This window comes from Carcharodon carcharias, chromosome 10 (genome assembly GCF_017639515.1).
Source record: "Carcharodon carcharias isolate sCarCar2 chromosome 10, sCarCar2.pri, whole genome shotgun sequence".
Classification (NCBI taxonomy): domain Eukaryota; kingdom Metazoa; phylum Chordata; class Chondrichthyes; order Lamniformes; family Lamnidae; genus Carcharodon; species Carcharodon carcharias.
Window position 1 is genome coordinate 109,729,970 of NC_054476.1, and position 288,358 is coordinate 110,018,327.

Consider the following 288,358-nt stretch of genomic DNA (forward strand, 5'->3'; position numbering starts at 1 on the left):
GGGACGCTGCATTCTGCTCACTCCAACAATACCAGATCCCAGCATCCCAAAACACTTTCAGACTTTGAGTTCCCACTTAATGCCACCAAAATCTCTCCGGTCACGCTGGTCTACAGGACCTGCTGGATTTCTGCGCCCCATACCTGTACCTCATCCCCCAACCCCCTCAGCCACAATTTAAAATTCATGAAGATAAAAGCAAAATACTGCAGATGCTGGAAATCCAAAACAAAAACAAAAATACCTGGAAAAACTCAGCAGGTCTGGCAGCATCTGTGGAGAGGGATACAGTTAACGTTTCGAGTCTGAATGACCCTTCAACAGAACTAAGTAAAAATAGAAGAGAGGTGAAATATAAGCTGGTTTAAGGGGGGGCGGGACAAGTAGAGCCAGTGATAGGTGGAGATAACCAAAAGATGTCACAGACAAAAGGACAAAGAGATGTTGAAGGTGGTGATATTATCTAAAGAATGTGCTAATTAAGGGTAGAAAGCAGGACAAGCAAGTTACAAATAGCCCTAATGGCTTGGCCTAAATAGCCAAGTGGTTATGGTACTGGATTTGTAACCCCAAGATCAAGAGTTCAAATCTCAAAATGGCAAAACTATGAAACAATGTAACTTCATCTGAAACAGATGGAAATAGGTTTGTACTCAAAAGAGTTACAGATAGCCCTAGTGGGGGTGGGGTGAAGGAGTCAAAAAAGCTCAAAGGTAGAGATAAAACAATGGATGGAAATACATTTAAAAATAATGGAAATAGGTGGGAAAAGAAAAATCTAAATTATTGGGGAAAAAAGGGAATGGGATTGGAAAGGGGGTGGGGATGGAGGAGAGAGTTCATGATCTATAATTGTTGAACTTAATATTCAGTCCGGAAGGCTGTAAAGTGCCTAGTCGGAAGATAAGGTGCTGTTCCTCCAGTTTGCTTTGAGCTTCACTGGAACAATGCAGCAGGCCAAGGATGGACTTGTGGGCATGAGAGCAGGGTGCAGTGTTGAAATGGCAAGCGACAGGAAGGTCTGGGTCATGCTTACGGACAGACCAAAGGTGTTCTGCAAAGCGGTCACCCAGTCTGCATTTGGTCTCTCCAATGTAGAGGAAACCGCATTGGGAGCAACGACTGCAGTAGACTAAATTGAGGGAAGTGCAAGTGAAATGCTGCTTCACTTGAAAAGAGTGTTTGGGCCCTTGGACGGTGAGGAGAGGGGAAGTAAAGGGGTAGGTGTTGCACCTTCTGCGGTTGCATAGGAAGGTGCTGTGGGAGGGGGTTGAGGTGTCAGGGGTGATGGAAGAGTGGACCAGGGTGTCCCGGAGGGAACGATCCCTTAAACTCCTCTCACTTCCTCCAAATAAAAGGTGTGGCTATGGGTACCCGCATGGGCCCCAGCTATTCCTGCCTCTTTATGGGGTATGTGGAACATTCCTTGTTCTAGTCCTACTCCGGCCCCCTCCCACAACTCTTTCTCTGGTACATCAATGATTGATTCGGTGTTGCTTCATGCTCTTGTCAGGACCTGGAAAAATTTATTACTTTTGCTTCCAATCTCCACCCCTCTATCATTTTCACGTGGTCCATCTCTGACACTTCCCTTCCCTTCCTTGACCTCTCTGTCTCAATCTCTGGTGATAGACTGTCCACCAATATCCATTACAAGCGTACTGACTCCCACAGCTACCTTGACTACATCTCCTCACACCCCACTTCCTGTAAGGACTCCATCCCATTCTCTCGGTTCCTTCGCCTCCGTCGCATCTGTTCTGATGTTGCCACTTTCAAAAACAGTTCCTCTGACATGTCCTCCTTCTTCCTTAACCGAGGTTTTCCACTCACGGTGGTTGACAGGGCCCTCAACCGTGTTCGGCCCATCTCCCGCGCTTCTGCCCTCACACCTTCTCCTCCCTCCCAGAAACATGATAGGGTCCCCCTTGTCCTCACTTATCACCCCACCAGGCTCCGCATTCAAAGGATCATCCTCCGCCATTTCCGCCAACTCCAGCATGATGCCACCATCAAACATATCTTTCCTTCACCCCCCCCGGCGGCATTCCGCAGGGATCATTCCCTTCAGGACACCCTGGTCCAATCTTCCTTCACCCCCTACACCTCAACACCCTCCCACGGGACCTTCCCATGCAACCACAGAAGGTGCAACACCTACCCCTTTACTTCCCCTCTCCTCACCGTCCAAGGGCCCAAACACTCTTTTCAAGTGAAGCAGCATTTCACTTGCACTTCCCTCAATTTAGTCTACTGCATTCGTTGCTCCCAATGCGGTTTCCTCTACACTGGAGAGACCAAACGCAGACTGGGTGACCGTTTTGCAGAACACCTTCGGTCTGTCTGCAAGCATTACCCAGACCTCCCTGTCGCTTGCCATTTCAACACTCTACCCTGCTCTCATGCCCACATGTCCATCCTTGGCCTGCTGCATTGTTCCAGTGAAGCTCAAAGCAAACTGGAGGAACAGCACCTCATCTTCCAACTAGGTACTTTACAGCCTTCTGGACTGAATAACGAGTTCAACAATTTTAGATCATGAACTCTCTCCTCCATCCCCAACCCCTTTCCGATCCCTCCCTTTATTTCCAATAATTTATATAGATTTTTCTTTTCCCACCTATTTCCATTATTTTTAAATGTATTTCAATCCATTGTTTTATCTCTACCTTTTAGCCTTTTTTGATTCCTTCACCCCACCCCACTCCCACTAGGGCTATCTGTACCTTGCTTGTCCTGCTTTCTACCCTTAATTAGCGCATTCTTTAGATTATATCACCACCTTCAATACCTCTTTGTCCTTTTGTCTGTGACATCTTTTGGTTATCTCCACCTATCACTGGCCCTCTATCCAACTCTACTTGTCCCACCTCCCCTTAAACCAGCTTATATTTCACCTCTCTTCTATTTTTACTTAGTTCTGTTGAAGGGTCATTCGGACTCGAAACGTTAACTGTGTCCCCCTTAGCAGATGCTGCCAGACCTGTTGAGTTTTTCCAGGTATTTTTGTTTTTGTTTTAAATTCATGAACCCTTGTTTTCAAATCTGGAGACCGTTCTCCCCACTGATCCTTGACCCCAAGGCCGCCCTCCCCAATGATCCCTGACCCCAAGGCCGCCCTCCACAATGATCTCTGACCTTGAGACCACCCTCCACACTGACCCCTGACCCCAGGATCGCCCTCCTCAATGATCCCTGACGCTGAGAAGAAACCAAGTAAGAATCATAGAATGGTTACAGCACAGATGGTAGTCATTTTGCCTATCGTGCCAAAGCTGGCTCTTTGAAGGAATAATTTACCAAATGCAGCTCCCCTTGCCTACTCGTTGTAGCTCTGCAAATTCTTTCTTTTCAGAATATAATTTAATTCCTTTTTCAATGCCCCGATTGAATCTGCCTTCGCCACACTCTCAGGCAATGCATTCCAAAGCTTAACCACTTGCTGTGCGACTACGTTTCTCCTCATGTCACAATTGCTTCTATTGTTAATTACCTTAAATCTGTGCCACCTGGTTCTTGATCCTTCTGCCAATGGAAACCGTTTCTCCCAAACTATTGTGTTCAGACCCCTCATGATTTATAATACATCTATTAAATCTCCAACCAACATTCTCTTCTGTAAGCAGAACAGAACTAACTTCTCCAATCTATCATAACTGAAGTTCCTCAATCCTCATGAATCATTTCTGCACTCTGTCCAATGCCTTCACATCCTTTCTAGAGTGTGGCGGCCAGAACTGGACACAGTGCTCCAGTTGAGGACAAACCAGTATTTTATACAGGTTGAACATAACTTTATTTATTCTTTCATGGGATGTGGGCATTGCTGGCTAGGCCAGCAGTTAGTGCCCATCCCTAATTGCCCTTGAGAAGGTTGTGGTGAGCTGTCTTTTTGAACCTCTGCAGTCCATGTGGTGTAGGTACACCCGCAGTGCTATTAGGGAGGGAGTTCCAGGATTTTGACCCAGTGACAGTGAGGGAATGCCAATTTATTTCCAAGTCAGGATGGTCAGCGACTTGGAGGGGAACTTCCAGGTGGTGGTGTTCCCATCTATCTGCTGCCCTTGTCCTTCTAGATGGTAGAGATTGTGGATTTGGAAAGTGCTGCTGAAGGAGCCTTGGTAAGTTCCTGCAGTGCATCTTGTAGATGGTACACACTGCTGCCTCTGTGCGTTGGTAGTGGAGGGAGAGAATGTTTGTACATGGGATGCCAATCAAGCGGATTGCTTTGTCCTGGATGTTGTCAAGCTTCTAGATTGTTCATGGAGCTGCACTCATCACGGCAAGTGGGGAGTATTCCATCACACTCCTAGACTTGTGCCTTGTAGATGGTGGACAGGCTTTGGAGAGTCAGGAGGTGAGTTACTTGTCAGAGGATTCCTAGCCTCTGACCTGTTTCTGTAGCCACAGTATTTATATGGCTAGTCCAGTTCGGTTTCTGGTCAATGGTAACTCCCGGGATGTTGACAGTGGCGGATTCAGTGATGGTAATGCTATTGAACATCAAAGGGCGATGGCTATGTTTTCTCTTGTTGGAGATAGTCATTGCCTGGCACTTGTGTGGTGCAAATGTTAATTACCATTTGTCAGCCCAAAACTGGTTATTTTCCACGTCTTAATGCATTTGAACATGGACTGCTTCAGTATTTGAGGAGTCGTGAATGGTGCTGAACATAGTGTAGTCATCAGTGAGCATCCCCACCTTATGATGAATGGAAAGTCATTGATGAAGCAGCTGAAGATATTTGGGCCTAGGACACTATCCTGAGGAACTCCTGCAGTGATGTCCTGGAACTGAAATGATAGACATCCAACAACAACAACAAACAGACTGCTGAGGGAGGCAAGGGAGGAGATCGCAGGGGCTCTGATCCAAATTTTTAATTCCTCTCTGGCCAAGGGAGAGGTGCCAGAGGACTGGAGAACAGCTAATGTGGTTCTGCTACTAAAGAAGGGTTGTAGAGATAAGCCAGGGAACTACAGACCAGTGAGACTCACATCATTTGTAGGGAAACTATTGGAGAAAATTCTGAAGAAGAGAATCTATCTCTACTTGGAGAGGCAAAGTTTGATCAGGGATGGTCAGCATGGCTTTGTCAGAGGAGGTCATGCTTAAAAAATTTGATTGAATTTTTTGAGGAGGTGACCAGGTGTGTAGATGAGGGTAGTTTGTTGATGTAGTTTATATGGATTTCAGCAAAGCCTTTGACAAGGTCCCACATGGGAGACTTATAAAGAAGGCAAATGCAAATGGATACAGGGTAATTTGATAAGGTGGATTCAAAATTGGCTTAGTTGTAGGAGACAGAGGGTGATGACAGAAGGCTGCTTTAGTGACTGGAAGTCAGTATCCAGTGGCATACCACAGGGATCTGTGCTGGGTCCCCTATTATTTGTCATTTATATAAACGACATAGATGAATATGTGGGGGGTAGGATTAGTAAGCTTGCAGATGACACAAAGATTGGCCGGGTGGTTAACAGTGAGGTTGAGTGTCTTGGGCTACAGGAAGATATAGATGGGATGGTCAAATGGGCAGATAAGTGGCAGATGGAATTTAACCCTGAAAAGTGTGAGGTGATACACTTTGGAAGGAGTAATTTGACAAGGAAGTATTCAATGAACGGCATGACACTAGGAAGTTCTGAGGAACAAAGGGACTTTGGCGTGTGTGTCCATAGATCTCTGAAGGCGGAGGGGCATGTACTGGGGTGGTGAAAAAGGCATATTGGACACTTGCCTTTATCAATCAAGGCATAGATTACAAAATTAGGGAGATCATGTTGGAGTTGTATAGAGCCTTGGTGAGGCCACAGCTGGAGTACTGTGTGCAGTTCTGGTCGCCATATTATAGGAAGGATGTGATTGCACTGGAGGGAGTGCAGAGGAGAATCACCAGGATGTTGCCTGGGATGAAACATTTAAGTTATGAAGAGAGGTTGGATAGACTTGGGTTGTTTTCATTGGAGCAGAGAAGACTGAGGGGCGATCTGATCGAGGTGTACAAGATTATGGGGGGCATGGACAGGGTGGATAGGGAGCAGCTGTTCCCCTTAGTTGAAGGGTCAGCCACAAGTGGGCATAAGTTCAAGGTGAGGGGCAGGAGGTTTAGGGGAGATGTGAGGAAAAACTTTTTTACCCAGAGGGTGGTGATGTTCTGGAATGCGCTGTCTGGGAGGGTGGTGGAGGCGGGTTGCCTCACATCCTTTAAAAAGTACCTGGATGAGTACTTGGCACAACATAACATTCAAGGCTATGGGCCAAGTGCTGGTAAATGGGATTAGGTAGGTAGGTCAGGTGTTTCTCACCTGTTGGTGCGGACTCGATGGGCCGAAGGGCCTCTTCTGCACTGTGTGATTCTGTGATCTTCCTTTGTGCTAGGTATGTCTCCAACCAGCAGCGAGTACTCCCCCCATTGACTCCAGTTTTGCTGGGGCTCCTTGATACCACATTCAGTCAAACGCTGCCTTGATGTCAAGGGCAGTTACTCTCACCTCACTTCGGGAGTTCAGCTCCTTTATCCATGTTTCAACCTAGGCTGTAATGAGGTCAGGACCTGAGTGGTCCTGGCAGTACCCAAATTGTGTCTGTGAGCAGATTATTGCTAAGCAAATGCCGTTTGATAGCAGTTCATGACCTCTTCCGTCACTTTACTGATGATCGAGAGTAGGCTGATGGGGCGGTAATTGGCTGGGTTGGATTTGTTCTGCTTTTTGTGTATAGGATATACCTGGACAATTTTCCACATTGCCAGGTAGATGCTAGTGTTGTAGCTGTACTTGAATAACTTGTCTAGGGGCGCGGCAAGTTCTGGGGCACAAGTCTTCAGTGCTATTGCCTGAATATTTTTTGTATTAATTATAATGGGATGTGGTATTCACTGGCTAGGCCAGCATTTATTGCCCATCCATAGTTGCCCTTGAGAAGGAGGTAGTGATCTGCCTTCTTGAACTGCTGCAGCTAATGTGGTGTAGGTACACCCCCAGTGATATTAGGGAGGGAGTTCCAGGATTTTGACCCAGCGACAGTGAAGGAATGCTGATATATTTCCAAGTCAAGATGGTGAGTGGCTTGGAGGGGAACTTCCAGTTGGTGGTGTTCCCATGTGCCCTTGTCCTTCTAGATGGCGGCCCATAGCCTTTGCAGTATCCAGTGCCTTAATCCGTTTCTCTATATCACATGGAGTGAACTAAATTGGCTGAAGACTAGCATCTTTGATGCTGGGGACCCCAGAAGGAAGCCAAGATGGATCATCCACTCGGCCCTTCTGGCTGAAGATTATTGCAAGAGCTTCAGCCTTATCTTTTGCACTGATGTGCTGGCTCCCCCATCATTGGGGATGGAGATATTTGTGGACCCTCCTCTTTGAGTGAGCTGTTTAATTGTCCATGACTGGCTGTGACAGGACTGCAGAGCTTAGATCTGATCCGTTGTTTGTGGAATCATTTAGCTCTGTCTATCGCTTGCTGATTATGCTGTTTGGCACGCAAGTAGTCCTGAGTTGTAACTTCACCAGGTTGAAACTTAATTTTTAGGTATGCCTGGTGCTGCTCCTGGCATGCCCTCCTGCACTCTTCATTGAAGCAGGGTTGATCCTCTGGCTTGGTGGTAATGGTAGAGTGGGGAATGTACCAGGCCATGAGGTTACAGATTGTGGTTGTGTACAATTCTGCTGCTACTGATGACCTGCAATGCCTCATGGTTGCCTAGATTCAGTTGCTAGATCTGTTCGAAATCTTTCCCATTTAGCACAGTGGTAGTGCCATACAACACGATGAAGGGTATCCTCAATGTGAAGACAAGACTTCGTCTCCACAAGGACTGTGCGGTGGTCACTCATGATGATACTTTCATGGCCAGATGCATGTTTGGCAGGCAGGTTGTTGAGGATGAGGTCAATTATGATTTTCCCTCTTGTTGGTTCCTCACCACCTGCTGCAGACCCAGTCTAGCAGCAATGTCTTATGAACACACGAATTAGGAGCAGGAGTAGGCCACTCCAGCCTGCTCTGCCATTCATTAAAAACGTGGTTGATCTGACTGTAACCTCAACCCTACATTCCTGCCTACCCTCAATAACCTTTCACCCCTGTGTTAATCAAGAATCTATCCAGTTCTGCCTTAAAAGTATTCAGACTCTGCTTCCACTGCCTTTTGAGGAAGTGAGTTCCAAAGACTCACTACCCTCAGAGAAAAAATTTCTCCTCATCTCTGTCTTAAATGAGAGACCCTTTATTTTGAAACAGGGACCCCTCGTTCTAGATTCTCCCACAAGAGGAAACATCTTCTCCACATCCACCCTGTCAAGACCCCTCAGGATCTTAAAGGTTTCGATCAAGTCACCTCTTACTCTTTTAAACTCCAGTGGACACAAGCCTAACCTGTCCAACCTTTTCTCATAAGATAACCCGCCCAGTCTGGGTATTAGTCTAGTAAACCTTCTCTGAAGTGCTTCCAATGCATTTACATTTTTCCTTAAATAAGGAGACCAGTACTGTACAGAATACACCAGATATAGTCTCACCAATGTCCTGAAGCATAACTTCCTTACTTTTGTATTCAATTCCCCTTACAATAAATGATAACATTCTATTAGCTTTCTTACTTACTTGCTGTACCTGCATACTAACCTTTTGTGATTTATGCACTAGGACACCAAGATCCCTCTGAATCTCAGAGCTCTGCACTCTCTCACCATTTAGATAATAAACTTCTTTTTTATTCTTCCTGCCAAAATGAATGATTTCACATTTGCCCACATTATACTCCATTTGCCAGATCTTTGCCCAATCACTTAACATATATCGTACTGTAGCCACCTTATGTCCTCTTCACAATTGACTTTCCTACTTATCTTTGTGTAATCAGCAAATTTAACAACCATCCTTCTGTCCCTTCATCCAGGTCATTTATAAAAATTGTAAAATGTTGAGGTCCCAGCACTAATCCCTGTGGCACACCACTCGTTATATTCTGCCAACCAGAAAAAGACCAATTTTTGCCAAATTTCTCCTTCCCGTTAGCTGGCCAATCTTCTATCCATGCCAATATGTTACCCCCTACACCATGAGCTTTTACTTTCTGCAATAACCTTTGATGTGGCACTTTATCAAATGCCTTCTGAAATCTAAGTGCAGTACATCCACCGGTTCCCCTTTATCCGCAGCACATGTGACTCCTTCAAAGAACTCCAATAAATTGGTTTAACATGGTTTCCCTTTCACAAAACCATTTTGACTCTGCCTGATTGCCTCGAATTTTACTAAGTACGCTGCTATAACATTTCTAATAATAGCTTCTAACATTTTCCCTATGACAGTTGTTAGGCTAACTGGCCTATTGTTTCCTATTTTCTGTCTCCCTCCATTTTTGAATAATGGAGTTCCATTTGCTATTTTCCAATCTAGTGGAACCTCCCCTGAATCAATGGTATTTTAGAAAATTAAAACCAGTGCATCAAGTATCTCTCTAGCCACTTCTTTCAAGACCTTAGCTGAAGTCCATCCAGACCTAGGGATTTGTCAGCCCGCAGCCCCAATAATTCGCTCAATACCTTTTCCCTGGTGATTGTAATTTTCCTGAGTTCATCCTCCTTTCTATTTCCTGATGTACGGCTATTTCTGGGATGTTACTCATAGCCAGATGGGTGTTTACAACAATTTAAGATAGTTTCATGGTCACTATTATTGACACTAGCTTTACATTCCAAATTTATGAACTGAATTCATATTCCACCAACTGCCATGATGGGATTTGAAATTGTGTTCCCATGTCCCCAGTGCATTAGGCTGGACCTCTGGTGAAAACCGATGCAAAATACTTGTTTAATTTATCCTCCATCTCCCTACTTTCCGTTACCAATTCCCCAGATGCACTCTCTATAGAACCAATGCCCACTTTGTTAACTCTTTTCTTATTTAAATATTTATAGAAACTCTTACTATCCGTCTTTATATTACTAGCTAGCTTTCTCTCATGCTCTAATTTTTCCCTCCTTATTAATCTTTTTTGTCATTCTTTGCTGTTCTTTATATTTTTTCCAACCTTCTGACCTGCCACCCGTCTTTGCACAAATATATGCTTTTTCCTTAAGTTTGATAATGACTTTAATTTTTTTAGTTAACCACGGATGGTGGCCCTCCCCTTGGAATTTTTCTTTCTCACTGGAATGTATCTATTGTGTGTATTCTGAAATATCCCTTTAAATGTCTGCCACTGAATGTCTATCCCTTAACTTCATTTGCCAGTTCACTTCAGCTAGCTCTGATTTCATGCCCTGATAAGTGCCCTCATTTAAGTTTAAAATACTAGAGTCCTTTAGTACTTGGCCAGCTTGGTCTTTATTGGTGCTACCGAGCCACTCTTGATGGTGGATGTTGAAGTCCCCCAACCAGTGTACATTTTGCACCCTTGCCACCCTCTGCTTCCTCCAAGCGGTGTTCGACATCGAGGAGTACTGATTCATCAGCTGAGGGGTGGGGGGAGGTGGGGAGGTGGGGGGGGCAGGTGGGGTTCATGGTACCTGGTAATCAGCAGGAAGTTTCTTTGCCCATGTTTGGCATGATGTCATGAGACATGGGGGAGATGATAGCTTAATGGTACTGTCATTGTCCTAGTAATCCAGAGGCCCAGCCTAATGCACTGAGGACATAGGAACACAATTTCAAATCCCATCATGGCAGCTGGTGGAATATGAATTCAGTTCATAAATTTGGAATGTAAAGCTAGTATCAATAATAGTGATCATGAAACTATCATCAATTGTTGTAAACACCCATCTGGTTCATTAATGCCATTTAGGAAAGGAAATCTGCTGTCCTTACCTGGTCTGGCCTACATATGACTCCAGATCCACAGTGATTGGGTGACTCTTAACTGCTGTCTGAAATGACCTAGCAAGCCACTCAGTTCAAAGGCGATCAGAGGGGGGAACAAATGTTGGCCTTGGCAGCGATGCCCACATCCCATGAAAAAATAAAAAAACTTGGGGGTCTGGAGTCAATGTGGAGGACTCCCAGGGGAACTCCCTCCTGGCTTTATACTACTGTGCCACCACCTCTGCTGGGTCTGTCCTGCTTGGTGGGCAAGACATACCCAGGGATAGTGATGTCTGGGACATTGTCTGTAAGGTATGATTCCATGAGTATGACTATGTCAGGCTGTGGGACAGCTCTCCAAATTTTGGCACAAGCCCTCAGCTGTTAGTATGGAGAATCAACAGGGCTAAATTTGCCATTGTCATTTGCAATGCTTAGGTCAATAGTGGGTGGTCCATCCAGTTTCATTCCTTTTAGCAGTTTGAGTGGCTTGCTAGGCCATTTCAGTGGGCAATTTAAGAGTCAAGCACATTGCTGTGGGCCTAGACTCACATGTAAGACAACAGATTTCCTGTGAACCAGATGGGTTTTTACAACAAAAACATTTCATGGTGACCAATAACTTTTAATTCCAGATTTTTATTGAATTCAAGTTACACCATCTGCTGTGGTGGGATTTGAACCCAGCATTACTCTGAGTCTCTAGTGACAATACCACTACACTATCACCTCCTCCATGCTTTTGTAATCTGTTCCCCTACAGGTAAAGCCCAGGAGGCCACATGCTTTATTAACTGCTCTCTCAATCTGTCCTGCCACCTTCAATAATTTGTGCACATATACACTCAGGTTCCTCTGTTCCTGCACCTATTTTAGAGTTGTACTCTTTATTTTATATTGACTCTGCATTCTTCCAATCAAAATGAATCACTTCACATTTCTCTGCATTGAATTTCATCTATCACATTTCCACTCATTCCACCAACTTACCTATGTCCTTTTGAAGTTCTATGCCAGATTTGCCCACCTCGCATTTGCGGTGCCCAACCAATTTTTGACAGTTCCGGTAAGAGGGGTCAGTGAGTTTGAAGATTTCTGCAGGGATCTGCTCCTCCAATCACAGTCTGTTTCTCTCCCATGTTTGCTGCTGATAGGCTCAATAGTGAGGAGCAACAAACACCTGCAACTGTGAGTTTGTGAAGATAGAGAGGCTCTAGAGTGCTCAAGGCTTCTGTTCACCATGCTTTCCTGTGGCTCTGGCCACTCACTCCAGCTCCTGGTGCTCTGGCCTGGCTTCAGCTGCGTTCCCCTAGCTGTCCCCAGTTCTCCCCACATTCCTCTGGCTGTTCCCCATGTTCCCTGGGTGTCTTTTGAGTTCTTCCAGCAGTCCCCCACGCAAGCTCGCTGTTCCCCAGTTCTCCCTGCGTTCCCCCAGTTCTCAGCCCTCCCCTTGGTGGGCTCCTGTGCTTGGACGCTGCTAGCCTCAGGCCTTGCTCTAGGTCTCTCTTGCACCCTCATTGCTATTACCCCACCTCCCCCTACCAGCCGAGTTAGTAAGGGAGGGTGAGTGAGTGAGTGTGTGGATGGCTGAGTGAGTGTAGGTGGGTGGCTGAGTGAGGGTGGCTGAATGAGTGTGAGGGTGGCTGATTCAAGGTGGCTGAGTGAGAGTGGCTGGGAGGGAGGTGAGGGTGAGTGATTGAGAACCCTGAGATTGGGAGTGAGCTGGACACACACACTCTTATCCTTTCATACTCTAATGGTTATCTTTATTTATTACTCATTTCTTAAAATTATCAATTTATTGTTGAGACTTTTTTTAGCTCAGCAAGTTGTTTCTTTTCATTTATCAGATTTTATCGTGAAATTCACATTTAATGTTGTGTCAAATCTTATCACAGTATCTTTACAGTGCAGAAGGAGGCCATTTGGTCCATCGAGTCTGCACTGGCTCTCTGAAAGAGCATTACACCTATTCCCACTCCCCTGCTTTATCCCCGTAACCTTGCACATTATTTCCTTTCAGGTAGCAATCCAATTCCCTTTTGAATACCTCAACCTAACCTGCCTCCACCACCCTCTCAGGAAGTTCATTCCAGACTCCAACCACCCTCTGGGCAAAAAAACTTTCCTCACATCACATTTACTCCTTCTGCCAATTATTTTGAATCTGTGCCCTCTAGTTCTTGATGCTGTCTTGAGTGGGAACAGTTTCTCAGTATTTACTCTGTCCATAACCCTTAAGATCTTGAATACCTCCATCTACATCTACCAAGTCTCCTCTCAGCGTTCTTTTCTTCAAGGAAAAGAGTCCCAGCCTCTCCAATCTATCCTCATAGCTACAGTTCTTTAGCCCTGGAATCATTCTTGTGAATCTGCTCTGTACTCTTTCCAATGCCTTTACAACCTTCCTCAAGTATGATGCCCAGAACTGGACTGAAATTTGGTCAGCGGCCCCCGATTGTGAAAAAAATTGAAATGTGGCCTCCCACACAAAAACATTGGACAAGCCTGTTCTACACTGTCCTCCTCACAATTCACAATGCTTCTAAGTTTTGTATCAATCGCAAATTTTGAAATTGCTCCTTGTACACCAAGGTCTAGCTCATGAATACATATCAGGAATAGGGGAGATTCTAACACCGATCCCTGGGGAACTCCACTATAAACCTTCCTCCAGTCAGAAAAACAACCGTTCACCACTACTTTTTGTTTCCTGTCACTCAGCCAATTCCGTATCCATGTTGCTACTGTTCCTTTTATTCCATGAGGTCTAACTTCGTTCATTGGTCTGTTGTGTGACACTTTATCAAATGCCTTTTAGAAGTCCACGTACACCACATCAACAGCATTATCTTCATCAACCACCCTCTCCATTACCACATTCAAAAAAACTCAAGCAAGTTACATCAAGCAAGCTGCTGTGCCCTCATGTTTGTGCAGCATGCAGAACACCACCACACATCTTGACACATGCTCTGCCAAGTACCTCGGGGTTCCTCCAGAATGGTCCAAGCAATGAAAGCATTGTTTAAGCTCACCAATGGTCTGCTCTATTATATTTCATGTTGTAGTATGGCTTTCATTACATACATGTTGCCCACTTATGTTTGGGTTTTATTCCAAAGTCTTGAGCCTTGTTGCCAAAGCATAGCCCTATCCCCCATTACCACCCTGTGGTTTGTCATAAAACAAAACTAGCTGGAAAAACTGAGTAGGTCTGACAGCATCTGCGGAGAGGAATACAGTTAACGTTTCGAGTCCGTATGACTCTTCATCAGAACTCACAGTTAACTGTATTCCTCTTTGCAGGTGCTGTCAGACCTGTTGAGTTTTTCCAGCTATTTTTGTTTTTGCTTCAGATTTCCAGCATCCGCAGTATTTTGCTTTTATCTGTGGTTTGTCATGGTGCCTCAGATGCAGATGCCACAATGGACCATTGCCAAATGAAGACACCATGTTGCCGCTAATATACCAGGCATTGACCTGCATGTTTCACTGCCTACGTTCATGCATTGCTAAATATTGAGGGAGTGAGATTCATTTTAGTTGTGGTACATCTCAGAGTTGACCTAAGGGGTCTGCAAAGTGGTGTGTGCAGTTAATGACACCCTGGACCATGGGGAATCTTGCAATCCTCACAAAGTTGTGTGCCTGCTGTGTCTGCTTCTCTCTGGTAAGAAAGAATGAAATGTATTCAGTATCTTGAATAGAAGGCCTCTGAGACCTCCTTCTTGTGGATAGCGAACTGTGAGATGTTGAAAATATCACCTGCTCCAACCAGAGGGAGCCTGATATATAAAGTTCACCAGCATGATGTTACAACCGGGTGAGGAAAAGTGCACTGGCTCCCTTTTATTCAGCCTTCTCGGTTGCTGGCAACAAAAATTATTTTTAAAAAATTATTTTCCCTGTAGATGCTTTTTTCAATCCAAATATATTTGCTTTTTAATAAGGAGCCAATCAAGCCAGGTTTCCTTCAGTCAAAGAAAGAGTAAGTTTATTAGTTACCAAACCCGAGAAAAATAATAAAGGATGTGACAACACGCACGCACACATCAGAAGTAAGAAACAAATCTAAATATAAGTTAAAAGAACACACAAGTAAGTCCTTTGCTTGCCCTGAGGTATAGATTGTTGAATGTTCCAGCTGTTTGAAGTTAGCTGGTTTCCTTTAAAATCTTGGAGTTGAATTGAAGTTCAAGTAACTGCACTTACTGGAGTCAATTTTAGCTTGAGAGACAAAGATTCCTTACTGCTTCCTTCAGCATCTTTTCCAGATGACTTTGATAATTTCTCTCTCTTTCTAGCTTGGCAAAACCAGCTCTTAAACCTCCTGTCTGTATATTCCAAGAATGGAATTCAATTGCAGTCATTGTTGTAGAACAAGTAATCACATTTTTGATCTTTCATCTCAGAAACTTTTGACACGTTTCAGGATAGTAGAAACCAATAGGAGATAGGGTTATTTTATCTTCCACAGGGGTTTTGAGTGTCTGTTGGATGTATCTGGTTGATTAATAGCTCCCATGGTCTTAACAGAATTATAGTGGAATTGCTTTTCAAGACTCCCTGTTTGAAGTGGACCTTGACAACCCTTAGTTGTGAAATTCCATGCAACCTGTCAGGGCAGGTCTGTAGTATAATCCATATAGGATCTTTCTAGAAAAGTGGTCAACTTACAACATCAGACATCAGATGACTGGTGGTAGCCATCTTTGGTCAGTGTCTTTTCTTGTATTTTTTGAAAAAGAAAACAGGTCCTCTTTAAACAGTTCAATATGTTTTTGGTTAGCTGATGAAGTTATACATAGATCTCACTCAATATTTTGACATTGTGACAATGGTCACCTTCACAGCGACTGGTGATGCTGTCTGCACCCTGCTTTGAGGTTGCACCAGGTGACAGATTTCAGTTAGAACATCCTTACTGAAGCTGAGATGTCTTACACATTGTTCCTTGCTGAGTTTCAGCTAGGGGAATTACTCACTGAAGACATTGGGTAGATATGGGCTCCTGCTGAGAGCCTTTTCTCCCTCTCCTCCTCCTCTCTCTTCTAGCAGCTTATTCTGCTCTATGTGATGAATGCCCCTAATGTAACCAAGTCTGGGAACAAATTGTTTGTGCAGAATCCGTGAAATCAAGACAAAGTCATTCAGCATATGCCACACCACCCTCCTGTAGATCTCAGCTACTTTAAAGAACTCTGGAACCACAAAACATTTCTACAATTACAGCAACAGCCAATACAGATCAATTAGCACCTAACCTGAAGGTAGTTGATGATCTCTTTACGGAGAAATACTAGCAGGTCCTTCCTGCCACTGAACACATGTTCAGCTGTGAGATGGTGTTAGCTGGAATGTTGAATTCCTTAGTAGCAGTGCCGGTGTCAAATGATTGGCATCATGATCTGCTTATGCAGTACACTTCCATCAGACACTCCCTGCCTGCATGCCTCCACCAAAATGGTGTCCGATGCAGATCGCACCAGAAGTGTGTGCGTGCTCCGTAGATACTCATCTTAGAATCAAGAAAGGCAATGGCAGCACTGAAAAACTGGATGCTCAGGAGGCAAACTTTCTGGTCTTGGTTTGTCAACTCTGGCTGGACATATTCCTGGTGGTTTCATCATATGCACTCTTATCTCCAATCACCCCACCCCAACACTCCTAACATTGGTCACCCCCATCCATCCCTGTCCTCCCAAACCAATTAGAAAGCAAATCTTTTCCAGTATCTATTTGGATGAATCTAGGGTGTCATAAACAACCTCCCCATCTCCATTTTTTTATTATTCAAAAAAACACTAAAAAGAAATAGCATTTTAAAGACCTCCCGGTTATTTTTGCAGCTAGTAAATAAATCGGAGGGAAGGCAATCCGAATGTCTATTAATCCCAGCTCTTTTCTTGATATCTCAGGACTACCAGCCCTTTATCAACCACTACTCTTACAGAGGGAAAAGGGGAGGCTGTACTGAGCAGGATAATAAATAAACAGGACAGCAATATAAGAGCTCTGCCTATAAGGGCGTAAGGCAAATATTCACCAAATTTCCATTTCAGTTATTTTACACGAATGGTTAGTAGTTCCACTGAATGGGGACTATTTACAAATGCATTACCTAACAGGTAGTATCGATTTGCCTAAGGGTTAGGCAAAAAACCGAGTATGTTTTTTGCACCTCAACCAACACATCAGTAGCAGAGTCTCGGGAGATGGGAATCATCAGAGAATGAACCAGAAAGCTGGCTTCAAGTAAACTGCCTTGCTGTTTTGGCAACTCACTGTTGCCTCGGGTTTAAAATCTGCTCAGGATGTGTTAATAACAATATATATTGGGGAATTACTCGCCGCCCCCTCAACATTTCGCACACTTTTTGTTTAAATGAAACTTTTTTTTGCCATTTGTCAGTTGCCCCTAAATTCCTTGGCTATGATATCATTAAAGATGCAGCTGTTACATGCTGAGTGTGCGTGAGAGAGAAAGAGTGAGAGACACGCCCCCAAAGCCTGGACTGGCCAACATTTACATCCCAGCAGTGCGCAGGACCGAACTGAAACTGACAGAGACACTGGACGCGAAATTAACTAGCTCCAGCTATCCGAGGGACAAAAACAGCTGGCAGCGGCCGGCCAGCCAGTCAGCAGTGCAACATCTGGAACGTGCACTGGGCGTGAGTAAAACAAAAGGCAGCGTCGTTAAACCATTATTTTATTTAAAAAGCAAGATAGCGGAATGGCTGTGATGTTTCAGTAGCCATAGTTACAATGTGGGAGAGCTGGCTGTCTCCATCTGTGATACAATTCATTTTTAGAGAGATGGACGGGCGGGGGAAACCGTGGGAAATATTAACAATCTGTGGTGGATTATCTCTTTAAATTGTGCGAGGACTGAAGTTCTGTTAGGATGGGATTCATCTTTAGCCACAGATCCACATTAGATTAACCAGAGGTTCCATTGTTATTCCCCATGGTGTAAATATTGAGAACCAGCATAACACAGGAACAAATTAACATTGAGGTTATTGTTCTCCTGAAACAAGATTAACTGCGTTCAAAAAAAATTCAAAGCAGGGAATTTTCCCAACAAATTTGTAAAAATTAAGGATGAGTTTTAGAATAGTAATTGTTGAAATGGGCCCAAACTCTCTTTCTGGATCTATTTGTAGCTGTATCTTAGGTTGAATTGTCCATTTCTTCGTGCTCGTTTCGGCCTTGCCCTCCTGAACTCTGAGCCACACACGGTGGTTGTTGTTTCTGGAGAGTGGGTGATCCTGCTTGTGGACAGCTCTATATTCAAAGCAGGGAGAAATGACTTTACCCATCTCCCCCCAAACCCTGTATTCTGAGGGGCAGCACTAACAATGTACTCACTGAAGACTCATTCTAACTTTGGGGAATTGATGGGGGGGTGGGGGGCTGGGCTACATATTACATGAGGCAGCCAAATAAATCCTGATATATTTGTATTGCATTAATGAGGTGATCTCCTGTGGTCTTGGTCAGTGAAAAAGAACGTACAAAAGATTTCTGTAATTGTCTCTCGCCTTTGCCTGTCTCTGTCTCACTTTCAATCACTGTCTCTATTTCTTACACACACACAAACACACACATTCTCTATCCATCTGCCTCTTACACATCTGTCTTTTCTGTATCTGTATTTATGACTTTCTGATTCTCCCTTTGTGTAATTGTATTTTACTCTGCTGTATTCTCGCTCCATCTTTTGCTTTACATGCTCATGGACAGGTACAAAAAGTAACTACAAAGGCTAACGGAATGTTGGTCTTTATTGCAACAGAGCTGGATTACAAAGTGGTGGAAGTTAAGCTACCATTATGTAAAAATCTGGTGTACAGCATTCAGTCCTGACCTCCATACTCAGGGAGGATATATTGGAGGGGTTGCAGTGCAGATTCAGCAGAATGATACTGGGGCTAAAAGGACAGAATGCACAAACTAGGCTTAAATTTCCTTTACTATAGAAGATTAAAAGATGGTCTGTTTGAGTTGTTTAAAGGATTTGATAGGGTAAATAGAGAGAAACTATTTTCTTTGATGGGGGAGTCCATAACAAGGAGGCATAATCCTTATAATTAGAGCCGGGCTTTTCAGGGTTGGTGTCAAGAAGCACTTCTTCACGCAAAGATTAGTGGAAATTTCAAACTCTGTCCGCCAAAAAGCTGCTGAGGCTTGAGGGACAATTGAACATTTCTAACTTGAGATTAGGGGATTTTGTTAGGGAAGGGTATGAAGGCATTTAGAAGCAAGGTGGGTAGAGAGAGTTACAGGAACATCAGCCATGACCTAAATGAAAGGTGAAACAGACTCAAGAGGATGAATTGAAACCCTCCTGTTCCTACGCCTTTTGCCCCTTTATTGTGCGCTACTGTTTCTGTTCGCAATCTCAGTGCCATATTTGACCTGAGATGAGCTTCTGACCACATATTCATGCCACCACTAAGACTACTGATTTCTACTTCTGTAAAATCACCCGGCTTTGTTCCTGTCTCAGCTCATCTGCTGCTGAAACCCTCATCTATGCATTTGTTACATTTAGACTCGACTATTCCGACGCTCCTGGCTAGTCTCCTATATTCTACCCTTGTAAACTTGAGGTCATCCAAAACTCTGCTGCCTTTGTCTTAATTCGCACCAAGTCCCTTTCACCTCTCACCCCTGTCCTTGTGCCTTCAGCTGCCCAGGCTGTAAGCTCTGGAGTTCCCTCCCTAAACCTCTCCACCTCACTATATTGCTTTCCTCCTTTTAAGACATTCCTTCAAGCCTACCTCTTTGGCCATATTTTTAGTCATATGACCTAACATCTCCTGAAGTGTCTTGGGTGTCATACTTTGTTTAATAATGCTGGTGAGCCAGCACCCTGCATTCCTGACCTGGGCTGCTGCATTGCAGGGTTAGGCATCTCCTAACCCTCCACAATTTTTGTGTTGGGCGAAATTTTCATGGATCTGTGGTTCAGGGTCCCTCAGAGGTGTCATGAGCCATAGTCTGGATGAAGGAACCTTTTGAAAGAAAAGTTCAAAAGGTCTTACCCATGACCCTTCATGCCAACCTATGCCCTTCCATCCACCTCTAAAGGCCCATCATACCCTACATCCACCCCCAATGGCTCCTCATTCTCTCCATGCTCACCTATACCCCTCCACCCATATCCGATGGTCCCTCAGACCTTCCATGCCAACCCACGGTGCTTCCATGCCCATTCATTCAATTGGTTCTAGACAGAACCAATGATGCCTATAATCATACTGACAGGTGGAAAAGCTTTAATAAAAACAGTCATTTTTAAAAGCCAGTGGAGTCTTCCTAGCTCTGTGAAAATCCAGCCCATTGTCTCTAAAAGTTTCCCCATCCCTGACATTGGACTGACTGGTCTGTGGTTACTGAGTTTACCCTCCCATTTTTTTGAAAAGGGGTATAACATTTGCCATCTCCCAGTCTCTGACACCACTCCTAAATCCAATTAAGATTAGGAGACTGTGACTAGACCCTGCATTACTTCCACTCTTGCTCCCTTAAGTAATCCAGGATACATACATCTGGATGCATGATATTTCTATTTTGCGCACTGTTAACTGTTTAAGTATCTCCTCTATCTATTTTAATCCTATCTGATATCAATTCTACATCCTCACATACTGCGATATTGGCAGCAACTCATCTCTAGTGAAGTCAGATGCAATTTATCAATTTAGTATCTGAACCATGACCTCAATAAAACAATATCATTTTTGGTCTCTAATCAGCTCCACCTTTCTTTTGACCGCTCTTAATCTTTTCTCTTCCATTTCCTTTATCCCTCTTATTCCCTTTTTCAGTTCTCTTCTGCACCTGAATACTAAAACCAATTACTAAATTACAGAACACTAAAAACTGATTAATCACCACATTGCTGTTTCTGGGATCTCCCTGTGCATAAATATACTGCTGTGTTTCCTACACCACAACTGTGACTACACTGTGAAGCACCTTGGGATATCTTTAAGTTGTGAAAAGTGCAAGTCTTTCTTTCTAGATATGAAATCAATGACTCCAATGTTATAAATTGTTATATAAACATACAATTGGTTGACAGACATTATAAATTAGATAAACTCAAGATAAATTTAAAAAATCAATTTTTATGATCTCAAGATTATAAGTTCCCAATTAATTAATGATTCCACTCTAAGAGTACAATCTGACTGATAAAACTAGAGCAGGGGCTACGCACAAGTCCAGTTTCTGGGAATGAGCAGACTCCAGAGCTAGTGAGAAGAACACAGGCCAGGCCTGGGCCTCTGAGTAGAACAGAGGGGATCAGACCAGTGAGGACTTCAGGAGTGGATCAGTGTCGGGGCTGGGGAGGGGAGTGGATCAGTGTCGGGGCTGGGGTGGGGAGTGGAGCAGTGTTGGGGCTGGAGTGGGGAGTGCAGCAGTAATATGGTAAATTTAGCATTCAGTTTGAGAGTGAGAAACTTGGGTCGGAAACTACTGTGCTAAACTTAAATAAGAGTAATTATAATGGAATGAGGGCAGAGTTGGCTGGAGTGGGCTGGGAAAGCAGTTTAGCAAAAAAGACAGTGGAGGAACAATGGCAGACGTTTAAGAAAATAGTTCATGACTCACAACAAAGATATGTCCCAGTGAGGAAGAAGGATTCAAGGAAGGGGTTAAACTGACCATGGTTAACCAAGGAAGTTAAGGACAGTATCAAATTGAAAGAAAAAACAATACAATGTGGCAAAGATTAATGGTAAACCAGAGGATTGGGAAAGTTTTAAAAACCAATAAAAGATGACCAAAAAATAAATAGAGGGAGAAAATAAGTTTTGAGGGTAAACTAGCAAGTAATATAAAAACAGACAATAAGAGCTTCTTTAAATATATAAGAAGGAAGAGAGAAGTCAATGTGAACACTTAGAGAATGAGGCTGGGGAAATGGCAGGGGAGTTGAATAAATACTTTGCTTCAGTCTTCATGGTGGAAGATACTAATAGCATTCCAAAAATACTAAATAATCAAAGGGCAAAATGGGGGGAGGAAATAAATGAAATAACTATCACTAGAGAAAAAGCACTAGGGAAACTAATAGAGCTAAAGGCTGATAAGTCCCCTGGACCTATGGGTTGCATCCTAGGATATTAAAGGAAATAGCTACAGAGATAGTGGATGCCCTGGTAGTAATCTTCCAAGAATCCTTAGGTTCTGGAAAAGTCCCAGAGGATTGGAAAACTGCCAATGTAACACCCTTATTCAAAAAGGGAGGGAGACAAAAAACAGGTAACTATAGGCAGTTAGCTTAACATCTGTCATTGGGAAAATGTTAGAGTCTATTATAAAGGATGTAATAGCAGAGCATTTAGAAATACGAAGTCTAATCAAGCAGAGTCAGCATGGCTTTATGAAGGGGAAATCATGCCTAACAAATTTATTAGAATTCTTAGAGGAGGTAACCAGCAGAATAGGTAAAGGGGAACCAGTAGACGTAATATATTTGGATTCCAAAAGGCATTCGATTAAGTGCCGCACATAAGGTTACTTAATAAGATAAGAGCCCATGGTGTTGGGGGTAGTATAGAGTATATAACCCGGATAGAGGATTGGCTAACTTATAGAAGACAGGGAGTTGGGATAAGGGGGTATTTTTGGGATGGCAACCTATAACTAATGAAGTGCCACAGGGATCAGTGCTGGGGCCTCAATTATTTACAATATTTATTAATGACTTAGATGAGGGAAATGAATGTACTATCGCCAAGTTTGTGGATGACACAAAATAGGTGGGAAGGCAAGTGGTGAGAATGACACAAGGAGTCTACAGAAGGATATAGACAGGTTAAGTGAGTAGGAAAAAACTTGGCAGATGGAATATAATGTGGGAAAATGTGAGGTTATGCACTTTGGCAGGAAGAATAGAGGAGCTGAATATTATTTAAATGGAGAAAGGCTGCAGCACAGAGGGATTTGGGAGTCCTTGTGCATTAATCCTAAAAAGCTAACATACAAGTTCAACAGGTCATAGGTAAGGCAAATGGAATGTTGGCCTTTATTTCAAAGGGAATGAAGTCTAAAAATAGGGAAGTCTTGCTAAAGCTATACAAGCCACTAGTTAGACCACACCTAGAATACTGTGAATAGTTTTGGTCCCCTAAGGAAAGATATACTGGCTTTGGAAGCAGTCCAGAGAAGGTTCAGGTTGATCCCGGGTATGGAGAGATTTTCTTATGAGGAGAGGTTGAGTAGGTTGGGCCTGCAATCATTGCAGTTTAGAAGAATGAGAGGCGACCTTATTGAAACATATAAGAGTCTTAGGGGGCTTGACAAGGTAGATGCTGAGAGGTTGTTTCCCCTTGTGGGAGAGTCTAGGACCAGAGGGCATAATCTCAGAGTAAGGGGGCGCCCATTTAAAACAGAGATGAGGAGGAAGTTGTTCTTTCAGTGGGTAGTCAATCTGTGCAATTCTTTACCGCAGAAGACTGTAGGCGGTGGGTCGTTTAGTATATTCAAGCTGAGATAGATTTTTAATCAGTAATTGAATCAAGAGTTATGGGGAAAAGGCAGGAAAGTGGAGTGGAGCGTTATCAGATCAACCACGATCTCATTGAATGGCGGAGCAGACTTGATGGGCAGAATGGCCTATTTCTGCTCCTATGGTCTTAGTGTTGTGTCGGGGCTGGGGCGGGGAGTGGAGCAGTGTCGGGGCGGGGAGTGGAGGCCATTTGGCAAGTGGAGCAGTCCAAGGCCTTGTTTTGGCCCTCGGGGGTTGGGCATTGCCTGGGCTGGGCCTGGGAAGTGTAGAGATAATGAAAGTGGAAAATAAATGATTGGTAAGCATATACAACAAGGAAATGAAAATTGATTATTGCAGTTCTGTGTAGGAGAATGTAGAAACCTATGAAAATGATGAACAGGAAAAGACAAGCTGGTTAATCACATCCTAACCAGAGTGGTGAAGCTCACTGTTGGCTAATACTTGAAGGGTGGGCATTTGGTAAGATTCTGGAGGTCAGGAACACAGCCCAGGGGACAGGGGGTGACTGGGACCTGTTCCCCAGGGAACAGCGGGGTAGTGGGAGTATACCACAATGTAGAGAGGGGCTCTGTGAGCTATGCCTCAGGGAACAGGGGTGCAATGGGAGCTGCACCCCAGAGTGATTCAGCACTCTCAGCAGGGGATTGGATAAATAATTATGTATTTGCCCTTCACTGATGGTGATTTAAAATGAGAGTTCTGAGGTCCAGTTTTTTTGTACTCTAGGGGGTTTTGAGTTTTTAATCAGTGTGGGTTTTCTGTGATGCACCAACAGCCTAACAGCAGTGCAATGTGATGGTTTCACCAGAGTAGAAGAGGAAATCTAACATCTTTAGTGCCAATTTGCATAGATTTAATACTGAGTTATTGGTCATTAATATTACATTGGGATATTGCTGCAATAGTGAAGGAGCACTGAAAGTCAGGTTTTGCAAAATGTACCCTCACTTTACTACTTCTCGAGTTCTCTGCCTGAAGACAGGTGCAACCCTCAGCACTCTGATCTCCACCAGTGGTCTGGCAAGGAGGCAGGTCCCAAATCCACCCTACCCCATGCTGTTGGCACCAATCTGATTCACACTAGCTGTCCAACCAACTGAGCCAACTGGTCCCCCAGGGAGTCTGAGTTGCTGTAGTAACACACACCTTTACAGGCTTGTTGTAGTCTGGAGCAATGGATAGTGATGGTAGGAGCTCCAGCTCCCTCCATCATTATCCATAGCTCTTACCGCTCTCCCACTCTCACCACCTGCCATTGGCGTGTGTTGGAAGGATTTGCAGGTTGATATTCAACCTGATGGACTGTGTTATGAACTTTCCTTGGCCATCAAGTTCAGGAGTGGGACTTGAACCCAGAGCTTCCGTCTCAGAGCCAGGAACGCTAACCATCAAGACCTCCTTTCACTTTACTTCACACAGAGGAATTCTGAATCTCACCAATGTACTTCTTGCTTTTTCCTTTCAATATGTCAGTGTGGTGCTTAAATCTGCCCTGAAACTTTCATAAAATTATTTAAAAGAAAGAAAACAAATAAAATGATTAAATTGATGCCTAAAATTAGTCTTCACTTCTTCATTCTGGTAACTTTCTGACAATTTAAGTTGCTAAAGTTCATCTTAACTTGTTAGCTTTATTTTTGGGCACTGCACCTCAGATAGGATACATTGAGCTTAGTGTGGGTGAGGCATTGATTCACCAGAATGATACTGGGGTTTAAAGGGTTAAATTATGAGGCATAACTGAGGCCTGTATTCCCTCAGGTATAGGAGATTGAGAAGTGATCTAATTAAGGTGTTTAACATGATATAAAGCATTCAATAGGATTGATAGAGAGAAACTATTTGCCAAATGGGAGAATCCAGAACTACAGGGCACAGTCGGAAAACGGGAGCTAGGCCTGAAAGGAATGAAATCAGGAAGCACTTTTACACGAAGATTAGTGGAAATCTGGATATCTCTCCCTCAAAAGCTAGTGGGTTGGGTAGGGGCGGGGAGGAAATGGGGAAGGAGTCAATTAAAATTTTCAGGACTGAGATTGATAGATTTTTCTGTAAAGGGAAATGAAGCAAAGGTGGGAAAATGGAGTTGAGGTATAGATCAGCCAGGATCTGACTGACAGGCTTGAGGCGCTGAATGGCCTCCTTCTGTTCCTATGTTGCTGTCTAGACTGTTGCTCCTTTTCACTCCATTACATTACAATGTCAAAAAGTACTTCACTGGCTGCGAAACACGTTGACGTATCTTTCTTTACAATTCTTTTATTTTTTCCCTCCTTTGCTTTCCTTTCTGAAGTGATTGCTATCATTTTAAGTGAAGATGAATCTACCAGGTAATGTAGGCTTGGAGTCCAGTGCAGGCCGAATTGGATAAGGGCACTGGGCTTCTTGAAGACATTGTGGAACCAGTTGTGTTTTTCCAACAATCCAGTAGATTTTATGGCAATTTCCTGCTGCCTGTCCACAAATCACCTTGGCACCTTCTCTGTTAAAAGTGCTAATGAAATGTGAATAGGTGAATGACCATACCATATTAGAAATTAAATTTTGGCTTATTATCTAACCAGCAGGAAATTTACTTCAATGTTAAACAAGTAGAGAGAAGTAGGAGATGGGCATCTTAAAATAGCTAAAATCTATTACTATATACCACTAAATAATTGACAAAATCAGCAACATAGTTGAGTACTTACATGTAAGTAACTCAGTGGTGTTTGGGTATGGCTGCTGGAAGGGAAGATTATACTTCACCAACTTCCTTTACCTTTTTGAGGAAGTGATATTCCAAATGGACATTGGCAAATGTACATTACAATGTGAGTCCAATTTTCCTGGTTTATTTGTCCAGGTGGTGAGCACTCTCAGTATGCAGAGGACCATCTCAGCTCAGGGGATGATGGGGTGAAGGGGGACCAGGTTGATCCTAGTGTCAGAAGGATTGCGCTGCAAGGAAATATTTGAAAAACTTTGATTCTTTTTCCTTGAAAGTTAATCGAGTCTTTTCTATAAGCTGCAAAGTGGAAGAGAAAGGGTTACCTTGAGTCACTATTAAAACATGATCTGTAGAATCTGGGGACAAACTGGAAAAAGGCAAGTTCAGGACTGATGTCAGGAAATATTTCACCCACGGTGATCAATACTTGCAATGGTAGGGGATCAGAAATGCTCTGGAGCTATGAATCAGGTGATGATGGATATTGTAGCTTTAGACAGCAGGATAAGCAAGAAGAGCCAGTTCTTTTTTATTACTTATTCTCGGGGTGTGAGCATTGCTGGCAAGGCTGCATTTATTGCCCATCGCTAGTTGCTCCGAGAAGGTGGTGATACACCTTCTTAGAATCATAGAATGGATACAGCAAAGAAAGAGGCCATTCAGCCCATTGAGCCTGTGCTGGCTCTCTGCAAGTGCAATGTAGCTAACCCTATTCCCCTTTCCTTTCCGCATACGGCTGCAACTTTTTCCTCTCTTAAGATGCTTATCCAAATAATTCCCTTTTGAAAGCCACGATTGAACCTGTCTCTGCTGTTTTGATACTACTGAGTGGCTTACTAGTTCACTCCAGAGGGGAGCTGTGGTCACTGTTGCTGTTACCCTTTTCTATTTCCAGCTGGTTTTAAAGTGAAATCCAAATTTTCAAACTGCCATTAAGAGATTGGATTCACATTTTCTGGAATATTAGTCCAGTGACATGTCCAGTGTCTTGCCACATCTTATCTTAGGAATTGGAATGTCTCACTTCTTGTATTTACATTGCAGGAGAAGACATTCCATAAAAACAGTGACAGGAAGAAGAGCCCTTGATATCTAACCCCACAGGAGGAGGAAGTCCCAGAAATGCTTGGAAGAATGGCCAATGGGGAAGTAGAACAACTGCTGCACCCTCGGGGTTCGTGAGTTCCTTCCCATCACTTGTTGACAGTACTGTGTATACTGAAGCTATAGAATTATAGGAATTTACAACATGGAAGGAAGCCATTCAGCCCATGATGTCAGTGCCAGCTCATTCCCAGAAGAATCCAGTAATAATCCTATTGCTCTCCGTTCTTCCATATCTTACTCCCTCACAAATGTTCTTCTACTCTCAAATAAGACAATGGTCTCTGTCTCAACCACTCCCTGTGGCAAAACATTCCTCACTCCAACATGGTTCTGTTTCGAAATTTCTCTTCACTCTTTGTTCACAGTGATCATTTTAAAATGAATGACCCCTTACTTCTGATTCCCAACTAGACAAAATGGTCTTCCCCTATTCATCCAATCAAAACCTCACTGAGCTCATTTATAAAAGATCTCAATTAAATTTCCACTTCTGTGGAAATATCCGTAGTATCTCGAGCCTTTCCACGTGATAATTTATCAATCCTGGAGAATGTACACTGCATGCGCTCTGTGGCTTTTATACCATTTCTATAATGTAGTGCAAACTTGGAACTCCTTCGCCCAAAAGGCCGTGGGTACTGTAGATCAACTGAAGACTGAGATAGTGGGTGTTGGGGAAGACTGTCTAGGGATATGCTGAGGTAAATGGAGTTAGGATACACATTGGCCATTATCCAATTAAATGGTAGAACAGGTTTGAGGGGCTGAATGGCCTCCTGTTCCTATACTCCTATAATGAGATATTTCCTTACTGCTGTATGAATATTATTGTACTCCCACTGTTTATTTACTATATTCTCTTTTTCAAAACTGTACTTTAATTGTAGTTAAACAAAATGTTATAAACAGCATTAAGAAAGTGGAGAAATATCAACATTATTTAAAAGGTGTATCATTGACCCAAAAACTGGAGTTGGAGGGTGTGGCGCTGTTTCTTTTGCTTGAAGAGATGCAGTTTGGACATTTTGTTGTCTGCCTGTGTCGGTGCTTTGTCTGAGACATTCCAGGGGTTTTTTTGAGCATCAGCAATCTATTTGTGTTGCGAATAACACCCTGTTCAAATCTTGGATTTGTTTTTGTGTAATCCTCTGCAGCACATTTAACAAAATTTAATCTCGTGCATAATCATATAACACACATCTCAGGGCCTTGCTGCTCTTGGTGCTCAGAACAGTTCAATCCTACTCTTTTGAGTGCCTGACTGATAAATATACAGATGATTCTCATTTAATTGTAGTGTGCATTGCAAGTGGTAGAGAAATTGCAGCTAAACTGGCCCTTTACATCAGATGACTAGCAGAGTACAAAGGGCCCATTCACTGGGATTATCTTCAGAACAATCAGTGTTAACTGCTCATTGGAGGCTGAATATGGTTAATGCTCTGTTACTACTGAAACTGAGTTTGCACACAACTGATATTGGACTTTGAGTTATTGCACACCTGCTGGGTCTCCCAAAGTTTGCTGGTGAAAATGCAGGATCTCCATTTTGGGCCAGCGTCCCCAGCAGTAACCCTCAGGTAGGTGCTGGGAAAGGATGGGGTGGTGGGGAAATAGGAAACTCGCAGGAGCAAGGGGAGATCAGTGGGGCTAGTATTGATCCTGGCACAAGGCCTAAGGAATGAATGTTTGATTCAGGTGTGGGCCCTGCACGCCCCTTTATCCACCTTGACCAATATGGAAGGGGCACACTTCTGGTGTATGGAGCACATGCTGCCATATTGGCTGCTTAGGAAACTATTTTGCACCTTATCAACAGATGTGGTACCATTGAATTTCTAGGTTACAAATTTCAATAAAGGCCCTTTAGGCATTGAAAAACAGTTAACTATGACTTGTAGAGTCTGATGAAGAACATAGGCCATTTAATGGTTGATGAACTGAAGGCTTTATAATGGAGGATTCATTAGTGCCTATTCCAATTTGTCATATTTATAGTTCTCACTGTAAACTTGTGATATATGCCATCATGACTGTGTTCTGCTCTGGCAGATATGGAAAGCACCAGAGCTTTTAAAGATCCTTTTGAATGCCACATTCCCCTCTTCTTGCAGCAAGCAGAATTTCTGTGTCACTAATTAGAGGGAGTGTTGAAATCCACAGGGTTTCTCAAACCACACTGAAAGCACCGCAACCTCACACAGCATGGGTTTAAAGGTGAAAAAGGGAACTCTCTGTAGCAGTGAGAGGAGGCGTCTATTTATAGCCACAGAAACCTCTAGAACTGAAAAAGGCAAAGGATTTAATGACAGTGCCAAGAAACACAGACGTGATTGATAATATCTGAAACTGGAGGAAAGCTAATTACTGCACCGTCTGGGTTTTCATGCGGCCTCCTACACCCAGAATATCCAACTATTCTCTCACTGATTCAACTTAACTGAATTGTGTTTAACGGCCTATATCAACGTGTTCAAATATTTAAATATCTTACATTCATTTGAATGAAAATGAATGAAGAAAAATAGTTTTGATTCTCAAGGGGGTGCAGATTGAAAAATTAAACAGGAACTGGTCAATCTCTGATAGCGCTGGGGTGGGAGTTTGACTTTTTGCCTGACTGATTGGTACTGTTTAGCCATCCTTTTCGGTGATAAAGCCCCCATGATTTTGAGGTTAAAGGTCTCCAGCAGGTCCATGATTGAGGCTTCAAGATTAGGCCAGAGGGCTGCTGTATTGCCAGCTCTGTTGGACTTTTCTTTAGGTATCATTAGATGATCTCCTGCCCCCACACTCCACCCATTGGTCACCTTGTCCAGCCCCACGTAGGCAGTGTGGGTTTACGAGTATTCCCAGGATGGGAATGATTTACAGGGCTATGGGGAAAGAGCAGGGGAATGATACTAATTGGATAACTCTTTCAAAGCACTGGCACAGGAACGATGGACTGAACGGCCTCCTTCTGTGGTGTATGATTCTTATGTTTCTATATTGTAAGAGCTGATAGCTTCTTTTCTTTCTTGTGAATGACAATTCTTTGTCTCCTGGTGAGAATTCTGGCTTAAATATACTTGAGCAGTGGTCATTACAGCAAGTTATCTTCCTGATCAGTACTGCTTTGGTGGGAGTCAAACCAACAGCAACAAGAGGAAGTGTAGTGGGAGCTCAATTAAGAAACCTAATTGCAGCAAAGAAAATTGAAATTCTGGTAATCATAGGTTGGATTGTTTAAAAGGCTTCATGTAGCATGGGCATTCATACAATCGGTGAAATAATCCAGTTTAATAAATTTGTGACACAAAAATATAAGATTGAAAGGTAAGATTATTCACCCAACCAGCCAGTTAAAGTTAGTTTTCTGGGCTTGTGCTGCAGGAAAATAACTTCCTTCCATCTCAACACTGAGCCCATGTCCTTCCACTGTCTCCACTCTGACTCTGTGTATTCTACATTTAGCACACTTGGCAAGTTGGTCCACAGTTTTAAGTGAGAAGTTGCATGTAGATCACATCCTGTTCTAGTGGGTTTGATATCACTTTGTACAAGATTAATATGAACTTTTGTTACTGAAACTTCAGCCCATTTGTCCTCCTTACTTTCCAATCGTGACATGGCACTGTGCTGTTTTTGCACAAAGATCTGCTTCCACCTCACTGCTTCCTTTACACTAATCCCTCGGTCACCAATAACCAGCAAACAATTATTGAGCAAAAATCTTTTCTATCTTAATGGCACGTGAGGTGATATCCCTTCTACTGTCCCAGACTGACTACTTTACAGAGGACAGGGCTGTATGGGTCCATCCACAAATTCAAGGCTTCAAGTGGCAGCCAAGCGAGGGTTGCCATTGTGCACAAATCGCCTTTCATTTAATAGAATTTTTGGGCGCTAGCTCGGCGCAGTGCAATTTTTGCTGGTGTGAATTGTGAAGTGGAAGATGTTCCTGTTCTCTGATGGTGAGGTGTAATTTTCAATGAGCTGAAGCCTCTCCACTGATTCTGCAGGTAGTTAGGAATGCAGAGACACAGAGGCAAAAACTACTGGGTAAAAGTAGACTAAGGCCCCTCCAGTTCATATCATCTATCCTGAGTCCATGATATAATGATAATGGAGTTGTTGATTCTTGATAGCAACTGATTTCTATCAATTCATCTACAGCAGGCTCACACATGAGGGGCTGGATTTTATGGTGGGCAGTGGGACCCTGTTGTTGAGCCCATGATCCTGAGCCTGTCCATATTTTCAGCACGCTCCCTAGTGCAATCTTGTGGCAGGTGGCTTCCTAATTGGTTTGTTGTCTTATTAAGTTTGGTGGGTGGGCTCTCAATGCTGCCAGCAGCGATGTCAGACTAGCAGCCCCACTGGGAGAGGTGGGCATTGCTGAGGCAGGCAGTTGAGTGGGAGGGCACCTCAATGTGGTGGCACTTTCAGCTGCCTGCATTGAATTATAAATTAAAGTGGCTGAAGCTGGTAGCCATCAGCTTGGAAAGGAAACTCCTTCCACAGGCCTAGTCATGGACAGAACTGTGACCTTTCATCTCTGCAGAGCCATGATTGGGACATGGTGCTTCCAGCTCTGATGGCCCCTTGGCCTGCTGCGGTTGAGCTGCAGCCTCCACACATGTTGTGGGGCAGGGGGAGGAGGGTGTGTGGTAGGGCTGCTCTGATGTTAGTAAAATACTGATGTTGGTTCAAAATGGCTCTAAGAGTAATTGGATTCTCACCATGACACCCCAGTCCCCATTTCTCAGGACTCTGTCCTCCCACCTCCAACCCCATCTTCATGGGACGGGGAAATCTAGCTCAAGGTGAGGAAAATTCCAGTGATGGAGAGATTTGGGAACCACAGATCTAAAATCACCTGTTCCTCCTAAGCACATTGCACTCAGCACACCTTGGGTTTCAAATACAGCTACTGTAACTCTGTGTAAATGAGAGAAGTTGCACTGGCTCACTTAAATCCCACAATACATGAGATTAAGTTGGAATAATGTAAATGGAATGGCCCTATTGCCAGTGGCTGAGACTGGGGGGATGATTCTGCCATACACCTGGATACAACTGACCCTATCTCTTAACAGCTCATGGGACCACCTTTACTTGCATCCACAGTAAGAGTTTTTGAGCACAGCTATAGGGTTACCAAAGGGCATTCTAATCTTTACAATTTGAATGAAGCAACAGTAGTAAGGATGCAGGAGGAGAGAGTTAAGCCACATTAAAAGGTGATGAGTCATATGAAGTATTACCATTCTCCTTTACAGAATTTACAGGGCACACAGATCTCTATAAGGAGCTCCGTGAGAGAAGGGTACACATCATCAAAGAGGCAATGGACAACCGTGCCAGCAGCTGCCACCTGTTACATATACCTATGAAGATGTCGCTCCTCACCTACTGCTGTCATCTTCAACCATTCTCAACACTTTAAAGGCTGCAGCTGTAATTTCGATTTCCTTGGCACAGGCTGCCATGATTGCATTCAGCTAAGGCTGACAAAAGTGCAAATGCTGCTTTCAGTTGTCAAGAGGGGCCAAAGCTCTTTCAATTGATAGGTGGGAGTGTTGCACTCTGGGGTGCAATGTTGGTTCAGGTGGTGGATGCTTAGGGCCGGTGGAGGGGGGTAATTTTAACCAAAGCTGCCTGGAGGGAACTCCCAGGAATGGGTGTAACACTGATTTCACACTCTCCCTATACAAATTAACACAAACTGACACAGTGGGCTGCCTATCAAACTGCATTCCACCCAATCCAGTGGACTGGTGTGTCTGGTGAAAGTAACCTCTTGCGTGTGTCTATCGTTTTGGGGGATCGGGAGCAAACTAGGCAAATAAAGAAACCATCTAGTTAAGCAAATGAAGAATCAATGTGTGTTTCATGAAACAATTTCCCTCCTGCATTAGGAAAATAAAGACTTGGATTTCTGTAGGATCTTTAAAATGCTCAGGATGTCCGATAGTGCTTCACAGCTGAGAAAGCGCTTTTGGACATTCAATCGTTGTTGTAATGTAGGGAAATATGGCAACCAATTTGTGTACTGCAAGATTCCACAAAGAGCAAGAAAATGACCAGGTAACCTTTTTTTTTAGTGATGTTGTTTGAGGAACAAATACTGGCCAGGACACCAGGGAGAACTATAAGGGAGAACTTGAGATAGTGCCATGGGATCCTTTACATCCACTGAGAGGGCAGATGGAACATAGTTTCACTCATTTGAAAAATGGGTTCCCCTTCTTTCTGTTTTCAATATGATTACAAATCTCCTTTTGTTTAGGATCCTCTGTTTCCCAGTCAAGCTTAATGAGCTCAAACAGTTCCCAGCCATTTCCCTCAACTTGTCTTGGTGACCCAGTCTTCACTATTACAAATGTCCACTTAACTTGACTGCTTCCCCTCTCAAGCTATTTGTGTCTTTTTATTGTTTATGGAAGCTCACAGACTCCCATCCCCCACCATCACTCTCCACCTCTGGTTAATGCTGTAATCTTCACTTTACTGCACACTGGAGCCCTCGATCTCTGGGAAACCAATCGTTTCCACCATCCATTCTGTGAATAACATTTTCAGCTGCAGGATTTACTAGATGCTGTGTACAGGAAAACACTACTTGTGGTTCCCAGGGACAATATTCCCAACCCCCTCCCAGCTGGAAAATCTTAACACTCCATCTTTGGACCAATGGGTATTTGGTTACCACAAAACACAGATGTCCTTTTTATTCAATGTTATTGGGTACATGATGTGAAATATACCACACAATGTGATTTCTCAAGGTGTTGGTGTGGCTCAGTGGGTAGCACTCTTTCTCCTGGGTCAGAAGATCATGAATTCAAATCCCACTTTAGAGACTTGAGCATGTAATTGAGGTTGATGTTCCAATGCTGCATTGTTGGGAGGTGTCATCTTTTGGATGAGATATAATCCAGTGTAGCTTGGTTTAATTTCAAAGAATAACAGGTCTCTTAATCAATATGAACCCCTCAATCAACCCCCATACAGATTTTCTAATTATTTATTCTACTTCAGCTATTCCACGCACATTGCTGTGCACAAATTGTCTGACAAATTTCCCTGCAATACAATAGTGACTAAACCTCAAAGGTACTTCATTCAAAAGTATAAAATACATCAGGACATCTTGAAGTCATGAAAATGTTATAGAAATGCAAGTCTTTCTTTGTTGTCATTTGTTTGGGGTTTATTGTGTCATGTTTAGACCAAAGCTGTATTGGGAGCTGTGAATAATTGTGGAAATGATTTGATCCTAGACAATAGTGTGGAGCTAAGACACCATACTTCTGACTACGAACCTAGTCATTCTCGACTAAACTATTGTAAGGATGCAAAAATCTCTCTCAAGTTAACAGTGTCTTTAGCATCCTTTGAAAACAAGCTACTCATATGTAAGGACATTAAGAATGTATAATTCTTTCTTTCACTTAATAAATAGATCGGCAACATAGACATCTTTCTTTCTAGAATTTCAACTGTCTGTTGTAAACATTTGTAGATATGACTAAATCCAGCACTACTGAGGTTTCGCTGTCTCCAGAATCTTTTTCTTGATGTCTCTAGATGCTTTGGTCTAATGACATTAATCTCCATATGAAGCAATGACACAGGCTGCGTCTCTGCTGGTCATCACATAACCAGCCCATTTAAACACAGTTGTCGTTCTCCCCATATGTCACTTTTCCCATATATCAGACTTACTGAGGTAACTTACTCATGGCACATAAAATGTAGACTTGGGCTGTTAAATTGTGCAACAGATTTTGCATTAGGCTAATTACTTTCCAACATAAAAATTCAAACAAATGAAGCAAATCCCATTAAAGGAATTATGTGCGTTTTATACTGCAACAGAGTCATCGGCTTGGATTTTCACCTAATCAGGAAGACTTCACGGATCTCTACAAAAGGCAGGCAGAACCTACATGTGAAAGTCCCACCCCCATTTCCGATAGATCCAATTTTTACTAGCGGGGGCAGGGTGTGATTCACACATAAGGGAGACCTGGACTCAGCAGGGCCATTTGAACTTAGTGCTGAATTCAGACACACCCCATTTTCGTTGTTCCAATGGCTTCACCCATAGTATGGCAGTCACAGGTTGATGAAGTAGATGTAAATGTCTTGAAGAGTGAATAAGGTCTGTTTAACTGTCATGAAGTTTTTCAAATCCCTTGCTTTTTAAACTTAGAATCAAAGCTGTCAATGAGAATTTTAAAAACACTCTGCTGAGCTGTTTTGGTTGACAGGCTGTCTGGTGTAAGTTAGAGAAAAACACCATTTCAACAGTGTTCTTTGTTGGCATTTCCCAAGGGTTATTATTATTTCATTATGAAAGCTTAGCTGAGTGTTAAAAGCTAAAATGATCTCAGCAAGGGGTTCTGAGTTCACAGTTTAACAGACAGTTTAAAGAGAATACTAAAAGATTAGCTGTCTTTGATGTGGCTAATGAATAGAAATGTGTTTGTTTTTATAATGGATTAACCACCTGAGGAGATTTAAAAGCTTTCAATGGGTTCCATGAATGGGAGTTTTTTTCACTATCAAATGTATATGAGTGAGAGCTGTATTGGATTGTTATAAGTATTTTTTTTATCTCCACATGGCTCCTGAGGTCTGCCCATGACAGATACTGGGATTACTACGGAGATGGCATGGGCTTATGAGGGGACATGGGGGTATGGGTGGGGACATGAGTTGGCATGGAGGTGACCTGGGATTTTGAGATGCCATTGGGGTGAGGGTTAGAGAGCCTAACAGCTTCTAAAACAACAGGGATGAAGTCTCAGAGAACAGAGGCCTCCATGGCCACCTATGACCTGCTTCCAGGGCTGGCGGATCCAACTCCTGATCTGGACTCCCTGGAGTGAAAATTGGGCCTACTGGGCTCCTTCAAACCAAGGCAGTTCTGCTGAGTTGGGAAATTTCTGACTCGAGCTACCTGCCTCGGTGGCAAAAGTTCTGCCCATGGAGTCAGAGTCAACCTTAAAGGAGAAGTAGAGTGCTGGTGAAATAGTTAGAACTGGATCATTGGAACCATATGCATTTCTGCTCTATGTTACAGTAATCATAAGAGCATTGTCCTTCAGGGTATGCCCCATTATCTCTCCATTATGTTCCTCATGGAGGGCTCCAGTTATGCATTGTGAGATCCAGGAGCTGACCTCACACCATCCTGCAAAGCCAACTCACCAATATGCCATGGAACTCCTTGGACCTGGCACAGGAATTCTAGCACACCTGGTCAATTGGCCCACATATTTAACCCTTTAATTGGTGCAAACATCAGGGAAATGGTTATCTCCCTGACCCAGTTGGATTTCAGCTCAGCCACTTGTGGAAATTTTGCCATAAGTAGCTTCATTGCTGTATTGGCCTGGATTGTAACCCTACCTCACCCAGCATGAATGGTGTGTGGGAAGTGTCGATAGGAGGCCAACTAATTTCCTCTGAGATTTCAGTTTCACCACCTCTGTTTTGCCTTTGACAATTTTCAAGTCGGCCAAGGTTCCTCCTACAGGTAGGTAGGGGCCTGCTTTCAGTGCAGAGACCATCAGTCCCGCACCATAGTTTTATTTACTAGTTAGGGAAAGGCCACAAGGTGTAAAAGTCATCCTCTGAAACACTGCAGGAAGCATCAACCAACTGTCAATACTTTGTGAAAACTTCTCATGGGCCAGCAGGAACTGGAGAGCCCAACCTCACCCCTGACTCTCACAAAGGTGTTCTCTGCTGCCCACCCCAACACCCTGCCCCCTGCCTTGACCTGCCACTCATTGGCATTGGCTGCTGCAATTCTTGTTAAGTGCTGATGTTCTGCTGAGGGCCATTTCCTCGGATCCTTGACCTCCAAAGGCTCCTGTGCAAATTCCCATTGTGTCTTCTAGCCCCCGCATTATTCCCAGGCAGCAGACTGGCCTGGAATATTTAAATAAGGCTTGGTCCTTACCAGTAAACTCCCCACAGGATGTTCCCTCCTGCCCCACATCTCATGCCCTCTACATACTTCCAGCTACAGGCACATCACTCAAACACATTGCAACACACTCACTGCCCCTCTTTCCTCTCTCTTGCAGGACAAAGCGGCAAACATTAGGAGACAGAAGCAGACAACAGAAAGGGGAAAGGCACACCACTGCCGCTCTGCCTGAGCCCTTGCTGTTGCCTCTCAGCCAGTCAGCCCAGACTGCTGCCACCTAGGCTGAGGTGGTGCTGTCTGAAGCTGGGTTGTCAAGACCCAGAGCTGCTCCAAGTCATCCTGCAAGGCTATCTACAGTCTCCTGCAATGAAAGACATCAGCCTTCCAACAGCCATGCTGATTACCCCACTGGGGTAACACTATGTAGGAGCACTAGGCAAAGACACTGGCAAAACAAGAACTAAGGGAATGCACAAGGGTGAGTAATTCAGTTTTGTATTGGCACTGTTGCTAGATTAATACAGAATGTGTTTTTTTGTTTGTTTTATTGTTGGATTTTGGCCAAGAAAAGGGTGTGGTGATCTATAGTGGAGGATGGAAAGCTGGGGAATTGTGGAGAAATGATGTGGGGATGTACTCGGGGAACGCAGAGTCTGATGAGTTGCTCATGGATGGTGCATCGAGATTAATGGTGTCCCAGATGCCTCCTCCCTTCCTCTTACTTCTCCTCCCCTGAAGGCCTGGTGTCACAGGCTATGCGCTCATGAGATTCGGGTTGTGCAGAACACACCAGACAATTTTGAAGACACACTCCAGTGAGTGTTGCAGGGCTCCCCTTGACAGTCCAGGCAGCCCAACTGCTGTTTTAGAGTGCTGATGGTTTACTTCATGACATTTCTGGTCACAGCATGGCTCTCGATGCATAAGCACTCTCTACATGTGGTCAGCTGGTCGAGGGGAGTCATGAGCCACACAGAGAGGAGGCAGCAAGCAGCCACCTTTATTTTAAAAATTCATTCACAGGATGTGGGCTTCGCTGGTTGGGCCAGCATTTATTGCCCATCCCTAGTTACCCTTGAGAAGGTGGTGGTGAGCTGCCTTCTTGAGCTGCTGCCGTCCACGTGTAGGTGCATCATGTTTCATCATGGTTCAAAATATGGATGGAACAGTTAATTGGCACAGGATAAAGGTATCATGACTGCTGTAAGAAAAGCAGGAATTCACCAACATGATGTGCTCTCTGCATTTTTGCATGACAGCTGCATTTTAAGGGAATAGGTCCTTTGAGATTTAGTTACATCCTAATAAAGCCACATTCCTCCTCTCTGGTTAGAGAAAAGCTTATGAACGCTCCTCTCCTGGCATGCTGGCTTTCGGTGACCTACCTGTTGCAGTAATGCATGGAAAATTGTAAGATCTTGGTGATATCACTGACTCCAGCCTAGAAGGATCGGTTTGCATAGAAATTGAGAGCCATAGTCAACTTGACAGCCACTGGGAGTGCTGCCCTCATCCTGCTCTGTGGTTGCAGCTTCAGTTGGAAGAGGTGGCACAGTCATGGAGTAATTTATGGCACAGAAGGCCATTCGGTCCGTCAAGTTCATTTTGGCTCTCTGTGTAGCAGTCCGCTCAGTCCCACTACCGCCCCCCCACACCCCCCCACAACCCCCCGCTCTATCCCCGTAGCCCTGCTGGTTTATTTCCTACAAATGCCCCTCTTATGGAGCATAAACACTAGCAGAATAAGTTGGGCTGAATGGCCCATTTCTGTGCTGTACGTTCCATGTAGAACCTTACTCCCAGGCATTCAACTAGTTTCCTTGAGCAACCAATTTTTAAAACACTTTAAATATATTCTTGTTCCTTCCTCAAAACAAAATGCAATTTTAAGATTCAGTTTGGGAAAAGTCTATTGATGAGTGAATGCAACCAATCAGCGTGCTGACTAGTTTAGAGTCAGTGAAGTTTGACCTTCAAGCTCCAGGCTTTGAGTGATATTGTGTGAATTCAGTGTGAATAAACAGCCCTGATCAGACAAACAAACGAAAGGCAGGATAAAAGACATGATCACTGGTTTCCAGTAAATTTGTTATGATTTCAAACAGCTTTTGAATCTTGTAAATTGAAAAAAATGGCAAAATGTTGGAACCTGAAACTAAACCAGGAACTCCTGGAAACATTCAGCGAGTACTGAGGATAATTTTAATCTATCTCGTCCATCGGGAAACTAAAGGCCTCAGGTATGAGATTGGTGTCACACCCCATCCGATTTTACTTTACACTGATTTCAATGTGTCGGGTGTAATATGGAATTCTTGTTGTATTGTGCAATGAGGAACCTTATGAATGATTCTGTCATGATGTAAACTGTGATGGTTTTTACACATTAGCGTTGTCATTATCTCTCAATACCCAAGAATAATGTGAACAAGGCTTTGTACAAGTCTAACATAACCCCTTTGTTTTTCAGTTCTTTGTTTGCTTTTTTAGACTTTATTAACCTGTGTTGTTACTTTTCATGATTTGTGTCTCTACCCACAAATCCTTCTATTTCTCGACCCCATTTAGACACTTACTATATTTTCCAAGGAGTATGTGCTCTCTTTACTAAAATGTTTCACCTCACACTTATCTATATTGAAGTTCATTACATATCCACTTTGCAAGTTTATTAATAACTTCCTGGATTTTGTCACAGTTCTCTTTTTCTATATGAACTACACCCAGTTTCAGCGCCATCTGCAGATTTTGAAATTGCCCTTCTGATTCCTGAATCTAATTTGCTAATCCAAATGGTGAACATGATCATTTCTCTGGTTTATTTGCCAAAGACATTATTGGAAGCAAAGTCAGTACTTGGCAAATTCTCAGCAGAGTATTGCAAATATTTCAGTACTTTGGAACTGTTCTGTGATGCTGACACAAATTTAGCAGCACATGTCAAGGAATTCATAACATTGACCCTTTGGAATACAAATTCTGAGAATGTCAGACTCCACCCTGTTGGGATCATGCATTGTAACATAAAACACTGCAATTCACAGTGTTCCTCCATCTTGGATAAACAATCTGTCCCATATATTTTCCTGTTGAAAGCTCCTGTTCAACTGGCTCTCCGGTATATCTGATGTCCATGCTGATAGCTCGAATAACCACATTTTTGATATTACTCGGATCTCCTGTGTCCTGGATGACAAAGTTGAATCCTAGTGCCTCAAACTCAAAGGAAAATTGCTGTTACCTGTCTTTGATCTGTAAGATGTTAATCACTGTCCTCCTTAGCTATGGCAGCTGCTAAGAACTCAGCACTAATCCATCCATGCTTAGCACCTTGCTATGGTCTAGATGACATAATACATCCCCTAACTCCCACCCAACAGGCACCTTTAGGCTTTCTATCTGGGCAACACATTCACCCATGCAGATGGGTCCCTACACAGCTCATTGTCTTGAGTGCTGCCTTAGTACAGTTCTTTCTCCAAACCCTAAGCAGGCTTTTTTTGGGAGTACTGAAAAGTACAGTTTGTCAGTCATTAAGGGACGAGAGAAACACTTCCAATCATGCCTGATGACCGGATTGTAATCAACACTTCAGAATCATTGGGTAAATTTACACCACCTGGCAGAAATGAAAGTTGAGTAGGGTGCGAAGGATCCCTCTGATTCCAAATCTGTTGTCATTTACTTGTGGATGATCCCACTGATCCCACTTGGATTCCCTAATGTTCCTCAAGGTCTCTCAAAATTAATAATCTAATTTGTTATAGTGCTCAATTTGAAGAGACTTCAACCTTCAGTTTAATGGATCTCTTCTTTCCAGTATAAGTATCATAGACAATACTCTCAGAGACCTGAAATTCAATGGTGTGCCATCAATTTCTCTCAAATAAAATGGGTGCCAAAGCATCCAAAATTGTGTACCAGAAGTGCTGCCATCCATATTGGTGATGGCAGAACATGAGGCATTCCAGGGCCCATGCCTCAAACAGGCCTTAGGCCCTTTCAATAATGAATGCAGAATTCAAATGTAAGGATGACAGATGGAATGGTGAAAGTGCACCCTAAAATCATTGAGGTTTACTGCTAAGAAGCCATTCAGCCCATCACATCTGTTGCTGATTCTTCACTGGAATGTTCCAAAATTAAGAAGCACAAAAGGATTGTCCAGTAGATTCCTTGGTTTCTGATATTCCTCCAAATTTGGTTAATCTTCTGAAATGAGGAAGAAACGGTGACTCTACTGGGAATCTATTGTAGATCAGCTAACAGTAGGATGGAGATAGATATGTGAATATGATCAGAAATAATAGTGGTTCAATAATGAGTAGCTTTAATTATTCAAAGCTAAGCTGGGTAATTGGCTGAGTGAGGGCAGGATTTACTTTTGTTATAATGTTGGCAAATAGCCTATGGATATTCAACATGGGTGCACTCAGAATTAGCACCTAAATTAGGTATTAGGCTGCTACCATCACCATGAGAGTTCCTGACATTTGGCCTGAATTTTCACTCCCGGGTCACCAGTGCAGAATCAGGAAAATTCCCGGCTCTGCAAACCCGACCTGGGAAAAAGATGGTCAGATTTTCGTTCTGGGTGAAGGGGTGAAATGGGAGTCAGGCCCTCCACCTCGGGAACAGTTCGAAAACAGCACAAGGGCTGCTGAGTGTGGAGGCCAGATGGGTGGGGGAAAAAAGAGAATAGAACCAAAAACAGCCATCCAGCCCTCACATCTCACACACCCTCATCCCCCCCCGTCCCCTACACACTGCCCAAGACCCATCAGTGCCAATCCATGCCACCTCATGCTCCCCACCCACCTCCCAGAGCCCCTCATACCTTCCATACCAATCCCTGCCTCTCACCTACCCCCATAGCTCTTTATAGCTCCTATGCTGACTCATATCAACCCTCATGTCCTCACAAACTACCCATTGCCCTTACACCCCCATGCCAACTCACCCAGTAACCACCATGGACAGTCCTCAGGACCCATGCTGAGATTAAATAAAGTTCTTAAGTGTCTATTGATGGACTCACGATTTCAAAAAAACACTCATTGATAAAAAAATATTCACTACATTTAAATTCCTTTAATCCGCCATAAGAACAATCATTTGTATTTATATTCCTACTTCAATGACTTTATAAGCACTTGGTGATGCCAACATACGAATTAGGAGCAGGAGAAGGCCATTCAGCCCCTCGGGGCTGCTCCACCATTCAATAAGATTACGGCTGATCTGATTGTGGCCTCAACTCCACGTTCCCGCCAACCCCCGATAACCTTTGACTCCCTTGTTAATCAAGAATCTATCTACCTCTGTCTGAAAATTATTAATTGACCCTCCCTCCACTGCTCTTTGGGAAAGAGAGATTTACGACTCCCAGAGAGAAAATTTCTTCCCGTCTTAAATGGAGAACCCGTTATTTTTAAATTGTGTCCCCTTGTTCTAGTCTCTCCCACAAAGGGAAACATCCTTTCAACTTCCACCCCGTCAAGTCACTTCAGGATCTTATATGTTTCAATAAGATCACCCCTCAATCTTCCAAACTCCAATGGATACAGGCCCAGTCTGTCTTACCTCTCCTCATAAGATAACCAACTGCCCTATTCCAGTTATCAGTTCGGTGAACCTTCTCTGAACTGCTTCTAAACGCATTTATATCCTTTCTTAAATAAGGAGACCAAAACTATACACAGTGCTCCAGATGTGGTCTCACCAGCTGTAGCAAAACATCCCTACTTTTATATTCCATTCCCCTTGCAATAAGCGACAACATTCCATTTGCTGCTCTAATCACTTGATGTACCTGCACACTAACATTTTGTGATTCATGTATCGGGACACCCGGATTCCTCTGTACCTCAGAATTCTCTAATCTCCTTCCTTTTAAATAGCATACTGCTTTTCTATACTTCCTGTCAAAATAGACAAGTTCACATTTCCCACATTATACTCCAATCGCCAAATTTTTGCCCATTCACTTAACCTATCTCAAAGAATCACAGATTTTTTTTTTATTCATGGGATGTGGGTGTTGCTGGCTAGGCCAATATTTATTTCCCATCCCTAAATGCCCTTGAGAAGCTGGTGATGAGCTGCCTTCTTGAACTGCTGCAGTCCATGTGGCATAGATACACCCATAATGATGCTTGAGAGAAAGTTCCAGGATTTTGACCCAGTGACAGTGAAGGAATGGTGATATATTTCCAAGTCAGGGTGGTGAGTGACTTGGAGAGGAACTTCCAAGTATTGGTGTCCCATGTATCTGCTGCGCTTGTCCTTCTAGATGGTAATGGTCATGGGTTTGAAAGGTGCTGTTGAAGGAGCCTTGGTGAGTTCCTGCAGTGCATCTTGTAGATGGTACACACTGCTGCCACTGAATGTCAGTGGTTGGGGGGAGTGAATGTTTGTGGATCGGGTGCCAATCAAGTTGGCTGCTTTGTCCTTCTTGAGTATTGTTGGAGCTGCAGTAATCCAGGCAAGTGGGGAGTATTCCATCACAGTCCTGGCTTTTGTCTTGCAGATAGTGGGCAGGCTTTGGGGAGTCAGGAGGTGAGTTACTCACACTGCAGAATTCCTAGCCTCTGACCTGCTCTTGTATCCATCATATTTATATGGCTAATCCGGTGCAGTTTCTGGTCAATGGTAACCCCCAAGATGTTGATAGGGGAGGATTCAGTGATGGTAATGCCATTGGATGTCAAGTGGCGATGGTTAGATTCTCTCTGCTTGGAGCTGGTCATTGCCTAGCACTTGTGTGGCACGAATCACAGAATCACACAGTGCAGAAGCGGCTCTTCGAGTCTGCACTGACACGTGAGAAACACCTGACCTACCTATCTAATCCCATTTACCAGCACTTGGCCCATAGCTTTGAATGTTATGATGTGCCAAGTGCTCATCCAGGTACTTTTTAAAGGATGTGAGGCAACCCGCCTCCACCACCCTCCCAGGCAGTGCATTCCAGACCGTCACCACCCTCTGGGTAAAAAAGTTTTTCCTCACCTTTGACAAGGTCCCTCACGGCAGACTGGTACAGAAGGTAAAGTTGCACGGGATCAGAGGTGAGCTGGCAGGATGGATACAGAATTGGCTTGGTGATAGAAGACAGAGGGTAGCATTGGAAGGGTGCTTTTCTGAATGGAGAGCTGTGACTAGTGGAGTTCCGCAGGGATCAGTACTGGGACCTTTGCTGTTTGTGGTTTACGTAAATGATTTGGAGGAAAATGTAACTGGGCTAATTAGTAAGTCTGCAGATGACACCAAGGTTGGAGGAGTTGCAGATAGCGAAGAGGATTGTCAAAGGATACAACGGGATATAGATCGTTTGGAGACTTGGGCGGAGAAATGGCAGATGGAGTTTAATCTGGACAAATGTGAGGTAATGCATTTTGGAAGGTCTAATACAGGCAGGAATTGCACAGTAAATGGCCGAACCCTTAAATGCATCGACGGGCAGAGGGATCTGGGTGTACAGGTGGCAACGCAGGTGGATAAGGTAGTCAGGAAGGCATATGGCATGCTTGCATTCATTGGCAGGGATATTGAGTATAAAAGCTGGGAAGTCATGCTGCAGCTGTATAGAACCTTGGTTAGGCCACACTTGGAATATTGCATGCAATTCTGGTCACCACATTACCAGAAGGATATGGAGGCATTGGAGAGAGTGCAGAGGTGGTTTACCAGGATGCTGCCTGGTCTGGAGATTATTAGCTATGAGGAGAGGTTGGAGAAACTCGGATTGTTCTCACGAGAGTGATGGAGATTGAGGGGCAACTTGATAGAAGTTTACAAAATTATGAGTGGCATGGACAGAGCAGATAGTCAGAAGCTTGTTCCCCAAGGTGGAAGAGTCAATTACTAGGGGATATAGATTTAAGGTGAGAGGAGAAAACTATAAAGGTGATGTGCGGGGCAAGTGCTTTTCGCAGAGGGTAGTGAGTGTCTGGAATTCGCTGCCAGAGGAGGTGGTGGAAGCAGGTACGATAGTGGTGTTGAAGAGGCAGCTTGACAAGTACATGAATAGGATGGGAATAGAGGGATACGGACCCCGGAAGTGCAAAATGTTTAAGTTGACGGGCAATATGATCGGCGCAGGCTTGGAGGGCCGAAGGGCCTGTTCCTGTTCTGTACTTTTCTTTCTTCTCACTTCCCCCCTAAACCTCTTGCCCCTTACCCTGAACTTGTGTCCCCTCATGACCGACCGTTCAACTAAGGGGAACAGCTGCTCCCTATCCACCCTGTCCATGTCCCTCATAATCTTGTACACCTCGATCAGGTCGCCCCTCAGTCGTCTCTACTCCAATGAAAACAACCCAAGTCTATCCAACCTCTCTTCATAACTTAAATGTTTCATCCCAGGCAACATCCTGGTGAGTCTCCTCTGCACCCCCTCCAGTGCAATCACATCCTTCCTATAATGTGGCGAACAGAACTGCACACAGTACTCCAGCTGTGGCCTCACCAGGGTGCTATACAACTCCAACATGACCTCCCTACTTTTGTAATCTATGCCTTGATTGATAAAGGCAAGTGTCCCATATGACTTTTTCACCACCCCAGTAACATGCCCCTCCGCATTCAGAGATCTATGGACACACACACCAAGGTCTCTTTGTTCCTCAGAACTTCCTAGTGCATGCTGTTCATTGAATACTTCCTTGTTCCTTGCCATGTGTCAGCTCAAGCCTGGATATTGTCCAGGTCTTACTGCATTTGGACATTGGCTGCTTCAGTATCTGAGGAATTGCAAATGGTGCTGAACATTGTACAATCCTCAGTGAACATCCCCATTTCTGACCTTATGATGGAAGGAAGGTCATTGATGAAGCAGCTGAAGATGGTTGGGCCAAGGACACTACCCTAAGGAACTCCTGCAGCAATGTCGTGGGACTGAGATGATTGACCTCCAACAACCACAACTATCTTCCCTTGTGCTCAGTATGACACCAACCAATGGGGAGTTTTCCCCCTGATTCCCATTAACTCCAGTTTTGCATGGGTTCCTTGATGCCACACTCAGTCAAATGTTGCCTTGATGTCAAGGGCAGTCACTCTCACCTCACTCGCCTCTGGAGTTCAACTCTTTTGTCCATGCTTGAAGTGTGGGTGTAATGAAGTCAGGAGCTGAGTGTCCCTGGCAGAATCCAAACTGAGCATCAGTGGGCCGGTAATTACTAAACAAGCACTGCTTGAAAGCACTGTTCATGATCCCTTCCATTACTTTACTGATGATTGAGAGTAAACTGATGGGGCATTAATTGGCTGGATTGGATTTGTCCTGCTTTTTGTGTACAGGACATACCTAGGCAATTTTCCACATAGCCGGATGCCAGTGTTGTAGCTGTACTGGAACAGCTTGGCTAGGGGCGCAGCAAGTTCTGGAGCACAAATCTTCAGTACTATTGCTGGAATATTGTCAGGGCCCATAGCCTTTGCAGTATCCAGTGCCTTCAGTTGCTTTTTAATATCACCTGAAGTGAATCGAATTGGCTGAAGACTGGCATCTGTGATGCTGAGGGCCTCCGGAGGAAGTTACAGCAAAGAAGAATGCCACTTGGCCCATTGTTTCTGCACTGGCTCTCTAACTGAATTCAACATAATCTCATTGCTCTTGTATTCCATGCCCCTATTAATAAAGCCCAGGATACTGTATGCTTTATTAACTGCTCTCTCAACCTATCTTGACACCTTCAATGACATATACATAAACACCCAGATCCCACTTCTCCTGCACCTCCTTTACAATTGTATCCTTTTATTTTATATTGGGCAGGATTTTGTGGCTCCACCAGAAATTTATGACTACTTTGTTTCCTGTTAGCTAACCAAGCATCTATCCATGCTAATATGTTACCCCCTACACCATGAGCTCCTGTTTTGCATAGTAATCTTTGATGTGGCACTTGTCAAGTGCCTTCTGGAAATCTAAGTACAGCACACCATAGGTTCCCCTTTCAAAAACAAAAATACCCGTAAAAACTCAGTCTGGCGGTATCGGTGGAGAGGAACACAGTTGATGTTTCGAGTCTGCATGACTCTCCAACAGAACTAATTAAAAATAGAGAAGGGATGAAATATAAGCTGGTTTAAGGGGGGAGGGGTTGGGATAAGAAGAGTTAGGTAGAGGGCCAGTGATAGGTGGAGATAACCAAAGGATGTCACAGACAAAAGGACAAAGAGGTGTTGAAGGTGGTGTTATTATCTAAGCAATGTGCTAATTAAGGGTAGAAAACAGGACAAGCAAGGTACAGATCGCCCTGGTGGGGTGGGGTGAAGGAGTCGAAAAAGGCTAAAAGGTAGAGATAAAACAATGGATGGAAATATGTTTAAAAATAATGGAAATAGGCCTTCAACACCTCTTTGTCTTTTGTCTGTGACATCTTTTGGTTATCTCCACCTATCACTACCTGGCTCTTCTTGTCCCCCACCTTAAACCAGCTTATATTTCACCCCTTCTCCATTTATAATCAGTTCTGTTGAGGAGTCATGCAGACTCAAAACGTCAACTGTGCTCCTCTCTACCGATGCTGCCAGACCTACTGAGTTTTTCCAGGTATTTGTTTTTGTTTTGGATTTTCAGCATCCGCAGTTCTTTGCTTTTATATAGGTTCCCCTTTATCCACCTTATTTGTTACTTCCTCAAAGCACTCCAATAAATTAGTCAAACACGATTTCCCTCTCACAAAGACATGTTGACTCTGCCTGATTGCACTGAGGTTTTCTAAGCGCCCTGCTCTAACTTCCTTAACAATAGCTTCCAGTATTTTCCCTATGACAGATGTTAAGTTAGCTGGCCTGTATTTTCCTGCTTTCTGTCTCCCTTCTTTCTTGAATAGAGGAGTCACATTCACTATTTTCCAATCTGATGGGACCTTTCTAGAATCTAGGTAATTTTGGGAAATTGAAACCAATGTATCTGCTATCTCAGCAGCCACTTCTTTTCAGACTCTAGGATGAAGTCCATCAAGATCTGGGGACTTGTCAGCTTTAAGTTCTAATAATTTTCTTAGTAATTTTTCCCTGGTGGTTGTGGTTGTTTTAAGCTCCCCTCTCTCTTTCACCTCCTGATTCACAATTATTTCTGGGATGATATTTGATCCTCTACAGTGAAGACAGAAACAAAATATCTGTTCAATTCATCCACCATTTCCTTATTTTCCATTATTAATTCCCCACTCTCACTTTCTAGAGGACCAATGCTCACTTTACTTTTTTTCATTTTTAAATACCTGTAGAAACTCTTTCTATTTGTTTTTATATTTCTAGCCATCTTTCTCTCCTACCATATGTCTTCATGCCCTCATAATTGCTCTTAGTTAAGTTTAAAACCTAGTCTTGGGTCCATTCCTCTCACCCTCAAACTAATTGTGAAATTCAATTATATTATGATCACTGCCTTCTCTATCAGGTCATTAATTAACCCTGCCTCATTGCATATTACCAGATCTAGAATAGTTTGCACTTTGGTGCTCGGATGTGCTGCTTTAAAAGACTGTCCTGAAAACACTATGAACTCCTCAACCAGGCTACCTTTGCCAATCTGATCTGTCCAATCTATATGTCATTTAAAGTCACTCATGATTATCGCGTACCTTTCTCACAAATCTTCATTATTTTTTCCTGTATACCCTGTCCTACAGTGTGGTTACTGTTAAGAGGCCTACATAAATCACCCCCACAGGTGACTTTTCACCTTTACTATTTCTCATCGCTACCCAAACTGATTCTACATCTTCTTGATCTCCAGAACTAAGGCAATATCTCCCTACTGTTCCAATGTCACCCTTAATTAATAGATCTACCCCTACACTAGTCAATCAAACTGTGAAATGACAGGAATCTCAGTGTGATGATGGTAGGTTGTGAAATCATTCATGCAGCACTAATCTTGTAATGCTAACCCTCAGGCTAATGTCAACAACCAGAGTGAAATACCAAGCACTGTACTTTTTCAACACGTAGACAATTTTTTTTCCAATATGTAAATAACAGGAGGTTTAAATGCCTTAACATCTTGACAACTCCCTTCGGCAGCTCCCTTGATAGCTCCCTTTGACAGTTCCAATGAGCTTCACAGTTTCAATGAGCTTAATATTTCCCATGTGTTTATCTACTTTTTATGCACATTCATGTCCACTTTTAACAATCCCAGACAGTACCTGACCTCTCCCAAAGGGCACTTGACCTCTCTCAAAGGTGTCCTGGGACCATGTCCAAAAGGGTCCCTTATCTCTCCAAAGAACTCCACTAACTTTAGACCTTCTCCTACCAGGTCTGATATGCACACATTGTATTTCCCACTCCCTCCTTGTGAAACTCAGACCTGACTGAAAGCAGCTGCACTTTTTAACATGTGCAGCTGCCTCCATGAACCATGGATGTGCAAAGTTTGACCCACCCCCATCACCCCAATCCACTGCCCCCGACTGCAAAAATGGCAGGGGCCGGGTTCTGGGGAGTGACTTCCAGGTTCGGGCCTCTGGAGCCATTTTCACAAACTCTGTGAAAATTCAGGCCTCAGTGCAGGAGGGGGTTAATAAAGAGATGAGGTAGAGAATGATATATCCAGAACAATACTACCAGTGTAAAAATGGCAACGAGCCCTAGCCTACAATTCATGTTCTGGCTTTGGAGGTGAGTAAAAGACAGCATTGAGAATGATAGTGTGTTAAAGAGAAAATGGGTCATGCTGGCCTTAATAAGAAAATCTCCTGTCATCCTGAACGTTCTTTACTCCATCAAACTCGAACACACCCTGCTCTGACTCTGGACTTGCATTGTCAGCAGGGAAGTAACTATTTCCTGTTTCATTTATTTTAAAAATGTGTTGTGTAATGGCTGACTGTTATGTTCCCATAAATATAAAATATATATGAACTAATATGTACTAATCATTGGTCAACATACTTTAAATCTTAACATATTCCTTTTTTTGCTTAGTTAGACTATATCTCACCCACATGGTCCTCTAACTGAGATACAACACATTCACCCAGCTTGTGACTGATCTTGAATAATGTCATGTGAATCAGTGAGCGTAGAGAGAATTGGTGGCCTGTTCCATTTTGGTCCTGGCTGAAAAAGGCATTGGAGGTAGAGATTATAATAGCAAATCTTCACAGAGAGAGGAACAGAAGCTGACCTGAATGTGAGTGATGTGGAGTGAAGTTGCTGTTTAATGCTGTGGGTTTCAGTTCATTCAGCCAGTGAATTATCTTTCATTTGCCCATTGTGTGGTGACCTGAGCATTCTATTTTCTTTTCAATTCTCTCTGCTGTTTCAAGCATTGGAGTGGCTTCTGATTCATTTGGTTAATATTTACAACGAGTGACCACTAAAGCTTGTTTAGTCACAGTATGGTGAGACCCACATGGTAAAGCCATTTCTTGAAGTCTAACTCGTTTCAGAGTTTGACTTTTTACTAAAAAAGGGAAGAGGTTTTGTTCAAAGTTGATGCTAGAAACCTTTAGAATTTGATGCTTTACTAATTTGGCAAAAGGACTAGGAAAAATGAGGAAATGCCTTTAATTATGCCTGAAAAACTGATGGAAACAGATTCAATAGTAACCTTCAAAAAAGAATGGGATATAAATCTGGAATGTAAGGCTAGTTTCAGTAATGGAGACCATGACAACTATCATCGATTGTTGTAAAAACCGACCTGGTTCACTAATATCCTTTAGGGAAGGAAATCTGCCATCCTTATCTGCTCTGGCCTACATGTGACTCCATACCAACAGCAATGTGGTTGATTCTTAAATGCCCTCTGAAATGGCCAAGCAAGCCACTCAGTGTAAGGGCAATTAGATATGGGTAATAAATACTGGCCTTGCCAGCAATACCCAAATTCCATGAATAAAGGAAAGAATGATACAATGGGCAGGATCTTGGTTCTGAAATTTAATGGTTGCACAACATTTCTGGATGAACAATGTGTTGGTTTGTTTTTGTGCTTATTGTAAGATTGCCAATATTAGAGGTAACAAAAAGTTTTTTTTTCTCCCCTTGTACAGCTTAATTGGGCTTCAGTGAATTCGCCATGAATGGTGATTCTGAAAGTCAGGATTCTTTACAGCAAGTTCCAGACTGGAGGGAGTTTTGCGAGGTGCAGGCACGAGCTGCTGCGACTGAATTTGCCAAGAAATTTCGGATATTTATAAGTGAAAATCCCCATTACGAGTGCCCGGGAATAGAGACTACTTTCTCACAACACTTTGCTTCCCATTTTGTGGAGTACTTTGCTTTGGAGGTGAACAGGCCATATCTGTCAGACTCCCCGACCAAATATAACATTGCTCCGTTCTCAGACATCCAGAATTGTCAGCTGCCTTACAGTAAAGAAACTCTCCAGAGAAAAGAGAAGAATTCAGATTCCCTCGAGAGTATAGACAACACTTCGAACTCAAGCAGGTACCTGAGGCAGGCACAGGTTTGGAACATGTCCAATTTTGGCCACTCCCGGAGTTCGGAGGACGTTTCTGGCAGACCAAAGTTTAAGAAAGGGTTTTCTCTGCGGAACATGAGCATGTGCATGGTCGATGGGATGAAAGAAATTTTACAATGGAGGTCCTCGGCAGAACCGCTACTGGATGCTGGGCAGAGCAGGAGACCCGAGGGTGAAGACTTCTCAGGGGATAAACTGGAAAGCGAGGTCCATGACAAATGGAGCCACAAACTAGAACGTTTACGTTTGACACGGTCATCATCTGCTAAAGTGGAACTACTGGACATCCAAAGAGAAGGCATGTTGAGGTACATGGTGGCTGATGACACTAACTGCATGAGCAGTACACAATGGCAGAAGTGTCGACTGTTGCTACGAAAAGCTGTGAGACTGGAGGGAGAACGATTCCTCTTGGAATTTTATGTACCGCCAAAGGTAAGATCAGAGACTTTTACCACCAAGATCCTGGCAGTGCAAGAACTAGAAGAAGCCCACCTTAAAGGTACAGCACAGTTTCACCCAAATGATACATGGGATTAAAGGGTTAAATTAGGCGGATGGGTTGCTTAAACTTGCCTTGTATTCTTTGAGCCTAGAAGGTTGAGGCTTAATCTGATCGAGGTGTTTAAAATGATGAAGACGATTGATGGGGTGGATTTGCTCTGATGGGGATTCTAGAACAAGGGCACTATGTTAAAATTAGAGCTGGCCATTCAGCAGTGAAATCAGGAAGTACTTTTCTCACAGACTATGGTAGAAAGCTGATTCTCCATGGAAAGGTTATGGATGCTGGGGAACAATTTTCGAGACGGAAGTTAATAGAATTTTAGATAAGAGTATGAAGGGAAGTGGAGCAAAGGCAGGTAAATGAAGCTGAGGTATTATAGATCAGCCATGATCTAACTGAATGGTGGAACAGGCTCAAGGGGCTGAATGGCTCCTCCTGTTCCTATGCCATGACTGGCTGTGATAGTTGTGGATAATTATTGAATTATATCCATGTGTCCTTTTTGAAATATACAGACAAATATCAAGGGACAAATCTGACCAGAAGGATAAATGGTGAGGAAAATGGAAACACTCTCAGGAATAAGAACATTAGAAATAGGAGTGGAATAGACCATATAGCCCCCCGAGATTGCTCCACCATTCAATACAAACTTGGGCTTCAACTCTACTTTCCTGTCCACTCCCCATATCCCTGATTCCGTGAGAGACCAAAAATCTGTCTATCCCAGCCTTAAATATATTCAATGATGGAGCATTCACAACCATCTGAGATGAAAAATTCCAAAGATTCATGACCCTTTCAATGAAAAAATTTCTCCTTGTATCAGTCCTAAATGATCAGCCCCTTATCCTGAGACTGTGCCCCTTGTTCTAGACTCCCCAGCCAGGGGAAACAACCTCTTAATAGCTATCCTGTCAAGCCCCTTCATAAGAAGAACATAAGAAATAGGAGTAGGAGTAGGCCATTCATCCTCTCGCCTGCTCGCTATTCAGTAAGATCATGGTTGACCTGACTGTGGCATTAACTCCACTTTCCTGCCTGTCCCCTATAACCCTTGGCACCCTTGTTAATCAAAAATCTGTCTAACTCAGCCCTGAATATATTCAATAACCCAGCCTCAGATGCTCTCTGAAGAAGACAATTCCTGCACTTACAACCCTCCAAGAGAAATTTCTTTTCATCTCCATCTTAAATGGAAGACCTCTTATTTTTAAACAGTGCCCTTGAGTTCTAGATTCTCCCTGGGGCTGGCGCCAAAATCTTCTCAGCATCCACCCTGTCAAGCCCCCTTAGAATCTTTTATGTTTCCATAAGGTCGCCTCTCATTCTTCTAAACTCCAATGAGCATAGACCGAACTTGCTCAACCTTTCCTCATAAGACAAAATCCTCATCTCAGAAATCAGCCTATAGGGAACCTTCTTTGAACTGCTTCCAATGCAAGAATAACTCTCCTTAAATAAGGGGACCAAAACTGAATATATTGCTTTAGGTGCAGTCTCACCAACTGGGAGGTCTTGCACAGTTGTAGCAAGACTTCCATACTTTTATACTTGATTTCCTCTGCAATAAAGGTCAACATTCCATTTGCCTTCCTAATTACTTGCTGTACCAGCATGCTAACTTTTAGTGGTTCATGCACAAGGACACCCAGATCCCTCTGTACCGTAGCATTCTTCTGTCTCTCTCCATTTAAATAATATTCTGCTTTTTCAGTCTTCCTGCCACAGTGGACAACCTCATAATTTCCCACATTATACTCCATCTGCCAATTTTTTGCCAAGTCATTTAAACTACCTATGTCACTTTGCAGACTCTTTGTATTCTCCTCACAACTTACTTAATCTTGATTGTTACAATAAGATCAGCTCTCATTCTTTTAAATTGCAGAGGACAGCCCTCTCATCCGAAGGACCAATTTAGTGAACCTTCATTTTCAATGCAATAAATATTTCCTTAAATATGGAAACCAAAATTGTACCCAGTACTCCAGGTGTGGTCTCAAAGGTCCATACAACTGTAGCAAGGTTTCTTTATTCTTATATTCCAATCCCCTTGCCATGAAGAGCAACATGCTACTTGCTTTCCTAATTGCTTGCTGTATCTGCATTCTAACTTTTTGTGTTTCTTATATGAGTATGAAAGCACCCAAGTCTCTCTGAACACTAACATTTACAAGTTTCACACCTTTTAAAAAATGTTCTACTTCTCTATTCTATGGCCAAAGTGAAAAACCTCACACCTTCTCACATCATACTCCACCTGTCACCTTGCCCACTCACTTAACCTGTTAATATCTTGTAGTGACCTCCTCACAGCTTGCATTCTCATCTACCTTTGTATCTTCGGCAAACTTAGAAATGTTACTGTCTCTTTGTCTGAGTCATTATTATAGATTGTAAATAGCTGAGGCCCCAGCAGTGATCCTAACGGCACTGCACTGGTCAAAACATGTCAACTTGAAAATGCCCCATTTATCCCTACTCTCCGTTTCCTGTCCCTTAAATGACCCTCTGTATCACCCCTAACTTCATGAGCCCTTATCTTGTGTATTAACCTTTTGTGTGGCACCTTATCAAATGCTTTTTGGAAATCCAAGTATACTATATCTCTGAAGGAAAATCAAACAGGCTTGAAATGTTAACTCTTTCTCTCTCCACAGATGCTGCCAGGCCTGCTGAGTTTTTCCAGCATTTTTTGTATTTACAATATCGACTGGTTCCGCTTTATCTATCCTACTAGTCACTTCCTCAAAAACTTTAATAAATTTGTCAAGCAAGATTTCGCTTTCGTAAAACCATGCTGACTTGTTCTAATCATACTATGCCTTTCTCAGTGTATTGTTAAGGCTTCCTTAATAATAGATTCCACCACTTTCCTGATGACTGATGTCAGGCTAACTGGCCTGTAGTTCCCAGTTTTCTCTTTCCCTCCTTTCTTGAATAATGGAGTTACATTTGTAAAATTCCAATCTGCTGGGACTATTCCAGAATCTAGGGAATTTTGGAAAATCATACATTATCTCTGCATCTATCTTCTTTGGAACCTTAGGATGTAGACCGTCAGATCCCAGGGATTTGTTGTATTTTAGTCCCTTTAGTTTCTCCAGTACTTTTTCTCCAATACCTTTTATATTTTCCTTTACCTTATTCTTTATTAGCTTAATTTCCTCACTCTTATTAGCCCCTAGGTTACCCTCTATTTCTGGTATGTATCTTGTGTCTTCTACTGTGAGGATAGACACAATATATTTATTCAATGTTTCTGCCATTTTCTTATTCTCCATGATAATTTCTCCTGTCTCTGCTTCTAAGGAACCAACAAGTAACTTGCCTCCTGACTCCCCAAAGCCTGTCTACCATCTACAAGGCACATGTCAGGAGTGTGATGGAATACTCCCCACTTGCCTGGATGAGTACAGCTCCCACAGCACTCAAGAAGCTTGACACCATCCAGGAAAAAGCAGCCCACTTGATTGGCACTACATCCACAAACATTCATTCCTTCCACCACCGACACACAGTAGCAGCAGTGTGTACCATCTACAAGAAACACGGCAGAAACTCATCAAGGCTCCTTCAACAGCACCTTCCAAACCCACGACCACTACCATCTAGGACAAGGGCAGCAGATGGATGGGAACACCACCATCTGGAAGTTCCCCTCCAAGTCACTCACCATCCTGACTTGGAATTATATCGCCGTTCCTTCACTGTCGCTGGGTTAAAATCCTGGAACTCCCTTCCTAACAGCACTGTGGGTGTACCTACACCACACGGATTGCAGCGGTTCAAGAAGGCAGCTCACCACCACCTTCTCAAGGTCAACTAGGAATAGGCAATAAATGCTGGCCCAGCCAGAGAAGCCCACATCCTGAGAATGAATTAAAATAAAAAAAAACATTTACTTTGGTTACTCTCTTCCTTTTTATATACTAGTAAAAGCTTTTACAATATGTTTTATATTCCTGGCCAATTCACTCTCATATTCTTTTTTTTCTTTTTTAAAATCAATTTTTGGTGGCCCTTTGCTGGTTTCTAAAACACATCCAACTCTCAAATTTACTACTATTCTTTACAACACTATATGCTTTTTAAAATCTAATATTATCCTTAACCTTCTTAGTAAACTACGAATGGATCTTTCTCACTGAGTTTTTGTTTTTCAATTGAATGTATTTTTGTCAAACGTTTTGAATTATTTCTTTAAGGTTTCCCAATGTTTATTCACCACCATATCTTTTTGTCTATTTATCCAATCAACCTTAGCCAGCTTTCCTCTCACACCATTGTAATTGGCTTTGTTTAAGTTTAAGATTCGTGTTTGTGATTGGAATATGTCCTTTTCAAACTTAATGTGGAATTGAATTGTATTATAATCATTATTTCCCAGTGGATCTTTTACTATGACATTACTAATTAACCCTGCCTCATTGCACAATTGAAGAACATAAGAACTAGGAGCAGGAGTAGGCAATTCAGCCCCTCGAGCCTGCCCTGCCATTTAATACGACCATGGCTGATCTCATTTTGGCCTCAACTCCAATTTCCCGCCCTCTCCCCATAATCTTTCAACCCGTTACTAATTTAAAATCTGTCTATCTCCTCCTTAAATTTATTCAGCATCCCGGCATCCACTGCGCTCTGAGGTAGTGAATTCCACAGATTCACGACCCTTTGAGAAAAGTAATTCCTCCTCATCTCTGATTTAAATCTACCACCCCTTAGTCTAAACTATGACCTCTCATTCTAGAATGCCCCACAAGGGGAAATATCCACTCCACATCTACTATGTCCATCTCCTTTAGCATCTTTTATACCTCAATTAGATCTCCTCTCATCCTTCTAAACTCTAGCGAGTATCGGCCTAAAGTGCTCAATCTCTCCTCATAAGAATAGCTCCGCATCTCTGGAATCAATCTAGTGAACCTCCTCTGAACCACCTCTGGTGCAACTACATCCTTCCTCAAGTAAGGGGACCAAAACTGTGCACAGTACCCCAAGTGCGGTCTCGCCAATGCCTTGTCCAGTTGCAACACTTCCCTATTTTTATACTCCATTCCTTTAGCAATAAATGCCAAAATTCCATTTGCCTTCCCTTTTATCTACTATACCTGTATACTAGCTTTCAGCGATTCATGCACGAGGACACCCAGATCCCTCTGCACTGAAGCATTCTGAAGTTTCTCTCCATTTAAATAATAAGGCATCTTTTTTATTTTTCCAACCAAAATGGATAACCTCACACTTATCCACGTTAAACTCCATCTGCCAAATTTTGACCCATTCACCTATCCTGTCCATATTTGTAAATTTTTATTTCTTCTTGCAATTTACTTTCTCACCTATTTTTGTGTCATCTGCAAATTTAGCTATAGTACTTTCTATTCCTGAATCTAAGTCATTAGTTATATTAATTTGTTTAACTAGTTAGCTATAAATTTGGTGCCTTTTTTTTATTCATTCATGGGATGTTGGCATCACTGGCTGGGCCAGCACTTATTGCCCATCCCTAGTTGCCCTTGAGAAGGTAGTGGTGAGCTGCCTTCTTGAACCGCTGCAGTCCATGTGGTGTAGGTACATCCACCGTGCTGTTAGGGAGGGAGTTCCAGAATTTTGACCCAGTGACAGTGCAGGGACGGCGATATATTTCCAAGTCAGGATGATGAGTGGCTTCGAGGGGAACTTCCAGGTGGTGGTGTCCCCATGTGTCTGCTGCCATTGTCCTTCTAGATGGTAGTGGTCCTGGGTTTGGAAGGTGCTGTCTAAGCAGGCTTGGTGAGTTCCTTGTATCTTGTAGCTCCATTGTACTGGTTTAAACTACTGCTCCCAACTGCCCCCCTTTACAGGGATAAAATCTTAAAACTAGCTAACAAATCACCTACCTGCTCACTTAATTAATGCCTTTGAACACCCACCATCTACTGATGGCTTAAAAAGATATAAAACATATCTCCTAATACAAATACTTTTTATGTGCTTCCCCTGATAACATACTGCTTCTCCCTACCCCTTAAATGTAATGGAGCTGATGGCCATAATACAAGCCAACTGCTCAGAAATGTCCCCAGGAAATCTGCTCTGAGTATACTCCTTATGATGAGTCAGACTGAAAGTGCAATGGGAGGAGGATTTGCCATACAGAAATAACCTATAAATGCATTTAGGAACATGGGAACACCAGAACAGGAGGAAGCTATCACCTGTTGAGCCTGTTCCACTATTCATGGTTGATCTGTGACCTGTGACCTAAGTCCATGTACTGACCTTTGCCCCATTTCTGTTAATATTCTTGGTCAACAAAAATATATCAATCTCAGATTTAAAATTAACAATTGATCTTGCATCAATTACCATTTGCAGAAATTATTTCCAAACTTCTATCAACCCTTGTGTGTCGAAATGTTTCCTAATTTCATTCCTGAAAAGTCTGCCTTGAGTTTTTAAGCTATATTTCCCATCCAGCAGAAATATTTTCTCTCTCTTTCAACCCTATTTCCCTTAATATCTTGCAAACTTCAATCAAATTACCTTAACTTTTGAAATTACAGGAAATACATCCGTAATTAGTTAGCCCAAATATCATTTTGGTAAATGTACATTGCACTCCCTCTAGAGTCAGTATATCCTTCCTAAGGTGTGGTGCCCAGAACTGCTCTTATACTCTAGGTGTGGACTAACCAGGAGTTTGTATATTTGTAACTTAACTTTCACCACCTGTATTTTAGTCTTATAGATATAAAGGCCAGCATTCTATTAGCTTTTTTGATCATGTTCTGAATTGTACATAATATTTTAATGATCTGTATACCTGGATCCCCAAGCGTCTTTGGACTTCCACTGTTTCTGGATTTTCACAATTTAGAAAGTACCCTGTCTATCTATCCTTTTTAGACTCCAAAGTGGATGGCCTCACATTTGCCAACATTGAAATCCATTTGCAACAGTTTATCCAAGTTTCTCCTTGTAACTTTATTCTTCCATCTGCACTGTTACAATGTTTTCTTTGGCATTAGCAAATTTGGATAAGTGGCTTTCTATCGCATCATCTAAGTCATTAATAAATATGGTGGCTAGCTCAGGCCCCAATACAAATCCTTGCCGGACATCATGAGTCACATTCTGTCAATTAGAGTACGCGCCATTATCCTTACTCTCTATCGCCTGCAACTCAGTCATTTTCCAAACCAGGTCAATAATTCGCTTTTGATTCCATGGGCTTCAACTATAGCTAACAGCTTCTTGAGAGGAACTATCAAATGCCTTCTGGAAGTCTGTATAAATAACATTCGCTGTCCACTACTTTATTCACTCTTCAAAAACTTCAATATAATTTGCCAGGCATCAAATACTCTTTACAAATACAGCTTTGTACCTCGGAATGTTAAAGAAAGACAATATAGTGATGTGTGGACTGTCACTTTTACTGGACAAACATTCACGAGACATTCAGAGACAAACTGAAGGTAACAGTTCCTGCCTGAATGCAACAACAGCCCAGAGATAGGCAAAGGATTCTCTGGATTCAGGCAAGTTAACTTAACTACTTTAAATAAATCACTTTTATACTTAACGAACTGTTGGGAATTTTAAACGGGAACAGGATATGTTGTCAAACATTTGAGCAGATCAGGCAACATCAAGGGAGAGCAGAGGATTTAATATTTTGGGTGGAGGATGTTACTGCAGAACAGTATTTGAAAAGGATCAGAACAAAGGGGAAGGAGAAAGTGCTACTTTTGTCCCTGACAGGTTCTCACCCAGACGTCACTCTGGTCAACAGTCTTGGCTTGGCTTCAGCTAGGCCTGGAATTGAGTCCCTACCTGCTATTTTTTAAAACTCCTCTGCTTTCCTTCCTACACAGACAAAGGGTCAAGTGCAGTCTCACACTCACACACTGTCCCACTCTCTCTCTCTCTCTCTCTCTCACGCACACACTCCCGCTCCCCCTCCCACTCCCGCTCCCACGCCCACTCCCACATGCACACCTACGCCCACTCCCACTCACACACATGCCCACTCCCACACACACGCCAACACCCACGTACACACACTCCCACTCACACTCACATTCACTCACACGCCCACTCCCGCACACATATACACACTCCCACGTACACACCCACATACACATACACACATACACACTCCCACTTACACACACACACTCCCACTTACACACACATTCTCCCACTCTCCCGCAAACACACACACAATCCCACACCCGCATACACATACACATACACACACAAACACACACACACACAATCCCACTCCCGCATACACAGACACAATCCCACTCCCGCATACACACACACAATCCCGCTCCCGCATACACACACACGCACACTCCCGCTCCCGCATACACACACACACACTCCCACTCCTGCATACACACACACACACTCCCACTCCCGCATACACACACACACTCCCACTCCCACATACACACACAATCCCACTCCCACAGACACACACACACACAATCCCACTCCAACATACACACACACACAATCCCACTCCAGCATACACACACACACACACAATCCCACTCCAGCATACAGACACACACACACACAATCCCACTCCAGCATACACACACACACACAATCCCACTCCAGCATACAGACACACACACAACCCCACTCCAGCATACACACACACACACACACACAATCCCACTCCAGCATACACACACACACACACAATCCCACTCCAGCATACACACACACACACACACACAATCCCACTCCAGCATACACACACACACACACAATCCCACTCCAGCATACACACACACACACACACACAATCGCCCTCCAGCATACACACACACACACAATCGCCCTCCAGCATACACACACATACACACAATCCCACTCCAGCATACATACACACACACACACAATCGCCCTCCAGCATACACACACACACAATCCCATTCCAGCATACAGACACACACACACAATCCCATTCCAGCATACAGACACACACACACAATCCCACTCCAGCATACACACACACACACACAATCCCACTCCAGCATACACACACACACACAATCCCACTCCAGCATACACACACACACACAATCCCACTCCAGCATACACACACACACACAATCCCACTCCAGCATACACACACACACACAATCCCACTCCAGCATACACACACACACACACAATCCCACTCCAGCATACACACACACACACACAATCCCACTCCAGCATACACACACACAATCACCCTCCAGCAAACACACACACACACAATCGCCCTCCAGCATACACACACACACACAATCCCACTCCAGCATACACACACACACACAATCCCACTCCAGCATACACACACACACACACACACACAATCCCACTCCAGCATACACACACACACACACACAATCCCACTCCAGCATACACACACACACACACACAATCCCACTCCAGCATACACACACACACACAATCCCACTCCAGCATACACACACACACACAATCCCACTCCAGCATACACACACACACAATCCCACTCCAGCATACACACACACACACAATCCCACTCCAGCATACACACACACACACACACTCCCACTCCAGCATACACACACACACACACTCCCACTCCTGCATACACACACACACACAATCCCACTCCTGCATACACACACACACACAATCCCACTCCAGCATACACACACACACACACACACAATCCCACTCCAGCATACACACACACACACACAATCCCACTCCAGCATACACACACACACACAATCCCACTCCAGCATACACACACACACACAATCCCACTCCAGCATACACACACACACACAATCCCACTCCAGCATACACACACACACACACAATCCCACTCCAGCATACACACACACACTCACAATCCCACTCCAGCATACACACACACACACACAATCGCCCTCCAGCATACACACACACACACAATCGCCCTCCAGCATACACACACACACACAATCACCCTCCAGCATACACACACACACACAATCACCCTCCAGCATACACACACACACACACAATCGCCCTCCAGCATACACACACACACACACACACACAATCCCACTCCAGCATACACACACACACACAATCCCACTCCAGCATACACACACACACACACACACAATCCCACTCCAGCATACACACACACACACAATCCCACTCCAGCATACACACACACACACACACAATCCCACTCCAGCATACACACACACACACGCAATCCCACTCCAGCATACACACACACACACGCTCCCACTCCAGCATACACACACACACACGCTCCCACTCCTGCATACACACACACACACACAATCCCACTCCAGCATACACACACACACACGCAATCCCACTCCAGCATACACACACACACACGCTCCCACTCCTGCATACACACACACACACACTCCCACTCCTGCATACACACACACACACACACTCCCACTCCTGCATACACACACACACACACTCCCACTCCTGCATACACACACACACACACTCCCACTCCTGCATACACACACACTCCCACTCCTGCATACACACACACACACACTCCCACTCCTGCATACACACACACACACTCCCACTCCTGCATACACACACACACACACACTCCCACTCCTGCATACACACACACACACTCCCACTCCTGCATACACACACACACACACACTCCCACTCCTGCATACACACACACACACACACTCCCACTCCTGCATACACACACACACACACACACTCTCACTCCCGCATAGACACACACACACACTCCCACTCCCGCATAGACACACAAACACACTCCCACTCCCGCATAGACACACACACACACAATCCCACTCCCGCATAGACACACACACACAATCCCACTCCCGCATAGACACGCACACACACTCCCACTCCCGCATAGACACGCACACACACTCCCACTCCCGCATAGACACGCACGCACAATCCCGCTCCCGCATAGACACGCACGCACAATCCCGCTCCCGCATAGACACGCACGCACAATCCCGCTCCCGCATAGACACGCACGCACAATCCCGCTCCCGCATAGACACGCACGCACAATCCCGCTCCCGCATAGACACGCACGCACAATCCCGCTCCCGCATACGCACGCACAATCCCGCTCCCGCATACGCACGCACAATCCCGCTCCCGCATACGCACGCACAATCCCGCTCCCGCATACGCACGCACAATCCCGCTCCCGCATACGCACGCACAATCCCGCTCCCGCATACGCACGCACAATCCCGCTCCCGCATACGCACGCACAATCCCGCTCCCGCATACGCACGCACAATCCCGCTCCCGCATACGCACGCACAATCCCGCTCCCGCATACGCACGCACAATCCCGCTCCCGCATACGCACGCACAATCCCGCTCCCGCATACGCACGCACAATCCCGCTCCCGCATACGCACGCACAATCCCGCTCCCGCATACGCACGCACAATCCCGCTCCCGCATACGCACGCACAATCCCGCTCCCGCATACGCACGCACAATCCCGCTCCCGCATACGCACGCACAATCCCGCTCCCGCATACGCACGCACAATCCCGCTCCCGCATACGCACGCACAATCCCGCTCCCGCATACGCACGCACAATCCCGCTCCCGCATACGCACGCACAATCCCGCTCCCGCATACACACGCGCACGCAATCACGCTCCCGCATATACACACTCGCGCATGATCCCATGCTCCCGCATGCGCGCGTGTGCACGAACCCCCCCGCATGCGCGATCCCCCGCTCCCACATGCGCGATCCCCCGCTCCCACATGCGCGATCCCCCGCTCCCACATGCGCGTTCCCCCGCTCCCGCATACATGCGCGCTCCCGCTCCCGCATACATGCGCGCTCCCGCTCCCGCATACATGCGCGCTCCCGCTCCCGCATACGCACGCGCTCCCGCTCCCGCATACGCACGCGCTCCCGCTCCCGCATACGCACACACACGCGTGCACACAATCCCGCTCCCGCATATACACACTCGCGCATGATCCCCCGCTCCCGCATGCGCGCGCGCGATCCCCCGCTCCCACAAGCGCGATCCCCCGCTCCCGCATACACGCGCGCTCCCGCTCCCGCATACACGCGCGCTCCCGCATACACGCGCGCTCCCGCTCCCGCATGCACGCGCGCTCCCGCTCCCGCATGCACGCGCGCTCCCGATCCCGCATGCACGCGCGCTCCCGATCCCGCATGCACGCGCGCTCCCGATCCCGCATGCACGCGCGCTCCCGATCCCGCATGCACGCGCGCTCCCGATCCCGCATGCACGCGCGCTCCCGATCCCGCATGCACGCGCGCTCCCGATCCCGCATGCACGCGCGCTCCCGATCCCGCATGCACGCGCGCTCCCGATCCCGCATGCACGCGCGCTCCCGATCCCGCATACACGCGCGCTCCCGATCCCGCATACACGCGCGCTCCCGATCCCGCATACACGCGCGCTCCCGATCCCGCATACACGCGCGCTCCCGATCCCGCATACACGCGCGCTCCCGATCCCGCATACACGCGCGCTCCCGATCCCGCATACACGCGCGCTCCCGATCCCGCATACACGCGCGCTCCCGATCCCGCATACACGCGCGCTCCCGATCCCGCATACACGCGCGCTCCCGATCCCGCATACACGCGCGCTCCCGATCCCGCATACACGCGCGCTCCCGATCCCGCATACACGCGCGCTCCCGATCCCGCATACACGCGCGCTCCCGATCCCGCATACACGCGCGCTCCCGATCCCGCATACACGCGCGCTCCCGATCCCGCATACACGCGCGCGCACGATCCCGCATACACGCGCGCGCACGATCCCGCATACACGCGCGCGCACGATCCCGCATACACAGACGTGCGCACGATCCCGCTCCCACGCGCACGCGCGATCCCGCTTCTGCATACGCGTGCGCGATCCCGCTCCCGCATACGCACACGCACAATCCCACGCTCCCGCTCCCTCATACACACACGCACGCCATCCCGCTCCCGCATACGCGCGCACAATCCACCTCTCCCGCATACACACACACACGCAATCCCGCTCCCGCATACACACACACACGCGCGCGATTCCGCTCCCGCATACACACACACACGCGCGCGATCCCGCTCCCGCATACGCACGCGCACAATCCCACGCTCCCGCTCCCGCACGCATTCCCGCTCCCGCATACACACACACGCGCGCAACCCCGCTCCCGCATATGCGCGCACACACGCGCAACCCCGCTCCCACATACGCACACACACACAGCCCCACTCCCGCATACGCACACACACACAACCCCACTCCCGCATACGCACACACACACACACAATCCCACTCCCGCATACGCATACACACACACACACACAATCCCACTCCCGCATACGCACACACACAATCCCACTCCCGCATATGCACACACACACACACACACACACACAATCCCACTCCCGCATACGCGCACACATACACAATCCCACTCCCGCATAAGCACACGCACACACACACACACACAATCCCACTCCCGCATAAGCACACGCACACACACACACACACACACAATCCCACTCCCGCATATGCACACACACACACACACACAGTCCCACTCCCGCATACGCACACACACACACACTCAATCCCACTCCCGCATACGCACACACACACACACACAATCCCACTCCCGCATACGCACACACAATCCCACTCCCGCATACACACACACAATCCCACTCCCGCATACGCACACACGCACACACAATCCCGCTCCCGCATACACACGCACACGCAATCACGCTCCCGCATATACACACTCGCGCATGATCCCCTGCTCCCGCATGCGCGCATGCGCGCGAACCCCCCCCCGCATGCGCGCGCGCGATCCCCCGCTCCCACATGCGCGATCCCCCGCTCCCGCATACACGCGCGCTCCCGCATACACGCGCGCTCCCGCATACACGCGCGCTCCCGCTCCCGCATACACGCGCGCTCCCGATCCCGCATACACGCGCGCTCCCGATCCCGCATACACGCGCGCTCCCGATCCCGCATACACGCGCGCTCCCGATCCCGCATACACGCGCGCTCCCGATCCCGCATACACGCGCGCTCCCGATCCCGCATACACGCGCGCTCCCGATCCCGCATACACGCGCGCTCCCGATCCCGCATACACGCGCGCTCCCGATCCCGCATACACGCGCGCTCCCGATCCCGCATACACGCGCGCTCCCGATCCCGCATACACGCGCGCTCCCGATCCCGCATACACGCGCGCTCCCGATCCCGCATACACGCGCGCTCCCGATCCCGCATACACGCGCGCTCCCGATCCCGCATACACGCGCGCTCCCGATCCCGCATACACGCGCGCTCCCGATCCCGCATACACGCGCGCTCCCGATCCCGCATACACGCGCGCTCCCGATCCCGCATACACGCGCGCTCCCGATCCCGCATACACGCGCGCTCCCGATCCCGCATACACGCGCGCTCCCGATCCCGCATACACGCGCGCTCCCGATCCCGCATACACAGACGTTCGCACGATCCCGCTCCCACGCGCACGCGCGATCCCGCTTCTGCATACGCGTGCGCGATCCCGCTCCCGCATACGCACACGCACAATCCCACGCTCCCGCTCCCTCATACACACACGCACGCCATCCCGCTCCCGCATACGCGCGCACAATCCACCTCTCCCGCATACACACACACACGCAATCCCGCTCCCGCATACACACACACACGCGCGCGATTCCGCTCCCGCATACACACACACACGCGCGCGATCCCGCTCCCGCATACGCACGCGCACAATCCCACGCTCCCGCTCCCGCATACACACACACGCGCGCAACCCCGCTCCCGCATATGCGCGCACACACGCGCAACCCCGCTCCCACATACGCACACACACACAGCCCCACTCCCGCATACGCACACACACACAACCCCACTCCCGCATACGCACACACACACACACAATCCCACTCCCGCATACGCATACACACACACACACAATCCCACTCCCGCATACGCACACACACAATCCCACTCCCGCATATGCACACACACACACACACACACACACACAATCCCACTCCCGCATACGCGCACACATACACAATCCCACTCCCGCATAAGCACACGCACACACACACACACACAATCCCACTCCCGCATAAGCACACGCACACACACACACACACACAATCCCACTCCCGCATATGCACACACACACACACACAGTCCCACTCCCGCATACGCACACACACACACACTCAATCCCACTCCCGCATACGCACACACACACACAATCCCACTCCCGCATACGCACACACAATCCCACTCCCGCATACACACACACAATCCCACTCCCGCATACGCACACACGCACACACAATCCCGCTCCCGCATACACACGCACACGCAATCACGCTCCCGCATATACACACTCGCGCATGATCCCCTGCTCCCGCATGCGCGCATGCGCGCGAACCCCCCCCCGCATGCGCGCGCGCGATCCCCCGCTCCCACATGCGCGATCCCCCGCTCCCGCATACACGCGCGCTCCCGCTCCCGCATACACGCGCGCTCCCGCTCCCGCATACACGCGCGCTCCCGCTCCCGCATACACGCGCGCTCCCGCTCCCGCATACACGCGCGCTCCCGCTCCCGCATACACGCGCGCTCCCGCTTCTGCATACGCGTGCGCGATCCCGCTCCCGCACACGCACACGCACAATCCCACGCTCCCGCTCCCGCATACACACACACACGCCATCCCGCTCCCGCATACGCGCGCACAATCCACCTCTCCCGCATACACACACACACGCAATCCCACTCCCGCATACACACACGCATGCGCGCGCTCCCGCATACACACACACACGCGCGCGCTCCCGCATACACACACTCACCCGCGCGCTCCCGCATACACACACACACGCGCGCGCTCCCGCATACACACACACACGCGCGCGCGCTCCCGCATACACACACACGCGCGCGCGCTCCCGCATACACACACACGCGCGCGCGCTCCCGCATACACACACACACGCGCGCGCGCTCCCGCATACACACACACACGCGCGCGCGCTCCCGCATACACACACACACGCGCGCGCGCTCCCGCATACACACACACACGCGCGCGCGCTCCCGCATACACACACACACGCGCGCGCGCTCCCGCATACACACACACACGCGCGCGCGCTCCCGCATACACACACACACGCGCGCGCGCTCCCGCATACACACACACACGCGCGCGCGCTCCCGCATACACACACACACGCGCGCGCGCTCCCGCATACACACACACACGCGCGCGCGCTCCCGCATACACACACACACGCGCGCGCGCTCCCGCATACACACACACACGCGCGCGCGCTCCCGCATACACACACACACGCGCGCGCGCTCCCGCATACACACACACACGCGCGCGCGCTCCCGCATACACACACACACGCGCGCGCGCTCCCGCATACACACACACACGCGCGCGCGCTCCCGCATACACACACACACGCGCGCGCGCTCCCGCATACACACACACACGCGCGCGCGCTCCCGCATACACACACACACGCGCGCGCGCTCCCGCATACACACACACACGCGCGCGCGCTCCCGCATACACACACACATGCGCACGCTCCCGCATTCTCACACACACACGCGCGATCCCGCTCCCGCATACACACACACACACACACACACACACGCGCGTGATCCCGCTCCCGCATACACACACACACACGCGCCGCGATCCCGCTCCCGCATACGTGCGCACAATCCCGCCCACGCATACGCACGCGCACAATCCCACGCTCCCGCTCCCGCACGCAATCCTGCTCCCGCATACACACACACACGCAATCCCGCTCCCACATATGCGCGTGCACACAATCCCACGCTCCCGCATGCACGCGCGCGCACAACCCCACACTCCCGCTCCCGCACGCATTCCCGCTCCCGCATACACACACACGCGCGCAACCCCGCTCCCGCATATGCGCGCACACACGCGCAACCCCGCTCCCACATACGCACACACACACAGCCCCACTCCCGCATACGCACACACACACACACACAATCCCACTCCCGCATACGCACACACACACAATCCCACTCCCGCATACGCACACACACACACACACACAATCCCACTCCCGCATACGCACACACACACACATACAATCCCACTCCCACATACGCACACGTACACACACACACAATCCCACTCCTACATACGCACGCACACACACACACAATCCCACTCCCGCATACGCACACACACACACACACACACACAATCCCACTCCCGCATACGCACACACACACACACACAATCCCACTCCCGCATACGCACGCACACACACACACACACACACACACGCACACACACACACACAATCCCACTCCCGCATACGCACACACACACACACAGTCCCACTCCCGCATACGCACACACACACACACACACAATCCCACTCCCGCATACGCACACACACACACACAATCCCACTCCCGCATACGCACACACACACACAATCCCACTCCCGCATACGCACACACACACACACACAATCCCACTCCCGCATACGCACACACACACACACACACACACAATCCCACTCCCGCATACGCACACACACACACACACACAATCCCACTCCCGCATACACACACACACACACACACAATCCCACTCCCGCAAACACACTAACCAAACTTCCTGAAGGGGTGTCAGTTTCAGGTTTGATCGAGGTATTCAGAATAGAATTGGATTACTACCTGCAAACCAAGAATTAGCAAGGTTATGGGGATAAGGCAAGGGAGTGAGACTGGAATGCTCTTTCGGAGAGTCAGTGTAGTCTCGATGGGCCAAATGGCCACCTCCTTCACTAAAGATACTGTGATACCCCTAATACATTAATAGCCTCTTTAAGCTGTCAATCAATGTACTCAGAACAACCTGTTGAAACTCTTGAAAGTGTTTGAAACTCAGCCAAGCATTCATAATGAATAGCTCTTTGGGAGAAGTCAATAAAGAACTCTACTGATGCTGCTTGAACAGATGGTACACTGGCTGACCTATCAATCAAATCAGTCCAGCATGGGTTTTATTAGTAACAATCATTGATAGCTGCAGCCAGTGTATTTTTTTTACAGTTTAAAGAACAGGAGATTTTTTAAAAATCATGTCATGACAGTTGAACCTTTTCACCCTTCAAGAGCATTTATGTCTACTTTATAACGTCATGACTCTTGCACTGTGGGTTAAGGCCCTGCAACATCCAAAAATGGGGTCTGTTTGAACTCAGCACTGCTCATTTCCCCCTACTTGCAAAAATGCGATATATTGGAAATGGGAGTGGGATTTCACATCCTGGTCCTGCCTACCATTTTCAAAGGTCCACGGAGTCTTCCCGACTCTGTGAAAATCTGGCCTTTACACTCGCACTCTTACACACACAACACAAACACACATACACAGTCAGACCACAGGCAGACACACACACATTCACACACACACGTATTCAGAGACATATATGCATACACAGACACTTGAACACACCCACACACAAATGCAGACAAATTACCCCTGAGCTTTCTAAATTCCAGGGGGTACAACATTAGTTTGTGCATCTCTCCTCATAACTTAACCCTTGGAGTCCGAGGTATCATTCCAGTAAACCTACCAAATTTATCATTTAATGTAGATTTCCTCCTAAAATCAATCACCTCACATTTATCTGCATTAAATGTAATTTATTGGCCAAGGTCCTCCTGAAGTTCCTTATGCTCTTCTCAATGGTTCTTCATACTCCAATTTGCAACTTTTGCAAGTTGGGCCCTGCAGTGATTGAAGGTATAGCTTTTCCTACTGTCTATTAGGGGGGTCACATGATTGTTCTGATGAATGAGCCCTAAATGCAGGTAATCAGGGAGGGATGGAGCTTTCTAGTTGTGGACCTTGTTCAAGCATGTCGCTCCTAAAAGAGTTCGGTAATAAAGTTACCTGTTTCAAGTAGAAACCTGTCCGGTACATCAAGTCATTACATTTGGCAACGAGGATGGGTTAGCTCCAACTCTGCCCCTCGCCTTGTGAATGTGAGTACATCAGTTTTTAAGGAAAAAGAAAAGTCGACTCACCAGTCATGCCACTCTTCGGCAGAATCGACTCTTATGGTGCGTCTACGGAAGACTGGAGCCAGTATGTAGACGGCCTTGGTTTTTATTTCGTGGCGAATGAAATAACCTCAGAGGAGAAGCAGAAAACAATTCTTTTAAGCGTCTGCGGGAGCAAGACATAGAACCTCATTCGCAGTCTGACAACCCTGAATGTGCCCAATTCTAAATCTTTTAATGAATTGGTAGACCTTGTGAAGATACATTTTCAGCTGAAGCCATCAGTAATAATGCAGAGGTTTAAGTTTAACTCCAGAGTAAGGGCCCCGGGACAGTCCATTGCAACTTGTACAGTGAAGTTGAAGCAGTTGACTGAGCACTGCAACTTCAGAGACACACTCAATGATATGTCGCAGGACCGGTTAGCTTGTGGTGTTCGGCACTGTTTACTTGCAGAAGTTAACATCGATTTGAAGTGCGCATGGAAATAGCACTAGCCGTGGAAAGTGTTGCAAGGGACTAGCAGCTTTACAGAATGTGCAACATGGCGCCGCTCTTGGGAACCGACCACTGAGCATGGCGCGAAAACCAGAGAGAGAGCCGCGAAACGGGAGACAGTCTCTGCCGCTCGAAAAATGAAGAGGCCTAGTGGAAGCATTTCAGCAGCTCTCAAGTTAATCTGTTACAGATGTATGGGTAACCATGTATCACGCATCTGCAGATTCAAGGAGGCAGGATACCATTACTGCCTCAAGAAACGGCACATAATAAAGCAATGCAGGGCAAAATCAAGATAGCCCATAAGACAGCAGACCAAGATGATTGAAGTGAATAATACAACTTATATGAAGCTGCTGATACCGATGTCTATTTCCTGTACGTTGTCAAAGCAGTGAAAACTGAACCAATAACCGTCACCATTCAAGTGAATGGGAGGCCTCGAGTCATGGAAGTAGATATGGGAGCCTCAAAAACAGTGGTGGGAGAACACACAATTAAAAACCCAAACTAAGGTACCCAGCCACTGAATCTGGAGCAAAAGCGGCTCAACTGGAGACTCAATCATGTAAAGAGCATTGCCACAGTACTGTCCGATAGGCAACAGACAGCCCAGCTTCCAGTGATCGTAGTGACGGTGAAGGACCTAGTCTTCTGGGCCAAGACTGATTACAAAAAATTAAGTTCAATGCTCTGAAATATTTCAGGAGTTCCTGAGCTGTTAACGAAACATGACAGTATATTTTAGAATGAGTTAGGAGAATTGAAGGACTTTCACGTGCTGCAAGAATCCCTCAGGTCAGAGTTCGTTCCACTAGAAAATCATAAAGAGAAACAAAATGAATTCAGTGCCACTCTAAACAAACTGAAGAAACAGTTGGCAGAGAAGACTCAACAATGTTCAATGTTCCAGGAGGAAGCCAAGGGATACAAGGAGACTGAAGAGCTGAAGAATCAGCTGATTGAAACAAAAGAAGCATTAGAAGGAAAAGTCATGGAACTTTCCAAGATGTGAGTGGATAATGAACCATGGGTAGCTCAACTACTGAGCTGAACCAAGTTAAGATTTCACCAGAGAGAAATTTGGCTGACCGAGAAACCAAAATGAAGGACGAGACAAACAGAAAAAGAAGACAGAAATCAAATCCAAAAGGCTAATTGGCTATGACTCCAGAACCCTTTCTGCAGCTGAGAAAGTGTTATTCACAACTTGAAAAGGAAGGTTTACCAGTAATATTTGGAGTGAAGAAATTCCACCAGTTTCTGCATGGATGATATTTCCCCATTGTGTCAGACCATAAACCATTAATGGGTTTATTCAGTGAGGATAAAGCTATTCTTCCAATAGCCTCAGCAAGAATTCAATATTGGGCTTTGATATTCTATGCTTATGAGTATACCTTTATGCACCGTCCTGGCTTGCATATTGCATCTGTGGATGCACTCAGTCGTCTTCCATAACCAGATAGCATTGTACATGCTTCAGTGCCACAGGACAATGTGCTTGTACTGAATTTCCTGGATTCTTCACCTGTGAGTGCGAAGCAAATATGGAACTGGACAAACAGAGATCCAATTTTGTCAGACGTCTGAGACCTGGTACTGCAATAGTGGTCGAATTCACCAATGTCTGAAGAGATAAGGCCATTCCGTACCCATAAAACAGAGTTAAGTTGTCAAGATGGAATCTTGGTGTGGGGATCAAGAGTCGTCCCTTTGCAAGGAAGTGAACCACTCTTGACAGAACTTCACAGTGTCTATCCAGGCATATCGAAAATGAAAATGCTTGCACAAAACTGTGTCTGGTGGCCAGGCATAGACAGCAACATTGAAAGCATGGTCAAGCACTGTCTCCATTATCAGCAACAGCAGAAGTTGCCCATTTCAGCTCCACTGCATCCATGGGAGTTGCCTGGTTGACTCTGGGTTAGAAATCATATTGATTATGCAGGACCATTTTTAGGTACCATGTTTTTATTGATCATCGCGCATTCTAAGTGGATGGATGGGTATGAAGCCAGATCACCGACATCATGTACAACTATTGAAAAACTGCGCCAATGTTTGCATCTACATGGCATACTAGAAGTCATTGTTTCGGATAACAGTAGTCTTTACCAGCACAGAGTTTCAGAGATTCATGAGCTAAAATGGAATCAGACATATTAAAACAGCACCATATCATCTCTCATCAAATGGGTTGGCTGAAAGAAGGATGCAAACTTTCAAATCAGGAACGAAGAGGTTATCCGAAGGTACTCTAAAAACTCGACTTCCCATTTTCTTTTCAATTATCATACGACTCCTCATTCAACTACTGGTTCAACGCCGTATGAATTATTAATGGAACACTACCTACTTACAAGGTTAAGTCTGGTGTTTCCAACCTTAGAGAGGAAGGTAGAGAAGAATCAGAGTAATCAAAAATTGAACCACAATATTCATAGGTAAGCTCGAAGATTTACTGTAGGAGATACAGTTCTCGTGCGGAATTTTGGAAATGGAGCTAGTTGGGTTCCTGGTATAATTGTCTCTGAAACCGGTCCATTGTCATTCCAAGTGAAAGTTGAAGATTGAATTTTTTGAAAACATGTGTATCATCTAATGACAGGAGAGACATTCCAACAACCAGCTATCCCACCTGTAATTAATGTCAAACCATTAATCCCTATCAGCTAACTCCACCTCACTCCCTGACATCATCTGAGACTGAGATTCATAGCAACCTTGATGTCATATTTGACTCTACACTGAACTTTTGGCCACATACCTGCCTACATCTCACCTAGATCGCCTATACCCATCACTGTAACATCACCTGACTTTCAGTTCATCTGCTGCTGAAATCCTCTTCCATGCCTCCATTACCTCTAGGTTTAACTATTTCAATGCATTTCTAGCCAATCTCTATTAGCTCAAGCCCATCCAAAACTTTGCTGCCTGTATCCTAACTTGCTCTAAGTCCTGATCATCCATTACTCCTGTGTTCGCTGACCTAGATATGCTCCTGGTCAAGTAATACCTCAATTTCAAAATTATCACCCTCATTTTTAAGTCCCTCCATGGCCTCATTCCCCCAATCTCTCTAATCTCCTCCAGTACTACAACTCTCCCAGATCTCTGTGCTCCTCCAATTCTAACCATTTGAGCATCCTTGATTTTAATTACTTTGCTTTCGATTGGCTTTCGTGCTTTCAGTTGCCTATCCTCTTAAGCTCTGTTATTAATAGAAGAAGCAAAAGTGACATGAAGAGTCTGGTGAAGGCAGGTTGAATGGAGGCATTCAAAAGGAAATTAGACTGTTATCTGAAAAGGAAGGAGCTGCAAAGTTGCTGGGAGAAGACGTGGAAATGGCATTAGGCGAGTTGGTCATTCGGAGAGCCGGTGCAGACATGATGGGCTGAATGGCCTCTTGCTAACCCTAACCCTAACGTTCCCTAAACTTCTCTGCCTCTCTCTTTACCCTTAAGTTGCTCCTTAAAACCTACCTCTCTGACCAAGTTTTTGATCATCTCCTTATGTGTCTGTGTTATATTTTGTTTAATAATGCTCCTGTGAAGTTTTATTACATTAAAAGTGCGATATAAATATAAATTGTTATTGAAGCCACTTTGATAGCTTTGACTGGTCTTTTAAAAGCTGTGAAGAATCAGCTGTAATTGATCTTGAAGAAAATGAGATAAAAACAGAAAATGCTGGAGAAATTCAACAGGTCCAGCAGTACCTGTGGAAGAAACAGAGTTAATGTTTTAGGATGATGACTTTTCATCAGAACTTTCGCTCGCTCGCTCACTCACCCACCCACTCATTCATTGAGAGACATGAGACCTTTAAAAACTTACCTGAATACATTAGCTAATTTCATAAAAAGGGGGTGTGTCCTCCATTCACCTGTCATCTTCTACACTCAATAGACTTGCCCTGGAGAGTCTGCGCTGGCCCATTTCTGCTGCAACTGGGAAGTATCAGCTGAAAATGGGCAATATAGTCAGAATGCAGTAAACTTCTCCGGCAGAGGCAATGCGCTCAGCATTCCCACTGACCGGGAGATCTGGGCCATTAACTTTGTTTGTTTTTCCACAGATGCTGTCTGACCTGCTGAGTATTTCTAACATTTTCTATTTTTATCCCCCCAAATTTCCAGCATCCTCGGTATTTTGCTTTTGTATTAGTATTGAAGAAAATGAGCCTTCACATGACATTAGAACCAGGAATATCCTGTGGAGTTTTTTTTTGCGGCAATTCATTTCTTGATGGCAAACACTGAAGAAAGATTGCTTTAATGTCTACTGTCAGAAACCATCAACTTATCTCAGTCCATTTCCTGCCTTGCATTTGTGTAAAGTAGGAGGCCACTTCATTTAATCAATTGGTTCTAGAAGGCTCCAGCCTTATCATCTAACCAATTGGGCTTTAGTCACATCCCCCAAGTGATCTAAATGGTTCTAACATCCTGCAGCCCAATATTCCCGATGGTCTGATTGGTTGATGCAGACAATTCAATTGCTAGAAAGCTAACTTTTCTGAAGAAGTTAAAGTAAATTGACAAAAACATTGATGCTCAAAAAGTTGGCATAGAAATAGTATCAAGAATCCTATCAGCTGTGGATTGAAGTTCCTTTAGTAGAGAACAAGACCAATTATGTATTGGAGCCCAGCCTCCCTGTAAGAATGCTTTGGTTTGACTGTAATTGCCAATGACAGCAGGCATTCCACCCTCTTGCTTTCCCAAAGCTGCTCTGACTTTCTTTGCCCACAAAGACCTTGTACATTGTTACGTGCGCAGGCCCACAGTAGCTTGGTATTCTTCAGAACAAAACCGCTGTTCACAGCAGCCCCATTGACTGCAGAATTCAGATTCTTCAGCATGAATGCTAAGATTGGGCTTTTGTGAAAATCTAGCTGAGTGAACAGTGCTTCCTTTGTTCACCTAGTTTGGGACAATTCAGAAACCCAGGCAATGGTGTGCACAATCTTCTGTCCCCCATCCAGTGCTCTTGATAGCTACCACCATTTTGTTTGCTCGCACAGTGGAAAATTAACAGGAGTTTTTTTTTTTACACAGAAGTTATGTAATTTTTCTTAGGACATTATGACTCTTTGCTTGTATTGATTTCATTTACTGCGCAGAAAATGACAAATTACCACGGCTACAAATAACCTTTTTTGGTTCAGTAGCTATAGTGATGTACAGGGAGGCAGGCTCTCTCTGAGTTAGATACTCTGAGCATTATACAATCTAAAAAGGTTATTAAGGCCCTGAAACTAATTTACTCATTAGTATACACTCATAATAAGCACAATAACAACAAATTTCATTTATTTAACCCCTTTAACTTAAAAAAATCAACCTGAGCACCTTGCCAGTTAGGGCTCAGATCTGAGCAGCAGTCAGATGGGTGAGGGTGGTCTATGAATTGTTGATAAAAGGTAGGAGCAGGGTTGAGGGACCAAATGGGCAACTACTGCTCCTTTTCTTACATTCTTATAGAGGTTTTTAAAGGTGGGGAGAGAAGTTACCAGGTGACAGGTTTAGTGCAAGAGTTTGAGTGCAGAATGGAGGGAGTAGAGTAGATATATGAAGAATCGAAGCATAGGACCAGAAGAGATTGCGGACGGAGTGAGGCCATGGATGGATTTTAAGACTAGGATGAAGGTTTTGAAACAAGTGCATAGAGTTCAGTGAGAATCAGTGTCAACGATGAGTTCATGTGCATGTCAAGATTAAGTCAAGTAGTTGCACCAAAATAACATAGATTCACAGAAATTTACAGCACAGGAGATTGTTTGGTCCATTGACCCCAATATTAACTTGGAGGTGGGGAAGGAATGGGAGACTGTTTTGCAGCTGGGAAGCACAGGAGAATGCGTTTGCCCCAAGCCCTGACAAATTTACATCTTTTGTTTCCATTTCCCAGCTGTAGTCAGCCAGATTGCAAGGCTGGCTGGCTGTCAGGAGGGAAGGTTTTTAGCAGCAAGCTGAGGAACAGAGCGGAGGGACACAGATTATAGTTGCAGGGGGCATGGATCGATTGGAGGGTTGGAGATATCAGAGGCCTGAGACACATCGGGGTGTGTTTCTGGGAGGATAGGTGGGGGTGTGGTTGTTGGAGACACATTGGAGATGGAGGTGTGCTGGTGGAAATGAAAAGGTTGAGGGAGATGGAACTTGCAGTGCAGAGGTGGTGGAAATGAGAAGGGTGAACTCAATGAGAGATTGTGACTCCAGGGGTCATGGCCTTCAATCGTGGGGAAGGAGCAAAGTAGGTAAGCAGGCACTTACCTGCTACATCCAGCAATCTTCACCTCCCTTTAACTGCCAGTTTCTCAATGTCTGGGCGATCTGGAGAATAGGGATTAGATCTCAGCCTTATTATAACATTTAAACAATGAACACACCTCACGGGAATGGATTAGCTGCCTGTCTTTATTAAAACTGGAAATAGAAAGGTTGAGGCCAGGTTTGAAACTTTAAACATTTTTACACCACCCCTGCCCCAAACCCACCCATAAAGTTCTGCAGATTATCCTGTGCCAGTGCTGTGATGGAGCTATCAGCTGAATCACATTCATTTCCTTGCTCCAAAGCTATTTTGTATTTCTCTTTTTCAGATATTAATCCACTTCTCCCTTAAAAGCAGTTCTGGATTCTGCTTCCCCCACTGCTCCTGGTCAGATGTTTCTGGCCTAACAGCACTCTGTGTTAAAATATAAATATTTTCTATACACTCCCTTTCTTGCTTTGATAATCATCTAAATTGATGTCCTCGAATCAGTGACCAATAGAAATAGTTTTTCCTGATTTACCTCATACCTCTATCAAATTGAGAATTCTAGAAGAATCAAAGAATTTTATAGTATTGAGGAGGTCATTCCGCCCATCATTCCTTTGTGACTCTTTGAAAGATCTATCCAGTTAGGCTGCTCCACTGCTCTTTCCCCTTAATCCTGCAAATTTATCCCCTTCAAGTATATAATGAATTCCCTTTTGAGTGTTACTGTTGAATCTGCTTCCATTTCAAACTCTTCGTTCCAGATCACAACTTACATAATGTCACCTCTATCGTTTTGCCAACTGTCTTTAAATCTGTATCCTTTGGTTGCTGACTGTGCTGCCACCAGAGAGTTTCTCCTTATTTACTCTGTGAATAGAAACAAAGACAGTTTCTCCTTATTTATTCTGTGAATAGAAACAAAGACAGTTTCTCCTTATTTACTCTGTGAATAGAAACAATGTGCAGAGGTATGGGGAAAAGGCAAGCCCAATGGCATGAGGTCATAATGCTCATTTGGAGAGCCGGTGCAGACACGATAGGCCGAATGGCCTCCTGTGCCGTTAAAATTCTGTGATACTCAGTGAAAAGCACTTCAGAATTTTGAACGCTATTAAACTTCCTCTTAATCTTATTCTAACCAGCTTAATCCCAGTTTCTGTAGTGTCTCCATTTGACTGAAGTCCCACATCCCTGGTACTATTCTAGTAAATGACCCATTTACTGACCCCTCTTTATCTTCTTGACATCATTCCTGAACTGTTAATTGAACACAAGATTCCTGCTGGAACCTAACAAGTGGTTTACAATGATTTAACATAACTTTGTTTCTATTCAATGGCTTTCTTTATGGTACCAACGATCCTGTATTCTTTTTAACTTCCTTCTCAACTTGTTCTGTATTTATACTGTTTCTGCACCTCTTTTGAAATTGTACCATTTGGTTATATTGCCTGTCTTTGTTTGCTCTACCAAAATGTATCACTTCACACATCTCATCATTGAATTACATCTGCCATGCATCTTTCCATTTCACCGATCTTTTTAAAAATTCTTTCATGAGATGTGACCGTCACTACCAGCATTTGTTACATTCCTAATTGCCCTTAAGGTGGTGGTGAGCTGCCATCTTGAAACACAGCAGTCCATGTGGTGTATGTACACCCACAGTGCTGTAAGGGAGGGAGTTCCAGGATTTTGAACCAGCAACAGTGAAGGAACGGTGATATATTTCCAAGTCAGGATGGTGAGTGGCTTGGAGGGGAACTTGCAGGTGGTGGTGTTCCCATCCATCTGCTGCCCTTGTCCTTCTAGGTGGTAGAGGTCATGGGTTTGGAAGGTGCTGTCTAAGGAGCCTCTGCAGGTGGCTGCACTGCATCTTATGGATAATACAGACTGCTGCCATTGTGTATCAGTGGTGGGCAAGGTGAATATTTGAATTGGTGGATGGGGTGCTAATCAACTGGGCTGCTTTGTCCTGGGTGGTGTCAAGCTTCTTGAGTGTTGTTGGAGCTGCACTCATCCAGACAAGTGAGTATTCCATCACATTCATAAGAACATAAGAAAAAGGAACAGGAGTTGGCCATTTGACCCCTTGAGCCCTCTTCACCATTCAGTAAGATCATGACTGATCTGAATGTGGCCTTAATTCCACTTACCTGCCTGCCTCACCCCACTCCCCCACCCCTCCATAACCCTTGACTCCCTGGCCCGTAAAACACACTTCTCTGGGGTGGCTAGAAGCTGCTACCTTCACAGGACTGCTCGCACAGCACTCTCTTCAAGATCACATAGCCACAAACATCTCACAGCTTTCAATGTTTCCTTAAATATATTTTTCCCTTTCATCTTCACCATTGCTCTTAATTTCCCAGAATCTAAAAATCTTTCATGTTTTTATGGCCACCACTTTCAGGAAAAATAAACTTAATAACTGCTTTATTTAATTTATGATCTTTGGCAATTGTAAAACTTCATTTTTTCTCTCTTTAAAATTCAATAGCTAACAATTCACTCCTCATTTATCTCCTAATACAAATTCCTATTCATGTTATATCTACTGGTATCCCATCTTACTTCGTTCATTTCCACTTCAAAAATGCCTGCTCTCTGCCTAACCCTTTGACAATTTAAACCTTGCTGTCTGACTGTCTTCAGTGTAATTAAATTAGTCACATACACACACAACATACACATAGACCCCCGAAACCTGCTTCATAGCATCCCACAGTAATATTGGAAAAAAATACATTTTCTTTATACACTTAGTCTAAGTCTGAATGTTGTCCAGGTCTGCAGATGGACACAGATTGCTTCAGTATCTGAGGAGTCACGAATGGTACTGAACATTGTGCAATCATCAGTGAACATTCCCACTTCTGACTTTATGATGGAGAGAAGGTCATTGATGAAGCAGCTGAAAACGGTTGGGTCTAGGATACTACCCTAAGGAACTCCTGCAGTGATATCCTGGGGCTGAGATGATTGGCCTCCAATAACCACAAACATCTTCACTTCTGCTAGATATGACTCCAACCAGTGGAGAATTTCCCCTTAATTCCTATTGACTTCAGTTTTGCTAGGACTCCTTGAATGCAAGGATAGTCACTCTCACCTCACTTTTCAGTTCAGCTCTTTAGTCCATGTTTGGAGCAAGGCTGTAATGAGGTCAGCATATCCTGGCAGAACCCAAACTGAGCATCAGTGAGCAGGCTATCGCTGTGTAAGTGCCACTTGATAGCAGTGTCAACGACCTCTTCCATCACTTGGCAGATGATTGACAGCAGACTGTTGAGGTAGTAATTGGCCAGACTGGATTTGTCCTGCTTTTCATGGACAGGACTTACCTGGGCAATTTTCCACATAGTTAGATAGATGTTGAAGCTGCATTGTAGCTGGAACAGCTTGGCTAGGGTAGTTCTGGAGCACAAGTCCTCAGTACTACTGGAATGTTGTCAGGGCCCATTCAGTGCCTTTAGCTATTTGTTGATATTGTTGAATTGGCTGAAGACTGGTATGTGATAAGAACGTCCCTTGTTGTTATTAATATGTAGAAATCTATCGATCTCAGTCTTGAACATGGTCAACAACTGAGCATCCACAGCTCCCTGGAGCAGAGAATTCCAAAGATTCACTACCCTCTGAGTGAAGAAAGTCCTCCACATCTCAGTCCTAAGCGACCTGCCCCTTATTCTGAGACTGTGCCCCCTGGTTCTCCCCTGCCATGGATTCCCCATCCAAGGGAGACAACCTTTCTGCAACTACCCTGTCGAGCCATGTAAGAATTTTGACATCAGTCGTCTCAATTTCTCTGCTCCTCTCACCCACTCTAACCTGTCTCTCTCTGAACTTGCTGCACTCCGTTCTCTCAGGTCCAACCCTAACATTGTCATCAAACCCGCTGACAAGGGTGGTGCTGTGGTTGTCTGGCGCACTGACCTCTACCTCACGGAGGCTGAGCATCAACTCGCAGACACTTCCTCCTACCTGTCCATGGACCACAACCCCACCACTGAACATCAAGCCATTGTTTCCAGGACTGTGACTGACCTCATCTCCTCTGGAGATCTTCCTCCCACAGCTTCCAACCTGATAGTTGCCCAACCTCGGATGGCCTGCTTCTACCTCCTTCCCAAAATCCACAAACAGGACTGTCCCGGCAGACCAATCGTATCAGCCTGTTCCTGCCCCACGGAACTCATTTCTCTCTATCTTGACTCCATTCTCTCTCCCCTTGTCCAGTCCCTTCCCACCTACATCCGTGATTCCTCTGACACCCTACATCATATCGACAATTTCCAGTTCCCTGGCCCCAACCGCCTCCTCTTCACCATGGACGTCCAATCCCTCTACACCTCCATCCCCCACCGGGATGGTCTGACGGCCCTTAGCTTCTTCCTCGGACAGAGGCCCGAACAATCCCCATCCACCACTACTCTCCTCCGTCTGGCAGAACTTGTTCTCTCACTAAACAATTTCTCCTAAAACTCCTCTCACTTCCTCCAAATAAAAGGTGTGGCTATGGGTACCCACATGGGTCCCAGTTATGCCTGTCTCTTTATGGGGTATGTGGAACATTCCTTGTTCCAGTCCTACTCCGGCCCCCTTCCACAACTCTTTCTCCAGTACATCGATGATTGCTTCATGCTCTCGTCTGGACCTGGAAAAATTTATTAATTTTGCTTCTAATTTCCACCCCTCCATCATTTTCACATGGTCCATCTCTGACACTTCCCTTCCCTTCCTTGACCACTCTGTCTCAATTTCTGGTGATAGACTATCCACCAAGCCTACCGACTTCCACAGCTACCTCGACTACAGCTCCTCACGCCTCCGTTGCATCTGTTCTGATGATGCCACTTTCAAAAACAGTTCCTCTGACATGTCTTCCTTCTTCCTTGACCGAAGTTTTCCACCCACGGTGGTTGACAGGGCCCTCAACCGTGTCCGGCCCATCTCCCGCGCATCCGCCCTCACACCTTGCTCTCCCTCCCAGAACCATGATAGGGTCCCCCTTGTCCTCACTTATCACCTCACCAGCCTCCGCATTCAAAGGATCATCCTCTGCCATTTCCGCCAACTCCAGCATGATGCCACCACCAAACACATCTTCCCTTCACCCCCCCCCCCCCCCACCCCCCGGGCCTCCCCGGCGGCATTCCGCAAGCATCATTCCCTCTGGGTCACCCTGGTCCACTCCTCCATCACCCCTTACACCTCAACACCCTCCCACGGCACCTTCCCATGCAACTGCAGAAGGTGCAACACCTGCCCCTTACTTCCCCTCTCCTCACCATCCAAGGGCCCAAACACTCCTTTCAAGTGAAGCAGCATTTCACTTGCACTTCCCTCAATTTAGTCTACTGCATTCGCTGCTCCCAATGCAGTCTCCTCTACATTGGAAAGACCAAACACAGACTGGGCGACTGCTTTGCGGAACACCTTCAGTTTGTCCGCAAGCATTACCCAGACCTCCCTGTCGCTTGCCATTTCAACAATCCACCCTGCTCTCATGCCCACATGTCCATCCTTGGCCTGCTGCATTGTTCCAGTGAAGCTCAACGCAAACTGGAGGAACAGCACCTCATCTTCCGACTAGGCACTTTACAGCCTTCCGGACTGAATATTGAGTTCAACAATCTTAGATCATGAACTCTCTCCTCCACCCCCTGCCCCTTTCTGATCCCCCTTTTTTCCAAATATTTATGTAGATTTTTCTTTTCTCACCTATTTCCATTATTTTTAAATGTATTTCCATCCATTGTTTTATCTCTGCCTTTCAACCTATTTTGATCCCTTCCCCCAACCCCACCCCCACTAGGGCTATCTGTCCCTTTATTATCACATTCCTTAGATAATATCACCAGCTTCAACACCTCTTTGTCCTTTTGTCTATGACATCTTTTGGTTATCTCCACCTATCACTGGCCCTCTATCCAGCTCTACCTGTCCCACCCCCCCTTAAACCAGCTTATATTTCGCCTCTTTCTATTTTTCTTTAGTTCTGTTGAAGAGTCATACGGACTCGAAACGTTAACTGTGTTCCTCTCCGCAGATGCTGTCAGACCTGCTAAGTTTTTCCAGGTATTTTTGTTTTTGTTAAGAATTGTGTATGTTTGAATAAGATCACCTCTCATTCTTCTAAACTCCGGAGAATAAAGGCCCAGTCTATCTAACCTTTCCTCATAGGACAATCCCTCTGTCCCAGGAATTAGTTTGGTAAATCTTTGTTGCATTCCCTCTATGGCAAGTATAATTTTCCTTAGGTAAGGAGACTAAAACTGCACACAATACTCCAGATGCGATCTCACCAAGGCTCTATATAATTGCAGTAAGGCATCTTTACTCCTATACTCAAATCGTCTTCTAATAAAGGCCAACATATCATTTGCTTTCTTAATTGCTTGCTGAAACTGCATATTAGCTTTCAGTGACTCATGAACAAGAACACCCAAGATCCTTTGAAGTTCAACACTTTCCAGTCTCTCACTATTTAAAAAATATTCTGTATTTCTGTTTTTCCTACCAAAGTGGTTAATCTCACATTTCTCCACACTGTATTCCATCTGCCAGATTTTTGCCCACTTGTTCAGCCTCTCCAAATCCCCTTGAAGCATCTTTACATCCTCCTCACAACTCACACTTCTACCTAGTTTTGTGTCATCTGCAAACTTGGAAACATTTATTTAATGCCCACGTCCAAATCATTGATATAGATTGTGAATAGCTGGGGCCAAGGAACTCATTCTTGCAGTGCTCCACTAGTCACAACCTGCCAACCTGAAAATGACTCTCTGTTTTTTGTCCCTTAATCAGTTCTCAATCCATGCAAGTATATTCCCCCAAAATCCAAGTGCTGTAATTTTGTTTATGAACTACTTGTGTGGGACTTTATCAAAAGTTTTCTGAAATCTAAATGTACCACATCCACTAGTTCCCTCTTGTCTATTCTCCTAGCTACATCCTCAAAAAACTCTAACAGGTTTGTCAAACATGATTTCCTTTTCATAAATCCATGTTGACTCTGCCCAATCCTGCCATTATTTTCTAAGCATCCTGTTATCACATCCCTTATAATAGATTCCAGCATTTTCCCTACAGGCTAATGCGTGATGTCAGGCTAACAGGTTTGTAGTTCCCCATTTTCTCTCTCTCTCCTTTCTTAAATAGTGGGGTTACATTTGCCACCTTCCAAACTGTAGAAACCATTCCAGAATCCATAGAATTTTGAAAGATGACCAGCAATGCATCTATTATCTCTACAGCCACCTCTTTTAACACTCTGGGATGTATATCATCAGGTCCAGAGGATTTAGCAACTTTAAGAGCCATTAATTTCTCTTGTACTTTTTTTTTACTGATATTAATATTTTGCAATTCCTCATTTGTATTAGTCCCCTGGTTCTCCATTACTCCTGGGAGTTTTTTTAGTATTTTCCCCCATGAAGGCAGACACAAGGTATGTGTTTTGTTTCTCTGTCATTTCCTTATTCCATTATAAACTCTCCTGACTCCACTTGTAATGGATCATATTTGTTTTTACTAACTGTTTCCTTTTTACATAACTTCAGAGGCTTTCTCAGTCTGTTTTTATGTCTTTCGCTAGTTTACTCTCATATTCTATTTTCCCTTTTTCAATCTTTCTATTGGTCCTTCTTTGCAGAATTCTAAATTGCCCCAATCCCCAGGCTTACCATTTTTTGGCAACTTTATACTTCTCTTTGATCTAATTCAATCCTTGATTTCTTTCGTTAACCACGGTTGGAACATTTTCCTTGCTAAACATTCTTGGAATATATTTTTGTTGTAAACCCATTCACAAATGGATGTGGCAGGACTACAGAACTTTGATCTGATCCGTTGGTTGTGGGATTGATTATGGTGCTTCTGCTGTTTGGCATGCAAGTAGTTCTGTGTTGTAGCTTCAGGTTGGCACCTCATTTTTAGATGTGCCTGGTGCTGCTCCTGGCATGCCCTACTGCACTCCTCTTTGTTTTCTTCTGAAGTCTGTTACTGTCGTCTTCATTGTTTGCTACATTTCCAAGTTTTTGAAATGATTTCATTTCAAACTATGAAATTATGCCCCATACACCCAAGTCCACATCATTAATATGTATCAAAGAGAGCAGTGGTCTTAATGCCTACCCTGGAATCACCACTCTTTCATACTTGCCTCCAATGTGAAAAACAACCATTCACCATTACTCTCTACTTTCTATAACTTGGCCAATTTCATATTCAGGGGCTTTTATTTTGTCAACAAGTCCATTTTTTGGGACTTTATTAAAGTCCATTTTTAAAGTCCATGTACACAACATCAACCACACTACCCTGATCAACTATCTCCCTTACTTTATCAAAGAACTCAATCAAGTTGGTTAAACACAATTTGTCTGACAAATCTGTGCTAGCTGCCATTTAGTGGGTTCAGAGCATTCCAAAGAAAATTGAAGTGTGACGTAATAGGAAAGAAAGTAAGTGATTGGTTGGTGAGCATTCTCCTTTTTTCATTTAAACTAGGGAATTTTAACTGGTGTAAGTATTACATCAATTGAAATAATAAGAATATAAGCACAAGCAGGACTAGGGTCATTAATTAAAAATTAAGAAAATAATTAATTAGTTAATTAAAACACAAAGATGGCAGGGTAAGTGATGTGCTGTAGCTGTAGTATGTGGATGCTGTGGGAGCCACAGCAACCACATCTCCAGTAAGTGTCTGCAGCTTGCGGAACTTGGGTTCAGAGTTAATGAGCTGGAGTCTGAGCATCGGACACAGCGATGCCTCAGGGAGGGGCAAGTTACCTGGACACTTTATCAGGAGGCAGTCACAGCCCTTATGCTAGGGTCTTCCGATTTGTTCCATGGTCAGAGACTGGAGGATGTGACTGTGAGTGAGGTAGGTATGAGGATTGAGAAAGTAGAACTGGAGAAGCCTCAGCCCTTCCAACTGTCCATCAAGTTAGAGGTTCTTGCAGCTTTATGGATGAGAGCAAGGTGCATGAGCAAATTGACCATGGTGCAGGGAACCATTGAAATGTGGGCGTAAGTAGGAATGTTGTGGTAGTAGGGGATCACATAGCCAAGAGGATAGACACAGTCCTCTGCAGCTGAGACCATGAGTCTAGGCAGTTGTGTTGCCTGCCTGGTGCTGGGGCTCAGAACATCAGCTCAGAGCAGGAGAGGAACTTGCAGTAGGAGGGAGAGGATCTAGTTGTTGTGGTTTACATGGGTACCAATGACACAGGTAGGAAAAGGAAGAGGATCTGCTTAGGGGTTATGAGCAGCTAGAGGCTAAATTAAAAAGCAGAACCAAAAAGGAATACTATCTGAGCCACAAGCAAATCGGCAAAGGGAAAGTAAGATTAGAGAACTGAATGCATGGCTCACAGTCTGGTGTGGGAGAAATAGGTTTCGATTCTTGGGCGCTGGCACCAGTACAGGGTAAAGTGGGAACTGTTTGGTTGGGACGGTCTTCACCTGAACCGTGGCGGGACCAGTATTCTGGCAAGTCATGTAACTAGGGTGATAAAGAGGACTTTAGACTAAATAGTGGGGGGCAAGGGATCAAGAAAGGAAAGATCTGATAATATAAAGAGAAAGGGCAACACTTTTAAACGACTCCTCTGTGTCTATTTTTAAGAAGAATAAGGGGATGCACAGAGAGGAGACTGCACCAGAATGAGACATAGACTGAATGTGAAGTTGGGAATTTGGTTCACATAGAAATTCAATGCAGAAGGGAAAAGAGAAGTTCCTTTTTCCAGCCTCCAGTAGCTGTAAAGACACAAGTTACGTAACAGAAATAGAGAATATCGTAGCGGCAGCAGGGTGTAGCGACATGTGTAATGACAACCTGAATGCAGCAGGAAGAGACAGAGCATACAAACTTAACAGTACACCAGCAGATAAGGCCAAAGTTTGCAAGAATGGTAAAAGGACAGAATTAAAAGTTCTGTATCTAAATACGAGCAGCATTCTTAACAAAACAGATGACTCAATAGCACAAAAAAAATATATATATGACCTGATAGCCATTTCAGTGATGTGGTTGTTTTTAATTTGTTCGTGGGATGTGGGCGTCGCTGGCTAAGCCAGCATTTATTGCCCATCCCTAATTGCCCTTGTTTAGAGGGCATTTTGAAGAGTCAACCACATTGCTGTGGGTCTGGAGTCACATGTAGGCCAGACCAAGTAAGGGCGGCAGATTTCCTTCCCTAAAGGACATTAGTGAACCAGATGGGTTTTTAAGACAATCGGCAATGGTTTCATGGTCATCATTAGATTTTTAATTCCAGGTTTTTTTTATTGAATTCACTTCCACCATCTGCCATGGTGGGATCGAACGTGAGTCCCCAGAGCATTACCCTGGGTCTTTGGATTACCAGTCCAGTGACAATATCACAATGTCACTGCCTCCTCCATAAAGATAACCTAGGCTGAGACCTTAATATTCAATGGTATTTAACATTTTGGAAGGGTAGAAAGCTGTGAAAAGGTGGTGGGTAGTTCTGGAGGATTTTAATCTTTATATATATTGGATGACTCAGATTTGCAAAGGTAGCCTGGTGTGAGTTCCTAGAGTGTACTCAGGACAATTTCTTAGAGCAGTATGTTCTAGTGCCAACCAGGCAGCAAGCTATTTTAGACGTGGTAATGCGCAATGAGACAGGATTAATTAATAACCTCATAGTAAGGGAGCCTCTAGGTAACAGTGATCATAACATGAGAGAATTTTACATATAGTTTGAGAGTGAGAAGATTGGGTCTAAGACTAGTGTCTTAAACTTGAAAAAGGAAGTTACAAGAGTATGAGAACAGAGTTAGCAAAAGTGAACTGGGAAAATAGGTTAACAAATAGGGCAGTAGAGAAACAATGGCAGACGTTTAAGAAAACTCTCAGAAAAGATATATTCCACTGAGAAAGTAAGACTCTATGAGAAGGATGTACCATCCATAGCTAACTAAGAAAGTTAAGGATAGTATAACATTGAAAGAAAAAACATACAGTACTGCAAAGATTGCAGATAGGTCAGAAGATTGAAGAGATGTTAGAGATTAGCAAAGAATGACAAAAAATGAGAGAAATTAGACATTGAGAGAAAGCTAGCTAGAAATATAAAAACAGTTGGTAAGAGTTTCTACAAGTATTTAAAAAGAAAAGTAACTAAAGTGAGTGCTGCTCCTTCAGAAGATGAGACTTGGGAATTAATAATGGAAAACAAGGAATTGATGGAAACATTGAACAGGTATTTTGTGTCTGCCTTCACTGTAGAAAAATCAAGAGATAAAAGAGAGGGAGGAACTTAAAACAATCACAATGACTAGGGAAAAGGTACTTGGAAAACTATTAGAATGAAAGGTTGACAAGTCCCCTGGACCTGATGGCCTTCATGCTAGGGTCTTAAAAGAAATGGCTACAGAAATTGTATATGCATTGTTGTGATCTTCCAAAATTCCTAGATTCTGGAAAGGTCCCAGCAGATTGGCAAATTGCTAATGTAGCACCTCTCCTCAAGAAAAGAGGGAGACAGAAAGCAGGAAACAATAGGCCAGTTAGCCTAACATCTGTCATAATCCATTATTAAGCAGGTAATAGCAGGACATTCATAATGGGATCAAGCAGAGTCAACATGGTTTTGTGAAAGGGAAATCATGGTTAACTAATTTATTGGAATTCCTTGAGGAAGCAACAAGCAAGGTGGATAAAGGGGAACCTGCAGATGTGATGTATTCAGATTTCCAAAAGACATTCAATGAGGTGCCACATCAAAGGTTACCATACAAAATAAGGGCTCATGGGGCAGAATATTGAGCTCGATGGATGGGTGCGTACCCAACTCGGTCGAGCTTAAAATGACACGCGATGATGTTGGGCGAGCGTCCTGATGTCATCGTGTAGTCCTCTGATATTTTGTTCGGCAGGTGCACACCAGGGTCGGCAGTGTGCCCGCCGACAATTAAAAGGCCTATTAAGGCCATGAAAAAAGTTATTAATTTCAAATTTACGCCGCTTGTCCAACTTTACAGGTGAAAATACCAAGCGGCCTTTGCACTTTATAGGAAACCTCATCCATGGACAGGATTAAGTTTCTAAAGCAAATAAAATTAAAATAAAAGTTTCACACTTGAATCAAAAACATGTCCCTGCTCATGTGACAGAGTCATGAGGGGACATGTTTTATTACATTTTTATTCTCTTCATTATTTTTTTTTTAAACAGCGCTTCATCCCCCTGAGGCAGCTCTGTGCCTCAGGAAGATTGAAGTGCTCTTTCGTGCGCATGTACGAAGTTCGCACTAGGTCCGCTCGCCCTCCTCCTCCTGCCTGCACAGGCAGTGCTGAGCGCTGCCACTCGGGTTCCACACTAGGTTGGTCTTAATTGGCCTGCCTGCGTAAAATCATGGTGCGGTGCTGCTCGCGGGAGTGGTCAGCTTCCTGACCGCTGCTGAGCACTCCTGCCAAGGGCAAAATTCTGCCCATGGTGTAGAGGGTAACATATTAGCATGAATAGAAAACTGGTTCGCTAACAGGAAGCAGAGAGCATGGATAAATGGGTCATTTATGGATAGGCAGGCCGTTAATAGTGGAGTGTCTCCGGGATCAGTGCTTGGTCCTCAAGTACATACAATTCATGTCAATGACTTGGATGAAGGGATCACATATATGGTAGATAAATGTGCTAATGACACAAAGATAGTTAGGAAAGTAAGGTGTCAGGAGGACGTAAAGAGTCTACAAAGGGATTTAGATGGGTTAAGTGAGTGGGCAAAGATTTGGCAGATGGAGTATGATGCAGGAAAATGTGAACTTGTCCACTTTGGCAGGCAGAATAGCAAAACACTATAATGTTTGAATGGAGAGAGACTGCAGAACTCTTTGGTACAGAGGGATCTGGGTGTCCTGGCACATGAATAACAAAACGTTGTTACACGGGTGCAGCAAGTGATTAAGAAGACAATTGGAATGTAGGTGTTAATTGCAAGAGGAACTGAGTATAAAAGTAGGGAAGTGTTGCTACAGCTGTACAGGGCCTTAGTTAGACCTCATCTGGGTACTGTGTCCAGTTCTAGTCTCTTTATTTAAGAAAGCATGTAATTACATTAGAAGCTGTTCAGAGAAGGTTCACTTGATTGATTCCTGGGATGAAGGACTTATGAAGAAAGGTTGAGCAGGTTTGGCCTACACCCACTGGAGTTTAGAAGAATGAGAGGCGATCTTATTGAAATATATAAGATCCTGAGGGCACTTGACAGGGTGGGTTCTGAGAGGATGCTCCCCCTTGTGGGGGATCTAGAACAAGGGAAATCGTTTAAAAAAAACAGGAGTCTCCCACTTAAGTCCGAGATAAGAAGAATTTTTTTCTCTCAGGGTCATTAGTCTTTGGAACTCTCTTCCTCAGAAAAAGGTGGATGCTGGGTCATTGAATACATTTAATGCTGTGTTATATATATTTTTGATTGACAAGGTTGTGGAGGGCAGATAGGGAAGTAGAGTTGAGAGCACAACAGGATCAGCCATGATCTTATTGAATGGCAAACAGGCTCAAAGAGCTGAATGGCCTACTTCTGCTCCTAATTCTTATGTTTTTATCTTCTTGTTTGTTCTTATATTCATTTTCTCTACTCCCTCCTCATTTACTGTTACATTGACAACATCCTTTTCTCCAATGAAGACGGATGCAAAGTATTCATTTAGCAAAATACTACGAACGCTGGAAATAAGAAATAAAAAGAAAAAATATTGGAGAAAACTCAACTGGCCAGGCAGCACCTGTGGAGGGAAACAGAGTTAATGTTTCAAGTTAATGAATTTTATCAGAACCGAAGAAAGATAGAAATTAAGAGTTTTTAAACCAATGGAGGGGGAGGGGTTAGGAATAACAAAGGAGAAGGTCTGTAATAGGGTGGAGGGCAGGAGAGATTAAATAACAAAAGATTTCATGATGTAAAAGCTGATGAGAGTGTGAATGGGGATAGTAAAGAAATAAAGTAAATAAATAAAGTTTATTTTAGTCTTATCAACTTCTCATACTTCCAAAGATTCGAGTATCTGAACTCTCATGGCCCTCTGCTCCTCAACTCCTTTTAAAGTTTTACCATTTAATTCACATTTCCTCTCTCTATTCTTTCTCACAAGATGAATCCCCTTACATTTCTCCAGATTAAAATTCATCTGCCATTAATCTGCCTGAACTACTAACTTATTCCTGACTTTCTTGAGGTCCACTTCATCTAACCATCTCTCTATTTTTGTCACTAAAAACAAGTGCAAAATACTGCAGGTGCTGAAAATCTGAAAGTAAAACAGAAAATGCTGAAAATACTCAGCAGGTCTGGAAGCATCTGTGAAGTGAGAAACATGGTTCACGTTTCAGGTCAAGGTTTTTTCTTCAGAAGAGTTTTAGTTCTGAAAAAAGGGCCTTGACCTGAAATTTTAGCTCTGGCTCAGACCTTCTGTAGAGTGGTAATCACCTTTCCACTTATTCAATTCGGGTGGTGCTGCCACATTTCTCCAGACTTCCAACCTGGGCCTGGTGAAAGACATGCAGTGCAGCAGCTTCCTGAGTCCTTCCAGTGCAGGGCAGCAATGTTGGGGGAAGTGAAGCCACCTCCCCTGCCGTAAATCGGGTAAGTTTAAAGATTCCAGCCAGTTCGACAAGAGAGAGGTAAGTGTGTAAGGTAAGTGGATAGGATGGATCAGGGTGGAGTTGGGTGGTCAGGGGGCTGGTTGGGTGGTAGTCATGGAGGTGTGGTGGATAGTTGGGATGTGGGGGTGTAGTCAGGAGGGTGGGGAGGTGGTCAGTGGTAGGAGGTCGATATGGTGGTTAGGGGTGGAGGGTTGGGTGGGTAGTTGGGGGTGTGGGAGGTGGGGTGGTCAAGGTGGTGGGAGGTGGTTGGGAGGTGAGTTAGAAGTGGTTTTAATCCATCTAAGTTTTCCTGGGTGACTATTCTGGTAAGAGGGTCAGAACCATCCGAAGTCTCTTATTTAATTTGGAGTATCGGATGGTTCCGGGTGCAGGGTAATTGCACAATGGAAGCTTAAACTTCCTGGGCAATTCCTGTGCAGTCTTTGTGTGGGGACTTCCATGGGGTGCACCAGCGCATTTCCTGGGGCACATGCACGGTATGACCCCTGAAAACTGTCTCTACAGATGCTGCCAGACCTGCTGAGTATTTCCAGCATTCTGATTTTATTCCCTATTTTTGTGCTGTTTGCAATTTTGATACACCTCTATACCCAAATCCAGGTTGTTTTTATGTACATTGTGAAGAACAATGGTCCTAGCACTGACCCCTGGGGATATCACCAGTTACTTGCCTCCAGTTTGAAAATTAGGTATTAATCATTGCCTGTCCATTAACCAGCTTCCTCACCATGCTGCCACATTCCCTTTAATACCTTATTATTATTATTTATTATCTGATTGGAATAATGAATCTATGCAGGAAAAACCTAACAGTTCTGTAATAATTAACCCAGTGCAGCAACAGGAAGAGAGGCAGGAGATTTTACAACAGCAGTTTGCATAGCCCCCAAATGATAGTTCTGTAACAAGGTCACTGATTTTTCAATCCTGGACTATAAACATTGCACCTCATTTGCTCCATTATAGAATTGAACAGCACAGAAAAAATCAAACAGTGTAAAAACTCAAACACATGCACAGAGTACAATATTTATTTTTATGTTCATTGTAGGTTGATTTTGAATGAGAAGTTTTATGAAAGGCCGGTATACTACTTGAAGACGTAAAAACAATAGTTGAAGATCCTCTGAGGGTGGCAGCACTGTTGGGTATCGCTTAGTTCCCTCTATTTTCCCATACTGCACAGTGTAAATTCTTCATGGGCAGCTGCATAAAAACAGTGATAGCTGATCAGACCCTGTTTTGTACTCTGCTCAATTTGCTTTTCCATTGACTATGGACAAACTGTCTGTCACAGGTATCGGATCAGTGAGATTGCTGTCTGACCATTGACAGCGGAAAGGATCAGTAGATGGTCCTCTCTGACGGGATGCACAGCGACACTGGTGGAAATAGCACAGATTTTAGGGGTAATCTGCATTACCACAAGGACAGAAGAAACAGGAGCAGGGGTAGGCCATTTGGCTCCTCAAGCCTTCTCCACTATTCAATAAGATCATGGCTGATCTGATTGTGGCTGTAAGTCCACTTTCCTCCATGACCCTGGACTCCTTTGTTGATCAAAAATCTTTCAGTCACAAAACTGGCCAGACAGCAGGGAAATGGTGAAAGAGGCAAAGTAGAATGAGAAACATGGAATGGATTTGAATGAAAAGCGCAATGTCTAAAATGTTAACCTGAACAGGGATTTACATTGAGACAGTCTGGGTTGATCTGTACTATAACACCACAAGGTCCACTTAGAAAAGGATTGTTTGCTCAGTGTCTGAACTTGGATCTTTTGATGTAATCAGTGACACACAATAACCTGATCCTTTCCTTAACAGTCTACAAAGCCCAGAGTCAGCATCCCACTTTCTGCAATCATTAAGGTCAGGACAACGATGCCACTGGAAATGCCGGATAAAGACAACACGTTTGTGCTGAAGGTGAGTGTGTGATGTGGGGTCAGGGGTGATTGTGCGATCAGCCAGTGGCTGCCACAAGTAACAATGCACACCTTTTACTATTGATCATTGCATAAGTATTGATTCTTCTTGGCATTGCTCAGGAACTTATCTTTCAATGTACATTTAGAGCATTGTGTTTTGTAGTATATATATTTAACTATTTTTGACCTGTGCCTACATTGGCTTATCTGCCAAGAAATCAGATCACAGTTGGAATCTCTTTATGGTTTGGGCGCGCCCAGATATCAGGCACCTGTGATGTCTGCTTCTTAAAGGCAGCTAGCACCTCTTAAAAAGAAGGTATGTTCTTGCTGCAGACAGCAAAACAGTTCTGAGTGAAGATATGCCTGAAGCAACTAGTGAGAGAGCACCAAGATTTTCTAATGCTGTCTTGGAGGACTGGTGCTGGAATTGGGCACAGAAAGTAATATCCTCTTCCACACAGAGAATAGGAAACCCTCTAGGCATCAACGTAGGAAACAGTGGGAAGAAATTGCAGAGCATATGTGAAAAGCAGAAGCTTTGCTCCCAGGACATTGCTGCAACGTCCAAAGAAATTATCTAACTAGCGTTGTTAAGGTAATACTTTTACTCCCTGCTCACAGTTGCACCATTTTACAGCATCAGGAATCTCAAGATTCTCAGCACTCAAAAGACTCCCCTCCCCACTACACTTCACTTACCTACATTCATTGCGCCACACATTGCTCCTCATGCTCACACACTCAACACTACTTCAACCCTCACATAGGTCATCCCATGCCCTTCTCTTTCATTTCAGCTACTGAGAATGTAGAAGCTCCTCTGCTAAGGGAGGAAGAAGCATGGTCACTTGGTCCGACTCTAGCAAACACCAGCTCAGATATTGACACCACACAGAGTTTAGAATCTAGGTTAGAGAAGATATTTGCAAATGGTGCTTTCCAGGACAAATGCTCTGGATCTATGCAGGGAAGGGTGCAGGACACTGCAGCTGCCAGCTTACAAAGAGCCACACATTAGCCTTGCTGCAGAGAATGCACATGCTGACTTTGAGGCCCAGGCTACTGAAGAATACTGATATACCAGGAACTGCCAAGTGCTCTAGGCAGCCTATACACCATGAGCTTATGCACCATGTTGTGTAGAATTGAGGATTGCAGCTCCAACTTATCTCAAGGCTTTGTGAGGAACATGGAGACCCAGTTCAATGTAAAGCAAGTGGTCAGTTCCATTAACATGACAGTAGCACCCACCAGTTTACAGTATCTGCTGGCAGCTCTGACAACAGCCATGAAACATATGTAATGTTTTTTTTAAATGAAAAGGCTGTGTCTTTATGTGAGTTTGGTGAATCTGTGTTTGTGTGTAAACGTGCGTGTTTCATTGTGATAGTGTGTGTGTGTGTATCTATATGTGTGTGTGTGTTTTTGTGGTATATGTGATGTCATGGATGAGAGGGGAAATCAGGGAATTATAGACCAGTTAGCTTAACATCTGTTGTCAGAAATTACTAGAATTTATAATTAAGAATAGGATGGATAAAGATCTTGAAAATTTTCAGCTAATTAGAGAGAGCTTACATGGATTTGTAAAGGGTAGCCATACTTGAAGCCTTACTTAGACTTAGAGCTTTCAGGTGCCTAGTGACACATGAGGCAGACAAAGCATGTGCTTATGTTATTTACCATAGCTAGTTTTTCCTGGAACAAGTTGCTAGCCTGTCGTCAGAGGCTCCACATCAAGCATGGCTAACCAGGGGATTCTCCCATCTGCCATAGGCATATTGAAACAATTTACAGGTTGATAGTCAACCTGTTTGTCCACATCGCCACAGTGAGACTTGAACCCGGAGCTTCTGGCTCAGAGGCAGGGACGGTGCCCACTACACCACAAGACCTCCCCATACTTAATGAACCTGAAGGATTTTTTTGAAGAGGTCACTGAAGTACTGGAGAGGGGAATGTCTATTAATGTTATTTATATGGACTTGTAGAAGGCATTTGATAAAGTCCCTCATAAGAGATTGTTAGTTTAAGTTGAAGCTGATGGAACTGAAGGCAATTTATTCAGCTGGTTAGGAAATTTGCTGAGTGGGTGGCGACAGGGAGGAGGGATAATGAGCAGGTACTCTAATTGGTAGGTTGTGACTGGTGGTGTCCCACAAGAATCTATGTTGGGGCCTCAACTACTCACCATATTCATTAATGACTAGGTAATGAGATAGGAAGTATTACAATCCCGTATAGACTGATAACTTTTAAAAGAAAGGAATGGAAGAAAACCGTTAGACAAGATCTCACTTTTTAAAATTTCTTTTAAAAACTTTTACTGTAACAGGCCAACTAAAATTAATAAAACTCAAACATTAATTGGTAGGTGAAGGATTTTTTCAAATGCAAAGGTAAATTTCATTTTAAATAGTCGATACAACAAAGATACTCCTCATGTAGTTACAAGCACTCGCAATACTTCCAGCACAGTTGTGGCACCACATGCAATCTCAGTCTTTCCAACTCACTTCCCGCTCAATCGTTTTGGCCCTTGGGTGGCATTCACCAGCAGCCATATTCCATCAAAGGTCTGTGGACACAATCAACATTGACAAGGCACATGTCTATGAACCGTCCCTCATTCGGGTCACAACAATCCTGATGGCACAGAATCCCAGAAACTCCCTTCTCCCAATGTCTTAAATTGTTTGGTTGACTCTGGCAAAATGGAGACAGTAGTAGTGGATCTGGTCCAGTCCACAATCCCCTATTCTCCCTGCCTTCAGCTCTCTGCCCTTTCCATCTGTATAACACATACAGTAACACAGTCCCTGCTCAATTTTTAAAGCCCTGTTTCAACACCAGGATCTGTTCTGAACTGCCTGCCACAAGATAAGCTGAAACCCGACACCATTGCAATTAGCTTTCTATTTATTTTCTGTTTCATCACCATAGCAACTTCAGGTCACATGGGCATTTCTTGGAACCTAATGATGACATAACCAAGAAACCACTTACCTCCTCCTCCAAATACTCCCCAAGTTTTGCTTTGGCCTTAAAGGGGACATTGCACAAAAATAAAATATAGGCTTTTCCCAAAGCACATGGGTCTTCACAAAAGCCATATACCCAAATTTACTGATGAGACAAAGATAGGTGGCATTGTAAGCAGTGTAAGAACATAGGAATGTAGGAGTGACAGGAAGAAAGTGCAGATCAAAGCATAAAATTACAAAGATATACCAACAGATTAAGTGAAAGGAAAAATTGGCAAATGGATTTCAATGCATTCAAATGTGAGGCCATCCACTTTGGACCTAAAATGGTTGGAACAGTGTACTTTCTAAATGGCTAAAGGATAGAAACTATGGAAGTTCATAGAATTTATGGGCCCAGGTATGTAAATCCTTAAAATGCCACGAATGGGTTCAAAAAAAGTAAAAAGGCTAATGGAATTATGGCTTTTATATCTAGGGGACTGGAATACAAGGAGGTAGAAGTCATGCTTAGCTATGCAAAGCCATGGTTAGACCACATCTGGAGTTTCTGTGAGCAGTTCTGGGCACCAAACCTTAGGAAGCATTAGTTTGCCTTTGAGGGTAAATTTGTCACAATGATATCTGGGCCGAGATTTTCATGCCTCCATCCATGTCAAACTGGAAGCCAGGGAGATTTGAAAATGGTAGGCAGGCTCCAAATCTGGAATTCCTGTCCCCATTCCCAATATGTGTAATTTTTATGATGCCAGGGTAAGGGTGAAAATAGTGAGCCCACACTCAGCAATCCCACCTTGGCCTACTCCATTGAAGAGTTGGGCAATTTAGACACTGGCCCCCCACCACCCCCACTGCTATTTTACAGAGTCAGGCTCATTTTGGGAAGAGATGTGGTTCACAGCACCTCAGGGGAGTCACGAACCTTAGCCAGAATTTTATGGCCCCATTGAGGCTGGGCAGGCCTGTAAGATGCGACGAGCCATTCAAAATTCCACTGACTGGCAGGGACGGAAAATCCTGCCAACGAGCGGGGCTGTAAAATTCCGCCCATAGTTTGGATTCTGGAAAATTTTGACAGGTAAGTTTATAAGGTTTCACCCATGCACCCCCATCCTCCAAGTCCCTCATATCTCCCTGTCCCATCCATACCCTCTCATATCTCCCATGGACTACATATCCGCCATGCCCCCTCCATGCCCAACTTGCTTTTTCCATATGCTTTCCATGCCCCCCTGATTCCTCCATGTCCACTTTTCCATTAAGCGCTATGTACAGAACCAATTAGCTATAATAACATTGGCAATTCTTTGAAATGCTCAGGTTAAACAAAATCACAAATCTCTTTTGAAAAAAACTGCTGTTCTTACAACCTTATAAAAGTGTCACTCAGACACAGCCATTCATAGTATCAATAACAAAAGCTTCATCCCACTTCACATCTCTTAACCTTGTTCAAATAAATGTATGGACATTGAAAAACAACACCAAAGAAACATCAACTTATTATAGCCTCATAAAGATGTCAATCAATCAATTAATCAAAACGCTCCCCTTCCACTGTATAAGCAGACCCCTGCTGGGCTGACTGCATTAGTGAATCATGGAACTCAGCCTAACATTCATAATAAGTTCATCTTGCAACTGTATAAACTGAAACAGATTGCCAGACTCCATTTCTCCAAATGACCTCATTACGAAAGTATGGCTGAACTCCATGACTCATTCATGCTGTCAGCTCAGCAGGGGTGTGTTCACACAGGTTGACAATTTTATAAGGTTAAAAGAGCAGCATTTCTTTTCAAAGGAGATTTTTAAATGTATTTTTTTCATGAATATTTCAAAGAATTGCCACTGTTATTATATGGCTCATTGGTGAGTGGGTATGGAGCATGCAGAGGCCATGGAAGGTGCTTGGAAGGGTGAGCATGGAGGGGGCATGAGAGATATGAGGGTGGATGGAGGTGGCATGGGGGCTATGAGGGGGCAGGGAGGGTGGGTGGTTGAGGTCTAGAGGGCCTTTACTATAACTGGGCCAAAGTCACATAGAACCAAGGTGATCCTTGTAACCAACATGCCGTGGCACTCGCTCGCCTCCGTGAGCCGCCTCTGGAGGTGACAGGCTCACCTTCAACACATCCCCCCTTCCCCATAATGAAAATACAAGTAGGCAGGTGCCTTTTTAAAGGAGATGTGTCTGCCTGATCAGGAAGGTTCCGTCTCAACCTTCCAGCTTCCTTGATGGAAATCTGGCCTCTGGTCTCCTAGGGTTAAGTTATGAGGAGAGATTAAACTAGGATTGTATTCCCTGGGATTTCGAAGATTAAGGGATGATTTGATGTAAGTTTTAAAGATATTAAAGGGAAAAAATTGGGTAGATTGGAAGAAACTATTTCTGTTGGTTGGTAGTCTGAGACTAGAGGGCATAGTCTAGAGGTTAGAGTCAGGTCTTTCAGAAATGTAATTAGGGAACACTTCTTCATGCAAAGAGGTAGAAATTTTGAACTCTATTCTTCAAACGGTAACTTCTTCTTATCATGTCCACGGACAGTCTATACATGGCCCAGCCAGAACTGGACACATTTTTGTGCCTTGGTGTTGAATTCAGCAAGATCTGCAGCAGTGCAGGGTTCCTCTAGTGATAGGCATTGCAGGAGATGTTGCAGAGTCTGTGGCTCAGTTCCACATTCACAAGTTGTCGGGCTGGTTGTATATCCCTATTTGCTTAGTGACACCTTTGAACAACCTACACCAGTCCTAAGTCTGTTAAGGTACTTCCAGGTTGCCCAGTTGTAATTAGCTCCTGGGGGAAGGCTTTCATCTGGTAGAATTTCCATCGCTGTTCGAGACAGGGGAGCTGGTTTTTCCACAAGGCGATGTGGGCTTCAGATGGAGTTGATTGTAATGGAACAACACTGTTCATGAAGCTCTTCCTTGACTTTAGGCGGCTGGGTGTAAATGTATGACCATGTAGAGGGTGCCTCTCATCTGATGTTTGACAGAGTCACTCTTTCTTGCTGGCTTCCATTCTTCTAATATCAGGGAGAGCGATACCTGCCAGGATATATAGGCTGTTGGTGTTTGTTGGTTTTAAACAATCTGTGATAAGTCGGCAGCTTGCATTCAGAATGGCATCCTTCTTCTTAGCATGAGTAGATCTTTCCCATGCAGGGCAGGCGTATAACCGGTAACTGATGCTAGATCAATTGTTAAGTTTAAAACTGAGATTGAGAGATTTTTGTTAGCCAAGGGTATTAAGCGATACGGGTCAAAGGACATAGATCAGCTATAGAAACCATGGAAATTTAATTCACGGAAAGTGGCCATTCAGCCCATTGTGTCTGTGCCAACTGACAAGGAACCATCCATTCTCCAGCTCTTGCTCCGTATCCTTGCAGGTTATGATACTCAAAATGCATATCCAAGTACATTTTAAATGTTTCTGCCTCAACCACCATTTAAGAAATTGAGTTCCAGATCCCCAACACCCTCTGGGTGAAATAAATTCCCCTTGAATCCCCTCTAAACCTCCTACTACTTACCCTCAATCAATGCCATCTGGTTATGCACCCCTGAACCAAGGAGAAGAGGGCCTTCCTATCTACTGTAACTACCCCTCATAATTTTATACACTTCAATTAGGTCCCCCCTCAGCCTCCTCTGATCCAAAGAAACCAGGCCGACCTATCCAATCTTTGTTCATAACTAAAATTTTCCTGTCCAGGCAACATCCTCATAAATCTCTTCTGTACCTTCTCTAGTGCAATCTCATCTTTCTGAAAGTACTATGATCAGAACTGTGTGCAGTACTCTAGCTGTAGCCTAACTAGTATTTTATACAGTTCCAGCATAACCTCTCAGCTTTTGTATTCTATGCCTCGGCTAATTAAGGCATGTATCTTATATGCCTTCTTATCTACCTGTCCAGCCACCTTCAGAGATCTGTGGACATGCACTTCATGGTCCCTCTATTCCTCTACACTTCTCAGTATCCTACCATTTATTGTGTATTCCCTTGCCTTGTTAGCCTTCCCTGAATGCATTATCTCATATTTCTCTGGACTGAACTCCATTTTCCACTGCTCTGATCACCTGACAAATCCCTTGATACCTTCCTGCAGTCTAAAGCTTTCTTCTTCATCAGCCAGCACATGGCCAATTTTTGTATTGTCTGCAAACTTCTTAATCATGTCCCTAACATTCAAGTCCAAATCATTGATATATACCATGAACAGCAAGGGACTCAGTACTGAACCCAGTGAAACTCCACTGGAAACAGCCTTCCAGTCACAAAAACACCCACTGATCGTTACACTTTGCTTCCTGCCACTGAGCCAATTTTGGATATACTGTGGAGAAATTCCCTGCTCCAAACAAGTCTACTTCTCTACTAAAAATGTTACTATTAGCTACACAAAGAATAGAATAAAATCAAAGTCTTATATATAAAAAATAAGGATCCAATGTATGACTTAAATTGAGGACTGAATGACATCTGTAAGTGTTAGTCCAATTAACCTACTTTACCTGAAGACTGCACTTGCTTTTGACGAACACCACAGAGACTGACTAGTAATAGATACATATTTGATGTCTTATGATCGCTCAGCAACTTCTTCCCATATCCTCCTAGCGCAGAGCTACAGGCCTAAGTACTCACTATGATTTCTAAATGGATTGCTTTCCGATTATTTTAAAAATCTCCTTTAAGTGTGTCCACCTTAAACATACACTCAATCAAAGGGGTCTCAATTCCTATTGGATCATTTACACTCGGAGACATGATTCAATGTTGAGAGGGAGCTCTATCAAATTCATTCCATGCAACAGGATGATTTCACATTCCCAGCTCAGGACCATGTCAACACAATACTGGGCTTTTACATTAAATCAACATTTGATCAATGTTCTCTCTGCAATGCTATCAATGGTCTGAATCTGTGCACACTGGGCTATTCCTAATCCAGGGGTACTGGGGCTAATTGCAGAACCCTCTACCAGCACCTACTCAGATCATCTAACTCAGTAATATCAGGGATTAAATCTGAGAGTGTTTGGACGGTATGGTTCAATTACTCACTGCCTGAGCTATTAGAATTGTCAGTTGAACCTTTTTTTTTAAAAGTGTTAAATAAGAATTTCTGCTTCTGTGTGTGTCTGCATGTGTAGTCAACGACTACCCTTCCAGGAGCACCGTAATTGGCTTCGGGCAAGGGTTTCCTGACTTTGTCCGTTTATAATTAAGAGTCTGCTCAATTTCCTGGCAAGGATCAATTAATGCTGCATTTAGTGGTCCCTGTTGGGAAGAGATTTTTTGCAATCTCAACCTTTCATCCACAATCAGTATAAAGAGACCACTGAAATTATTTTTAAAAACGCAACAGGTCTTAAGCAAAGTACCTGGGTTGAACATTTTAACAACATACTTCCAGCTGTTTTTAAGCACTCCAATTTGTTTAACTTTGCCATTCAAGTTTTTATGTATTTCTTCCTTTTTTCTGTCAAGCTTAACACAATATTTGCTTGAAATGTTCAGTAAACAATGAAAGATGTCTTGGTAGCATATTCTTCCAGGTCTCTCCTCTCCTGACCTGATTACAACCTTGGTCAAAACTTGGACAAAATAGCTGAATTCCAGAGGTTAGGTGAGAGTGACTGCTTTGACATCAATGTAGTATTTGACCAGGTGTGGCATCAAGGAACCCTAGCAAAACTGGCGTCAATGGCAATCATGGGGAAAACTCTCCGGTGGTTGGTGTCATACCTAGCACAAAGGAGGATGGTTGTGGTTGCTGGAGGTTAATCATCTCAGTACTGGAACATCGCACCATGAGTTCCACAGGATGGTGTCCTAGGCCCAACCATCTTCAGCTGTTTCATTATTGACCTTCCCTCCATCATAAGGTCAGAAGTAGGGATGTTCACTGATGATTGCACAAAGTTTAGAACCATTCACAATTCCTCAGAGACTGAAGGGATGGGCATAATATTTTTTTATTCATTCATAAGTTGTAGGTGTCACTGACTGGGCCAGGATTTATTGCCCATCCTAATTGCCCTTGAGGACGTGGTGCTGAGCTGCCTTCTTGAACCGCTGCAGTCCATGTGGTGTAGGTGACCCACAGTGCTGTTAGGGAGGGAGTTCCAGGATTTTTACCTGGCAACAGTGGGGGAACAGCGATATATTTCCAAGTCAGGATGACGAGTGACTTGGAGAGGAATTTCCAGGAGGTGTTGTTCCCATGTATCTGCCGCCCTTGTCTTTTTGGATGGTAGTGGTCGTGGGTTTGGAAGGTGCTGTCTAAGGAACCTTGGTGAATTCGTGCAGTGCATCTTGTAGATGGTACACACTGCTGCTACTGTGCGTCGGTGGTGGAGGGAGTGGATGTGGATGGGGTGCTAATCAAGTGGGCTGCTTTGTCCTGGATGGTGTCAAGCTTCTTGAGTGTTATTGGAGCTGCATTCATCCAGGCAAGTGGGGAGTATTCCATCACACTCCTGACTTGTGCCTTGTAGATGGTGGACAGGCTTTGGAGAGTCAGTAAGTGAGTTACTTGCCACAGGATTCCTAGGGCAGAATTTTCAGTTTTGGCGGGTGGGCACGGTCAGCGGTCCGTTCCCCAGCCAATCCCAGACCCACCGACCGCGAATTCACACTGGCTGGCCGATTAACAGCCAGCCATCGTGAATCACGTGCTGAAAGGCTCAGTGCCACTGGGTTGGGGATGGGAGGAGGGCAAGCGCTGAAGTCAGCGCGGATGCAGGTGAGTGCTCACAGAAAGCTCCCTGAAGGCAGAGAGCTGCCTCAGGAAGCTGAAGACATGAGCGACCTAAAATAAAGGTCACAGCAACTGGAAAAAATTTTCCAAACTTCATAACCAGTCACCTGAAAATATAGACAATGAAAATTCTGTCCGCAGAAATTTATTTTTATTTTAATTTATCGCAGAAACCTCATCCCAACTGTGAATGAGGTTTCCTGAATAATGCAAAGGCTGCCTGGCCGATTCGCCCGCCATAACATTGGACGGGCATTGAAAAACTGTTAATTACACCATTAATTGGTTTAATTGTCCTCTTAATTGTCAGTGGGCACGATTCCAAGTTTAACGTGCGCTCGCTGACCGAAATATTGTGCAAGTGTGCAATGATGTCGGAACGCTCACCCAATGTCATCATGCGCTACTTCAAGCTCAAGCCGGTCGAGCGCTCACCCACCCACTCAACAAAAAATTCTGCCCCTAGCTTCTGACCTGCTCCTGTAGCCACAGTATTTATATGGCTAGTCCAGTTCAGTTTCTAGTCATTGGTAACAATGGTAACTCCCAGGATGTTGACAGTGGGGTTTCAGTGATGCTAATGCCATTGAATGTCAAGGGTGGATGGTTGGATTTTCTCTTGTTGGCGATGGTCACTGCCTGGCACTTGTGTGGCACAAATGTTACTTGATACTTGTCAGCCCAGCCCGGATATTGTCCAGGTCTTGCTGCATTTGGACATGGACTGCTTCAGTGTCTGAGGAGTCGCAAATGTTGCTGAACATTGTGCAATCATCAGCAGAGATTCCCCCCCAATTCCCGCTGACTCCAGTTTTGCTAGGGCTCCTTGATGCCATATTTGGTCAAATATTGCCTTGACTTCAAGGGCAGTCAATCTCACCTCTTTTCTGGAGTTCTGCTCTTTTGTCCATGCTTGAACCAAGGCTGTAATAAGGTCCTGATGGAATCCAAACTGAACAAGTCAGCAGGTTATTGCTAAGCAAGTGCTACTTGATAGCACTGCTAGCCTAACCAGCAATGCCCACAAACCATGAACAAATAAAAAAAAAGTAAGGAGGCCAGGACTGTACAGAGTACTCTAGGTGCAATGCCCTGTACAGTTGTAGTAGGACTTCCCTACTTTTATACTCCATGCCCCTTGCAATAAAGGTCAAAACAGCAACTGTCAAGGGATGGCTGTTCACAGAATGTCACCATGATCTCACATTGACTTGGACAAGACAAGGACGGACCATGCAGGATATGAGGAATGTCAAAGATGCTATTCAAACTAATCCTTTTGGTCCTTCTTGGAGACAGATCAAGTTATATCACATCACATCAGGCCAAGTTGCTCCAGCACCTATTGTTAAGGACTATAGAGAGACCAAAGAAAAGAGAAGGGAAGCATTGTCAGAAGTGACTACAACACCAGGATGTCAGCTTTCATGATCCTGTCAAGAAGATGAAACTGAGGACTTTCAAGGACACAGGAAAATGTATGGTAACCAAAGTAAAGGTTGGGAGATTGCTCTGAAAACAGATCAAAACTTATTTGTCAGACTATTCGTTGTTGGACCAGTTGGTGATTTTCTGCAGTGCATCTTGTAGGTGGTACACACTGCTGCCATTGTTCTATGGTGGCAGAGGGAGTGAATGTTTGTGGAAGGGGTGCCAATCAAGTGGTCTGCTTTGTCCTGGACAGAGTCCAGCTTCTTCAGTGTTGTGGGAGCTGCACTCATCCAGGTTAGTGGGAAGTATTCCATCACACTCCTGACTTGTGCCTTGTAGATGGTGGACAGGCTTTGGGGAGTCAGGAGGTGAGTTACTTGCCAAGGATTCCTAGCCTGTGACCTGCTCTAGTAGCCATGGTATCTATATGGCTAGTCCAGTTCAGTTTCTGGTCAATAGTAAGCCCCAGGAGGTTGATAGTGGGGGATTCAGTGATGGTAATGCTATTGAATGTCAAGGAGCGAAGGTTAGATTCTCTCTTGTTGGAAAAGTTAGGGACATCATATGCTGTTTTGCAATCTCTCCACGAAGAACTAGAGGCATACACTCATGAAGTCTATGGGCAGGTTGAATGTGGAGACATGAACCAGGCCAGATATCAAATCTTCAGGACCAGAAGATATGCAGAGAAGCGTTTGACAACAAATAAAGATTTATTACAGGCATATACTGCGTGCCAATTACCAATCTGCAATGCACAACCGATGTCTTCAGAACATCCCAGAAATCCCATCTCCAAACGACAATGGGTGGGAACTAGAAAATGAAATACTTGTCATAGACTGGATGACACTTCATCCAACACCAGCAAGTGTAATACAGCTGTACCATTGTTCATGCAAAAAGACACAGTGTGCACAAAGGACAGTGCTCTGTCTCCTCAGCAAACTACCTTCCCTGACAACTGCTCATGTGTAGATTGTAGATTATTACCTGGGACTTCCATGGCTCAGGAGGTAGATACCCTCTGTTCAGATAATGATGATGATGATGATGATTCACGGATATGCAAATATTGGACAAAATATGTAAGTAAGTATTAATGAATGAGAAAATAGTATTGGGAAAGATACTACCCACCCCGCACCAATCTCTATCTCCCTCCCCTTTATGACCAAAGGACCATTTACAGCTTACTGGGCAAAAATGGGATGATAAATGAGTGCAGGCGTCCCTTTAAAGTTTAAATAATCCTGCATGGAATAAATGGTTACTGTAGTAATTTCTTCCAAAATAACTTAGATTTATCTATAAGTGCACCATAAGATAATTCCACATCCCAGATGTCCTCAGCGATGCACCTTTTGACCATTGCTTATAACACCCATGTTCAAAATTTAGCAGTAATGGTGATATAACCATTGTTAGTGAAAGAAGGTCCATAGAATTTTTTTTTCACTTTTTTGCAACTTCTCAGTAACACTCAATTTTCCAACTTAGGAAAAAGCAGTTTTGCTTCAGATACATATTTTACAATGATTCTGGCTACTTCCCGGGTAGGAGTTATGGAACTTAAGTCCGTAGTCTAGTAGCTGATACAAGGTCATGCAATTTTGTTGCTTGACTCTTGACCTGTACGGGTGTACTGGATACGAAGATCCATTAAGCATCCTGCTGACTAATGCCGAGTAGAAAGTGTGGCAGAACCTCAGATCTCCTGGTCCTCAGAAACATTACCTAACATACTGAAAATATGCATATGATTATATTTTGGTGCAAAATTCTATCCTACTAGAAAGACTCTGTGATTTGTCATGTGGCAGGTGGAGAATGGTGCAGAGTACATCCTGGAAACGATTGACTCCTTACAGAAACACTCCTGGGTGGCTGACATTCAGGACTGCATGGATCCAGGGTAAGAGGAACTTCTCTGCTCAGATATTTGGATCTGCAGAAGGGTTGAGTGGAAATATTTTACATAGAAAAATATACCACAGTAAATGGAAGCTGACATGAGGTATAATAATTGTAATTGATATTTATTATATATTACAGGTGCTACATTTAGTTTTGGACAGTAATAAAAAATGGATAACAGAGTTAGAGTTTTACACTGCACACAGGTTGCCAATTTGCTATTGCCCGTTTTGTGTTACCGCTCAAGGTGAATTGTATCCCCTTTGTCTCTGGTATTGTTAAGCTTCCAACTGTTTTACAAAGCAGGAATCTGAATGTTGGAAACAATTCTCAATGTGATTAACACAGCCATTGGATTCTGCAGTTCTTGCAAGAACAAGAGTATGTGTAGCTGATGGTTCAGGAATTTTACTAACAAGGAGTTAGTTTGTGTCAGTGAGAATAGCAGGAAAGATTCTATTGGGCGTGCAGCCTAATTGATGCTGGAGTCTATGGATCACTCTCCTAGCAAGCAGGGTCACACAAAGGTAACAGAAAGCAGTGGAACTTTCAAGGTGTTACTTGTCTCATAAGAGCAATCAAGGACTGCTGCAAAAATAGATAATGATGCAGGGCATTGTGAGGCTGGGAGGATCATTGGGCCAATGAAGTGGCATCAGTGGGTTATGTTCTCCTGCAAGGGTGCACAATTACACAAGAATGAGCCTGTGTCAATTTTCCACTGGTTAAAATCTGCTAACAGTCAAGATCAGTAGGGTTTTCCGGAGTTAAATAACTCACAGGTTCAATAACAAACCCGTAACAAACAGTAACAAACACGTGAAACTTTCCTTGGGGTCCAAAGAGAAAATTATTCAGAGTTGGTGTTGAACCCGAGAACCTGGGATCCTGTTATATTTCTGGGTCTTTTCTGTCTTTCTTATCCTAGATACTTTAGCTTCTGTGTTTCAGCATGAATGAGTTTTCAGATTCTCATTGTCTCAAGAATATCTTAAGACGCTCTGATGTCTCGGCTACTTTTGGGTATATGCCCAGAATGGAAAACCATTCTGTAATATTTTCTTTGGTTGCTGGATCTATCCTGTGCCCTTACAGGACCTCTCTCATGTCTTTGACAAGCAGCAGTGATTCAGAAGATTGGAGATTTTGCTATCAACCAATTAAATTATACTCCACGTCGATTTCCTATCCCATTTCCTGGAAAGGAAAACAACCTATATTCATTGCCAGTCACTATCTTTATCTCTACTGCCCGATTGTCAGGCTCTGCAACTGTAAGATCAAAGAAGCACAACTAAAGAATGTCAATTTGTTGAAGCTATCTGGAGCCTTCCAATTCATAACTGGATATTTCATTGCCATGGTATCAAAATTTCTTGCTTCTAAAATTTACTTTCCCAAGACTTTCCCTTCAAGCAACTTTTCCTCAATGGAAAAAAAAAGAGTGCCATCTACTGCACCTGCAGCATGGGACCTCTGCCATGCTCCGCGGTTTGAGGCTGCAGCATGGGCTCTCAGCCTCTGCATTGGGAAACTTTACCCACGGAGCTCTGTTCGGTAGGAGAAATCGACTTTTCCAGCCCTATTATAGCAGAACACTGCCTCTCTGGTTGCCTACCATTCCAATACACTTCCCCTTCAACTATTCACTCTCTGAGTACAGATTCTTGAGGGTGATTTTCATACCAGGTCCCATACTTTAGCTGCTGCTGCTACTTTCAGCTGTTTGCTAGTGTTTTCCAAGGCTTTATGGCTTCTCCTGTTGTCCAAGGATGTCACTGCTTTGTGATCGCTGCCACCACATTGCACACTGCTGTCACTATGTCACGCACTGCTGTCACCATGTTGTGATATTGGTTCTTAACACAAACGTACTGAACACTATGAGAATGATTAGTAATCTAAATTAAGGTTTTTGTTTAAATTGAGGAACAACAGGATCCCAGGAAGCTCTTTATACATTTGTTAACCTACTGATCAACACTGCTCCAATGACTGTATCTGCTATGTTAACTTGCATTACTTACTGGGATCATGTACACCAAACCATTCACAATTCAGTAGTATGTTAATCAGCATGTTAAACTACATGCACCACAAAGCAATATCACAACATCCACCAGACCCACATGCTACAGCTGCAACACATCACCTGCCCTGCCATCTTTATTTTGTTTTTACTCAACAAATTAGGTTTCAAGTTTAGAATATCACTCAACAATTATCCATAGCTATATTATGGAGTTTAACTAGTTGCTCTGTAAATTTAATATAATACTTAAATCTCCCCAGTACTGGTTTAAACTACTGCCTCAGTTTAGTAGGGGAAAATAACTTAAAACTCATCAATCACCTATCTGCACACCTAATTAATGCCTGTGGGCTTCAGCTCTTGGGCCTCATTATCGCCGGCTCCCTCTCTCAGACAACTCTTATCTCTTTGTACCAAATTCCCCCACTTACCGAATTTCCTCATTTACCAAATTCCCAGATTTAGGCACTTGTTCTCACTGCACTCAAGTCTCCACGACCACCTTTGGGTGACTTACTTTGTGCATCTGCTAGACTTCCTGTATTTATACTTGCTCAGGTTCCAATAAGGATTTGAATAATTTTCAGCTAGTTTCAAAAGGTGCAGCCAGTCCTACACACAAATGAACCACTAACACCACATTCATTATGTAGCTATGGTGACAACCGATTGCACCTTCACAACATTTGTTTTTATTTTGGCCGAAGATATAATCTCAAGTGTCTCTGCTTTTAAACTATATTTTGACTGCATTAAAGAATTGTATAAAATGAAACTAAACAAAAATGTTTCATAGCATCCAACTTCCTACAGTTATCAAAGATTTGGTGCTTATGAATCATGAGTAGATTCACAAACTTTTATCCAGACCTCAAACTCTCATTCAAATGACATTACACTCCTTCCATGGTGCCTTTCTTTCGGGTTAGCGCTTTTCCTGATGTGCATATTTATATTTTCACTCACACTGTGGCATTGTTGTTTATTTGTAACTTTTTTACTGATGCATAAGCATTGACCAATTCATTTTGACATGTCACACATGTCAAAGTCCTAAATAGCAGCTCTCACATACTAAAATCCAATAAATCTTCAGTTATATTCAATAACTTTGATATATCTGAACTGCAGCTTTTTAATATTATATTAATCCCAGGATGCCACACAATGGCCTTATCAGATACGCATATCCATCTCGATCTTACATTATACTGTGTATGTCACAATTACCTCACAATCTTTATGCACTTACAGATATTGCCCTGAATGCCCATGGGGCAGTAGGGTGCCCTTTGTGCCCTCAGCCTTCACCTGGAAGTGATCTTTGCACATATCCTTACACGCATTCAGTCAAAGTCTTCTCACATTTCAGCAGCCGAATGTCATTCAAACATGTCATCTTATGGACCATAGCTTCGATATAGGTACTGGCTCATCTCATCTCAACAATTAGGAATATGATTCTGAAAAGTAAGGACTCACTTGACACCATTCAGCTCATGTATAGAAAAGACTCTTGCAATCATTGGAAAATAGGCCATGAAGAATGCAAGAGGTGAGTGAAAAGAAGGAAAGCTGTCAGGTCAGGATTGGGTTCCTCCTCTTTCCGTTAGCTAACTGCTGGCACTTTATCTGAAAGGTGTATGTGAAGGTTGCTCCTTAGAGCATCATTATAACCATTACTTTTTGCAGGTGAGCCAGATTTAGTCCTGCACATCTAGCAACAGACAGCATCATTTACTTTCTCCCTCCCAAACACCACCTCAGTTACATCATCATAGAATTTGGTGAGTACAATCGTCGTTGGCTGTCCCTCAATAAGAAGATGACATCTTCTCAGGGTTGTGAGTTTCTGCCATGGGTTTACACATGACTGAATAGATTCTCAACCCACAGGTCTTTGGGCACATGGAGCAGGACGTCTCACAATGTAGTAGGATCCGGAGTGCAGGATTTTCTTCCTTTTCTTTCTTTCCGTGCCGCCGCTCTGCCCCATCATTAAGGAGTTGGGACTCGAAGCGTGATGCAGCTTGATGGACAGGTAGTCGCCATTCTGAATGATAATGAATGCTGGTAGAAGCCTGTGTGTGACTTTATTTAATGTGGGGACCTTGAGGCGCTGCCATTGTCCACACAATCTCAACAGGTTGGTGTCAGATTTCACTGACATGTCAAACCACGATGATTGGGATCACCTGATGCTACAGCCTTCTTCCACCTTTGCAAAAGGTGAGACTCTCAGTCTTCCTTCGCATGTTCTGCCATTGAGAACTTTTGGACTGCACTTTGTCTGGCACCTCCCCCAACCTTGCCGCCTGGGTGGCCTTAACAGAAGCAAGGAACTCCTGATGGCATCTCTCAAAGCGTCATCAGAAGGTACAAGCCTCTCCGCCACATCAAGGTGGCAATCCATGGAGAAGAGAGAGTGCAATAGAGAGGAGTACATAACCAAGAGAAACAGATGATGGCAGAGAAGGACAAGCAACCTTAGGCAGTTTATATATCACCTCAGCTGATAGCTCAGGGGATCTAGATTACACAAATCCTCTTTATAAAAAACATCACTAAAGAGCACCTATCAAAAGCAATATAAAAAGCATCTTTCTGAGCATCTAGCCTAACAGCAGGTATTGAGGTTCAAGTTGACACTTGTGTTGGAAATGGTATCCTGGGTGGAACCTTCATGTACTGGACGCCTACATGACACTGCATCCATCATGTACATCTGGCAGCTTCAAGGACATCAGCAAAAGCTCTCCAATGGTAAAGGCTTCAGGAGCTTTTTCCATAGAAGCACAGAGAGTACTGTAGTAGAAATCTGGGTGCTAGAGCCAGTCTTACCTGTTCTGACCAACAAGCTTGAGATAGGACCTCGCTGATCTCAGTTGTTCTATTACCTGTTGTCACACTGAAAAGTAATCATAGTGAATCAAGTGACAGTGGGGCAACATTTAGGGGACAGTGATCATTGTATCATAAGGTTTGGGATGATTGGTGGAAAGGATATTGGTCAATCCAGAGTAAGAATAATCAACTGGCAGAGAGTGGACTTCAATGGAGCAAGAACGGAGCTGGGCCAGATAGACTGGAACCAAAGTTTGGTAGGAAAAACAGTAGCTGAACAATGGGCTACCTTCAAAGAGGAGATGGTTTTGGCACAGCCAAAGGGAAGGATAGGATAAACAAATCCAGAGCTCCCTGGATGACAAAGGAGATAGGAATTAAGTTAAATAAGAAAAAGTGTGCTTACGACAGGTGTCAGGTAGCAAATGTAATTGAGAACCAAGCTGAATACCGAAGGTGCAGAAGGGATATGAGAAAGCAAATACGAGAAGCAAAGAGGGATTATGAGAAAAGACTGGTGGCTAACATAAAAGGAAATCCCAAAGTATTCCATAAGCACATCAATGGTAAAAGGGTGGTAGAAGGAGTAGGGCCGATTAGGGACCAAAAAGGGGATTTACACATAGAGGCAAGAGGCATGGCTGAAGTGTTAAATAAATACTTTGCAACTGTCTTTACCTACGAGGCAGCTGCTGCCCAAGTCATAGTGACAGAGGAGAAAACTCAGTATCTAGAAGGGTTTAAAATTCATAAGGAGAGGGTATTGGATAAGCTGTCAGTACTTAAAGTTGATAAGGCACCGGGACCGGATGAGATGCATCCAAGAATATTGAAGGAAGTGAGAGTGGAAATTGCAGAGGCACTGGCAATAATCTTTCAATGTTCCCTGGATTCGGGGGAGATGCCAGAGGAATAAAGAATTACAAACATTACGCCCTTGTACAAAAAAGGTTGTAAAGATCTTCCCTCAATTACAGACCAGTCAGTTTAACTTTGGTGGTGGGGAAACTTCTAGAAACAATTATTCGGGGTAGAATTAATAGTCACATGGAAAATGCGGATTAATTCAGAAGAAGCAGCATAGATTTGTTAAAGGAAAATCGTGTCTAACTAACTTGCTGGAGTCTTTTAAAGAGATAACAGGGATGGTTGATGAGGGCAAGGCCGTTGATGTGGTGGTTGTGGGCTTCCAAAAGGCATTCAATACAGTGCTACACAACAGACTTGTGAGGGACGTTATAGGTCATGGAATAAAAGGGACAGTAGCAACATGGATACAAAGTAGGCTGAGAGATAGGAAACAGAGTAATGGTTAATGGGTATTTTTTGGGCTAGAAGAGGGTTTGTAGTGGAGTTCCCCAGGGGTCAGTATTGGGACCCCTGCTTTTCCTGATATATATAAATGATCTAGATCTTGGTGTGCAGGGGACAATTTCAAAGTTTGCGGATGACACAAAACTTGGGAGAATTGCAAACTGTGAGGAGGATAGTGTAGAGCTTCAAAAGGACATTGACACACTGGTAGAGTGGGCAGATAGGTGGCAGATAAAGTTCAATGCGGAGAAGTGTGAGGTGATACACCTTGGTACAAAGAGCATGGAGAGAAAGTATAAACTAAAGGATACTATTCTAAAGAGAGTGCAGGTCCAGAGAGACCTGGGTGTATCTGTACATACGTCATTGAGCAGAATTTTGCCCTTGGTGTGTGAGATCGGTAGGGGCGGTCGAGAAGCCGACAGTGCACTGTGATTTCATGGTGGTGGGCCCACCCAGTGTGAAATGCAAGATGCGCTGAGCGCTGCCAGTGCAGGTGGCAGGAGGAGGGTGAGCAAGCCTAGCGTGAACTTTACACATGCATGGAGCTGCCTCAGGGAGATGAAGAGATATTTTTGAAAAATAATAAAGAGCAGAAAAATGTAATGAAACATGTCCCCACATGTGACTCTGTCACATGAGCAGGGACTGCTTTCAATTAAAAAAATAAGGTTTTAATCTCTTTTGTATTTGCTTTCAGAAACCTCATCCTGCCCATGGATGAGGTTTCCAAAAAATGCAAAGGCTGCAAGGCCTTTTTGCTTGCCCACCAACCGGTTGGTTGAACTGGCAGTGAAAAATTAATGTCAGTTGATAACTTAATGGATATAACAGGCCTTTTAATTGCTGGTGGGCGCGCTGCCGGCTCCGGCACACACCCACCTACCAAACTATCGCGTGGTTGCGCATTGACGTCGGCATGTTCAGCCAACATCATTGCGCATCATTTCACGCTCGGTTGGGACAGGCGTGCACCTACCCACCGAACTAAAAATTCTCGCCTTTAAAGATGGCAGGACAGGTAGAGAGAGCTGTTACTAAAGCATACAGTATTCTAAGCTTCATTAATAGGGGTATAGAGTACAAGAGCTGGGAGGTTATATAAGACGCTGTTTAGACCTCAGCTGGAGTATTGTGTACAGTTCTGGGTGCCATACTATAGGAAGGATGTGAATGCTTATTAGAGAGAATGCAGAAGAGGTTTACGAAAATGGTTCCAGGGATGAGACACTTCAGTTATGAGGAAAGGTTGGAAAAGTTGGGACTGTTTTCCTTGGAGAGGAGAAGGCTAAGAAGAGACTTGATAGAAGTTTTCAAAATCATGAAGGGTATGGACAGAGTAGATAGGGAGAAACTGTTCCTGCTCTTAAATGGATCGAGAACCAGAGAGCACAGTTTTAGTGTTTTGCAAAAGAAGCAAAGGCAAGGTGAGAAAAAACGTTTTCACACAGCGAGTAGTTAGAGTTTGGAATGCACTGCCTGGAAATGTGGTGGAGGCAGGTTCAATTGAGGCATTTGGTATGACAGCAGTTGGTAAAGGCTGAGTTGTTTAAATCCCAGAGGGAAACTTGAACAACTGTCATTACCTATATTTTCAACTGATATGTTTGAAATGCAGCTCTGAATTCAGAAATGAAACTACCAAGCCTCGAGGTTTTTTTTATATAAAATTAAATAAAACATTTATTAATTTAACAATAGCTTAAACAAGTACACATGTCTACAAATTACTGCCATAATAACTTTTAAACAAATCCCCAGATTAATCACTCCCAGGTAAATCTTCACCAAGGCAACAATAACCCACAGATTTTGAACAGACACCAAGCAAAGCACATTTAACCTTACAAATTCAAAATGAGATCCTTTGCAATTTGGTTCCTTTGCAGACATAGTTTTTTTTTGTAAAATACTTTGTTCATTAAATATCTGGAAGACAATAACAAAACATTTCTAAATCACCATCACAAAAAAATGCAATCAGATTCAACTTTTACACATGGATCACGAGGTGCAATCAATGAACATTACGAAAACTTCAATATGGTCATTACAGACAACACAGGACTCTGTGCTCTACGGGTTGTTCCCAGGGATATACATCGAAACAAACATCAACTGCAGCTGGAGGATCATCAACTCGGTGAAAGACGCTCTTTGGTCTGCTCAAAACTTGTTGGTCTTCCAGTGCAAAGAATTGTCCCCAACTGAGTGTTGCAGACTGGCACATTCCAAGGTCCAGTACTATGTGCTGAGGGACACACTAAAGCTTGGGGCAGCCACTGCAAAGGCCCAATGGGGAAAGGTTGCTGTCTAAGACCTTTCTGCCATAGTGCACCGAGGGGCTGGAAACTGTTTAGAGCCCCTCAGGCTGTATGGCTCACAATAAATGTATGCACTGAATACTAATTGTATTGTAATTGTTTTGAAGTACCTCAGAGTGCAACATGGTGTATGTTGATAACTCCAATACCTCTGCAGACATGGTTGTAGGGCTTACAGGCTGCTTAGATCCTACATGCCTCTACCTGCACATACAAAATTCCTTTCTGTTTATACCTAGCCTTCCCTTTGAATGTAAATTCTCATTGTATCACTAGGTCTTTGAACTCCACCTCTTCTAGCAATAAAACCCATTTCAAAGTACCAATTTTATTAGTAATATAAACACATTGCTTGGTGCTTCCTCAGTTTCATACCGTTGCGCCCTCATCTCAATTGATTTTGGGCTCGGCACAAAGCGGAACTCTTCTTCCGCTGCCTTTGTCTCCATGCTCACTTCTTTGGGCAGGAGGCCTCTCCCTGTTCAACGGATCCTTTTACCCGCCTCCAATATTCTCCCTCCACCTGGACCCCTCCCTCTGGACTCTTACCTTCTCTTGATCTTTTCATTGTCAGCGTGACATCAGTCGTCTCAATTTCTCCGCTCCTCTCACCCACACTAACTTGTCTCTCTCTGAACTTGCTGCACTCCATTCTCTCAGGTCCAACCCTGACATTGTCATCAAACCCGCTGACAAGGGTGGTGCTGTTGTTGTCTGGCACACTGACCTCTGGCACCACTAACTCGCAGACACTTCCTCCTACCTCCCCCTGGACCATGACCCACCACTGAACATCAAGCCATCGTTTCCAGAACTGTTACTGACCTCATCTCTTCTGGAGATCTTCCTTCCACAGCTTCCAACCTCATAGTCCCCCAACCTCGGACGGTCCTCTTCTACTTCCTACCCAAAATCCACAAACAGGACTGTCCCGGCAGACCAATCATGTCAGCTTGTTCCTGACCCACGGAACTCATTTCTTGCTATCTTGACTTCATTCTCTCTCCCCTTGTCCAGTCCCTTCCCACTTACATCCACGATTCCTCTGACACCCTACATCATATCAACAATTTTCAGTTGCCTGGCCCCAACCACCTCCTCTTCATCATGGACGTCCAATCGCTCTACACCCCCATCACCCACTGGGATGGTCTGATCGCTCCCCGTTTCTTCCTCGAACAGAGGCCCAAACAATCCCCATCCACCACTACCCTCCTCCGTCTGGCTGAACTTGTTCTCACGCTGAACAATTTCTCCTTAAACTCCTCTCACATCCTCCAAATAAAAGGTTTGGCTGTGGGTATCCGCATGGGTCCCAGTTATGCCTGTCTTTTTGTGGGGTATGTGGAACATTCCTTGTTCCAGTCCTACACTGGCCCCCTCCCACAACTCTTTCTCCGGTACATCGATGATTGCTTCATTGCTGCTTCATGCTTCATCTGGACCTGGAAAAATTTATTAATTTTGCTTCTAATTTCCTCCCCTTCATCATTTTCACATGGTCCATTTCTGACACTTCCCTTCCCTTCCTTGACCTCTCTGTCTCAATTTCTGGTGATAGACTATCCACCAAGCCTACCGACTCCCACAGCTACCTCGACTACAGCTCCTCACACCCCGCTTCCTGTAAGGACTCCATCCCATTCTCTCATTTTCTTCACCTCTGTCGCACTTATTCTGATAATGCCACTTTCAAAAACAGTTCCTCTGACATGTCTTCCTTTTTCCTTGACCGAGGTTTTCCACCCACGGTGGTTGACAGGGCCCTCAACCGTGTCCGGCCCATCTCCCGCACATCCACCCTCACACCTTCCTCTCCCTCCCAGAACCATGATAGCGTCCCCCTTGTCCTCACTTATCACCCCACCAGCCTCCACATTCAAAGGATCATCCTCTGCCATTTCCGCCAACTCCAGCATGATGCCACCACCAAACACATCTTCCCCTCACCCCGACCTGGCGGCATTCTGCAGGGATCATTCCCTCCGAGACACCCTGGTCCACTCCTCCATCACCCCCTACACCTCAACCCCCTCCCACGGCACCTTCCCATCCAACCACAGAAGGTGCAACACCTGCCCCCTTTACTTCCCCTCTCCTCACTGTCCAAGGGCCCAAACACTCCTTTCAAGTGAAGCAGCATTTCACTTGCACTTCCCTTAATTTAGTCTACTGCATTTGCTGCTCCCAATGTGGTTTCCTCTACATTGGAGAGACCAAACGCAGACTGGATGACCGCTTTGTGGAACACCTTCGGTCTGTCCGCAAGCATGACCCAGATCTCCCTGTCGCTTGCCATTTCAACACTCCGCCCTGCTCTCATGCCTACATGTCCATCCTTGGCCTGCTGCATTGTTCCAGTGAAGTTCAACGCAAACTGGAGGAACAGCAACTCATCTTCCGACTAGGTACTTTACAGCCTTCTGGACTGAATATTGAGTTCAACAATTTTAGATCATGAACTTTCTCCTCCATCCCCACCCCCTTTCCGATCCTCCTTTTTTCCAATAACTTATATAGATTTTTCTTTTCCCACCTATTTCCATTATTTTTAAATGTATTTCCAACCATTGTTTTATCTCTACCTTTTAGCCTATTCCGATCCCTTCCCCCCACCCCACCCCCACTAGGGTTATCTGTACCTTGCTCATCCTGCTTTCTACCCTTAATTTCACCTATCTGCACATTCCTTAGATAATAACACCACCATCAACACCTCTTTGTCCTTTTGTCTATGACATCTTTTGGCTATCTCACCTATCACTGGCCCTCTATCCAGCTCTACCTGTCCCACCCCCCCTTAAACCAGCTTATATTTCACCTATTTTCTATTTTTCCTTAGTTCAGTTGAAGAGTCATACGGACTCGAAACGTTAACCGTGTTCCTCTCCGCAGATGCTGTCAGACCTGCTGAGTTTTTCCAGGTATTTTTACTTTTGTTTTGGATTTCCAGCATCCGCAGTTTTTTGCTTTTAGCTTGGTGCTTCCTAACTGGGTGTAAGGTTTTACTCCCTTCTTTTGAATAGTTTATTCAACAAATGCAAATGTGCTCTTTACCTCTAGCCTTCCGTTTATCTAATTAACATCTCAAACTACTATACATCAAAGCATCCAGACTAGCTGGCTTTAATCTAACTAAACTACACACACAGACCTAACTACAAGTCCAATTTAAAAATAATTTCCAATATCATTATACACATTAATATCTCTTCATGACACACTCAAGAGGGCATTAAATGATTATTTAAATAGAAAAAATGTGCAGAGTTATGAGGAAAAGGCAGGAGATTGGCACTAGCTTAAAATACTCAGAGAGCTGGTGCAGACGCAATGGTCCGAATGGCCTGTAGAGACACTGTAACAATTCTGTGATTCTATGAAGCAGTGCCCAGTAGCATGGCATGACTGAAATGGGCATGAATGATGGTGGTGCCTCTCAGGAGAAGGGAAACATCTGGACCTCCTACAAGTCCTCTCCCAATATGCCCACTTGCTAGACACTCCTAACCTCTTGCAGAGAGCTGGTAGACACATGAATGGCCTCATTCTGTGCTGTACCTTTCTATAATTCTAGCTGCCATGCAGTAGTGGAAATGTCACAACTTTCACACATTATCTGTATCCAAACATAGGTGGCCTGGTCGGGCTACCTCTTGGAATACAGCAAAAACAAAAATTGCTGGAAAGTCTCAGCAGGTCTGACAGCATCTGTGGAGAGGAAGACAGAGTTAATGTTTCAAGTCCGAATGACTCTTCATCAGAGCTAAAGAGAAACAGAAATGAGGTGAAATATAAGCTGTTTAAGGGGTTGTGGGACAGGTGGAGCTGATGGAGGCCCAGTGATAGGTGGAGGCAAAGGAGAGATTGCCAAAGATGTCATAAACAAAAGGTCAAAGGGGTGTTGACGGCGATGATATTAGCTGAAGGATGTGCTTATGGTGACATTAAGGGTAGAAAGCAGAATGAGTAAGTGACAGATGGCCCAAGTAGGAGTGGGCTGGGAGGGAGGGGATTGAAATAGGCTAAAAGGGGGAGATAAAACAATTGATGGAAATAAATTTTTAAAATAATAATAGAAATAGGTGGGTAAAGAAAAAATATATATTAATATATATAATAATTATTTGAAAAAAGGGGATCAAAAAGGGGGTAAGGATGGAGGACAGAGCTCATGATCTGAAGTTTTTGAACTCAATATTCAGTCTGGAAGGCTGTAAAGTGCCTGGTCGGAAGATGAGGTGCAGTTCCTCCAGTTTGCATTGAGCTTCACTGGAACACTACAGCAGGCCAAGGATGCACATGTGGGCACGAGAGCAGGGTGATGTGTTGAAATGGCAAGTGACAGGAAGGTCTGGGTCATGCTTGCACAAAGTGGTCACCCAGTCTGCGTTTGGTCTCTCCAATGTAGAGGAGACCGCATCGGGAGCAACGAATGCAGTAGCCTAAATTGAGGGAAGTGCAAGTGAAATGTTGCTTCACTTGAAAGGAGTGTTTGGGCCCTTGGACGGTCAGGAAGGGGGAAGTAAAGGGGCACATGTTGCACCTTCTATGGTTGCATGGGAAGGTGCCATGGAAGGGGGTTGAGGTGTAGGGGGTGATGGAGGAATGGACCAGGGTGTCCCGGAGGGAACGGTCCCTACAGAATGCCACCAGGGGGGTTGAAGGGAAGATGTGCTTGGTGGTGGCATCATGCTGGAGTTGGTGGAAATGGCAGAGGATGGATCCTTTCATAAAATAGAGCACTATTCGGATCATGAAGTATGACATTTCAGAACAGGACAAGCTGCCAGAAGTGGGAGGAGCGGGAGGAGAAGGGTACACGGCAGGACACCATTTCCAGAGAGGGTCTTCAGGGCCCACTTCTTCTACCTCATCATCAGTAAGAAGCCTTCACTTGACTCAGAGATTTGTCACTGAGCTACGTCACCGAATACAACCACAATTGCAGCCTCAAACCAGGGCATGAACAGCATTGCCTGTGTCAAGGTCACCTCAATGTTTAGGTCATGGGTTCCTTTTAGACTGCAGCAAAATAGAGCTGTTGGACCAAACCCTTTTGGTGTCTGGGTCATCGGAGAATAGACATACAACTGAAAATGTGCGTTGGGACCCAGTGGAAGTCCTGACGAGTGGATCTACATGGGAATAGCCTGTGAAGTTTAAAATTCCGATGGGCACCTATTCCGACCACCCGACCATGCCCCTGAATCGATTATCCCCTGACCCGACTATTCCTCTATCTGACATGAAAACCCCCTCTCACCCAGCAATCCCTGACTTGACAACACCCCCAACCCCAACCCGAGGTAATCTCTGACCTGACCAGACCCAACTACACCCACTACCGACCACATGACAACTCCCCCCTCAACTGCCCTCCTGACCCGACTACCCACAACCACTCGATCAGACCTGACATCCCCCCCAGTCCTGACTGCTCTGCCTGAACACCCGCCTCACCCACCCACCACCTTATCCACCTACCATCTCACCCATTCACCAACTCACCACGGAGCAATCCAGTCAGTCCTATTCCCCCGCTCTATTCCTGTTGCCTTGCAGGTTTATTTCCTTCAAGTGCTCATCCAATTTCCTTCTGAAATTATTGCTTGTTTCTGCTTCTACCACCTTTGTGGGCAGCAAGTTCCAAGTCATTACCACTCGTCATAATCTTGTATATCACAGTTCACAGTGCACTGCAGTATACAAGAGGTTACCAAGGCTCTATACATCAGGATAAACATTTAGTTCTCCTCCCCGATTGATAGAGAGAAAGCTAACATGGTGGCTATATTGCTGAACTAGTAATCCTGAGATAAATGAGGACTCGAAACATCAACTCTTTTCTTCTCCACCGATGCTGCCAGACCTGCTGAGTTTTTCCAGGTAATTCTGTTTTTGTTTTGGATTTCCAGCATCCGCAGTTTTTTGGTTTTATCTCTGTGTTTAATTGACTGCCACTGCTCTTCAAGAAATGCCTACCTCCTTGAAGAAGTTCTGTTCGTCTCTGCGACAAGATTTCGGTATCTCTCTTTTGCCTTGTTCACCTTCATTGCTTTCCAGTTCTCTCCTGGTGCTTGACAAGGTGTTTACTAAAACCCGCTTTCACAGCCATATCTCCTTTCTCAGTGACTGTCTCCGTCTCCAAATTACCCCACGTGGATTTCAACTGAAATTCCATCCCTCATGTTTCGAACCCACCCAGGATTACAGGTACTTTCGGGACATAAAACGTTTCTCGGACTGCTGTTCCCGTCGCATCCTGAGATCCACACTCAGTGCCATGCACCGCCATATGAACACACTCGACCTCTCCCTCCAGCAGCACCGCCGTATCCTTTTACAAAGCTGCGCGTGCCCCCAGTCTCATTTTATTCTTCGTCTCATCCGACGCCTCAAAAAGAAACATTTTCTCTTTCTCTCAAGTGCTGTTCTGTTGAAGGGTCATGAGGACTTGAAACGTCAACTTTTTTCTTCTTTGCCGATGCTGCCAGACCTGCTGAGTTTTTCCAGGTAATTCTGTTTTTGTTTTAGTAATCCTGAGACCTGGATGAATGATCCAGACATCCTGTCTGGAATTTGATGGCACCCTGGGGGCAGGATGGCATGCTGCAACATTCATCCATCAGAAGGGATTCCATCCCCTCAATGCTCAGCCGGTTTGTGACCACAGGCAACATGTCATACAGGTTTGTGTAAGCTCTACTGGCAGCAGTCATGACTCCTTCATTCTGTATCAATTCTCTGCACCCAGTTAAAGGCCAGAAGGTCGGCAACAAGAAGACCATAATAAATTTTCAGTATTACCTTTATTTGATAAATTAATTTCCATTTAGTAAATGTACGGTGGTACATTTTGTTAGGAAGAATAAGGAGTCTGCATACCCCGTAGAAAAAAACTTTTTTGAAATGGGGTAGAGGAGCAAAGGGTTTTGGGGGTACTGATATGTAAATCACAAAAAGGAGTGACAAAAGTTAATAAGGCCAAAGAAATAAAGCACAGAGCTTCAATTCAAAAAGGACAGAATTGAAAAGCAGAGAAGTTATGGTAAACCTTTTTAAAACTTTAGTTAGACTATTGTTACTGTACACAGTTCTAGTCTATACTGGAGAAGATTCAAAATAGATTTACATGGATGATACCAGAACAGAGAGATTACAACCATCAGGAAAGACTGAATAGGCTGGGGCACATTACTCTAGAAAAAAGAAGGCTGAGGCGTGGCTAGATAGGGGTCTTTAAGATTATGAAAGTGACTGATGGGCTGGAAATAAAGATGTTTTCACTGGTGAGGAAGACCAGAACTAGGTGCCTTAAATATAAGATCGTCACCAGTAAATTAACAGGAAATTTGTTAGAAACTTCTTTATCCAGAGAGTGATTAGAATGGGGAAGTCAGTACCACCAGGAGTGATTGAGGTGAATAATATAAATGCATTTAGGGGAATGGGGAAAGTAATAGAAGGATACACAGATGGAATTAGATGAAGAAAGCTAGATGAGGAAGTTCATGTGGAGCATAAACACCAGCACAGTCCAGTTGGGCTGAATGGCCTGTTTCTGTGCTGTACTTTCTATGTAATTTTGTGTAAAGAGTTATCCTCTCAAAAAATGGCTTATTCTGCTGAGGAAACCATATACAGCAGGAGTATAATAAGATCCATGCTGCCACAAAGAACATCATCAAACAACAATTGATATCCTTAAATGATGCTTCCAGTGCCTGGATTATTTGCGAGGAGCCCTGCTGTAAAACCCTGAGCAGATATCGAGATTTGTTTCTGCTGTATGCTACATAACCTGGCCATCAAAACAAACTTAGGAAGAGGAGCACAAAAACAATGAGGAGGAAGAGGAGAAAGAAAAGGAGGCAGCAACCAAGAGTGCCCCTTTCTAGCTGAACTCAGAAATCAGGGACTGAGAGCCATTTCCACTAACCACAACTCCAACTCCCCATTCGCCAGCAGACTCACTCCTTACCTTTCCTTTTATAGTCCCCATCACATCTCTCAACATTGATTTGTTTTCCTTTATTTGATTGCAAACATAAAAACTACACCAAATACAAATCCCCAAAAATGATCAAATCAATAATATTATTATGTACACTAAATAAAACTAATTCCCCTATCTTCTATGTGTCTTTGCCTCTCCTTGTGTTCCTACACTGTGTTACTCCAGTGGCTGCAACATGTCAGGTGGAAGGCTGGTTTTAGACTGAGCACGGACAGCAGCACTCTGCTCTGGCTTGCTGAAAAGCAACAACAAGATGGAGTGGTATTGGTGGGAGCACAAATTCTGCCATCCTAAGATCCCAGCAATTTCCTGTTCCTTGGAGTCAATGGCAGAAGTCGGGTCCTCACTTTTCTGGTGTCAGTCTATAAATAACCAGATTTAATGAATTCCGTTTCACAACTTGACATGGGGGGATTTGAACTCACAACTAATCTGTACACTGCTCTACCCACTCTGAACACTGAGCCACAAGAGAGATATATCAAAGAGCTAGAGGCAGTTTTGGGGTGATCCAGCTGTCTGTGATATCTTGTCCAATTCCCTTTTTGTTGCAGGGATAAAAAAAAATGGACAATTCACAGTTGCCTGCTACATCCATCCCCTGACATCACACATGGGACAGAATTTTGCCCTTGGCAGGGGTGCTCAGTGTGGGTGGGCGGGGGCAGTCAGGAACCTGACCACCGCCCGTGATCGGCACTGGACCACGATTTCACGCTGGTGGGCAAATTAAGACCACCCAGTGTGAAACACAGCGGCAGCGCTGCCTGAGCGAGCGGGGGGGGGGGGGGGAGGAGGGCAAGCGGGCTGAGCATGAACTTCGCACATGCGCACGGGTGAGTCCTTCATAATCTCCATGAGGCATGGAGCTGCCTCAGGGAGATGAAGAGATATTAAAAATTAAAATTAAAAAAATAAAAATGTAATGAAATGTGTCCCCTCATGTGACTCTATCACATGAGCAGGGACATGTTATTAATGAAAAATTAAAGTTTTTATTTTATTTTTGTTTGCCTTTGGAAACCTCATCCTGCCTGTGGATGAGATTTCCAAAAAAATGCAAAGGCCACTTGGCCTTTTCGCCTACCCACTAACTGTTACGTTGGACAGGCAGCGAAAATTTTAATTTAATTGATTACTTAATGGCCTTAACAGGCCTTTTAATTGTAGGCAGACGTGCTGCTGGCTCCAGCACTCGCTCGCCGATCGCACTATTGCGCGCTAACATCGGCACGCTTGGCCGACGTCAACGCATGTTATTTCACGCTCGAGCAGGTCCAGCACGTGCCCGCCAAGTGGAAATTTCTGCCCATGAAGTTGAAGTTCACTCCCCTAGTGCCAGGGAACTGAGTATGAGAAAAGAATATAGAAACTTGGGCTAGTTGGCCTTGAAAGAAGGTGAATGAGAGGTCAGCTGAGATTGATGTGTAAATAGTTAATGGCATGGAAAAAGAGATATTGAAAATTAAATTTAAACTAAATCATGAAAGTAGGAAGAGGCAATACAGACTCAAGAACAGCAAATGTAAGACTGAGGTCAAGAAGTTATTTTCTCAAAGAGAGTGATCAATGGAAGGAATAGATCTGAGTGGAACACTGGGTCCTTGGGCACTGAGGCCAGAAACCCTCGAATTATTGAAGAAACAATTGGACGGGAGAGACTGTAGCAACTTTCTAGATGGATGAATGGAATTCCTCATCCATATTTATGAGATGTTACTTATTTTGATGCCTCTGTGGTTGAATATTCTGCTGGTGGGTGAGGTACGAGGGAGCTATAGTCTGGCAAGAGTAGCACTTTCAGGAAAGAAAGACAGAAACCTGAAAAGGAGTTTGATGGTTCTGATGGTGATTCTCATACATACATGCATTGTATTGGTGAGAGGCTAATTGCAGCAAAGAGACTCTCATCTCCCCCTGGTGAGAACACCAGGTCCCAGACTGTGACTGGCTTCCCCAGTTGAGTAGTTCACCACTGCAGTGGAACTAAACATTTTCATTTGCTGATGTTTTTGCTGATTTATTGTTACTCTAAATATGTCTGAGTTTCTGTGATGTGCTTTATTAATATGTTTTAGCAGGTAATTAATTTTTTGTAAGATTGTACAGTATTTCCAATAACACTAGGCTGGTGTTTCCTCATCCAGCCTTGACAGGCTTGGGCAGGGCATCCATCTGCCACCCTGCTATGACTCCAACCCAGTTTACAGGATCAAGGATCATGGTGAGCACTTGGCAGCAAGTGGGAGGCTGCCAACGGGGGCCCCCAGAAATTCCAGGGGGTGTGACACGGAGTTGGGGCACTTAAAGGGTCAGATATGGCTGGAAGGAGCAATTTGCCCAGGCATTTGCGGGCCCTGGCCCAAGAGTTCAGAGGTATGTAGGTGTTTGGAGCTATACTGGAAATCAATCCTAGGCCCTCTGCCTCAATTCAGGGTCATCACACCACAATTTTGGGGACCCCTGTCAGGTTTCCTCTTGGGGACCCTGGCAGCCTATAGCAAGAGTGGCAAAGAGGAGGGGAGTGGGCTTCCCCTCCCTATCGACATGTGTACATGGGGGGCGTGGAAGGGTCAAGCCATGGCAGTACCGGTGGAGAAGGTAAATCAAAATGTGCCAGGGACTGAGTGTCCAATCTTCCTACTGTTTCCAACACTCAAATCTAGGCCAGCATCTTCCAGCTTATTGCAGTTTCCCATTGTTTGTTCAAAGAATTCATGTTAAGTCTTAAACCAAACAGCTACTCCTTCATGCAAAAGCGAGTTTATATAAATCCAACTTTTCCATCCTGTCTGAGTTTTGCCTCCATTCCTTTGCAGAGATAGTGAAGAGGACTTGGAGCTGATATCCTGTCCACGTGCAGTGAGCATGCCCAGTAGGGAATTGCCTTCAGTTCCTCCTTGCAGCTGTGACTTCCTGTCAGATGGTAAGTGTCTGTGGCTCCTCTTCCTGTCCTCTAGTGAAACTGGCTCTATTTTCTGTTCAGTGGAAGAATTTCTGTCAGAATGGATTCAGAGAGCTCCATGGATTGGGATTTGTTAATACTCCATGACCGGATAGTGAGGATTGGGAATGTAAAATGTGGAGGTAGATTTCCAAGTATTTCCTGGACATAAAGCTGGCCTGGTAGATAGCATGTCCACTATAGAAATCTCCTGTTATGAGGAACAGCATTTGGAGCACACCCACCATCCTTAATGGGATGATGAGCTCAAAGACTACCAATTAGGAGGCTGCCTGGGTCTGGCTCCTGGCAAATGTGGGCTTGTGAACCCCATTTGGTTCTAAATTTGGGGTCCTGAAAACCTGTGGGGAAATCTTGCCCAAGTCTTCAGTACTATTGCCAGGATGTTGTCAGGGCCCCTGGGCTTTGCGTTGTGTTCAGCATTTCTTGATATCACATTGAGTGAATCAAATTGGCTGAAGACTGACATCTGTGATACTGGGGTCCTCAGGAGGAAGCCAAGATGGATCATTTACTCAGCATTTCTGGCTGAAGATGGTTGAAAACGCCTGTTTTATCTTTTGCATTGACATGCTGGGCTCTCCCGTCATTGAGATTCAGGATGTTTGCGGAGCCTCCATCTCCTCTGGTAAATGTTTAAATTTCTGTAATGGCTCCTTTGCCTTGACTGCTCGGGGGGGAGCCCATCAGTACACTCCAGATTGGGTTGAAAGTTTGTGGTGTTCTGCTGTGCTTCCATAACATTGGAAATAGTTTCTCTCTATCTACCCTATCTGTTCGCCCCCTAATATCTTCAATTAACTCTCCCTTAACCATATAAATTCCAGGGAATACAATGCTCGTAGGTGTAATCCTTATCATTTAACCTTTGGAGACCAGGTATCTTTCTGGTAAATTTTCACTGCACTCACTGCAAGGCCAATATATCCTTCATGAGGTGTGGAGCCCAGAACTGCGCACGGTAACTCCAGTTGTGCTCTAACCAGGGCTTTGTATAGCTGAAGTGTGACATCTACCCCATTGTATTCTAATCCTCTAGATATAAAGGCCAGCATTCCATTAGCCTTTTAAATTATGTTCTGTACCTGATCATAACATTTTAATGATCTGTATACCTGGAGTCCCAAGTCTCTTTAGGGCCTCCACTGTTTCTAGCTTGTCAACATTTATATAGATTTTAAGTCCAAAATAGATGATCTCATATTTGTATCCATTAGAATCTATTTGCCACAGTTTTGCCATTCACTTAATATATTTTTGTAAATTTATGCTTCCATCTACACTGCTTACAATGCTGCCTATCTTTGTGCCATTGGCAAATTTGGATACATGGCTTTCTATCTCATGCTCTAGGTCATTACTAAATATGTGAATATCTGAGGCATGAAGCAAATCTGTATGGGGCACCAATAGTCACATCCTGCCAATTAAACTACCTGTGCATTATCCCTACTTTCTGTCTCCTATAACTCAGTAATTTCTTAACCAGGCCAAGGACTTCATGAGATTCAACTTTAGCTGACAGTCTCTTATGAGGAATTTTATCAAATGTCTTCTGGAAGTTCAATAAATAACATCCATAGACATTCCCTGGCCATTATTTTACTCACCTCTTCAGAAAATTCAATTTGATGGGTCAGAAGTGACCTACTCTTCACAAATTCATGTTGGCACTATCTGATCAGCTGAAAAATTTCAAGATCTTCATTAGCTCCATCCTATCTGTGGCTGTTACATCCCAGCAGGTCTGTACTGGGGTGATGGGGAGGAGGCCTTGATGGCCCCTCCAGCATGCCTTCGGGAGGCCGCCTCAAGTTAAGTGACAGGCTCCTGCCTCGCTGAGGGGCTTGGCCACTATCAGGCAGAACACCGTGGCACCTCTCCCCTTACTGGCCCAATAATGGGCCCAATTGGCTACCCACTGCTGCCAGGCGGGTAGCCTCTGCCCCACGCACTCCACTGGCAAGATTGCTCAGAGGCAACCCGCTTTTACTCCCGCTCCCACCTCTGTGGAATAGGTGAAATTCAGCCCGACATCTCTGTATCTATTCCATCAAATGTAGGTTCCAAGCTGAGGATGAATAGTAAATCTCAGGGATGAGTTTAAAGTGCATTAGAAGCATTCCTTAAGGTTGGCTAAGCACAGAAGCCCAATAAATACACTAAATTCATGCTATCTTCTCTGCCTCAGGTGTTACTCAAGGCCCAGATAAGATATGTATTAATCCTGATTCTGCTGTCACAGTCTCACACGTCAAACCGAAGGAACTCCAAGTGCCGGAACCTCTCGCGCACATCCCACTAGAAAACTTCCTGCAGACTTTGCATTCAGAAACTCCAAGCACCGCGTCCTCTGCAGGTAAGGGAGCGACACCCCAGTCATACATCTTCACTGTTGAATAAGTGATTATATTAATTCACCCGAGAATGATTGGGTTGTTCTGGGGTTTCTGGAACTTTCACTGTAAGTGGCAGCAAGCTAAAAGCTCAGTGATTGGTTAAACTGATTCCATCATCTTGCTTTTCTCTTTGCACATGGGACATTAGGTTTCAGTGGGTGTTAGGGATCTGGGCTCCTCAGACAACTGTAAAAACTGCTGCAGTAGTGTGAGTGAGAGCTGCTTCTTTCCTCTAACTTGTATTTTGTTTCTTTAAATCCTTGGGTGAGTTATTTTGGTGAAAGATCAGTAGACCAAAGACCTAATTTATGGACTGTTAGTTTGAGCCTTGGGAAGAGGATCAGAGTGAAAGTGTAAAGATTATGGGTGAAGGCTTGGAGAAAGTGATGTTTCAAGTACCTGGGGTTGGTGGTGACAGGAAATGGAAGCATGGAAATGGAAATTAAGCAACAGATTAGCTCTGGTTGTGTAATTGGAAGAAGTTCATGAAGTGTTTTGTGATAGAAAAGTATTGCTGAAACTGAATGGAAGAGTCTACAAGACACTTGTGAGACCAGCCTTCTTATATGGTGCAGAAAACTTGAGCAACATCAAGAAGAGGGGAACAACAACTGGATATCAATGAGAAGCAGATGCTAAGATGGATGTGTGGAGTAATGAGGAAGAACAAAATCAGGAACCAGCACATCAGGGGTCAGTAAAGATTGTGGGAGCATCAAAGAAAATAGCCAGGAAGAGATTGAAATGGTATGGGTATCTGTTGTGGAGAGAGAGAGGAAATGTGATGAGGGATGTGATGGGATTGTCAGGATGAAGGGAAAGTGGAAAATTGAAGGCCAGATGGAAAGATGTGGTGGCAAGAGACTTAACCACAGCAGGATTGGAAGAGGAGTAGATGACTGACAGGATGAGATGGGTGATCAATCAGAATTGGGTGACCCCATTTAAAATGGGAGAAGCTGAAAGAAGAAGTTGTTACTTTGGTGAAAATGTAAAAACAGACTCTAAGTATGTGCTCTGAGTATAAGAGAACTCTGTTTAAAAGTCTGGTTTGAGTAACCAATTTGGGTACTAATTAGTGATTTTTATGTTTTACACTTGCCTGGAGCGCTGAAACAGTCAGCTTCACATTTAGCACTCAAGCTCAAATTGGACACAATTTTCGTGGTATATGTAACAGTTTATGTGCTGGCTGCCACTCAGTAGCACAGGTTTTCAGATGCCCCACAGGAGGTCCTGGTGGAGGAGATTCAAAGGAGGAGGGGTGTCCTGTACCTGTGGGGGAATAGGACATCGCTTCGTTGTTCTTTCCCTCTCTCCACCTCAATCTTCACCTCGTGTGGCTCCTGACTTTGACCCTTCGGCATGAGTGCTGCTGGTAATGGCAGGCCTCTTATGATATCAGGTTGTGGAGCATGCAGCAACTCACTATGAGTCTTGAGCCTTCTTTGTCCTTGTTATCACCCCTGTTGATAGTGATAACTTATTAAAAAATGAATTTCTTAAATGATCAACAGAAATAAAAAGTGAAATATTCTCCACCAGTTTGTCTTTTACTGCAACAAACAAACTAAAATCAGCATAGATCAAATTTTAATTAACAGGCAATTAATACAACAAACTAAAGAAACAGGTTAAGTTTCACATTCACTAATTGACACAGCCAAATTATGTCTTATGAAACACTTTTAAGCAATATCTTGCTTCTGACCGATTGGTAGCATTACAGGAACAGTCCCATTGTCTCTCCCAGCTGATCAGCAGTGGTTCACTTCTCCCTGCCATGCCAGGACTAGACTTTGTGTCCTTCGACAATCATTCCATTCAGTCCAAGTTTTCCTGGGTACAGTTACCACCAGCAAGGTACAACTTACTGACTGTCCGTTACTTAAATCTTCCAGAGCTCCGTCTGTCCTGTTCCTTTCTTTTCAATTGAAACCAAAGTCTCAAGAGCATCCTGCTTGGTCAGTAACATGAAAACAGTTCCCCTGCTTCTCTACAGCAATAATTTCTTTGTCTCCGCATTTCAAACAGCAGCTTTATCCATGAGATACTGTAGGTAGAATTTTGCCCTTGGCGGGGGCGGTCAGGCAGCCGACCGCCGCCTACAATCGGCTCTGCTCCGCGGTTTCACACGGGCGGGCCAATTAAGGCCCACCCTCCGTGGATCATGAACACCAGCACTGAGCGCTGCCTGTGCAGGCAGGGGGAGGAGGGAGTGTGGGCCTGGCACTGCCTCAGGGAGATCGAGGCGCTTTTTTAAAAAATTAATAAAGTCAGTAAAAATTTAATAAAACATGTCCCCTCTGTCACATGAGATGGGACATGTTTTTAATTCCGAAATAAAGTTTTTATTTAATGCAAAAAGAGAATTACCTGGAAAAACTCAGCAGGTCTGGCAGCATCGGCGGAGAAGAAAAGGGTTGATGTTTCGAGTCCTCATGACCCTTCGACAGAACTTGAAAATGTGTCATTACACGTGGATGAGATTTCCTAAAAAATGTAAAGTCTGCTTGGCCTTTTCACCTGCCCGCCAACCGTTAGGTTGGACTGACAATGTAAATTGCAAGCTAATGAGGTTGTTAAAGGCCTTAATAGATCTTTTAATTATCGATGGGCGTGCAGCCGACTCCAGCACTTGCCTGCCGAATGAAATATTGCATGAGTGCGCGATGATGTCGGGACACACGCCCGACATCATCACGCGTCATTTTACACTAAGGCGTGTCAGGCGTGCACCTGCACTCCAAGCATGTGAGAAAGTGTTAAAACTGCCACCCCACTTCAATGGGTTTCTGTTTGCATTTCTCTCCCCATGGGAACAGGATCACATGGGCATGCTTCTGAGCTGAGGTGTTTATCAAGAATTTGTTTTACTTTGAGTGATAGGTATTTTTCAAAACATAACCATCATGTAAAGTTTAGCTTTCATGACACCCTCTCCCCTCCAGCAGTTGGTGCTGTTTTGCCTGGACTCATCTCCTCCTTCCATTTTTCCTCAAGACCAAGGGACACCCCTAGCAAAATCCCCATGACCAAGGTTTCCTGTTCTCCTGATAACTCACATAAGGTGAACAGTAAGATGGAAAAACACAGGACATGCTTTTTTCTCAGAGAATGTCCAGAATAATTGATGCTTGTGTGTTAGTGAAGTCTTGACAAAGTGAGCCAGAAAGTCTCCCATGTATTTCTGAGGTCCTCTTCACAGCTCCAGCAGCAATGGTCATAAAATGGTGAACATTCCTTTTGGTAGCGCTTGAAATCGACATAAACACCATGTATACTGTTGCAGATGGGAAAGTGATAGCCATCAAAACACATGCAGTCTCTTAGTGCTTCTCCCGATCTCCTTGGACTCTGCTTTGGGCTCTGACTCTGTGTGAAGGTGATAATTCTGAACTGGAAACCTCAGTCTGAGCTGATCATGAGCTTCACACCAAATCAGCAATATAGGCCAGCCTGAACCAACCCAAGAGATCACACAAAGGGCAATGGGTTCAGTATTTGGGTCAGTTCTCACAGGGCACATTGTTCTAAACTCAGCTCAGTACCAACCACCCACAGAACTCGAACTCAATGAAGGAGAATTTTCACAAAATTATAGAAATTACACACAGAAGGCCATTCAGCCCCTTGTGCTGGTACTCTCTCCTGTAACCCTCTATATCACTCTTTACAAATATATATCCATTCCCTTTTAAATGGGCTTTTATTCTCCATCTCAATAGCGACATGTGGTAAAGTATTTCCACAAATAGCCCACAATTCAAAAACCTTCCTACTACCTTTCCCCTTGTTTCCTAATGAGAATCATTGTTTTCCATCCCCTAGTTCCCAATTCACCCACCAGTGAAAACAATCTTTCATTGTTTACCTACAGTTAAGGTCTCTGGGTTTCACTTAATCCTTTACTGGCTGCTCCTCTCTCAGTGCTGCTCCTCTCTCAGTGCAGGCTACCTTCCTCTTGCTGCTGCTCCTGGCTCTGGGGGAAATGCTGGGCCCCAAGCCCACCCCAACCCTCTCATGGAAGCCTTGAACCCCCATTCTCTATTCTTCCTCTCTCCCCAAAACCCTTATTCCTATCTCCCTCTTTCCCCAAGTCCCCTTTCCCCATCTCTCTCACCACTGGCCCAACCCAGTCCCCTCCTGAGGAACTCCACCCCCCCATGCTGCCAAGCCCCCATACCCCAGTCTCGCTCCCTCTCATTTAAGCCATCCAGACTCCTGCCCTGACCCCAGTGATGCGGAGGGTTAATATCACCAGGTGAAGGCTTCTCTAATGCAGTGGTGACATTGACAGATTTGGGGTGGGAGGGGCTGCTACAAGAAATATAAAGCGTGAAGATATCCTGGGCTGCCAGCAGGCTCCTGGACAATCCTGCAGCATTGACAACTGTAGTGTGTGAATGCCTGTCAATCCGACAGTGAGGTGAAATTAGTAAAAAGTGATGGTCTCCTTCACACAGAGTGTCGACACATGGAATGGTCTTCTGGGTGAGTTAGTGGAGGAATCACCCAAGAACCATTTGAGAAATGGCTTGATGCTATGATGGGAGGAGTGTAGAGTCTCCCAGGCTGGAGGAGCTCACATTGGGCAAGTGACCATTATTTGATCCATAGATAAAAACAAAAAAACTGCGGATGCTGGAAATCCAAAACAAAAACAGAATTACCTGGAAAAACTCAGCAGGTCCGGCAGCAGCGGCGGAGAAGAAAAGAGTTGACGTTTCGAGTCCTCATGACCCTTCGACAGAACTTGCGTTCGAGTCCAAGAAAGAGTTGAAATATAAGCTGGTTTAAGGTGTGTGTGTGGGGGGCGGAGAGATAGAGAGACAAAGAGGTGGAAGGGGGGGAGAGGGGGTGTGGTTGTAGGGACAAACAAGCAGTGATAGAAGCAGATCATCAAAAGAAGTCAACGACAATAGTACAATAGAACACATAGGTGTTAAAATTAAAGTTGGTGATATTATCTAAACGAATGTGCTAATTAAGAATGGATGGTAGGGCACTCAAGGTATAGCTCTAGTGGGTTTTTTTTTATATAATGGAAATAGGTGGGAAAAGGAAAATCTTTATAATTTATTGGAAAAAAAAAGGGAAGGGGGAAACAAAGGGGGTGGGGATGGGGGAGGGAGCTTACGACCTAAAGTTATTGAATTCAATATTCAGTCCAGAAGGCTGTAAAGTCCCTAGTCGGAGGATGAGGTGTTGTTCCTCCAGTTTGCGTTGGGCTTGACTGGAACAATGCAGCAAGCCAAGGACAGACATGTGGGCAAGAGAGCAGGGTGGAGTGTTGAAATGGCAAGCGACAGGGAGGTTTGGGTCATTCTTGCGGACAGACCGCAGGTGTTCTGCAAAGCGGTCGCCCAGTTTACTTTTGGTCTCTCCAATGTAGAGGAGACCACATTGGGAGCAACGGATGCAGTAGACTAAGTTGGGGGAAATGCAAGTGAAATGCTGCTTCACTTGAAAGGAGTGTTTGGGTCCTTGGATGGTGAGGAGAGAGGAAGTGAAGGGGCAGGTGTTGCATTTTTTGCATGGGCATGGGGTGGTGCCATAGGAGGGGGTTGAGGAGTAGGGGGTGATGGAGGAGTGGACCAGGGTGTCCCGGAGGGAGCGATCCCTACGGAATGCCGATAAGGGGGGTGAAGGGAAGATGTGTTTGGTGGTGGCATCATGCTGGAGTTGGCTGAAATGGCGGAGGATGATCCTTTGAATGCGGAGGCTGGTGGGGTGATAAGTGAGGACAAGGGGGACCCTATCATGTTTCTGGGAGGGAGGAGAAGGCGTGAGGGCGGATGCGTGGGAGATGGGCCGGACATACTTGAGGGCCCTGTCAACGACCGTGGGTGGAAAACCTCGGTTAAGGAAGAAGGAGAACATGTCAGAGGAACTGTTTTTGAATGTAGCATCATCGGAACAGATGCGACGGAGGCGAAGGAACTGAGAGAATGGGATGGAGTCCTTACAGGAAGCAGGGTGTGAGGAGCTGTAGTCGAGATAGCTGTGGGAGTCGGTGGGTTTGTAATGGATATTGGTGGACAGTCTATCACCAGAGATTGAGACAGAGAGGTCAAGGAAGGGAAGGGAAGTGTCAGAGATGGACCACGTGAAAATGATGGAGGGGTGGAGATTGGAAGCAAAATTAATAAATTTTTCCAAGTCCTGACGAGAGCATGAAGCGGCACCGAAGTAATCATCGATGTACCGGAGCAAGAGTTGTGGAAGGGGGCCGGAGTAGGACTGCAACAAGGAATGTTCCACATACCCCATAAAGAGACAGGCATAGCTGGGGCCCATGCGGGTACCCATAGCTACACCTTTTATTTGGAGGAAGTGAGAGGAGTTGAAGGAGAAATTGTTCAGTGTGAGAACAAGTTCAGCCAGACGGAGGAGAGTAGTGGTGGATGGGGATTGTTCGGGCCTCTGTTCGAGGAAGAAGCTAAGGGCCCTCAGACCATCCTGCTGGGGGATGGAGGTGTAGAGGGATTGGACGTCCATGGTGAAGAGTAAGCGGTTGGGGCCAGGGAACTGGAAATTGTTGATGTGACGTAAGGTGTCAGAGGAATCACGGATGCAGGTGGGAAGGGACTGGACAAGGGGAGAGAGAAGGGAGTCAAGATAACGAGAAATTAGTTCTGTGGGGCAGGAGCAAGCTGAGACGATCGGTCTACCGGGACAGTTCTGTTTGTGGATTTTGGGTAGGAGATAGAAGCGGGCCGTCCGAGGTTGGGCGACTATCAGGTTGGAAGCTGTGGGAGGGAGATCCCCAGAGGAGATGAGGTCACTGACAGTCCTGGAAACAATGGCTTGATGTTCAGTGGTGGGGTCATGGTCCAGGGAGAGGTAGGAGGAAGTGTCTGCGAGTTGACGCTCAGCCTCCGCGAGGTAGAGGTCAGTGCGCCAGACAACAACAGCACCACCCTTGTCAGCGGGTTTGATGACAATGTCAGGGTTGGACCTGAGAGAATGGAGTGCAGTAAGTTCAGAGAGAGACAGGTTAGAACGGGTGAGAGGAGCAGAGAAATTGAGACGACTAATGTCGCGCCGACAGTTCTCAATGAAAAGATCGAGAGAAGGTAAGAATCCAGAGGGAGGGGTCCAGGTGGAGGGAGAATATTGAAGATGGGTAAAAGGATCTGTTGAACTGGGAGAGGACTCCTGCCCAAAGAAGTGAGCCCGGAGACGAAGACGGCGGAAGAAGAGTTCAGTATCATGCCGAGCCCGAAATTCATTGAGGTGAGGGCGTAAGGGTATGAAACTAAGTCCTTTGCTGAGCACTGAACGTTCAACATCAGAGAGGGGAAGGTCAGGGGGTATAGTGAATACACGGCTGGGGTTGGGATTGGAAGAAAGGGTGGGGACGGAGGAACAGGTAGGGGTGGGGGGTCCTAGATGGGTGTTGGTGTCGATGAGCTGTTGTAGCTTGCGTTCCTTAGCACTTGATGATCGGCTTCTATCACTGCTTGTTTGTCCCTACAACCACACCCCCCCTCCCCCCCCCCACCTCTTTGTCTCTCTATCTCTCCGCCCCCCACACACACACCTTAAACCAGCTTATATTTCAACTCTTTCTTGGACTCGAACGCAAGTTCTGTCGAAGGGTCATGAGGACTCGAAACGTCAACTCTTTTCTTCTCCGCCGCTGCTGCCGGACCTGCTGAGTTTTTCCATTATTTGATCCATACTGTGCAGACCAAATCTTTCGCAAATCTCCATAGGCAAGTCTTCAAGCACTGCTCCTAATGGCTGGGCCATGGTACAGTGTTTAAGTTGGAGGGGTATGTGGCTTTTTCTGACTTTGGACATGCCATTCTCAAACAGTTAGCTTTTGTAGAAACTGGATTATCTTTTTTAAACTGCAGATGAGAAGGATCAGACAGAAGCTGAACCTCAGCTCTCCAGTTACCCCTGGTTCCATGGGACACTGTCACGAGTAAAAGCTGCCCAGCTGGTACTGGCTGGAGGGTCAAGGAGTCATGGCTTGTTTGTCATTCGCCAAAGTGAGACACGGCCGGGAGAATATGTGCTGACCTTCAACTTCCAGGGGAAAGCAAAGGTAAGGGGCAAGAGCACCAAACAAGTTAGAAACTGCAAAACTTTGAATAAACAAACAAAGAAGGAGCAGGAGTAGACCATTCAGCCCCTCGAGCCTGCTCCCCCACTTAATAAGATTATGGCTGATCTGATCGTAACCTGAAATCTGTATCCCATGTCCACAGTTAAAAGTTGAGGCAGAACCAGACACTCTAGCTGGCGAGTCTCTTCAACTCATGCTGATTTATATATGACAGTTTTCAGATCTTGCACAAGTATAAGGCATTTCAATGTGACTTTTCTAATTTGTCAGCCCATGGTGCACTAGTCCATAGTGGGATTATACTGTGCCTCACTTTTGTCAATCTGAGGCTAAAAAAAACTCCAAATATAATGGAACTCTAAGACAGCACAGTGTGTTTTAGGCATTTTGGAAAATTTCTACTTTACAGAAGACCTTTATTACTGATTTCTCTTCTGGGATATTGGTATAGACATTTTTTCTTCTTTTTATGAAGAATTTTTATTATATCTAGGTATTGTTTTTATGGATCCTTAGCTAGCTGGATATTTATTTCAGACAATTCACCCAGAAAGCTGGCAGCAATTGACATATTTACAAGACTTCAGAATAACAGGAAGAGCTGAAAAAAGAGGGAACATGAAAAGGGAGCTTATCCAACAGCAATTTTCACAGGAGCTATGGGACTGAAGTCTCTCTTCCACAAGCAAGCACTACATTTTATTTTTGGGTGAAATGAAGGAATGCATGACAAGGAAATCAGTGGAACCACCTAATTTGCACAGCAGGGTTAGCACAACTATCAGTGATCAGTTGGAACTAGCCCCATGGGCTTCAGATCAGCATCTTTTCAAGAATTGGAGATTAGGGGATGGTGTGCTGCTGCTGTTTAAAATTCTGAAGGAATGTGACAGGGTAGAAAGAGATATTTTCAGTGATTGAGGGGTTAAGAACAAGGGGCCAGAAACACAAGATTAAATGCAAGAAATTTAGTAGAGATAACAGGAAAGTTTTTTGTTTACACACAGGTTGGTGAAACTGTGAAATTCAACTCCAAAGTTAGGTCTGGATTTTTGTGGACTCAGGTCGAATAGGAAGTCTTTAAACATACAGGACCCGATTCCAGGATTCCTGCCCCCACTCCCATTCCTGTAGCCTGCCCACATACAGCACTCCCATCCTTGCCTGCTCCATTGGGAGGTGAACATTTCAAAACAGCACTATAATTTTGATGGAGCTGGGATTGTTCTGTTGGTAGACATGGTTCATGGCACCTCAGAGGATTCATGAAAAACAGTGGAGCCCTAGACTTGATTCGGGAACAAAAAAAAAACAGCCAATTAAAATTCTTTTTATTGCCCAACTTACTTTCTCATGAAGCTGTGAATCAATCACGGTCATTCATAGTAACAATACCAAAATAAACTTTTATCCATTTCACATGTCATAATCCTGTGTAAATAAGCAAACAGACATTAAAAAAACTCTTCAGAGAAAGATAAAAACAAAAAAACTGCGGATGCTGGAAATCCAAAACAAAAACAGAATTACCTGGAAAAACTCAGCAGGTCTGGCAGCATCGGCGGAGAAGAAAAGAGTTGACGTTTCGAGTCCTCATGACCCTTCGACAGAACTTGAGTTCGAGTCCAGGAAAGAGCTGAAATATAAGCTGGTTTAAGGTGTGTGTGTGGGGGGCGGAGAGATAGAGAGACAGAGAGGTGGAGGGGGTTGGTGTGGTTGTAGCGACAAACAAGCAGTGATAGAAGCAGATCATCAAAAGATGTCAACAACAATAGTACAATAGAACACATAGGTGTTAAAGATAAAGTTGGTGATATTATCTAAACGAATGTGCTAATTAAGAATGGATGGTAGGGCACTCAAGGTATAGCTCTAGTGGGCCCCAGCTATGCCTGTCTCTTTATGGGGTATGTGGAACATTCCTTGTTGCAGTCCTACTCCGGCCCCCTTCCACAACTCTTTCTCCGGTACATCGATGATTATTTCGGTGCTGCTTCATGCTCTCGTCAGGACTTGGAAAAATTTATTAATTTTGCTTCCAATCTCCACCCCTCCATCATTTTCACGTGGTCCATCTCTGACACTTCCCTTCCCTTCCTTGACCTCTCTGTCTCAATCTCTGGTGATAGACTGTCCACCAATATCCATTACAAACCCACCGACACCCACAGCTATCTCGACTACAGCTCCTCACACCCCACTTCCTGTAAGGACTCCATCCCATTCTCTCAGTTCCTTCGCCTCCGTCGCATCTGTTCCGATGATGCTACATTCAAAAACAGTTCCTCTGACATGTCCTCCTTCTTCCTTAACCGAGGTTTTCCACCCACGGTCGTTGACAGGGCCCTCAACCGTGTCCGGCCCATCTCCCGCGCATCCGCCCTCACTCCTTCTCCTCCCTCCCAGAAACATGATAGGGTCCCCCTTGTCCTCACTTATCACCCCACCAGCCTCCGCATTCAAAGGATCATCCTCCACCATTTCCGCCAACTCCAGCATGATGCCACTACCAAACACATCTTCCCTTCACCCCCCTTATCGGCATTCCGTAGGGATCGCTCCCTCCGGGACACCCTGGTCCACTCCTCCATCACCCCCTACTCCTCAACCCCCTCCTATGGCACAACCCCTTGCCCACGCAAAAGATGCAACACCTGCCCCTTCACTTCCTCTCTCCTCACCGTCCAAGGACCCAAACACTCCTTTCAAGTGAAGCAGCATTTCACTTGCATTTCCCCCAACTTAGTCTACTGCATTCGTTGCTCCCAATGTGGTCTCCTCTACATTGGAGAGACCAAACGTAAACTGGGCGACCGCTTTGCAGAACACCTGCGGTCTGTCCGCAAGAATGACCCAAACCTCCCTGTCGCTTGCCATTTTAACACTCCACCCTGCTCTCTTGCCCACATGTCTGTCCTTGGCTTGCTGCATTGTTCCAGTGAAGCCCAACGCAAACTGGAGGAACAACACCTCATCTTCCGACTAGGGACTTTACAGCCTTCCGGACTGAATATTGAATTCAACAACTTTAGGTCGTGAGTCCCCTCCCCCATCCCCACCCCCTTTCTGTTTCCCCCTTTTTTTTTTCCCAATAAATTATAAAGATTTTCCTTTTCCCACCTATTTCCATTATATAAAAAAAAAAACCCACTAGAGCTATACCTTGAGTGCCCTACCATCCATTCTTAATTAGCACATTCGTTTAGATAATATCACCAACTTTATCTTTAACACCTATGTGTTCTATTGTACTATTGTTGTTGACATCTTTTGATGATCTGCTTCTATCACTGCTTGTTTGTCGCTACAACCACACCAACCCCCTCCACCTCTCTGTCTCTCTATCTCTCCGCCCCCCACACACACACCTTAAACCAGCTTATATTTCAGCTCTTTCCTGGACTCGAACTCAAGTTCTGTCGAAGGGTCATGAGGACTCGAAACGTCAACTCTTTTCTTCTCCGCCGATGCTGCCAGACCTGCTGAGTTTTTCCAGGTAATTTTCTTCAGAGAAAGATCTAGTTATTAAAAGGGAACAAAGCTGTCACTCCCCAGCAAGGTGTATCAACATTGTCTGCTGAGCTAAGTATATTAGCTACTCTTGGAGCTCTGCCAAACATTCATAATAAGGGCATCTGACAACTGTATCCACAGAAGCAGTTAAAACAGATAGCCAGGGATTTGTTTTTACTCCAGAGAGTTTTCAATGTATGTTTGTTTATTTACACAAGATCAAGAGGTGTGAAGTGGATATAAGATTTTTGTCATTGATAGCATGAACTGCCATGGTTGATCCACACTTTTTTCTTTGATTATAGTGTCAGAATCATGAGCATTTCAAAGGCTTGCCAAACTTGCAAATAGCTCATTGGTTCTGTGCATAATACTGGATACTGGGAGAGTCAGTTTGAAGGATGCATGAGGGACATGGAAGGGCATGATGGATATGAGGGGCATGGAAGATATACAGAGGGCAAGGAAGGGGCATGGGGAAATGAGGGGGAATGGAGAGGGCATGGGAGATATGGGCCCCAAGCTCACCTCCCACACAATCAGGGGATTTACATTTAAAAGTAGCATTGCATCAGTTAAAGAGTAGGGACCAGGAATTTATCTGGCATTGGGTTCCCAGCCCTGCTTTGAAAATCTAACTTCAAGTCAAAATTTAAAAGAAGTGGTTGAAGTAAAGGAGGGATGTAGGGATATGGGAACAGAGCGACTACGTGGTAATAGAACACTGCACACGAGGAGGAGAAACACAAATGATCAGGCTAAGTGCCCTGTTCCCATGCTACATTTTAAAAATGTAATTCTATGCGATTTTGAGGTAATTCTGTAACAAGCTCCTTTCTACTTTATGTAGCACCTGCGCCTCTCTCTGAATGAAACAGGCCAGTGCCATGTTCAGCATCTCTGGTTTCAGACCATCCTCGACATGCTCAAACATTTCCACACTCATCCCATTCCTCTGGAATCTGGAGGTTCTGCTGATATCACTCTCCGCAGTTATGTGCTAGTCACACAACCTATCCCAGGTAGGAATTTTCAAAAGTACAGTCATGATTTTTAAACTACTTTGGGATTTTAGTTTCTTTATGGGAATATGCTGGTTTATTTTTAATCAAACTATCTTTTTTGATTGTGAGACATGACTGTCTCATCTCTCGTGACCTGTTAGTACAGCATCAGCTTGATTGCATCTTGTTACCTGCCCTTATTCTTCACCCGATTTTAATTGCTTCATCACTGGTGGTCATGCTTTCAGCTGCAAAAGCCGTAAGCTCTAGAATTCCATTTCTACTTCCCTCTGCTCCTTCTTATATGCCCTTTAAAACCTACCTCTGTGACCAAGCCTCTCCTAATATCTCCTTCTTTGTCTTGGTTTTTGTTTGATAACCCTCCTAAGAAGCACCTTGGGATGTTTCACTATGTTGAGGGCACTATATAAATGCAAGTTATTGATGTTATCCCAGAAATGTCAAATTAAACAATCATCCCCTTCCATGCAGGCTCTCTGGTATCGCCAAGAGGGGGGTGCTTGTTGATGTAATTGTTTATGAAATTTGTGGTACATTGGTTGTAATTAGCTTGTCGTGATTTCCTTTATTGCTTATGAAGGGGAGAGCAAGACACTCAAAGGATGGTGACCAGGGTTTAACACTCCATTTAGGTTACATAACTCCTGCCATCTATTTCACTATGGGTTATGCCAAATCTGACCCTTTGGCATTACAAAGCTGATATGGTTGAGGAGTAAATCCCACAGCCCCATCTGTGTGTAGTTTTTAGCGACATGCTGAAGAATGTTACAGGAACTTAAATAGTTCTCTGCTGAGGCAACTTATTACACATCCTGTCAATGATTTACTCATTTTCACAAATGGATCTTTAGTCTACTCCTTTATTTCTCCCCAGTCAGGTACATGTAAGCCCTCAATCTCTTTCCCTTATTTCTTGGCTTAAGTCAAGCACTGAGTTTGGGGTGACTTGGAGGAGATTGAACTGCCTCTGCTAGTTTGTAATGTTGGTGCCTCAGAAGGCAGTACCACTGTGGCTTATAGCTCTATTTGTTGTTTAAAGAAAAGGTTAATAACCCTATTCTAATTTATTTTTTATGACCTGCTAACAAATGGCAAGTGTGCACCATATCTAAACTCATGATTTTCAGCAATAGCATGTTATTAGTGGCTTACCTCTTCAAAATTTCCTTTAACACTTGTCAATCACCTGATGAACTACTTAAGCCATGAACAGCGCCATAAAGTTTGTGAATCCCACTATTTTGTCAAAATGGCTGAGCTGCAAGTTCCTAAAGCCCACTGTACACCTGGTCTCCAATTGTTCAGGTATAATGACATGGGGCACATTTCTTCAACAAGTTAGAGAGGCCAAAATGCATAGAGACATATAGAAAATGGCGTCTGCCATCAAAGCAGCTGACTGGAGGTCCTGAAAAAAATTGCACAACTTGCAAAAGAAATGAAAGGTAAGACAAAAATATTCTGGGAAAGTACAGATTCTACAGGGGACATCGAGGGACAAGGAGGGACATTGTAATTCTTAAGGAGACAAAAAACACTCTTCATATGAGAAGATGTTAACAAGGCTGGAGTAAGGAAGGTAAGTACAAGAAGAAACAACAAGTTAATGCAAATTATATTCCACATGCCACAATGACAAAGAGAATATGCTGTAGGGTAGAATTTCGAAGGCCTATTTCTGCCTTAATCCACACTCTTCTTATGTTTAAAGGCAAGATTTTCACAAAGTAGAACACAGAGTGCAGGATATTTGGACCCTCTCCCAGAACATGAAGAAATCTTTGTTCATTTATTTGGGAGGGAGCCTCTTGGGGTACGTATCACATTACTCAAATCCTTTATGATATCTTACATCAACATGCCCATTTACACTCTGCACAAGTGCATAATACTGCATGAACTGACAGCAAAGTACCCAGATGCATAGCTGTGCTTATGTACCCATAATTGCCATCTGCTGTCTTCATAAAGCAAGGAGAGCTGAGTGGATTCATGCTGCCAATCATCACCACCCATACGTTCATTAAACACCAGTACAGATACAAACACTTTATGTCAGTTGGATAGTCATGTTTCTCCTCTCACCTCTGAATCACGGGTTCAAGACCTACCTCAGTGACTTGTGTACATAATCTACTTAGAGAGTGCCAGATTGTAGGAGGTACTGTCTTTCAGATAAGAACAGCATGGGTTTGTAAAGGGTAAGACATATCTAAATAACCTAGTTGAATTTTTTGAGGCAGTTACTGATGCAGTAGATAAGGTAGTGCTCATGGATGTTATTTATACGGACTTCCAGAAGACATTCGATAATGTTTCACATAAGGGACTGTTAAGCAAAATGGAAGCACATGGAATTAGGCAATCCATTGGCATGGATAGGGAATCAGTTAGGAGGTGGAAGACAGAGATTAGGGATAATGTGCAGGGATTATCATTAAGGATAATACTCCAATTGGCAGGATGTCACAAGTGACCAGGGATCTGTACTGGGGCCTCAGCTTTTCACTATACTTATAAATGATTTGGATGAAAAGAGAGAGAGACAGACATATCTAAGTTTGCTGATGACAACATGTTAAGTGGCACAGTAAATGGTGCAGATGGGAACAGAAAGTTGCAAAGGGACATTAATACACTAAGTGAATGACTGAAACTGTGGCAGTTGGAAGTGTGAGGTCATTCATATTGGACTCAAGAAAGATAGATCAGGGTATTTCCTAAATGGCGAGAAGCTAGAAACTGAGAAGCAGAGAAATTTAGGAGTCCAAGTAGAGAAACCACTAGTGGACAGCTAGAGAAAAAAAAGATAATTGAAAAGACTAATGGAATGTTGGCTGGATAACAAAGAGATGGAAGTTATGTTATAGATAAATAAAGCTCTGGTTAAACCACATTTGGAATACTGCTTTCAATTCTGGGAACTGCATCTCATGGAGAATCCATTGGCCTGGGAGGACGTGTCACACAGATTCAGAAGAATGATACTGGGACTAATGGGGTTAATTTATGAGGACTGGTTGCATAGACCAGGCTTGTATTCTCTTGAATACAGATGATTAAGAGGCGATCTAATTGAGGTGTTTGAGATGATGAAAGAACTTGACAGGAAAGAGAGAAAAATTAGAGTTAGGTCATTCAGGACTGACATCAGGAAGCACAAAGGATAATGGAGATCTGAAATTGTCCTTGTCAAAAAGCTGTTAAAGCTGAGGGTCAATTGAAATTTCAGAATTGAGATGGATAGATTTTTATTAGGCAAAAGTATTAATGATTGCAGAATGTCGAACCAAGGTGAGTAAATGGAGTTAAGATGTAGTTTAAACATGATCTGATTTATTTTTTGATTCAATCATGAGAATTGAGTGTCACTGGCAAGGCAAGCATTTATTGCCCATCATCGTCTTGAATACAACTGAGGGCTTACTCGGCCATTTCAGAGGGCAGTTAAGAGTCAATCATATTGCTGTGGGTCTGGAGTCACATGTAGGCCAGACCAGGTAAAGATGGCAGATTTCCTTCCCTAACGGACATTGTGAACCAGATGAGTTTTTACAACAATCCAGCGTTGTGGTTACTAATATGATACTAGATTTTTGAATTCAGGATTATCTATTTATTTAATTGAATTTTAAAAACAATTATTCTTTTATGGGATGTGGGCATTGCTGGCTGAGCCAGTTTTTATCATTCATCCCTAATTGCCCTTGAAAAGGTGGTAGTGAGCCACCTTCTTGAACCGCTGCCGTCCAAGTGGTGTAGGTACACCCACAGTGCTGTTAAGGAGGGAGTTCCAGGATTTTGACCAAGTAACAGTGAAAGAACAGCAATATAGCTCCAAGTCAGGTTGGTGTGTGGCTTCGAGGGGAACTTTCAGGTGGTGTTCCCTTGCGCATGCTGTCCTTGTCCTTCGAGGTGGTAGAGGTCATAGGTTTGGAAGGTGATGTTGGAGGAGCCTTGTGGAGTTGCTGCAGTGCATCTTGTAGATGATACACACTGCTGCCAATGTGCATCAATGGTGGAGGGAGTGAATATTGAAGGTGGTGGATGTGGTGCCAATCAGGAGGGTTGCTTTGTCCTGGATGGTGTTGAGCTTGAGTGTTGTTTGATTTGCACTCATCCAGACAAGTGAGAGTATTTCATCACACTCCTAACATGTGCCTTGTCTTTGGGGAGTCAGGAGGTGAGTTACCCTCTGCAGAATTCCCAACCTCTGACCTGTTCTTGTAGCCACAGTATTTATAGGTTGATGATCTTTCAAGTTGATTATCTTTCAACAGAGCTGCTTAATATTTTACTCACTAGAGAAGGGAAATTCTGCCAATATTACATTAAAGAAGGAAGTTATAGAGAAATTGGGTAGGATGAAAATAAAGTGGACATACTTAAAAGGTTGATAGGACTCTAAGTAGAAAAGTCACCAGTTCTGGATAGGATGCATCCGAGGTTACTGTAAATTGCTGAGATTTTGACCACAATCTTCCAATTCTCCACAGATATGGGAGTGGTGCCAGAGGACCGGAGGGTTGCAAATGTTACAATCCTGTTCATAATGGGAGAAGAGGGATAAACTCAGCAACTACCAGTCAACTTAGCATCAGTGACAAGGATACTTTTGAGACATTGTGGCATAAGATAATCCAGGATATGGGCTAACAGCAGGATCTGTTAGAGGCAAAATTTGATAGAGATAATTAGATAGAGATAGGGTTAAGGAGGATAGTGTAGTTTTTTATTATTTATTTTTTATTATTCATTCGTGGGATGTGGGCTTCATTGGCTGGGCCAGCATTTATTGCCCATCCCTAGTTGCCCTTGAGAAGGTGGTGGTGAGCTGCCTTCTTGAACTGCTGCAGTCCATGTAGTGTAGGTACACGGTGCTGTTAGGAAGGGAATTCCAGCAGCAGTGAAGGTTCCGGTGCCAAGGTCAATGCTGGGTGGTCCATCTGGTTTCATTTTTTTTTGTCACTTTGTAGCGGTTTGATACAGCTAAGTTGCTTGCTAGGCCATTTCAACCACATTGCTGTGGGTCTGGAGTCACATGTAGGTCAGACCAAATAAGGACAGCAGATTTCCTTCCCTAAAGGACATTAGTGAACCAGATGGGTTTTTACAACAATCGACAATGGTTTCATGATCATCATTGGACTTTTAATTTCAGAATCATTCCATCTGCCGTGGCGTGATTCAAACTCAGGTCCCCAGAGTACCCCGGGTCTCTACTAGTCCAGCGACAATACCACTGTGCTATTGCTTCACCATTGACGTTTTTGTTTTGATTCCTGAGCAAGATCTACTAGCAGATATCCTTTGGACCAAGGAATGGGAAACATGGGAAGTCACTAACAAGTTGCTTGTGATGAGCCCCATCTGTCGAATGGCGAGCTTTGAACTACCTTGGTGAGAGTGGTTCTTGTTAAGCAGGTTCAGGGCAGGTCAGGGACCCTGTGCAATCAACCTCCACTGCTGGGGTCTCAGTCCAACCTTTATGCACTTGTGGAGAGACACAATGCTGCACATTACCGAGGAGTGTCCCCTCTACAGACTAAATGCCTGACTAATCACCATAAACTCAGCAAATGAGGTGGCTATAGCATGGCTTCAGGGATTTGCATTTGCTAAATAAAATAAACAAATGGTTGATGTGTATACGAACTTTCAGAAGGTGATTTGATAAAGTACTACACAAAAGACTTGGTAGCAAAATTAAAGCCTATAGGATCAAAGGGACAGTAGCAATTGTGGATTAGAAATTAGCTAAGGGATAGAGAGCAGAAAGTGAATTGTTGTTTTTCAGACTGTAGGCAAGTCTACAGTAGTGTCACCATGGTTTGGTATTATGACGATTGCTCTTTTTGATATATAATAATGGCCTGGACTTGGATATACAGGACATAATTTCTAAGTTTGCAGATGCCACAAAACTCATAATGTAGTGAACAATGAGGAGGATAGTAACAGACTTCAGGAGGAAATAAACTGGAAAAATGGGCAAACACAGTCAATTTAATGCAGAGAAATTGAAATAATTCATTTTGTTAGGACGAATGAGGAGAGGGAATATAAACTGAATGGTACAATTTTAAAGAGAGTGCATGAACAGAGAGATCCAGGGATATATGTTTACAAATCTTTGAAGGTGAGAGGACAAGACTGTTAAAAACACATATAGGATCCTTAGGTTTATTAATAGATGCATATATTACCGGTTAGGCCCCGAGTATCGTGGCTAATTCTGAACACCACACTGTAGGAAGGATATAAAGGCCTTACAGAGGGTGCAGAGGAGATTTACTGGAGTGGCCCGTGGGATGAAAGATTTCAGTTATGTGGAAAGTCTGGGATTGTTCTCCTTAAGAGCAAAGATTAGGAAAAGAGCCTCTTGCGATTTGAGGAAAAAACAATACACAATATTTTGTTATGATGTGGAATTCACTGGCTGTAAGGGTTATGGAAGCAGATTCAATAACAACTTTCAAAGAGGAATTGGATTAATACTTAAAGGGTAAAAATTCACAGGGCTGTGCAGATAAAGCAGGGAATGGGTCTAATTGAATACCTTATTCAAAGAGGAGAGTCATACAGACTCAAAATATTAACTCTGTTTTTCTCTCCACAGACGCTGTTAGACCTGCTGAGTTTTTCCAGCATTTTCTGTTTGTGTTTGACCCTATTCAAAGGACTGGCACAGGTATAATGGGCCAAATGGCCTCCTTCTGTGGTGTATCATTGTATGAAGCTGTGAAATTTTATGCAATTGCTCCTACACCTTGATATTCTGTGGCTAGTCTAAAATTATTATATGTATCTTCAAGCAAACGATAACAACTAAACTGCTAAATCAACAGGGTTACAAAGTGAAATATATTACATTACATGATATTATATCCTATTATTAATTTACTACGTTACATTACTGCAGCTGGTGTGACATACTAATACATCTTCAACTGCCCACTCACTTTAATATCTATCTAATGCTCCCTTCAGTGTTTGCTCATTGCTATCTACCCTATCAATCTGAATATTGCCATTGCCTCTGGCTGATCACCATGTCAAGTTTCTGTCCCCTCAGTTAGGAGTTTGAGTCCCTGGGAAAACGTATTCTTCGGTTAAGTTGATTCCTTATATCTCACAAAAAATTATCTCGACAGATTTTCATATTTCTCAATAAGCATTGCAATAAAAATAAATAAGTTTTTAAAGGGGCAACTGCACTGGAACTCCAATTGTGTGCACAAACAATTTAAGGTGTTAATAAATATTTAATTCTCAAGTGTGAGGGCAACATTTGGAATTTAATTGATACAATAGTTTTACAAATGAAAAGAACAACAGTTGACTGATCATTAATATCTAGTCAATTAATTCTAGTCTTAAAGCTAAACTGTCCCATCATTGTTAAAATATCGAATTCTAATCTTTCCCCCATGATGATTAACTTAAAAAATCAGCCTCCAATTCTCATTCATTGAGGTATTGCCTTGCATAGGTTATAATAATTGCAGCATAAATTGGGATTTGATTTTACCAGTGAAGCTTACATCAGTGGTTAGGATCAGCTGGGGGTCACATGACATCTGCGTGCACATTCTGCAAATCTTGCATATAAAATTACACACCATTCATAAATGTGCAAGCAGTTATGTGAACGTTTGTATATGTTTAGGCTGAAATGCATCTAAGCAGATCTAAGATAATGACTGATTGGATAGTTACCGAGTACAGAGTTTGGAATCTATCATGTAATATCGGCTGGGGTGAGGGGGCAACTCATTCTATGTTATTTTTAAACTTCCAGGGGTGATTGGAAATGGTGGTGGGGGGTAAGAGGAAATTGGAATCAGTGAAGCAGTTTTTAACCTGCAAAGATCAATCTAACAGCTTCAAAAGTTGCTAAGTTTCAACAAGAAATACAGTTACATCTCGAGTCATTAATAATATTGGGAAATGAATTTTGAATATATTAAATTTTTTTCTATAATATTTCTGAAAAATAACAAAGTAAAACACTTGGGATTCGGCTCAACCATATTCTTCCATAAGCACCTGCTTTCTTCTCATTTACAAATTCACTGCTCCTCGAATAGATCGTGTTTTGTGAAGAGAGTCTGGAAAAGCTTTGACAATTGGAGTTGTATTGAGAGGGGAACTGAGAGTCCATCTAGCCTGCTAGGGTTCACAAAGTGAATCTGAGAAATGAACATGATATGATCAGAATTCACAACTGACGTGACAGTCAGCACATATTACTATAATAACATGGCACCTTTTCATATAGGAAAAAGTCCCAAGGCATCCCAAGGCAAGTTTGACACTGAGACACACAAGGCGATATTAGGGCAGATGACCAAAAACTTGGTCAAAGAAATAGGTTTTAAGGTGTGTCTTAAAGGAGGAACGTGAGGAAGAAAAGTGAAGAATTTGGTGGCGGTGGTGGTGGGCAGCTTAGAGTTCCAGAGCTTAGGGCCTAGGCAACTGCAGGTGTGGCCACCAATGGTGAAGCGATTAAAATCAGGGATGCTCAAGGGGCCAGAACTAGAGGAGTGCTGAGACCACAGATGGTTATGGAGTTGGAGGAGACTACAGAGATGGCAGGTAGAGGAGGGGGCGGTGTTGGGGTGGGGGGTTGGTGGGGGGGGAGGGGGTGGTGAGGCCATTGAGTCATTTGAAAACAAAGATGAGAATTTTAAAATTGAGGCTTTGCTTAACCAGAAGCCATTGTAGGTCAGTGAGCACAGGGGTGATGGGTGAAGTTTAGACTGGGAAGAACATGGAAGGGCAGCCAGGAGTGCATTAGCATAGTCAAGTCTGGAGGTAATGAGGGTTTAAGCAGCAGCTGAATTAAGATAGGGCAGAGACAGGTGATGCTACGGAGGTAATAACAGGAGGTCTTAGTGTGAAGAAGAGTTGTGGAAATCTAGAGTCACGGTTTTAACCTGATTTTGGGATGAAGCAGTGTTATCCTTTATTCATGCTATAAGTCCTTCATTTCACAACCGTTGTTGGCTGTGTTCCCAACTTATGGATTGTCCATTTTCCAAAGGGGAAGGGCATCCTGGAGTTCTTTTCTTGGAAAGGTCTGCAGCTCCCTGAGGCAGCTGTCTGCCTTCAGGGAGCTCTCTCACATCGCTCACCTGCACCCATGGTGATGTCATCACCTGCCCTCTTCCCACCCCAGCAGCACTGAGCTTTTCAGCATATGGTTCATGCTGGCTGGATGTTAATTAGCCAGCCAGCATGAAATCGCAGTCAGGGCCTGATCACGGTCGACGGTCCACTTCCTGACTGATCGTTTGCGTCCGCCAAAGGTAAAATTCAGGCCAGTGTGTGTGAAAGGGTAATGGTACCATGTATAGTGTTTGAAACGGTGCCTCGTCAAGTGGAGTAGATGTGTGCCATGCTCAATAGGCCCCACAGAAAACGAGTACAAAAGTGAAGATCATGCTTATCATAACCTTACTATTGATAAAAGAAAATGTCTTCCTTATTCACAGCCAGGTATGGATGGTGACCTCCTTCTGTGTAGCTGTATCTGTTTTTTCACTAGAAGATATCCCTTCAACCCCAAACTTAGCTCCATCTCCTGTAGCAGGCCCTTCAACTCTACAGTATCAATTTGGTGCTTCCATTGTCCAATCATAAAAACATATCCACTTTTCTGCCAGGAACACAACTTCCTCTTCAATGATCAGCTGCATTCCTTTAAGAGCTGTTGTCTTTTAGCAATCTCCAGTCGAGTGTGGACCAGACCGAGATATCTCAGCAAAAGTCTCATTAGCCAGGAGCTTGTTAAAGTTGAGAGGAACTTTGCTTACTGGCCTGCCCTGAACTACAATCACCTTGTGCTAGAGACCAGCTCAGGCCTATTTTTGCCTGATTTGATAAACTGCCATTTCTCTCTCCTGTGGTATTACTGGGAGATTTTTTCCCTGTGCTATTACAAGGAGATCGCCCTTTGGTATTACAAGGAGACTGTGGTTTTACCAGGGAATCTCCTCCTGTGGTATTACGAGGGGAATCTCCCCCTGTGGTATTAGCAGGGGAATCTCCCCCTGTGGTATTAGCAGGGGAATCTCTCCTGTGGTATTAGCAGGGGAATCTCTCCTGTGGTATTAGCAGGGGAATCTCTCCTGTCACATTACCAGGGAATCTCTCTGTGGTATTATCATTTGCAACATAAACTGCAAGTGTAGACTGCTAAACACATCGTTTAACTCCAATCATTACTGAAAAGGCCATTTGCCATTATCACTAAAGAAGTAATTGACTATAATTACATTACGATGGTGTAAGAAATGTGGGACAAGTTATTTTTCATTGGATTGCATAGTATTATACGGCACAAAAACAGGCTTTTTGGCCCAACCAGTCAATGCTGGTGTTCATGCTCCACTCAGGTCTCCCCCCATCTTTTCTTATCTAAATCTCTCATCAAAATCCTCTATTCCCTTCTCCCTCATGTACTTTTCTGGTGTCCTCTTAAATGCATCCATACTATTCTCTTCAACCACTCCCTGTGATAGTGAGTTCCACATTCTCACCACTCTTTGGGGAAAGAAGTTTCTTCTGAATTCCCTATTGGATTTTGAATTTTGTGAATAACATTTCTTGTTAAGTTGCTTTTCTTTGGTTTGCAATTATTCTGTGCAACATTCCCATTCCTCTGCTGCTTTCAAACCACCTTCTAGAAAATGGGGAAAACTGGTCATAACTTGCCACTCATTCTGTTTTGCTCACTCTCCTTGATCTCCAAGATCTGAATTTGGTAATGAGAATTTCCCTTTGAAGCTGGTGGAGGATTTTGTGCTGTTAAAGAGAATGACATCTCTTAAAAGGAATGAGCACAAAGGTTGGATAAAAACTATGATGGCCTTTCAGAAGAAAGCATCAGATTCTGAGAAAGATCTGGAAAATCAAGAGTGAACTGGAAAGGAGTAAAGCTAGGTCAGGGAGAGATTGCCCTGGTAATACCACAGGAGAGAGATTCCCCTGGTAATAGCACACAGAGAGAGGCAACCAACAATACAGTGAACAGATTCTCCAAGTAAGGGTGAGGGTCTCATGGTAATACCACGGGGAAAGATTCTCCCAGTAATAACGCAGGGAGAGACTCTCCCCGTAATAACTTGAGGAGAGACTTTCCCAGTAATAGCGCGGGGAGTGACTGTCCCTGTAATAACCTATGGAGACACTTTCCCTGTAATAACCAGGGGAGAGATTTTCCCTGTAATAACCTGGGGAGAGACCTCTCCCTGTAATAACCTGGGGAGAGACCTTTCCCTGTAATAACTTGGGGAGAGACCTTTCCTGTAATAACCTGGGGAGAGACCTTCCCTGTAATAACCTGGGGAGAGACCTTCCCTGTAATAACCTGGGGAGAGACCTTCCCTGTAATAACCTGGGGAGAGACCTTCCCTGTAATAACCTGGGGAGAGACCTTCCCTGTAATAACCTGGGGAGAGACCTTCCCTGTAATAACCTGGGGAGAGACTCTCCCTACCATAACCTGGGGAGAGACTCTCCCAGTAATAACACGGAGAGTGACTGTCCCAGTAATAACGCAGGGAGTGACTGTCCCAGTAATAACGCGGGGAGTGACTGTCCCAGTAATAACGCGGGGAGTGACTGTCCCAGTAATAACGCGGGGAGTGACTGTCCCAGTAATAACGCGGGGAGAGACTCTCCCAGTAATAAAGCGGGGAGAGACTCTCCCAGTAATAACGCGGGGAGTGACTGTCCCAGTAATAACGCGGGGAGAGACTCTCCCACTAATAACGTGGGGAGAGACTCTCCCAGTAATAAAGCGGGGCGAGACTTTCCCAGTAATAAAGCAGGGAGGGATTTTCCCGGTGATAGTGTGGGGATGGGGGGGAAGAGTCTTGCCGTAATACTGCGGGAGGGGGATTGAATTTTATGGTAACACCCCCCTGCATAAGTGGGCTAGGTCAGGAGAATTGAACAGAAGAGCATAGGACTTAGGAGCAGGAGTAGGCCATTTTGTCCTTCAAGCCTGCTCCACCATTCAATGAGATCATGGCTGATCTGGTTGTGGTCTCAACTCCACTTTCCTCTCTGCCTCCTATGACCTGTGACTCCCATGTCTGTCAAAAATCTGTCTAACTCTCCTTGAATAAATTCAATGGCCCAGCATCCACTGCTTTCTGGGGAAGAGAATTCCACAGACCAACAACCTCTGAGAGAAAAAATTTTTTGCTCATCTCAGTCTTAAAAGGGAGATCTCTTTTTCTTAAACTATGTACCCCCAGTTCTAGTATCCCCCAGAAGTGGAAACATCCTCCTGTTACAAGTCCCCTCAGGATCTTATATGTTTCAATAAGATCACCTCATTCTTCTAAACTCCAATGGGTATAGGCCCAACCTGTTCAATCTTTCTTCATAAAATAAGCCCCTGATCCCAGGAATGAGTCGAATGAGCACTGAGATCACTGAAGGATTCTGATTGTAATTCAACTAAAGAATGGGACCGATTAACTGATTAATTCCTGGAGGATTTCGATATCAAAGCCTTGACTGCCCTCTTGGGTGGATATAAAAGATCTAATGACATAATTCGAGTTCTCATGGAGTCCTGAACAACATTATTCCCTCAACCAACACCATCAAACCAGTTCATCTGGTTATTTATCTTATAGTTCTTTGTGGGATCTTGCCGAGCAATCCATCCCTTTCTTTGTGCGTTTTTAAATCCTGCAAGAGGAGGTGGAGCAAGGGGCAGTGGGGACACTTCTTTCATTAGGTCCCTTCAGTAGAGACATAATAGAAAAGGCATGAGCAGGCAAACGATGTTAAGTTTCAAAACTGCTGACAGTTCTGTCTCAGTTTTCTCCTCCAGCACCCTACCTTTTGCAATTTAAATTGCAGTTTCCCTTCATTAACTTGGTGCCATAGAAACTGGAAAATAGAAACTGAGGTACTGGAATAACTTTTCTAAAATCTTTGGTCGGCACATTTACGGAGCAGCAAAGTAATGGAGACGAATCCCTCTCTCAATCCCCACACTCACCAAACAATTGCCCAATCAGCTTTCTGGGAAGCATCTCATCAGAAATTGATTACTGCCAGAAAGCAATCAGAGCTAGAATAGCAATGGCAAATAATCCATTCTCCAAACATAAAGGGTTACTCAGCATAGGAATGAGTAGAGGTTTTAAGAAAAGACAAGACTGTGATCTAGAATGTCTTGTTGAATGGGGCTGAAACATGAACCTTGAGGAAAGCAAAGATCCAAAGACTCAAAAGTTGTGAAATGTGGTTCTGGAGAAGAATGGAGTGGGTCAGTTGGAGTGAAGACAAGAGCAATGAAGAGGCGGAAAGGTCGTTAGTATCATCAAGAAAAGGCTACAAGATTGGATAGGCGATATTCTAAGGCAGGAAAACTTGATGAAAGAGGCGATTGAAGGAAGATTAGAGGGATGGAGACCAAGTGGGAGAAAGAGAATGATGATCTTAGACAATCTGAAATTGAAAATGGGAGGCTCCTCTCAGCAACTGAAGAGGAAAGTACAAAGCCATGAGTGGAGCAATGAGCAGAAGACCTGCCTTTAAGCTGATCGTTATTACATTGTTCTACTGATCCTATCCATAGGATAAGGGTAGAGGTTGGGGTGTACCCAGGGCCGGGTAGGGGTTTCACCCCAGCCCTCAGGGATGAACATCCAAGATAGATTAGGGACAAAATGTGCAAGGTGCTGATAGTTATCATATAAGATTTTTGGATTTGGGGGCCTACAGATAGCTAAAATAGTCATTTAGCTGTTTATAAGTAATTTTAAGATAATTTATTAAGAAGCAGCAGTTTAGATATGTTGTATTAACTAATTAGACAGAAAAAGTATACAACCTGTGACAGTTGAGTGACTTACCGATCCCAGAGGATGAACAAACAGTTGGCACAGAGTGTGTTGATTTCAGTAGCTTGTGATAGCAGCATTCTGCTCTCTAGTCAAAGTGTTAGGGAACTCTTCCCTCAGTCTTCTCCCCTTCCTCTGGTCCATCTTCCACCTGAAGAATACGGCTGCCTGATGAGCACTGTCACCTGACCAGGATTGCCCCTGTCCTTGAGCACTTGTTAATATACCCTTTCTCTGGGGATTGGTAGTTTACCCAGTGTCAATCACCTACTCCAACCCTACAGGATAAGTATCCAAAGTGGTTACCTCCCTCCCTGTTCTTTACCTTGCTTGAGGTTAGCTTTTTGGTTTACCTCATGCTGAGGGTCATTTCCCAGCTCTTTCTAAACACTTGCACAGTTAAGGGGGTACACAAGTCGCAATTCTACCTTAGGAATGTCAACATGGAAGCCTGAACCAAGTGATCCTGATGCTTCCAGGGACTGTTTTGAAATTGCCTTTCAAGAGGGAAAATCAATGCTGTTTAGCTATCTCATAAGGGTTCTATACTGTGTAGAAAATATCAGTTTATTAAAGACCCCTGTTTCTTACAATGTACCATCTACAAGGTGCACAGCAGCAACTCACGAAGGCTCCTTCAACAGTACCTTCCAAACCCATGACCTCTACCACCTAGAAGGACAAGGGCAGCAGGTACATGGGAAGATCACCACCTGCAAGTTCCCCACCAAGCCACACACCTTCCTGACTTGGAAATATATCACCATTCCTTCACAGTCACTGGGTCAAAATCCTGGAACTCCCTCCCTAACAGCACTGTGGGTGTACCTACACCATATGGACTGCAGTGGTTCAAGAAGGCAGCTCACCACCACCTTCTCAAGGGGTAATAGGGATATCAATAAATGCTAGACTTGCTAGCAACACCCATATCCCAATAAGAAATAAAACAAGTTATCATGTGAAACTTTAATTACAGGAGCAATCACACAAATAAAAATGGGTTGATGTGACAACAGTTGCAAAGCAGACCATAGTAACCATAAACCTTCTATCATCCAGGAGCAGTAATGTAATTAACCATGAGGAACAAACTTTAGATATACCAAGGGCAATTAGGGGTGAGCAACAAATACTGGCCTTACCAACCACAACCATATCCCATGAAAGAATTGAAAAAAACATCAAACTAGCTGTGTAACTGGGACCCAACACAGCTTCAGACGGGAGATCACGGGCAGGATTTTCCCTACAGATGCAAGGACCCTGCCATCAGGCTCAAATGGGGCTCTGAACCCCATATGGGGCTGAATTTTGCAGGAGGGGCAGACTGCTCACTGCACCAGAAGAAAAGTCGGCTGGAAGCTGACACAACCGGAACAAGCCTGCCCCGCAGCCATACATGCTGGGTGTGGACTAAATTGATTGTGATTAGGACTTCTGTCCCTCAGTGGGAGGAAGTCCAACCCTCCCTGGCAGCGCCAGAGCTCAGTAGTGGGTGCTGCCAGGACTGCAAGAAAGAGGTCGAAGAAGATTATGGCTGCCCCAGAAAGGTAATACCTGGGGTTTTAGAGCTTGGAGGGATTGTAGAGACCTGGGAGGGGAAGAGGGTGATGGTGGGGGGGGCAGTTTGCAGTGCATGTAGGCCATAAGAAATGACCTGCCCACTATCGCCTGCCTGTTCATGCCAACTATATTAGGGTGTGGGCAGTGTATTATCCTGGTCAATAGGCCAAAAAACCTAACTGACTTTTAATTATTTGTTTACATATGGCATTGGCTGGCTGCCAATTTTGGTATCCACTCACCTAGCATCTTACAAGGATCAGCTTGGAAGTGAACAGTAAAGTGGTGGGCTAGCCACCGACCTATTTTACGTGCCTCCCTGTCGAAAACACACCTGGTGGGGACACACAAAATCCAGCCCACTCCAGGAAATGGTCACGTGATTTTTCCCTGAATTGGCCAATTAGTGAACAGAAGACGGGCTCGCCATCCAATTAAGAATGGCGACCAGGGTCTTGAAGGTGGAAGTGCTTGACGGCAGCAGAAGGATACCAAGTCAGTAAATGAGGGAGCCTGCACCCCAAAATGGGGACACTCTCTCATCAGCTTTTTTAAATTTAAAATGAGGAAAGGCCTTTGCAGCTAGGCCACCACTGTTCTGGGAGGAGTCCCTACACAGGGTAGTCTGCAGTCTCTATTTGGGTAATTAAAGTTGGCCATTATAACTACTCTATAATTCTTGCACCTCCATGTAAATTTGTTCCTCTATATCTTTTCCATAGTTGGTGGCCTATAGACTGCACCGAACAATGTAATTACACCTTTTTGCTCCTTAGCTCCATCCAAATAGAATCTGTCCTTGATCCCTCTGAGAGGCGACATAAAGGGTGCAACTCTAAAGGGGGTGGAGGCAGATAGACCTGGCTGTATATGTGCATGAGTCATTGAAGGTGGCAGAGGGGCTGAGAGCACGGTTAATAAGACATACAGTATCCAGGGCTTTATCAGTTGAGACATAGAATACAAAAGCAAGGAAGTTATATTAAACTTATATAGTACATTGGTTCAGTCTCAGTTGGAGTATTGCGTCCAGTTCAGGGCATCATGCTTTAGGAAGGATGTGAAGGCATTGAAGAGAATTTGCAGAAAAGGTTCACGAGAATGGTTCCAGGGATGAGGAACTTCAGGTATGAAGATAGATTGGAGAAGTTAGGACTGTTTTCCTTAAAGAGACGGCTGAGAGGAGATTTGACAGAGGTATTCAAAATCATGAGATGTCTGGAAAGAGTAGATAAAGAGAAAGTGTTTCCACTTGTGAAAGGATCGAGAACCAGAGGGTCACAGCTTGAAGGCAATTGGCAAAAGAAGCAATAGCGACACGAGGAGAAACCTTTTCACATAGCGAGTGATTAGGATCTGGAAGGCATTGCATGAGACTGTACATATGAACATTTGAATTAGAAGCAGGAGTAGGCCATTTGGCCCTTCGAGCCTGCTCCATTATTCAATGAGATCATGGCTGATCTGACTCTAACCTCAACTCCACATTTCTGCCTATCCCAATAACCTATCACCCCCTGCTAATCAAGAATCTATCTAGTTCTGCCTTTAAAATATTCAAAGACTGCCTCTACTGCCTTTTGAGGGAGTTCCAAAGATTCGTGAACATCTGAGAAAAAAAATTTCTTCTCATCTCTGTCTTAAATGGGCAACTCCTTATTTTTAAACAGTGACCCCTAGTTCTAGTTTCTCCCACAAGAAGAAACATCTTCTCCACATCCACCCTGTCAAATCCCATCAGGATCTTATGTGTTTCAATGTGGGGTGGAGGCAGGTTCAATCGAGGTATTCAAAAGGGAATTGGAATATTGTCTACAAAAGAAGAGTCTGCAGCTATGAGGAGAAGGCAGGGGAATGGCGCTAGGTAAATTACTTTTCAGAGAGAGAGCACAGACACGACGGACCAAATGGCCTCCTTTTGTGCTGTAACCATTCTATGATTCTATGGAAAGATCCCCTTTCTTTGCTTTCTTTCTAGCAGACGGACATTGGTTTAAGGGATTAATATTCTGTTCTATCAGCATATTTCCTTTAACCCTGTAATCCCTTTGTCTGTCCTGTATCTCTAAGCACACAATTTATATATATCTACCTTAACCTGCATCTGCCAGTTCTTGGCCCATCTCCCAAACAGTCTAAGTCCCCCTATAGCTTATCTCCATCTTCCACATTATTAACCATCTTGCTATAGCTGTAATCTGCTGAGACAAAGGTACTGGTGACCTCTCCCAGATCATTGGTGAAGTTGTTAAAGAGAACCGATTCCAGTACACAAGCCCCATAGGATCCCAATCCTCTTGTAAGGAATCCTGCATTGTTACACAAGTTCTTTATTTCCTAATACTCAGCCATATTTTGATACAGCACAGCACCCTCACACCAATAATGAACCTGCTAATTCTTTCTACTAATTTTACTAAGAGCACTTTATAAGCTTTAAAAAATCAAATTAAGCCATATTTACACTGCTTTCCATACCTATGTTTTTTATTCCATTATCAAAAAATTCTATCAAATTGATCTGGCTCGACTTCCAGAGTAAGTCCACAGTGGTTCTCACCAATTAGCCTGTATCTCTGCAAACATTCTACGATCCCCCTAAAACCTGCCATCCCACCATTTAATGCCACTGTTGCTCTTTTCTTCCCCATTATTTACTCTTCAATCAACATTGCCCAGTTGGTCACCATCACAGCTGCTGCTAGATTGTCTTTAGTAAAGCCTCATTGCAGAGTTCCTCGACAACATATAGCAACTCCTTATCTCATCCAGAAATGACTGACTGACTTGTTTTTACTGTTATCACCAGCCAAACACTTTTCAACACCCATCTCCACCACTGGGTACTCTTGGCCAGGTCTAAATCTGCCCTTGGATCATTACAATAATTAGAAGCGAAAAGCTATCTGTATCAGTACAAAATCCATTTCCAATCATTTTGGTGTAAAATGAATCTATATCTGAACATTTAGGCTATCATCTCCAGGCACTGCAGAACATCTTTGAACAACAGAAACAGAACGCTAAGCTGTATTGCCAAATCATAATATCTGAGATTATTATTCTGAAATGTATAGTCCCCTGGTCAGGCCTGTGTTCAGTCTAAGCCACTAGCACAGAAAGAAACATCCAAATTCTGGAAGCAGTATTGAGAAGACTGGGTTCTGAGGAAAGAATCAGACTCAACAGCTTTGAGAAGGGAATGAAGTGGATGGGAACCTTATAGAGGTGTATAAAATGTAAAATGAAACTGAAAATTTTAATCTGGAATGCCATTTCACATTATTCCATGATTTTGAGGTCAGGCGAACATAGGTACAAAGTGGTAAAGACAAGGTAAGGTTCAAATATCAGATTTATTCACAAAAAGCTGTGGTAATCTGCCAGTGTGGGATAATGGGGTTCCCTTGAAGTTATTTTAAAGGCAGTAGGGTACAAAGTTAGATCTCTCTGTCAATGGCCTTCTTCATCTGTACTTTGTGATTTTTACAAAGGGAGGGATAGAAATAGTTAAAATAGAACTTTACAACAGGTGACAAAAGCTCTGAAAGCCTATGGAAATGCTGAAAAAGCATTTCTTTAGTCATCCTACAATTTATTGTTTCTCATGTTTTAAAATTTGCAGGATTCTTTATGCAATAAATCTATCTTCCAACATGTTTTGTTATCCCTTACAGAGATGAATACTTCACACAATGCCACACCTCCAGCTGCCCCTACACAACCCAGCTCCAGAAGTGATACCCATCAATCACAACATTACTTTGCCAACTCTGTAGCTGGCAGCCTTCAATCTGCTGCCCAAGTTGAAGGGACATCACCCAGCACCCATCCGGCACACCACAGATCAGAGGCTGCCATCGCTATTCGTACCAATATCTCCGAACGCCTACTACAACCTCAAGCTGCAACCTCAGAGGACTACCATGACAGCGATGGATCAAGGAATCGAGCGCGAGCTGTGGAAAATCAATATTCTTTCTACTAACACAAGGAAACCCAATGTAGCAAGCCTAGGAGAATGCCTATATATAAACAGGGATACTTGACAAGATACGTCGGCTCAGCAAAACAAGGGAAAATAACAAATGAGGGTAAAGAGACAGCATCCCTGTCATTTGACTACTAGCGATGAAAATGGAAACTGCTCCACATAGAGTGGTTGTTTAATGTGAATTATAGTGTTTGATGCCACATCTGGTTCAGATCAATTGGCAAAGACCAACTTTCCTTATTAAATATGTTCTAAGGATTTGTATCTGCACTTTTCACTATTACTGTGAAGAAAGAGTTTTGATGGACTTGTGCACAGACAATGAGTTAACAATGAACTGTCTTACTCATTATTTTGTCTGTAGTATTGTTTTTAGTGAGCCTGCTGTTGATATGATCAGATAAAGATTTAGCTTGTATGACATCCCTTTGTCCTGTTATCTTTAGCGGGGGAGGCGCTGACTGATTTTTGAAGTGAATAGTCATTCCAAGGCCTAAGTATGATTTGAGCTGTTAGAGTACGCTGCTGAGATCAGAAGAGAGATTAACCTGTTTAAGTGTGAAGAAGCATTTCAATATCCATCTGAATCCATTTACCACAGGTTTCAGCAACATCAGCATTTGGTGTTCTCGGCTCCAGAAGGCATCGAGGTCCACACAGCCCATCATTCAGCATCACACTTGAGTGAATTTTGCTGGCACGCACGCCAGGATGTATGATGGTCTGTGTGTTTTATTCAAGGACATCTATGCTGTCATTATCCAACTAGCCTTAAATCATTTCAATTAATGAGGGAATGACATTGGCAATGGTCATGAAGAACTTTACAGCGCAGCCTGGGATACTGGACATCTAACAGGAAAGCTGAAAATTACATGAAGTGAAAGAACAACAAATAGAGAAAACAGAGATCAATGAAAGACAATGAAACCTTGGATACTGTTCACTGCAAGTATTGTAAATTAGGAAATATATCATAATGTGTCCATTTGTACTTCATGAAACTGATGTACAATTTTGAAAATTTTATGAAAAATGATAAATTAAGATTTTTACGTAATGTCACAAAGATTCCATAAGAGATGTTTTATGATTCCTGTAAATAAAGTTATACAGTCTGTTGAGTGGTTATAAGTTCAGTGAAGGCTAATGAGAGCTCTGGGCCTGGAGTTTCTGCTAGGTTACATTCATTTTCTTTCAGTGCAGTTCTCCTAAAATCGGCAAGACTAATGTAAAAGATTGAGGAATTTTTAGCACAAATTTGCACAAATTAGATTCAGCACAAATTTATGTTCCAAGATCATTTTCACTTTTAAAAAGCATTACGCTGGAAGCCAGCCCCACCCTCAAAACTAGCTGTGCCCCAGACAGCATTAATCACCCTTGCAAGTTTCCGCTAATTACTCCCATTTTCAGGATTTTGAGAAGGCTCAAAAATGAAGCTGATATTTTTAGGGATAAGGACACGAATAAATACTTTTTAAGAACTAATAAATATTTTTTTAAATTTACTAATTATTATCTGAGATTGTTCTGCTGATGTGTATAGTCCCCTAGTCAGGCCTGTGTTCAGTCTGAGCCACCAGCATAGAAAGGAAACATCCAAACTCTGGAAGCAGTATTGAGAAGACCGAGTTCTGAAGAAAGAATCAAACTTAGCAGCTTTGAGAAGGGAATGAGGGAGAGGGGAAGGAAATAGTTGAAGGATTTCAATTGCTAATTATTAGTTAACAACCTAAGTATCCATTTGGTTGCATAAAAGTGAGACTATATGTGGAAAGTTTTATAACCAGCAATAGAACTCTGTCTAAAGAAGTCTGCCTTGGTTTCAGTCTTCATTTCCAAACAACTATTTGAGCATAATAAGGGGCCGGGGACCTTATAGAGGTGTGTAAAATGGAATTGAATTTTTTAATCTGGAGTGCCACTTCACATTATTCCATGATTTCAGGATCAAGGGAACATAGGTCCAAAGTGGTAAAAACAAGGTATTGTTCGATATCAGGAAAGATTTCTTCACAAAGAAATGTACCTGCTGTATATCAATGAACCCAGTAAGTGATTCTGTATAGTATTTAAACCCATTTTCAGTTATTTAAAATCGGGAAGGTGGGAATTTTACAGCCCTCAGCTGGCGTATTTTTTTAAAATTCATTTTTATGAGATGTGGGCATTGCTGACTAGGCCAGCATTTATCGTCCATTCCCAATCGCCCTTGAGGTGGTGGTGAGCTGCCTTTTTGAGCCACTGTAGTCCATGTGGTACAGGTACACCCACAGTTTTGACCCAGCAACAGTGAAGGAACGGCAATACATTTCAAAGTCAGTATGGTAGGTGGTTCAGAGGGGAACTTGTAGGTGGTGGTGTTCCCATGTGTCTGTTACCCTTGTCCTTCTAGATGGTAGTGGTCATGGGTTTGAAAGGTGCTGTCTGAGCAGCATTGGTGAGTTTCTGCATTGCATCTTGTAGTTGGTACACACTGCTGCCACTGTGTCGGTGATGGAGGGAGTGATTGTTTGTGGATGTGATGCCAATCAAGCGGGCTGCTTTTTCCTGAATGATGTCAAGTTTCTTGAGTTGTTGGAGCTGCACTTGAAGGTGGGAGGCAGGTAAAATAAAGTGAAGTGAAAGTTGCCATAGTCCCAGAGGACCATAGGCTGCTCTCTCATTAGAGAGAGGCTATTGGTGGTGAGTTTAACCTGAGGGTCATCACATTTCAGGCGAGAAGGTCATCCTTAATGGATGACCTCATCCAATATGAGAATTGAACCTGCACTGTTGAAGTCACTCGGCATCACAAACCAGCTGTCCACGTAAAATGGGTGGCCAGCCCACCTCCTTCCCGCCCATTCCTGTGCTGCCCCCATATTACAGTAGGTGGGTAAGGCAATAGCCAGCCTACATGCCCTAAGGCTTATTGAGACCCTTAAGTTGCCACTTAAAGGCCACTTAAGGACCCATTGAGAGCACCCCCAAAAATACTACCCCTCATCTGCTTCCCCTGGCATCTCAAACCTCTTTCCCCTCCCAATGTTGACCAAAAATCCCAAACCTACTTTTCATTCAGTATCCCTGATCTTCTTTGGACTCCTTTGTACTCCCAGCAGTGGTCACTACTACGATCTGACGCTGCTAGGTCTACTCAGCTGTCGACCAATCAGATTGGCTGGCAGATTTCGAGGGTGGTATTTCCTGTCCCTGAGGGGCAGAAGTCCAACATTTACCTCGTTAAGACCATCCCTAGGATATTATCAATGTGGTACTACCTGTTTTAAAGTTGGCGAACTGCCAACAAGCTTTTCTATTAGGTGCCCATAAAATTCACTCCCAGGCTTCTTTCTCATGGAGAACTGGCCAGTGTTTAAAAATCTTTTATTTTTGACGATGAAACCATTTTCAGCTGTATTAATAAACTACACCTGGTTACCACTCAAATGCATCAAGGAATATTTTTAACGTTAATTTTTTTAAAAATTACAGTGAAACACTGCTATATTTATAGAAATTTTTTACTCCAATCCTCATAGAGGCCGATAAATTTTAAAAAGAAATTTGAACTTCCAGTTAATAGCTGAAAGAATGACACATCAAGATTTCACATTAAGATTTTTACATAATAAAAGACTAAAAACACCTCTAACTAAACACTAATTTTGTAAGCAACATGTACTTTAAACCACAGAACAGAATAGCCCCCTTACTTTTATCCCAACTGATAAACACAGAATCACAGAATTTTAACGGTACAGGAGGCCATTCGACCCACCATGTCTGCACCAGTTCTCCAAATAAGCATTATAATCTAGTGCCCTGCACATTGTTTCTATTCAAATAATAATTTAATGCCATATTGAATGCCTCGATTGAGTCTGCCTCCACCACACTTCCAGGCAGTGCATTCCAGACCATTCCAAACTCTTCACAAGTATACATCACACTGTCCTTTAAGTAAACATTCAATTTTCCCAGAATCAGTCCAAAGTGATCATTCACTCCTGAGGATCATTCCTGTTCCTTTCCTTTCACAGCCTGGTAACTACTAACTCCAGGACTATCTTTCTCAGTGAGGTTTTCTTTTCCCAGAGACTATCCCTGGAGCTAAAGCTAGGTGACTTTTCCAGCCTCGTTTTAACTCCTCATGAAGTTAACCTTCTCCACCTGAGCTTGAGCTCCCACTTGCATTCCTGCATGGCAAACCAATAGAGGCTTTTTAGCTGCTCCCTCCTGGAACCAGGCAGACTAAAAACATGGTATGTGATATTCTAGGAAAGCCTGTAACCTGATCTTTACAAAGGCTTCCTCAGCATCATTCCCCATGGCAGTGTGAATCACATGTGCCTTGTATCTAGGTGGTTATGCTTGAGAGGCCAACTCTTTTTCATTTTGTAACTAAATGGTCAATTTATAGCACAACTGTTTACAACCTGACAATTTTCAGCACTTTTCTGGGACTCTGGGGACTCAGCAGTCTATCCACACAGAGTGCTACCATTGTCTCCAAGCATAAATACCTTGCACCTTCTCCTCAGCAAAACAGTCTGGACCCCTTTAATCTCTGACAATCAAACAACACAGGCTTGCTGTCCAACAGATGTCAGAATAGGTCACATGATCCCTTTCATTTTTATCTTAAATTTAAAAATGCAGTCCAAAGATCTTATAATCTTATAAGCCTCATAATTGTAACTGTATGCAAATGAGTTTGAGTGGAAACTTAAGTAAAATATTCACTTTGCAAAAGAAGCACAATTTTTCTGATTTTGCAACCAAGGTGGTAACCCTTGGCTAAGTGTACCTTAGAAGGTAACAGCTTATCTTTCAAATCACTCAAATGTTTAGAACTATAGATACATATGGCACAGAAGGAGGCTAGTTGGCCCACTGGGTTTGTGCTAACGCTTTGCTGGAACATTCTGAAATTTCTCCCATATCTTATTGTGACCAGTTTATACTTAACCATTTCTGGTTTTGGCTATCAACACTGCATGTACAAGCCAATGAAAGGGATACTGTCATTTTAAACATGTATTTTTGAGGTGCAGAATATGGGAAAAATGTTTCAATCAGCAACAGCTCCAGTTCAAACCTTCAGAAACTGCGGCAAACGAGTGTTAAGGGAATGTCTTCCCAAGTGTTTGCACTTTTCTAAAGCCAAGTATTGGCTTGATCCTGGTCTTTTGCAGCATTCCTTTCTACTGCACTAGGAGAGTGAGAGAGAAGGACCCTTGGAGAGGCAGTCAAGCAGCACCTAGAGGAGAGTGTGAGAGGAGGACCCTGAGCCAGGCAATCAGCAACACCGAGAGGGCAGCAAAGGAGCTGTAAAAACAGCGCCAAAAGTGGCAAGAGTCCAAGAGCAGAAGTGGCTGAGGGAGTTGGGTAAGGAGGGAGGAGGTGCTCCTATCCTTTTCTACCTTTCCTCAAAAAGATGAGCAGCGGCCTTGTTAAGAAGGATCTGGGGGGTAAATTAGAAAAGTGTAATATTTTTAAACACGTAGGTATACTTGGATTTAACTAAGAAGCGCCAGGAATTAAGGAGATTTAGGGCCAATATAATAAAGTAAAATAAATAATCCGAAGAAGAATAAAGCTAACATAAGGGAAGTAGAGTTAAGACATGCCAGGGCAGCTCAGTTGAGTGGAATGCATGTCTTGTAATATGTGTGAAGTCATGGAGGCTACCGGTGTCCTAGGAGGCCACATGTACAGGAAGAGCTGTTAGCCACAGAAACTTGAGCTCCAGATTTCAGAGCTCGGGCTGGACTCACTGTTGTGCATCTGCAAGGTTAAGAGCTATAGGGATTACACATTCGGAGAGGTGGTCACACTGCGTCTTGAGACAGAGAGAAACGGTGACCACCAGGCAGTCCAAGAGAAGCCAACAGGTAATGCAGGAGTCCCCTGGGGTCCCATTCACAAATTGGTTTTCCGTTTCGGAAGCTGGTGAGGGCGCTGGATCTTCAGAGGAGTGCAGTCAGAGCCAAGTTTGCGGCACCTTGAGCGGTTTGGCTGTACAGGAGGGGAAGAAGAAAGAAAGAAAGAGCTATAGTGATAGGGGATTCATTGCTTAGCAGAACAGGCAGGCGTTTCTGTGGCCGCAGATGTGGCTCCAGGATGGTATGTTGCCTCCCTGATGCCAGAGTCAAGGATGCCACAGGGCGGCTGCAGAATATTCTTCTGGAGGAGACTGAACAGCCAGAGGTCGTGGTCAACATTGGTATCAATGACTTAGGTAAAGAGAGGGATGTGGTCCTGCAATCAGAATTTAGGGAGCTAGGTAGAAAATTAGCAAGCAGTACCTCAAATATAGTAATCTCTGGGTTGCTCCCTGTGCCATGTGCCAGTGAGTATGGTGAGCAGGGAGGAGGTGCTCCTTTCCTTTTCTACCTTTCCTCAAAAAGAGGAGCAGCGGCCTTGATAAGTACGACCTGGTAAGTAAATTAGAAAAGTAGGAAGATAAGGCAGATGAATGCGTGGCTGGAAAGATGATACAGGACGGGGGGGGGGGCTTTAAATTCCTGGGACATTGGGACTGGCTGCGGGGGAGATGGCACCTGAACAAGCCAGATGGGTTGCACCTGAACAGAGCTGGGACTGAGTTCCTTGTGGGACGTTTTGCTAGTGCTGTTGGGAGGGCTTTAACCTAACTCGACCGAGGTGTGGGAACCAAGAAAAAATATTAAAGAGGAATACCAGGGTACACAAAATACTGGAAGGGACAGATAGCACTAGTATAGAGAATAGTAAATTAATAGGTGAAGTCGGGGTTAAGGGAGAAAGTAACAAAATCTAAATCTATGCATAAATAAGAAAATAAGATTGGGGAGTTACAGGCACAGATTGCCATGTGGAAATAGGATGTTGTGGCAATAACAGAGACCTGGCTCAAGGAAGGGCAGAACTGGGTGTTAAATACTCCCAGGTACAAGGTGTTCAGAAAAGTTGGGGAAGGAAGGAAAGGAGGAGGGGTGGTGGTATTGAATAAGGAGAGCATTGCAGTGCTGGAGAAAGAGGATGTCCCAAAGGGTTCAAGGACAGAATCAATTTGGCTAAAGCTAAGGAAAAAAAGGAGGCAATTATATTGCTCGGTGTAGTCTATAGACCACCAACTAGTGAGAAGGATGTAGAAGAACAAATCTGCAGGCATTATAGAGTAATTATAATGGGGGCTTTGTTTACCCAAATGTAGATTGGGACAGTCGTAGTGTAAAGGGTGGAGAGGGGCAAACATTCCATAAGACCATAAGACATAGGAGCAAAAATTAGGCCATTCGGCCCATCGAGTCTGCTCTGACATTCAGTCATGGCTGATAAGTTTCTCAACCCCATTCTCCTGCCTTCTCCCCGTAACCTTTGATCCCCTTCCCAATCAAGAACCTATCTATCTCAGTCTTAAATACATTCAATGAACTGGCCTCCACAGCCTTCTGTGGCAATGAATTCCATAGAATCACCACTCTCTGGCTGAAGAAGTTTCTCCTCATCTCTGTTCTAAAATGTCTTCCCTTTACCCTGAGGCTGTGCCCTCGGGTCCTAGTCTCTCCTACTAATGGAAACATCTTCCCCACGTCCACTCTATCCAGGCCTTTCAGTATTCTGTAAGTTTCAATCAGATCCCCCCTCATTCTTCTAAACTCCATTGAGTATAGACCCACAGTCCTCAAATGTTCCTCATAGTTTAAGCCTTTCATTCCTGGGATCGTTCTCGTGAACCTCCTCTGGACCATCTGCAGGGCCAGCACATCCTTTCTGAGATACAGGGCCCAAAATTGCTCACAATATTCTAAATGTGGTATGACCAAAGCCTTATAAAGCCTCAGCAGCACATCCCTGCTTTTATATTCTAGTCCTCTCAAAATAAATGCCAACATTGTATTTGTCTTCCTAACTACCGACTCAACCTGCTAGTTAACCTTAAGAGAATCCTGGACTAGAACTCCCAAGTCCCTTTGCACTCCAGATTTCTGAATTCTCTCCCCATTTAGAAAATAGTCAATGCCTCTATTCTTCCTACCAAAGTGCATGACCTCACAATTCCCCACGTTGTATTCCATCTGCCACTTCTTTGCCCATTCTCCTAACCTGTCCAAATCCTTCTGCAGCCTCCCCACCTCCTCAATACTACCTGTCCCTCCACCTATCTTTGTATCATCTGCAAACTTAGCCAGGATGCCCTCAGTTCCTTCAGCTAGATCATTAATGTATAAAATGAAAAGTTGTGGTCCCAACACTGACGCCTGCGGAACTCCACCAGCCGCCATCCTGAGAAGGACCCCCTTATTCCCATTATCTGCCTCCTGCCAGACAGCCAATTTTCTATCCATGCTAGTACCTTGCCTCTAACACCATGGGCTATTAGCTTACTGAGCAGCCTCCTGTGCGGCACCTTGTCAAATGCCTTCTGGAAGTCCAAGTAGATAACATCCATTGGCTCTCCTTTGTCTAACCTACTCGTTACCTCCTCAAAGAATTGTAACAGATTTGTCAGGCATGACCTCCCCTTGATGAAACCATGCTGACTTTGCCCGATTTTATCATACACTTCCAAGTATTCTGAAATCTCATCCTTAATAATGGACTCTAAAATCTTACCAACGACCGAGGTCAGGCTAATCGGCCTGTAATTTCCCGTCTTTTGCCTCACTCCCTTCTTAAACAGGGGGGTTACATTAGCGATTTTCCAGTCCTCTGGGACCCTCCCTGACTCCAGTGACTCCTGGAAGATCACCACTAACGCCTCCACTATCTCTTCAGCTATCTCCTTCAGAACTCTGGGGTGTAATCCATCTGGCCCAGGTGATTTATCCACTTTCAGACCTTTCAGTTTTCCTAGCATCTTCTCCTTGGTAATGGCCACCATACTCACCTCTGCCCCCCGACTCTCTTGAACTTTGGGGATGCTACTCATGTCTTCCAACATGAAGACTGATGCAAAGTACCTATTCTGTTCCTCCACCATTTCTTTGTTCCCCACTACTACTTCTCCAGCGTCATTTTCCAGCGGCCCAATGTCCACTTTTGCCTCTCTCTTACCCTTTATATATCTAAAAAAAACTCTTGCAATCTTCTTTTATATTTCTGGCTAGTTTACCCCCATATTTAATCTTCTCCCTCCTTATTTCTTTTTTAGTTGTCCTCTTTGGTCTTTGTAGTCTTCTCAATCCCCTGGTTTGCAACTGCTCTTCGCCACATTCCTAGATTGTATTCAGGAAAATTTTCTACAGTGATGTGTGTCCAATTCAACAAAAGAAAAGATGCACTGTTAGACCTGGTTCTTGGAAATGAGGTGGGACAAGTAGATCAAGTGTTAGTGGGGGAACATTTAGGATACAGTGATCATTGTATTGTACGTTTTAGGATGATGATAGACAAAGACGATAGATAATCCAGAGTGATGAGAGCCGACTCGATGGGGCAAGAATGGAGCTGGGTCAGATAGACTGGACTGAAAGATTGGGAAAAACTGTAGCTGAACAATAGGCTACCTTCAAAAAAAAGAATTGGTTCGGGCATAGTCAAAGTATATTCCATCGAAAGGGACGGCAAACAAATCCAGAGCTCCCTGGATGAAAAAGGAGATAGAAATGAAGATAAAGAAGAAAAGTGTGTTTATGATAGGTGTCAGGTAGAAAATACAACTGAGAAACAAGAGGAATACAGAAGGTTTAGAGGGAAGGTGAAAAAGCATATTAGAGAAGCGAAGAGGGATTATGAGAAAAGACTGGCAGCCAACATAAAGGGGAATCCCAACGTCTTCTACAGGCATGTAAATAGTAAAAGGGTGGTAAAACAAGTAGGGCTGATTAGGGACCTAAAAAGGAGTTTACACATAGTCGAAGGGGCCATTGCTGAGGTATTAAATGAATACTTTGCATCCATCTTTACAAAGGAGGTAGATGCTACCCAGGCCATGGTGACAGATGAAGAAACTCTGTCACTAGAAGGGTTCAAAATTGATAAGGAGGAAGTGCTGAATAGACTGTCGGTACTTAAAGCTGACAAGACACCAGGACCAGATGAGATGCATCCAAGGATATATGAAGGAAGTGAGAGTAGAAATTGCAGGGGCACTGGCCATAGTTTTTCAGTCTTCCTTAGACTCAAGGGAGCTGCCAGAGGACTGGAAAATTGCAAACATTACACTCTTGTTCAGTAAAGGTTGTAAGGATAAGCCCAGCAATTACAGACCAGTCAGTTTAACCTCAGTGGTGGACAGGATTCTAGAAATAGTTATTCGGCATAGAATTAGTAGTCACATGGAAAAATATGGGTTGATAAGGAAGAGCCAGCATGGATTTCTAAAGGGGAAATTGTGTTTAACTAACTTGCTGGTGTTTTATGAAGAGGTAACAGAAAAGGTCGATGAGGGTAATGCTGTTGATGTGGTGTACATGGACTTTCAAAAGGCATTTGACACAGTGCCACACAACAGACTTGTGAGAAAAGTTATAGCTCATGGAATAAAAGGGATGGTAGCAATGTGGATACAAAATTGGCTTAAAGTAGGAAGCAGAGAGTAATGGTCAATGGATATTTTTCAGGCTGGAGGAAGGTTTGTAGTGGAGTTCCCCAGGGGTCAGTATTGGGACCCTTGCTTTTCCTGATATATATTAATGATCTGGATCTTGGTATACAGGGGACAATTTCAAAGTTTGTGGATGATACGAAGTTGTAAACTGCGAGGAGGGCAGTGTAGAACTTCAGAAGGACATAGACAAGTTGGTGGAGTGGGCAGATAGGGTGCAGATAAAGTTCAGTGTGGAGAAGTGTGAGGTGATGCATTTTGGTACGAAGAACATGGACAGACAATATAAAATAAGGGGTAAGGTTCTAAAGGGGGTGCAGGAGCAGAAAAACCTGGTTGCATATGTGCATTGATCATTGAAAGTGGCAGGACAGGTGGAGAGAACAGCTAGTAAAGCATATAGTATCCTGGGCTTTATTAATTGTGGCATTGAGCACAACAGCAAGGAGGTTAGGCTAAATTTATATAAGAATCTCATCAGACCTCAGCTGGAATATTGTGTACAGTTCTAGGCGCCACATTATCAGAAGGATGTAAACACATTGGAGAGAGTGCAGAAGAGGTTTACAAGAATGGTTCCAGGGATGAGAAACTTCAGTTATGAAGATAGATTGGCAAAGTTGGGACTGTTCTCCTTGGAGAGAAGAAGGCTAAAAGGAGATTTGATAGACATGTTCAAAATCATGAGGGGGCTGAGGAAGATAGGGTCAAGCTGTTCCCGCTCATAAAAGAACCAAGAATGAGAGGGCACGGAATTAAAGGGATTTGCAAAAGAAGCAGACGTGAGAAAAACCTCTTTCACAAAAATGGTTTGGGTCTGGAATGCACTGCCTGGAAGTGTGGTGGAGGCAGGTTCAGCTGAAGCATTTAAGAGGGCATTAGATGATTATTTGAATAGAAACAATGCGCAGGGGTATGGGGAAAATGGCAGAGTAATGGCACTAGATCATAATGCTCATCTGGAGAGCCGGAGCAGACGTGGGCCGAATGGCCTCCTTCTGTGCCACTAAAATTCTGTGAACTTGCAGACATTGCATTTGAAGTTTTTGTTAAGAGGGCTTCCAGCTCAGGAAAGTTTGTGTATGAAGACTCAACCCAGTGCTGAGGGTACATGATCAGGATCCTGGGGATTCAGAAACGTTGGATTACCAGGAATGCTTCAATTATTCTATTGGGTGTGAAAAATAAGACAGCTGGTAATAAGAGTATGTGTACATTTGAAGAACGGGTGTTTGTTTACATCTTTGTGAGTGTTGTAACCCTAGGGTTTTGATTTGCCCACAATTTAGGGAGCTGAAATCTAGCAAGAACACAACGTCGATTCCAAATGTTATTGCTTAAACATGAAGTAAAAGCAGGAATGGAGATAGGTGGAACTTGGTCTTCCTCTATTCCTATCCCAAATTAGGCAGGACAGCAGAGCAAGCAAGAGATGAATGAGGCACCGAGCCTCCAGCGATCTCCCTGTCCCGAATTGGATTCACTTGGCTCCCCTACCCCTGAAAAGACATTCCTTTCTGACCTGATGTACATAAATGCTGGCACGGAGGTAGGGCCTGGCAACTTGCCTGACTGCCCTCCCACCTATTCTGCTTCCCATTGTATCATGATGGAGAGTGCTGATCAACCCAGGGTAGTGATCATAATGGCCCCCGTGTTTCCTACTGGAAAGAGACGACTTGGAGGAGGCCTCATCCACCACCATTGCTGGACAGGGGCTAATAAGAATGAGGAACTTAAAGAAATATTAGTAGAGAATAAATATTAGAGAAACATTAGGGACTAAAAATCGACAAACCTCCATCACCAGATGGCCTACATCCTAGGGTTATTAAAGAGGTGGTTGCAGAAAAAGTGGATGCATAGGTTATGATTTTCCAAAATTTCCTAGATTCTAGAATGGGTACAGTAGACGAGAAGTTAGCAAATGTAACACTGCTATTCAAGAAAGGAGGGAGAGAGAAAACTGGGAACCTCAAGCCAATTAGTCAGACATCAGTCAACAGGAAGATGTTGGAATTTATTATTAAGGAAGTCTTAACAGTGCACTTAGAAAATCACAGTATGACCAAACAAAGTCAACATGGTTCAACAAAAGGGAAATTGTGTTTGACAAATTTGTTTGAGTGTTTTTTGAGTACAGTATGCAACTAGTAGGGTAGATAAGTGAGTAGGCAACAAGGTGGTAAATGGAGGATAATGTGAGGAATTGTGATATTCACTTTGGTAGTCAGAATAGAAAAGCAGATTACTTTTTAAAAGGCGTGAAACTTCTAAATGTTGATATTCAAAGGACTTGGGTGTACTTATACAAGCAACACAAAATGTTAGCATGCAGGTACAGCAAGCAATTAGGAAGGCAAATGGCATGACAGCCTCTATTGCAAGGGGACTGGAGCTGAAGAATAAAGAAGTGTTGCTGCAATTGTACAAGGTTTGATGAGACCACAACTGAAATATTGGTCTCCATATCTAATAAAGGATATCCTTGCATTGGAAGCAGTATAGCAGAGCAGATTGGTCCCTGGGATGACAGGGTTGCTTGGTGATGAGAGGCTGAGTAAATTGGCAAATTGGCCGATATTCTCTGAAGTCTAGAAGAATGAAAGGTGATCTTATTGAAACATATACGATCTGAAAGAACTTGACAGGGTAGACACTGAGACATTGTTGCCCCTGGCTGCAGAATCTTGGACTTGGGGTGGGAAGGGGACATGGTCTCAGCATAATGGTTTGATTATTTAGGACTGAAGTGAGGATAAATCTCTTCATTTGAAGGGTTGTGCATCTTTGGAATTCTCTGCTACAGAAGGTTGCGGATGCTCCATTGTTGAATATATTTAAAGCTGAGACAGACCGATTTTTGACCAGGGAATTGAGGGATATGGGGAATGGTGGGAAAGTGGAGTTGAGAATGAAAATTAGTCATTAGATGTTCCAGAAAAATAGGCAAAAAGGAAAAGGAAGTGGGGTAGCTTTATTAATAAAGGGAGATATCAGTGCAGTGGTCAGTAGTGATATAAGTGCAATAGATCAGGATGTGGAATCAGTCTGGATAGAAATAAGGAATAGCAAGGGGAAGAAATCACAGGTGGGAGTCGTCTAGGGGCCCCCGAAGAGTTACCTCACTGTAGGACAAAGTATAAATCGGGAAATAATGGAAGCGTGTAAGAAGGGCAATACAATTGTCATGGGTGATTTTAATCTGCAAGTTGACTGGACAATTCAGATTGGAGGGGTATAATGGGAGACAAATTTGTAGAGTGCATCAGGGATTGTTTCTTAGAGCAATACGTTGCAGAACCTACCTGGGAACAGGCTATTTTAGATGCAGTAATGTGTCATGATAAGATTAATAAGAGATCTCGTAGTTAAGGATCCTCTAGGGGGTAGCAATCACAACATGGTAGAATTTCAAATTCAGTTTGAGGGTAAGCAACTCGTGTCTCAAACTAGTGTCCTCAACTTAAATGAGGGAAATTGCAGAGGTATGAATAGAGTTGTCTAAATCAGGCTGGGAAAATAGACTAAGGGGAAAGTCATTGGATGAGCAGTGGCAGGCATTTAGGCAGATACTTCATAATGCTCAGCAAAAATTTATCCCGATCATAAAGAAGGACTCGATGAGAAGGATGAACCACCCATGGTTAACAAAGGCAGTCAAGGACAGTATCCAATCAAAAACTAAAGCATACAAAGTGGTGAAAACTAGTAGTAGGCCAGAGGATTGGGAATTTTTTAGGAACCAGCAGTGGATGACTAAAAAGCTAATAAAGAGGGAGAAAATTGATTCTGAAAGTAAATTGGCAAGAAATATAAAAACAAACAGCAAGCATTTCTACAGGTATATAAAAAGAAAGAGAGTAGCTAAAGTGAGCGTGGGACCTATAGAGGATACGACTAGAGAATTGATAATGGGGAACAGGGAAATGGCAGATAACTTAAACCAATATTTTGTATCGATCTTCACTGTTGCCCCTGTTCAAGAAGGGAGGGAGACAAAAAGCAGGAAACTATGGGCCAGTCAGCCTATCTGTCGTTGAGGAAAATGCTAGAGTCCATTATTAAGGAAGAAATAGCAGGACATTTAGAAAAGCTTAACGCAATCAGAGTCAACATGGTTTTGTGAAAGGGAAATCATGTTTGACAAATTTGCTAGAATTCTTTGAGGATATAACAAGCAGAGTTGATAAAGGGGAACCAGTAGGATTTGGATTTCCAGAAGGCTTTCGATAAGGTGCCACATAAAAGGTTATTGTACAAGATAGGAGCTCACAGTATTGGGGATAATGTATTAGCATGGATTGAGGATTGGTTAACACACAGAAGACAAAGAGTCAGGAGTCTTTTTCAGGTTGGAAAGACGTAACTAATGGAGTGCCACAAGGGGCAGTCCTAAGGCCTCAATTATTTACTATCTATATTGATGACTTGGAGGAGGGGGCAGAGTGTAATGTATCCAAATTTGCTGATGATACAAAAATAGATGGGAGGGCATGCTGTGATGAAGACATAAGCAATCTGCAAGGGGATATAGACAGGTTGAGTGAGTGAGCAAAAACATGGCAGATGGAGTTTAATGTCGGAAAGTGTGAGGTCATGCACTTTGGTAGGAAAAATCAAAAGGCAGACTATTATTTAAATGGAGAGAGACTCCAAAAAAGTACATCACAGAGGGATCTGGATGTTCTTGTGCATGAAAGACAAAAAGTTAGCATGCAGGTGCAGCAAGTAATTAAGAAGGCAAATGGAATTTTGGCCTGTATTGTTAAGGGGTTGGAGTTTAAAAATAGGGAAGTCTTGTTACAACTGTACAGGGTGTTAGTGAGGCCACACCTGGAGTACTGTGTACAGTTTTTCTCCCTGTATTTAAGAAAGGATATATTGGCATTGGAGGCAGTTCGAAAGAGATTCACTGGGATAATTCCTGGGATGAAGGAGTTGACTTATCAAGAATGGCTAAACAGGTTAGGCCTTTATTCATTAGAGTTTAGAAGAATGAGGAGTGATCTTATTGAAACATACAAGATTCTGAGGGAGTTTAACAGGGTAGATGTTGAGAAGGTGTTTCCACTAGTGGGGGAATCTAGAACATGGGAGCATAGTTACAGAATAAGGGGACACATTTAATACTGAGATCCGAAGGAATTTCTTCTCTCAGAGGGTAGCGAATGTCTGAAATTCTCTACTCCAGAAAGTTGTGAAGGCTAGATCACTGAAAACATTTATAGGGGAGATAGATAGATTTTTGAAATATCAGGGAGTTGAGGGTTATGAGGAGCTGGCACGAAAGACGAGTTGAGGCCTGGGGCAGATCAGCCACGATCTTATTGAGTGGCAGGGCATGCTTGAGAGGCCGAATGGCCCACTCCTCCTATTTCTTATGTTCTTATGATCTTACTGAATGGCAGAGCAGCTTAAGGAGCTATATAGCCTTCTCCTGCTCCTGTGTTTCAGATTCTCAAACTTAACCTCCTTGGCCTCAATCTCAGCCAAGCCTCAAAAATATTTTTGCCTTCTCTTCAGTGCTTTTCTGTCTCTTTAAATGCCTGACACCACTGGAGTTCTCCTGCCTGTCCTCTGGTGCCTAAAATCTCAAGCTGCAGGACAACTGACCTCTGACCCAAGAATATGTGTTAGGGATGTGACAGAGCACAAGTAACAGGCAGAAATCCTATCTCACCACTACTTCATCATAAAAGGTAAAATTACACCCTAGGAGAGCGATGGCTGTGTATCAAAAGTAAATTCACAGAATCACAGAAATATTACAGTGCAGAAGGAGACCATTCAGCCCATTGTGTCTGCACTGGCTATCTGAATGAACAATGCTTTTAGTGCCATTCTCCTGCCTTTTCCCCAGAACCCTGCACATTCCTCCTCTTCAATTAACAGTCTAATTCCCTTTTGAATGCCTCCACCACACTCTCAGGCAGAGTATTTTAGACCATAACCACTCTCTGCATTAAAAACTTTTTTCTCAAATTGTTTTTACTTATTTTGCCAATTACTTTAAATCTGTGCCCTCTTGTTCTTGATCCTTTCACAAGTGGGAATAGTTTCTCCCTTATCTACTCTATCCAGACCCTTCATGATTTTGTACACCTCTATCAAATATCCTCTCAGCCTTCTCTTCAAGGAAAACAGTCCTAACCTCACCAACCTATCTTCATACCTGAAGTTCCTCATCCCTGGAACCATTCTCATGAATCTTTTCTGCACTCTCTCCTAGGCCTTCACATCCTTCGTAAAGTACACTGCCTAGAATTGGACACACTAATCCAGCTGAGGCTGAACTGCTTTATTAACTGTGCTCTCAACCTGTTCTGCCACCTTCAATGACTTATGTACATATACACCCAGGTCCCTCTGCTCCTGCCCAGGTCCCTCTGCTCCTGCACCCACTTTAGAGTTGTACCCCTTATTTTATATTGTCTTTCCATGTTCTTCTTACCAAAATGAATCACTTACATTTCTCCATATTGAACTTCATCTGCCATCTGTCTGCCCAATCCATCAATTTGTCCATGTCCTTTTGAAGTTCCACACCATCTTCCTCACAGTTCATAATGCTTCCAAGTTTCGTATCATCCACAAGGTCTAGGTCATTAATATATATCAGGAACAGGAAGGGTCCCCACACTGAGCCCTGGGGAACTCCACTATAAACCTTCCTCCAGCCCAAAAAAATCCATTAAGCATTACTCACTGTTTCCTGCCACTCAGTCAATTTCATATCCATGTTGCTGCTTTCCCTCTTATTCCATGAGTTATAATTTTGTTCACAAGCAGCGATGTATCAAATGCTTTCTGAAAGTCCATGTACACCATATCAACAGCATAAACCTCAACAACCCTGTCTGTTGCCTCTTCAAAAAACTCCAGCAAGTTAGTTAACACAATTTGCCTTAAGAAATCCATGCTGTCTTTCCTTAATTAACCTACATTTGTCCAAGTGACAATTTTGTCCCCATTTATTGTTTCTAGAAGTTTCCCCACCACCAAGTTTAAACTGACTGGCCTGGAGTTGCTGGGCTTATCTTTACACCCTTGTTCAAAAAAGGGTGAAACATTTGAAATTCTCCAAGTCTAAGGAAAACTGAAAAATTATGGTCAGTGCCTCCGCAATTTTCGCTCTCACTTCCCTCAGTATCCTTGGATGCATCTCATACGGTTCTGGTCTCTTACCCAAGTTTAAGTAAAGATAGACTATCCAATACTTCCTCCTTATCAATGTTAAACCCTTGTCTGAATTACCTTATCTTTCACCCTGGCCTGGGTAGCATTTTCTTCCTTGGGAAAGACGGATGCAAAGTATTCATTTAATACCTCAACCATGGCCTCTGTCTCCATGCATAAATCCCCTTTTCGGTCCTTAATCTACTCTACTCCTCTTTTTACCACCCTTTCACTATTTATCTGCCTACAGTAGACTTTGGCGTTCCCTTTTATGTTAGCTGCCAGTCTCTTTCCTACTCTCTCTTTGCTTCTCTTATTTGGTTTTTCACCTCCCATTTGAACCTTCTATATTCAGCCTGGTTTTCAAATGTGTTTTCGAGCTGATATTATAAGCTTAACTATTTTGGAACATAGGAAACAGGACCAGGGGTAAGCTATTTGGCCCCTTGAGCCTACTTCATCATTCAACTAGATCATGGCTGATTATCTACCTCAATGCCATTTTCCTGCACTACTTCCATATCTCTGGATATCTTTAATAATTAGAAATCTATCAATCTTTGTCTTCAATACACTCAATGACTGAGCCGCCACAGCCCTCTGGGATAAAGAATATTGAAGATTCAACACCTCTGAGTGAAGAAATTCCTCCTCATCTCAATCCTAAATGGCCTGCCTCATATTCTGAGACTGTTTCCCCTGGTTCTAGACCCCCAACCAGGGGAAATATCCTGTCTGCATCTACCCTGTAAGAATTTTGTATGCCTCAATGAGGTCACCTCTCATTCTTCTAAGCTCCAGTGAAGGGCCCAGACTACACAATCTTTCCTCATATGTTATCATAGAGTCATACAGGACAATCTACCATCCCAGGAATCAGTCTGGTGAACCTCCACAAAACTGTACACAATACTCCAGGTGTAGTCTCATGGAGACTCTATACAACTTCAGCAACATTTATTTACTCCTCTACTCTTGCAATAAAGGCCAACATATCATTTGGCTTCCTAATTGTTTACTGCACCTGCACATTAGCTTTCAGTGATTCATGAACAAGGACATCCAAGTCCCTTTGGACATCAATGCTTCCAATCTCTCACCATATAAGTATTCTGCATTTCTGTTTTTCCTACCAAAGTGGATAACTTCATATTTTTCCACATTATATTCCATCTGCCATGTTCTTGCCCACTCATTTAGCCTGTTAAAATCCCCCTGAAGCCTCTTTGCATCTTCCTCACAACTCTCATTTCCACCTAATTTTGTATCATCAGCAAACTTCAAAGTATTACATTTGGTCCCCACATCCAATTGTTGATATAGACTGTGAATAGCTGGGGTCCAAGTACTGATCTTTGTGGTAATCCATTGGTCACAGCCTGCCAACCTGAGAATGACCTGTTTTTCCTACTCTCTGTTTTCTCTCCATTAACCAATTCTCAATCCATGTCAATATATTACTCCACTCCCATCTGCTCTAATTTTGTCTACTAATCTCTTCTGTGAAATCTCATCAAAAGCCTTCTGAAAATCCAAATACACAACATCCACTGGTTCTCCCTTATCTATTCTGCTAGTTACATCCTCAAAAAACATCCTCAAACATGATTTCCCATTCATAAATCCACATTGGCTCTGCCTAATCCTACCATTATTTTCAAATTGTTCTGTTTTCACATCCCTCACGATTTTGTCTCAATATTAACTCTTTAATACTCCCAGCATCTAATTTGCTTTATTCAATGCCATTGAGCCGTGTTGCAATAACTTGAATTTACTGTCAATGAGAATATCCAGATCTTTCCTTTTCCGTATGCGTCATACTGCTTCCATTTACATAATTGTACCTTCCTAGATCTTTGTTTGGCCACCTATGTGGATTTATAAATAGGTCACACGGATCATCAACAGGCCAGGTGGATGTGTTGGTGGGTTAGTGGGGTATCAGTGGGTTAGTGGGTGTGGTGGTAGGTTTGTCGGTGGGTCAGTGGATGTGTTGGTAGGTGTGTCAGTGGGTCAGTGGGTGTGTTGGTAGGTGTGTCGTGGGTCAGCAGGTGTGTTGGTAGGTATGTCAGTGGGTCAGTGGATGTGTTGGTAGGTGTGTCGGTGGGTCAGTGAATGTGTTGGTAGGTGTGTCAGTGGATCAGTGGGTGACTTGGTAGGTGTGTCGGTGGGTCAGTGGGTGTGTCAGTGGATCATTGGGTGTGTTGGTAACTATCGGTGGATCAGCGGGTGGGTTAGTGGGTGTGTAGGTGGGTTAGTGAATGTGTTGGTAGGTGTGGCACTGGGTTAGTGGGTGTGTTGGTCGGTGGGTCAGTGGATGTGTTGGTAGGTGTCGGTGGGTCAGTGCATGTGTTGGTAGGTGTGTCAGTTTGTCGGTGGATGTGTCGGTGAGTTAGTGGATGTGTTGTTAGGTGAGTCAGTGGGTTAGTGGATGTGTTGGTAGATTTGTCAGTGAGTTAGTGGGTGTGTTGTTAGGTGTGTTGGTGGATCAGTGGATGTGTTGGTAGGGGTATCAGTGGATCAGTGGGTGTGTTGGTAGGTGTGTCAGTGGGTTAGTGGGTGTGTCAGTGGATCATTGGGTGTGTTGGTAACTATCGGTGGATCACGGGTGGGTTAGTGGGTGTGTAGGTGGGTTAGTGGATGTGTTGGTAGGTGTGTCAGTGGGTTAGTCGGTGTGTTGGTAGGTGTGTCAGTGAGTTAGTGGGTATGTTGGTAGGTGTGTCAGTGGATCAGTGGGTGTGTTGGTAGGTGTGTCGGTGGGTCAGTGGGTGTGTCAGTGGATCATTGGGTGTGTTGGTAACTATCGGTGGATCGCGGGTGGGTTAGTGAGTGTGTAGGTGGGTTAGTGGATGTGTTGGTAGGTGTGTCAGTGGGTTTGTGGGTATATTGGTAGGTGTGTTAGTGGGTTAGTGGGTATGTTGGTAGGTGTGTCAGTGGATCAGTGGGTGTGTTGGTAGGTGAGCCGGTGGGTCAGTGGATGTGTTGGTAGGTGTGTCAGTGGATCAGTGGGTGTGTTGGTAGGTGTGTCGGTGGGTCAGTGGGTGTGTCAGTGGATCATTGGGTGTGTTGGTAACTATCAGTGGATCAGCGGGTGGGTTAGTGGGTGTGTAGCTGGGTTAGTGGGTGTGTTGGTAGGTGTATTGGTGGGTCAGTGGGTGTGTTGGTAGGTGTGTCAATGGATCAGTGGGTGTGTTGGTCAGTGTGTCGGTGGGTCAGTGGATGTGTTGGTCGGTGTGTCGGTGGGTCAGTGGATGTGTTGGTCGGTGTATCGGTGGGTCAGTGGATGTGCTGGTAGGTGTGTCGGTGGGTCAGGGGATGTGTTCGTAAGTATGTCCGTGGGTCAGTGGGTTTGTCAGTAGGTTTCAGTGGGTCAGTGGATGTGTTGGTAGGTGTGTCAGTGGGTCAGTGGCAGCCACATACTGCACTGTTGACCGTGAATACTAGAAAGTGAGGTCGAACTTTAAATCTTTCTTTCACTCGATGCATAAGATACACCACACAAGTGTCTAATTGCCTTGGAACACAGCCTTATTTCAGCTTCAGGCTGCTCCTGGCAGTGTCAGGGTCTAGAATTCATTGGCATAAATCATGTCAGGCTGCTTCAAACATACCGACATTAATTACATAGATAAACAGTGTCAGAAGAGCTCATAAATCAACACTGACAATTATTGAGGACTGATGCACTTCTATTCAAACACCTTGAGCAGCATTGATATAGAAAAATCGCAAACCCGACTAAGATTAACTGCATCCACTTCCCGAAATAAAAATGCAAATAACTATGAGTTTTTACATATCTATGATTGTTCAGTGTTACATCTAACAGATTCTCCTTGGAACATCAAGGAGCACAGAGAATTCACACACAGTTTAATGACCTGGGGCTGCAATCGATTCTCATTATAAAGACGCAGGGCTCCTCTGAGGCTTTAAGCTGCTTGTGGTTGGATGAATCATGTTTGGATTAGCAGACTAGTAATAATGCCCAGAGCATTCCTTCAACACCTCCACACACAAAGTCAGACAAGGGAACACTTCACAACCCTGAACATTTTAAAAACAACCAGAATTCATGAGAGCATAAAGGACATGCGTCTTTATGGTTTTCTTTTTTGCAAGCAAGAAACGCTTTTGTTACCAGACAGAGCAACAGTTGAACAGAGAAGTACTGACCCTTTCTTCAACAAAGATGATGGGAATGCAGGCCAATTCAGATTTTTACACATATTCCAATTCCATTCCCCTTTTGTCAAATGATCCACCATAACAAACAACTGGACAAGAGCAAAATAATGCAGGTGCTGGAAATCTGAAATTAAAACAGAAAATGTTGGAAACAGTCAACAGGTCAAACAGCATCTGTGGAGAGAAACAGGATAACATTTCAGGTCGATGACACCAAGTCCCATTCTCTTAACACCCCTGTGCTGGCTGACCAACATTGATGGGAGAAGTTTATAGTAGTTATTCCATTGTACAGAACATTAAGCAAGAAATAATTGGAGCTCATAACAAAGGCAATATAATAATTGTGGGGGAGACTTTAATATTCATATAGACTGGATGAATCAAATTGAGAAAGGTAGTCTGGAAGATGAGTTTGTGGAATGCTTTCATGACAGATTCCTGGAACAATATGTTGTGGAACCAACCAAAGAAAAGGCTATTTTAGATCTAGTATTTTGTAATGAAGTAGAGTTAAGTAGTAATCTCATGGTAAAAGATCCACAAGGAAAAAGTGATCATAATACAATTGTTGTGGGGAGAGGGGGGGTTATTAATTTAAACAGCCCTGATTTCTCCTTTCTTCACCCATTTGTAAACAGAAAGGTGTTTTTGATTTGCTTTTCCCCCTTTTTCTCAGCAGTGGCATATTTCCCAACTTCGCAGTTTTGCTGTCATCCAATTTCTATCAATAACCCAACAGCAAACACCAGATAGGGTAAACTCATGGGGTTAGTTTATTTGCACCCACTCAAATGCAGGACGAGGGTCGAAACATAGCCCCCTGTTCATTCATACAATAAAGAGGGATAGAGAAAAGAAAGATTTAAAGGGCCAATACCAGAGAAAAGAATTATTGTTTCACCTGAATCAAGAGTCCAGAATCAAAGTCCAATGGTGTATTCCTTCACAGAGGTCAGCAGGCTGAACTGATGCTGGGTAATACACTTTTCCAGTAGAGTTGACTTCCATGATGAGATAGGCATTCAGAGACGAATCAGTCTTGTAGGCGATGATATAGAAGTTCCAGTCGAAATATATAAATAGGGCCAGACATTCAAACCTAGGTAGCGCCCCTTTTCTATGCTACTGCTAGGTAAATGGAAAGATGGCAGATTGAGTTCGCAGCTCCACAAGGCAATATTGCTGGTTCCACCAGCTATAGGGTCATGTCACATGACTCCTACCTCTCCGATTTGGCTTCGACAAAGGGTGTGTATCCATTTGACTGTGTCCCTGAGATTGTTAATGTTCCAATCATTAAGTCTTGAATGGAAGGTTGCGGAGTCCTTTGTCCAAGCAGACAAATCAGCTCCAGTTGGCCAGGCCAGGCTTATGAAATGTAGATGCTCTTTGTACTATTCCCTTTGAAATTTATCTCTGCAGCCCACAGGGGGTCATTAGGGTCTCTTCAGAGATAATGAGGTGTCAGCTGCTGCAAAATTGCCATATTAGCTCCTATTGTTTGAGGGTCACAGACAGACATAGCTTCAGCCATTTTAAAAGTCTTTGTCCAGTTTTTAAAAATTTTAGAAATTAGCCATGGGGATATATATGTGTATAAAAAAATATGGAATTTGAGGTCTTAGCCCCCTGACACAACTGAATTCCATATTAAGTTTCCAAGTGACATCCTCCAATCGCAAACAAAAATCTTAAACTTAAATAAAGCCATTTACATTGGTGTGAGGGGAGAACTGGCTCAGGTTGATTGGGTAAATAAACAGTGGAAAACAATTAAAGAAACACTAACAAAAACTCAGTGAGAAAGATCCATCCCTGGTTTATTAGGGAAATTAATGATAGTATTACATATTAAAAGTGGCTTATAATGTTGCAAAGAACAGTACTCCGAGGATTGGAAGTCTTTGAGAAACCAGCATAGAACCACCAAAAAGTTGATAAAAAGGGAAAAAATAGAATATGAGTAAAATAGCCAGAAATATAAAAACAGATTCTATGAGCTTTTAGAAGTATATAAAAACAGAATAGCTAAAGTAAAAATTGGTCCTTTAGAAGCAAAGACAGGAGAAATTATCATGGGGAATGAGGAAATGGCAGAAACACTGAACAAATATTTTGTCTATCTTTACAGTAGAAAACACAAATTACATACCAGAAATAGAAGGTAACAAGGGGGCTAGTAAGAGTGAGGAACCTAAAGTAATTAATATCAGCAGAGAACAAGTATTGGAAAACTTAAGGAACTAAAATCCAACAAATCTCTGGGATTCGAAGGCCTACACCCTAGGGTTCCAAAAGAGATAGCTGCACAGATTGTGGGTGTGCTGGCTATGACTTACCAAAATTGCCTAGAATTTAGAATGGTCCTGGCAGATTGGAGTAAGCAAATGTGACACTGCTATTCAAAGGAGGGAGAGAGGAAACAGGGAACTTCAAGGCAATTAGTCTGACATCAGTCATTGGGGAAATGTTGTAATTTATTATTAAGGAAGTCTTAACAATGCCTTTGAAAAACATAGTATGATCAAAGTCACCATGGTTTTACAAAAGAGAAATCCTGTTTGACAACTCCATTTAATTATTTTGAGGAAGCAACTAGTAAGGTAGATAAAGGGGAACCAGTAGATGTAGAATATTTGGATTTTTGAAATGCATTTGATAAGGTGTTGTTAGGAACTAGAAATAGTTTAAATAAGTTATATTTGTGTTTGTGGGTTTTAGGAATGAGTTTTAGTTTTAAGTGTATTTGTGTGTTTGTTGGTTTCACTTTAAAAGATGCCTGCATTCTAATGAGGTTTTATGGTTCTTGAAGAGAAGTTAAAACAAACACAAGGTAGAAAATAACAGGGGTCCAGAGAAAGGGACCTACAGAGACAGAGAAAAACAGAAAAGTTTTTTAAGTTCAGTTGCAAGAAGTTTCAAGGAGAAGCAGCATAGGAGAGGGACAGATAGTAATTCCCAAAGTAAAGAAGAAGCCAAAACCACGGAGTGGAACAGGAGAAAACATCCCAAGAAGACCTTCTAGTCAAAGGAAGAACAGGAATCTGGAAAAGGTCCTGTTAAGTGAAGTCAAGAGTGAGATGCAGAGGAATGCTCCAAGATTAAAGGGAGAAAGCTGCAGAACACAAACTTAAAACAGGCTTGTGAGAAGCCAGAAGATTCAAGGAGACAAGGTTGGTGACTCCTTACTATGGGCACGTGAAGCAGTGTTGTTCTGTTGGCATGGCTGAATACCTGAGAGAAAGTGCACGGAAGACAAAACTTGAATGCATGTGGTGATCTGGGGAGGGGAACATTGGAAGGGGAGTTTGAAACCCTGGAGGTGGACCCTTGTGGAAGGCATCTAAGAGAAAGCGTTGTTTGGGGAGAAGATTACAAAGTGAGTTCTTCATGAGTGGAAATTGGAAACCCTTGTGTGAAAGACAGAGTTCAGTGAGACTAGTTGGCTCACAGTGTGATAGGCGTTTGGGGCTAGTTGATGGGAGATCCATAGCATCTGTCACTCGGGCTGAAAATTTCTAGCCCCCCACCCCCCCCCCCACATCCCCCCCCGGCCCCAACCCGCCACTGCAGTGGAGCTGCCAAGCCATTGAAGTCTCCATTCACATCAGCGTGACTAGAAGATCCTACCAGTATGAGGAGCTGGAAAATTCCTGCCTTGGTTTCAGAGTGTGGTGTGTCTGACCACAGGTCGCCTATTGATTTACATGAGTTGTGTACTTACTGTGAACAATAGAGTATAAGGTACTTTTGTAACTTGTGTTATCCTTACCAATTTTTATATATCTGTAAAGCTATAGTTGTGGGTGAAGGAGTATTGTAATATGGTTTGTCTTTTCTTGTTTAATAAATAAGTTATTCTTTTCTTAAAAGTTCATGATCTGATTCCTGTGACTCTGTTCGGTGGCCATCCTCCATGTTTCTAAACAAAAAATAAAAGTTAGCATCTATCAAGCTGGGTTCCACCCTGGGATCTGGCATGTCCAGTAGTAACACCAGCTGGGATCATAACAAAGTGGGGGATGATACGGGATTATTGTTATAAGGTGGGATCTCTTGTGCGATTAGAAATCCTTGACTTTCAGTGGGATCTGTGAATCCTTAAAAAATTAGTATGCGGAGGCACTGAGGTACTGGACATAGGAATTGGAGCTACTGTGAGGTATATTAAACGGGTTGGAATTCAAAACGGCTACCTTTGATGTAATGAGTTTTTGAAACAACCTGGGTTAAATTATGATTCTTTAATGATATTAACCATCACTCAGTTGGTGAGTGTGACAGATAAGTTACAGAAAGAAGTTAGAGCAAGAGCTAAGAAAGTGGAACTTCAAAAATTAGTGGCCAAAAAGCTGAAAATGGAAGTGATAAAACCAGAGGAAGCTGTAGAATCAGAAAGAGACAAGCTTACATGGGCACAGTTTCAGTTAAAACAGAAGAACTTGGAACTAGACTTTCGACTGAAGGAAAAGGCAAGGGAACAAGAGGAAAAGGAAAAAGAGAAAGCATTGCAAAGGGACCAATCAGAAAGGCTAGGGAGAGAAAAAGAGAAGAGAATTAGAAATACAAAAATTTGACCTCTAAAGAGAGAAGTTAACAATGGAGGAAAGAGAGAAGGAATGAGAAAGGTAATACTGGCTTAAAAGGCTTGACTTGTAAAAAGGGGCCTCAGATGCTAAGGAAGGGTTGGATGATGAAAAAAAAAACACCTTCAACCCAAAACCCAGTGGGGAGATGTTTAAATTTGTACATGGCTTCCCAAAGTTTGAGGAAAGGGATATAGAGACATTCTTTATCATGTTTAAAAAGGTGGCTAAGCAAATGAAGTGGCCAAAAGAAATCTGGACATTGGTCTTGCAGAATAGGTTGGTGGGTAGAGCTCATGAGGTTTACGCATTGCTGTCAGAAGCGACTTCTGTGGATTATCATGCAGTAAAAAAGACTATTCTTAGTGCATATGAGTTGGCCCCTGAGGCATTAGGCAGAAATTTCAAAATGTAATGAAACAGCCTGGGCAGACCTGTATTGAATTTGAGAGCATAAAAAAGTAATTTTGACTATTGGGTGCAGGCATTAAACATAGAGACAATGTATGAAGGCCTTAGGGTAATAATTCTCCTGGAAAAATTTAAAAATTCACTTCCTCCTGTTGTTAGAACCCATGTTAAAGACCAGATAGTTAAAAACCATTAGACAGGCAGCGGGGATGGCTGACAATTATGAGCTAGTCCATAAATCTAAACCTTTTTTCTGTCACCCCCACAAACCCCAGAAGAATAGAAGGTGGGAAGGTGAAAGCAAGGCAAGTAGCCAGGGAAGAGAAGGGCCAGTGGGGAATTCCCAGGAAGTTCCTCCTTTCAGACCAGAAAGGAAGGTGCTGAGGATGGAAGTGACATTCGAAGATCTAAGAGTTTCCATTGTAACTAGGTGGTACATCTTCGAGCAGATTGCAGGAAAATAAACGGGAGACCTATTGCAGTAGTAGGAATGCTTAAGGAATCCTCAGGAAAGGTTGCATCGGAAAAGGAAATGGTTGTTAAAACTATAGCAGTGGTACAGGTGAAATGTATTCCCTCAGAACCTATGAGAAAGGGGGATGTGGCTCAGGATAATCCAGAGAATACGTCTTTGATTACTGGTGAAGGAAGTCAGGCTATGAGAGGGTCTGGATGTTTTGTCTCAAAGGGAGAAGTGTTCCCTTACTCCTCCAACAAAATAAGTAAACAAATTAAAATTTTGAGAGAAACTGGGGCAGATCAATCATTGGGAGTGGCTGATGATACAATTTGTCCTCTGGATAGTTTTATGAAGGAAAAAGTATTAATAAGAGGTATTAATGGAATTTATGAACCTGTTTCATTGTGTGAAGTCAATTTACAAAGTCACTTTATAAACGGAATTGTTATGGTGGGAGTTATTCCTAGATAACCTATTGAAGGACTAGATTTTATTCTGGGTAATGATTTGGCTAGTGGAGACAATAATATGGCAATGGCTGTATTGCAGCAGGCGGTTCATCATGCTGACCTTAACCAATTCCTGAAAGCTACCGTGGCCAAAAATGAAACCGTTATGTCCGATAACAAGAAATTGAAAGAAAACCTTATTAACATAGAAACCCAACTTTCATGCGTAAAAGAAGAATTTGTTAATGAAACCGAGAATTGATAAGAGCAATTGAGAATCAGTCACAGAAAGTGGAACACTTGACTGAGGACTTGAAATGTCTAAATGATAAAGTTGTAGAAGCAAGTTTGATAAAGGTCGATGTTCAGTTAAAACTGAATGAACTTTAAGCATCAGTAGTCACTATGAAATATTGTGGAAAATGCCTTGAACAAAAATAGGAATTGTTGGTAAATCAAAATAGTTGGTTGAATTAAAAACCAAGGGCGGAATTTTACAGCCCCATCGCAGCGGGGACAGGACCTTAAAAGTGGCGAGCCATTCTAAACTCCATTGACTTCGGCAGGAACATAAAATCTCGCTTCCATAAAATTCCGCCCCAAGACTAACAAACTGTTAGGACTTTGTCATGAAAAGAGCAATGAGATTCTTGAACTCCGAAGCAAACTGGAGAAAATGAAGTTGTTCTCGTGAATAAAAATTCGTTGTCAAATTGTGGTCCAGTTGAGCAGAGAACTGAATTATTTAATATTACTGACGTATCAACTTCAGTAATGGACAATATAGAAGCAACTGAAGTGCCTACAGATTTGGAAATTAAGGATTGTCAACAAAAAGGACTGAAAGTGCAAAATGACCCTTCCAGGTCAATGACCAGAGGCGCTGTTTTATAGGTGCCTGCCTGTGTTGACACATAAGATACAGCAGTTGGAATCCAGGCAAGAGGACAGTTTGCAAAAGATCATTCAAAACCTGTAGAGGAGAGGCATGAAATAGTTTGTGGATGATGCAAAAGAGTTGGAGGGTTGGAAAGAACTATGAAACTCCAAAGGGAGCAAATAATCGATACTGCTCAAAAGGAAGTGGAAAAGACCTGATCGAAATGGGTTTGGGAGGAACAAGATCATAGAAAGTTTAAAGATCAAAAAGGGGAGTACAAAATCCTTTTGCGAGAACATAAAAAGCAGCTCAACAATATCCTTGAAACAGTGAAAAGAGATTTTGGCCAGAGAAGAAATGAGATGTTAATGCACAAAAATGTCTTTTTGACTTTGCTATATTGAAATGAGAATTTACCGCATTTGGGTTCAGAAAATGAGCTTGAGGATGGAATTACACCCACAGCTAATGAAAAGGATGATTGGACTGTGGTCTTAAATAAAACATTCTTTGATGTTAAGAACTGGGAATAAGAGGAAAAAGAAACATAAGGGTTGAGTTATGATAATGCTATTATGTACAAATTCTGCTAATTTTGTTACATTTATGGACTTTGTTTTGCTTAAATCTTTGTAATTGTACAAGAAGATATGTAGTTGTGAAACAAGATGAAAAGTTTATTTGTCTGATATGTAATAAACTATTTTGTTGGATATTTATGATGTTAAATTTATGGGAAGCAGATGTTAGACCATTGTAAAGAAACCTTCACTGTAATGAAACTTTATTTCTTTCAAGGCGCGGTGTTAGGAACTGGAGCTAGTTCAAGTGAGTTATGTTTGTATTTCTGGGTGTTAGGAATGAGCTATAGCTTTAAGTTTAAGTTTAACTTGTATTTCTATGTTTGTGTGTTAAGAAAGGGGGGAACTTGAGTTTGGTTTCACTTTAAACGATGTCTGCAATCCAATGAGGTTTTATGACTCTTGAAGGGAAGTTAAAACAAACACAAGATAGAAAAAAGTGCTGTTGCCTAACAACAAGGGTCCACCACCTCAGGCCGTTCCCCCTCAGTCCATGCTGACTCTCTCCTTTAACCCCAGTCCATGCTCTCTTCTTTAATCCCTCAGTCTGTGCTCTCTCCTTTACCCCCTCAGTCTGTGCTCTCTCCTGTCCCCCGTCAGTCTGTACTGTCTCCTTTACCCCTCAGTCTGTGCAGACTCTCTCCTTTAACCCATCAGTCTGTGCTCTCTCTCCTTTACCCCCTCAGTCTGTGCTGAATCACTCCTTTACCCCGTCCTTGCTGACTCTCTCCTTTACCCCTTCAGTCCATGCTTTCTCCTTTACACCCTCAGTCCATGCTGACTCTCTCCTTTACTTCCTCAGTCCGTGCTGACTCTCTACCTCCTCAGTCCAGTCTGTGCTGACTGTCTCCTTTAATCCCTCAGTCTGTGCTGACTCTCTCCATCCACAGACTTTCACCTCATTGGTGAATACTGCAGTTTTCTCCACTCTCTCAGTGATCTAGCTGGATTTTCCTCTCTGAATCCTTCCCCACATATCCCTGTGACTCCTACCTGAGCTCTGTTCTTACTGATTTTCAAAATTCATTCACAGGATGTGGGTGTCACTGGCCAGGCCAGTATTTATTGCCCATCCCTAATTGCCCTTGAGAAGGTGATGGTGAGCTGCCTTCTTGAACAGCTGCAGTCTCTGTGGTGTAGGTACACCCACATTGCTGTTAAAGGGGGAGTTCCCCGAATTTGACCCAGCGACAGTGAAGGAATGGCGATATATTTCCAAGTCAGGATGGTGAGCGGATTGGAGGGGCAATTCTAGGTAGTGGTCGTTCCAGGAATTTGCTGCCCTTGTCCTTTTAGTTAATAGCAGTCATGGGTTTGGAAGGAGGTGTCTAAGGAGCCTTGGTGAGTTTCTACAGTGCATCTTGTAGATGGTACACACTCTGCTACTGTGCATCGGTGGTGAAGGGAGTGAATGTTTGTAGATGTGGTGCCAATCAAGCAGGCTGCTTTGTCCTGGAAGGTGTCATGTTTCTTGAGTGTTGTTGGAGCTGCACTCACCAAAACAAGTTGGGAGTATTCCATCACATTCCTGATTCATGCCTTGCAGATGGTGGACAAGCTTTGGAGTCAGGAGGTGAGTTACTTACCTCAGGATTCCTAGCCTCTGACCTGCTCTTGTAGCCACAATATATTTATATGGCTGGTCCAGTTCAGTTCTGGTCAATGGTAACCCCTAGGATGTTGATAGTGGGGGATTCAATGATGGTAATGCTATTGAATGTCAAGGATGGTTAGATTCTCTCTTGTTGGAGATGGTCATTGCCTGGCATGTGTGGCATGAATGTTACTTGCCACTTGTCAGCCCAAGCCTGAATATTGTCCAGGTCTTGCTGCATTTGGACATGGACTGCTTCAGTATCTGAGGAGTTGTGAATGGTGCTGAACATTGTGCAATCATCAGCAAACATCTCCACTTCTGATCTTATGAAAAGAGGAAGGTCATTGGAATGGTGAATATGATTGGGCCTAGGACACTACCTTGAGGAAGTCCCACAGTGATGTCCTGGGACTGAGAGGATTGACCTCCAACAACTACAACCATCTTCCTTTGTGCTAGGTATGACACCAACCAGTGGAGAGTTTTCCCCTCTGATTCCCTTTAACTCCAGTTTTGCTAGGGCTCCTTGATGCCACATTTGGTCAAATGCTGCCTTGATATCGAGGCCAATCACTCTGGGTTTGAATGTGACTTCCATACTGTGGGTGAGGAATCATAGAAAAGTTATAGCTCGGAGAGAAGCCATTCAGCCCATCTTGTCTATACCAGCTGAAAAAAACTAGCCACTCATTCTAATCCCACCTTCCAGCACCCGGTCCATAGCCTTGCAGGTTACAGCACTTCAGGTGCACATCCAGGTATCTTTCTGACTCTCTCCTTACCCCAGATCATGCTCTCTCCTTTACCCTCCCCACCACACCCCCAGTCCAGTGGAAACCACTTTGCATTCACAAACCCATTGGCTGATCATTACAGTTTGTTTCCTGTCACTCAGCCAATTTTGGATCCAACTCGTCACATTGCCCATGGGCTTTTATTTATTTGACCAGTCTGCTATGTGGGACCTTGTCAAATGCCTTATTAAAAGCCACGTAGACATCATCCACTACACTACCCTCATCGATCCTCCTTGTTACTTCCTCAAAAAATTCATTTAAGTTAGTAAGACATGACTTTCCTTGAACAGAACCATGCTGACTGTCCCAGATGAATTCATGCTTTTCAAAGTGACAGTTTATCCTGGCTCCCTGATAATTTGCCCACCATCAAAGTTACACTGAGTAACTGAGTTCTGAAGAAGAGTCATCTGAACTCAAAACGTTAACTCTGTCTTTCTCTCCACAGATGCTGTCAGACCTGCTGAGTTTTTCTAGCAATTTTTGTTTTTGTATCAAAGTTACACTGGCTGGGCTCTAATTTTTTGGCCTCTCCTTTTTTTAAACAACAAAGCTGGCAGATGTTCAATCCTTTGGTAGCTCCCCTGTATCTGATGAGGATTGAACAGTGGTCTTCAGGGATAGAATTCCTTCAGTTAGCAGCATAATTGTTTGCTTTATCTGACCTTGGAGAGCTGGAGTGAGGGAGGTGAAGATTCACAATGCTGACCCTCCATCTGCCTGCAGGCTGATATTTACCGATTAGGAAGAATGTGGAAGAGACTCAGGGATTTACTCTCTCACCACCTCACCATTCCAAACAATAAGTTCTTTCAGTCAACTACTGACTCCAGCCTCTCCTCCCAATTCACCTTCATCCTCAGCTGGAGTCAATGGGATTTTCTCTGGGGGGGGGGGTGTCGTCACGCTCCGTCACTAAATTGCGACACAATTCCCCGGCGCTATGAGGTCATCACCTCCGCGACGGATTTCCAAGATGGCGGAAGGAGCCAAGCGGCCCGTGAAGAAGGTGATGCAGCCGCTGGTTATCCCGAGGAACGCGGCCGAAGAACAGCGCCTGAAGCTGGAGCGGTTAATGAGGAACCCGGTGGGTTAAAAGAGGGAGGGGATCCCAGCAGTGGGAGTGGGCGGGGTGAAAGGGGTGTGAGACCCCCCGCGGGAGGGCAGGGGGAGGAGGAGAATCCCGGCAGGAGGGGGGAGGAATCGCTAGAGGAGGCGGGTGCAAGGGTTTAGAAATGCGATCCCCACAGGAGGTGGTGGGGGGAAGAGGCGGAACCCCTGCAAGAGCAGATAGATGGAGGAGGGGCGGGATCCCCACAGGGAGAGGGAGGAGGGGCGGGATCCCCACAGGGAGAGGGAGGAGGGGCGGGATCCCCACAGGGAGAGGGAGGAGGGGCGGGATCCCCACAGGGAGAGGGAGGAGGGGCGGGATCCCCACAGGGAGAGGGAGGAGGGGCGGGATCCCCACAGGGAGAGGGAGGAGGGGCGGGATCCCCACAGGGAGAGGGAGGAGGGGCAGGATCTCCACAGGGAGAGGGAGGAGGGGCAGGATCCCCACAGGGAGGGAGGAGAGGGAGGAGGAGCAGGATCCCCACAGGGAGAGGGAGGAGGGGCAGGATCCCCACAGGGAGAGGGAGGAGGGGCAGGATCCCCACAGGGAGAGGGAGGAGGGGCAGGATCCCCACAGGGAGAGGGAGGAGGGGCAGGATCCCCACAGGGAGAGGGAGGAGGGGCAGGATCCCCACAGGGAGAGGGAGGAGGGGCAGGATCCCCACAGGGAGAGGGAGGAGGGGCAGGATCCCCACAGGGAGAGGGAGGAGGGGCAGGATCCCCACAGGGAGAGGGAGGAGGGGCAGGATCCCCACAGGGAGAGGGAGGAGGGGCAGGATCCCCACAGGGAGAGGGAGGAGGGGCAGGATCCCCACAGGGAGAGGGAGGAGGGGCAGGATCCCCACAGGGAGAGGGAGGAGGGGCAGGATCCCAGTCGAGAAAGGGAAGACGGGCCGAGATCCCCATCGAAAAAGGAAGGAAGGGGCGAGGGTTGGGAGCCCCACAGAAGGAGACAAGGAAGCCGGACGGATCCCTGCAGGAGTGTGAGTGGGGAGACAGGAGACCCACAAGTTAGGGAGGAATCTCATAGGTGGAAGAGGGGCAGGATCCCCGCAGGGGGCTGGCGGGAGTGGGGAAGGAGTGTGGGGGAGGGATCCCTGCAGAGGGAGGGAGGAGGGAGCAACTGGATCCCTGTACGGCGAAGGGGCGTAGGATCTCTGTAGGGGGTGGGGGTGGGCAGGAGGCACAGGATGCCCATGGGGGAGGGAGGGAGCAAGTGAGATGAGAATCCTGCAAGAGGCGGGGGGGTGGGGGGGAGCAGGATCCCTGCAGGAGGCGGGAGGAGGAATGGGATCCCCACTGGAGGAGAGTGGGTTGGGGGGGATGGGATCCTCGCAGAGGGAGGGTGAGGATCCCTGCAGGAGGAGGAGGGAGGATGATTGGGAGGGAAGGAGTGGGGAGGAAGACAGGATCCCTGGAGGAGGGTTGAGAGGTGAATTAGTGGATCTTGGGGGCAGTGGGAGGAATACCCTTGCCGGGAGACGAGCGGGCTCCCGGGGGCAGGGAGGCAAGCGGGTTCCCGAGGGCTGCGGGTAAAGGGGGGATTGAATATCCAGGGTGGGGAGAGTGGAGATCGACTAGAGGGGATGATGTGGAAAATATAAGAAATAAGAACATGAGTAGACTACACCGGCCCTCCAGACTATGTGCATCAGATTCCCCAATCAGGGGCAATAACCTCTGTATTTACCCCATCAAGTCCCTTCAAAATATTGAATGTTTCAAATTCAACCTCTCCTTGTCCAATCTCCAGAGAATACGTGTCCAATTTACTCAGCCTCTCATCATAGGACAACTGTGTCATTCAGGCACCAATCTAGTGAAGTGTTGTTGTACCTCCTCCAATAAAAGTATATCTTTCCTCAAATATGGGGACCAAAGCTATACACTTGCAGCCATTGTACAGGGTTTTGAGGAGATCACACCTGGAGAACTGTGTGTTATTCTTATATTCCATTCCCCTTGCACTAAAAGCCAATGTGCCATTCGCCTTTTTAATTGCTTGCTGTACCTGCATGCTAAATTTTGTGTTCCTTGTACAAGTACACCTAAGTCCCTCTGAACATCAACGTTTACAAATTTCACGCCTTTAAAAAATATTTGTTTTTCTATTCCTATGACCAAAATGAATATCCCTACACTTCCCCACATTGTACTCCATATGCACCTTGTCACCCACTCACTTAACCTGTCGGTATCTCTTTGAGCCTCTTTGTGTCCTCACAGCTCGCATTGTCACGTTGCTTTCTGTTTCTTCGTTTGTCATTAATATAGATTATAAATAGCTGAGGTCCCAGCGCTAATCCTTGGTGCACTCCACTAATCACAACGTACCAACTTGAAAATGCCCTGTTTATCCATACTCTCTGCTTTCTGGCCATTAACCAATCCTCCATTCATGCTAATTTACTGTCCCCTACTCCATGAGCCCCTACATTGACTATTTTGCCCTTTTATGTGGCACCTTATCAAATGCCTTTTTGGAACCCAAGTATATTCCATTTACCACTTCCCTTTATCTACCCTACTAGTTACATCCTCAAAAAAGTTTTTAATAAACATTATTTACTTTTTGTAATACCATGTTGACTTTGTCTGATCACACTGTGATTTTCTAAGTGCAGTGTGAAGGATTCCTTAATAGATTCCAGCATTTTCCTGACAACTGATGTCAAGCTAACTGGTCTGTAGCTCCATTTTCTCTCTCTCTTTTGTTGAATAGCGGTGTCACATTTGCTAACTCCAATCAGCTGGGACTGTTCTAGAATCCAGGGAATTTTGGAAAATTGTAACCAGTGCACCTCTGCAGTTATCCCCTTTTGAGCACTAGGATGTAACAATCAGATCCTGGGGATTTGTCGTATTTTAGTTCCTTAGGTTTTCCAATACTTTTATCTGCTAATTACTTCAGGTTCCTCGCATTTATTAGCTCCTAGTTTACTCTCTATTTTTGGTATGTAACTTATGCCTCCAACTTTGAAAACAGGCACAAAATGGGAAGTGAGAATGGAAATTGCAGCAACATTGACAATAATTTTCCAGTCTTCCTTAGACTCATGGATGGTCCCAGAGGAGTGGAGAATTGCAAACGTTACAACCTTTTTTTAAAAAATGGTGTAAGAATAAGCCCAGCAACCACAGGCCAGCCAGTTTAACTGCAGTGGCGGGGAAACTATTAGAAGCAATAATTCGGTACAAAATTAATAGTCACGTGTACAAATGTAGGTTAATTAATGACAGCCAACATGGATTTCTTAAGGGAAAATCATGCTTGACTAACTTGCTGGAGTTGCATGATGAGGTAACCAAGATGGTTGATAAGGGTAATGCTGTTGATGTGGTGTACAGACTTTCAAAAGGCATTTGATGCAATGCCACACCACAGAATTGTGAGCAAAGTTATAACTCGTGGAATAAAAGGCACACTAGCAACATGGATATGAAATTGGATATGAACAACAGGAGACAGAGGGCAGTGATTAATGGATGATTTTCCTGCTGGAGGAATGCTTGTAGTAGAATTCCCCAGAGGTCAGTATTGGGACCCTTGCTTTTTCTGATAAATATATTCATGACCTAGACCTTGATGTCCAAGTTTGCAGATGATACAAAACTTGGAAGAATTGTAAACTATGAGGTGTATGGTGTAGAACTGCAAAGGGAAAAAGACAAGTAGGTGGATTGGGCAGACAGATGGCAGATGAAGTTCAATATGGAGAAGTGTGAGGTGATTTATTTTGGTAAGAAGAACGTGGACAGCACATATGAAATAAAGGGTGCAACTCTAAAGGGGGTCGAGGAGCAGATGGACCTGGGTGTATATGTGTAGAAATCATTGAAGGTGGCAGGATAGGTTGAGAACAGTTAGTTAAACATACAGTATCCTGGGTTTTATTAATAAGGGCATAGAGTACAAGAGCAGCAAGGATATGTTCAATTTGTATAAGTTACTAGTTTGGCCTCAGCTGGAGTATTGTGTCCAGTTCTGGGCACTGCACTTTAGGAAGGATGTGAATGCATTGGAGAGAGTGCTAGTTTACTTTCATTTTGCCCCTTTTTAATCAACATTTGTTGGCCTTTTGCTGGTTTCTAAAGCACTTCCAATCGTCAACTATTCTTTATAACATTACAAGCACCTTCTATTAATTTTTCTCGCTGAGTTTTTGTTTTTCAATGGAATGTATTTTTGATAAACATTTTGAATTGTTTCTGTAAATTGTTCCCCACTGCTTATTTACTTCCATACCTTTTAGTCTTTTTAACCAATCAACCTTAGCAAGCTATTCCCTTCATACCAATGTAATTGGCTTTGGTTTAAGTTTAAGATTCGTGATTGGGATTGGAGCATATTGTTTTCAAACTTAATATGGAATTCAATTGTATTATGATTACTATTTCACAGTGGATATTTTACAATGAGATTACTACTTAACCCTGCCTCATTGCACAATATTAGATTTAAAACAGCTTTATCCTTAGTTGGTTCCACAATGTATTACTCCAGGAATCCATCATGAAAACATTTTACAAACTCATCTTCCGGACTAACTTTGCTAATTTGACTTGTCCAGTCTATATGAAGATTAAAGTCCTTCACAATTATTACATTGCCTTTGTTACAAGTTCCAATCATTTCTCACTTAATGCTGTGCCCAATGGCATAGCTACTGTTAGGAGTGGGGGAATCTAAATTTGCGAGAGAAAGGGGGAATCTGATTACCTGGAAAGGGGGAGATTGAATGCTTGGGGAGGGGGTGGAGACAAGGTAGACTGAATACTGGGGGGGAATAGAGAGATTGGTGTGAGGGGAAGGGGAGAGTGGTGTCAGGGGGAGGAGGGGGGAGTGGTGTTGAGCAGGAGGGGGAGGTTGTGCCAGCAGTGTGATGTTATTGTCGACCTTAGCATTTTTTGACCCTGCTGAAATCTTGCTCGTGTTGAGGGCAGTTTGGAATGTTCTGTTTTGATCAAAGTTTTACCCAAATTTCTCATTTTAGGAAAAGCAAGTTCCAATCTTGGAGAAACCCAGGGACTGGGCTCCACGGCCACCACCAGAATTTGTTCGTGATGTTATGGGTAAATGTTTCTTTTATGTTAGGAAACCTGTGTCTTCAAGATGTGAATGTGATCGAAGGCTTACTCCCCCCTGCACCAGCACTTTCCCTTACTCTCCCCACCCCCAGTGTGTCCCACTCTCACTTTGCTGCTTTGCAGTGATTAACTCCACTGAAGTGCAGTTCCTTTGATGAGTGATCTTTCTTCAGCAGTCAGACTTAGTGTGTTAGGAGACTGTGTAATCCAGTTTCTAACAATTTTAAATTCATTAAGTTGGAGCTGAATTCCTCCACACAGAACAGTTAGTGGGTAGTAGATGACGAGAAATATCTAAAATAATACGTAGCACTGTTTGGTAATAAGACATTCAATCCTACAGCTGTGTCCACTCCTGCCTGTCCTCACTCAGTTTCTCCCATGAGGTGTTCCTGACTCTGGACATGCACTAACCAGATAATAATTAGAGACTCCGGCCCCCTCCCACAACTCTTTCTCCGGTACATTGATGATTGCTTTGGTGCTGCTTCGTGCTCTCGTCTGGACCTGGAAAAATTTTTAACTTTCCTTCCAATTTCCATCCCTCCATTTTTACATGGTCCATCTCTGACAATTCCCTTCCCTTCCTTGACCTCTCTGTCTCAATTTCTGGTGATAGACTGTCCACTAATATTCATTACAAGCCTACCAGCTCCCACAGCTACCTCGACTACAGCTCCTCACACTCCGCTTCCTGTAAGGAGTCCATCCCATTCTCTCAGTTTCTTCACCTCCGTCGCATCTGTTCTGATGATGCCACTTTCAAAAACAGTTTCTCTGACATGTCTTCTTTAACCGAGGTTTTCCACCCATGGTGGTTGAAAGGGCCCTCAACCGTGTCCGGCACATCTCGCGCACATCGGCGCTCACACCTTCCTCTCCCTCCCAGAACCATGATAGGGTACCCCTTGTCCTCACTTATCACCCCACCAGCCTCTGCATTCAAAGGGTCATCCTCCGCCATTTCTGCCAACTCCAGCATGATGCCACCATCAAACATATCTTCCCCTCACCCCCACCTGGCGACATTCTGCAGGGATCATTCCCTCCGGGACACCCTGGTCCACTCCTCCATCACCCCCTACACCTCAACCCCCTCCCATGGCGCCTTCCCATGCAATCGCAGAAGATGCAACACCTGCCCCTTTACTTCCCCTCTCCTCACCGTCCATGGGCCCAAACACTCCTTTCAAGTGAAGCAGCATTTCACTTGCACTTCCCTCAATTTAGTCTACTGCATTCGCTGCTCCCAATGCGGTTTCCTCTACATTGGAGAGACCAAACGCAGACTGGGTGACCGCTTTGCAGAACATCTTCGGTCTGTCCGCAAGCATGACCCAGACCTCCCTGTTGCTTGCCATTTTAACACACCACCCTGCTCTCATGCCCACATGTCCGTCTTTGGCTTGCTGCATTGTTCCAGTGAAGTTCAACGCAAACTGGAGGAACAGCACCTCATCTTCCGACTGGGCACTTTACAGCCTTCCGGACTGAATATTGAGTTCAACAATTTTAGATCATGAACTCTCTCCTCCATCCCCACCCCCTTTCCGATCCCCCTTTTTTCCAATAATTTATATAGATTTTTCTTTTCCCACCTATTTCCATTATTTTTAAATGTATTTCCATCCATTGTTTTATCTTTGCCTTTTAGCCTATTTCGATCCCTTTCCCCCCACCCCATCCCCACTAGGGCTATCTGTCCCTTTATTATCACATTCCTTAGATAATATCACCATCTTCAACATCTCTTTGTCCTTTTGTCTATGACATCTTTTGGTTATCTCCACCTATCACTGGCCCTCAGCTCTACTTGTTACCACCACCCCCCCCAAACCAGCTTATATTTCACCTCTTTTCTATTTTTCCTTACTTCTGTTAAAGAGTCATACGGACTCGAAACGTTAACTGTGTTCCTCTCCACAGATGCTCTCAGACCTGCTGAGTTTTTCCAGGTATTTTTGTTTTTGTTAATAATTAGAGGCTGTAGCCCAGTTGGCTCCTCCACTCCCCAAAGGTGCCGGGATCCATTGAAGACCCACTATAGAAATGAGATCAGAACACTCAGCATACTTGGGCCTTGCAGCATACCCAGCTGAGTGCTAGGATCCCTTCAGGGTTTTTGAAAGGAAAATGCCTGTTCTTCTGCAGTCTGTTCTGTTACCTGGGCTTTTCTGGTTAACATACTGTGTTGTCTGGTTATAGTGATATACATGTTTCCATTCTTCCTTCACCTGATGAATAAATGACTCTTAAGCAGTGTGGCACTAAGCAATCTATTTGGCTTTCTTTGCTGACTAGGCAGTGAATCTTTACAATTCTCCTTTCTCTCTTCTGCAGTGCTCTAGTTTCTGTTTATAAACGCCCATTTCATATCTTTTGAAAAGTTTGTTTTGCACCTTAAAGATAGTTTGTAATGTTCAAAGTGGTGAAGGGAAATCTCTAACTGAGCAGGATGGTTATGGAGCAGAGGTGTTAAGTAAATATATTGAATTGGTTTTTATAAATTATGATGGAAGTGAGAAGGATGCTAAAGCAGAGCATGGAAGAGGCAGGAAGAGGCAACTGTCAGAAAACAATTGCTTCTGAAAAAAATAAGAACTCCAGTTGGAAAAGTGATTGGGCTCTGATGGCTGTTCCCTAGGCTGTTAGAAAGACTGAGAGGAAAGGTCATCATGGTGTGAGAGGAGAGTACTGAAGTTGAAAGGAAATAGGTGGATAAACTGGAGGCCAGCCACTGAAATTACCATAGACCACCCAGTGGGGGCAGGACCATGCCCCCCCCCCCCCCCCCCGGCTGGGGGCGAATGTATGGATTAACTAAGGATGGCACAGTTTGATAAAGAGAAGTCAAGCTTGACAAATTTTATAGTTTTTTTAGTAGTGAATAATTGCTTAGTTAAAAGAAATGCAATAGGTGTGATGCATAAAGATTTTCAGAAGGTGTTCAATAAGGTGTCACAGAAGACTTTTGAAAAATTCAAGCGTATGGTTTTAAAGAAATGTGGCAGCATAGATAGGAAGTTGGTTGATATACAGAAAACCCACCTTAAAATTAATGCTGGACTATTTATTAGGGAACAAAAACAGAAAATGCTGAAAAAACTCAGGTCTAGCAGCATCTGAGGAGAGAGAAAAAAGTTAACATTTCAAGTCAGTATGACTCTTCAGAGCTAAAGAAAAGTGGGAATGTGATAAAATTTATACTGTTTAAGGGGTGGTGGGGCAGGTGGAGCTGGATAGAAGGCCAGCGATAGGTAGGGACAAAGGAGAGATTGACACATGCCATGACCTGAAAACAAAAGGAGTGTTGATGGTAGTGGTTAGTGCTGTAAAAGGTGCTAATAGTGGCGTAAAGGTAAGAAAGCAGAGATAACTGCAAAACAATGAAAATAAATGGATAAAAAATAAAAATTAACGTAGGAAAAAGGGGGGTGAAGATGGAGGAGAGAGTTCATGGTCTGAAGTTGTTGAACTCAATGTTAAGTCTGGAAGGCTGTAAAGTGCCTGGTTGGAAGATGAGGTGCTGTTCCTCCAGTTTGCGTTGGGCTTCACTGGAACATTGCAGCAGGTCAAGGATGGACATGTAGGCATGAGAGCAGGATGGAGTGTTAAAATAGTGAGTGACCGGAAGGTCTGGGTCATGCTTGTGGACACTCTGGAGGTGTTCCACAAAGTGGTCACCCAGTGTGCGTTTTCTTTCCCCAAGCACAAACATCAAAATATTTAACTTGAACTTAATGCCACCCTCTGGCTATGACCCACCAAATCCCTAAACTTTGGGCAGTTACCAGCCAGTTACTGATAGTTACCAACCTGCCATTGGTGTCCTATTTTATTTGTTTGATCCCAACAAATCAGTGCTGAGACAATAACTCCTATGATTGTGGTTGTTTCTCCTGAAAGAAAAATGTAAATTGGAGGTTGGCTTGTGGCATTTCCCTCCCTCCCCTCATCCTTTTTAAATACATAGCTGAACTTCTGTCCTGAACACCAAACCCCTGTTGTGACAAGGGAGAGAGTTCTATAGTTTCATTTAAGAAGGGTGTGTAAAACCGAGACAAGCAACTAATTGACTTTGTGGAAGTGTCTTTAAAAGCTCATCTCTCTTCCTCTTGCACACTTAGGCAAAATTGTATCACCTTCTACAATTATACATTAATAATGAGAGAACATATTATTTACTTGGAGGAGAGAGAGGTACAGTGGTAACAGATTAGCTGAAACTTTTTAGACAGTCTGAACAATGACTGTTCTTCCATCTGACAATATGCAGAGCTGCCTGTTGGATGCTGAGAGTGTAGCCAGGTCACACTTTATTCTCTCTTCTTTCTGGATGTTGATACAAGTAACTTCGATGGGTTGCTGATGTGTGATTGACAGTCCTTTAGATCAGACATAAATTGGAGTTCTTGATTTGCAAGCCTTGAGTGTTAATCATTTTTCTCTCTACTACACACTCTTCCTCTCCTCCATGTTAAATGTCATAATCGTGCTGTGATAATAGGATCTAGTGCCGGTGCAGGCAGTGGAGAGTTCCATGTCTACAGACACCTACGTCGAAGGGAGTATATGAGAGAAGAATTCATGGAAAAGCAAGCAGCACAGGTGTGTATAGCTGCATGATTGTTTCCTATCAAAACTTCAGGTAAAGAGAAAGCAGTGTTAGTATGAACTCCAAAGCCTCAGCAACACTGAAGAGCAGAGATTTTAAACAGGAAAGCTTGGTTAGACTGCCTCCAAATACTAACTCTGAAACTTTTAATTAATGATTAGATTTTGCCTGAATAATGTAGTCTGACTGTGTATTTGAAGTTGATAGGATAATATTGACTGGCCTCCTGTTAGTATCAGGTGTGTATTGCAGCACATGTGGTTGTTTCTGTTGCACACTATTCTGTCTCCACACTTCTTAACAATCAGCTTTCTGTTAGTCAGAATTGAAAGTTCACATATGGCAATGTCTTTCGACTATGAACATGGGGTTACAAATGTTGGGAGAAAGCCTAAATTGTAGCAGCCATACACGTGTTTTCATAAATGCCTGCACAAAGGTGTTGCTAAAATTATATTAGATGCGCAGGAAATAGGTTGGGATAAAAGAGACCTTAGACCGGTGATTAAACTGGAATTTAAGAGTTTCAAGCACACAAGTCATTAAAAACTGGCTCACTAGTCCAAAAGCAGAAGACTAATTGGGTATTGGGCTGCATCACGTGCTAGAAAATGTGAAAACAGGAACTCATTACAGCAATTGCAAAGGTGATCAATGTTTATTTGGGGTATTGTGTTCAGTTCTGAACTCCTTGCCTGAAGAAGGATATACTAAACTTTGGGGGAGTCCAGCAACAAATCACCAGAGTGACATCAGGGATGAAAGGAATGAGTTGTGATAGATTGGGTAACTTAATGGACCTGGGGAGGTTAATTAAAATGATGAAGGGAAATGACAAACTAGATGGGGCTTAACTCTTCCTTCCAGTAGGAATACAAAGTCTTACCATGAGAACTAAGCAAATCCAGGAAACAGTGTTGATATTGGGATTTGTTCGGATGTGAAGTGCAACAAGCCCAGAAGATCAATGATACAGAATCAGTTGAAGTCTTCAAATGGTGGTTCAGGAAGCAAGAATATGGAGACAGATTGGGAAATTTGAATTAATCAAGTTTCACTGCTGTAGATAGTAGAATGCAGTCTGCTCAATAGGACTTCCATTCCTAATCAATACAATGAAGGTGATCCTGTTATTGCTTCACATTAAGTGGCAGAAGAAAAGGTGACTAATTTCACTTTTCATGTTTGTGGCCTGTGGAATATGTATTCTGTTAAAATAAAAAGTGTATCATTAACATGTTGGTCTTTACACAATTTGCCTGCTATATCTATTTTTAATTCGCTCATGGGATGTGATTTATTGCCCATTCCTAATTGCCCTTGTTCACAGGGCATTTAAGAGTCAACCACCACATTCCCATGGGTCTGGAGTCATGTGTAGGCCAGACCAGGTAAAGATTAGTGAACCAGATGGGTTTTTACAGCAATCAGCAATGGTTTGGTGGTCATCATCAGACTTTCAATTCCAGATTTTTTTTATTGAATTCAAATGTCACCATCTGCTGTGTCGGGATTTGAACCCTGGTCCCCAGCACATTACCCTGGGTCCCTGGAAGACTAGTCAGTGACAATATCACTATGTCACCGCCTCGTATGAGGTGGACTGAAACCTAATATATATTTCCACACTGGGACTTGACAGTAAGCAAGTAAAATAATCATACTGTAATAGGGTATATGGAAGAACTGTTTGAAGACCTAGGTTTGACTGAAATCAGCAGAGTTTTTAAATCAGTAAATCCTGAGCATTAAGTAATTAATTGCGCTGTAACCAGGTGGGAGGAATTTTTATGGAACAGCCCGGTCTAATGGAAATAGTGCATTTAATATATTGTAAATGGTTCCCTTGTAGTTAATCACTCAGTGTGGGCAGTTGGCATCATAAGTATTGTTGCTGCATTAATTCAGCAAGGGTTGTAATTCTGAAAGTCTCTGTTACTGTACCCTGTTCTCAATAGAATTGAGATGCCTAAAACATTGGAGAGGAAAACAAGCTTCTGCTCATCTGCTCTTGCAATGACATTAAACATGCGATTGTCTTTGAAATATCTCCTGGAAGTGTGATGAGTACGAGGCTGTGCTGTTTGGCTGCATGATTCACCTGAGGACTTATTACTTTACAGCAACGTCTGGAGGACGAATTCCAGAGGAAATTAGACAATAATCGGAGAGTAGCGGAAGAGAAGACAGAGAAGCGCAGGAAGAAACGGTAAAAGCAGCCGGACTGCTCCTGGATCCAGGAGACCCTGAAAGTGATTGGACATTACAATTCTTAACACATTCCCATTTTATTCCCACTGGATTCAGTGGAACTGGTGCAGTGTGTGATTGGAATTGTCATCCCATCATACCTGTTGTTTTGTCAGATTCAGTTATGGGTTTGAGCAGTTTCTATCTGTAATTACAATGATGCGTCCTTTGATGGAGCACTAACCTACAAAGTAAGAAGGCTACGGGGTCAATCCCCTCCCTGTGTGGAGATAGCTGATCGCAGCCAGGGTGGTCTGTGGTTTTACAGTTTGTTTTGAACCAGCATTGCATCTGCATTAGTTTGGGAATACGGTCACATGAAACTGCAGCCAAATTTACCAAGAGCCCGAATGATTACAGCCTTGGTTCAAACATAGACAAAAGAGCTGAACTCTCGAGGTGAGGTGAGAGTGACTGCCCTTGACATCAAGGCAGCATTTGACCGAGTGTGGCATCAAGGAGCCCTAGCAAAACTGAAGTCAATGGGAATCAGGGGAAAACTCACCACTGGTTGGAGTCATACCTAGCATAAAGGAATATGGTTGTGGTTGTTGGGGGTCAGCCATCTGTGCTCCAGGACATCACCACAGGAGTTCCTCAGGGTAGTGTCCTCGGCCCAACCATCTTCAGCTGCTTCATCAATGACCATCCTTCCATCATAAGGTCATATGTGGGGATGTTCGCTGATGATTGCACAATGCTCAGCACCATTCATGACTCCTCAGATACTGAAGCAGTCTATGTCCAAATGCAGCAAGACCTGGACAATGTCCAGGCTTGGGCTGACAAGTGGCAAGTAACATTAGAATGTAAGAACTAGGAGCAGAAGTAGGCAATTCAGCCCCTCAAGCCTGCCCTGCCATTCATTACGATCATGGCTGATCTAATTTCAGCCTCAACTCCAATTTCACTCCCTCTCTCCATAACCTTTCAACCCATTACTAATTAAATCTGTCTATCTCCTCCTCAAATTTATTCAGCCTCCCGGCATCCACTGCACTCTGAGGTAGTGAATTCCACAGATTCATGACCCTTTGAGAAAAGTAATTTCTCCTCATCTCTGATTTAAATCTACCACCCCTTAGCCTAAAACTATGGCCTCTCGTTCTAGAATGCCCCACAAGGGGAAACATCTGCTCCACATCTACTATGTCCATCTCCTTTAGCATCTTATATACCTCAATTAGATCTCTCATCCTTCTAAACTCTAGCGAGTATAGGTGTAAACTGCTCTATCTCTCCTCATGAGATAACCCCGCACCTCTGGAATCAATCTAGTGAACCTCTGAACCGCCTCCAATGCAACTACATCCTTCCTCAAATACGGGGACCAAAACTGTGCACAGTACTCCAGGTGCAGTCTCGCCAATGCCTTGTACAGTTGCAACAACACTTCCCTATTTTTATACTCTATTCCTTTAGCAATAAATGCCAAAATTCCATTTGCCTTCCTTATTACCTGCTGTACCTGTATACTAGCTTTCAGTGATTCATGCACGAGGACACCCAGATCCTTCTGCACAGAAGCATTCTGAAGTTTCTCTCCATTTAAATAATAAGTCGCCTTTTTATTCTTCCAACCAAAATGGAAAACCTCTCACTTATCCACGTTAAACTCCATCTGCCAAATTTAGGCCCATTCACCTAACCTGTCCATATCCATTTGTAATTTTCTTATTTCTTCATTGCAACTTACTTTCCCACCTATTTTGGTGTCATCTGCAAATTTAGCTATAATACCTTCTAATCCTGAATCCAAGTCATTAATATAGATTGTAAATAGTTGGGGCCCAAGGACCAAACCCTGTGGCACCCCACTGGTTACAGCTCACCATTCAGAAACAGACCCATTTATCCCGACTCTCTGTTTTCTGTTGGTGAGCCAATCCTCTATCCAAGCTAATATATTACCCCTAACTCCATGTGATCTTATCTTGTGTGTTAATCTTTTGTGTGGCACCTTATCAAAGGCCTTCTGGAAGTCCAGATATACTACATCTACAGGATCCCCATTTGCTTGTGTTCGCACCACACAAGTGCCAGGCAATGACAATCAACAAGACAGAATCCAGCCATCACCACTTGATGTTCAGTAGCATTACCATCACTATATTCTCCCACTATCAACATCCTGGGGATTACCATTGACCAGAAATTGAACTGGATTAGCCATATAAATACTGTGGCTACAAGAGCAGGTCAGAGGTTAGGAATAGTGCGGCAAGTAACCCACTTCCTGACTCCCCAAAGCTTGTCCACCATCGGCAAGGCAGAAGTCATGAGTGTGATGGAATACTCCCCACTTGCCTAGATGAGTGCAGCTCCTACAACACTCAAGCTGGGCACCATCCAGGACAAAGCAGCCTGCTTGATTGGCACCACACCCACAAACATTCACTCCCTCCATCACAGACGCACAGTAGCAGCAGTGTATACCACCTACAAGATCCACTGCAGGAATTCACCAAGGCTCCTTAGACATCATCTTCCAAACCCACGACCACTACCATCTAAAAGGACAAGGGCAGCAGATAGATGGGAACACCACCAACTGGAGGTTCCGCTCCAAGTCATTCAACATTCTGACTTGGAAATATATCGCCGTTCCTTCAGTGTCGCTGGGTCAAAATCCTGGAACTCCTTTCCTAACAGCACTGTGGATGTACCTACACCACGTGGATTGCAGTGGTTCAAGAAGGCAGCTCACCACCTAGGGCAAATAGGGACGGGTAATAAATACTGGCCTAACCAGCGAAGCCCACTTCCTATGAATGAATTTTGTAAAAATCAGGTTTTTCTCCAAGCAGGAATTCACTTGGATTCAGCACAAGGGAAAAGTTATTGATCACGGAGATACTTGCAGCCATCACTAGCCAATCTAATACATACTACATACTAGCTGTAAGCAAAGATTTTTACCCGAGTTGGGAAGAATTAATCAACAATGTTGAGTTGTAATTTGCTCCTTATATTTCAAATTATTTTCCTCTTTGTAGTCAGAAGTTAAAGGAGAAGAAAATATTGGTGAAGAAAGCCAAGAATGAGCTGACGAAAACTACAGAAGGTGAGTTATGCTCAATTTGAAATCCATTCCTGCCTGCATAAAAGTGATAGGATGCTTATTTCAACTTGTTCCTCCCTGGATTGGTTTAATGAACATAGAATGCTGAAGGACCCATCCAAATCATTGCTGCTCGTTTTGTGACTTAGATACCGCTTCTAGAACTGCTTAAGAAATAAAGCAGAAACTGCTGGAAATGCTCAGCCGATCAGGCAGCGTCTATGGGGAGAGAAATAAGCGTTAATATTTCAGGTTGTGACTGTCATGATAATAGTTGATTGTGGTAGTGAACTCCACTATTAGATACTATATGGTACTCTGTACTAGTTATGGGGTCACCTGACCTGGGGGTTGAAGATCAGCACATGTTGGAGCCTGTCTTGATCGAATTCAGTTACTGCAGATATGTGTTCATGTTAGGAAAATGTCCCTCTGTCTATGCCCTGTTTGTCTCTGGCTGTCTTGCTGTCTGTGCAGTGTCTGTCTCAGACTGTCCCGCTGTCTGTGCTGTGTCTGTCTCAGGTGGCATCAGTGTTTGTGCCCTGACTGTGTTCTGTCTATCTTGAGCTGCTCTGCTGTCTGTGCTGTGTCTGTCTTGGACTGTTTCGCTGAAATGTGTCCTGTTGTCTCGGACTGTCCCCTTGCCTGTGCCCCGTCTGGCTCGGGCTGTGCCCTTGCCTGTGCCCCGTCTGGCTCGGGCTGTGCCCTTGCCTGTGCCCTGTCTGGCTCGGGCTGTGCCCTTGCCTGTGCCCCGTCTGGCTCGGGCTGTGCCCTTGCCTGTGCCCCGTCTGGCTCGGGCTGTGCCCTTGCCTGTGCCCCGTCTGGCTCGGGCTGTGCCCTTGCCTGTGCCCCGTCTGGCTCGGGCTGTGCCCTTGCCTGTGCCCCGTCTGGCTCGGGCTGTGCCCTTGCCTGTGCCCCGTCTGGCTCGGGCTGTGCCCTTGCCTGTGCCCCGTCTGGCTCGGGCTGTGCCCTTGCCTGTGCCCCGTCTGGCTCGGGCTGTGCCCTTGCCTGTGCCCCGTCTGGCTCGGGCTGTGCCCTTGCCTGTGCCCCGTCTGGCTCGGGCTGTGCCCTTGCCTGTGCCCCGTCTGGCTCGGGCTGTGCCCTTGCCTGTGCCCCGTCTGGCTCGGGCTGTGCCCTTGCCTGTGCCCCGTCTGGCTCGGGCTGTGCCCCGTCTGGCTCGGGCTGTCCCCTTGCCTGTGCCCCGTCTGGCTCGGGCTGTCCCCTTCCCTGTGCCCCGTCTGGCTCGGGCTGTGCCCCGTCTGGCTCGGGCTATCTCCTTGCCTGTGCCCCATCTGGCTCGGCTGTGCCCCGTCTGGCTCGGGCTGTCCCCTTGCCTGTGCACTGCCTGTCTGCCGTGTTGTCTCATACTGTCCCGCTATCAGTGTTCTGTCTGTCTCAGGCTGCGCCACTGGCAGTCCCATGTCTGTCTCAGGCTGCGCCACTGCCTGTGTTCTGTCTCTGTCTAGGATTCACATTTCAATTCCATATAAAAACAAATGAGAAATCAATATAACGTGAGAAAAATATAGCAGTTAATTAAAATAAAGAAATTTAGCCCATCAAGCTGCTCAGAATATATTTTCACATTTCTTCCTTTCAGTCAGTCTGGAAAAGACACTGACAGTAAAGTTTATTGCATAATAGGCACTAAAAATGGCAAATATTGCAATTGCATGATCAACTTAGCTGCTTTTTGAGAATCTCTGATCAGGTTTTGACTATATTTTGTCTTCTCTGAAAGTCGATATTATCCCCAGACCCAACATAGACGGGTAGCCAAGTACTGTTCAGAAAATCCCGCACTCCCATCCTGTGCAGTTTGGTAAATCTTCATCAGTCTGATTCTCCTGTGCAACTGGCTGGTGTATCTCTTCTCCAGCAATGACACTTGGTTTGCCCAAAACATATCAAAGCAAGCAAGATGGCACATAAACTTTAGAACCATTTTGACAGGAGCTGATAATTTCTTGACCTCTGGTGAAAATCAGGGCTAACAGATACCACTCCCCTCTTGCTTATACTCAGACTTGGAAAACAATTGTCCACAGAGCAGATTTCAATGCAGTTATGCTATTATTGAGGCACAGTGGGTAAGGACAGCACTGATTTATATGAACAAATATCCTGGGAGTTTTTTGCCTTGAGTTGCTAGGAGGAAAAGGGTTAAACTCAGTGTCCCTCTGTGAATCCAGGTATAACCTTTCCAACCTCTGCTCTAGGACCTGATGAAGATTCCAGCAGTAAGGAAGAGGTGAAAACCTCAAAAGAGAAGGTAGACGATAGTGAAGAACTCAGCTTTGTGATGGGTGGTCGGTGACCTGAGCCCTGATGAAACAAGAACTCAATCTAACACGGGAATCTGAGATTGTGGAAGATTTGTTCATCCAATACTTCTGAACCCAAAATAAAAATATTTGCTGGAAATACTCAGCAGGTCTGACAGTATCCAGGGAGTGAGAAACAGAGTTAACGTTTCAGTCCTTCTGTCAGAACTATTCTTTTAATTTCAGATTTCCAGTATCTGCGGCATTTTGCTTTGGTACTTTGAACCCAGGCTGCCTTTTCTAAGCATAGAACAAGCAAAAGATCTATCTTTCAATTTTGTGTGAAGTAATTTTTCTGGAACATTTGATATTCAAATGGAAAATGCATTTGTAAGTCCTGACTCTTGTACAGTGTATTTAACATAAAAAATTAGTAAAACATTTTATACAACTATAGATTTAATGTGTGAACCTTGTGCCCATTTATAGGTCTTTTGTCAGAAGATTTAACTCCAGGTAAAGTTTAAGACTGACATAACATTTTTGAATTCTTTCATGGAATGTGAGCATTGCTCATCCCTACTTGTCCCTGAGTAGGTGGTAGTGAGCTGCTACTTTTAGCAGCTGTAGTCCATCTGGTTTAGTACACCCACAGTGGATGACTGCACAATGTTCATCACCATTTGGAGTGGGGAGGTTCTAGGATTTTGACCCAGCAACATTGAAGGAACAACAATATTGTTCCACGTCAGAATGGTGAGTGGCTTGGAGGGGAATTTGCAGGTGGTGAAGTTTCCATGCATTTGTTGGCCTTGTCATTCTATGTGGTAGAGGTCACGGGTTTGGAAGGTGCTGCCGATGAAGCCTTGATGAGTTGTTATCACTGTGAGTCAGTGATAGAGGGATTGGATGTTGAAGGTGATGGATGGGATGGGGATCTTGGCTGGTGCCAAGCTTGAGTGTTTTTGGAGCCATACTCATCCAGACAAGTGGAGAGTATTGCATCACATTCTCCATTTGAGCCTTTTAGATGGTGAACAGGCTTTGGTGAGTCAGGAAGTGAGTTACTCTGTGCAGAATTACCAGCCTCTGACCTGCTTTTGTAGCCACAGTATTTATATGGCTGGTCATACGAACATACGTATGGTCCAGCTAAGTTTCTGGTCAATGGTAACCCTTAGGATGATAGTGGAGGATTCAGTAATGGTGATGCCTTTGAATGTCAAGGGGATATGAATAGATTCTTTCTTGTTCATGTGAATGTTATTTGTCACTTATCAGCCCAAGCCTGAATGTCATCCAGGTCTTCCTGTGTTTGGACTGCTTCAGTATCTGAGGAGTCGCAAATGGTGATGAACATTGTGCAGTCATCCACGATCATCCCCACTTCTGACTTTTTGATGGAGGGAAGGTCATTGATGAAGCAGGATGGGCCTAGGACACACTTGCCATTGTGAATTGGGTATCACAGGATGTTATAGGAGCAACAGTAAAGCCTGTTCTCCAGTCCCCTCAACACCAGCTAAGCACTGTCTCCCTTTTAAACATTTCAGTCCATTTGACACACATAGTCCTGTGCCTCACGATCTCAGGACATGTTAATTCGTTTTGATTCTTTGCTCAGGCTCTGTTGGTTCCCTACACACAGACAGTTGAAGCATTAATTCCCTTCAGTATTTTATGTATCCTTTATGCACTCACCTCCAGGGTAATTTTACATTGAGTGTAGAACCAGAGGAGGTCACCAAGTGGGGAAGTTGAGAGAAAAGAGTGAAACCTTGGCTGGAGGGATGTCTGGTAGAGGAGAGGAGGGAAATAGAGCCTGAGTGTTTGGGAGAGAGTCCATCCCATGTTTGTCCAGTCTCTTGCTAACCCCATTTATCCCAGATGTCAGCCTGGTGAATTGTTGCTCTCGAAGGCCTGTATACCCCTCCTCAAACAAGAAACCTTGAATCAAACACTGCCCTGAATAAGCTCTCAGCAGCTCTGTATAATTGTAGGAATGATTTCTTGCTTTCCTTGTGAAGCAACATAATATTGTATTAGCCTTTTTAATTGCTTTTTGTACTTGTGTTTTCAATGACATTTGTATATGAACTTCTTACACCCCTGCTGCTAGCCTCACTTCCCCATTTACACTGTATGCCCATTTTGTATTCAGAGTATCAACCTCACTCTCAGATTAAACTGAATCTGCCATATTTCTTCCCTTTTGCTTCACCTAGGTCCTCTTTGCAGTGTTCTGATTTTACAATTCATTATGCCTCTGAGCTTAATCTGACTGCTGTGTCTGCCCTAAGGGCAACTCTTGGTTTGAGTCTCATATGTGAGATTCTTGAACCACTTACTGGGGAAGAATAGCTTTGGGGGTTTTGTCTTGCCTTGCTCACCCTTTCTATCTTCAGGGACCAACTCCTAGTTGAGCTGCAGTCAGTCCCCATTTGCCCTTATAATGGGGAAGGGGGCAGCCCCTGGATGTCAACCCAGTATTCATAGTTAGTGCTCCAATCTCTCGAGGCTCGATGGGGCCTAGACCCCCTTTATCACCTGACTTAACCGGGGATGCTATCGCCAATCCAGAGGCCCAGTCCGCCTGGCTTTGTGTCATTTGTAAATTTGCAATACATTTCCCCTCAATCTTCCAATCCGTCATGGAGTCAAGACACCATGTCCCTGAGAGTCAGCGCTATCTGCCAATCAGAAAGTGAGCAAGCACCTTATCTCAATTCTCTGGCTGTTAGCACCCAACTAAGGTCACACCTCTGCTCCTGAATGTTTCAGAGGGAGGGGACAGACCCTTTACTTGGAAAAGGGCTCATTGTCTTTTAGCAGAACAAAGTTGTAGTTAGTTATAGCCCCAGTTCTAATTTAAGTGCTGAAAGTCTCTGGAGTTACAGTTGAAGCTGTTTTCACAGTGGCCATTAGAGGGAAGTCACTCCACTCGATCCCCCACACTTAGCGGCAACCTCTACATTTGTCAGCATGGCTTATTGGGCAGCACCCTCTCCTTAGTCTGAAGGTCGTGAGTTTAAGTCCCAATCCAAAGATTTGAGCACATAATCCAGGCTGACACTCCAATGCAGTACTGAGGGTATGCTGCACTCTCAGAAGTGCAATGTTAAACCAAGACTCCATCTGCCCTTTCAGGTAGACGTAAGAGATCCCATGTTATGATTTTGAAGAAAAGTGGAGGAGTTCTTGGTTTCCTGGCTAATGTATATCCAACAACCAACATCACAGTAAGGAAAATATCTTTATTTCTGTTGGACTGGGGATTAAATTACAATGGCTGCAGGTTGAAAGATATGTCCATTGGAACAGGATGAGAGGTATATACAATGTTGCAATCCTGGAACAGAGTGTGCCATGAAAGGATGGTGCCGGAAAGGAGTCCTGGTCCAAGGCAGCTGCCTGGCAACAATGTTTTAATTAGCTCCTGACCAGGTGACCAGGTTTTGTGTGAGAAGCAGTGCAACTGAATAGCTCCTAGCCTAAAACCTCTTTCTCCTGTGTGTAGAAAATTCCAATAATTCCACAATAATAGCTAGCTGGCTTTTTCTCCTCATATCTCTATAACCTGCTTTCTCTCTGAAAACCCCTGTCAAGAGACAAAGGGAAAATCACTGTTAGAGACATTGAAAGGCAAGTGCTCAACCAGTGAACTAAATGCTGAAAGTGCTAGAAGACCAGCTCGTGTCATCAACAAGAACTGAAAGGAATTTGGAAGACATCAATCAAAATCAACCCATCAAATCCTGTACTCCGGAATTGGTGCTATTAAACTCTTATCCACCCTTAAAATCCATGTTTTTGTGTGTCTTGTATGTGTGTGTGTGTGTGTGTGTGTGTGTGTGTGTGTGTATAGGGATTTAAGAAGGGGTAGAGTTTAGGTAATAGTGTAAGAGGTTAGCAGTTCATATTTCTTTCTTTTGCCACTAGTTAATGACAGTTTGTTCAATAAACAGTTATTTACTTATTAAGTTTACAAACCTGGTACTCGTGTTCAGTTAACCTAAAATTAAACAGGTAGGTAGAATTGGGGAAATCTGGTGATTTGGTCAAATTTTTCACATTTGTCGCAGCTCGGGGGACAGTGGGGCTTGGTATTACAGCGCATTATCCCCAGTGAGCCGTGACAGCTCAAAAAAAATTATCTGGTCATTATCACATTGCTGTTTATGGGAGCTTTTTATGCACAAATTACCTGCTGTTTGTGCCTGCTTTACAACAGTGATCGAACTTCACAAATTACTTCATCGGCTGTAAAGTGCCTTGGCATGCCCTGAGGCTATGAATGGTGCTGGGTTTGTTGGGAGGCTGAGCTAGGAAGAGCTGCAGGGCAGAGGGTTCACACCTTTGGGGAGTTAGAGGTGTTTGGCACAGTGACCATCTGGTACAGGAGCAATCAATACCCTACTGTGCTGGCGGATGCATGGACTTTATGGCTGTCATTGCATGGAAGCTATGTTTGAGGTGGTGGGGGTGTAGTGCAGTGATGTCTGGATGGCGACTTGGAAGAATGAATAAGGAAGGAAAATGCTATGGGGAAAGGATGTGGAATTCAGCGTAGAGGAAGAATAGCCTGTATCCCACAGGAACTTGTCTATCAGGGAAGTTGGGTAGGGAGTGAGATATTTTAGATGAATGATTTGGTTTGTTAGCGGGATGGTGAGAGAGGAGGAGGAGCTGTATCTGGAGAGGAGTCGGACGTTCCTGGATTTGACAATGTGACCACTCGCACGGCATCAATCTTTTTACTGAAACTGATCTGTATTTCCAGCAACTGCAGCCTGTAGTTTTCACGATCACCAATACTCAAGGGCTTTATTTATGCCAGGCAGTAAATGTTGGTCTTGCCAGTGACATCCATGAATGAATTCTTTAAAAAGTACTTGAAATACAGGGCAGGTTGCAAAAGTGATTAAAAAGGCATTCAGGATCTTAACTTTATAAATAAAGGCATAGAGTACAAAAGCAAGGAAGTTATAATGAACCTGTATAAAACACTGGTTCAGCCTTAACTGGAGTATCAGTTCTGGGAACTGCACTTTAGGAAAGATGTAATCGCCTTGAAGAGGGTGCAGAAAGGATTCACGAGAATGGTTCCAGAGATGAGGAACTTGAGTGGAAAGATTGGAGAAGTTGGGGTGGCTGTTCTTGAAGATTAAGAAGAGGTTTGACAGGTGTTCAAAGTCATGAGGACTCTAGACAGAGTAGATAGGGAGAAACTACCTATTGGTGGAAGCATCAAGAACCAGAAGAACTCCGTTTTAAGGTGATTGGCAAAAAAGTCAATGATGACATGAAAAACTTTCACACAGCGAGTGGTTAGGATGTGGAATGCACTGCCTTAGAGTGTGGTGGAGGCAAGGTCAATTGCAGCTTTCAAAAGGGAATTGAATAGTTATCAGAAGAGAAAAAAATTTGCAAGGTTTCAGGGAAAGTATGGGGGAGTGGGACTAGCTGAGTTGCACTTGCAGAGTCGGCACAAACATGATGGGCTAAATGGCCACCTTCTCTGCTATAACCACTCTGTGATATTTTGTTTTTCTATTTTTCCGATTGAAATGGATGACTCCACAATCCTCCATTATACTCCAGCTGCTTGCCCACTCAATCTAATTATATCCCATTGCAGCCTCATTATACCCTCCGCATTGCTTACTTTTCCATCTCACTGCATCGTCAGCAAATTCTGATACAAATAGTCACTTGGTGGTACAGAACCCGAGGATTGCTGAGAAAAGAGGCATGTTATTGAAGCTTTTCATCCTGCACTCATCAGGACAGCTACACAAGATAATCCAACTGTAACTCTTTCGAGTACAAACCCGTTTCCATCTGTTTCAGATGAAGTTACATTGTTTCATAGTTTGCCATTGTGAGATTTGAACTCTTGATAATCTTTTAAATGAAAACCAAATCAACGAAATTGGGATAAATCAGGCACAGCCCCTAATTCAGGTCAGCTGTAAAACCAAGAACAAAGTTTAAAGGAAACTTACAAACTTTAAATCAAAATGTGATTAAAGGGGTCAACAAAACACCCCAGTCCCTGCGGTGCCCACCGAGCACGGAAGGCCTCGAGAGTGCCAGCAGACACCGCGTGCTCCTTCTCCAGGGACATCCGGCAGCGAACGTAGCCACGGAAGAGGGACAAACAATCAGGCGGGACTCCCCCGTCGATCGCCCGCTGCCTGGACCTGTTAATGGCCAACTTGGCCAGGCCCAGGAGCAGGTTCACGAGGAGGTCCTCCTCCTTCCCGACCCCCTTCCACACCGGGTGCCCATAGATCAGGAGCGTGGGGCTGAAGTGCAAACAAAACATCAATAAAAGGTTTTTCAAATAACTAAAAAGGGAGTGCAGTCTACAACACCCTATGTATACATGGTCCACGGACTCCACAAGACCACAAAAAGGGCACGTGTCCTGAGAGTCCGTGAACCTATGCATCCTCTTATTATAAGGGACTGCTGCATGCAACACCCTCCAACCCAGGTCCCCGATAGAAAGGGGGAGGACACCTCCGTAGAGGGCCTCCCATCGGGGGCTTCCGCCGCCGGACGGCAACAAGGCACGCCAGGGCGTGTCCGGTCGACGGACAAGGGCGAGAAAATGGAAGGTGTGCAGCAGCAGTCCGTACAAAAAGCCCCTCTTTGCCGTGCCAAAAGGCACAGAGGGCATGTCCCCGAGGTGGCTCATATTGTGGGGCACCAGCACCCAAGGGAGGGTTCGGGGCTTGGGGCCAATGTGGAATTCTGTCCGAACAGGGGAACGTTCAGACGGAAGACCACCGCGCACCTGGGCCACCTCAAGACCCAAAATAACGTCGGGTCCGAGCACGACCGTCCTCAGGTCTTGGATGGCATCGGCTGCGACCTGGACACTCACAGATGCGCATCGCGCCAACTCCTGCAGGAGCATCCAGCCCAGTCCTCCGCCACCCAGCACGTACCCGATCCTGGTCATCTCTGCGGCCACAGCCCTTCTCTCCGCCAACCACTGAAAAGGACGGAGGGGTGGATTCCTGAGCAGCGGCTCTCTGACGATAGCCGCTACTCCTGACGGGGGAGAGCTGCGTCGCGAGGCGACCACTTTCCAGACTTTGATCAGGTCCTGGTAAAAGACGGGCAACGCCTGCAAGGAGCCACCGAGGCCCAGCTGTTCTATAAACAGGAGCTGCACATCATAATTCAGGCCGTGCACCTGACGGAAGAAATACGTCATCAGGGCACACCATCTAGGAGGAGGCTCGACGTAGAGGTATCGCTGCAGGGTCTGAAGGCGGAAAGTCGCCACCTGTATGCGTAGGCACACTAGCACCTGACCACCCTCCCTAAGCGGGAGACTCAGAACCTCGGCAGCGACCCAGTGCAATCTTTTGTCCCAGAAGAAGTCGACTAACAATCTCTGGATTCTTGTGACAAAGTCCGGGGGAGGGGTCAAAGTGACCAGCCGATACCACAACATGGTGGCGATCAGCAAAGGGTCATAAGGAGGTGTAACTCTTTCGAGTACAAACACGTTTCCATCTGTTCCTATTCAGATGAAGTTACATTGTTTCATAGTTTGCCATTGTGAGATTTGAACTCTTGATAATCTTTCAAATTTGAACTCTTGATTCATAGTTTGCCATTGTGAGATTTGAACTCTTGATAATCTTTTAAATCTTTTAAATTTGAACCCTTGATAATCTTTTAAAAACATGTAACTCTTTTGAGTACAAACCTGTTTCCATCTGTTTCAGATGAAGTTACATTGTTTCATAGTTTGCCATGGTGAGATTTGAACTCTTGATCTTGGGGTTACAAGCCCAGTATCATAACCACTTGGCTATTTAGGCCAAGCAAAGCCAGACCAGGTAACTCTCTCTTTTGAGTACAAACCCGTTTCCATCTGTTTTCAGATGAAGTTATATTGTTTCATAGTTTGTCATTGTGAGATTTGAACTCTTGATACTCTTTTGAGTAAACCTGTTTCCATCTGTTTCAGATGAAGTTACATTGTTTCATAGTTTGCCATTGTGAGATTTGAACTCTTGATAATCTTTTAAATGAAAACCAAATCAACAAAATTGGGATAAATCAGGCACAGCCCCTAATTCAGGTCAGCTGTAAAACCAAGAACAAAGTTTAAAGGAAACTTACAAACTTTAAATCAAAATGTGATTAAAGGGGTCAACAAAACACCCCAGTCCCCGCGGTGCCCACCGAGCACGGAAGGCCTCGAGAGTGCCAGCAGACACCGCGTGCTCCTTCTCCAGGGACATCCGGCAGCGAACGTAGCCGCGGAAGAGGGACAAACAATCGGGCGGGACTCCCCCGTCGATCGCCCGCTGCCTGGACCTGTTAATGGCCAACTTGGCCAGGCCCAGGAGCAGGTTCACGAGGAGGTCCTCCTCCTTCCCGACCCCCTTCCGCACCGGGTGCCCATAGATCAGGAGCGTGGGGCTGAAGTGCAAACAAAACATCAATAAAAGGTTTTTCAAATAACTAAAAAGGGAGTGCAGCCTACAACACCCTATGTATACATGGTCCACGGACTCCACAAGACCGCAAAAAGGGCATGTGTCCTGAGAGTCCGTGAACCTATGCATCCTCTTATTATAAGGGACTGCTGCATGCAACACCCTCCAACCCAGGTCCCCGATAGAAAGGGGGAGGACACCTCCGTAGAGGGCCTCCCATCGAGGGCCTCCGCCGCCGGACGGCAACAAGGCACGCCAGGGCGTGTCCGGTCGACGGACAAGGGCGAGAAAATGGAAGGTGTGCAGCAGCAGTCCATACAAAAAGCCCCTCTTTGCTGTGCCAAAAGGCACAGAGGGCATGTCCCCGAGGCGGCTCATATTGCGGGGCACCAGCACCCAAGGGAGGGTTCGGGGCTTGGGGCCAATGTGGAATTCCGTCCGAACAGGGGAACGCTCAGACGGAAGACCACCGCGCACCTGGGCCACCTCAAGACCCAAAATAACGTCGGGTCCGAGCACGACCGTTCTCAGGTCTTGGATGGCATCGGCTGCGACCTGGACACTCACAGACGCGTGTCGCGCCAACTCCTGCGGGAGCATCCAGCCCAGTCCTCCGCCACCCAGCACGTCCCCGATCCTGGTCACCCCTGCGGCCACAGCCCTCCTCTCCGCCAACCACTGAAAAGGACGGAGGGGCGGATTCCTGAGCAGCGGCTCTCTGACGATAGCCGCTACTCCTGACGGGGGAGAGCTGCGTCGCGAGGCGACCACTTTCCAGACTTTGATCAGGTCCTGGTAAAAGACGGGCAACGCCTGCAAGGAGCCACCGAGGCCCAGCTGTTCTATAAACAGGAGTTGCACGTCATAATTCAGGCCGTGCACCTGACGGAAGAAATACGTCATCAGGGCACACCATCTAGGAGGAGGCTCAACGTAGAGGTATCGCTGCAGGGTCTGAAGGCGGAAAGTCGCCACCTGTGTGCGTAGGCACACTAGCGCCTGACCACCCTCCCTAAGCGGGAGACTCAGAACCTCGGCAGCAACCCAGTGCAATCTTTTGTCCCAGAAGAAGTCGACTAACAATCTCTGGATTCTTGTGACAAAGTCCGGGGGAGGGGTCAAAGTGACCAGCCGATACCACAACATGGCGGCAACTCTTGATACTCTTTTGAGTAAACCTGTTTCAGATGAAGTTACATTGTTTCATAGTTTGCCATTGTGAGATTTGAACTCTTGATACTCTTTTGAGTAAACCTGTTTCCATCTGTTTCAGATGAAGTTACATTGTTTCATAGTTTGCCATTGTGAGATTTGAACTCTTGATCTTGGGGTTACAAACCCAGTACCATAACCACTTGGCTATTTAGGCCAAGCATAATCCAACTGCAAAGGGAACAAAAATTTGTACTAGATGAATTGGTTAGTAAGTGGACTCTGATTGCTAGAGGTGTTGCCATGGAGAATACAGCAGTTAACTGCCTAGCTTCTGTTTCAAATTCAAACCAGGCACATCAACTCTGATTGGTCAAGGCATTGCCGTGGGAATGAACTATGCAGGATAAATTGTTGTTCCCTTTACTATCGGTATTCTTGGGTATCTGCCCTGATATGTGCAAGTTGAAAAGCTTCAATAGCATTTTCTTTTCAGCAATACTCAAATTCTGATACATTTCACTCAGTTCCCTCATCTCAATCAGGGATATAGATTGTAATTAGCTGTAATTAGCCCAAGTACTGATCCTTGTGGTATCTCCCTAGCTACACACCACCAACCTGCAACTGACCTATCTAATCCTACTCTCTGTTTTCAGTCCATTAATCAATCTTTAATTCAGGTTAATACATTACTCCCAGTCCCATGAGCCCAATCTTGTGTGGCATCTAATTGATGCTTTATGAAAATCCAAATACACTACATCTGCTGGTTAATCTTCTAGTTAGGCGCTCAAAACATTAACAGATTTGTAAAACATTCTATGGAAGTTTCTCCTCATAAATCTGTGTTGTCTCTGCTTTATCATATTGTGACTTTCTAAATGCCCTGTTAGCACATCTCTAATAGCTTCTAGTGTTTTCCATAGCACTGATGTCAGGCTAACTGGTCAATGGATCCTGTTTCCTTTCTCCCTATTTTGATATATTTGCTACCTTCCATTACATTGGAATTATTTTAAAATCTAGGGAATTATGAAATATCAAAGCCATTGCATTCACTATCGCTGTAGCTTCCACTTTTAAAACCCTAGGATACAGGGCACCTGGTCCTGGGGAATGTTAGCTTTTAGCCCCTTTAATTTCTCCAGTACTATACTTTTACCAGTACCAATTCCTTTATGTCCCTCATTGTTCCTGGACTTCTGGTTCCCTATTATTTATGGAATATTTTTTGTGTTTTCTATCATGAAGGTCGGTGCAAAATATTAGTTTAATGCCCCTACCATTTTCTTATTTCCTATTAATAGCTTCAGTGTCACGACTCAGTGGGGATAGTGCGCTGTAATATCAAACCCCACTGCTCCCTGAGCCATGACAAATGTGAAAAATTTGACCAAACCACCAGATTGCCCCAATTCTGCCTACCTGTTTAGGTTAACTGAATACAAGCACCAGGCTTGCAAATAACTGTTTATTGAACAAACTGTCATTAACCAGTGGCAAAAGAAAGAAATATGAACTGCTAACTTCTAACACTATAACTTAAACTTTACCCCCTTCTTAAATCCCTATACACACACACACACACACAAGACCACAAAAACATGGACTTTAAGGGTGGATAAAACAGTTTAATAGCACCAATTCCGGAGTACAGAATTTGATGGGTTGATTTTGATCGATGTCTTCCAAATTCCTTTCAGTTCTTGTTGATGACACGAAGCACTTTCAGTATTTAGTTCACTGGTTGAGCACTTGCCGTTCAATGTCTGTTAAAGTAAATTTGCCCTTTGCCTCATGACAGGGGTTTTCAGAGAGAAAGCAGGTTATAGAGACATGAGGAGAAAAAGCCAGCTAGCTATTATTGTGGAAATACTGGAATCTTCCACACACAAGAGAAAGAGGTTTTAGGTCTTCCTTGAACAGAGGCCCAAACAATCCCCATCCACCACTACTCTTCCCTGTCTGGCTGAACTTGTTCTCACACTGAACAATTTCCCCTTTAACTCCTCTCACTTCCTCCAAATAAAAGGTGTGGCTATGGGTACCTGCATGGGCCCCAGCTATGCCTGTCTCTTTATGGAACATTCCTTATTCCAGTCCTACTCTGGCCCCCCCCCACAACTCTTTCTCCGGTACATCGATGATTACTTCGGTGCTGCTTCATGCTCTCGTCGGGACTTGGAAAAATTTATTAATTTTGCTTCCAATCTCCACTCCTCCATCATTTTCACATGGTCCATCTCTGACCCCTTCCTTGACCTCTCTGTCTCAATTTCTGGTGATAGACTGTCCACCAATATCCATTACAAGCCTACCGACTCCCACAGCTACCTCGACTACAGCTCCTCACACCCCGCTTCCTGTAAGGACTCCATCCCATTCTCTCAGTTCCTCGCCTCCGTCGCATCTGTTATGATGATGCTACCTTCAAAAACAGTTCCTCTGACATGTCCTCCTTCTTCTTTAGCTGAGGTTTTCCACCCACGGTAGTTGACAGGGCCCTCAACCGTGTCCAGCCCATCTCCCGCGCATCCGTCCTCATGCCTTTTCCTCCCTCCCAGAAACATGATAGGGTCCCCTTTGTCCTCACTTATCACTCCACCAGCCTCCGCATTCAAAGGATCATCCTCCACCATTTCTGCCAACTCCAGCATGATGCCACCACCAAACACATCATCCCTTCACCCCCCCGGCGGCATTCCGTAGGGATCATTCCCTCTGTGACACCCTGGTCCACTCTTCCATCAGCCCCTACTCCTCAACCCCCAACTATGTCACCTCCCCATGCAAACGCAAAATATGCAACACCTGCCCCTTCACTTCCTCTCTCCTCACCGTCCAAGGGCCCAAACACTCCTTTCAAGTGAAGCAGCATTTCACTTGCATTTCCCCCAACTTATTCTACTGCATTTGTTGCTCCCAATGTGGTTTCCTCTACATTGGAGAGACCAAGCACAGACTGGGTGACTACTTTGCAGAACACCTTCGGTCAGTCCGCAAGCATTGCCCAGCCCTCCCTGTTGCTTGCCATTTTAACACTCCACCCTGCTCTCTTGCCCACATGTCTGTCCTTGGCTTGCTGCATTGTTCCAGTGAAACTCAACGCAAACTGGAGGAACAGCACCTCATCTTCCGACTAGGCACTTTACAGCCTTCCGGACTGAATATTGAGTTCAACAACTTTAGATCTTGAACTCCCTCCTCCTTCCCCACCCCCTTTCCGTTTCTTCCCCCTCCCTTTTGTTTTTTCCAATAATTTATATAGATTTTTCTTTTCCCACCTATTTCCATTATTTTTAAATGTATTCCACCCATCGCTTATTTCACCCCACGCCCACTAGAGCTACCTTACTTGTTCTGCTCTCCACTCTTAATTAGCACATTCTTTTAGATAATATCACCACCTTCAACACCTCTTTGTTCTTTTGTCTGTGACATCTTTTGGTTAACTCCTCCTATCACTGCTTGCTTATCCCAACACCCCACCCCCTTCTCCACACCCCCCCCCCAAAACCAACTTATATTTCACCCCTTTCCTCTTTCTACTTAGTTCTGTTGAAGGGTCATGAGGGCTCGAAATGTCAACTTTGCTCTTCTCCGCCGATGCTGCCAGACCTGTTGAGTTTTTCCAGGTATTTCTGTTTTTGTTTTGGATTTCCAGCATCCGCAGTTTTTTGTTTTTGTTTTTATCTCTTGGTTTTAGGTCTTGTTCCTTTCAAACTTGGAGCTATTCAGCTGCACTGTTTCTCACACAAAACTTGATCACCTGGTCAGGAGCCAATTAAAACGTTATTTGTCAGGTGGCTGCCTTGGTCCAGGACTCCTTTCCTGCACCATCCTGCACCATGGCACACTCTGATCAAGGACTGCAACATTGTATATATCTCTCATCCTGTTCCAGTGGACATATCTTTCAACCTTTAGCCATTGTAATTCTAATCCTCAGTCCAACAGAAATAAAAGGATATGCCCCTTACATCAGTCTCTGAGAGACCCACACTTGTGGTTAGACATTCTCGTGTCATTCTATAATCCAGAAAATTCTGAAGCCCAGAAAGGACTTGGTCCGAAACATCCTGGATTGCAGGGATTACAGAGTATTGCTATATTCCTGGCTCTGGGGCCTGGAATTTTCTGGCAAAGAGACAAAAGAGCTCATTTCCTCAGCAGCTGAAAACAATTCTTTGCTAAAATGGTTGATTTAAGATTTTGCTAAATTTTTGATGTAGGTGAGCAAAATTATAATCACTCTCATTACAGAATAAAAAATGTATCTGCATCTACTGGAACCCTTGCAAATAGTGATCTTATCAAAATATTTAATTTGAATCATCTATCTACTGAGAGATGAGAAAATGAGCACATTGATGGGCAAGTGTTGTGAATGATCAGCATTTTGCAGTGAACAGTGTATCGTGGGCTGGCACTGCTATTCAATGTTTTGCCACCAGATGATGATCTCTACCCATAAATGTCAATGTATTACAGTCAACTCAAAGCTACAGAATTATTAAAATCAACACAGAAAGAGGCCATTCAACCCATCATATTTGTGTCTTCATATATCTACATAACGCTACCTGCATAAATGGGACTGTCCTGTTGAGACTTTATCGTAAAATAGAATTTCATTCAATCATATAGCCCTAAACATCAATTTTCACAAGTGGAAGCCACTAGTCAACAAGAGAGGGAAACGGCAACATTAGCTGCGTGCCAACATGCATCACCATGACAATCAGTGACTACAGCAGCTTGGCAACAGGCACCAGCACTGAAAACAACACCACCTAGTAACCACCTCTCCTACAGCTGCACTTGTGGAAGAACCTGCTTCTCTCAGATTGGTCTCCAGCCATCAGCAAAAGTGCACCAAGTGAAACATCCTATCACCAGAGGATTTGATTGGCTGCATGTTCTTCACCTTACGGAGATGGAATGATGCCGATGACAGCTCAGAAAGAGGCTGTTCACAAACACATCTCTACTGTCTCTTAGAAAGAACCTTCCAATTAGCCCTCCACATTTCTCCTTTGCCTGTGGCACTGAAAAACGTTCCTTTTCCAGAATTTAACTACAGAATCACAAAGTGCAGAAGAGGCCCTTCGGCCCATCGAGTCTGCACCGATACGTGAGAAACACCTGACCTACCTACCTAATCCCATTTACCAGCACTTGACCCATAGCCTTGAATGTTATGACGTGCCAAGTGCTCATCCAGGTACATTTTAAAGGATGTGAGGCAACCCGCCTCCACCACCTACCCATGCAGCACGTTCCAGACCGTCACCACCCTCTGGGTAAAAAAGTTTTTCCTCACATCCCCCCCCTAAACCTCCTGCCCCCCATCTTGAACTTATGTCCCCTTATGACTGACCCTTCAACTAAGGGGAACAGCTGCTCCCTATCCACCCTGTCCATGCCCCTCATAATCTTGTACACCTCGATCAGGTCTCCCCTCAGTCTTCTCTGCTCCAACGAAAACAACCCAAGTCTATCCAACCTCTCTTCATAACTTAAGTGTTTCATCCTAGGCAACATTCTGGTGAATCTCCTTTGCACCCCCTCCAGTGCAATCACATCCTTTCTATAATGTGGCGACCAGAACTGCACACAGTACTCCAGCTATGGCCTCACCAAGGTTCTATACAACTCCAAAAAGGACCTCCCTACTTTTGTAATCTATGCCTTGATTGATAAAGCCAAGTGCCCCATATGCCTTTTTCACCGCCCCACTAACATGGCCCTCCGCATTCAGAGATCTAGGGACACACACTCCAAGGTCCCTTTGTTCCTTAGAACTTCCTAGTGTCAAGCCATTCGTTTAATACTTCCTTGTCAAATTACTCCTTCTAAAGTGTATCATCTCACACTTTTCAGGGTTAAATTCCATCTGCCACTTATCTGCCCATTTGACCATCCTGTCTATATCTTCCTGTAGCCCAAGACACTCAACTTCACTGTTAACCACCCGGCCAATCTTTGTGTCATCCGCAAACTTACTAATCTTACCCCCCACATAGTCATCTATGTTGTTTATATAAACGACGAATAATAGGGGACCGAGCACAGATCCTTGTGGTACGCCACTGGACACTGGCTTCCAGTCATTAAAACATCCTTCTGGCATCACCCTCTGTTTCCTACAACTAAGCCAATTTTGAATCCACCTTATCAAATTACCCTGTATCCCATGTGCCTTTGCCTTCTTTATAAGTCTCCCAAGTCACCTTGTCAAAGGCTTTGCTGAAATCCATATAAATTACATCAAATGCACTACTCTCATCTACACACCTGGTCACCTCCTCAAAAAAATTCAATCAAATTTGTTAGGCATGACCTCCCTCTGACAAAGCCATGCTGACTATCCCTAATCAAACCTTGCTTCTCCAAGTGGAGATAGGTTCTCTCCTTCAAAATTTTCTTCAATAGTTTCCTTGCCACTGACGTGAGATTCACTGGCCTGTAGTTCCCTGGCTTCTCTCTACAACCCTTCTTAAATAGCAGAACCACATTAGCTGTTCTCCAGTCCTCTGGCACCTCCCCTGTGGCCAGAGAGGAATTAAAAATTTGGGCCAGAGACCCTGCGATCTCCTCCCTTGCCTCCCTCAGCAGTCTGGGACACTAATCATCCGGGCCTGGAGATTTGTCCACTTTTAAGCCTGCCAACACCTCCAATACTTTCTCATTCCCTATAACAATTTGCTCAAGAACCTCGCAGTCTCTCTCCCCAAGTTCCATACCTTCATCCTCATTCTCTTGGGTGAAGACAGATGTAAAGTATTCGTTCAGCACTCTACCGATGTCCTCTGGCTCCACCCATAGATTGCCCCCTTGGTCCCTAACGGTCCCTATTCTTTCCCTGATTACCCTCTTCCCATTGATATATTTATAGAATATCTTGGGATTTTCCCTACTTTTACCAGCCAGAGCTTTCTCATATCCCCTCTTTTCTCTCTTAATGGCTTTCTTAAGCTTCACCCTGCACTTTCTGTACTCCACTAATGCCTCTGCTGATTTGTTCCCCTTGAACCGGCTAAAAGCCTCTCTTTTCCTTCTCATTGTATGCATGATTCTCTGGGCTTGTTACTCCTTCCTATCATGCTAGAGGGAACATGTTGAATCTGTACCCTCCCCATTTCCTTTTTGAACAGCCCCACTGCTCCTCTGTAGATTTCCCCACATGGAGCTGTTCCCAGTCTAACTTGGCAAGATTCTGCCTTATTTTACTAATATCCGCTCTCCCCAATCCAAAAAATTGTTTTTGCAACTTGTCTATTTCTTTGTCCATAACAAGCTTAAATTGTACCATGTTGTGGCCGCCATCACTAAAATGCTTCCCCACCACCACCTCAGCCACCTGTCCGGCTTCATTCCCCAGAATTAGGTCCAGCACTGCGCCGTCCCTTGTTGGACCCTCTACATATTGACCTAAAGAGTTCTCCTGTACACACTTCAAGAAATCCTCTCCATCCAAGCCCTTAACACTATGTCTATCCCAATTAATGTTGGGAAAGTTGAAATCACCTAATATAATTACCCTATTGTTATTGTTTTTACACACTTCCGCAAATTGTGCACATATTTGCTCCTTAATTTCCCGCTGACTATCTGGGGGTCTATAATAAACACCTAACAATGTGGCTGCCCCTTTTTTATTCCTAATCTCTACCCACAAAGCTTCATTCGATGCCCCCTCCAAGATATCATCTCTCCTTACTGCAGTAACCAACTCCTTAACTAATAATGCAATGCCTCCTCCTCTTTTACCCCCTTCCCTGTCTCACCTGAAGATTCTATATCCCGGAATGTTGAGCTGCTATTCCTGCCCCTACCTCAACCATGTCTCAGTGATGGCTACTATATCACAATTCCACGTGTCAATCCTCATCCTTAACTTATCCATTTTACCTGTAATACTCCTGGCATTAAAGTAGAGGCCATCCAGCCTTGCCTTACTCCCTTGAAAGTTAATGCAGCTGTACTCCCTCTGACTTGATTGTTTTACTGCATTATAATGTGTCCCTATTGAACCAATTCCTTTTTGAAAGTTACTATTTAATCTGCTTTCACTGCCTTTCATAAAAACCATTCCAGACCACAACTACTGCTAAATCAAAACATTTCTCCTGGTCTCTCCCTGGGCTTTTTGCCAAATGTCTTCAATCTGTGTCATTTGGTTCCTAACCTCCTGTCCGTGGAACAAGATTCTCCCCATTGACTCAATCAGAATCCCTCATGATTTTTAACATCTTTAGAAGCCCCCTCAACTTTTTTTGCTGTAAGGAGAACAAGGCCAGTCTCTCCACTTTAACCCAAGTCCCTTCATCCCTTCTATCTTCCTAGTGACTATCCTCAGCATCCTCTCCATGGCTTTGATATTCTTCTTAAGGTATAGTAGCCAGAGTTAGGCATAATACTCTAACTGGAATCTAACTTGTAATTTATAAAGATTTGCCATAACTTCCTTATTTTTGTACTCTATTTCTAAATCCCAGGATTCTGTGTGCTCATTTAACAGTTTATCAACTTGTCTTTCCACCTTCAAAGATTTGGTCCTGTGGACCCGCAGGTTTCTCAGTCCTTGCCCTGCCCCCACTCACCACCCCCCACCCCCCACCCCCCCCCCCCCCCCCCCCCCCCCTCTACCCCCCCCCCCCCCCCCCCCCATCCCCATTTATATTGTCTAACATCCAGGATTGAATGAGCAGAAAATTCTTCTAACCAAATATTTTAGTCTTTGGTCTCCATCACAAACTTTGTTCCCAAGCCACCAATTCCTTCCCTTTGCCTGAGGCTCAGACTCTCCGAGGTTGAACCAGACATGTGCAGCCTCGGCTTCCTGATCCTGAGCTGAATTCCTGACCCCATATCCTCTCCATCACCAAGACTGCCTCCGTTCACCTCAGCCCTTACTTTAGCTCCTTTCTCAACTCCAACCTCAGCCCCAAATCAGCTCCTACCTCAGACCTTCAGCTCCTATCTCAGCTCCTACCTCAGCCCAACCTCAGCTCCAACCTCAGCCCCAATTCAGCTCCTACCTCAGCCCCTACCTCAACCTCTATTTCAGCTCATCTTCTGCTGAAACCTTCACTCATGAATTCTTCTAAATTCAACAATTCCAATGCCTTCCTGAATGACCTCCCACTGTACCCTCTATAAACCTAAGCTCATCCAAGACTCTGCTTCCTGAATCCTAACTCCCACCAAGTCCTGTTCACCCATTCTCCCTGTGTTCACTGACCTACATTGGCTCCTGGTCTGATAGTGCCTTGATTTTAAAATTCTCATCTTTGCATTCAAACCTTTCTATGATCTCATCCTCCCTTCCATATGTAATCTCTTCCAGCCTCATAATCTCTGTGCTCCTCTAATTCTGGCCCCTAGAGAATCCCTGATTTTATTTGCTCCATCATTGGCGACTGTGCTTTCAGCTGACTGGGCTGTAAGTTCTGAAATTCCCTGCACTTCCCCACCTCCCTATGGCATTCCCCTCCAGTAAGGAGCAAGTGAGGAGACAGGCAACTACACTGGGGAAGACGGAAACCGAGTGAGTAACGAATTAGGTTCATGTGGGAATTCAGTGCATGGGGGAAAGGGGTGTGGTATACATAGGAATTAGTCTAAGTTAATCAAGAAAATAATTAAATTAAGCTAACTAAACAACATAAGAGAGTCTATAAAGCAGTGGTACTTTGGAGAGAGAGAGAACCCATAAAACAGCGGAGCGAGAGATAGAGCCACGAGTTTACAGAAAAAATCTATAAGTGATGTCACAAGGCTGAGGATTACATGATTAGCATGTTTAGAGAGGTGGTCACACCACAGCTAAGTACAAAGGCAGAGAGGGAATGGGTGAACATAGTATCTAAGAGAAACAGACAGGTATTGCCCGAATCCCCCGAGGCTATCTTACTCTCCAACCACTTTTCCATTTTGGAGATAAAAACAGAGATAAAAAAGTTCTGTCGAAGGGTCATGAGGACTCGAAACGTCAACTCTTTTCTTCTCCGCCGATGCTGCCAGACCTGCTGAGTTTTTCCAGGTAATTCTGTTTTTGTTTTCCATTTTGGATACTGGTGAGCGAGATGGTTTTTCAAAGGACTGTAGCAAGATCCAAATTTGTGGCACCACGAGTGGCTCAGCTGCACAGGAGGGGAGGAGGAAGAGTGGAAGTGCTATAATGGTAGGAGATTTCATAGTTAGGGAAGCAGACAGGCATTTCTGCAGCCGTAGACCTGACTCCAGGATGCTATGTTGCCTCCCCGGTGCCGGGTCAAGGGTGTCACAGATCGGCTGCAGGACATTCTTTTCGGAGATGGCGAAAAGCCAGAGGTCATGGTCCACATTGGGACCAATTACATAGGCAGGAAAAGGGATGAGGCCCTAAAAGTAGATTTTATGGAATTAGGAAGGAAATTAAAAAGCAGGACCTCAAGAGCAGTAATCTCAGGATTACTCCCAGAGCCACGTGCTAGTGAGCATAAGAATAGGGAGTAAACAAAAACAAAAAAACTGCGGATGCTGGAAATCCAAAACAAAAACAGAATTACCTGGAAAAACTCAGCAGGTCTGGCAGCATCAGCGGAGAAGAAAAGAGTTGACGTTTCGAGTCCTCATGACCCTTCAACAGAACTAGGTGAATCCAAGGAAGGGGTGAAATATAAGCTGGTTTAAGGTGTGTGTGTGTGTGTGTGTGTGTGTGTGTGTTTGGGGGGAGGGGGGTGGTGGGGGGATCGGCGGGGGGAAGGGGGGGTGGGGGGAGAGAAGTGGAGAGGGGTGGTGTGGTTGTAGGGACAAACAAGCAATGATAGAAGCCACTCCATCTTCCAATCCCAGCCCCAGCCATGTATTCACTATACCCCCTGACCTTCCCCTCTCCGATGCTGAACATTCAGTGCTCAGCAAAGGACTTAGTTTCATACCCTTATGTCCTCACCTCAATGAATTTCGGGCTCGGCACGATGCTGAACTCTGCTTCCACCGTCTTCGTCTCTGGGCTCACTTCTTTGGGCAGGAGTCCTCTCCCCGTTCAACGGATCCTTTCACCCACCTCCAATATTCTCCATCCACCTGGACCCCTCCCTCTGGATTCTTACCTTCTCTTGATCTTTTCATTGAGAACTGTCGGCGCGACATTAGTCGTCTCAAATTCTCTGCTCCTCTCACCCATTCTAATCTCTCTCTCTCTGAACTTACTGCACTCCGTTCTCTCAGGTCCAACCCTGACATTGTCATCAAACCCGCTGACAAGGGTGGTGCTGTTGTTGTCTGGCGCACTGACCTCTACCTCGCGGAGGCTGAGCGTCAACTCGCAGACACTTCCTCCTACCTCTCCCTGGACCATGACCCCACCACTGAACATCAAGCCATTGTTTCCAGGACTGTCACTGACCTCATCTCCTCTGGGGATCTTCCTCCCACAGCTCCCAACCTGATAGTCGCCCAACATTGGACAGCCCGCTTCTACCTCCTACCCAAAATCCACAAACAGAACTGTCCCGGTAGACTGATCATGTCAGCCTGTTCCTGCCCCACGGAACTCATTTCTCTTTATCTTAACTCCCTTCTCTCTCCCCTTGTCCAGTCCCTTCCCATCTACATCTGTGATTCCTCTGACACCTTACATCACATCAACAATTTCCAGTTCCCTGGTCCCAACCGCTTCTTCTTCACCATGGACGTCCAATCCCTCTACACCTCCATCCCCCACCAGGATGGTCTGAGGGCCCTTAGCTTCTTCCTCGAACAGAGGCCTGAACAATCCCCATCCACCACTACTCTCCTCCGTCTGGCTGAACTTGTTCTCACGCTGAACAATTTCTCCTTCAACTCCTCTCACTTCCTCCAAATAAGAGGTGTGGCTATGGGTACCCACATGGGCCCCAGCTATGCCTGTCTCTTTATGGGGTATGTGGAACATTCCTTGTTCCAGTCCTACTCTGGCCCCCTTCCACAACTCTTTCTCCGGTACTTCGATGATTACTTCGGTGCTGCTTCATGCTCTCGTCGGGACTTGGAAAAATTTATTAATTTTGCTTCCAATCTCCACCCCTCCATCATTTTCACATGGTCCATCTCTGACACTTCCCTTCCCTTCCTTGACCTCTCTGTCTCAAACTCTGGTGATAGACTGTCCACCAATATCCATTACAAGCCTACCGACTCCCACAGCTACCTTGACTATAGCTCCTCATACCCCGCTTCCTGTAAGGACTCCATCCCATTCTCTCAGTTCCTTCGTCTCCGTCGCATCTGTTCTGATGATGCTACCTTCAAAACCAGTTCCTCTGACATGTCCTCCTTCTTCCTTAACCGAGGTTTTCCACCCACGGTAGTTGACAGGGCCCTCAACCGTGTCCGGCCCATCTCCCGCGCATCCGCCCTCACGCCTTCTCCTCCCTCCCAGAAACATGATAGGGTCCCCTTTGTCCTCACTTATCACCCCACCAGCCTCCACATTCAAAGGATCATCCTCCACCATTTCAGCCAACTCCAGCATGATGCCACCACCAAACACACCTTCCCTTCACCCCCCCTTGTCGGCATTCTGTAGGGATCGTTCCCTCTGGGACACCCTGGTCCACTCCTCCATCACCCCCTACTCCTCAACCCCCTCCTATGGCACCACCCCATGCCCACGCAAAAGATGTAACACCTGCCCCTTCACTTCCTCTCTCCTCACCGTCCAAGGGCCCAAACACTCCTTTCAAGTGAAGCAGCACTTCACTTGCATTTCCCCCAACTTAGTCTACTGCATTCGTTCCTCCTAATGTGGTCTCTTCTAAATTGGAGAGACCAAATGTAAACTGGGCGACCACTTTGCAGAACATCTACGGTCTGTCCACAAGAATGACCCAAACCTCCCTGTCACTTGCCATTTTAACACTCCACCCTGATCTCTTGCCCACATGTCTGTCATTGGCTTGCTGCATTGTTCCAGTGAAGCCCAACGCAAACTGGAGGAACAACACCTCATCTTCCGACTAAGCACTTTACAGCCTTCTGGACTGAATATTGAATTCAACAACTTTAGGTCTTGAACTCCCTCCTCCATCCCCACCCCCTTTCTGTTTCTTCCCCCTTCCTTTTGTTTTTTCCAATAAATTATATAGATTTTTCTTTTCCCACCTATTTCCATTATTTTTAAATATTTTTAAATCTTTTATGCTCTCCCCACCCCCACTAGAGCTATACCTTGAGTGCCCTACCATCCATTCTTAATTAGCACATTCTTTTAGATAATATCACCAACTTCAACACCTATGTGTTCTTTTGTTCTGTTGTCTGTGATATCTTTTGATGATCTGCTTCTATCACTGCTTGTTTGTCCCTACAACCACACCACCCCCCTCCACTTCTCTCCCCCCACTACCCCTCCCCCCCTCCCCCCTCCCACACACACACACACACACACACACACACACACACACACATTAAACCAGCTTATATTTCACCCCTTCCTTGGATTCACCTAGTTCTGTTGAAGGGTCATGAGGACTCGAAACGTCAACTCTTTTCTTCTCCGCCGATGCTGCCAGACCTGCTGAGTTTTTCCAGGTAATTCTGTTTTTGTTTTGTGATAAGAATAGGAAGACTGAGCAATTCGATACGTGGCTGGAGAAATGGAGTAGGAGGAAGGGCTTTAGATTTGTGAGGCATTGGGATGGTTCTGGGGCAGGTGGGAAATGTACAAGAAGGATGGGTTACACCTTAACAGGACTGGGACTGATGTCCTCATGGGGAGGTTGCGAGTGCTGATGGGGAGGGTTGTTATGACTGATGTAGTTGGTAATGCTGAGTTATTTAAAATTCTCAGAGGGAAACTTTAAACAACTGTCATAACCTATAAATTTAAGTGTTATGTCGCACACTCTAAATTCAGGAATCAGACCACCAGCTCTCGAGGTTTTACATTAGCCTAATTGAAATATTTTATTAATTTACACAGGTTAAAATATAGACACATGGTTACAAATTACTACTACCATAACTTTTAACAAATCCCCAAACGAATCTCCATTAAGGCAACAGCAACCCATAGACTTAACCAAACACCAGGCAAAGCATTTTCACCTTACGAATTCAAAATGAGGTTCTTTTCAGTGTAGAGCCAGTTAGAAGCTTACAGCTGCCTTTTGATCTTAAATTGCCTCTGCCCTGCACACCTGAAAACAACTGAAGTTATACCTACCAGCCCCATTGAATGTTAATTCTCATTGTATCAACAGCCTCTTTGAATTTCACCTTTGACAATGAAACCCCTTTCGTAGCACCAATTTTATTCGTAATATAAACATATTGCTTGGTATCTGCTAGAAAGGCATCAATATTCACCCTACTTCTTGAATGCTCTATTCAAAAATATGCAAATGCACACTATCTCTCTTCCATATGGTGGTGGACAATTAAACAACTCACTGGAGGAGGAGGCTCCAAAAATATCCCCATCTTCAGTGATGGAGGAACCCAGCACATCAGTGCAAAATATAACGCTGAAGCATTCACAACAATCTTCAGCCAGAAGTGCTGAGTGGATGATCTATCTCGGCCTCCTCCAGAGGTCCCCAGCATCACAGATGCCAGTCTTCAGCCAATTCGATTCACTCCACGTGATATCAAGAAATGGCTGAAGGCACTGGATACTGCAAAGGATGTGGGCACTGACAATATTCCAGCAATACTACTAAAGACTTGTGCTCCAGAACTTGTTGCACCCCCAGCCAAGCTGTTACCGTACAACTACAACACTGGCATTTATCCGGCAATGTGGAAAATTGCCCAGGTATGTCCTGTACACAAAAAGCAGGACAAATCCAACCCAGCCAATTACCGCCCCATTAGCCTACTCTCAATCATCAGTAAAGTAATGGAAGGGGTCATCAACAGTGCTATGTATATGGTATATGGCATATTTGCCTTCATCAGCAGGGTATTGAGTATAAAAGCTGGGAAGTCATGCTGCAGCTTTATAGAACCTTGGTTAGGCCACACTTGGAATATTGTATGCAATTCTGGTCGCCACATTACCAGAAGGATATGGGGGTGTTGGAGAGGGTGCAGAGGAGGTTTACCAGGATGCTGCCTGCTCTGGAGGTTATTAGCTATAAGGAGAGGTTGGAGAAACTCGGATTGTTCTCACTAGAGCAATGGAGATTGAGGGGCGACTTGATAGAAGTTTACAAAATTATGAGTGGCATGGACAGAGTAGATAGTCAGAAGCTTTTTCCCAGTGTGGAAGAGTCAATTACTAGGGGACCTAGATTTAAGGTGAGAGGAGAAAGCTTTAGAGGAGATGTGCAGGGCAAGTTTTTTACACAGAAGGTAGTGAGTGTCTGGAATTTGCTGCCAGAGGAGGTGGTGGAAGCAGGTACGATAGTGGTGTTTAAGAGGCAGCTTGACAAATACATGAATAGGATGGGAATAGAGGGAAACGGACCCCAGAAGTGCGAAATGTTTTAGCGTGACAGGCAATTTGATCGGCGCAGGCTTGGAGGGCCAAAGGCCCTGTTCCTGTGCTATACTTTTCTTTGTTCTTTGTTCTCTATCCAAGCAGCACTTGCTTAGCAATAACCTGCTCATTGATGCCCAGTTTGGGTTCCGCCCGGGCCACTCAGCTCCTGACCTCACTACAGCCTTAGTTCAAACATGGACAAAACAGCTGAACTCCTGAGGTGAGGTGAGGGTGACTGCCCTTGGCATCAAGGCAGCATTTGACCGAGTGTGGCATCAAGGAACCCTAGCAAAACTGGAGTCAAAGGGAATCAGGGGAAAACTGTCCATTGGTTGGAGTCATGCCTAGCACAAAGGAAGATGGTTGTGGTTGTTGGAGGTCAGTCATCTCAGCTCCAGGACATCATTGCAGGAGTTCCTCAGGGTAGTGTCCTCGGCCCAACCATTGTCAGATGTTTCATCAATGACCTTCCTTCCATCATAAGATCAGAAATGGGGATGTTTGCTGATGATTGCACAATGTTCAGCACCATTCGTGACTCCTCAAACACTGAAGCAGTCCATATCCAAATGCAGCAAGACCTGGTCAATATCCAGGCTTGGGTTGACAAGTGGCAAGTAACATTCGCACCTCACAAGTGTCAGGCAATGAGCATCTCCAACAAAAGAAAATCCAACCATTGCCCCATGATGTTCAAAAGCATTACCATCACTGAGGGGTTACCATTGACCAGAAACTGAACGGACTAGCCATATAAATACTGTGGCTACAAGAGCAGGTCAGAAGCCAGGAATCGTGTGATGAGTAACTCACCTCCTGACCCCTCAAAGCCTGTCCACCGTCTCTACAAGGCACAAATCAGGAGTGTGGTGAAATACTCTTCATTTGCCTGAACGAGTGCAGCTCCTACAACAATAAAGAAGCTAGACACCGTCCAGTACAAAGCAGCCCGCTTGATTGGCACCACATCCACAAACATTCACTCCCTCCACCACCAACACACAGCAGCAGTAGTGTGTCCAATCTGCAAGATGCACTGCAGGAATTCACCTTTGACAGCATCTTCTAAACCCACAACCATCACTACCTAGAAGGACAAGGGCAGCAGACACATGGGAACACCACCACCTGGAAGCTCCCCTCCAAGTCACTCACCATCCTGACTTGGAAATATATCGCCGTTCCTTCACTATCACTGGGTCAAAATCCTGGAACTCCCTCCCTAACAGCACTGTGGGTGTACCTACACTACATGGACTGCAGCAGTTCAGGAAGGCAGCTCATCACTACCTTCTCAAGGGCAACTAAGGATGTGCAATAAATGCTGGCCCAACCAGCGAAGCCCACATCCCGTGAATGAACAAAAAATCAAAAATAATACCCATCAAAGCACCCAGCCTAGCCGGCTTTAATCCACTTAAGTCACACCCACAGACTAAACCTCTATTTTAAAAGAAAAATATTTTCCAAAATATTATACACATTATTAGCTTCATGACAAGGGTTTAAACCAGATTGGCGGGGTGATGGGAACCTGAGGGGAAATTCAGAGTGGAGAGGAGAGGATCTGGCAGTGGGAAGTAGAGAAGTATTAACTGCTAAGGAGGATATATCAGAGAGTAGTATCAAGGTAAATAGAATACTTGGAAAGTTTGATAGAATTAGAGTAGGCAACAGTAAGTCATTAGATGGGGTAAGAATAAACAGAATAGTAAAAAAGCCTAAATCAGGGTTAATCTGCATGTATGTGAATGCACGGAGTGTGATTAATAAGATTGGTGAACTGCAGGCACAGGTTGACAAATGGAATTATGATATGACCTGGCTCAAAGAAGGGCAGGACGAGGAGTTAAAAATTCCTGGGTACAAGGTGTTTAGGAGAGAGAGGAAAGGGAAAAAAAGTGGGGTGGGGGGTGGTGGGGTGGCAATATTGGTTAAATATGGCATTACAGTTCTGGAGAGAGAAGATGTTCCAGAGGGGTCAAGGACAGAATCTCTCTGGCTAGAGGTAGGGAATGAAAAAGGTGCACTAACATTGATCGGTGGAAGGAATGTAGAGAAACGAATTTGTAAAGAAATTACAGAGAGGTTCAATAATTATAGAACAATCATAGTGGGGGACTTCAATTATCCAAATATAGACTGGGATATAGTCTATATTCAATGACAAGAGTTCCATGAATGTGTTTAAGATAATTTTCTACAGCAGTACATTACCGGTCCACTGAGGGAATGCACTGTTGGACCTGATTCTGGGGAATGTGTTGGCCCAAATGGATCAAATATCAGTGGGAGAGCCTCTAGGGAGCAGTGACCATTGTGTCATAGGTTTAGGTTAATCATGGAAAAGGACAGGGAACTAACCAGAGCAGGGATAATTAATTGGGGGAAAGCCAATTTCGATGGGATGAGAATGCATCTGAGTCGAGTGAGTTGGAATCAAATGTTGGCAGAACAATGGGCCACCTTCAAAGAAAAAGTATTGCTGGCATTGTCAAGGTATATTCCCCTGAAGGGGAAAGGTAGGACAAATAAATCCAGAGCACCCTGGATGACGAGAGATAGGGGTAAAGATGAAAAGGAAGAAGTGTGCGTACAGCAGATGTCAGGTAGAAAATACAATGGAGAATCAGGCTGAATATAGAAGGACCAGAGAGGAAGTGAAAAAACTAATAACAAAAGCAAGGGGAGAACATGAAATGAGGCTGGCAATGAACATACAAGAGAACCCCAAGATCTTCTATAAGCATATAAATAATATAGGGGTGGTAGGATAAGAAATTGGCTGTATGACAGGAAACAGAGAGTAGTGATATACGGTTGTTTTTTTCAGATTGGAGGAAGGTCTGTAGTGGAGTTCCCCAGGGGTCAGTGTTGGGACCCTTGCTCTTCCTGATATATATTAATGACCTAGATTGTGATGTGTAGGGCATGATTTCAAAATTTGCAGATGATACAAAGATTGGAAATGTTGTCAACTGTGAAGAGGATAGTTGTGAACTTCAAAGATACATATTGTGGATTGGGCAGACAAGTGGCAGATGAAGTTCAGTACAGAGAAGGGTGAGGTAATTTGTTTTGGCAGGAAGAATATGGCGAGGCAGTATAAAATAAAGGGAGAAACTCTAAAGGAGGTGCAGGAACAAAGGGACCTCAATATATATGCATATCAGTCATTGAAGATGCCAGAGCATGTTGAGAGCAGTTAATAAAGCATATAGTAACTTAGTCATTATTAATAGGGTCATTCAGTACAAGAGTAAGGAGGTCATGTTGAACTTGTATAAGACACTAGTTAGGCCTCGTCTGGAGTACTGTGTCCAGTTCTGGGCGCAATACTTGAGGAAGAATGTGAAAGTATTGGAGAGACTAGAGAGGAGATTCACAAGAATGATTCCTGGGATGAAGAATTGTAGCTATGAGGATAGATTGGAGAGGTTGGGACTGTTTTCCTTGGAGAAAAGAAGGCTGAGAGGAGACTTGATAGAGGCATTCAAGATCTTGAGGGGTATGGACAGGGTAAACAGAGAGAAACTGTCCCCACTCAAGAGAGCATCAAGAACTAGAGAGTGCCTGTGGGGGGAGAGAGAGAGTGCGTGATGAGGAGAGAGTGCGAGGGGGAGAGTGTGAGGTGAAGAGAGTGAGGGGGAGAAAGAGTGTGAGGGGGAGAGAAAGAGAGTGTGTGTTAGGAGGAGAGAGTGTGTGTTGGGGAGAGAGAGAGAGAGTGCAAGGGGGAGAGAGAGTATGTGAGGTGGAGAGAGAGTGAGGGGGAGAGAGAGTGAGCAAGAGAGAAAGAGAGTGTGTGTTGGGGAGACAGAGTGGGGGAGAGTGAGTCGAGGGGGAGAGAGCGAGAAAGTGCGATGGGGAGAGAGAGTGTGTGAGGGGGAGAGAGGGAGAGAGCATGTTACAGGGAGAGAGAGAGACTGCATGTTAGGAGGAGAGAGGGAGAGTGCGCAATGGGTAAGAGAGATACTGCTGGTTGAGGAGGGAGAGAGAGAGTGCGCATTAGGGGAGAGAGAGAATATGTGTTTTGGGATAGAGAGAGACTACGAGTTAGGGGGAGAGTGAGAGAACACGCGCTAGGGGAAGAGAGAGTGCACGTTGGGCCGAGAGAGAGAGAGTGCACGTTAGGGGGAGAGAGAGGGAATGTATGAGGAGGAGAGAGAGAGTGTGCATTAGGAGGAGAGAGAGGGAGAGAGAGAGTGTGCATGGGGAGAGAGATAGAGTGTATGAAGGGGAGAGAGAGAGAGATTGTGAGGGGGAGACAGAGAGTGTGTAAGGGGGAGAGAGGGGGAGTGCAATGGGGAGAGAGAGTGTGTGAGGGGGGAGAGAGGGAGCATGATATGGGCAGGGAGAGATTGTGTTAGGGGGAGATAGAGAGAGCATGTTAGGTGGAGAGAGAGAGACTGCACGTTAGTGGGAGAGAGCAAGAGTGCGCGTTGGGGAGAGAGAGACTGCTGGTTGGGAGGGGAAAGAGAAAGTGTGCATTGGGGGAGAGAGAGTGTGTGTTGGGGAGAGTGTGTGAGGAGGAGAGAAAGAGAGCATGTTGGGGCAGGGAGCGAGCAATTTAGGGGGAGAGCGAGAGAACGCGCGGTAGGGGAAGAGAGAGAGGGAATGTATGAGGAGGAGAGAGAGAGTGCACATAAAGGAGAGAAAGAGTGCGTAGGGAGAGAGAGCGTGTGAAGGGAGAGAGAGAGTGTGAGGGGGAGAGAGAGAGTGTCACGGGGAGACAGAGAGAGAGTGTGTAAGGGGGGTAGTGAGATGGAGTGCGATGGGGAGAGAGTGTGTGTGAGGGGGAGAGAGAGAGAGCATGTTAGGGGCAGGGAGAGAGTGTGTTAAGGGGAGAGAGAGAGCTTGTTAGGTAGAGAGAGAGAGAGACTGTATATTAGTGGAAGAGAGAAAGAGTGCATGTTGGGGGAAAAAGAGACTGCTGGTTGGGAGGGGAAAGAGAGAGCGTGTGTTGGGGGGCAGAGAGAGTGTGCATTGAGGGACAGAGAGACTGCGGGTTAGGGGGAGAGCGACAGAGCGTGTGTTAGGGGTAGAGAGAGGGAATGTATGACGGGGAGAGAGAGAATATGGTGGGGGGATGAGAGAGAGTGTATGTGAGGGGGAGAGAGAGAGTGTGTGGGTTGAGAGAGTAAGAGTGTGATGGGGAGAGACAGAGACTATGTGAAGAGCAGAGGGAAAGAGACAGTGTGAAGGAGAGAGAGAGTTTGTGTGAGGGGCAGAGAGCAAGAGAGAGAGTGTGTGAGGGGAGAGAGAGATTGTGTGAGGGAGAGAGAGAGAAAGATTGTGTGAGGGAGAGAGAGAAAGAGAGAGTATATGAGGAAGCGAGAGTGTGTAAGGGTGAGATTGTGATTGAGGGGGTGATAGGGAGAAAGAGTGTGTGAGGGGGGGAAGAGAGAGTGTGTGAGCGAGAGTGTGTGTGAGGGAGAGAGAGAGATTGTGTGTGGGAGAGAGTCTGGGAGGGGGTGAGAGAAGGAAAGAGTGTAAGAGAAAGAGTGTGTGAGGGAGAGAGTTTGTGAGGGAGAGAGATTGTGTGTGGGAGAGAGAGAGTGTTTGAGGGGGAGAGATCGTGAGGGGGAGGGAGATTGTGTGTGAGGGGAACAGTGAGAGTTGTGAGGGGAAAGAGAGAGAGTGTGAGGGGGATAGAGAGAGAGTATGTGAAGGGCAGAGAGAGTGTGTGAGCGGGAGAGAGGGAGAGCGTGCGAGGGGGAGTGAGAAAGAGAGTGTATGAGGGAGAGAGAGTGTGCAAGGGAGAAAGAGCATGTGAGGGGGAGAGTGTGTATAAGGTGGTGATAGGGAGCAAGAGTGTGTGAGGGTGGAGAGAGTTTGTGTGACTGGGAAAGAGAGTGATGAGGGTGAGAGAGAGGGAGAGTGTGTGAGGGGGACTGAGAGAGAGAGTGTGTGAGGGGGAGAGAGCGAGAGAGTGTGTAATGGGGTGGGAGGAATAGAGTGTATGAGGGAGAAAGAGTGTGTGAGGGACAGAGAGATTGTGTGTGGGAGAGAGAGAGAATATGTGATGGAGAGAGAGAGTGGTGAAGGGAGAAAGAGTGGTGAGGGGAAGAGAGAGTAGGTGAGGGGGAGAAAGAGAGAATGTATGAGAGAGAGAGAGCGTGTGAGGGATAGAGAGTGTGTTTGTGGGAAAGAGAGAGAGTGTGGGGGAGAGAGAGAGTGTGTGAGGGTGAGAGAGATTAATTGTGAGGGAGAGAGAGTGTGTGTGTGACTGGGAGAGAGAGTGATGAGGGTGAGAGAGAGGGAGAGTGTGTGAGGGGGAGAGAGGGAGAGTGTATGAGGTATAAAGAGAAAGAGAGAGTATGAGGGAGAAAGAGAGTGTGTGAGGGAGAGAGAGTGTGTGAAAGAGAAATTGTATATGAGGGGTGATAGGGAGAAGAGTGTGTGAGAGGGAGACAGAGAGTGTGTGTGGGAGAGAGAGATTGTGTGTGACTGGGAGGGAGAGTGATGAGGGTGAGAGGGAGAGAGATTCTGTGAGGGGTAGAGAGAGAATGGTGAGGGAGAGAGAGTGTGTGAGGGACAGAGAGTGTAGGGGGAGAAGAAGGTGTGGGGGGAGGGATAGTGTGTGTGAGGGGGACAAAGAGAGAAAGTTTGTGAGGGAGAGACAGTGTATGAGGGGGTGATAGGGAGAAAGACTGTGTGTGGGAGAGAGAGTGTGAGGGGGTGGGAGAAAGAGAGTGTATGCGGGAGAAAGAGTGTGAGGGGGACTGAGATTGTGTGTGGGAGAGACAGAAAGAGAGAGTGTGTGTGAGGGGAGAGAGAGTGTGTGAGAGGGAGAGAGAGAATATGTGATGGAGAGAGAGAGTGGTGAGGGGAGAGGGAGTGGTGAGGGGAAGAGAAAGTGTATGTGAGGGGGAGAAAGAGAGAATGTATGAGGGAGAGAGAGCATGTGAGGGATAGAGAGCGTGTTTGTGGGAAAGAGAGAGAGAGTGTGAGGGGGAGATAGAGGGTGTGTGAGGGGGAGGGAGATTATGTGTGAGGGAGAGAGAGTGCATGTGTGACTGGGAGAGAGAGAGTATGTGTGTGGGAGAGAAAGTGATGAGGGTGAGAGAGAGTATGTGAGGGACAGAGAGTATGTGTGTGTGGGAGAGAGAGAGATAGTGTCGGGGGAGAAAGAGTGGGTGTGTGTGAGCGGGAGAGAGTAAGAGTGTGTGAGGTGTAAAGAGAAAGAGAGAGTGTGTGAGGGAGAGAGTTTGTGAGGGAGAGAGATTGAATGTGGGAGAGAGAGTGTGTGTGCCTGAGGTGGAGAGAGAGGGAGAGAATGTGTGAGGGAAACAGAGTGAGAGAAGATGTGTGAGGGGGAGAGAAGGAGATTGTGTGAGGGACAGAGAGATTGTGTGGGGAGAGAGAGAGTGTGTGTAGGAGAGAGAGAATGTGTGTGAGGATAAGAGAGAGAGCGTGAGCGAGAGTGTGTGGGGGGGAGAGTGTGTGTGAGGGAGAGAGAGAGTGTGTGAGGGGGTGATAGGGAGAAAGACTGTGTGGGAGAGGGAGTGTGTGAAAGAGAAAGTGTGTAGTGAGGGGGTGATAGGGAGAAGAGTGTGTGAGAGAGAGAGAGAAAGAGAGTGTATGAGGGAAAGAGAGTGTGTGAGGGAGAGAAGAATATGTGAGGGTAATAGGGAAAATGACTGTGCATGGGAGAGAGAGTGAGAGAGAGCATGTGTGAGGGGAAGGGAGATTATGTATAAGAGAGAGAGAAAGTGTGTGTGACTGGGAGAGAGAGTGGTGAGGGTGAGAGAGAGAGATTTTGTGATGGAGAAAGAAAGAGAATGTCTGAAGGGGACAGAGAGAGAGAGGGTGTGTGAGCGGGAGAGAGAGTGTATGAGGCGGACAGACAGAGACCGAGTGTGAGGGGCAAAGGGGGAGTGTTTGAGCGGGCGATGGGGAGTATGTGTGTGGGGGAGAGAGAAAGAGAGAGTGTGTGAGGGAGAGAGTGAGAGTTTGTGAGGGAGAACGAGAGTGGTGAGGGGGAGAGAGAGTGGTGAGGGGAAGAGAGAGTCTGTGTGAGGGAGAGAGAGAAAGGGAGAGTGTATGAAGGAGGGACAGAGTGTGAGGGAGAGAGAGAGAGGGTGTATGACGGGGAGAGAGATTGTGTGTGAGGGAGAGAGTGTGTGTGTGACTGGGAGATAGAGTGATGAGGGTGAGAGAGAAAAAAATTGTGAGGAAGAAAGAAAGAGAGAGAATGTGTGAAGAAACAGAGAGAGAGAGAGTGTGTGAGTGGCAGAGAGAGAAAGTTTGAGAAGGCCAGAGGGAGAGTGTGTGAGACAGAGATAGAGTGATAATGTGGGAGGAGAGAGAAGGAGAGTGTGTGAGAAGGGAGAGAGAGTGTATGAGAGAGAGAATGATTGTGTGAGGGAGAGAGTTTGTGAGGGGTGATAGGGAGAAAGACTGTGTGTGGGAGACAGAGTGTGTGAGAGGGTGAGAGAAAGAGAGAGTTTATGAGGGAGGGAGACAGTGTATGAGGGCAAAGAGTTTATGTGTGGGAGAGAGATGGAGTGTTTGTGAGGGGAGAGAGAGCATGTATGAGGGAGACAGAGTAAGCAAGGGAGAAAGAGAGTTGTGAGGGGGAGAGAGAGTGTGCTTGTGAGGTGGAGAGAGAAAGAGAGGGGGAATGAGGCAGAGAGAGAGAGTGAGGGCCAGAGAGAGGGAGAGACAGAGAGAGTGTGAGGAGAGAGAGAGGGTGTGTCAGGGAAGAAGTGTGTGAGGGAGAGAGACAGTGTATCTGAGGGGGAGAGAGAGTGGTGTGAGTGAGAGAGAGATTTGTGAGGGGGAGAGTGATAGAGTGCGTGAGGGGGACAAAGAGGGAGAGTGTGTGAGGGGGACAGAGAGAGAGATTGTATGTGAGGGGGAGAGATTGTGTGCTTGGGAGACAGAGTGTGTGTGGGAGAGAGAGTGTATATGAGTGTGTGAGGGAGGGAGAGAGAGTGTGTGAACGGGACAGGAAGAAAATGTGAGGGGCAGAGGGGGATATTTGAGCGGGCAAGAGGGAGAGTGTGTGAGGGGGAGAGAGGCAGAGAGAGTGTGTGAGGGAGAGAGATTGTGTGAGGGAGAGGGAGAATTTGTGAGGGAGAGCGAAAGTGGTGACGGAGAGAGCAGTAAGGGAAAGAGAGAGTGTGTGTGAGGGGAGAGAGAAAGATAGAGTGTATGAGGGAGAGAGAGAGTGTGGGGAATAGAGACGGTGTATGAGGGGGAGGGAGATTGTTGTGAGGGAGAGAGAGAGAGTGTATGTGTGGCTGGGAGAGAGTGTGGTGAGGGTGAGAGAGAGAGAGTTTGTGAAGGAGAAAGAGTGTGTGCAGGAGTCACAGACAAAAAGTATGTGAGGGGGACAGAGAGAGAGTGTGAGGGGCAGAAATTGTTTGTTTTAGGGGAGAGTGTGTATGAGCTGGTGCTAGGGAGAAAGAGTTTGTGGGGGGACAGAGTGTGTGAGTGAGTGTGTGTGAGGGAGAGAGAGTGTGTGAGCAAGAGAGAGAAAGTTTGCGAGCGCGAGCGATAGAGAATGTGCGAGGAGGGAAGAGAGACAATATGTGTGAGGGGGAGAGAGAAAGAGAGAGTGCATGAGAGAGAAAGTGTGAGGGAGAGAGAGTGTGTGAGGGAGAGAGTGTGCATGGAGAGGTGATAAGGAGAAAGGGTGTGTGAGGGAGAGAGAGAAAGTGTGCGAAGGGGAGAGAGAAAGAGAGAGTGCATGAGGGAGAGAGAGAGTGTGTGTGAGCGAGAGTGTATGTGAGGGAGAGAGTGTGTGTGACAGATAGAGTGTGTGTGAGGGGGTGATAGGAAAAAAGCGTGTGTGAGGGAAGAGAGTGTTTGTGTGAGGGGGAGAGAGAAAGGGAGAGTGTATGAGGGAGAGAGTGTGAGGGGAGAGAGAGAGTTTGTGAGGGAGAGAGAGAGAGGGTCTGAAGGTGACAGAGAGAGACAGTGTGTGTGAGGGGCAGAGGGGGAGTGTTTGAGTGGGCGAGAGGGAGAGTGTGTAAGGTGGAGAGAGAAAGAGAGTATAGGAGGGAGAGAGAGAGTTTGAGGGAGGGACAACATGTGAGGGAGAGCAAGAGTGGTGAGGGGGGAGAGCAGTGAGGGGAATGGAATGTGTGTGTGATGGGGAGAAAGAAAGAGAGAGCTTATGAGGGAGAGAGAGAATGTAAGGGGGAGAGAGATGGTGTGAGAGTGGGAGGATATTGTGTGTGAAGGAGAGAGAGTGTGTGTATGTGGTTGGGAGGGAGTGGTGAGGGTGGGAGAGAGAGTTTGTGAGGGAGAGAGAGAGAGTGTGTGTGAAGGGGACAGAGAGAGTGTGTGAGGCGGACAGAAAGAGAGTGTCAAGGGCAGAGAGAGAGTGTTTCATGGGGTCAGTGTGTATGAGGGAGTGATAGGGAGAAAGAATGTGAGGGGGAGAGAGAGACTGAGCGATAGTGTGTGTGAGGGAGAGTGTGTGTGGGAGAGAGAGAGTGTGTGAGCAAGAGAGAAAGAGTGTGTGAGGGGGAGAGATAGAGAGTGTGTGAGAAGGTGTGAGAGTGGTATGGGTGAGTGAGAGATTTGTGAGGGGGAGAGAGAAAGAGAGAGTGTATGAGGGAAAGAGAGTGTGAGTGAGGGAGAGGGAGAATTTGTGAGGGAGAGCAAGAGTGCTGACGGAGAGAGCGGTGGGGGAAAGAGAGAGTGTGTGTGAGGGGAAGTGAGAAAGAGAGAGTGTATAAGGGAGAGAGAGAATGTCAGGGGAAGAGAGATGGTGTGTGAGGGGTATGGAGATTGTTGTGAGGAAGAGAGAGAGAGTGTGTGTGAAGGGGACAGAAAGAGAAAGAGTGTCAAGGGCAGAGAGAGATTGTTTGAGGGGGACAGTGTATATGAGGGGGTGATAGGGAGAAAGAATGTAAGGGGAGAGAGAGACTGAGCAAGAGTGTGTGTGAGGGAGAGTGTGTGTGTGTGAGGGAGAGAGAGAGTGTGTGAGGGGGAGAAATAGAGAGTGTGCAAGGAGGGGGCAAGAGTGATGTGGGTGAGAGAGAGAGAGTGCATGAGGGAGAGAGCGTGTGTGTGAGGGAGAGAGTGTGCATGGTGATGTGATAGGGAGAAAGGGTGTGTGAGCGGGAAAGAGAGTGTGTGAGTGGGAAAGAGAGTGTGTGAGTGGGAAAGAGAGTGTGTGTGTGGGAGAGAGAGTGTGTGTGTGGGAGAGAGAGTTTGTGAGGGGATGAGAGAAAGAGAGAGCATATGAGGGAAAAAGAGAGTTTGAGGGCAAAGAGAGTATGTCTGTGAGAGGAGAGAGAATGTGTGAGAGAGAGAGAGAGTGTGAGGGGGAGAATGGCGTATGAGGGGAGGGAGATGGTGTGTGAGGGAGAGAGAGAGTGTGTGTGACTGGGAGAGAGAGTGGTGAGGGTGAGTGAGAGTGTTTGAGCGGGCAAGAGGGAGAGTCTGTGAGGGGCAGAGAGAAATAGAGAATGAATGAGGGAGGGAGGGAGAGAGTGTGTATGATGGGAAGAGAGAAAGAGAGAGTTTATGAGGTAGAGCGAGTATGAGGGGAAAGGAGAGGGTGTGCGAGGGGGAGGGAGATTGTGCGTGAGGGAAAGAGAAAGTGTGTGTGTGGTTGGGAGAGAATGTGGTGAAGGTGAGAGAGAGAGAGTTTGTGAGGGAGGAGAGAGAGTGAGTGTGTGTGAAGGGGACAGAGAGAGAGTGAGGGCAGAGTGAGAGTGTTTGAAGGGGAGACTGTGTATGAGGGGGTGATCGAGAGAAAGAGTGTGAGGGGATAGGAGAGAGATAGTGTTAGGGAGAGTGTGTGTGTGAGGGAGAGAGAGAGTGTGTGAGCAAGAGAGAGATAGTGTGTCGGGGGAGAGAGTGTGAGGGGGAGCGAAAGAGATTGTGTAGGGGGGAGAGAGAGAATATGTGAGGGGGAGAGAGAAAGAGAGAGTGTGAGGGAGAGAGAGATTGTGTGAGGGAGAGAATGTGTATGCTGGGATGATGGGGACAAAGAATGTGTGAGAGAGAGTGTGTGAGTAAGAGTTTGTTTGAGGGAGAGTGTGTGTGAGGGAAAGAAAGAGTGTGTGGGGGAAAGAGAGAGAGAACCTAGGGGATGGTGAGAGAAGGAGAGAGTGTATGAGGGAGATAGATTGTGTGTGTGAGAGAGAGAGAGAGAGAGATAGAGAGTGTGTGAGGGGGAGACAGAAAGAGGGAGTGCATGAGGGAGAGAGAGAGTGTGTGAAGGGGAGAGAGAGAGTGTGTGTGGGAGAGACAGTATGTGTGGGAGAGAGAACGTGTGTGAGAGCGTGAGAAAAAGAGAGTATATGAGGGAGAGAGAGAGTATGAAGGAGAGAGATAGTGTGTGAGGGGGAGACAGAAAGAGAGAGTGCATGAGGGAGAGAAAGAGCGTGTGAAGGGGAGAGAGTGTATGAGGGAGAAAGAGAGTGTGTGAGGTGGAGACAGAAAAAGAGAGTGCATGAGGGAGAGAGAGTGTGTGAGGGGAGAGAGACTGCGTGTGACTGGGAGAGAGAGTGGTGAGGGTGAGAGAGAGAATTTGTGAGGGAGAGAGCGAGAGTGTCTAAAGAGGACAAGGAGAGAGTGTGTGTGAGGGGGAGAGAGAGAGCGTATGAGAGGGAGAGAGGGTGCGTGTGAGGGAGAGCTTCTGTATATGGGGGTGATAGGGAGAAACAGTGTGTGAGATGAGAGAGTGTGTGAGGGAGAGAGAGAATATGTGAGGGAGAGAGAGAGCGGTAAGGAGGAGACAGTGTAGTGAGGGGAAGAGGGAGTGTGTGTGAAGGGGAGAAAGAAAGAAAGAGTTTATGAGGTAGAGAGAGTGTGAGGGGGAAGGAGAGGGCGTGCAAGGGGGAGGGAGTTTGTGCGTGAGGGAGAGAGAAAGTGTGTGTGTGGTTGGGAGAGAGGGTTAGAGAGAGAGTTTGTGAGGGAGGAGAGAGAGAGTGAGTGTGTGTAAAGGAGACAGATAGACAGAGTGTGTGACAGGGACAGAGAGAGAGAGTTTGAGGGGCAGAATGAGAGTGTTTGAAGGGGAGACTGTGTATTAGGGGGTGATAGGGAGAAAGATTGTGAGGGAATGGGAGAGATATAGTGTGAGGGAGAGTGTGTGTGTGTGAGAGAGAGACAGTGCATGAGCAAGAAAGTGATAGTGTGTCGGGGAGAGAGTGTGGGGGGAGAGAAAGAGATTGTGTAGGGGGAGAGAAAGAGTGTGTGTGACTGGGAGAGAGATTGTGAGGGTGAGAGAAAGTGTGTGAGGGAGAGAGAGAGTGTATGAGGGGAAGAGAGAGGGTGTGTGACTGGGAGAGAGAGTGGTGAGAGCGAGAGTGTGTGTCTGAGGGGAGAGAGAATATGTGAGGGAGCGTGAGAGTAGTGAGGGGGAGAGAGACCGTGAGGGGGGAGAGAGAGGGGGTGTGAGTGGGAGGGAAATTGTGTTTGAGGGAGAGAGAGAGTATGTGTGTGGCTGGGAGAGAGAGAGTGGTGAGAGTGAGAGAGAGAGTTTGTGAGGGAGAGAGAGAGTGTGCATGAAGGGGAGAGAGAGAGTGTGGGGGGAAGAGGGGGAGTGTTTGAGCAGGTGAGAAGGAGAGTGTATGATGGAGAGAGAATGTTTGAGGGAGAGAAAGAATATGTGAAGGAGAGCGAGAGTGGTGAGGCGGAGAGAGCACGGTGAGGGGAAGAGAGTGTGTGTGAGGGGAAGAGAGAAAGAGAAATTGTATGAGGGATGGAGAGAGTGTGAGGAGGAGATGGACAGTGTGTGAGGGGGAGGGTGATTATGTGTGAAGGACAGAGAGTGTGTGTTGCTGGGAGAGAGTGGTGAGGGTGAGAAAGAGAGTGAGAGTGTGTGAAGGAGACAAAGGGCGGAAGTGTGAGGGGCAGAGAGAGATTGTTTGAGGAGGAGATTGTTTATGAGGGACTGATAGGGAGAAAGAATGTGGGGGAAGAGAGAGAATGTGAGCGAGAGTGTGTGTGTGTCAGGGAGCGAGAGCGTGAGAGCAAGAGAGAGAGAGTGTGTGAGAGGGAGAGATAGAGAGTGCACGAGGAGGTGAGAGAGACAATGTGTGTGAGGGGGAGAGTGAAAGAGAGAGTGCATGAGGGGGAGAGAGAGTGTGTGAGGGAGAGAGAGAGTGTGTGAGGGGGTGATAGGGAGAAAGACTGTGTGGGAGAGGGAGTGTGCGAGTGGGTGGCAGAAAGAGGGTGTATGAGGGAGAGAGAGTGTCAGGGAGAGAGTGTGTGAGGGAGGGAGAGAGTGTGTGAGGGAGGGAGAGAGTGTGTGAGGGAGAGAGTTTGTGAGGGAGAGAGATTGAATGTGGGAGAGAGAGAGTGTGTGTGTCTGAGGTGGAGAGAGAGGGAGAGAATGTGTGAGGGAAACAGAGTGAGACAAGGTGTGTGAGGGGGAGAGAAGGAGATTGTGTGAGGGAAAGAGAGATTGTGTGGGGGAGAGAGAGAGTGTGTGTAGGAGAGAGAGAATGTGTGTGAGGATAAGAGAGAGAGCGTGAGCGAGAGTGTGTGGGGGGAGAGTGTGTGTGAGGGAGAGAGAGAGTGTGTGAGGGGGTGATAGGGAGAAAGACTGTGTGGGAGAGGGAGTGTGCGAGTGGGTGGCAGAAAGAGGGTGTATGAGGGAGAGAGAGTGTCAGGGAGAGAGTGTGTATGGGGGAGAGAGAGATTGTGCGTGGGAGAGAGAGCGGGACAGTATGTAAGTGAGGGAAGAGAGAATGTGTATGGGGGAGAGAGAGAATATGTGAGGTAGAGAGAGAGTAGTGAGGGGGAGAAAGAGTGTGAGGGGGAGGGAAATTGTGTGAGGGAGAGAAAGAGTATGTGTGTGGCTGGGAGAGAGAGTGGTGAGAGTGAGAGGTAGAGAGTTTTTGAGGGAGAGAGAGAGATTGAGTGAGCGCATGTGAAGGGGACAGAAAGAGAGAGTGTGTGAGGGGGACAGAGAAAGAGAGTGTGAGGGGCAGAGCAAGAGTGTTTGAGAGGGAGACTGTATATGAGGGGCTGATAGGGAGAAAGAGTGTGAGCGGGGGGAGAGATATAGTATGAGGGAGAGTGTGTGTGAGGGAGATAGAGAGTGTGTGAGGGAGATAGAGAGTGTGAGCGAGAGAGAGAGTGTGTGGGGGGGAGAGAGTGTGTGAGGGGGAGAGAGAGAGAGATTGTGTCAGGGGAAGAGAGGGGGAGTGTGTGGGGGGAGAGAGAAAGAGAGAGTGTGTGAGGGAGAGAGATTATGTGAAGGAGAGAGTGTGTATGAGGGGGTGATAGGGAGAAAGAGTGTGTCGGGGGAGAGAAAGAGTGAGCGAGTGTATGTGATGGAAACTGTGTGTAAGGGAGAGAGATTGTGCATGGGAGAGAGAGTGTGTGAGGGGGAGAGAGAAAGAGAGAATGCATGAGAGAGAGAGTGTGTGGGAGAGAGTGTTTATGGGGAGGTGATAGGCGAAAGAATGTGTGGGTGTGAGAGAGAGTGTGTGAGAGAGTGTGTGTGATGGAGAGAGAGTGTGTGAGGGAAAGAGAGCATGTGTGTGGGAGAGAGAGAGTGTGTGATTGGAAAGAGATTGTGTGTGGGAGAGAGATAGAGAGAGTGTTTGTGAGGGGAGGGAGGGTATGTGTGTGGCGGAGAGAGAGAATGTGGGTGAGAGAGATTTGTGAGGGAGAGAGAAAGAGTGCATGAGGTGTACAGAGAGAGAGAGAATGTGTGAGTGGGACAGAGGTAGATAGAGTGTGTATGTGAGGCGGAAAGACAGAGAGAGTCTGTGGGAGGGACAGAAGGAGAGTGTGACGGGCAGAGAGAGAGAGTGTGTGAAGGGGAGAGACAGAGAGGGTGAGCGAGAATGTGTGTCAGGGAGAGTGTGTGTGTGAGGGGTGGAGAGATAGAATGTGTGTAATGGGGATAGAGTGTGTGAGGGTGAGTGAGAGAGAGTTTGTGAGGAGGAGAGAGAGATGGTGTATGAGGGGGAGAGAGAGAGCATGTGGGGGAGAGAGAGAAAGTGTGTGAGGGTAAGAGAGAGAGTGTGAGCGAGGGTTGTGTGAGGGAGAATGTGTGTGAGGGAGAGAGAGAGTGTGTGAGGGAGTGATAGGGAGAAAGACTGTGTGGGAGAGGGAGTGTGTGAGTGGATGGCAGAAAGAGGGTGTATGAGGGAGAGAGTGTGTGTCTGAGGGGAGAGACAATATGTGAGGGAGAGCATGAGTAGTGAGAGGGAGAGAGAGCGAGAGGGGGGGAGAGAGGGGGTGTGAGGGGGAGGGAAATTATGTGTGAGGGAGAGAGAGTATGTATGTGGCTGGGAGAGAGAGTGGTGAGAGAGAGAGAGAGAGTTTGTGAGGGAGAGAGAGTATGTGTGTGGCTGGGAGAAAGAGTGGTGAGAGTGAGAGAGAGAGACTTTGTGAGGGAGAGAGAGAGTGAGTGAGCACGTGTGAAGGGAACAGAAAGGGAGAGTGCGTGAGGGGAACAGAGAAAGAGAGTGTGAGGGGCAGAGTGAGAGAGTTTGAGGGGGAGACTGTATATGAGGGGCTGATAGGGAGAAAGAGGGTGAGCGGGGGGAGAGATATAGTGTGAGGGAGATTGTGTGTGAGGGAGATAGAGAGTGTGAGCGAGAGAGAGTGTGTGAGAGAGAGAGAAAGAGCAAATGAGGGAGAGAGAGGGTGCTTATGAGGGTGTGATAGGGAGAAAGAGTGTGAGAGGAGAGATTGTGTGTGAGGGAGAGAGAGAATATGTGAGGGAGAGAGAGGGCGGTGAGGAGGAGAGAGTGTGGTGAGGGTAATAGAGAGTATGTATGATGGGAAGAGAGGAAGAGAGAGTTCATGAGGTAGAGTGTGAGGGGAAAGGAGAGGGTGTGTGAGGGGGAGGGGGATCGTGTGTGAGGGAGAGAGAAAGTGTGTGTGTGGTTGGGAGAGAGAGTGGTGAGGGTGAAAGAGAGAGAGTTTGTGAAGGAGGAGAGAGAGAGTGAGTGTGTGTGAAGGGGACAGAGAGAGAGTGTGAGGGGCAGAATGAGAGTGTTTGAAAGGGAGACTGTGTATGAGGGGGTGATAGGGAGAAAGAGTGTGAGGGGATGGGAGAGAGATAGTGTTAGGGAGAGTGTGTGTGTGAGGAAGAGAGAGTGTGAGCAAGAGAGAGATGGTGTGTCGGGGGAAAGAGTGTGAGGGGGAGCGAAAGAGATTGTGTAGGGGGGAGAGAGAGAGAACGTGTGAGGGGGAGAGAGAAAGAGAGAGTGTGAGGGAGAGAATGTGTGAGGGAGAGAGAGCACGTGTGTGGGAGAGAGAGTGTGTGAGATGGTGAGAGAAAGAGAGAGTGTACGAGGGAGAGAGATAGTTTGTGATTGGAAAGAGATTGTGTGTGAGAGAGAGATAGAGAGAGTGTTTGTGAGGGGAGGAAGGTTATGTGTGTGGCGGAGAGAGAGAATGTGGGTGAGAGAGATTTGTGAGGGAGAGAAAAAGAGTGCATGAGCTGTACAGAGAGAGAGAGAATGTGTGAGTGGGACAGAAGTAGTTAGAGTGTGTATGTGAGGGGGAGAGACAGAGAGAGTCTGTGAGAGGGACAGAAGGAGAGTGTGAGAGGCAGAGAGAGAGAGAGTGTGTGAAGGGGAGAGAGAGTATGAGCGAGAATGTGTGTCAGGGAGAGTGTGTGTGAGGGGGGGAGAGAGAGAATGTGTGTAATGTGGATAGAGTGTGTGAGGGGGAGTGAGAGAGAGTTTGTGAGGAGGAGAGAGAGAGTTTGTATGAGAAGGAGAGAGAGAGTGTGTGAGGGGGTGATAGGGAGAAAGACTGTGTGGGAGAGGGAGTGTGTGAGTGGGTGGCAGAAAGAGGGTGTATGAGGGAGAGAGTGTGTGTCAGGGAGAGAGTGTGTGGCTGAGAGGAGATAGAATATGTGAGGGAGAGCGACAGTAGTGAGAGGGAGAGAGAGCATGAGGGAGAGAGAGAGAGAGGTGGTGTGAGGGGGAGGGAAATTGTGTGTGAGGGGGAGAGAGTATGTGTGTGGCTGGGAGAGAAAGTGGTGAGAGTGAGAGAGAGAGAGTTTGTGAGGGAGAGAGAGAGAGTGAGTGAGCATGTATGAAGGGAACAGAAAGAGAGAGTGTGTGAGGGGGACAGAGCAAGAGAGTGTGAGGGGCAGAGTGAGACCGTTTGAGGGGGAGACTGCTTATGAGGGGCTAATAGGGAGAAAGAGGGTCAGCAGGGGGAGAGATATAGTGTGAGGGACAGTGTGTGTGAGGGAGATAGAGAGTGTGAATGAGAGAGTGTGTGAGAGGGAGAGAGAGCATATGAGGGAGAGAGAGGGTGCGTATGAGGGAGAGAGTGTGTATGAGGGGCTGATAGGGAAAAAGAGTGTGTGAGAGGAGAGAGTGTGTGTGAGGGAGAGAGAGAATAAATGAGGGAGAGAGAGAGTGGTGAGGAGATAGTGTGGTGAGGGGAAGAGAGAATGTGTATGATGGGAATAGAGGAAGAGACAGTGTGTGAGGGGAAAGGAGAGGGTGTCTGTGGGGGAGGGAGATTGTGCATGAGGGAGAGAGAAAGTGTGTGTGTGGTTGGGAGAGAGAGTAGTGAGGGTGAAAGAGAGAAAGTTTGTGAGGGAGGAGAGAGAGAGTGAGTGTGTGTGAAGGAGACAGAGAGAGAGAGAGTGTGAGGGGCAGAGTGAGAGTGTATGAAAGGAAGACTGTGTATGAGGGGGTGATAGGGAGAAAGAGTGTGAGGGGATGGGAGAGAGATAATGTTAGGGAGAGTGTGTGTGTGAGGAAGAGAGAGTATGTGTAAGCAAGAGAGAGATAGTGTGTCGGGGGGAGAGTGTGTGAGGGGGAGCAAAAGAGATTGTGTAGGGGGAGAGAGAGAGAAAACGTGTGAGGGGGAGAGAGAAAGAGAGAGTGTGAGGGAGAGAGACAGTGTGTGAGGGGATGAGAGAAAGAGAGAGTGTACGAGGGAGAGAGATAGTTTGTGATTGGAAAGAGATTGTGTGTGGGAGAGAGATAAAGTGTTTGTGAGGGGATGGAGGTTATGTGTGTGGGGGAGAGAGAGAATATGGGTGAGAGAGATTTGTGAGGAAGAGAGAAAGAGTGCATGAGTGATACAGAGAGAGAGAGAATGTGTGAGGGAGACAGAGGTAGATAGAGTGTGTATGTGAGGGGGAGAGACAGAGAGAGTCTGTGAGACGGATAGAAGGAGAGTGTGAGGGGCAGAAAGAGAGAGTGTGTGAAGGGGAGAGAGAGAGAGAGTGTGTGAGTGAGAATGTGTGTCAGGGAGAGTGTGCGTGTGGGGGATAGAGAGAATGTGCCTAGGAGAGAGAGATAATGTGTGAGGGGGAAGAGAGAGAAAATGTGTGATGGGAATAGAGTGTGTGAAGGGGAGCAAGAGAGAGTTTGTGAGGAGGAGAGAGAGAGTGTGTGTGAGGGGAAGAGAGAGAGCATGTGGGGGGGAGAGAGACAATGTGTGTGAGGGAGAGTGTGATGGGGAGATTGTGTGTGAGGGGGAGCGAGTGAGAGCTTGTGAGGAGGAGAGAGAGAGTGTTTGAGGGAGAGAGAGTGTATGAGGGGGACAGAGAGAGGGAGAGGCAGTGTTTGAGGGACAGAGGGTTAGTGTTTGAGCAGACGAGAGAGAAATTATGTGAGGGGGAGACAGAAAAAGAGAGTGTATGAAAGTGAGAGAGAGTGTGTGAGGGGAGAGAGAGTATGTGTGAAGGGGAGAGAGAGAGTGTGAGCAAGAATGTGTGTCAGGGAGAGTGTGTGTGAGGGATAGAGAGAATGTGTCTAGGAGAGAGAGAGTGTGTGAGGGGGAGAGAGTGTGTGTGAGGGGGCGAGAGAGAGATTGTGTGGGGAGAGAGCGAGATAGTTTGTGAGGGAGAGATAGAAAGGGGGGAGTGAGAAAGAGAGAGTGTGTGTGTGGGAGAGAGAGTGTGTATAAAGGGGAAAGAGGGAGACTGTGTGAGGGGAAGAGAGAAAGAGTGTATAAATGTTGGAGAAGGTGTGTGAGAGGGGAGAGAAAGAGAGACTGTCTGAGGGGGAGGGAGAAAGAGAAAGTGTGTGAAGGACAGAGAGTGAGTGTGTGAGGGGGAGATATAGTGTGTGAGGGGGAAAAGAGAGAATGCGTGTGAGGGAAAGAGTGTGAGGGGGAGAGAGTGTGTGATGGAGAGAGAAAGAGAGTGTGTAAGGGAGAGAGAGAGAGAGTGTGAGGGGGAGAAAGAGAGTGAGAGAGAGTGTGTGAGAATAGGACAGAGAGAGAGTGTGTGAGGTGTGGAGAGAGAGTACATGAGGTGGGGGAGAGAGTGTGTGTGTGTGAGGGGGATAGCGAAAGTGTGTGGGGAGAGAGAGAAAAATTGGGCAAGTCTGGTATAGAGCCTTGGCAAGCCCACACCTGGAGTATTGTGCATGCTTTTGGTCTACTTATCTAAGGAAGGATAAATTTGCCATAGAGGGAGTGCAAGCGAAGCACACCAGACTAATTCCTGGGATGGTGGAATTGTCTTTTGAGGAGAGATTGGGGAAACTGGGCCTGTATTCTCTAGCGTTTTGAAGAATGAGAGGTGATCTGATTGAAAGTAACATTCTTTCAGGGTTCGACTGGGTAGAATTAGATAAGATATTTCCCCTGGCTGGTGAACCTAGAACCACGGGACACAGTCTCAGAATAAGGGGCAGGCCATATAAGACAAAAACAGAGATAAAATTAAAGTAAAAAGCAAAAAACTGCGGATGCTGGACATCCAAAACAAAAACAAAAATAAAGAGATAAAAACAAAAAACTGCGGATGCTGGAAATCCAAAACAAAAACAGAATTACCTAGAAAAACTCAGCAGGTCTGGCAGCATCGGCGGAGAAGAAAAGGGGTTGACGTTTCGAGTCCTCATGACCCTTCCACAGAGGTGATGAAGGAATTATTATCTAAGGAATGTGCTAATTAAGGGTAGAAAGCAGAACACCTTTGGTCTGTCCACAAGCGTTACCCAGATCTCCCTGTCTCTTGCCATTTCAACACTCCACCCTGCTCTCATGCCCACATGTCCGTCCTTGGCCTGCTGCAATGTTCCAGTGAAGCTCAAAGCAAACTTGCGGAACAGCACCTCATCTTCCAACTAGGCACTTTACAGCCTTCCGGACAGAATATTGAGTTCAACAATTTTAGATCATGAACTCTCCCCTCCATCCCCACCCCCTTTCTGATCCCTCCCTTTTTTTTCCAATAATTTATATAGATTTTTCTTTTCCCACCTATTTCCATTATATTTAAATGTATTTCCATCCATTGTTTTATCTCTACCTCTTAGCCTTTTTCGATTCCTTCACTCCACCCCACCCCCACTAGGGCTATCTGTACCTTGCTTGTCCTGCTTTCTACCCTTAATTAGCACATTCCTTGGATGATATCACCACCTCCAATATCTCTTTGTCCTTTTGTCTGTGACATCTTTTGGTTATCTCCACCTATCACTGGCTCTACTTGTCCCACCCCCACCAAACCAGCTTATATTTCACCTCTCTTCCATTTTTACTTAGTTCTGTTGAAGGGTAATTCGGAATCGAAACGTTAACTGTGCTCCTCTCCGCAGATGCTGCCAGACCTGCTGAGATAAAACTAAAGGCTCTGTATCTGAATCTGAATCTGTGTAGCATTCATAACAAAGTAAACAAATTAATAGGGCACATTGAAGTGAATAAATATAAACTGATAGCATATACACAGTCGTGGCTGCAGGATGACAAAGATTGGGTCCTAAATATTGAGAGGTATATGACATTCAAGAGGAATCGGAAGCTAGGTAAAGGTGGAGGTGTAGCGCTGTTAACCGAGGAATGCATTGGTGCAATAGTTAGAGATGTAGGAGATCAGGATGTAGAGTCAGTTTGGGCGGAGATGAGGAATAGCAGGGGAAAGAAGTCACTAGTGGGAGTGGTCTACAGGCCCCTAACAGTAACCACAATGTAGGGAAAAGTATACAAGAAGAAATATTGGGTGTTTGTAATAAAGGGCGGGCAATAATCATAGGTGATTTTAATATACATATAAATTGAAAAAATCAGATTGGCAGTAGTAGCCTGGATGAAGAGTTCATAGAAAGCTTTCAATATAGTTTCTTAGTGCAGCATGTTCTGGAACCAGCCAGAAAGCAGGTTATATTAGACTTGGTATAGTGTAATGTGACAGGATTAATTAATGACCGCAGAGTGAAGGTACCCCTAGGTAGCAGTGACAACAATATGATTGAATTTTACGTCCAGTTTGAAAGGGAGAAGAGTGTGTCTAAGACTAGTATTTTAAACTTAAATAAGGGCTACCATGTGGGCATGAAAGCTGAACTAGTTGAAGTGAACTGGGATGCTAGGCTAGGGATAGATCAATATAGAATTTAAGGGGATATTTCAGAATACTCAGGATAGACATATTCCTACCGTAAAGAAAAATTCTAGAGGGAGGACTCACCATCCTTAGTTAACTAATGAAGTTAAGGAAAGCAGAAAACTTAAAGAAAAAGCATATAACTGCGCACAGATGAGTGGCAGGTCATATAATTAGTCAGAATATAAAGAATGGCAGAGAATGACTAAAAGGTTAATCAGGAGAAAGAAATTAGACTGTGACAGGAAGCTAGCTAGAAATGTAAAAACAAATAGCAAGAGTTTCTATAGGTATTTAAACAGGAAAAGAGTAGGTAAAGTAACTGTTGGTCCTCTAGAAAGTGAGAATGGGGAGTTAATAGTAGATAATAAGGAAATAGTGAATGAAATGAACAAATATTTTGTTTCTGCCCTCACTATTGAGGATACGAAAAACATTCCAGTAATTGCTGTAATTCGGGAAGCGGAGGGGAGAGAGGAACTTGGTGAAATTACAATTACTAGGGAAGCAGTACTGAGCAAACTGATGGAGCTGTGGGCTGACAAGTCCTCAGGTTCAGATGGATTTCAACGTAGGGTCTTAAAAGAGGTGGCTAATGAGGTAGTAGATGTGTTGGTGTTAATTTTCCAAAATTCCATAGATTCTGGAAGGCTCCATTAAACTGGAAAGTAGCAAACATAACCTCTCTATTCAAGAAGGGAGGGAGGCAGAAAGCAGGAAGCTATAGGCCAGTTAGCTTGACATCTGTCATGGGGAATGTGTTAGAATCAATCATTAAGGAGGTTATAGCTGGGCATTTGTAAAGACACAAGTTAATTGGGAAGAGTCAGCATGGCTTTATGAAAGGGAAATTTTGTTTAACTAATTTTTTGAGTTCTTTGAAGGAGTAACATGCTGTGGATAAAGGGAATCCTGTAGACATACTTGGATTTCCAGAAGGCATTTGATAAGGTGCAACATCAAAGATTATTGTGGAAAATGAAAGCTCATGGTGTAGGGGGTAACATATTAGCTTGAATAGAAGATTGGCTGGCTGGCAAAAAACAGATGTCTTTTTCTGATTGGCAGGGTGTGACAAGTGGAGTCCTGCAGGGGTCTGTGCTGGGGCCTCAACTTTTACAACTTATATCAATGACTTAGATGAGGGGAACAAAGGCATGGTAGCTAAATTTGCAGATGACCCAAAGTTAGGTAGGAATGTATGTTGTGAAGATGACATAAGGAGTTTGTAGGTGGATATAGATAGGTTGAGTGAGTGAGCAAAAATCTGGCAGGTGAAGTATAATGTGGGAAAATGTGAAGTTGTTCACTTTGGCAGGAAGAATGAAAAAGCAGAGTATGAATTAAATGGAGAACAACTGCAGAATTCCGAGATGCAGAGGGATCTAGGTGTTCTAGTGCGTGAGTCACAAAAAAGTTAATATGCAGGTACAGCAAGTAATTAAGGCTATGGAATATTATCCTTTATTATGAGAGGAATTGAGCACAAAAGTGAGGATGTCATGCTTCATTATACAGGGCATTGGTGAGACCACATCTCGAATATTGTGTGCGGTTTTGTTCTCCTTATTTAAGGAAGGATGTAAATGCATTGGAGGCCTTTCAGAAGAGGTTTACTAGATTGATACCTGGAATGAGTGGGTTGTCTTGTGAGAAAAGGTTGGACAAGTTGGGCTTGTTTCCACTGGAGTTTAGAAGATGAGGGGTGACTTGATTGAAGTATTCAAGATCCTGAATGGTCTTGACAAAGTGGATGTGGAAAGGATGTTTCCTCTTGTGGGTGAGTCCAGAACTAAGGGGCATTAAAATTAGGGGTCACTCTTTTAGGATAGAGATGAGGAGGGTTGTGCGACTTCGGAACTCTGTACCTCAGAAGGTGGTGGAGCCGGGGTCATTGAATATTTTTAGGGCAGAAGTGGATAGATTATTGTTAGGCAGAGAATCAAAGGTTATCGGGGTTAGATGGTAATGTGGAATTCGAAGCACAAACAGATCATCCATGAACTTATCCAATGGCGGAGCAGACTCAAGGGGCCGAGTGGCCTACTTCTGCTTCTATTTCGTATGCTATATATTCGTATGTTAAGACTGAGATGAGAAGGAACTTCTTCACTCAGAGGTTGGTGAATCTTTGGAATTCTCTATGCCAGGGGGTTGTGGAAGCTCAGTCATTGAGCATGTTCACGACAGAAATCAATAGATTTCTGGATACCAATGGCTTCAAGGGAAATGGGGATAGTGCAGAAAAGTGGCATTGAGGTGGATGATCAGCCATGACCTAACTGAATGGCAGAGCAGGCTTGATGGGCCAAATAACCTACTCCTGCTCTTATGTTCCTATGAGAGACCAAAAATCTGCCTATCTGAGCCCCGACCCTCAGTGGTAGAGAATTCCAAATATTCAGAAACTTTTGAGTGAAGAATTTCTCCTCATGGCTCTGGTGTGCATCCTTCCTTTATCCTCCTGCAGGCCCCATTCCCCACTCTCCCCACTCCTTTCTGATGCAGGGGTCCCTTGATTGGGCCCAGAGTGCCCGTGAACAAGGGACCCACCCATATAGGCTGCTGGCAGCCCTGACAGGATTTTCTGGGCAGCTTCCCTGGATAACAAATGCCAGCCTCCTGTTGGTTGAATACCTGCAGTGGCCAGATAAAGCTACTTAAGGGCCTTGATTGGCCTCTGGACAGGAAGGCCGCCTGCTAGCTTTCCCATCCCAGACTTGATCGGTGCTAGGTAAGACGGCGACAGAATCTCAACCCCGCACCCTCTGACCTGATCTCACAGCCCTCCCGACCACCTCTGGACTCGCCTCCAGGGTGGGGCATTCGATTCCACCCATTAACTCTTGTTTATCTCTCTGCAGGTGATTGGGGGTATATAAACTTCACTTGAAATGACAGTAGTCAGCCTGAGCTTGTACTTGAATTCATGGCAATGGATGGCCTCCCACAGGTAAGGGGGTCATTGATTAGACACACATAACAAGATAAGCACCCGTAAATCAACCAGGAGTATTCTTCAATGGCAAGAGATTTCATTCCATCAGTGTTCAGCTGGTGTGCAACCACAAAGAATGTTCATGCAGGTCTCCTCCAGATTCCCTGGGAGCTGCCATGATACTTTCATCTTGAGGCAAACCAACAGCTCCAACTGTTCAGACCTGGGTGGCTGCTGGGCAACAAAGGATCCCCATTTCAAACCTGGCTCAGGACACCAGGGAGGAAGCTCATCGATGAAACCAGGAACACCACAACTCCAGGAATATGACCACCAGATGCATCATTGAGCAAGTCATTGGCATGCTCAAGGTTCAACCCAAATGCCTGCACAGTTCTGAAAGTGTCCATCAATTCTCACCAATGTGAAGGTCCAGGCTAATCCTGGTGTGCTGTGTTTCTGCTTGAGGACTAAAGATACAGGAAAAAGGAGCGCCTCAGCACTGCTTGTCTGATGAGGAGTCCATTGGCCAGAGGAAGATGGGGCCCCAACACAAGAGCAGCCCAATTACATTGCTGCTGGGGTGCCAGGGATTGCCCGATAACTGAAAAGTTTAGTTAGTCGCTCAGGCTGGATTAATGTCAGATTTACATCCACACCTCCTCACACAGGCTATCCTGTAACCAAATCCCCTCTGGCTCCACAACCAGTTGGCGACAGTCAATTCATCTCTTTCTCTTCAGCAGAAAAGAAACGAAAATCCCAATTGACACTCGCAATTTAATCACAGCTAACATGACGAAATGCCACAAATTTATACATTTCATGTGATTCAACAAATTAAATGGAATAACAAATATCAGCAAACACCCTTGTGTGTATAATTATAGAGTTAGAAAGTCTTTCTCTTCCTATCACGGCCGCTTTTATGTATTGAACTCCTGTACAAGAGTTGGTGACAGGCTGCTCTCTTGCTAGTTTTGAAATGCTCTGGTTGATGACCTCTGGTTATAGAGTCCAAGAGGGCTCTGCAAAAGACTGCTCCACCTACGCAAGAGAGAAGAGAGGAGGCAGAACGGTGGGTACTGACTGGGACTGGCGGGGGTGGGGAAACCCACACAAACTCTACTCATCTCTCCATACCACCATTCACTGCCAGCTCGTGCTATGTGATCCACGGTGACTTCCCATAAAACTGTTTATGATTCGGCTCTCCTTCCAGACACATCAATGAATTTTCTTTTGCACCAGCACTGTTGCAATTTTCAAATATCCTGCTGTGTTGCCTCTGAGCTGGGCCTTTAAATGGACAAGGTGAAATCAGGTTGTGCAGGTCCATATCACGTCCAGTCCCATGAAATAAGAGACATGATACGTGAACATATGAATTAGGAGCAAAAGTAGGCCATTCAGCCCCTTGAGCCTGCTCTGCCATTCAATAAGATCATGGCTGATATGTATGTATTTTGATCTACCTCCAATAACCTTTCATTCCTTTGCCTAACAAGTAAAAAACAATCAGGTATCCCAGTTGAATTCAACCATTCCTGCCCATCCCTGTTCCTCTGTTCTCCATTCCTGTATCTGTGTTAATATCAGGTCCAAGGCTTTTTAATCATCACATACCCACTACATCACAGAACTTGCTTCATAACTCACCTGAAATCTCCACAAGGTAGAGACAGTTTGGATTTGTGCCTTTTGACCTTGACATTATTTCCTCTGCGTGCAACATTAAACAGGGTGAGACCTTAGAAGATTTCTGGTAATGTTCCCCCTGAACTTTGGCCATCGTATATCTCTGTATGGTGCTGTTAATCCTCTTGAAAAGAAAAACGATTGTTCACTCTCATCATTCTCTCCCTAACTCTACACTTACTAACATCTCAATGTCATAGAATTCCAGCAAACTAAAAGCAAAATGCTGCAAGATGCTAGAAATCTGCAATAAAAACAGAAAATGCTGGAAAAGTTCAGCAGGGCTGACAACGTCTGTGGAGAGAAACAGAGTTAACTTTTCAAGTCCATGTGACTTTTTTTCCAGCACTTCCTGTTTTTATCTTAGTATTCCAGGTAATTTCTGATAATTTACCTCCTTATATGTATCTACGTGTCAGCATAGCTAATCCTGCCCTTGATATGGTGGAAATCAGAGTAAGACACATGAGGTTTTTCTGTACATGCCACACAAGTTTGGTCCAGTATTACCACTCTAACACCTGAGTCAGGTGCTCACTCTAGAGATGAGAGGCTGGCATTTCAGAGCAGTACTGAGGGCGGTGCTGCACTGCCAAAGAAGCTGTCTTTTGGATAGGACGTGAGAGAGTGAAAGCTGGGTTTTTGTGGTCCCGATGTGGGCTGAATCACGTCAAGGGAGCAAAGATAAAGGTGGGAAGAACTTGGATCCAGAATTCCCAGGCCCATTTCTGGCACCAGCCATTTTCACCAGCAGGAGAAAGGGGCAGGCCTTGAGCTGACACACAAAGCGATGGATGGCACGCTCGCTGTTAAAAAGATCACTGAAGCAGTCATTTCACTATTTTGAGAGACTCATGTGGGCCTCAGAAGCTGCTGTAAACCATATCAGCTTAGTGCAGTCAGGAACACAGCAGAGGGTCCCTCAGATGTGCGGTAAGATTTTTAAAACTGTGCAGGTAAGGAAACTTCTGCATTACCTCATCCAGAAAAGCCTCAGGGATGGTCCTGGAGGCAGGTGTGTGGCCCTTGAACAATCAAGGACAACCTCGACAAAATTCTGCCACCAGCGGGGCATCAGTCCATTCAGCAAAGCTTGAGTAATCTCAACCCCAAGAAAGAAGTTCTACCCCTGGACATGGGTACAGCCCCTCAAACCTGCAGGCTATTCAGGCAGAGTGGCCACTGCACAGCCCAGCATGCCATGAGCAAGGGTCCAAGGGTCCTCAGGCAGCAAGAGGCACAATCTCAATAGCCAGCACCAAGGATGGGAAGGAGCTGAAAATACTCGGAGCACCATATGCAACAGGCTCATCTTCCTGGAGATGTCGGAGAGCCAGTGCAAGAGGATGTCCAGAGAGATAGTGACCAACCTCTGTGCCCTTCTGAATGATGAAATGAGCCCTGGAAGTACCCAGCGACAGGCTTTGCTGGTGGAACTGAAGTTCACCGTGACCCTCAACTTCTTTGTGTCAGATTCCTTTCAGGGCTCTGCTACTGACCTCAGTGGGATATCCCAGTTGGTTGCTCATTGCTGCATCCACATTGTTACAGATACACTTTCCTCAAGGATCGCTGACTTCATCAGTTTCCCGATGAATGAAGCCTTGCAAGCTCAGAGGGGAATGGGTTTCGTATCTATAGCCAGCTTTTCCCAGGTCCAGGTGTCATGTACCCATGAGGTCAGGAAGGTGCCCACAGAAAGACCAGAAAGGTTCATTAACAGGAAGAAATCAATGTCCAGCTGCTCTGTGACATAAGAAGTTGTTTCTGTACGTCTGCACATGTTTTATAGGAAACTGCCATTTATGTTTTGCTAGCCAAGGCTGCCTCAGCTCTTCTAACCCACATCCCCCACAAGTGTGCAGATGAATCCTGGGTGACAAGAGCTGCTCTTTGAGGAGGTGACATCTAACCTCACTGAGGGATCCTTAAACTGAACCTCAGCGCAGAGCCACCTGCACACCAGGGCACTCACTCAAGATGAGATTTTGATGACTTGACTACTCTGGTGCAACCCTACAATACTCATCTGCCAGGGTCTCTCGAATGGTCATCATGTGCTGTGTGCTACACAACAAGATGCACCAGAGGGTTTTGGTGATTAAGGAGACTGAGGATGAGGAAGGTCCCATGTCATCATCAAGGTGGAGGAGGAAGGTGGAGAAGAAGGACCAGGAAACTCTGAGGCTAACTTGGGGGGGGGGGGGGGGGGTGGAGAAGAGAGATGAGGCACTGAGCCCGGAACATGGAGTGGAATCCACGGAGGACACCATTGCTACAAGGGACCTACTGATCCAGCAGTGAATCAGCTGAGGGTACCCTGAGCAGCTGATGATGGACCACATGCCTGGTACTGGACAAAACCTGAGCCTTCACATGGATGGGAACAAAGCCAACATCCTTCACAATACAACCATCATGTAAAGATGGTTTACTGGCTGCAGCCTCCAATGGCAACGGGGACAACCTAATTATTTTTGTGTATATTGTAAATAATACAGTGATATAGATCTTTAAAATAGATCTGCATAAACCAGTGACTTTACTATAGCGTTGTGAGGCTATTTCCTTATCTTCCAGACATATATAACATACCACAGTGATCCCATTCAGTGTTCAAGGTGATGTGGTGTCCTGCACATTCCTATGTAATGCCCCCTTATTGACCCGGAGGAGACAAAGCCTGTTCACATCTCCGGCTATGTGCCTGTGAGAACCATGGTGGTCAGCCTTTTTGTGTGGGATCCCTTTGGGATCTTTCCAATGACTGTGCTGCCTGCATCTCTGCTGGGGCAGCCATTGTCACTGGGTTCTAGGTTATTGGTGTTTTCTTTGTCAGAGGGAGCCAGGAAGCTGAGGATGGTGAGATTCCTTCAATCTGTATGATCCTCCTCTAGGATATCCTCAGTCCTTGGTGTGCTCTCCCATTGGTTTTAAAGGCTCTGTTGCTGGGGTACACTGGCATCCTATCCAGCCACCATTGGGCCACCTGCAAGAGCGTCCTGTTCATGGTCCCCACATACTCCAGAGACATCAGTACTCAGGCTCTGATTGGTCTGGGCTACAGAGAGAGTCACACACCCTGTTCAGGACAGCATGTTGCTCCTGGATGCACTTCAGTGCTGCTGCATGTGGGTCTCCATGAGGTTGGCCACTCTTTCCTGAGTGGAGCTCATAGAAACATAGAAACTAAGAGCAGGAGTAGGCCATTCGGCCCTTTCAGCCTGTTCTGCTGCCCATCATGATGACGGCTGATCATCCAACTCAATAGCCTGCTCTCGCTTTCTCCCCATACCCTTTGATCCTTTTCGCCTCAAAAGCTATATCTAACTCCTTCTTGAAAACATACAATGTTTTGGTCTCAATTACTTTCTGTGGTAACAAATTCCATAGCTTTCACCACTCTCTGGGTGAAGAAATTTTTCCTCATCTCAGTCCTAAATGATCTACCCCATATCCTCAGACTGTGACCCCTGGTTCTGGACTCCCCCACCATTGGGAACATCCTTCCTGCATCTACCCTGTCTAGTCCTGTTAGAATTTTATAGGTTTCTGTGAGATCCCCCCTCATCCTTCTGAACTCCAGCGAATATAATCCTAATCGACTCAATCTCTCCTCACATGTCGGTCCCGCCATCCCAGGAATCAGTTGGGTAAACCTTCGCTGTACTCCCTCTATAGCAAGACCATCCTTCCTCAGATAAGGAGACTAAAACTGCACACAATATTTCAGGTGTGGTCTCACCAAGGCCCTGTACAATTGCAGCAAGACATCCCTGTTCCTGTACTCGAATCCTCTGGCTATGAAGGCCAACATACCATTTGCCTTCTTTACTGCCTGCTGCATCGGCATGCTTACCTTCAGAGACTGGTGTACAGGGACACCCAGGTCTCGTTGCACATTCCCCTCTCTCAATTTATAGCCATTCAGGTAATAATCTGCCTTCCTGTTTGTGCTACCAAAATGGATAACACTTATCCACATTATACTGCATCTGCCATGCATTTGCCCACTCACTCAGCTTGTCCAAATCACACTAAAGCATCTCTGCATCCTCCTTACAGCTCACCCTCCTACCCAGCTTTGTGTCATCTGCAAATTTGGAGATATTACATTTAATTCCCTCATCAAAATCATTAATATACATTGTGAATAGCTGGGGTCCCAGCACCAATCCCTGTGGTACCCTACTAGTCACTGCCTGCCATTCGGAAAAAGACCCGTTTATTCCTACTCCTTGTTTCCTGTCTGCCAACCAGTTTTCTATCCATCTCAATACACTACCCCCAATCCCATGCGCTTTAATTTTACATGCCAATCTCTTATGTGGGACTTTGTCGATAGCCTTCTGGAAGTCCAAATAAACCACATCCACTGGCTTCCTCTCATCAACTCTGCTAGTTACATCCTCGAAAAATTCCAGTAGATTTGCCAAGCATGATTTCCCTTTCATAAATCCATGCTGACTCTGTCTGATTCTGCCACTGTTTTCCACGTGCTCATGATGTTTGAAACCCTGAGTCATGGTTGAGTTCATCACCACTACGAACTCATCCAATTGCAGTTCCTGAGCTCTCAAAGCCTCCAGGAACTCTGCCAGCTTGCTGCATGTCTGCTGCTGCTGGTCCAAATGCAGAGCCCCAAATTGCCTCTCATGAGGCCCTATCTCACTGCCCACAGAGCGTCACTGCCCCCCTCAGAGGGGGACTGCCCACAGATGCCTCTGTCTTAGACACTGCCACCTGCACACTAATGCTGTGCTCCTCATCCTGACTCTAGTCGATCCTGGACTCTCCACCATGGAAATAAGATGATCCGGAACCACGGGCTAGGAAGCTTCAAAAGTGTTTAATTGGCTATGAAGCACTTTGGGACATCCTGAGTTCCTGAAAGGTGCTACATGAGTGCAAATTTTTCTCTTTCTATAATTCAGGCTGTCAGCATCTGAACAATATTGCTTACTCAGGCTTTTTTACAACTTATTTGACCTCAACCACTTTAAGTGAATCTTAAGAGGAACTCCTACACCCTATAATTTTGGAATGGTACATGCTGGAAATCCAGCAGTAAGATATATCCATAATATTCTATTGTTGGCAAACCTGAACATTTTTATGTAGAATTGTGAGGTAGGTGTATTTTAAACACATCTTTTTGCTGTGACCTGCAGCAGTTTCATTAATGCCCGCATGTAGACTTTTTCCTGAAAGCATCCTTCCCACACTTGGCTGTCTTCAGAGCAATCCAGGGCATTCCAGCCTTGTACAGAAGGCCTCACATAAGCCTTAGGCCCCTCGTCTCCACCGGCCTGCTTCTGGTATGGGTCCTGAATACTTAATTTTTGCCTATCCCATTGTGACAAATGGCAGATTACTAGTTCGTATGCCTCCTGCTTGCCATATTGTAGTTTAGATGCCTGAATTTCTAGACTCATGTTCTGATATGACTATGAGTGAGTTGCCTGTTAGCTTGATGGTGGTTGTCTAATGTCTTCAGGCAGACTGTAATTTCTTTGGCTCTGACAACCAGGGATAAAAGTTCTGGGATTTGGCAGATTAAAATTGGAGAAAGGTATTGCAAAAGATATCATCTATGATCTGAAGCCCTGACGGATGCAAGTCTCTTGTTAGGACAATGTACTGCAGTACATTTACATTCCCACCGATAGGCTTTAAGATAGAGTACACAGGCTGCCTTTTATGAAATAATAAGGTAATTGCAGGTGACTCATGGGATGTTTTCTGGTGAATTGTCTATAAATAGGAGCCTGGTGCTTATAAAACCAGGAGTCCCTTTTCTCTACTAGATAGAGTGTACTGTGGTGTAAACTGAGAGCTGTTGGAACTGATTTCACAGACACCAATTGATATAGTTCCAAGAAAAGCTATGAGGGATTCAAATTCCACTCGTCCTCATATCAAATTATAGTAAGTGATACTTGAAATAAACAGATTAATGACCTGGTAAAGTGACATACTCAGGAAGTTAACCTTTGCAATGAGTGACTTTTCATCCCCAACAATTAACCAACCAACATCTCTTGCTTCTTTGCCTCATCCAATTCCCAACTTTTCCACCTCCTGTCCTTACTGAAGCTCACCTTTCACATCAGTACCTCATTCCTTCAGACTTGCCACATCCAGAGTTTCAATAGCTGGCAAGGCCCACCTCTACATCTCTCTCTCTCTGACTCTGATCCCAAATCCCCAGTCCTTATACACCATTCCTGGAACAAACAATCCTGTGTTCTCTAGTCCAGCTGCTTCCTAACTCCCTCTCACTCTTCCCTGTCCCTCCACACACACACACACACACACATCCTGTGAGGTAGCCACATCAACACTCTCCACAGTCATCCTGCGCCTGATGGTCTTGGCCCTACCAAATCCGTCGACCATCCTGCCCCTCAATTCCCACCTCAACACGCCGAGGGTCACCGCCTCATTGTTAACAATACCTGAAAACCAGCAGCAGATTGGGGTTGATGCCCTCAAGCAATAACACCTCCTCTGTTCGCAATCAAATCCTGTTACAATTCCATGATTATCCAAGAGGATAAGGAGAATCCCAAACTCCTTACCTCCATCACAAGCTATCTCCTTTGAACTCCTACCGTTCCACCTGCACCATCCGTCTCCAACACACAACTTGGAATTTTTTTTATTCGTTCATGGGATGTGGATGTTGCTGGCTAGGGCAGCATTCATTGCCTGTCATTAATTGTCCTTGAGAAAGATTAGGGTTAGGGTTGGAGGGGAACTTGCAGGTGGTGGTTTTCCCAGGCATCTGCTGCCCTTGTCTTTCTACGTGGTAGTGGTCGCAGGTTTGGAAAGTGCAATTCAAGGATCCTTGGTGAGTTGCTGCAGTGCATCTTGTAGATGGTATACGATGCTGCTACTGTGTGTCGGTGGTGGAGGGAATGAATGCTTATTGTGATGGATGGGTGCCAATCAAGCAGGCTGTTTTGTGCTGGATGGTGTCAAGCTTCTTGAGTGTTGTTGGAGCTGCACTCATCCAGGCAAGTGGGGAGTATTCCATCACATTCCTGATTTATGCCTTGTAAATGGTGGACAGGCTTTGGGGAGTCAGGAGATGAGTTACTCTTCACGTTATTCCTAGCCTCTGACCTGCTCTTGTAGCCACAGTATTTATATGGCTAGTCCAGTTCAGTTTCTGGTCAATGGTAACCCCCAGAATGTTGATAGTGGGGGAATGCCATTGAATATCAAAGGGAGATAGTTGGATTCTCTCTTGTTGGAGATGGTCATTGCCTGACACTTGCGTGGGGCAAATGTTACTTGCCACTTGTCAGCCCAAGCCCGAATACTGTCCTGGTCTTGCTGCAATTGGACATTGGCTGCTTCAGTGTCTGAGGAATTGCGAATGGTGCTGAACATAGTGTAATTATCAGCGAACATCCCCACTTCTGACCTTATGATGAAAGGAAGGTCATTGTTGAAGCAGCTAAAGATGGTTGGGCCAAGAACACTACCCTGAGGAACTCCTGCAGTAATATCCTGGAGCTGAGATGATTGACCTCCAACAGCCACAACCATTTTCCCTTGTGTTGGGTATGACTCCAACCAGTGGAGAGTTTTCTCTCTGATTCCTACTGACTTCAATTCTGCCAGGGTTGCTTGATACTACACTTGGTCAAATTCTTCCTTGATGTGGAGAGGTAGGGAGCCTTAGGGAGAGAATTCCAGAGCTAATGGTCCAGGCAGCTGAATGCACAGCCACCAACATTGAAATGATTAAAATCAGAGGTGTTCAAGAGGCCAGAATTAGAGGAGCGGAGATATCTTGGGTGGTTTGTGTGGTTGAAGGAAATTACAGAGATGGGGATGGGATAGGCCATGAAGAGATTTGAAAACAAGGATGAGAATTTTAAAATCAAGGCCCTGTTTGACTGGGAGCCGGTGTGGGTCAGTAAACACAGGGGTGATAGGGAAATGGGACTTGGTATGAGTTGAGATATGGGCAACAGAGTTTTAAATTACCTCAAGTTTATGGGGGGTGCAAGATGGGAGACCAGTCAAGAGCCTGTTGGAATAGTTGAGTTTAGTGGTAATAAAGATATGGATAAGGATTTCAGCAGCAGATGAGTTGAGGTAGGCCTGAAGTCAGATGTTAATGAAGTGGAAATAGGTGATGGCACAAATATGAGGTCAGAAGCTCATCCCAAGAGGCCTCACATTGGTTCCATTGGTGGGCACCTTTAGTGTAAATGTTATCCTGAGATAAGATCAATAATCTGTTCATCATCAAAAACACCTAAGTAAACTGGCTCACCTCTGCTCCCACTTCAACAGCACTGCCGTTGAAAGCCATGTCCATCCACTGGATCAACTTCTCCAACATTCTCCTTCCCCAGTTCCATCTGACACGCTCTACAATTCTGACCTCCAACACACTCCTCACCTATTATCTCTTTTCATTGACCACATCTGAACTCTCCCATTAGTTTGTAATGGAGGAGGAATGTTTATTTGTCCTTATTCTCCACGAGGCCCACTGTTATTCTGTTTGTAGCCTATTGTGGGCCTCCACCTCCGTCTACTCCAGCATCAGTGATAAAACTTGACTGGGTTCCTGTGTTGGGGGAGGGGCCTTGACTGGGGTCCTGTGTCGGGGAAGGGGCCTGCACTGGGTTCCAGTGTTGAGCACAGGGGCCTGACTGGGTTTCAGTGTTGGGCTGGGGCATTGACTGGGTTCTAAGGTCATGGCGTGGGCCTAGATGGGGTTGCAGTGTCAAGGCATAGGGCCTGGACTGGGTTCCAGTGTTAGGGTTGGGGCATTGATTGGGTTTCTTTGTCAGGGGAGGGGCTTGCACTGGGTTCCAGTGTTGGAGGCAGGGCTTAGACTGTGTTTCAGTGTCAAAGCAGGATATTGACTGGATTCCAGTGTCAAGGGTTCAGGCCTGGATTGGGTTCCAGTGTTGGGAAGGGGAGGCGTTGACTGGGTTCCTGTGTTGTGGGGGGGCATTGACTGGGTTCCAGTGTCAGGGGCAGGGCCTAGACTGGGTTCCAGTATCAGGGACGGGGCATTGACTGGGTTCCAGTGTCAGTGAGGGGGCATTGACTGGGTTCCAGTGTTGTGGGAGGGCATTGATTGGGTTCCGATGTTGTTGGTGGTGGGGGGGCATTGACTGGGTTCCAGGTTTATGGGCAGGGCCTAGACTGGGTTCCAGTGTTGAGGGAGGGTGTGCATTGACTGGGTTCCAGTGTTGGACGGGGCATTGACTGGGTTCCAAGGTCAGGGGCAGAGCATTGACTGGGTTCCATTGCTTGGGGTGGGGCATTGACTGGATTCCAGTGTTTGGGGGGCAGGGGGCATTGACTGGATTCCAATGTCAAGGGATAGGACCTAGACTGTGTTCCAGTATTGGGGTGGGGCATTAACTGGGTTCCAGTGTCAGGGGCAAGGCATTTACTGGGTTCCAGGGTCAGGGGCAGAGCCTAGGCTGGATTCCAGAGTCAGGAGCAGGGCATTGACTGGGTTCCACCATTGGGGGTGGGGCATTGACTGGATTCCACTATCATGTTGCATGTTGTATGTTCACTAGGTCTCACAAAGAGGTTCTGAGTCTTGTATGGTTGAACATTAAATGTTTATTGATAACACATAACTATGTACATATATACAGGTCTCTGTCCAGTCTACAGCTGATCCTAGTCCTAGGTCATGTGTCTCTTTACATCACACTGTGAGTGGTACTGTTTTCCAGTCCCACATTAACCCATGCTATGCCATATACCCTTATACTACACCTCCCCCAACTCTGTACCCAACGTATTTACATTACGATCGTGCTACCTCTTCTTCCCCCTCAAGTCTCTGACTTTATAGATTCAGTTGATCTGGAGGCTTGATGTTTCTTCCAGATCTTGTTCTGGTCACATTCGGAGGAGTGGTAGGCTCTGTTAATTTGAGCAATATTTGTTGATTTGGAGTTTGAGTTGTAGTCTGTGTTTCTGGCACTTGGTTGTCTTCTTTCTGATACACTTTTTCTGCTCCTTGGAGTTGAACTTCTCTTTTCAACTCCACATCTGCTTGGGGACCACCAGCTTGTTCCGTTCTTTCTGGAGAGAGTCTTAACTCCGTTTGCTTGTGGTACAAACCCAGATTTTCTTTTTCCAAGTGGCCTGCCATGATATTTGTGGGAGTTGAAGGTATCTCTCCCTGTTGTTTGGATGTTCCTCATCAGTGGGCTCACCTTGCAGTTTGGCTTTTATAATGACACTGTGTTCTGCCATGTGTCTCCGTGCCTCACTGAGGTGCTCTAGTGAGTTGATAGTTGCTAATTCCTTGCTCCAGCTTTGTGCGTTGGCTGGAGGTTGCAGTGTTTGTGCTGTGGTGTTTACAGGTAGTGTGACAGCAACCATTGGAGCCTGGGGTTGGGGCTCGTTCTTCTGTTACTGGTCATTTTCCTGTGTGTCTCCCACTCAGGTACAGTGGTAGTTATCTGAAGGTTTGGCTGGTTTGAACAAAGAGGAGCTTCTGCCGCCTACAAAGAAATTGGACAAAGCGGCTGTGCAAAGAATGAAGCTGAAGTCAGATTCAGAGCTGAAGTCCCGTTTGAGGGTCTCTTTACAGGTGGGCCTCTTGGAAATTTGCAGTTCTGTGTAGTTGAAGACAGAGGTTGTCTTGATGTCTTCTGCTGTTTTAAGAAGGCTACGGGCAACACAGGCATCTCTGCTCAAGAGAGATAAAGGTTGGTTTCAGATGATGCATGTGCTTCAAATATCTGCTTGTCACCATATCTTAGCGGTTCAAGGATCATTCCTATGACTGGAACTCAGGTTCCTCCAGGCCCATGGAGTGGTGTGTCTGTCACTCGTCTTTCAGCAACAATCAGTTCCTTATCCAAGAAGCCTGCAACACTGGATTCGGTGTCCAATTTGAAGTTGGTGAGATAACTGTTTACTGAGATGTCCACATTCCAAAAAGAGAATCCAGGATCCTTCACCTCCCCCAAGAAGCACAGTTGTGTGGTACCTCAATCTCATGGATTGTCTTGGGACCCTCCGCCTGTCTGGGTGTCTTAGCTTTCCATTGCTTTCCAAAGTGTCCCAGGCCTTTGCAGTTGAAACACGGCACTGAGATTGCCTGTACGGTTGTTTGGCTCCACAGCACTGACATAGTTGCCCACTCTCTTGTGGTTGGTTTGGGTATTGCCTTCTTTGGTTTGGCATCTCTCTGTCCCTTTGCTGCTTTACTAGCTGGATAGTTGGGGTTGCTCTGTACCATGGTTTTATTCACCACATAAAATGGATGGGTGCAGTTCACAGAATCACAGAATCACACAGTGCAGAAGAGGCCCTTCGGCTCTCCGAGTCTGCACCGACACGTGAGAAATACCTGACTTACCTATCTAATCCCATTTACCAGCACTTGACGCATAGCCTTGAATGTTATGACGTGCCAAGTGCTCATCCAGGTACTTTTTAAAGGATGTGAGGCAACCCGCCTCCACCACCCTCCCAGGCAGCGCATTCCAGACCGTCACCACCCTCTGGGTAAAAAAGCTTTTCCTCACATCCCCTCTAAACCTCCTGCCCCTCACCTTGAACTTTTATCCCCTCATGACTGACCCTTCAACCAAGGAGAACAGCTGCTCCCTATCCACCCTGTCCATGCCCCTCATAATCTTGTACACCTCGATCAGGTCGCCCCTCAGTCTTCTCTGCTCCAGCAAAAACAACCCAAGTCTATCCAACCTCTCTTCATAACTTAAATGTTTCATCCCAGGCAACATCCTGGTGAATCTCTTCTGCACCCCCTCCAATGCAATCACATCCTTCCTATAATGTGGCGACCAGAACTGCACACAGTACTCCAGCTGTGGCCTCACCAAGGTTCTATACAACTCCAACATGACCTCCCTACTTTTGTAATCCATGCCTCGATTGATAAAGGCAAATGTCCCATATGCCTTTTTCACCACCCCACTAACATGCCCCTCCGTCTTCAGAGATCTATGGACACACACGCCAAGGTCCCTTTGTTCCTCAGAACTTCCTAGTATCATGCTCTTGGTGGATTTCAGAATGTCTGACTATTTGGATGGCCTTTTCTAGAGTCAGATGTTCATTTGCCTGTAGTATATTTTGCAGTGGATTCCCGGCTTTGGCTGAGGTGTTTCAACCTTCCTCATTTTTTTCTTAATAACAAGCTCAGTTGCGATATGATATCGCACCAATTCTGAACCCAGGCTGGCTGTGGTGCTTTCAGAAACAGGCTGCTCTGACTTGTTTACAGCACTGAAGCTTTTTAAACTAATCCTGGCTTAGAACTGAATTTTTTGCTCACCCCTGCTGGGTGCTTTGACTCTGCACTCTGTGGGCATTCACAATGGACCTCCATGAGATCTTGTGGAGTCCTTAGCTGCACAGTGGAGTTTTTTTGTCTGCCTTTCTGCTTCCAATTCTGCCATGAAGCTTCTTTCAGGTGATCTCCTTTTGTGCCTTTACTTCAGGTGCTGTCAGTCAAGTCAGAATGCTGCTCCTTAAATTTTTGAGCTTTTGAATTTCTATTCCAGCTTCTCCTGAGGTTCTGGGTTTATCCATTAGCTGCCACCATGTTGTATTTTCAGTAGGTCTCATGATGAGGTTTTGAATCTTGTATAGTTGAATATTAAGTGTTTATTAACAACAGATAACTAAGTACATATATACAGAGTATTACCCAAGCTATGAGCTAACTCCATGCTTGCTTCTACATAAGTCTCTGTCCAGTCCATAACTGACCCTATTCTCAGGTCATGTGTCTCTTTACATCACACTGTGGGTGGTTCTGTTTCCCAGTCCTACATTAACCCTTGCTATGCCGGATACACTTATACTACAGTGGGTGGGGCATAGACTGGGTTCCAGTGTCAGGAGTGGGGCATTAAGTGAGTGACAGTGTCAAGGACGAGGTCTTCACTGGGTTTCAGTGTTGGGTGCTTGGCCTTCATTGTATTCCAGCATCATATGATTACAGTGGTGAATGAAGTGTGCAGTGTTCATAGAGGACACATTGCTATAGTAGTAAGTAGTTTTGTACAATGTGTAGTTTAACTATTGATTGCTTCAGGAAAACATTGAATGATAAACAGCTCAGCCTACGTCACACAGGAAACATAAACACAATGTGACAGTGGTCAAAACCACAAAAGCGCTGAATTGCTGAGTTCTGTTGTTCAGTACATTACTGGCTAAAGTTTATAATTGAATATATTTTTTCTAAGAAATTCCAGTTTTGCTGAGATCGGAGGGATGATATTGGTTTTGTGTTTCAAGTCTGTGCTACAACCATAAGGCACAATTGTCTAATCAATGAAATTTAGCAAACTTCCTTTAGGCACATAGAATGCTCCTTTGACATTTCTATAAATTCACTACCAGATGATGTGATTATCGGTTTAAAATTTAAACTTTGTGTTTGCCTCTTATAAGTGTGATGGCAATAATTCTGTTGGATAATCCAAAGCATGCTTGAATGTACAAAATGGGCCAAAGCTCAGGGAATGCTGCCAATTCCAAGCGTAACAGAGAATGACTAACAATAAATCCAGGGAAATATTACCAAAACAAAAATCACAAAAACATTGTTGAAAGTGCAATGGGAACATTGATCCTTATACCTTGTATCTTGTTTAAATTGGGTTGTGTGTGTTATGGTCTATTTCTTTATCTGTTTGGCTCCTTTATAGCCATCATGCACATTACCTTTAACACACTTATAGTCACTATCATTGGGGTGGGAAGTTGCCTTTGAGCTGTTTTGAAAGAAAGTATTTCTATAACTTCAATAAACAGAACCACAGGTGAATGATTGTTGGAGCGAAATGTTCATCCCCCTTGGTGTGATTCTTTCATGTTTAGTGCCAGGGTCCTTCCTTTCCAATCTGTTGTTTTCTGCCCCTCTGAATCAGAGTTTTATTCATGCAACAAATCATCTATTTTTTTTTGCTTTCTTATGTGTAACAAGTGCTGTCATGTCCTAACATCCAAAACAGTGAGATCATTTCAGCCTAGACTCCCCTTGTTGTTAACAGGATCCAAGCTGATTGGTGAAGTCAAAACTAAGACACTCCCTTGCTGAGGGAGTTAACTGACTTTGTTCAGTGACTTTGTTTGCAGAACTTCCTCAACTGTCACATGTTTCATCATAGTACTCAGCTCCAACACATCATAGCTGGTATCAGTTCTAGGGCAGAACTTTCTGTGCCCGCTGGCATTAGGCGTGTTCAGTGACGTGAGTGGACAATATGGCGAGAAGGTCAAAAATCAGCTTCATGACGTCATGAAACCAGTTTGCAATTGTCAGCTCAGCCCATCAATTTGGGTTGCATTTCCCACAATTGGACATCGGGAACCTCATTGTAATCCATCTGCACATCATTATAAAACTAGCCGGCCGGAATCATTGCCCCCGCTGGAGTCCACCCACGTCGGTGGAAAAACACACTGGTGCAGAACACATCTTGACAAGTGTGACGTGCAGAAGTTGGGACTTACCACTTTTCCCACATTGCAGACATCTGAGGAGCAGAAGATGCTGGAGTCCGACAGCAATGGGACCCTGGAGATACATCCATGGATACTGGGTGGATTCTCATGGATATGGCTCTGCCGCAAAGCAGCTCACAGAAGTTGGAAAGTCAACATTGAGGGTCTGCTCACAATGGATGATGGTTGAGGGGTTGAAGAGGAGGAGGGTGAGGTTGGGAATGGGGGGAATGAAGGTGTCGGGGAGTGAGTTTGGGAGGGGGGATCAAAGGCGTCAAGGAGGTTGGCTGGGAGAGGGAGGGACTATGGGGAGGAGGGAGTAACGGGGAGAAGACTGCAACTGGGGAGGTAGGTGTAAAGGGGTGGAAGATGTAAGGGAAGGAGTTCAGAGGAGAGAAGGAGTGTGGAGAGTGGAAAGAGTCCAGGGGGAGGAAGGAGTTCAGCAGGAGGAAGTAGTGCAGAGGGTGGAAGAAGCCCAGGGAGAGGAAGGAGTTCAGGGGGGAGGAAGGAGTTGGGCAGGGGAAGAGAAGTAAGGGTGGAGGAAGAGATAAGGGTGCTTGAAGGAGTCAGGAAGGGGGAAGGGCTAATGTAGGGTGAAGTCTGGTGGGGAGAGTCCATGGCGGGTAAGGACAAAGGTGGGGGAAGGAGCTCTGGGGGAGGTCTGGGGTGGGGAAGGAGTTCCAAGGGGGAAGGAGTTTGGAGAGGGGATGTCCAGGTGAACGTGCAAGGGAGGGCTGTGATGAGTCCCTGACTGCATCCTGGGGAGCAAACTGAGGGTGGGTGTGGTACAAGGGAATGGTGAGAATGACCAAGGGCAGAGTGAGGCGGGAGGTTATGAGGGTGAGGGTTCGATGGTATCAGTAGAAGGGACGGCGAGGGTAATTGATGGGGATTTGGAGGCAGACACGGACCCTTGGGGGGGTGGGAAGGAGTAGGCCAGAGAGGTTTATGTGGATGGGGGTAGGATTTTCGGGAAAGAAGGGAATGTGCATGTTCATCTGGACATCCCGAAGGAAAAGGGTTGTGGCTGGTTGGTCACGGTGGGGAGGTGGAAGGTGATGCCAGGGGAGATTAACAGTGATGGGGGAAAGGAAATGGGTCACTGGGGGAGGGGAAAGGATGGGGAAACCTGAAGACAAATGTTAAACCACCATGCTGGCCAAATCGAAAGTGAAGCGTGAGTCGTGGTGGGTGAGATCTGGTGCTGCATGGAAGTGAGATCAGTGGGTGGGCGGAGATGCAGGTCAGCTCAGATGGTCAACTGAAAGCAAATTCCAGCAGGCAGCATTGTAAATGCTCAGGATATTAAGATGAGTGTAATGCAGGAAGGATCCGTGTGTATAGGGAGTGATTGCACAAGGCTCTGAAAGGCCCTGCCACACACACACTTCTCCCTCCAGAATCACTCATGGGCCAGCTGCATGCAGCTGAACTGCTAGTGGGGGGGATGCAGTGGAAGGGCTTGTGGAGTCTGTCAATGAAGCTAAAGGACACCATTTCACATTATTCAGATTGGAAAATGACAAAATGTGTTCATCCATGCAACCAACTGTGATCATAATTCCTTAACTTTGAACACCTTAAACTCCTAAGTGCTGCCCTGACATCCGCATCAGGGGTGGAGACAGCCTGTGCAATGGTCGGCCCTTTTGCCTCTGATACCTTCGATGTGGGTCCTCTGGAGAGCTGAGGCCTTGGGTGCCCTGTCTTGCTTTGGCCGTGCTCCTGTGGGCCGGCTGCTCCCTCTGCGGTGACAGGGGATGAGGGGGTCACAGGCAAAGGGGACTCAGAGGGAGAGGACAGCCTCTGAGATTCCAAGGGTGTCCAGCTGCCGCTCCTCCTCCCTTCAGGTGCCTAAGGGCCCCAGCCTGACTCATTCAGGGAAAGGAGCACCTGGAGGGACATCGAGGTGCCCTATTTCCCTCTCGCATTGCCACTGCAGGATTTTACCCATGGCTCCCGCGATGGAGTGCAAGTCTGCGCACATCTCCATGTTCTGCTGGACCAGGGTCTCCATGACGTCCTCCATCCTTCCCATGGAGATTTCCATACACACAGATGTCGGCACCACTTCATCAGAGAGCAGGCGGACGCATTCCTCTGAGTTGTGAGTCATTCTGTTGAGGGCTTCCAACAGGTCTGTGTGATGTTTCCTGGCCTTCTGCTGACTCTCCACGATGAGTTGGAAGGCCAAATCCAGAGGCCCATCATCTGACTTGGACGTCACAGATGCCTCTTCCCCAGCAGTCCTCCGAGTGTCAGGGAGCTCAGCTGAACCTTCCTCCTACTGCTGTGGACATGTGCCCATTTAGTGACCACCACATTGTGAACCTGAGCCTGCTCTAGTTCTAGGTCCCACCGAGGTGTGACTCTGTGCTGGTGGAGGGTGTGGGTAAGCGCTGTGACGGGTCTTCCAGGCTGCCTATTTCCAGCTCCACAGTGGAGGAGGTGTCCTCTTGGCTGGAGGTGAGGACCTGGATGGAGCTGAGGGATTGGCTGGCTGAGGGCGTTGGTCACTTGGCAGAGCTCCCTGTGAACCAAAATAGAGATAATTAGTGCATGGCAGCAGAGTCAAAAGCGGGAGAGAGAGCACTCATGTTTGCATTGAGAGAGGGATGATGTGGTACAGGATCGTCATGAGGGTGTTCACCGCTGACCTTACTGTTACCACAGGCACTGTCCATGTCCTCACCAGTCAGCACAATGGCACACTCCTCAAAGTGAGTGAGGGGCCTAATGTGGGCCACTCCACCTCCGGTCTGGCACCTCTCCCTGCTGATGTGAGCCAGCTTCTCCTGCACAGAAACAGATGGCGAGAGTGTGCAGGACTCAAGGCACTGAGTGGAATGTTTATGTGGTGAGCAGAGCCATGGACAGGATGAGGACATGAGCTCGAGAGGATATGAGTCTGATGGAGATGTGAGGGTGTGTGTGAGAGTTAGTGGTGTTGTCCCTTGAGGTGTGAGATCCCTGTGGATATGTGATGGGTTAGTGAGTGTGTGAGTTGAGAGAGATGAGAAGAGTGAGTTACCCTGGCAGAACGGATGAGATCATTCATCCTGTAGCAGTACTGGGTGGCTGTCCTCTTTTGCAGGGCATTGGTGCTGACCATTGCTGCCACCACCACCCATGCTGGACTGATAATGTTGCTACCCCTCCTGTGGTCAGAGCAGGGGTGGATGACATCACAGCAAGCCTCCACTGCATCCAAAAGGTGCTCGAGGGATGCATCATTAAACTGGGGGCTGCAAACTTCTTGGTTTTCGGGGCCATGTCTTCTTTACACCAGTCCTGGGCTGGAAGCATTGAGAGGTGTGTACGTGGATGCACTTTAAATATGGCACCCAGCGCAAGGAAGCGGCGAGGTGATGGCATAGTGGGCAAATGAGAGCCCGCCCGTCATCGAAACGGCATATTTCCCAGGAATGCATAATTAATGCGGTGGGTTTGGGACGATACAGCATGAGAAATGGCCATTGTGGCCAGTGGGTAAAATGTCCTGCCCGCTACCACATTTAGTGCAAATCTAGGACAATTCCGCCCCTAGTCCGAGTCCACAACCAGTTCAACTGTCCAATCAAACTTCTTAGTTTGATTGTTTATTCCTTATATGTAGAATCCTCTTTTTGTGAGGACCTGATCCAATTTATGGGGATGTGATTGACATTTTCTAAGTAAAATTGTTGATTCAAGGTCACTCCCAACTTATTCTGCTTGATGTCTAACCCTATATATTTAAAGACCCTCGAAGCCTGACTTCCAACCTTAAATTCCTACTTTATTGCTCAAATTCTGCAGAACCTCTCCACAGAAAATCATTAACATGCATCATAAAGATGCCTGCTAGTTTCTCTGGGATACCAATAGAACATTGCTGGCTCTGTTTTTAGCTGAAGACAACCTGTTTTCAACAGGATGGACCAAACTGAGAAATACCAAACCCTTGATACATCATTCAAACCATAAACTCACTTGTTTAATTTCCACAGTTTCCCTTCCATATCACCTGTTCCTTTAGGTGGTTTCAAAAATGCTTCCCTTTGAAATTTCTCACCCTGCAAAAATGCAGCTTTTATATCAATCGATTTACGTTCCCAGGAATGGGTGCTAAAATCTTCAAGCTCACTTTAAAGTCTATCCTGACATCTTGATCACCAGGTCTTTCTTCAAAACCCTGAGCTACTAGTCTAGCTTTGGTCTTATATGTACCATCAGGAAAATACCTTTTCTGTGCATATCCATCTGTGTGATAAGGCTGGATTTCAGTGTATACAGCAAATTCTTTCCAATTTTCCAACTCTTTTTGTTTGGCGTCCTTTATCTTATCTTCTCTTCTAATTGTTAGCAACCATTAAAACTTCTCGATCACAAGGGCTTCTACTGCTAGTGGCATTCCTATTCTGTTCTGTTAAACTATGACCTCTATTCTCCTATTCTGTTAAACTATGACCTCTACATAGCGAGACAGGAGGTACGAGTGGGTTTAGCAGCCTTAAAAGTGGATAAATATGCAGGTCCGGATGAGATGTACTCCATGCTGTTGAGGGAGGCATGGGAAAAGATATCAGGGGCCCTGGCAGTAATTTTCAAATCCTCTCTGGCCACAGATGAGGTGCCAGAGGACTGGAAGACTGCTAACATTGTGCCATTATTAAAAAAGGGAGGAAGTGATTGACCAGGAAATTGCAGGCCAGTGAGTCTAACCTCAGTGATGGGGAGGTTACTAGAAAGAATTCTGAGGGACTGAATATATCTGCACTTGGAGAGACAGATTAATCAGGTATAGTCAGCACGGATGTATTAAAGAAAGGTTGTGTTTGACAAATTTGATTGAATTTTTTGAGGAGGTAACCAGGAGTATTGATGAGGTTAATGCATTTAATGTGGTCTGCATAGACTTTAGCAAGGCTTTTGATAAAGTCCCTCATGGCAGACTGGTCAAGAATGTAAGAGCCCATGGGATCCAAGGCAAAGTGGCACATTGGATCCAAAATTGGCTGAGGCAGGAAGAAGAGGGTGATGTTAGAGGGATGTTTCTGTAACTGGAAGTCTGTTTCCAGTGGGCTCCGCAGGACTCGGTGCTGGAGCCCTTGCTGTTTGTGGGGTACCTAAATGATTTGGACTTAAACGTAGTGGGTATGATCAAGAAGTACCCTGGAAAGTACTGAAAATCAGAGGGACCTTGGTGTGCATATCCACAGATTCCTGAAGGTAGCAGGGCAGGTAGGTAAGGTAGTTGAGAAGGCATATGAGATACTTGCCTTTGTTAGATGAGGCATAGAATACAAGAGCAGGATAATACAAGAGCAGTATAAAGTGCTGGTTAGGCCACAACTGAATACAGTTCTGGTCACCACAGTAAAGGAAGGATGTGATTGCACTGGAGAGGGTGCAGAGGAGATTTACCAGGATGCTGCCTGGGCTGGAGGGTCTGAGATATGAGGAAAGATTGGATAGGCTGGGTTGTTTTCCTTGGAGCAGCAAAGATTGAGAGGGGACCTGATAGAGGTGTCTAATATTATGAGGGGCATAGAAAGGGTGGATAGGAAGGCACTTTTTCCATTGGTAGAGGGCTGAATAACCAGGGGGCATAGATTTAAGCTAAGAGGGGGGTTGAGGAGAAATGTTTTCACCCGGAGGGTGGTGGGAGTCTGGAACTCACTGCCTAAAAGGGTAGTTTAGTCAGAAATCCTCGTAACATTTAAGAAGTATTTAAATATTCACTTGCGTTGCCATAGCCTCCAGAGCTAATGGTCAAGCACTGGAAAATGGGATAGTATAGTCAGATCTTTGTTGACTGGCGTGGACTCCTTCTGTGCTGTAAATGTCTATGAGTCTACTCACCCTCCTCTGTTTTTCTGGACTACTGCTTTCGTACATTTGGGATCTTTTCCTTGGACCGTGATCACTTTCCTGTCCACTTCCAGAACTCAAACTGTGTTTTCTGGCCTTCAACACCTTTACCTCATTTTCCCAATCCATGGGTCTTACCTTATGTCATTCATCTTGCACATTCAGCCAATGTTTGTATTTGCTGGTGACTTTTCCTGGTCTCCCAATAACAATGGCAGCCCTCCATTCACTGGCCCCGATTGGCATATAAGTTACTCTAGTGCCAACTTTGGGTCGTTGCTGCTTGGGATAAATAGCCTCATCCCGTACTTAAGGCAGTTTGTTCACATTCAGGCAGCTCTTTATCTGCCATAAGCTGTTCCAACATATGTTTATATGGAGTACATTGTGCCTCTTTGCTTTCTGTTACTTATTCAGATTCTGTGAATGTATGATCAGTGCCAATTAACCTCGAGGAATATACTCTACCAGTTGGATAGCCATGTGGTAAAATTACTGTTTTTTCATCGCTGCCCATAACCTTACCTGGGCCTTTCCATTCCATCTGCCCTTCTCTTTTGTAATATACCTTGACCCCTGTATTAAACTGTATTTCTAACGGCCTAATGCAGGGTCATAAGGGTCACTGGATTTTCTCCAAAACCTCAGCCTTGATAAATGTCTTTCTCTCTGCATGCAGGACATTTAAATGCTCAGAAAAAGTTGAACTAATTCTAGTCCCTTCCAAGGCCATGGGATGATTCCATGTCACTGAAGGTATTTTTGGATTTCTCCCATAAATTATTTGATAAGGATTGTAGGCCCAGCCATTTGAAGTGAATTCTTGGCACGGACTGTACACATCAGAGCAGATGTCAGCTTACAGCTCGGTTGGTCAGCTGAGATTTTATGAAACATCTCCTCAGTTACTGCATGATTTCATTCACAAACCCCATTACTAAAGGGACTTTCCATATGCGTGTTCATCACAACCATGTTCATATTTTCACACACGCTTTTAAACTCATCATTGGCAAGTTCCCCCCCAACCCACCACCCCATTGTCAGTTAGGAATTTAGCCGGTGCCCCCAGTCCAGTTCCTATTCAGTTTTCCATTATCTTGGCCACAATTACTTTTTGTTTTTTCTAAATATCACTGTTGACAGATTGAAGCTAGTTGCCAAGTCTATGAGGTGTAAGAGAAAAGTGTTTTTGTCCTTATCTCATACATTCAAATCCATTGCTACAAATTCATTAATGTCTCTTGCTGATGGGAGACTCACTACAGGCCCTGATGGAGTCCTCCTACATTTTTTACATTTATCACATTTCTCACTGATCTCTTCTATAAGCTTAGAATATGCATCACCCATTACCCCTGCATCCTTTAGTAGAATTTTCAACTTCTGGCAAGATGGATGGGCAACCTGTTGATGTAGATGATGATTGCCTTATCATGTTCCAAACCTAATTTCATGCGAGCTTTTTTCATAGATGATTTACTCAACAGTAAGGATACTTCACTGGATACTACATGTGTGCTGATAAAATGGTTTACCCTGATTAATTTACATGGAATCACCATTCTTTTTAATGTCTTTAACGTGTTATCGTCCTTGAAAATACCTTACATCGGTATTTTCTATTTAGAGAATCCAGGCAACACTTTAACTAATCCATGCCACATACTGTGGACGTGCACTCACTGTCTAGCACAACACAACTGAATGAGTCTGCAACAAGAACACCCATTTCTGCACTAAAGCTTCTGGTGACCAATACAATTCCTTCTGACTGATCAGTATCATCATTTTCCTCTTCCGATTCTTCCTTGTCTTGTGTCATTTCAAAACCCCTGTTATTCAGTTTCAGGCAATTGATCTTTTTTTATAAATTTTATCCATAGATTTTAAGAGATTATCCAAACTTTTCTCAGTTTCCAATTGATGAGTCTCTAGCTCCAAAAATATTTTGCTCTTGATCCTGCTTCTGTTGGGAAGCGAAAGTGCCAAAGCCATGCCTTGGTGTTTCTTTGGTAAGGACGTAACCCGTGTCCACATATTGGGTGAGTTTTTCCCAAAATGAAACTAAGTGCAGTGCCGGGAGGCTTTGGCGGCGCCCAGCCTGCTGTCCGTGATGGTGGCAATTCACACACGATTCTGTGCCTGGAGCCTCATTCATTATGCAGAGGCGCAATTTATCTTTTGCTATAACAGAAACTTGGCTTAAGGAGGGGCAAAAATGGCAGCTCAACATCCCTGGTTATAGAGTTTTCAGACAGGATAGGGAGAGGGATAAAAATGTGGGGGTGTAGCATCATTGGTTAAAGAAACAATTACAGCTGTGAGGAAGGATGATCTACCAAATGAATCATCAAATCAGTCTATATGGGTTGAGCTCAGAAATAAAAAAGGGGCAGCCACACTAGTAGGAGTGTGCTATAGACCCCCAAATAGTGGAAGAGCGTTAGAAGAGCAAATATGGAGGCTGATTTCTGAGTGAAAAACAATAGGGCAGTAATAGTTGGGGACCTCAGCTACCCTAATGTCAATTGGGATACGAATATTGTGAAGGGCACAGTGGATGCAAAATACTTGAACTGCATTCAAGAGAACTTTTCTAGCTAGCACGTAACAAGCCCAACAAGAGGGGGTGCAATTCTAGATTTAATCTTAAGAAATGAAGCTGGGCTGGTGGATGAATTAGCAGTGGTGACCAGTTGGAGACAGCGACCATAAAACAGTTAGATTTAGCATCATTCTGGAAAAGGACAAAGATAGAATAGGAGTAAAAGTTCTAAATTGGGGAAGACAAATTTTACAAAGCTGAGAGGTGAGCTGGTGAATGTGGACTGGATACAGAGATTAGAAGGGAAAACCGTGTCAAATCAGTGAGAAGCATTCAAAAGTGAGATTCTATGGGCACAGTGTAGACATGTCCTCACAAAGAGAAAGGATGGTACTGCCAAATCTAGAGCCCCCTGGTTATCCAGAAGCATACAGGCCAAGATAAAGCAGAAAAAGAAAGCTTATGGGCAGAATTTTTCATATGGTGGGCGAGCTTGGTGGGAGTGGGCGGAGGCAGGTGATCGGTTCCGCGTCTCCATTTTACGTGGGCGGGCCAATTAAGGCTCGTCCAGTATAATACGCAACTGGTAGCGCTTGGCGCTATCTGTGTGGGCAGGGGGAGGAGGGAGAGTCAGATCCAGCGCTCTTAGGCACATGCACATGCAAGAGCCCTTCAATCTCCCTGAGGCATGGAGCTGCCTCAGCGAGATTGAATTGATGTTTAAAAGAGTAAATGAAAGGTTTAAAAATTTATTTAAATATGTCCCCTCATGTGACTGTGTCACATGAGATGGGGCATGTTTTTATATTTATGAAAATCTTTTTATTTGTTTAATAAAAGCCTTAGGAAACCTTATCTCACTTGTGGATGAGGTTTCCTAAAAAATGCAAAGACTGCTTGGGCTTTTTGCCTGCCCACCGACCTTAAGGTTGGAAAGGCAGCATTAACAATCACATTAATTACTTTGTTAATGGCCTTAATAGGCCATTTACATTTTGGCAGGCGCGCAACCAAACGAAACATCGGGATGACACGGGGCGCACGCCCATCATCATCACAGTCATTTTACGCATTGGAGTGTTGGGCCAGCCCCCGCATGCTGACTGAAAAATTCTGCCCTATTACAGTCACAAAAGATGTAATACTGTAGAAAGCCTAGAGGATTATAGAAAGTACAAGGGTGAAGTAAAAAAGGTAATTAGGAAACAAAAAGAGGATATGAAAAAATATTGGCAGGTAAAATCAAAGAAAACTCAAAGATGTTTTACCAGGACATTTAGAACAAGAGAATAACTAAGGAAAAGGTAGGGCCTATCAGAGATGTACATGGTAACTTGTGCATTGATGTTGAAGGTGTGGGCAGGGTTCTCAATGAGTGCTTTGTTTCTGTCTTCACTAAGGCTGATGCAGACATTCTAGTTAAAGAGGAGTGTGAAATATTAGATACAGTAAACATATTGAGAGAGGAAGTACTGGAGGGACTGACATCCTTGAAGGTGGATAAGTCACCAGGGCCGGATGGATTGTATCCCAGGCTATTGAAGGAAGCCAGGGAGGAAAAAGCAGATGATGCGAGGATCATTTTCCAATCCACACTAGATACTGGCGAGGTACCAGAGGATTGCAGGTCTGCAAATGTTGTACCATTATTTAAAAAGGGATAGGCCAGAAAATTATAGGCTGGTCAATCTGACTTTGGTGGTAGACAAATTACTGGAATCAGTTCTGAGAGACAGGATAAACTGTCACTTAGAAAGGTTAAGCAGGAATTGTC

The 288,358-nt window shown here is 44.9% G+C and overlaps 2 protein-coding genes across 6 annotated transcripts; both read left to right on the forward strand.

The window, feature by feature from the left end:
- Positions 1-17,385: 17,385 nt before the first annotated feature.
- Positions 17,386-162,795, forward strand: LOC121282773 (SH2B adapter protein 2-like). Of its 4 annotated transcripts, none has more exons than XM_041196541.1 (11): positions 17,386-17,495; positions 27,111-27,240; positions 37,262-37,582; positions 51,126-51,991; positions 94,508-94,609; positions 107,629-107,720; positions 127,076-127,182; positions 129,413-129,580; positions 137,486-137,679; positions 142,064-142,235; positions 161,359-162,795. In XM_041196541.1, exons 4-11 carry the CDS (start codon positions 51,152-51,154, stop codon positions 161,667-161,669), a joined length of 1,986 nt encoding a protein of 661 aa, XP_041052475.1. In that variant the 5' UTR covers positions 17,386-17,495; positions 27,111-27,240; positions 37,262-37,582; positions 51,126-51,151; the 3' UTR covers positions 161,670-162,795. The 4 variants fall into 4 exon arrangements, with proteins under 4 accessions (XP_041052475.1, XP_041052477.1, XP_041052478.1 ...); XM_041196543.1 differs by having other exon boundaries at positions 129,467-129,580; XM_041196544.1 differs by lacking the exon at positions 161,359-162,795 and adding an exon at positions 143,953-144,011.
- Positions 162,796-194,288: 31,493 nt separating this feature from the next.
- prkrip1 (PRKR interacting protein 1) lies at positions 194,289-212,170 on the forward strand. 2 transcript variants are annotated; one of them, XM_041198341.1, is made up of 7 exons: positions 194,289-194,418; positions 199,436-199,514; positions 204,037-204,137; positions 206,268-206,353; positions 209,202-209,295; positions 209,391-209,458; positions 211,675-211,716. In XM_041198341.1, exons 1-6 carry the CDS (start codon positions 194,308-194,310, stop codon positions 209,436-209,438), a joined length of 519 nt encoding a protein of 172 aa, XP_041054275.1. In that variant the 5' UTR covers positions 194,289-194,307; the 3' UTR covers positions 209,439-209,458; positions 211,675-211,716. The 2 variants fall into 2 exon arrangements, with proteins under 2 accessions (XP_041054275.1, XP_041054274.1); XM_041198340.1 differs by lacking the exon at positions 209,202-209,295 and having other exon boundaries at positions 211,675-212,170.
- Positions 212,171-288,358: the final 76,188 nt, after the last annotated feature.

What these genes read in the sequence shown, in the direction of transcription:
- LOC121282773 (XM_041196541.1), top strand. Translation starts at nt 51,152, where the DNA reads ATGAATGGTGATTCTGAAAGTCAGGATTCTTTACAGCAAGTTCCAGAC. An exon ending in ACAACACGTTTGTGCTGAAG is followed by an intron (nt 94,610 to 107,628) that starts GTGAGTGTGTGA and finishes GTCATGTGGCAG; the next exon opens with GTGGAGAATGGTGCAGAGTA. An exon ending in ACTTCCAGGGGAAAGCAAAG is followed by an intron (nt 137,680 to 142,063) that starts GTAAGGGGCAAG and finishes TACTTTATGTAG; the next exon opens with CACCTGCGCCTCTCTCTGAA.
- prkrip1 (XM_041198340.1), top strand. Translation starts at nt 194,308, where the DNA reads ATGGCGGAAGGAGCCAAGCGGCCCGTGAAGAAGGTGATGCAGCCGCTG. An exon ending in TGGAAAAGCAAGCAGCACAG is followed by an intron (nt 204,138 to 206,267) that starts GTGTGTATAGCT and finishes ATTACTTTACAG; the next exon opens with CAACGTCTGGAGGACGAATT. An exon ending in GCTGACGAAAACTACAGAAG is followed by an intron (nt 209,459 to 211,674) that starts GTGAGTTATGCT and finishes CCTCTGCTCTAG; the next exon opens with GACCTGATGAAGATTCCAGC.